The 288,358-nt window shown below is 41.6% G+C and overlaps 3 protein-coding genes and 2 long non-coding RNA genes across 11 annotated transcripts; 2 read left to right on the top strand and 3 right to left on the bottom strand.

The window, feature by feature from the left end:
- Positions 1-77,606: 77,606 nt before the first annotated feature.
- On the bottom strand, positions 77,607-112,887 carry MKI67 (marker of proliferation Ki-67). 2 transcript variants are annotated; one of them, XM_081192825.1, is made up of 17 exons: positions 112,812-112,887; positions 109,123-109,235; positions 107,400-107,481; positions 107,189-107,304; positions 105,464-105,533; positions 104,814-104,892; positions 102,531-103,976; positions 100,005-100,234; positions 97,433-97,530; positions 96,528-97,192; positions 95,651-95,781; positions 93,661-93,853; positions 90,289-90,399; positions 87,321-88,132; positions 86,354-86,417; positions 81,224-84,697; positions 77,607-78,767 (listed from the first exon to the last, which is right to left on the bottom strand). In XM_081192825.1, the coding sequence occupies exons 2-17, from the start codon at positions 109,212-109,214 to the stop codon at positions 78,631-78,633; spliced, it is 7,800 nt and encodes a 2,599-aa protein (XP_081048951.1). In that variant the 5' UTR covers positions 109,215-109,235; positions 112,812-112,887; the 3' UTR covers positions 77,607-78,630. The 2 variants fall into 2 exon arrangements, with proteins under 2 accessions (XP_081048951.1, XP_081048952.1); XM_081192826.1 differs by having other exon boundaries at positions 97,463-97,530.
- Positions 112,888-113,120: 233 nt separating this feature from the next.
- LOC308586452 lies at positions 113,121-133,236 on the top strand. 2 transcript variants are annotated; one of them, XR_014007881.1, is made up of 4 exons: positions 113,121-113,166; positions 118,911-118,971; positions 131,781-131,828; positions 133,141-133,225. It is a non-coding gene; the product is annotated as an uncharacterized lncRNA (long non-coding RNA). The 2 variants fall into 2 exon arrangements; XR_014007880.1 differs by lacking the exon at positions 113,121-113,166 and adding an exon at positions 115,694-115,782 and having other exon boundaries at positions 133,141-133,236.
- On the bottom strand, positions 123,157-285,337 carry PTPRE (protein tyrosine phosphatase receptor type E). Of its 5 annotated transcripts, none has more exons than XM_081192911.1 (21): positions 285,285-285,337; positions 205,172-205,194; positions 166,399-166,505; positions 155,153-155,255; positions 154,764-154,837; positions 150,585-150,718; positions 147,392-147,482; positions 145,566-145,642; positions 145,408-145,444; positions 144,131-144,228; positions 142,285-142,404; positions 141,081-141,244; positions 138,656-138,791; positions 136,586-136,735; positions 135,032-135,125; positions 134,722-134,798; positions 133,243-133,377; positions 131,854-131,979; positions 131,435-131,586; positions 130,125-130,260; positions 123,157-129,298 (listed from the first exon to the last, which is right to left on the bottom strand). In XM_081192911.1, exons 1-21 carry the CDS (start codon positions 285,327-285,329, stop codon positions 129,224-129,226), a joined length of 2,154 nt encoding a protein of 717 aa, XP_081049037.1. In that variant the 5' UTR covers positions 285,330-285,337; the 3' UTR covers positions 123,157-129,223. The 5 variants fall into 5 exon arrangements, with proteins under 5 accessions (XP_081049037.1, XP_081049039.1, XP_081049038.1 ...); XM_081192913.1 differs by lacking the exon at positions 285,285-285,337 and adding an exon at positions 235,192-235,399; XM_081192912.1 differs by lacking the exons at positions 205,172-205,194; positions 285,285-285,337 and adding an exon at positions 202,825-202,942.
- LOC308586468 lies at positions 213,553-217,965 on the bottom strand. Its single transcript, XR_014007900.1, has 3 exons — positions 217,948-217,965; positions 217,164-217,201; positions 213,553-213,659 (listed from the first exon to the last, which is right to left on the bottom strand). It is a non-coding gene; the product is annotated as an uncharacterized lncRNA (long non-coding RNA).
- CLRN3 (clarin 3) lies at positions 245,378-266,926 on the top strand. The gene is made up of 3 exons (XM_081193090.1): positions 245,378-245,742; positions 256,451-256,630; positions 262,876-266,926. Exons 1-3 carry the CDS (start codon positions 245,514-245,516, stop codon positions 263,142-263,144), a joined length of 678 nt encoding a protein of 225 aa, XP_081049216.1. The 5' UTR covers positions 245,378-245,513; the 3' UTR covers positions 263,145-266,926.
- Positions 285,338-288,358: the final 3,021 nt, after the last annotated feature.

The following is a 288,358-nucleotide window of genomic DNA, read 5'->3' as shown; positions in this document are numbered from 1 at the left end:
ATAACTTAACACTTTTCATTTTGCCTGTTTGAGGTGGTGTGTGTGTGTGTGTGTGTGTGTGTGTGTGTGTGTGGAAATCAGTGCAAGGAAAGAGCAACTTTACATTTATTGTGGAATCCGGAATGATGTATTCCGGGGTTGAATGTTCTCCCTACAAACGAAAGCATGCGTTGTAGTCTGCGGATTAGGAAAACTCAAGAAGATGCACTCTTCTCCCCCCTCCACCACCACCACTACCACCACAAAGAATCCTTGAAATTGTAATCTGGCGAGGTGCTAAGAGGCACTGAGGTTTTACCCACAGCGCCACCCGCGTCCCTCAATTCTTTGTTAGAGAGCAGTAAATAACCTTCCTAGATGAAGAAGACGATGAAAAAGAAGATGAAAAAGAAGAATAAATTAAAATGCTTGTTAAACCAATCCTGCAACCCTTTGTACACATAACCTAAGGAGGGAGCCCCACTGAATACAACGAGGCTAGATATATATATGGCTAATTCCTAAGGCTAATTCTTTTTGATCTCTAGCTTGGAATTTTACTTCAAGTTTTACTTTCAAAGTCACACTTTTTAGACTACCAGTGCTTTCCTCATTTTGGAAACTTGATGTTTAAGTATTATTTCATATATCAATATATGATCAGTACAAATAAGGTAGGTAAGGTAAAAAAGTTAAAGGACCCCTGGATGGTTAAGTCTAGTCAAAGGCGACTATGGGGTGCGGCGCTCATCCCGCTTCAGGCTGAGAGAGCCAGTATTTGTCCATAGACAGCTTTCCGGGTCACGTGGCCAGCATGTCTAAACCACTTCTGGCACAACAGAACACTGTGACAGAAGAGAGAGCACATGGAAATGCTGTTGGCCTTCCTGCTGCAGCAGTACCTATTTGCACTATTCTGCACTGGCAGAAGCTGGGACAGAGCAACAGGGTGTCACACCTCAAGGCTCAGCTTCTGTTTGGACTCTGCTAGTGTCATGTGCTCATGTCCTTGCCTATGGGTCACATTAGTGTGACAGGACACAGGAGTGATGAATCATCCTGGGCGGCACTGCACTGGGGGAGGGGCATCGGCCTCCATGTTTCCCAACACATCCCACCATGCAGATTTGAACCGCTGACCTTCTGATCGGCAAGCCCGAGTCTCAGTGGTTTAGACCATGCCAAATTCTGTGAAGCTGATAGGAGGTGGAATCCAATGACATCTGGAGGGCCACTAGTTAGCCATACCTTCTGTAATGTTGCATTGACATATTCAATACTTTATAAGCATAGCCCTTAAAAGTTCTTCTAAAGTGCATGCAGATTATCCATTTCACCAATCTAGTGTCTCATGTTAAGTCACAGAACTAGAGTCAACAGGCATGCTTGGAAGCAATTGACACCGTGGTTGTATTTTTAATTAACAGATAGTCTTAGGTTCTTGCTAGATCTTAATTCTAAGAGGATCACCTTTGGGTCCGACGGTATTGCGTAATATATCTACTGATCTCTATCCAAAAAGTTTTAATACTTGAACAGTTCCATTATATGTGCATAAAACACATTTTGTTCTGACCACATATGCAACATTCTACCACACTAACCTTATGCATTTTGTTCAGCCTGCCAAATGTCATTTTATCATGATTTTCCTTTAACAAATGAGGATACCACAAATATGTATGAAAGATGAGATCCAGTGTGGTGTGAGCAGGCATCTGCTTGTGCAACAGAGCTTCTCTTTGCTCTCCTCCCAGCTGCAGTTCCCTGCACATCTCCAAACGCAGTTTCAGGGTTCTGAGGGACCTCCAGAGCAGATTGGGTGGGTACAGGAGGCTGGAGGAGCGAAACCTAGTGTACAAGTGGATTTCTGTTGCACAACTGGGTGGGATGCCACCCACAAATATATATATATATTCCGTTTGGTCTTGAAATTGTTACTCAGTTCATTTCTCAACAGAACTTTATTATAGACATGGATCCAAAGACTGGTGGGTGGATGAAGGGTTGGGGATAATGGGAACTAGAATCTAGAAATCCATAAATTTCTACCCCCTGGCTTGTATCAATGAATAATAATGGCAGCATTCTGCTGGGACATGGTATAAGTACACCTATATACAGATATATTTTAGATGGATGTCCAACTCCACACCATTAATTTGGTTGCTGAAACATGGAGAAAGTGTGATCAGACAAGATAGTCCAAGTAAATACCTTGGTGGTGTATACAGGGTCAAGGCTAAAAGGTCCAACAGGAACAGGGAGGGAGGGTGAACCCTGACACAGGTTCAGTAGAAAGGAGAAAAGTAGTATCTTGTGTTCATTAAAAAAAAAGTTAAACAAGGCAAGACTCGGAAAGATGGTTCTAATGCACTGAGGTCCAAGTCCATGCTACTTGAGACATCCATGATAAGAGCTCATCATGTGATTTTTTAAATTTGAGATTCATATATCATACTTTGAAAGGAATGATTCGTGTTTGTGCTTTTCAAGTCCTGTCTCACACAGAGACTGGTCAAAAGAGATGGGGGAGCTGAAAGATTCTTTTCATTAGCTTTTAAGGCATGTTAAGGTCTTATGCTCCATTGCCTCACACTTGAGCTTCCATTTACACCTGCAAAGACAGTACTATAGCAGAAATGACAGTGTACTACACCTACTTGGCAAAGTAGTAAACAACTTCACAGATTCCAAGGGAATAGAAATATCAGGACAATTTTATTTCCTTAAAAATTCTCAAGAGTATTATTCATGCACTATGCATGGTTAAGTTAGTTCTGAACATAGTGATGTTTTGTTTTTAAAAATCTAAAATATATTCCTAAAGCAAATTTAATTTATAGAACCATATCGCCATTTATTCACTGTCATTTTCACAAGCTATCTTACTTAAAACATGGAAAAATCTTGACTTGTCAATTGCATCCAGTAATTTTTAAAGCAAATTATATATATTTATATAGCTTTGAAGTTTATGAGTAAGTAATAAACGCTGTGTGGATTGAATTGCTGTTTCTGGTTGCTGTGAGGTATGGCTATTTCGGTATCAGAACTAGACATCTAATTTTCAAAGGTGGGGTGCAACAGAAGGACAACAGAAGGACTTTAATGGAATATCTTTGTTCCCTTGTATGGTGAATATATGTACTGGAAATTAGTGCTGTGCTGAAAATGTCTCCTGCATTATTTCCTACCATTATTCATCAATTTATAAGAAAAGAAACTACCTTTGGGTGGCATGAAGGATTTTTGTTATGCTTAACCTTACTTCTGTGGTGCTCCTGGATAGATTGTTTTGTGTGGGGGTAAAGCTGTTGGGCAAAAAGAAAAAGAAAATGCTTCAACACAAAGCTTTTAAGCATGGACCTGTGCCTGGAAAAGAGCAGGGTGAAAGATAAGTGTGAATAAGCCCTTAGTTCCACTGACTTCATTGGGAATTTAGCACAGCTGGTTTAGTCTGGATCCAACCATTGTTTATGTCATGCTTCATGTTCTATGCACAACACCCTAGTACACAAACAGCATTCAATCACTGTTAAATGGCAGCAGCAAGCATTAATGAAATCTTTTATTATCCCAATATTTAACTTATAGATTGTTCATATTTAATCCCAAGTTTACTATCGGCATAGTTTTCACCTCCCTCACTCTTTCCCCTGCCTCAGACATTTCCAACTTGACACAAAGAGCTGGCTGTTTTTTCCAAGCTTCCAGAGAACATTCACAAACGGTAATTATAGGTACCCAAATAATTTATTTACATCTTCACCTTTCTACTTCATTACAACAACACACCGTCCTCTTCTACGACAGCCAGTGCTGATCTTTCTGTACTGTCCTCCCCAACCATTTCCTTGCTCATTCTTCCCAAGCTTAAGAAATGCAGTCATTTCTAATTATATCTTCTATTCCCTCTTGCTTATTACCTGCCTCGTTGCTCAATCTATTTCACTCTGCTTAAGAGGATGCAGTTATTTTGCTACATCCTTGTGATCACAAACCACTTAGAATTCCCACCACTGGCCTTATGCTAACACTTTGAGTCCAGACGCACAGTCCTGACCACGTGAGGTGGTGCCCGGAGGATTCTTGAGTAGGGAACTGCAAGGTCTGAAAGTCTTTTGAAAAGCCTACAAAATTCTCTGCTAGGTGGCTTTGGGTAAGCCGGTGCAGAAACAACGCAATGATCTTTTCAAGCTGTAACAGTTGAACAACATTGGCCAAGGTGGGTAGAATCTTGACCATCTTGACATATGTTATCAGCTCGAGGCTCCTTATGATAATAATCCAATTGCTTCCAAAGACTGGGTAATGAAACATACATGGTGTTCCACATGTATCCAAAGACTCATCTGGGTCCCAGATCCTCTAATTCTCCAAAGTCATAACCAGTGTAGTACTGATACATCCAGGGGTGGTGGTGGTTGTTAACACTCAGCAACACCACACACAGGGCATGCACAATAGTGTTGATTTCTGCTCATGGACAGAATGCATAATATGCAAGCCAAAACCTTCTGTCTTGATAATGAACCCATTTGGACTATTTCTATTAGACTGAAATTTAAAATCTATTTCAGTAAAGCTGGATGCTTAATTGCTGCTTATATTTCCTACATGCTATATATAGGGAGCATGAAAACTTACTGTTGACTTTAGTAGAGCCTACGTTTCAGAAACTCAGCATGTGGTAAATAAAGCACAGAGATTCTATGCAGGTAATGCAAACATATGAAGTAATTGAAATTAAGTAGCCTCTCTGCATGGATTATCTGCTATTATTTAGGGCCCAGAAAACTCAGTGGTTGCTTTCCTTCACAGGATCAGACTTTAGGTTTGCAAAACGTTATAAACCATCATCATTTTTTAAAAAATAATTCAGGAGACTCAGTTTCAAATCCTCAATCAGACATGAAATGCACTGGGTGACCTTGGTCAAGTCACTATCTCTCAGCCTAACCTACCTCAGAGAGTTGTTATGAGGATGAAATGGGGTGGGGGAATCATATATGTTATGCTGAGCTCCTTCGAAAGACAGAATAGAAACATAGTAATAAATAAATAAAATAAATACTTTTTGACCTCCTTCAGCCTTTCTGTAAGAAGGTTCTGTCTTGCTCCTCATGGTCTTCAACATAAACCCACTGAGCGAGATCATCAAGTAGCTTGGAGTGGGATGCCATCAATATGCTAATGACACCCAGCTTTATTACTCTTTTATATATGACTTAGGTAAGTGCTAATTGGTGCTTAGAATTAATAATGCTCTGCATAAAGGCCAAAAGCTTAAGTTCTGTTCTGTTCTGGGTGCTATCCCACTACCCCTAAAGGATCAGGTCTGCAGTTATAGTATGATTATTGAGCCTTCCTGGACACTAGAGGCCCAAGTGGCTTCAGCAGCACAGAATGTCAAGACCGTAGGGGTCAGGCTTCTCTTCTACAGAGGACTCAAAGTGGGTAAAATAACTGCACTCAGAGACAACATCAGGTGTATATAAACAGCCAGAAGCACTTGTGCAAAATGGGCCAGTTGTGCCAGTACGTCTCCAGACTGAGGATGTCACATAGCCCACCCCTGACTCAGAGGACTACAGCTCAGAAGCCCTAGCAGGATTACAGTCTCCCCCACTCTATCAGAGTAGGGAACTCTTATAGCAGGCTGGGCCCCTTTAAATGAAGAGGTTCCTCTCACCAAAGGCAGAACTAGCAGATGAGATAGAGCTGCAGCTCCTATTTAACCCTCACTTTGAGCATGCCTTGTGCTGAAGCAACATCTGAGTTGTGCTCTTATGAAGTCTCTAGTCTAAGCCTGCATGGAGCTGTCCATGGTCCTACACAAGCCTTGTCGCAGCACAGTGGTACCTCGAGTTACAAACACCTCAGGTTACAAACGCTTCAGGTTACAAACTCCACTAACCTGGAAGAGTCACCTCGAGTTGAAATTTTTGCCCCAGGATGAGAACAGAAATTGTGTGCCGGTGGTGGAGCAGCAGCAAGAGGCCCCATTAGCAAAAGCACGCCTCTAGTTAAGAACAGTGTCAGGTTAAGAACCGACCTCCGGAACAAATTAAGTTTGTAACTAGAGGTACCACTGTACAACTGATCAACATGCATTTGATGGCAGCCCTAACACTGCAGACAAAACACATTTGGAACACCTGTGCTGAAATAGCTCCACTGACTACCAACCTGTTTCTGAGCCTTATTCATAGTGCTGGTGCTTACAAAGCACATACTGGTAGTCAAGCAAAGGAATTCACTACCACAAGCTGTTGGGATGACCACCAACTTGGATGGCTTTAGAAGAGTTTGAGATAAATTCAAGGAGGCAGCATACCTCTGAATACCAGACATTGGGGAACAAGTACAGGAGAGATCTAGTAACACAATGTCCTGCTTAGGGACTTGCCATAGACATGTAGTTGGTAACTGTGTGAAAATGGGAACTAAGCTAGGCAAGTATTTGGTCTGACCCAGCAGAGCTTTCCCTTTAGTCTTACACTGCTTGGGACCTGGGTACCCAAAGGAATGTCTGCTTCCACATTAACCTGCCCATATACAGGTGAGTCTTTTAAAAGAGGCCCCGTGGAACATGTGTACTCTGTATCCACGGGGCCTCTTTTAAAGGACTCACCGTGTATTTTGATCATATTTGGAGACACTTGGTCAGGTCACCCCAAATGAGGTAGTTCGCCACAGAGGAGAGTGCTTCTTTGTTTCAGCACCCTATTTATGGGACTACCTCTTCGGAAAGACTCACCTACCTTTTACATGAATGTCCTCTTGACACCAGGCAAGGATCTTTTGATTTTCCTGGGTCTTAATTAACTAACGTATGTGCTTATGGGGCATAAAAACAGAGCTACACTAAAGATGGTGCAATGGATTTGGAAAATCAGGAAACGTAATCAGGATTTAGATGACTGACATCCTAATCTCAGTGGCATATTTTACTTTTATTAGATCCATGGTGTGGGTGTGTGTTCTTAAAAGCAGTTAAACAAATCTACTGAAAGCCAGGTTCAGACAGACAGACACATCCCTAAATTAAAAGGAAAGTTTCTCTCTAGCAATTTGGTCAGCAGCTCTGGCTGTCACTAGGGAATAAATCAATTTGTAGCAGCAGGGTTATCTATTTAAGTGCTAACCCTGAACAGCTTAATTGAGGAAGTGTGTTAAAAGCTAAAGGACAATGGCCACATTAAGTGCATGAAGACTGTGTTGTCAAACTGTTGATGTTGTTGTCTTAAAGATGAAAATCTTTTGCACTCTGGAGTCATCACACACTTCTTTCAGCTAATCAATGGAATATCCCATTCCTGGTGGTTCCTAATTTGTAACTACATTTTAAACTTTATAAAAGGTAAATATGTGATCATAAATAGAATAATAGACTCATAGGGACCCCAAGGGTCATCTAATTAACAAACAGTATAGTTCCATACATTCCTATGAAAGGTAAGCCTCTTTGACTCCCAGGTAAGTGTTTGTAGCAGGGATGGGAGATGTATATAGGTCCAGAAGTTGCTGAACTACAAATACTAGCATCCCTGGCCATTGGCCAAGCTGTCTGGGGATGATAGCATCCGATAACATCTGGAGGCCACAGATTCCACACCCCTACTGTATACAATAGACAACTTGAACTCTTTAACCGTAATGCCATGCCTGCTATCCCTATCTGCATGTTTACCTATTTTGGTAATAAAGTAGTGGAGCATTTATTCCTTTCTGTTCCACAGTACTCATGAGAAGTCTCATTTAAGTGCAATAAATGAGTTATGGAGCAAAGTACAGTATGTCAAATTATTCACAAGGTGTCTGGAGAGCAGACAGAATGTCATTAGCCTGTGATGCCTTAAGGTTATTGGCCTGCATCTCCACTGAGGGGTGCAAGCCACACTCCAAGCACAGTGTCTGCATTGTGCAGCTTCAGCCTGCCCCTCCTCCCCACTTCTGCCAACTGAAGTCCTAAAAAACCTCCCCTACCCCCAGCTGACAACTGCGTACAAGTTTGCTAATCATCCTTCCATGCTCCACAACAACAATTACCTAATAAGGATGTAAGTCATCCTATTGTTGACATCCTCCAGTGCAAGGGTGGGGAATTAGATCTGGCTGGGAGCTCAAATTGAGAAGTTGCCAACCCCTCCCCACAAAGGCCACTTTAGCAGGTGGGCAGAACCAGCCACCTGTTGATCACCTGACAGCACGTGACGTCAGGTGACTGAAGGTTCAAGGAGCTGCTGGTTGAATTCAAAACAGAAAGAATTCAAGCCAGAATAGCAAAGGGAGAACCGAGAGCACACTCTCATGTATACTTATTCCATAACAGCCCTTCATGTGTTCACTCACATGGCTAGAATTACTGCTTTTCACCCTTTTACCCTTACTGCCGTCCCAAGGAACTCAGGGAAACACCCATTGAGTTATCCCTAGTTTTATCTTCACAAACATATTGCAAGGTAGGTTAGGTTGGCAGATACGCTATTTGCCTGAGCGGAAAACTCTCTCCAGTCCATGTGTGCCACTCTATTATGATTTTTACTATGGCACCTTATAGCCTATAAGGGGGACCAGTCTTGTCTAAATCCCTGCCCAGCAAAATAAAGTCAAAAAGAGAGAGAATGTAGATCAGATGTCTTGTGTCCTCATTTGCTTTGCTTGGAAAAGATTCTGGAAGCTAAAAGGAACGAAGAAATGAAGTGGTGGTTTTATTTTAACCCCCACCCCGCTTACAATGGAGGGAGCTTCAGTAATATATCACACTTTACTCCTTGCCACAGAGGTACTTTTATAACTAAAGCAGGGTGGTTTTTTATGGGTTAGATGTTGTTGTCCTAGCGTACCCACAGCTTGTATTCTCTTGATACAATATATGTTTGTTCCCTACTTAATTTTTAATGTATGTATTTGCTTTTATATTAAAATTCAATAAAATTTTAATTATAAAACATAATATATCACACTGAAATATATGTATCTGCAGAGAGATACAGCTGTGGTTTTACAACAGATGCACTTTCCACCACACACAGATACAGATATATAGACACACACGTATAAATATATATGTATATATTACAGTGCAGATTTTAACCATTAAATAAAATGTTTGAAGCTTGACTCCCCCTGAATATGTCAGGAAGGACTAGGTACAATGTCACTGGGATGTGGAGCAACACACAGCTAATTTCACTATTAAGAGAATGAAAGATGTTATTACGAGACGGCAAGCAGGAAGTTTCATGAAAGGTTTTTCCTCCCCACCCCATTTTTTAACCATTCAAAAGATGCTGAGCCCAATGAAACATCCATTTTGGCCCTTGACCCTATGCTTTAGATGCAGCCAGAACGAGCTTGCTGGTGGACTATTGTCTTTTGCATCAGGGAAGCCATGAAAGTTAATAGCCTTACCAAAGACATGGCTGGCATGAGTGCCTGGCCTCCCTGAGCAGGAGTTGCTAGGATCCAAACAGCCCAGGAGGGCCCTTAGCTGCTAAGAAGGAAGGAGCCAGCACCCACTTTCTCTTACTGGTTGGTAGCAAGGATTAGGATGCCCTGGGAGCATTTGCCCTGCTCCGGTGGCCCCTCTTCCTTGCTGCCATCCTAGCCCCCAGCACAGAGTGGGCAGTAGTGGTTGTCCTTGCAGCTCATTTGCCATCCCAAGCTACTGATGATAACAGTCGAATGGAGCACTGGCCTGCCCTTCGCTCCTGGCTCCTTGATCACCTGCTTGGACAGAGATGCCTGCAAGGGGCCCCTGCCTGCCCTCTTCCACTGTGAAGCAGTGAAGGCCCGCATATCCCTATACCTCTAACCCCATACCACATAAACTGGTGATCTGCCAGCCAAGGATCACATGAGATGCCACTGGGTGCAGCCTCCCACAGTACACTGGCAAATGAGTCCTCGGGGCAGCGGATGCTCCCTCCCACATCCCCCCACAAGCACTTGGATCTGCGACCCTAAGATGTGCTGTTGCTCAGCCTCCCCATCATGCAGTGTTATGTACTGAGTTGAATAGGATCCAAAATGCAGCAGCCTGATTGGTCCTAGAACAATAGGATCCAAAATGCAGCAGTCTGATTGGTCCTAGAATAATAGGATTCAGAATGCAGCAGTCTGATTGGTCCGAGAACTATGCAGCAGTATGATTGGTCTGCAGGAGCCACCTAACCCAGCTCCAGATGGAAGCGAATCCACAACCTGATTGGCCTACAGGAGAATCCCGGAATTAGCCAATCACGTGCAGCCCATTGTGTAAATAATGTATATAAAGCAGATACTTTGGGGAAACTTTCATTCCTCCTCACCACTATGAGCTGAATAAAGAGCATGAAATCCACTCTCGACCGAGTATATTTCATGCAGCATCATGCGGCACAAGCTTCCTTGCTTCTCATATGATGCTCAGACTTCTTTGTGATGCAACATAGACTGAAGGAATCATTAGAGCAGAATTTTTAATAGCTACTGTTGCACTAACCCTAAGACGGAGCCCAGATCAATAATACTGTGTGTGTGTGTGTGTGTGTGTGTGTGTGTACGTACACACCAGTGCCTCTTTTCTTTTCTTTTTACTGCCCATGGCAGTGAATTTCTGCTAACACCCACAACACTTTTATCAATACATGAGTACTGGCACCTCATTTTTATTTTTACAAAAAAACAACAACCCCAAAAGCACACATTCCCTTTTCTTGGTTGATGATTTTCCAAACCTCATTTTACTTCATTCTGAATTTGTGGGTAATGGAAAAAGGAAAGAAGATTCTTACTACGGACTGGGTGAAAACACAGCTCACATTATTATTCTTCCTCTATAAAAAAGAATGCCATTGTAATTTATTGGTCAGGTGCTGAAGTTTAGTGCAAAGTACATTCACCACAGCAAACAGAGAGTGTCTTAACTGATTTCAAATCTCTGTTTTAGTTACGAAGCCAAAAAAACACACCATGTCCTGGGTTGCTTTTTTAAATGCTGAGAACTCTATAATTATAGCATCCTTGGCTACGTTTTCAGCAGTCCAGGTGCACTGAAGCTCAACTACATTCCTATTTATTTATTTTTAATTGAGTCGCATAACGATCAAAGCATTTTCAGACTGTTGTCTAATGTGTTTCTGCATATTCCAGTGTAAATCAAAGGGCAAAATGTCTTTCTCTTTTTAAAAATAAAAGCTGCAGCAGGCCCCAATCTAGAAGGGATCCAAGGACTAGAAAGAGGAGAAGATGTATCCTTCCCATGTGCCATTTATCAGTCTCATGGGCCACTCCAGACTGGTGTGGGGCTTTTTGCGAGTGTATTCTGCAACTTACCATTGATGCAATAATACTAGTGCATCAGTGATGGATTGATATAAGAATGTCCCCCTCTCATCATTCTGCTATATTATACAATATGAAGAGGAAAGCAGAGTATATTAGTTGTTCTGCAATACTTGCGCAATGCTATCACATCATGGCCATCTGGAGCGGCACTCTTTTACAACCAAAAAGACATAAAAGTTTCAGAATTTCAGCAAGAAGTTACGGGACTGATTGCTAACAATGCAGTATGTCCACTCCAAAACTTTTGCATGTCTTGAAGGTGAGATCATGCATAAGTGCCCTGATACCCTAATGATCACAAAGCATCAATATAAAGGATGCCTGGAGGAGTCTTAAACCCCCTGCCTCAAAACTGCTTTTAGTCACTGAAGAAGAGGGGAAATAAAGTTACCATGCAGGCCTTTGTTTCCTCCAAAACTAATAGGCACTTCTGGATGAATTTGGGATGGGGAAATCATGTGGGACTCTTGGCAGGATTCCTGCATTGTAGAAGGTTACAACTAGATAACTCTTAGAGTCCCTTCCATTTGAGAACCTGAGGAAAACCATAAATTGGCACCCCCGTCCCCACCAGGAAAGCGGGGGGGGGGGGTGAAGACCTACATCAGAAACAAGCAGGGTATAAAGATCTGCATTGGGATCTACTGCCCCTGTGGATTCTGCTGCCCAAGGCAATCACCTCACCTTACCTCATGGGTGGGCCGGCCAGTATTATTCAGGTAATACTGGGGTGGGGTGGTTTTAAAGGGGCACACATATTCACAGCTTGCACACCACATCAGGCACAACACCTTCTGATCTTACTTTTCTCCACCTAATAGACAGGTATATAGAGCAACGTTCCACAGTCTTACAAAAGATGGTTACTGCAACTGATTCTCAGGCTTTCATAGACATGCTAAACCACAGATCAGAAGCATGAGGAGATTTGCATGTGGACACTACCTGGCTTTAAGCAGATTGCTTTGGCTTTAAGTGGATCGCTTGAAATGAAATTTATTCTAGAATATGAAAATCCAGCTGGAATTGCAACCTCTCTGTACACCATCAACATTGCAGCAAGCTTCTTCAGAGTTTAGCAGTACAACCAAATCAACAACCCGGCAGGAGCTGTAATTTGAACACACACCAAGGCTATAAAAAGTCTCTTTTCTAACGTCTTCGGCTAAACTATGTTGTAGTAAAGCTTTAATTTTTTTTAAAGTTTAAAGTTTGAATTAGAGTCTGGAATGTTTAAATTCTCCACTGAATAATAAATAAAAATAAGTCCTCATAAATTATCCAAAAGAACATTCTGTAGCTCACTTGCTTTACATTACCTTGTGCACATATTAAACGTTTAAATTGCCATGTTAGATTTACTACATCAAACTTTTCCTGCATTTTCTCTATCCAGAGACAGAATTCAAGTTCAGAAATGTATCATTTTCTCATTCACTGGCCACATCATAAGGTCAACTCAACCCAACACAATGAAGCAAGCCAACATGTTAAGCAGAGTCTATAAAGATGGCATTGATGTTATTAGTTCACCTCTTTGCTAAACTTGTGTGTTGCTGAAATGAAATTAAGATGTAGCTTATCACAAGATAGCATGAAAAGTTCTAAAAATGTGTTGTTAGCTAAAGGCGTTGAAGGAAGAAAAGTGCTTGAGGTTGCAAACCTGTGCCCCAATACCTGAGAGAAAGTCCCGCAGAACTACTTATGAATAGATGTGTATTGGATTGTGCAATTAGGTAAGTCTACAAGTTTAAACTATTAACAAGTTGGCAAGAGCCCCTCTCCAAAAATTAGGGTGATACTACTCACCTGTTGTTTACCAGCAGCTATAATGACCAAAAGTCATTGGGAGCTTTATTTTCCATGAATTTGTTGAATACTGTTTTAATCTAAGCTAGTGGCCATCTCCACATTCTGGGATAGCAAAATCCATTGTTTGCACTATGCTAAGAAATGCTTCTTTCACCAACCTGCTTCATTAGAGGACCTTGGATTCTAGTATTAGGAGGGAGGGAAAGATCTAGCTAGTCTGTCCACATCAAGCACAATTTTATAAAACCTAATTTTTGCTCACCTTTCCCCTAAACTAATTATTTCCTAAGATTTCTTCATAGGGAAGTTGTTCCAAGCCCCCTGGTTATTTTTGTTGTCCTTTTCTGTGCATTTTTTTTCAGCTCCGCAAGGTCCTTTTTGAGATACACTGACTAGAATTTCACACAATATTCCAAGTGTTTTCCAATATAAAAGTATTAGATAGTTTTATTTTCAATCCCATTCTGTAACAATGAATTTGCCTTTTCCACTGCTGCAGCAAACTGGGTCGATATATTTATTGAGATATCTACCACAACTCCAAGCTCTCTTTGCTGGTCAGTCACTACCCACTCAGATATTATAGTCAGTCAGTGATATTCACAACTTAGGAATGGGTTAAGTCAAACCCTTCCTTGGCAAAAAATAATAATATTATTTTTTAATTCTATATAGCATCTAAAACAAGTGGGTGGCTTTGTGAATTATCTGTTGAGTCTCTCTCTGGAAAGCGCAATCTGTTTGATTATTAATGATAAAGTTTATGTCATAATAGCAGCAAGTTGTCATCACTGAGATTTTGGTTTGGCTGCACTCTTGGGAAATAGAGTAAATCACAATATACTTGTGTTGAAACTCTTGCAGAAGACACCAATTTCTGTTCCCCATTACTAGGCTACAGAATTATGTGCAGCCTCTCTTGACAGAAATGCCTATATTTTTATTAACAATCATCTTGGCATTTCCCATTCTATGATTAGCTTATAAGATGATTAATGTAACCACTGTATTTTTGTAACATCTTGAATAAACTAAAACCATTACGTTTGAAGAACATAACCAGCATTTGTGGAAACCATTTCCCTCCAGAAAAATATATTAAAAGCTCTCTTTTTAAGACTTCACATATGGCATATAGTTCTCTGTATGTTTGTCTGTTTTCAGTAGCAGAAATAAACTCTGACATAATGACATTCACATCTCTTATGCGGAAAAAGGGCTGCATTCTCCACTTCTAAAACTCTCCGCCATCATGCACAGATGACCAATGAAAGCATCATATGAAAAAACTTGTGACCCTCCAGAGCAGTGTTTTCCAAACTTGGTTCTCCAGCTGGTTTTGTACTACAATTCCCATCATCCCTAACTAGAAAGGCCAGTGGTCAAGAATGATGGGAAATGTAGTCCAAAAGCAGCGGGAGACCCAAATTTGGGAAATGCTGTTCAAGAGGTTGCTGGACTACCACTGCCATCATCCCTGTTGGGTATGCTGGCTGTTGGGTATGCTGGCTGGGGGTGGTGGGATTTGGAGTCCAGCAGCCTTCGCTGCTCCAGTTAATGATCACGCTACCACATCAAGATTCAGACACAGGCTTGCAATTGAGACGTTCAATCCCTGTAAGGGACAACTGCATATTCCTGCATTGCAGGAAGCTGGACTACATGATCCTTCCAACTCTATACATCTGTGATTCAATAAATAGCAAAGGAAGAAACGCCATGGTGCATCTGTAACAGTGAAACCGGAAACCTTCATCTGCTCCAGCTGCCATAAAGCATCTCTCTCCTTTATTGGTCTCTACAGCCATAGCGGGCACTGTAAGTCTCCAATGGTTTGACTTTACCCCTAAGAAGGATGGATGCCAGCTAGGTAATATCATCAATTTAACTCATCCAAGTGATGGCATGTCATTTAGTGATACAACAAGTCCTGATTGCAAGGCTTCCCCTATATTTTGGTGTGGTGCCTTGATCAGTGGCTATAAACATAATATTACAGAGATTCTAACACTGCATAATTTTCAGATACCAACCAATGAAAGCATGGTGTGAAAAAGCAGAAGTGGCACTCCAGGTGTGGTTGGACCTCAACTCCCATCATCCCTGAACACTGGCCATACTGGCTGGGAGTGATAGGAGTTGGGAGCCTCGCATGTGAAAAGGGAATGCAAGTCAAGGCTACAATTCTGCACATAGAAGTAAATTCCATGGAATAAAGTTGGATTCGCCTTAGAGGATGTATGCATCCTTTTTATAGTGTTAGAAATGGATATGAATATGTTTCAGTAATCTACAAATTATTGCTAGAGATTTGGGGCTTGGAGGAGAGAGGGGGCAGACACCAGGCTTTTGCAATATTATAAATTGTTTGTTCAAAAATTGATTTTGCAGAATGTCTACTCTGAAAATGCTCCTTGTCTTTTTAAAGAAACAATAATAATATTTGTACCTAATTCTACATCCACCATAAATGTGTTTAAGCTGCTTACTCAAAATGAATCAGAACCTGGTTGCTGGGTGATCTACATTTTTCAGCCAAGTATTACATAATTTGTGTATGAACTACATGAAAAACAGAATTAGGAACATTACTGCAGAATAGACCTGACAGAAACAGAATTGCCACTTTTGCATTCTCTTGCTCCCGTCTTTCCATTTTAATTCAACTAAGCCACAATGTTTCCATTCACTCCTTTGCCTTGAAAATTGGCATCACATGTTGATGACAAACAGAGATTGTAGAAATATGTCGAGTGTAATTGGGCCATATACTAAATGGGGTTTCCCACCACCGTATTTTCCCCTGCACAGTGGTGACACAGTTCCACTGATTTTGCCACTTTTGCTCAACATGCACTGAGCTGCCTAACCTTTGCTTCCAACAAGACAGGTTCCGAGTCTTGCGAAATACAGCAAACTGAACACATGTTGAATTGATTGACAAAGGCAGGTTCCACAGGGATCTTCACTTTGAGATCCACCTGAGAACGACCACGTACGTATAGCTCACCATAGGAAAGTGCAATTCTGCAAATCCACCCCATGAGAAACACGAAACTGGGGGTGGGGGGAGAATCTTGTCATTCACAGCACCAGTGAGTACCATCTTAGGCAAAGAGATGAAAACAATCCACAGGAGTCGAGAAGGTGCTGTGATCAGGTGGCTTGGCTTAGTTGAGAGGTCACACTGAGAGGAAGGGAACTCCAGCTGTTAGGAAGAGAAGATACAATCTATGGGGATAGGGAAACGCTCTCAAAATTTAATTTGTGCTTTGAAAGATTGGGATCTTCTTATCTAAATCACTTGGGCCCCAAAATGAAGGGTGACCCTCTCCATCAACCCCACCGCTATTCACAGTAAGTAGACAAGCAAGCAAGTCTTTTTTATAAAAAAAAAATACCCCAACCCACTCCAAGTCCCATAAAATCAGGGTGTGAAGCATCAGGGAAAGAGAGAATCATATTAATAATTCATTCCAAGCAACCCCCTGGAGCAGTTTTACTATGATATGCTATGCAGAATGCTTCAACACACTAATTAATATTTTCAAAGTGTTCCATGAGCTCCTTTTAAAAGCACTTTTGCCTTCCATTGAACATTCTGCATTGTAAATAAGATCAATCCTGTCCCCCAAACCTACTGATGAGTTACTCTCCTCAGCTGGCAATTTAGGAGCAGAGAAAGATTTTCCCCTTGAATCCAAAATAACCAGTGCAGCTATCTTTTTGGTAACCTGCGCATCTTTTGTTCCAAAAATGAACAGGGATAAATTATGCTCCCTTTGAGAGGCAAGTAACTGCAAAATTCAGGTGAGCCCAGGAGATACTCTGTAATTTGCACTTAATGATTGTATTTCAGGGTCCCCCGTTGCATTGCTCTTTCAGCTAAAAGCGAAATAAAGTCACTGTAAAAAAAAAACCTTAATATTTAAAAAGAAGCAAATTCTTATTTTGTTTATAATACTGATTACAACGTTCAGTGATGAATTTGTTGTCGGATGCAGTGACTAAATCAACCTATGTACTCACCATAATAATTCTCATTACTAAAGCCCTGTTGGTGTTAAGATAGGTTAGGGCATATCATTGATTGATGAGTTTTAATCCCCAAAAGAATGGCCTATAAGTATCTGAAAAGATTCCCCCTGTAGCTTTGGAAGGTTGTTTGTTTTCTTATCAAAAATGGTGACTTCTAGTAGTGGGAATATCACACAAGATAGACAGTTGCCAGAGTAGTTAAGATTATTTTTCCTTGGGGATGATGAGTGGTATTGGCTTTTTTTATTATTATTCAGAGGCTAACATATTGTCACGAATTTCTGTTCCTCAGATCAGATGGGCTGATGACACGAGGTGTTATTTGTGTTGCTTGCTTGCTTTCCTCAAAAATGAGGAATTAAAAGACAACACTCTGCCCCTGCCCCCCCAGTAACATGCCTTCATTAATGTGGTCAAAGCCAATGTGTACTATGGAGATGTAGCCATTTTTTAATTTTTAGAGAGAGAAAAGGTGTCAGTATGCACCATGAAGTTGTTACAGTAAGTGCCATACTTTTAACATTTGGGGGAGGGATTAAGGCACCAGCACTGCATACACTTGAGTACCCCCAGATAAAAAGCAGTGGGTGTAGCTTATCTCAATGCCTGGCATATTGCAGGAGGTTAGGTCTCCCAGATTCAGAGTATCCATGAAGGCTCACTTGTCCTGTAAATAAAATGCCAGTGAGCAAAACAAAATGAACCTGTATATCTAGATGGAGATCGTGCCCTGGAACCTGGTGGACTTAAGAGATAGGTCATAGCTCAGTAGCAGAGTGGCATGCCTTGCATACAAAAGGTGCCAGGTTTAATCTTTGGCATCTTTAGGTAGCTCTGGGTGAGACTCCTATCTGGAACCCTGGCAAGTAGGCAGTGTAGGCAAAGCTCAGCTACGCTGCATACCTTCCAACATGTCCAGGCCAAAAACCAGGCCAAGCATCTTCCAGGCCATGGTCCCATGTGAGTCACATGACCTGTGCAAGATTGCAACCCTGAACAAAGCACTTTTTGAGTCGGTATTGTGGTGTCCAAAATGGCCGCCATGCTCTTGTGTGAAAACTATCCAGTTTTCCCAGGATAGTTGAAAGAGGGGTATGTGATTGATCAATGGTCTAACTCAGTGTAAGGCAGTTTCTATACATATTCCTGTTGTGATAGTTGGCACACCTTACTCCTTTTGGCTTCCTAAATGCGATATAAGCGTCCTCTTTAGCTTATGTTTAACCTTTTAACATCCTTGAGCTCTGCTCCCATCTGCTCTTGGTATTCTATATTTCTGAACAGCAAAGTTCTATTATATGAACTAGCCTGAAGAGACCACTGGAATGTCTTCTCATAATGCTGAAAGCTGACCCTCTAGAAACCTAGATTCCTGGGAAATCTACATTTCATGGAGAAAAGGTAATGGGGGAACTCTTGCCACAAGAATCCACTGTGAGATTTCAGTGATAGTGTTGGCACTTTTCTGGCATTGCCATGAACATGGAAATCACAGCAGAGTTTACTCTCATGGTGATGTTTCGCCATCAATTCATGGTACATTTTTCCATGTGAAAAATAGTCAAGACGAATTACATGAACAAAAATAACAGCCAATTTGAATTTGCTCATGAGACTGAAGAATCATATATGGGCTGTATATTTTACCTCTGTAGAACATTGTGTTTCCAACAGTATCTCTGTGGGGTTTTTATTCTATATATGACTGTTGATTTGACTGAATACAGTACAACTTTGCACTGACAGAGAGAGGACAGAGAATAACCAAAGTAATACCAACAGTTATTATGCCTTCAGGATATAACAAAGGAATATCTCCTGTTAGAAATGGACATGTGCACCGATCTTTCTGAAAGCTAATACAAAAGCATGTATTTCTTATTTTGTACAAGCATTCTGTCTCAATTAAACCTGTTAAAAAAAAATTTAAGGACAAGCAGCAATTTCCTGCTTTTCAGGTAGTATCTAGCAAATCAAAGAATTAGTAACAATGTATAAGCCCTGGGACTTACAAAGCCTACATATGTTTCAAAGACTGGGATGGGAAAGCCACATCCTCCCATAACATCCTAGAAGCCTCTTTGGAGAACGCTGAAAGAACGTTCCTTTGTTCCAAGTTGTATCACAGTATTGTGTCTTCCTTATGACTCTCCATCAAGCAGAAGATGCCTTCTGAAACCCCTTTACATTAGCTAGAAGAGCGATCTAAAAAGAAAGACTAGCAGGAGGGGTTTATTGATATCCAAAAATATTGTTCGTATGCGCACACAATCATGCACAGATACACACACACACACACACACACACACACACACACACACCTTTAGATGTAAGCCAATTTATTTACTCTTTATCCAAGCCAAGTAGAATAGTCTCCTTAAACAGAAATAGTTCTGTATCACTGGGCTGCAGATCAGACTGCAAGCAGATTCTGCAATCTATGAAAACAGAGAGATTGGGGAGGAGCGATACCTCGGGTTTGTGGTGCTCTGAAGACTCACTAGTGGTGCGGCGTACAGTGAGCAGGCCATATGCCAAGGGATACACAGACAAATCGCGTCCATCTCCTGCTTGCAAACCTCACACTGATTTGGGCTGCTCACTTGAGAGAGGCCTCTGAACCCAGTGACTTTTCAGAAAGCAAAGGAGTGTCTCCCTGATCTCGCTCAGAATGCGTTCTGGATGGTAATTGTCGTTTCCCATTCAAGTACTCGGAGAGAAACAAAAGGATTGCCTTTCAGCTGGAGAGCACCCAGAAACACAGATGGAAATGGCTGAGGACTGCCAGCCAAGTCTGGAAATTGTTGAGCCATTAGTAACGTACAGAAGCAAACTGTGAAGGAATTAGGCAAGAGGCTTTGTCTTGAACCAAGGCTGTTATGCAAAAGAGGTTGTCTGTTCAGCAGAAGTGCAACCCGGAATATTTCCCCGTCACACCCCATTGTATCATCCCTTTCCCCCAAAACTCTTGTATATATTATAACAGCAGCAGCTCCTTGCTAAGCAGGCCTAGCTAGTCCCATGTCAGAGGACCTTCTGTTGGTGGTGGCAAATATATTTTTATTCGGACAGCCTCTTGACCTTTTCAGCTATGTTTTAAAATAGAGAAAAATAAGCTGGTTGTTTTTATTGATGTTTGACTTGACTTGTTTTTATGTTTTATTTGTATTGTATTGCTGCTGCACTGTATTTTCTAATATTTTATTATACTCATATTATTGATGTTAGCTGCTTTGAGCATCATTGCTGAAAAAGATACAAATTTTAACAAAGAGATGATGACGACAACAACACCTGGTTAAACTCTGGCCCTATTTTCCCATTGTAATTTCTTGACTGAATGATGATATGACAGACAACCATACAAGTTTACCACAAGCACATATATGATCTTCAGCATCATTTGCTGGAAGACATACAAAGGTGAGGAAAATACTGGAACGCTAGTAATTTTTATTTTTGTTTTGTATTTAAAAACTTGTGTGTCGTATCCATGATACTTGAGGTGGTGAAGCCGTTTTTCAAAAAGGCAAGATATATATTTTTGAGGATCTTTAAAAACAGTAGTGCAATGTTAAATTCAGCATGTCAACCATTTATCCCTTAAATAGGGTTTTTTAAATAGTTTTTAAAGTAGTAATAAAACAATGAAGCTGTTGTTGTTATTGTTGTGATTTAAATTTCTATACCGCTCTTCATCCAAGGATCACAGAGAAGTTTACAATATAAAAACACAAAAATACATACCATAATAACAAACAATAACAACCCCACACACAGTTTAAAAGGCCACAGATTGTTTAATTAGCTAAAGGCCTGAGAGAAGAGGACCATGCAATTGCTAGGCATTACAGAAGGGTCTTTTCAGTGGTTTTGAAACTCCTTCCCAAGGGATATCCCTATAGTTCCTTCTTTATTATCTTTTAAATGGGCTTTCAAAACTTTTCTATTCCAACCCACTTTTAATTAAAATGCTATGCTGTATTTCTTCAGTTTTACATGAATGTGCTGGGTTTTATGGGTAACCACTGATGCTTGTTTGTGTAATTATAATTAGATTGCTTTTATGAAATTATTGTTCAGTGATTGCCATTGCTTTAAATAATACTTGAATTTGTTATTGCCGGCTGCTTTGTGAAGGGCTCGCCATTTTAAAAGCGGGGTGTAAATATGTAAATAAAGAAGACAAGACTAATAGTTACTTAATGGAACCCTATAACTTTATCTTAAGGGACGTGGGTGGCGCTGTGGGTTAAAGCCTCAACGCCTAGGGCTTGCCGATCGAAAGGTCGGCGGTTCGAATCCCCGCGGCGGGGTGCGCTCCCGCTGCTCGGTCCCAGCGCCTGCCAACCTAGCAGTTCGAAAGCACCCCCAGGTGCAAGTAGATAAATAGGTACCGCTTACCAGCGGGAAGGTAAACGGCGTTCCGTGTGCTGCGCTGGCTCGCCAGATGCAGCTTTGTCACGCTGGCCACGTGACCCGGAAGTGTCTCCGGACAGCGCTGGCCCACGGCCTATAGAGTGAGATGGGCGCACAAACCCCAGAGTCTGTCAAGACTGGCCCGTTCGGGCAGGGGTACCTTTACCTTTTACCTTTATAACTTTATCTTAGAGGCCAGCCTGAATATCTTTCTTCCACATATACCTACGTGACTTAAACCTTAAAACCTACCGGTTTCTCTCTTTATTTCCACAGGCCTTGTAAAAGAGAGTTAAACTCCAATACTCCTACACAGTTAAGCTAGGAAAGACCAGGAGCTCTACCACAAAGCCAACCAATGCAGAGCAGGGAACAGGGCTTCAACTGAGCTCACCAGAGCTCAACAGCTTAAGAGCAGCCTAGCTGGATCAGACTATAGGTCTACCAAGTAGACTCTTCCTAGTCCATCATTCTGTTTCCCCAAATGCCCAGCTGGATGATTCTGAAAGGGAAACTAAGGCATCAGCCTGCTCCTGCTCCTCAGCAACTGGTATTCACTGCCTTTAAACCTGAAAGCTAAATTTACCCATCACAGAAAAAGGTGTTGCTAGACTTATTCTCCGTGAATGTTGCTAATACCCTTCTAAAGCCATCGACACCAGCCTTGTTTTTTAGTCCCAGGTCTCAGGCCCAGAACAGGTGGAGCAACAGTAAAGAAGAAGATAGCACTAACAAGCATGTGCAGGGTGCAATTTCCTTCAGTACTTAGTAGCAAGAACTGACCCTCATACATCTCAAAATAAAGGTCAACACAAGAGAGGTCCAAACTTCTCCTTGATCAGCCGTCACGCCTCTAAGAGAGGCTCAGATGCTGTGGTTGGCCCCAGCATATATGGTAGAAACCCTTGAAAGAGGGGGAATTTGAGATATAGAAGACGACAAATACAAGCTAAGTCATGCCTGCTGGAATTAAATGTATTTGCAATACGATTTAAGATGTCACACTTAACTGCTTCTATTTGATTTTGTAGCTACCAACTGATGAAATTTAAAGCCTCAATATTTGGTGCTTGCCAGAATTGGGGGGTGTGTGTGCGCGTGTGACAGTGAGGCAGTTTGTCACATCCCTAAAGGCAGATTGCACTCACTGTCACATAGGGTATGTACAAAGAATTCCCATAGCTTTGCTGAATTGCCCTCAGATGTGCTTTAATGGGAGAGAAGGGGATGTCAGAGGTTATTCCTTTATTTCCGTATTAGGCATAGCATTACACTCATCCTGAGATGCGGTAACCTGTTGCTGTTACAGATCTGATGTTTTAATTAGGACAAAATTGCCATTATCTTTGCTTTTGCAAAACTGGATGACCTAACGTTTATACTAATGCTGGTTATTGTACTTGTCGTAATGCGTACCTGCCTGCTCTGAAATAAAGTAAGCTTCCAGTTAATGCAGTTCCCATGTGCTTATAAGTGTGTGTGAGAGAGAGAGAGAGAAAATACAGTGGTACCTCAGGTTAAGTACTTAATTCGTTCTGGAGGTCCGTTCTTAACCTGAAACTGTTCTTAACCTGAAGCACCACTTTCACTAATGGTGCCTCCTGCTGCCGCCGTGCCGCCACCCTACGATTTCTGTTCTCATCCTGAAGCAAAGTTCTTAATCTGAGGTAATATTTCCGGGTTAGCGGAGTCTGTAACCTGAAGTGTATGTAACCTGAAGCATATGTAACCCAAGGTACCACTGTAAGAGTTATTGTGGATAGCGATAGACAGACAGATGATAGATGATAGATGATAGATGATAGATGATAGATAGATAGATAGATAGATAGATAGATATAGACAGACAGACAGACAACAGTTCCTTGTCCATGAGGATAGTAATTCACATCACTGGTAGGGAATAAAAGGAAGTGAGCAGTCCTGGCATTCACTAGTCGAAACATAGCATATCCCTCAGCAACATTCACACAAATGTAGTCTAAAATATGTGCCTGGCTACTGGTTGAACAATAACCATATGTACTGAGACTGCAGGCCTGGAAAAATTTCTCCACAGCCACATCTACAACAGCCAAAGCCACCTGGCAGGAATGGAGGCAAGAGTGGTGATTGCTTCCATAGCTTGGCTGGTGTGCTGTGATTTGCTGACTTTTCAGACAGACGCCGACATATCTCTCACATAGGCAGATAAAACCATTGTAATAACCCAGGTTGCGGGGGCAGGGGCAGGGGGGGGGGAAGCCCTGGGATATTTTTCCTTTCCCGCACCTTATTGTAGAATGAATCCAACAGCAATAATGTTCTGCATGGATGGGCCTTTGTTCCTTGACACAAATTTGTTTAGGTGTAAATAAGGTTTGAGACGTATCACCTTAGCCCTGGCAAATGCCTGAGGAAGAAAGCTGCATTTCCTTCCTTTTCAAATCTTTCTGGCTTTTGTTTTTATTCTTTCTTTTTTTTAAAAGGTCTGGGGCATCTCCTTCACTGCTCTTTCCTCAGAATGGGTTGGCCCGAGCCCAGAATATTCCAAGCAAATGGCACAAGGTGCAGAGGAACCCTTCAGCTCCCACCAAAGTCGAAACCAGCAGCCCCTCATGCAACAAGAAAGATTATAACGAGACCTGAAAGGAGATCAGCTTAGGTTCTGTCCCATTCAATATGGCTACCTGGATACCTTAGCTTTAGAGAGGGGCTCAAAGGGCAGACAAAGGTTTTTCAGCAAAGAGGCTTATGGGAAAGGAACGCCATCTTTCATGGTTGGGAATGGCCAGAGAAGTCTAGCTAGCTTTAAGTTTGGATTCCAACTTTTGTTTCTTCGCTCTATCTCCCCCCTCTTCCCCCTTCCCTCATATCCTCATCTCTCTCTCTCCCCTTCCCTTCCACTTCTCTGAAAAATAAACTGTTACAAAGCTTAAGAGTGCCATCTTGTGGGCCAAAGTAGTAACTGGATAAAAGTCAGGTTTTTCTTTTAAAAAAAAACAAACAAAAAACCCCAAAACAAAACCCCCCATCATTTATTTATTTATTTATTTATTTATTTATTTATTTATTTATTTTAGGGCGGCACTGAAATTTGAGCTGGATTTTTGTTTTGTTTGCTTGTTTACTTAGCCTTGTTTAATTAGAGTGGTCATTAGTGATCATGCTCCATTTGGGATTTTCCAAATGGTTTTGGGCCCCATTATCTCTTTATGAAGCCAGACTTTGAAAACCACGAGTGCTGAGTAATACAGAAAATTCAGGCTTGAAGTATTTCAGTTTAAAATTGGCAGTGGATTTTTGTTTTAATTGTGCCCTTGGCATGGCCTTTTAAATATGCTTAAATGGGGCAACTTCACACAAAAAAAGAGAAGAGAAGAGAAAAAAGGACAATGAGCAGAAATTTGATCATCCGACAGACAAAAGAACAACATTCCATCAGAATCAATCAGCAACCTCAAGTAAACCTAATTCCAAAGTGCTGGCATTTTATTATTTTTTATTTTACTCCCTTCCTGATATTCCATAACAAAAACCCTGTCCTCCTTCTTCCTGTACTTCTTTCTGGTCTATCTATTATCATTTCTTAGTTATTTTGTAGAACTGTTAGGAGTTGGGTATTATTATTATTATTTTACATTTTTCAATTGTATTATTTTTCTGTCAAGGTTTCCTGACTATGACCAGGTAATTGTCCCATACATCAATCCCATACATACCTACACCAAAATAAGCTCAACTGAATTTAATGGGATTTACTCCCAGGAAAGTGAGCATAGGATTGCAGCCTAAGGTGATATTAAAAACAACAACAACAATAGAAAGCATATTTACCAAACAACACATCTCAGATTATTTTCCTGACCACACTATGGAAAAGCAAGGATAGCGCCAACATTAGTTTCATCATCTCATACTAAAGAAATGTATGTCGCTTCTTGTCGTCTCAACAAATAAAAACCTTGGCTTTTCTTTCCTTTTTTCTTTTATTTCTTTCTTCTTGGCACCTATTAGACCTTAGCTATCAGGCTTTTTTAAAAAAAATCAAATTCTAAACATTTTAAAGTTTATGTAATACACACACACACACACACACACACACACACAATAGGAAAGTGATATTTAAAAGAGCAAAATTACAGCTTTATTTTCTCTTGCTTTTATTTATTGATAGCATGCTAACCAAACACAGCAAAAGTGATTTTTATTATTGGATCCAATTAGATCACCAGAGAGCTCAAAATCAGTTGTTTTTTATTTAAAAATCAGGCTGTAATTAACTGTGTGGTTTTCTTTAATTTAATATGTTGGTGTTGAAGATTTAGCAGTTAAGAAATAGGCCAAAAAAAAAAATTAGGTGTATTAGAATTCACAAGACTTGTGAAAAATTATTTTGTATATTAATGATTGGCTCTCTCTTTAAAAAAAGAAAAGAAAAGAAAACAAGAGAAAAACATTCTAAGGATCCGTGCAGAAAGAAACAAAACAATATATTTTAAAAACCCTGCATAAAAGCAATTTTTTTACTCCCTCAACTACCACGATCAGATCAATTCCACTCTGAAAGGAACGCCAATGTAAAAGAAAAACAGATATCATAACAATGTTAAATCTCCTCTGGTTTTGGGGTTTTGTTTTAAGAATGTCTTTTTTCCCATGAATAGCCCCTTGGACAATTTCAGAGAACCTTAAAAATTACTGTGGTTGTGCTTGATTAGAAGTGTGCTCCCCCCCCAACACTCTCCCTTTCTGTATGCAGACACTGAAAGGATGAGCAATCATTCAGAGTTGTCTAAATGTTATTCACCTGGACTGCAAAGTGCCAGAACTTTTATCCGGACACGGCATCTCTTGATCACTTTCGAGCATGCTCTTGATCACAAGCCACCGTCAGAGCTATGAGAGGGGAAATGTCACTGACCATTCAGAAATAAAGCCAGCTCTGCCTTGGAAGCGACTTATTCTCTAGAGTTCGTACAGTACTTGGGAGTTCTCTGGTGTTGTTATTATTAGTGTAGGTTAGTTGCCTGGGTTGTATTAGAGCAACCCTAAGCAAAACAGAAAGTGAGGATTTTGCGATAGAAAATTGCTTCTAATTGCTTAGAAGTCACAGAAGTCTTAATCTGTGGGGAGAAGGGTTTGTGGTTTGTTTATTACTTTACATATTTGTTAACGTGAAATGCTTTTATTGCTAAATCTGCTTCAAGTGCAGCTGGGAACAAAGTGAGCTTCAGTTTCCATCTTTTCTAAAGCAAAATAAGAGCTCTTTCTTTGAAATTTCATATGTAGAAACTTATTCAAAGTACAAAGTAGTAATAATAAATAATACTAGCAGCCTGTGTCTGCACAGTTAACAAACAGTCAGAATTGTTTCTTTTGCATGTTATTCAGACCTTTTGTTACAAATGATAAAGAGCTGTTGGGTAGGAGAAAGCACACAGAACATTACACCAGATCTATAAAACTGTGCTGAAGATTCAGTTTATGGGGAGGAGCTGGTTGCAGTTGGACTGCTATAGCCACAATCTTACACTATTCCCATCATTTTGGAAGAGTGTATATATATAATTGGAGCACTATATTGTGAAGATACGGCAGTGATTGCAGGGAGACTTTTTTAAAGCACTAAAATCTAACAATGGCAACAGGGAAAGGTAGGTTCCGGCAGTGTCTGCCCAGGAAGAAAAGCATTGCTGTATCAAATAGGTGCATGTTGCTCCTTTATGGCAAGACGAAAGGAGTGTTTTAAAGATCATCTGCCTGGATCCTTCCAGCTCAGCGTCCGGCGTGAAAGTCAATTTAGATTAGGCTCTTCCCTAGTGGGTCTGAATCAAGCAGTGGGATCGGAGCCTAAACCAGTTTAAAAGGCTGCCCTTGTGGACTTTAGTCTCTAAAGCAATAGCAGCTAACCTCCGATGTCTGTTACCCATCACTCAATAAAGATTCAGCTACATCCGACTGCCCTGAAACGCAAAACCACTTAGGTCTGGAACGAGCCCCGTCTAATACCTATTACTTCTATTACTGCATTTGTCATCAGTCATATGATGGTAATAAAATTTGTAACTGTTTTGCCCACACTAGTGGTGCGATTTACCTAGCTTAATAGACAATGCAAATGCTAAAAGGCACATATACATCTTCATTATATAAGCTGGTGCCTGAGTCATGTTCCTCCAGAGACAGTTTTATTCATTTTTATACCATTTGCCTACTGTACAGTGCAGATGGTTTCTATTAAGTAAAATATCTATTTGCTTCCAAATTTTTTAGTTTTTGTGATTAAATTGCTTTAAAATGATAGTACATTGTGTTATCTCCTTTTCATGACTTAATTTAGCTCCACGAGCACCAGGCTCAACTTGCAAACCCGGTTTTCATCCACTCAGAAAAATAGATATTTTGACCACATGCTGAGCCATCTTTTCATACTGGCTGCTGCATTAACTAGGCAGCAATTAATTTCTCATAAGCCTTAACTATGTGGATTATTTTCCTAAAGATGTATTTAAACATAAGATAAGAGAAATCATTGGTTATTAATATCGGGGATAGGCTGCTATATTATTTCTCTTGCTATGTTGCATTCGCATGAAGTGGAGACAAGGCGATACCTAATGCAATGGTGCCGAGCAGAGGGGGGAAATGACAAACATGTAACTGTGCTGCCACCAGGTGGCCTTCTTGGATATTTATTACAGTTAGGCTTCTATAGTTGGTTTGTGTTAAGAAACTTTTGAAGTTCTTTTCCGTTGCTTGCTTTCATTTATATACCAGCCTTCACACAAGCCACAGGGCAGTTTAACAATGAAGTCAATTTTTAAAATAATAATAAAATAGTACTGTCCACACTGGTTTTCCAGAATTTCAGACAGGGGCCTCTCCCAGTCCTTTCTGAAGATACTAGGGATTAGGATCTGGGACCTTCTCCACACTGAGCTGTGGCTCTTCCTCAGACCAAGCTAGAACAACTCACTAAGTAGCAATTTACTGACAGCAGTAGCAGCTAATTCATTCATTTCACCAAACCTCTACTCCTCAAATAACCCACCAAAAAAGGTGCGTCTCAACAGGTCTCCTGAAACTATAAAGAGATGGGGCTCAAAGCTAAAATATTGCAGCTGTCTTTTGGTGCTCTGCGTTTATCAGCAGGTGACTGGATACAAGGATTTAATCTGACAAACCGTCACACGGACTTTACTGTAGGGGGTTGTGATCTGAATGTATCAGAAAGGGGGCTGACTTTACCCCACAACTTCCAGTTCCTAGTTCAACCCATGGTCCAGCCTTGAAAACATTTATTTCATTTAAATGTATAGTGTACCCCCATTCCAAGGTCTCAGGTGGATAACAATTTTAAAAGCCTAATTGTAATAATTTCAAACCGTGACAGATTTAAATACCGTCTCTCCTCCCCTCTCAGAATGGGACTCTTTTCACTCATTGCTGCATGCACATTTTGGAGGACTATTCTCTCATTGTCTCCACCTGATTTTTAAATATAATACTTCTTTATCAATTTTGTGCAAGATTTCCATATAAGAAAGAAAGAAAGAAAGAGAAAGAAAACAAATGAAAATGTACGTCCCACCCCCCAAAAAACCCAGGCCCCCATTTTACTCATTGTAAAGCATGATAGCATACTAAATAAGGCTGGTAACATTTGCCTGTGTGTACTTCCAGGTTTGTTTGTTTTAATTCTCCTCAGCTCTCAGCCCTGTTAGAGTCATCTCATCAGTCCCCCAGCTGGATTAATTCAAACTAGCCCCTTTATCACAGTCCACCTGCTTACCAGCAGTTTGCAAATCTTTAACACTAGCTCAAGCAGACTTTAGAGTCACACAAGTCCCTTCATCTGAATTAACACAGTCCACAGAAGCATACACATTTCCCCCAGGGCTTGGCTCCTCACCTGGGTCTGTAGCAAGCATACATTTCATACGTTCTGTAAGATTCCTTCTGCTAGCGTGGATGGTAAGCGGTGGAAGAACAACGAATGATATGAGTGAAAAGAACTGGAATATGTGAAAGCTAACCTCCTAAGTACACACAATGTAAAAATCAGATCCAAATGATCTGTTGATGTCATAAGGTCCACACCTCAAACACCCTTACGGATCTTAAAGCGGTTGTCTTGGAACAAAGTAAACTAAGTCGCTGAATTGCAACTTACCAATTCTATTCATTTGGAGACATAATCATTATTAGGGTGGGGGCAGGTCATCCAATCCCCAAAGTCTTTCTGATGAGTCCTAGATCCCCTATGGAGGATTTCCTCAAAAAGTTGAGTGTAAATCTCTTAAATAAAGGAATGGAACTTAAGAAACACGGGCCTTGTAGTGATGATGACTAATATGGATGCAGAGAGTTGATGAAACAAAATATCGTTTCCAAGCTAGCCAGTACATCAAAACAGGAGCTTCAAGAAAACTTTGCTGCATGAACAGGAAGCTTATCTTTTTGAGAAGCTTTGTTAGAACATAATGAAGCGCAAAGACAGGCACATTAAATAGAGTACATATAGAAGCAGAAGAGAGCAATAGCTGCTGTTTCTGAAGTTCTAAAGGTGGGGGTGTTGATAGCACAGTTGACCTTTCACAGTAACCACAAGACACAGAAATGTGTCTGGGAGAAATGTAAACCTTTCCATATGGTAAAACAAATTTGCCCCACTGGTCTTTTGTCAATTTAAGACAAAGGTTAAAGGAAATTAACAGGTTCCAGAGTGGGTCAGACAAGGACAGTATGAAAACAAAACATTTTAAACTTAATGCAGACAAAGCTGGAAAGACGTTAAAAATTGGGACAACCCAAATTGTACTCAAAATTAATACTTGTTGGCCATTCAGTTGTAAGGTAATATAGTGAGCCAATGTGATTTTGCTGGTTCACAGAATTTGGTTTTTCAATGCTTTTCCCCCCTAGAACTGAGTTCTGTGCACCTGGTTTGTATTTTGGTGGTGTGGAAAGAGAGAAGAATCTTCCATACCTCTACAGTCCAAATGGCTCTGAGAAGTTGCCTCATCATTCTTAAAAATGCACGTCTGCAACAGCAAAAGGCATTTGCAAAAGAGTTGGTGGGGTTGTTTTGGCTGTTGTGGTACAGCCACAAATAGCTTAAGCTCTGGATAGGGTTTACCTCAAAAAACAGAAAAACTACCAGCAGGAAGAGAAACAGAAAGGGGAAAGAGAGGGGTAGATTTGTAACTGTCCCTAGACAACACATACTGGGTGAAATTTATGAAGATCTACAAAAATTATTAGTAACATGAAACATGCCCAAGATCAAATAACCATCTAAAACTTTGCAAACTTTTGCAGCAGTTCTCTACACCATTGTTATTTCATTTTACTTATTACAGTAAATAAAAGGAGTCAATAATATTCATGATATCCTATAGCCAAAAAAAGTAGCTTTTGAATCACAAATATCATAAAACAAAACAAAAACATTTAAGTATCCTCAATTAAACACAGAACCAAAGATGCAACTGTAAAACAAAATATTACTAAATCCTTTGGGGGGAAATAGATATTTTGCAATGCTTTCTAAAAGTCCATAAGCTGAAGATCAGAGAGTGTTTACTTGGTGGGATGTTTTATCGTGTTTGGGTCACCACTGAGGAATAGTAGCATGATTTGGCCATGGCCCTAAAACATGGTTTAGTGACACAGCAATAAATGCTGGGCTTGTGTGGTCCCCTTTTCCTTCCATCCTTGTGCATGGCCATGAGGAAGAGACTTTATTTTTAAACTAACCACATCTTGTAATTACAGTGGTACCTCGGGTTACAGACGCTTCAGGTTACAGACTCCGCTAACCCAGAAATAGTACCTCGGGTTAAGAACTTTGCTTCAGGATGAGAACAGAAATTGTGCAGTGGCAGCAGGAGGCCCCTTTAGCTAAAGTGGTACCTCAGGTTAAGAACAGTTTCAGGTTAAGTACGGACCTCCAGAACGAATTAAGTTCTTAACCTGAGGTACCACTGTACATATGGCAAGGATGAACCATGGTTAGCTTTTAAGCTGGCTTGTTGAAAATGACCAAATCAGGGTTTCATATCCTTGCTAAGCTGGTTCATACATAATGGCAAAATAGTTTAGTGCTGCAAGAATAAGCCTGAGAAGCTCTGAGTTTGTATGAGTCCCTTGATTTCTAAATGGACATAGAGATGAGGAGGAAAATGGGCTGGCCCTATGAGGAACCAAACACTGGTATTGACAGGCATAACATGTGTGAAAGCAGAACTAGCAGAACTAGCATAGCTGGAAGCCATGGATAACCTTATCCTCGGTGGGAGGTGGGGACACAAACAAATGCACCTGTCACATCTCCTTAGGGAGGCCATTAAGAACATTCAGCCAGAACATTGGTCCATTTAATTCACTAATGTCCAAACTGACCAACACCAGCTCTCCAGGATTTCAGACAGGTCTTTCCTCATTCTACCTAGAGATGTGAAGGTTTAAACTTGGGGCCTTTTCGTATGTAAAGATACCTGTGTAGCTTATGCAGAATTCACTTGATAGGTTCTTGCCATTCTATACGACAACATGGGCTGCTTGTCATGTGAAGCAAATTCCAGTATGATCCTTCTAAGTAGAAAACTATGGAATATATATCAATGCGAGTCCACTATACAAGTTTAATAAATAAATGTACCCATAATTACCCATATTTTAAGAAGTAGGCCCAATTTAATTGCAAACCACACTAGTGCAAATTCTGGAATGTTCTGGTTTGCTCCTGTGGGGTTATTCTACATTTACGCAGCTTTTGTAACCATAGTTATCCTTCATGTGGGTGCCTAAATTGGACAGAAACTATTTTCCATCTCGTGAAGCTGCTGCATAGCTACGCCATAATGGTCAAACACATTTAAAAGTAAAGAACTCGCCTTATTTGCTGTGTATCTAGGGTTCTAATAAAAAAAAATGGTTCTATGTTGGCCCGAGGCAAACTGAGAAGTAGAAAGATTTATGAAAACTCTTCAAAAGCTGTTTCAAACAGCTGTAATAGAAAGGAAATGCGTGAAACGTCTGAATTACAAAATTATTATCCTGCCACTCTCTACAATATTACCAGGGACCCTCCAGCAACTACATTATTTAATAGACCATTTAATGGACTATTACAAGTCCAGTTGTCTTCATTACGGCAAAACAGGCAAACACAGAGATAATGCAGCTATTTTGTGAGTAGAACAACTGCTTTGAACGAAAAGGTGAAATGGCCACAGAGATCCCATGGCTGGACGATGGTAAGAAAGCCCAGAGTCAGAGCCAATCAAATACTTTCCAGTTACCAAACATTTCTGTTGTTTTCTCTCTAAGAAAATCTAAATCAATATATGAAATAAAAGAAAGCAATAAATAAGCATAACATGTGTTTCTAGTTATCCAAAATCTATCACATTTTAGCATGCTTTGGCAGATGTTGAACATTTTTCAAGATGAGTCAAGACACTGGGCCATTTCTTTGGGATGACCGTAGCATCTGCAAATAATGAAAAGCAAGTCTAGGTTTTGTGTTTTACACCACACTTACAGATTATGTCAGCTTAAATATTTGTAGGGTCATGATTGATTTCTAAATGGACAAAGAGACGATGAGGAAAATGGGCTGGTCCCATGAGGAACCAAACACCTGCAAACTACCATTTGCTCTGTGCGGCGGGCAGGGGGGTTGGGGAAACAGGTCTTTGCAAGCCACAAGATGAATTCCATACTAAACAGGGTGAGGAATTAAAATTGTTAAGCAAATACCTCTGGAAAAAATTAATATATATAGCTGGCCAAGAGCAGCAATCTTGCAGTGACCTCATCAGTCAAACACAGGCAAATTGAATAAGTATTTACACAGGAACCTTCAAGTGATCATTTAGCATATAGCTTTTTTTAGAATAAATACCAAATCCATGATAGAATAACAGCTGTGCCTACGTAGGCAAAGCAACTCAGGAGATCAAGATAAAGGACCTGACAGCAGTTCAAGGCTGCAACTGAGGAGTTTACCCATGCAATACAAGGAAGGCTGGTCCATTAGGCTGAATGGGGTGCTGCCCCATTAGCCTCAGTCTGCCCTCAGCTAGCTCCCACCAACTTGCCTTCTTACTTACAACCAGTCATGGTGGAGGAGTGGCCTTGGTTGTCATCTTACTCCTCCTTCATGTCACTTACAGAACTCAGCAGAAGGACGAGCTCAAAACTGGAATTGGCTGTCTCCACCTCTCCTGGTCTCTGTCTCTGCCTCTTATTGACCCTGGCGCCACTTCCTGTTTTCCCGTCTGCCTTCTTCCCTACCAATCCCAATGTGACTTTAACTGATAATTGGGATAAATGGTGAAAGTCATTTCTATTCCAGGGTTGCCATATTTTAAGAAGTAAAAATTTGGATGTATGGCACAACCCTACATTCAGTAGATAACGCCTATTGCTTTTTTCTGGGGGGGACACGGGTACGCATACCCCTTAACATTTTGTGAATCTAACAGGAGATGAAACAATTTTTTAAAAAATGTTTAGTTTCTTCTCTAGCATGGTGAATCGTCAGTTCCATTGCTACCCCCAATAGCGACCTCATTTCCTGTCCCCGTGTTTCCTCTGACTCAGACGGAAGCGAGCGTTTAATGTGTGAAGCAGTGTGGCATGTGGATGTGTTGTGTTTTACTGATGAAAGTTTGGCCTCATTGAGGGGCAGTATTTCAATATGAGTAATCCATGCTCTTTGTACTTTTGTCCATTTACTGTACCAGTATTTATTTTTCCCGATTTAAACTATAAAATGGTGATTTTCTTGGGTCAAATTGAGAGTACCCCTAAACTTTTTTTTTAAAAAGGGAAAAAAGCACAGGATAACACCAAACTTCCATCTCTGTTTTCTCCTGCTGCCTGGAAAAGACTAAAATTAAACCAGAGAAGATACTCCCTCTAGCTTTTCTAATGCTTGGGGACTTTGAGATTTATACTTACTGGTTGTAGGGGGCAAAGTTGTTGTGGAATGTGTAGATCCCACCAAGAGAGCACAATAAAATTATGTCACCTGAAGCCATACCCCAGCCCAAAACTGGAATGTGCATCTTCCTGGCTACCCTCCCGGATGAGTCATGCACATTTTGGGGCACCGTGCTCTCGTATAAGCCCAACATTGGGATGTCCCAGGACATTTGAGGGGTGTGTGAAGAAGGCTACTGCCCCATCACTGTCACTTTCTGCAGTCACTTTATCCTTCTTGCCATTTTGTCTACCTAGCCATGGCAACTAAGAGCCTGAACAGCAGAAACAGGGGCAATGACAGTATAATTTTAGGGAAAACAAAACAATTTATTCATTTGGACGGAAAACATTTTATTCAGCCCATCCTGTGTACTGATGTGTCCCTTATTTTTTCTTGTGGTTAATGATTAATCACCATAAAAGGAGGGAGGGATATCAATCCTCTTGTTAAAGGAATTCTGCTGCAGATGACATTTACTGTGCTGTGCTGGGAAAGGGGCACGTAACTGTTATTCATATTGACTATGCTTAATGTGAACTGAAAAGTGGATCACTAGGAAAAATAAATTCATGTATGAAAATTTTACCACAGTCGTCATTAATACGCATCAGAGTGTCTAATATAAAGTGTGAACTGCAGTGTCCTTAAATGCAAGGGAAAAAAGTATGTCTTGGTAAATTAGTTCTCTGGAGGCCAAAGTTAAGAATGGAATGAAAGAGTATCTTCATTTTCAGCAAACATCAATTCTTTTTCATGGTAATACTATTAAGCAGTCCTGTCAGTGCAACATTTTTGAGGGACTGTTCCAAGACAAAAGGACAATCTCCTTTGGGGTGGGGGTGTTTTATGTTGCCAAGTAATCAATATTTTAGCAGTGCTTCACCCATTTAACTGAGCCTTTCCGGAGTATCAAAACAGTAATTTATTCATCTATGGCAAAGTTCAAGGTAATTGTTTCACTCATTTGTTATTGTCTCCTGATCGTGCGTCTGCTTTCAGCTTCTCTAACTTTCATTTTAGTGTTATTATGACACACAAAGTGGCAATAATTGTCTGGGCAGCACTCGGAGATTTAAAGTTTTTTTCAGGGGGAAAATTAATAGAAACATTTCACTGTGTACGGCATCTGAAGTAGGGGAAAAGTTTCTTTGAAAGTGACATTTAGAGCATATCTACTGTACTTCTTTATTATCACAAGCTGACACTAGGAAGAAAACCATCTAGATTATCATGATGGTAGATTAGATTAGATTTTAGATTAGAGTAGGCCTGCACAACACAAGGTGGGGAAATAGAAAAGGCAGGGGCAGCAAAGTTTGGGGAGGTGCACCAAGATCTATGTTGCTGTAGGTAGGAGAGAGAGAATTATGGGGTGGAGAAAAAATGAGATACCACGGGGTGCATAGAAGCTTGTAGGGTGGGAAAAACCAGAGGTGCATAAAGGGATAGAAGTGGAGTAGGGAAAGGGAACAACTGGAATTAGAGAAACGGGGATGCAGGAAAACTTTGGAGAGAAGAGATTCCAGTGGAGTAACTGAGAGAATCGCAGATGAATTTATGGTAGTGCCAAGAGAGAGAAAAAGAGAGAGCGCACCAAGGAGTGGAAAAGAGAAAGAAGTGGGTTAGCAAATTATACTTCCAGATGACTTGTTTATTGAGCATTCATCTTGATTTGTTTGCAGGGAGATTAGACTATGTTGGCTATTTAATGGGCATTCGCTCTGATTCATCTGTGGAGAGATTAGACACCATTGCATCAAAGCAAGTGTTTTTCTACACTTTCTGGTGCATTTCCTCCTCACTTTCCTAACTGCTAAAAGTTTGCTCTTTGGGGGAAGCTGATTTGCTGCACAAGGTCTCCCAGTCATCTAAAGTTGTGCAACCTGAACTTGCCAGCATGCAGATGAATCCCAGTCAAAAATGGTGACACAGTCTGGAAGCACCCAAACAAAGAGATCCAGCAAGAGTGTTAATGATGTAGAAAGGCAAGAGTGGGCAATACACGCTGTGGAATATAGACAGAAAAGTGAGGAGAGAACAAAATGAATTAACAAGAAGGCACAAATAGTGCAAGAAAAATGTGTTCCCAGGGTTAACGTCATTATAGGGGGAACACAGTAGACCACAAACTTAACATGAGTCAACAGTGTGATGTAGCAGCAAAGCAAGCTAAAAGTATTCAAGGCTGCACTAACTGAAGCATAGTGTCCCGATCAAGAGAAGTAATAGTCCCAACTCTGTTGTGCCTTGGAGTACTCCACATCTGGAGTACTGTGTTCAGTTTTGGGCATCACAATTAAAGAAGGCTATTGACAAGCTTGAATGTCTGCACAGGAGGGTGACCAAGAAGATAAAGGGCTTGGAAACCAAGCCTTATGAGGAACAGTTGAGGGAATTGGGTATATTTAACATGATAAAGAGGAGACCGAGGGGAGAGATAATAGCCATCTTCAAATATCTCAAGGGCTGCCACATTGGAAGATGGAGCAAGCTTGTTTTCTCCTGCTCCAGAGGCTAAGACCTAAACCAATGGCTTCAAATTACAAGAAAGGAGATTCTGACTAAACATTAGGAACAACATTCTGGCAGTAAGAGCTGTTCAACAGTGGAATAGACTCCCACAAGAGGCGGTGGACTCTTCTTTCTTGGAGGTTTTTAAGGAGAGGTTGGATGGCCATCTGTCATGTATGATCTAGTTGGGATTCCTGCATTCCAGGTTTGGGCTAGATGACCCTTCCACTTCTACAATTCTATGATTGATTCTGTGAATCTATGCACAGAAGGGATCATCAGGCCATGTACACTAGGTCCTCACCCACTCCTATCACTACATACTGCCACCATGCCCCACCCCCCAGCAAATACCGAATTGATGTTTGCTGGATAGAGTTTTCTGCATGAATTGATGCATGCATGGAAAGCTCCTACACTTGCTGAACTCCTTGCATGTAGGAATTCTCCATGTGTACAACAGACAAACATTCACTAGAGGATTTGGTTGCTGTGCACAACAATGGCACCAGGGGAAGACTAAACCATCAAACTTCACAGCTCCCCCTGGGCACGCATACATGTGAAGAGGCTCATGTTTATCCCATTGAAATGATCTTCTTTAGCCCGTGACCTTCTAAGTGATTTGACATGTGCCACACAGATTCCAGTGGGTCACAAACTGGATTGCCATCTCCTTCCACAAAATTCCAGATTTCAGCAAATTTGAACTTTGGCACACGACCAGCATCAGACAGAAAGGAAAGCAACATCTGCCCTGTGCCTACTTACTGCCATGTCCTTCATCAGCTGTTCCCAACACTGTCCATGCTGAGGGCATGTCTGCAAGGAGGCCACCTGCAGGATGGGCATAAACTGTCCCCATCACAGAGAAAAACCTGACAACAACCCCAGGCGCCTCTTACACACAATTATCAATGCTTGTGTTTAAACACCTGAATAGAGCTATAATATTCTGGAAAGCTAGCACTGAAGCTCCAGGTCTTATTTCTTTATTTAATAATAAAAAAGTGTAAGTGTGTGTGTGTGTGTGTGTGTGTTATAAAATATGAAACCAACACAGGAAGACAAAATCAAACACCAGTTAAAACAGCATCAGAATATGCCAAAAATAAAAATGAAAAGCTTTCTTTAGTATCTTTCAAGGTTACTTCTTCAACTGTACAAAGAAAACCCAAAGTGACTTCCTTCTGCTTTCATACCTGTTTCAACTACCTTGCCAACTGTGTAGCTGCTTCTACAATGTGCCCACAGACATGGTGGGCAGCAATGGGGCTTTATGAGTGTGGTGCCTCTGGACAGATCTTTATTGTGGGATCAGTGCTTCACATGAATAGGTGTTTTTTGAAGCACCCACAGAGTGCTATTGTCATCAAAATGCCAGTCTGTATTCCCCTCCACACACTCTTAATCCGGATTTACCTTTTCCATGGAGGGGGGGAACCTACTGCAAATTAACGGAATAACCTGATTGCAATATTAAGCATCCATCTATAAGCACCTTCATTACCCACATTGTATTTCTGGAATGGACTGTGTGGGCATAAATTGTGTATGGTGATCGGGCATACCCACACCAGTCTTTTTGTCAACACCCCCAAACGTGCCCACCCTACCCCAAACTTCCTACATTGAGAGGGAAAGTCTGAAAGGAGCTGCAAGTGAAGTGTTGGGTGAACATGCTTGGAAGCCTCCTCACAATTAGGAACGACGAAAGTGAAGGATTCCCAATAGTGGGAAGACATCAAAGTGTGTTGAGCCAAATGTGCTTAGAAGGTTTTTCCTGTTAAATGTGTGTCTGTGAACTTTGGCCAGGCTTCTATAGCGTATCTTGGATTTGGGCCTCATGAAATTAAGCCTCCATTCTTATCAGCCATTCCAGGATACTCCAACAAGAAGATTTTGCTCTCCATGAACCTGTATATTTATGAAGACAGAATATTTAATTTTTCTACTTTAGCCACTCTGGTATCTTATATATTACGAAAGTATGGGGCTTTATTAAAAAACTTCAATAAACAGTAGACTTTTTGGACAAAATGAGCATTAAAGGGTAAACACTAAATGCTACCTCTTAGCAGGACAGTAGCCTAAATTGCAGTACTAAATCATTAAATAGACACTATGAAAAATACTCTCATAATTGTTTCCTTAATTTTCTCTCTTGGTGTTACTCTACGAGGCTATTATTACATAGATACTTTTACCAACAGTTTGTCTGTTTTACAGCTAAAATAACTTTTTAAACATGTGCTAAAACACCCAACGCCATTAGGTGACAACATTATAGCAGCAAATGATGGTGATGATGACAAACAATATGCATTTATTTGGTACTGTGATTGGATTTAGTATTGTACAATAGAACACACTGCTAGCAGGTTTACCATCTGAAGTCCTGGTGTTAGAAAATTCTGCCAGCATCTCTATGCAAATGGAAGCATTATACCTGCATTACATCCCTTAGAAGGGCCAGCCCTTTCGTTAGGCAGGGTGAGGCAACTGCCTCAGGTAGCAGATGCTGGGTGGGGGTAGCAGCAGCAACCCTCTGACTGTACCCTTCAGGTGGAGGAAAGAGCTATCATGGCTGGTGTCCACTGAGATTGGCAGTGGAAGGCAAGGAGACCAACAATAAGCAGAACCACAGCCAATGACTCAATGTATCTTTTACATACAAAGGGAGAAAACAATAACCGTACTAGCAAAATATGTAAACGTGTTGAAATCTTTCAGCATGAAGGAACATATCTGGGCTGAGTTTACATGTAGACTTCTTTTCCTCCACCACCACCAGCTTCAGATGATAGATATAGATAGATAGATAGATAGATAGATAGATAGATAGATAGATAGATAGATAGATAGATAGATGATAGATAGATGGAGTACCTGTAAAGTCATCAATGTCACCCACTTTCTTATAGCAAAATGAACTCATTTTACTTTGTGGTGCCTAATAAACTTAAACCCTTTGGCTTTTATTTGTCCCAGTTGTAGACCATGGAGTGCTACCATGTTTCTTTAACATCTGGGACTCATCACATCTTTTCTAATGACTCACTGGTCTGCAGAAAATGCCTGCTGAGACACAGATGTATGGTGTCACACAGACTTAATGACATACAGAAGCAGCAAATAAAAGGGGATCCATTCAAGGAGCCGAGGATGGAGTGTTTTTTAAAAATGGAGAAACACTTAGGAAGTGAAAAGAAAGCCAATAAAGAGAGGCAATCAGGAGCAAACGGCCCAATACCTCCAGCAAAGAAAGCAGAGATACACTTGGTTTGCATTAAATGACAAGGGATTTATAGTATAGTAGTATAGAAGCAAGCAACTCAAGTACCACTTCCACAATGTCTTGTGCCATGCTCCACCCAAGTATCTTTGCGATGTTAATTTCACAATACTGAAATATTGGCATCACAATATTTCCCTACAGTTGGGAAAGCATAGCTTCACATACCATTAATTAGGGCATTTCTTTTATTTATTTCTAAAATGGCTGCATTTTCAGAGTGAGGTGCAGGCATCACTGCATTTTTTGTTGTTGCAATTGGTTCTAAAATAGGGCAAACAGCAAGCACTGTGCCATATAAAATAGGTACCAGAATACAGGCCATACAGGTACAGTGTATAGGTCGCACAGTGAAACTAATACATCTTTGGGGTGGTGAGGAGGAATCAGTGATGACTGCATGATAAGTGGCAGGAGTAGATAACTGAATTAGTGGTGAAGTTCCTGTACTCAGCTAAACTGTTGATTCTTTTGAGTTCTCCGGCATCTTCCTCATGTCTCACATCTTATAGAAGAAGTGTGCATGCACACGAAAGCTCATACCAATAACAAACTTAGTTGGTCTCTAAGGTGCTACTGGAAGGAATTTTTTTATCTTATAGAAGGAAAAAGTAAGGTAGTACTCAACAGTGCATGTGCTGCCTCCACTGAGGTCTTGCTAAACTGTGTCCTGTTGGAGAGACTTTGGGGTCATTTGGAAAGGCATAATATAATATAATATAATATAATATAATATAATATAATATAATATAATATAATATAATATAAACAACTTAGAAAAATTACAAAATTAATTAATTACAATTAATTAATTTAATTTATGAAAATTAAATCCAAATAGAAAAACTAAGACAGACATCCTAAAAAGACACAAAGACACACATGTACATGCATCCCGTGCCACTAAAGGAGGCGGCAAGAAATTTGATTTCACATTGTATCAAAACTTTGATATCCTATTTAACATATCTGATGAACAAAGTAATGGTGTGGTCAAGTTGCCTATTGCTGTTATTTCGCGCATGCACACACACATACAGCATACACCTCCTGCTCTTGCCCCAGTAATTCCTTCCAGCAAAATGTGGATAATGATGCGAGAGATTATAGTCATCTGTCTGCTGCACTTGACCCACACATGGCAAATGCCAGGGACTGATGTTATCAATCTGTTGCACTGTCTTCAACATATCACTCTAGGATTCTTATGTCCGTCATGATGATTCTAAAAGTTGATCTATTATTTAAAACAATATTTAAAATATTGTAATCTCACAAATATGGCAGCAGCAATATTAATCAGTTAATGACAGGGCACACAATAGTTGAGAGAAGTTAGTAGATACCTTTCGTGAAATCATATCCCTTTAAAAGTGATACTATTGCCAAAACATTTTTTTAATCACTCATAATCAAAACACAAGGAGATTCAAAACTAGATAGGAAACCATATTTAAGGATAACTATGCATTAGGATTTTTATTACTAATTCATTTCATTCTTAATCATAAAAATCCTGAAGCGGCACAACTACTTTGGAATTATCATTAATAATTACTTTGATACTGAATTCCTTCGGATGAATAATACAGACGACTTAGAGATAGGACTCTTTCCAAATCTCCTGAGTGTTTGCATGAAGTTTAATTCATTTCCTTTCTCCTAGTTTGCAAATGAAGTGTGAAACAATTCTCTGATTCTACAAGGTGTCACTATTCATGCTCCATACCTAGTGTATACCCAGCTCGCTTAATTTAGCGGATTGGAAAGATGCTGTCATCCAGTATAACCTGTGTCATTCAGTCACCCAATGAGGTCATCCAGACACTATTAATTATTACAATTTATTGAGTGATGACAAGGTGCTTGGCACTGTCATGACGGCCTGTATCAATTTACAGCGACTCCCAGTATTCTAACAATTCAGCAACTCCATTGGGAAAGAAAGGACACACACTGAGTCACGCAGCTGTAAGAAGACAGAGCATTTAAGGCAACCTTACAATGGAGGACTGGGTGAGAGCACATTCCCATCATTAGGAACGCATCAAGCTCCCCAACCCCAGGAGATGATCATTCCCTCAGCACCTCAGCATCAAGATGGCTGGTTAATGAGATGCTGTGATCAGATTCTCCGCAACAGCCTTTCAGAAAAGGAGCTTGTTAGCAACTACTACGAAAGTAATACAGTATTGGGAATTTTTTCCAATGCTAATTTTGGGGCCTGCACTGGAAGACCCACAAAGACCCCACCGTTCGTAAGATTGTCTCTTAATGAGTTTAGCTCCCTGAGAACTAGCGATCTATCTAGTAAATTTTTCAAGACCTGGTCATTAGGAATGTTTTGTATATTCTATTTTCCTGTTTTCACCATCTATTGAGCCGTCATTTTTAATTCATTGCCCAGTGGAATTTTTTGTGGGGGTGGAGAACTTGCTCATGAGCTTTTCAAGGAATAATATGTGAGGCTAAGGCTGATGAGTGCTACCCCACAGGTGAACCTCTCCAGCTCTTAGGCAAGTGCCTGGGAAATAATCAGCATGATCCAGACTCGATGCATAACCCAGAGTCATTATGGAGATGAGAACTGTGTGTTTTGCTTCCTGTCACAGCAATCACTAATGACAGCAGTTGGCTAAAAGTTCTCGTCCTTGTTTGGGTAGAACATTTGTATCTACCTCTTCAGCGCTTTTAGATTGTTTATTCTTCTAGCATTTTAGCTCGCTCAATGTGATGAAAGAAGATGGCTATTTTGCTGCTTTCCAAATTAGCAAAGCAACTTTGCACGGAGGTGGGAAGCACCCAATAATCATCTTACTTAAGTGCAGATGACTAAGGAATATTAGGTAAAATGTATGCATTCAACCAACGTTCTTCCTCACATTCCAAGAGTAAATCCTATATTCCACCAAGGTCTGGCACAACTACTAATTTTACACTTCATTTGAGGGGGTGTTCCTTAAAATATGTGAGGCCAGGAAAATTAATGCCGATATCTCCATTAAAATCTGTTGGACAGACTCCTCTTAATTTACTGAGTTAGGATGCACTTCTAATCCCAGCTGCTGCCCAGTGGGGTTTAATGGAATGGCAGGATCACCAGCAGGTTCTTTGCCCTGACACAAGGGCCGGTTGGGGTGCAAAGTAGGAAACAGGCAAATCACTGTACCTGACTGAAGCTGGTGCAATGATCACGGATGATGCCATCAGATGACCACAGTGGGGCTGGCTCAGAATCCAATTAATTCCCAAGACAGCTCAGTCCCTTCTATTATGAGCTTGTGGGCTCAGACTGAATAATATAGCGGGCCTATCCAAGGCCTGCTTAAAATCTAATATGGCTGCTGAACAAGCCATACCAGTTCCTTTGTTAAGATAAAGACTCAGACCGGCCACTGACCATGCTGTGATTTAACATTTCCAAAGAGGTTGCTCTGTTGCCATACTATCCTAGGATGGAGAGCAATAGGCCAGTGGTGATTCTGTATAGGAGACTTGTGTGAGAGTTTTGAGCCAATGTTGGAAGCTGGAGACACAGCTTCTGTACACAATTCCATACGTGTCTACTCAAAATTCAGTTCCCTTGAGTTCTTCTTCTTCTTTGGCTATCACTCGTAGCCAAATAAGATTGTCTTCTATAAACACGGTTTTAACAATGAGTCCATAAGTGACTGTGGCCCATGTAAGCATTAAGTTGCAATCCTATGCACACAATGAACTGAGTGAGTTATTTCTGAGAATACATAGTGTTTTTAAGAAATAGCCTGTGCCCCCTGAGCTTCTACCTCCAAACAATATAGGACATACTGTCCATCAATAAAACAAAAGTGGATAATGTGAATTAAGTGTGTCATTACTATCATCCAAAACTTCTTATGTGTTGGAGGCTTTGAGATCCAGCTTTGACATTACAACACCAAGTAACCACATCTCCTTTTCACAAAATCAGCTTCCTGTTGTTTACTACCTAGAGATCAGAACCCTTACATTAAAGGGTTCATTTTTAACAATTTAGATTAAACTTCTATGCACACTTACTTGGGAGTAAGCCCCATTGAAAACAGTAGGCATTGCTTCTGAGTAAACATGCAAAGGCTTGCACTGTTAAATTAATAAAAACTTAAACTGTCACATAACTGAAATAGCTGCAACTACATTGTCCAAAATGGCAGCAGTAATAAACTGAGAGCACACCCTAGGAATATGATTGCGGGCAGTATAAAAATACCTAAAATAAATAAGGTTGTAACTAAAATCAGAAAACATATCTGGTAGTGTCTGTTCTTCAGATTGCAAACAAAACTAAGATATTAGGGTCGTATCCTTGGTATATTAATACTATATATCGCTATTAAAAAATCAACTCAAGAATATTTTATGTAATTACACAATATTACTCCAAGAAAATGAATGGGTTCTTTCACATACACACAGCTTCCACAGTTTCACCCATAATGTAAAAAATGGGTTTTGTCAGCTTCACTGATATGAAATTAATTTTGGTCAGCTTATAAAGGTGTTGCTTTCATGTTTTCCCTCGTAAGATCTCATGCCCCTCAGAGGTTTGGAATCACCTTGCTTCTCCCAGCTTGTCTCCTGTCTTCTATTCTTCATTACACAACAGATGACCTATCAGATATTCTTCTTCTCCGCCAACAGATTTCCTGTTGCCAACCGTCAATGAGAATAAAGCCTGCAAGCCTTTTTATCTTCATTCTGTTGCTGCTTCCCTCCTTTACCACCCTCCCTCCCTCCTCCTCCACCACCTTTCTAAAGATCATTTGCCAGCATTGCTTTCTCAGTTTTTACCCAGTGGAACAAGCGGTGTCTTCTGAACTGACAATTCTGACTTTTTGTTGCTTGTGATTTTTTCCACAGCATGACAACTACTTCCATGAAGACATGCTAAACCTTTTCAGCTAAAGAGGCCTGTGGAAAAAAAGGAAGGAACAAACAGCAAAGGCAAAGGGCCTTCGATGAATAAAAGCCATTATCAGAGGAGTGAAATGAAATTAATCCCTCAATGTGTTAATTTAATTTGGCCATACCTGTTCCACGGGAAATATAATTAGAATCATGACGTCATGGATCTAAAATGCACACAATTTCTTCACTGAGCAAAAAGCATATTTTCATACCCTCCAAGTGTCCCGATTTTCCAGGGACATTCCCGGGTTTACAAAAGCCAACCCAGCTTCTAATTTGATCCTGGAATGACCCTGTTTCCCCTGCCACCCTGGAGAGTGGGAGAGGAGGAGGAGAAGCTCCTGCCCACGATGAGCCACAACTGTTGCCTACGCCTGAGCCAGGTAAGCAGCCATTATCAAGAAGACCTCTACCTGTCCAGTCAAGGAACTGGAGAAGAATCTGAAATACAGCGAGTCAAACAAACTTGGATCCAGTAAAAGAAAATGTGCATTCCACACCTGAAAGCATCCAGATTCAAAAAGCGACGTCTGAATCCATAAAATTAGAAGCACCAAAGCTCAGCTTCTAACAGAACACATCAATTGTAGCAAGAATCAGTTACTCACAGCCCACAGCCATGTCTTAAATTTCTTGACACGAAACATCTGTATTTTTTCTTTCCCTTTCAAGATCGTATTTTAACAGCATTCAAGACTGGAACCACCCCCCCACCTCACCCCAGCATATGACCAAGGTTTTCCTACACAATGATGATCACCAAGGCATAAATAGTCAGATAAGATAGATAGATTTGATCAAGTATCCCGTATATCACCAACTGGTTTATTGGGCTCAGGTGGCAGAATTGCAGCCCCACTGAGTATGGCTGCAAATCACAAGTTATGGAAAGGAACCCTCACTGCCAGGAAAGAGGAGTTGAAAAGCCTTGAACACACCTCATAAAACAAAATATTCATTCGCTTTACTTAGCATCCCAGTGGTCTATATTTGTTTATAGATGCATGTCCTGTATGCCTGTCAGAAGCAGAACTTCCTAAAGAAAGTGGCAGCAAACTCGAGAGAGAAGCATTTCAGTGTCTCCGAGAGAAATCAATGAGAACAAGAGATGGATTTCTTTCAAAGGGAGCTGGGCGGAAGACAAACTAGAGTTTGGAAATTAATTCCTCCAGTCCTGGTGATCTTAACACTTTTAAAAGGACAATCCGTTAGTCACTTCTCTGAGCTCAGTTAGCAAGTCCTAGCCAGCATTTTTCACAGGCATTTTTCACATACACTTCTCTTTCATTTCTGGCGGCCAGTGTGTGCCATATCACACTTTTCTGTGACAGTTTTTTAAACAGGATAATTATTGACTTACATTGCCAGGGTCTGTCAGGTGAAGAAGCTACAAGTTATTGTGCTTTTGCTGTAACTCACACATGCCTTCTGGCAGTAGATGCTTTCAAGATCCCCAAAAGGCTTTCCCCATTTTGTTAGAAAATATGTGAGTATCCTGCTTCTGTACAAGAAGATGGCATTTCCCCCCCTAAGATTTTTTTTTTTTTTGAGTGTCTGAAAAAATGCTAGGCATTTGAGGCATCAGATCAAAGTAACATTCTATACAGTATAAAATCTCTGCAACAAACGTATAAGACAGATGTTTTGGATGACCATCACATATAGAAGCAGGAATGTTTTGAACTGTTCCCATCATCCCTGACCATGAGCCATGCTGGTTGGGTCTGATCAGAGTTGTGGTCCAAAATTTCTGGATGACACCAAGATAGGGGAGAGTGGTATAATGTCCCTTGTGAAGGCTATACAGATATAATAACAGACATGTACCTGGCCCGTACGGGCAGGGGTACCTTTACCTTTTACCCAAAGGGGACGGGGGTGGTGCTGTGGGTAAAACCTCAGTGCCTAGGACTTGCCGATCGTATGGTCGGCGGTTCGAATCCCCACGGCGGGGTGAGCTCCCGTCGTTTGGTCCCAGCTCCTGCCCACCTAGCAGTTCGAAAGCACCCTTAAGTGCAAGTAGATAAATAGGTACCGCTTTATAGCGGGAAGGTAAACGGCGTTTCCGTGTGCTGCGCTGGTGCTGGCTCACCAGAGCAGCTTCATCACGCTGGCCACATGACCCAGAAGTATCTGCAGACAGCACTGGCTCCCGGCCTCTTAAGTGAGATGAGCGCACAACCCTAGAGTCGGACACAACTGGCCTATACGGGCAGGGGTACCTTTACCTTTTACCCAAAGCAGGTCATGTTGTGAGGATGCCTGATTATCGTCTTCCAAAGCAACTACTCTATTCCAAACTTAAAAATGGAAAACGTAATGGGACTTCCGGGTTGGTGCGACCAGCTAATGGCGGATTCCCTCCGAGCTCCGGAGGGAATCGGCTCGGTGGAGGAGGGGTCCTGCCGCGGTGGCGACGCGGGGACCCATAGAAACCACAGGTGCGGATGCCTGTGGACCTGGTGACTCGGCGGGCACCATTTGCGCCCCCGACCCACAAAGAAGCCTTTTTAAAGGCTTTGGAGAGGGTACGGGGAGCGGCGTGGTGCTGTGAGTAGACCGCTTCTTCCACGGAGTGAAGCCGCATGCCATGGTTGGACAGCACTGACTTCTTTCCTAGTACATTTGGACTCAAAATGCAACAACCCGTGAGTAATACGGAATTCGGAATTTGGAATTAAAAATTCTTTCTAATTGAATTCGGTACGACCGGGGGAGGTGTCAAAAGGAAGTCCGCCTCCCCCCCCCCTTGCAGGCAATCTAAAGCAAGAATTAAACAACTAAGATCGAGAGACCGTTTTTCTTCTTTTGAGATAAAATCCTTAATTTCACGATTTGGACTTATAAGTTTATTGCTGGAGGATCTGAACTGATCTTTAGAGTTGAAGTGCAACCCCCCCCCCGGATCCGGGAGCGACCCGCGAGGGAGCCTGTAAAGATACCTATAGAGTTTGACAGCTGTCAACTGAGCTGTCAAAGTCAAGAAATTCTGTTTTTTGTTATTTGTGTTGGTTATTTTGCTACATTGGACGGTAAGCTTTTAAAATTAGAGTGGCAATAATAACAAAGTATCCGGATTGTTGGAAAAAGAACACTCAGTAACCAAAATCCCTCTAGAGGGGATTTGGGACACTACAATGGCTGCAGATGGAAAATTACAAGCAGAGCTGGATAGGGCCTTTGAACTTTTGGGAAAGCTGCAAGAACAGAGTTTTGTTATGGCTACGAATCTGACAACCTTGAATCTTAAAATAAACAACTCTGTGGAAGTGGTGGATTTGACTCAAGAAGAATCTACAGCTGGGAAACAAGAAATACGTGCTGTTTTGGAGGAAAGTGAAGAAGGAGCAGAAATGATGCAAGTGATAAAGGACAACCAGAGGCCTCTAAGGTCAGGATATATGGAAGATAAAGTTCGGATGTCAAAAATTTGGTTTGAAATTGAGAATGAAGAGTGGGGATTTTTCCTCATGGGGAGTCCAAAAGACTTATGGATTACAAATTTGGCTAAGGTGAAAATTGGAATGTTTGAGGCATTTGGGATATTTGGACTTGGAAAGAACAAGAAGCAAGATCTGGACTCTTCTTTTAAATACGGAGGACTGGTTGGAAAAAATTTGGACCCTTTTGGGTCAAAGATGCTCCGAGATTGAATGTTCAACATAAAGGACTGTCAACAAAACCGGCTGAAAGGGACTGAAAGAGATTTAAAGGCCTCGGACGTGATAGATCCAGGCTGAGAACTGTCAGATAGAAGGACAATTCTTTGGGGATCGAAACCGGGGGGGGGGGGGAGGAGCTTTAGAATCCAAATGCTCTTATTTGTTAAGATTTTTTGTAAATATAAATAATTGGGAATTTCGTGAAAGGGAATGTGGATCGATCTTAGAAAAAGAGGTTGATGTGGGTGTTAAAATAAGGTATAGAAGTTTGAAAATGGTTAATTAAGAGGATTTAAATAAAATATTAATAAGGGATTAATTTGGGTATAAAGAACTTGCTGGGCTAAATTTTGAATGGGGATGCAAGAAGGGGAGGTGGGGGAAGTCTGGGAAAGTGGTTAAGAAAATAAGATTTTGAAATTATATGTGTTTTTTGTGTGTAATGTTGATGTTTATGTTTTTGTGTGTCTGTCTTAAAAAATGAGAAAATCCTAATAAAAATTTTATATATAAAAAAGGAAAACGTAATGAAAAAGAGGTTTAAAGACTCTCTCAAGGCAAATCTATTTTTTAAAAAAGTACTATAAACATCAACAATTGGGAAACATTGGCCTGTGAGCGCTCCAATTAGAGAACAGGCTTTACCAAAGGTGTCACGGGCTTTGAAGACGTTCAAACTCAGGACAAAAAGGAGAAAGGTGCTAACAAGAAGGCACACTTGGCAAACCCTGACTGTGATCAACTCCCACACGAGAACCTATGTCCCCACTGTGGAAGGACTTGTGGATCCAGAACTGGCCTCCACAGTAACTTACAGTCTCACTTCCATGTTCATGGAAGACTATCTTACTCAGCTATGAGCGATCGCTAAAAAAAAGGGGGCTAGGTACAGCAGGACCTAGAGTCAGGTCATGAACATCTTTGGATAAAGAAAACAAATCATGTGACTGTTAATTATCCCATCCTTTAAGGACTTTATCCATTGTTATTCACCACAAATATGATTATGGTGGCCCTAGACTTAGCAAACTCATTTAAATCAATAGGACGGAATTGATTCAAGTGAGTCTACCATTACTGAGGCTATGTGTGCATTTAGTGGTTTCGAATGCACTGAAGTTGCTCCCCGCCTCACAGCTACATTTTTCCATTGCTGTACACACCAGAGAGGGGACTGGGATGTCTTCACCCGACTACCTGATTAGTTAATCTGCTGTCTGCAATGTGCAATGGATGTTTCCGAGCACAATTCAAAGTGTTGGTGCTGACCTTTAAAGCCCTAAACAGCTTCGATCCTGTATACCTGAAGGAGCGTCTCCACTCCCATCGTTCAGCCCGGACACTGAGATCCAGCGCCGAGGGCCTTCTGGCGGTTCCCTCATTGCGAGAAGTGAGGCTACAGGGAACCAGACAGAGGGCCTTCTCGGTAGTGGCGCCCGCCCTGTGGAACGCCCTCCCATCAGATGTCAAAGAGATAAATAATTACCTGACATTCAGAAGACATCTTAAGGCAGCCCTGTTCAGGGAAGTTTTTAATATGTAACGCTGTACTGTTTTTAACACTGATTGGGAGCCGCCCAGAGTGGCTGGGGAAACTCAGCCAGATGGGTGGGGTATAAATAATAAATTATTATTATTATTATTATTATTATTATTATTATTATTATTATTATTATTATGTCTCAAATGTATACACCTCAGCTTAACCATGGATTATGGTTTCAAAACAGACAGAAGCTGGTTTGAGGGGAAACACATAAAACATCAGAATTTCTCAAAACAAAAACAATATGGCTGTCGTGTGTACTCAGCTTCAAACACTGTAAACTGTAATTTGTACACAGCCTAAGTCCAGATCCAACACCATCATCACTGGGTTACATCTGACTGTCATGTAGGGTTTATGTCCGACTAGACATAAACCCAGTACTCTTTTTCTGGGGAGCTGCAGGGGGCTGCAAACCCCAAACATTTTGTGAATCTTTGTCTTTTGTCCATTACTGTATTTATTTTTCATGATTTGAACTATAAAATGGAGTCAAAATAAGAGTACATTTTTAGGGGGAGAAAGCACTGCATAAACCTCACTGAATGCAATAAAACTTCCAGGTAAGTGTGTATAGAACTACAGCCTTAGTGGTGGTGGTGGTTGTTATCAGCCAGTGCGGTATAGCAGTTAGACTGACTGACTAGGACCTGGGAGACCAGGGTTCAAATCTCCACTCGGCCATGAAATTCACTGGGTGACCTTGGGCAAGTCGCTGCCTCCCAACTTATCCTGCCTCATAGGCTTGTTGTGGGGATTAAATGAGAGGAAGAACCATTTACACAACCTTGTGCTCCTTGAAGAAAATATGGGATATAAATGCCATTATTATTATTATTATTATTATTATTATTAATATTATTATTATATTTTGCATTAGGGTATTAATTTAAGTATAATTTATGGTTTTTTTGTATTATGGTATTATTTTTTGCATACCATATCTCTGATAAAGGAGGCATCTGGAGAAGGGCCTCAGCAGAAGATCTTAATAGCATGTACTGGAGTAAACACTGACCACATTTTAAATCACTACTGGGTGGTATTTCCCTGCCATTGTACCCAAAATACTTGTGTGTAACTGTAAATCATCTCTCGTAAGTTACCATGTAAAGAGTAGAAATGGGCATCAGATGATTTTCTGGAATTCTGTGGGTGATCTAGGATCAGTCTGCTCAGGCAGAAGATTAGTGATTTCCAACTCCATAACCCCACAAGGACCCAGCTGTTCATGGCCCAGAAGAACCTCTTTTCAGCCTTCACATAGATCAATTTTGATAGTATTGCAAGCTGACATGAAACATCTGGGAAATCTATTCACTTGCATTCTCCCCGGTGCTTAATTCAGTTTTTTTAAAGGTAATCAGCATGCTGCTGCCTTGGATTAAGCAAAGGGAAAATACAAAAATAAATACAAAACCTTCCCAATCAAGTAGGAAACAATAGAGAGAAGTGGGGGAGATGGCTTTTTGGTTATTTTGAGCATTTAAATAAATCTATGAGAACTGTTGGCTGGTCTAGAATTCTCTCTTCTAGAAATTCTCCTTGGGTATCTTGCTCTGGCCTACAACCTGAACCCTATGGTGGGCTCTGGAATTTAAAGTGAGATCTCATCCATATGCTGCTCTTAGAGCTCAACAGTCATGGGTTAGAGATAGTTGTACATTAAGTACTACTGGATCCAGCCCATGGTTTTTAGGCAGCTCTGGTTAAACAATCATGTACATGGTCTTGTTATGTGCAGGATCTGACATCAATGGGCTTTTGATATTCCGCTGATTAAAAACATACCTCATTTCAGATGTGTTGCACTGTATATTACACTGATTATCTGTAAAGAGGGACGGTCCTGGTGTTCCTTTATCCAAATATAAAAGGCAATTAGAGTTGAAACCCACCATCTGCAATGCATGTGCCAGCCCCATTCATTATTATTGGACCAACATTGCTACAGCACTAGCAGATTTTGTTCTGTGTGCATTAAATGCCAATCCTACCCTCAAGAAGCATACCTTCAAATGCATATGCATCTATATCTATATATCCCTTCTTGATTCCCTAAAACATTTTTTTTCCCTTTTTCCTGGCATATTAGAGACTATTCCTTGTACAGGCACTTGGCAGGGTTTACTGAGGGCTATTTTTATATTTACTGAGGGCTACCATCGTGCAATAAAACATCCTTGGTTCCCCGAACATATTAGTTGAACTCTTGTTTAAGAGTGTCCTTTGGTATGGTTTTCCAATATGCTCTCCAGAGCCAACTGTGTCACTGGCAATCTAATTGAGATTTGGCAGTGTACTGCATTTACAGATAAAGAGGAATTTGAGAGTAGATGTGGAATCCACGGGCTGCAGGCCAGTGGGCACTTACTTAGCGTGTCTCATAGGTGATTCATTCAGTCTTCCAGCAAGGCTGCTGCCAATGTTGCTGTCTCAGCATCCCCACTAGCTGATCCATGGAGTTTTGCTCTCATCGCTTCCAAAAGGAGCCACTTGTGTGTTATTAAGGACAGCAGTCAAGTATGGTGTTGACAACAGTGATTCAGAAAGAGAGAGGGAGATGGAAGAGCCATTCCTGGATGCTGGCTGGCTGTTGAGTTTCTGATGCAGGGCAAAAGAAAGAAATAAGTGCAGAGGAAAACTAGGAGAAGGCCTGCAGAGGGCAGGAAGAAAGAAGAGCTTCTTTAGGGAAATTAGAGTGAAAACAAATGTGCTCTGTGCAAACTATTACTCTGTACTACATCCACAGACTTGAGTCAGAGGGACTTAGCTGAACATGAACCAAACAGCAGAACTGGGACATACTTGGACACAGAAATTCTCATCAACAAAAGCGACTCAGCAAGAAATCACTGCTGAGCCAAATTGCTCAGAAGCAGCTGAAATTTTGGACAATTAATATTATAAATACTCTGAATTTAACTTGGCTTATCAGAACACACTTGGCTCCATCATCAGGTGCCTTGAGTTCCCAATATATGGCTATCATAGTTGCATTATCCTTTCTCTGAGCAGTGGTAAATCCAAAGCAGATTTAGAGCAGGGAATAGGAACCCTCTTTGAGTCCCAACAGTCCCAGTCCCAGGCAATGCTCAAGAATGATGAGAGTCTGTCATTCAGCAACACCTGGAAGGCCAGAAGTTCTCCATCGGGGCTTTTAGAGGGTGAGTTTTAATTTGAGGAAGACCGCACGCAGGAGATTTGCAGCATTTTTATAAGGGCCTTTTGATTTACAAAGCTATAGATCAAACAATCAAATACCCAGGAAGTACTAGATTTGTAGCGACATCAAGAGCTGTCTGAAAACAGCAGCAAAGAAACCCAAACGACAACATTTTATTCACTGTTTAGCAGTTTGCCAGCAAGTCCAAGCACCACTTATCGCAGCCAAATCAGAGTTGCATCAGCTACATAATATTTTTTTTTTAAAGATATTTATTGCAAATTTTAAACAAAAGATCACCAAACATATAAAATACCGTCACCAAAAATTAACAAACAAAAGAAAACAGAAGTGAACAAAGAAATAAACATAGAATAAAAAAGATACAACAAAAACAACTATCTATAAATCATGTTTCCATAACTTTTGGACTTCCTCACATCTCCCTTTCCTGCGTTCTCCGTAATAAAATTATAAATAGCAATTTATTACCTTGTTTCAATTCTTATTTTGTAATTCTCATATATTATGCCTCAAATTTAAAAAAAAATAATTATCAAATACTTAACTGCTTAATTCAGACATAATATTACTTCAAATTTCATCTTTTTCTTAAACATCACTTATTCTCATATATCCTTCAACTAAATTGCTGATGCCATGTTGTCTTCTATTTTCTTAACATTCATACAACTTATAGCGTTTTTGTAGGTAATCTTTAAACTTTTTCCAGTCCTCTTCCACTGTCTCTTCTCCCAGGTCTCGAATTCTGCCAGTCATTTCAGCCAACTCCATGTAGTCTATCAGTTGTGTCTGCCATTCTTCCAGCGTGGGCAAATCTTGGGTCTTCCAATATTTTGCGATGAGTATTCTTGCTGCTGTTGTTGCATACATAAAAAAGGTTCGATCCTTCTTTAACACCTTCTGGCCAACAATGCCTAAAAGGAAGGCCTCTGGTTTCTTAGGGAAGGTATACTTAAATACCTTTTTTAACTCATTATAGATCATTTCCCAGAAGGCCTTAACCCTCGGGCAAGTCCACCAAAGGTGAAAGAATGTTCCTTCAGTCTCCTTACATTTACATAATATTTTTTTAAAAAGTGGGAAAATCCAATGATGGAGTTCCTTATATTCTGGACTTTACACACCAAGCTATATTTTCAAGCAAAGGGCAACCAAATGACCCATCAATTACAAAGCACTAAGCTGTGAAAGGCTACCATAATAAAACAACACAGTACAGATTAAGATAGCCATGCATACTGCTGAGCTGAGACTGTGCAGTTCTGTCTTCTAGTGCACTGATCTTTAGCAGGTGGTTTGGGACCCACAAATGTGTTTTAGTCCAACTTCAGGCACTACCTCCATTTTGTTTTGTCAGAAGGATGGGCTTCTACACTCCTAGATAACCTTAAAAGTATCTGTGCTGACTTACTGCACATGCCCATAAAATTGTACCACAAATTCAGGTAGGTGTGTGTGCTTGTGTTTCAAACATCTTAATTTCCATTGATTAAAATCACATCCCTTTAGGAATGTGTTCATGCCAGCTCATGCCAGCACTAGCTCATGCCAGCACAAACTGATTTTGAACTTCTGAAAACAATAAGAAGAAAGTGGGTGGGCTGGGGAAATACTCAAATTTATGAGCTTTAAATATATTTGCTGGCATACTACATTGTAGGAATCCCCTACATTCAAATGAATATAAGGTGAACCCTGCTGGATCCAACCATCTAGTCTAATATCTTCTTCTCAGAGTGGCCAACTAGATGCCAATGGGAAGCCTGTATGGAGGACCTGAGTGCAATAGCACTTTCCCCACTTGTTGTGATTCCCAGCAACTGGTGTTCAGAGACATATTGTGTCCAGAGCACCAGTTTGTAGAACAGTGCTTCCTGTTGCAGATCAGAACATTTGCAAGGCTGTAAGCTGCCTTTTAAACTTGCTCAACTGATTGCTACCTCCAACCCAACACCAATTGTCTGTTCCATTAGTGAGATTATTCCAATTCTTACATTCTGCTCCATCCAGCTGGCTGGCCTTACACCGAAAGGACTGCCATTCCAACACAATCCTGCCTCTTGGTTAAGAATTGCAATGGGGAGCCGCTTCTTGGGCTTACCTGTAAGATCAGTGGTAGGCAAAAGTTTTAGGGCCTTTTCTTTAGTGTCCCTGCCACATAGCTCTTAGTATGGTTACCAGGTTGTTTTCAGTGAACTGGGGGACACTTTTCAACTTCAATGGATTTTGTATGGGGACTCATTTGTAAATCCGGGGACTGTCCCGGGAAATGGGGCCGTCTGGTAACCTTATTTTACAATGCAGGCCTTCAAACAAGCCTTGACATTCCTCTCTTCCAGCTCTCATCATCCATCACCATTGACCATGCTGGCAGTGGTGGAGTCTAACAACATCTGAAAGGCCAAAGGTTCCCCAAGCTTGTTCTGGGCTTTCTTATAATGCTGTATTTTACTGTGTGTAGATACTTTAAATGTGCCTAAATATATCTCAACCTGGTGGTGTGTAGGTCTTACAGGTACTTGAAAAGTATTGAGGATTTATGGAGTACTAATCCATGCTGATAAAATTTAGATATATGGGTACATTGATGCTCACACTTTTTCATATTAAAAAAAGATTGCAAAGGACTAAGGTATCATCCTATCATTTGCTTATCATCACCCCAATCCAGTTTCGTGGCAAACTGATTTTCGAACAAAAAAAACCCCCATAGGACATGAGGATCTGCAATTCAAAGGTGAAAGGGAGGCAGAAATGCCACTCAACCTGCATAAAACCTTTTGGTTCTTCAGATCCTGGTCATTGGGCTGGTTCCAGTGGTTCCGTTCCCCAGATGGAAACTTCTTCCATTAGAGGAAGGGGCCCGTTGAATCCAGCCCTGATGTTTTTAGAGGAAAAATATACCAGAGATGGCACAATTGCTTAGGAATGTGAATTAAATTTGACTTTCTTCTACTTTCTTCTCTCTGCCATTCTAATGGTTGTCATATGATCTTTCTGTTCTTTCTTTCTTTTAATGTTAACTACCCCTTATCAGGATATCATGATGAGAAGGAGAGATGCTTTCAAAATAAACTACACTTTCAAATGAGCCACTTCCAGGAATGCCTAGTAAACTAACAATGTGACTACTTGAGAGAATCAGGTTCAAGGTTTTAAAAAAAAAAAGAAGGAAAGAAAAAAGGCTTTAAAACTTTCCTCATATATATTCTTGGAGTGGTGTTTAATACCGTTCCTTTTGTTTGTTTCGACAATGGATCTTATCTTTCGGTAAGGGCTGTGTTCGGGACTATTATTGCCCTATATAAAAGCCTCATAGTCTTTCTTTCCACTTGTTCAGCACACCAGAGTGGCATAGCAAATTTAATCGAAGAACGCAGCTCCAGGGAGAGTCTTTTGAGACTCTCCCCTTTTTCATAATGCTGTTATCTCCCCTTCCTTGTGTTGGGGATGCATAAAAATCACAAAAAAGTCATTCTGAGTATATTCTTCCTGATAATTATTGTCAGACTCCTAGATAAGTACCCTACGTGATGTAATGTGTGTCAGAACTGGCTCTCTGAATGCAAATCCAGCAACACTTATAGGCCCAAACAATAGTAGCCCTGAACACCAGGGCCTGGTATTTTGCCACAGACAAGAGACAGCTTTGATTTTTTTGTGTTTTGATAAGGCACAATCTGGGTGCCTTTATCTCAGCTGTTATATTTAAAGATGACATTCTAGCCTTGCAGCCTTGCCTATTGTTTTGACCCTGATTATCTCCAAATGTTGTTGTTTAGTCAAACTCACAGGCTTAATGAAAGGCCTGCTCCCAATTTAAGGAAAATTATTTAAATGCAGAGTATCCTATACACTGCGGTTTTCCGAAAGAACTAGGTGGTTAATCAAAAGTTAATTGTATAATTCTCATGCAGATTAAGGCCTCTTGCAAACGAATCCCAGGTTGTGATTATTAAAAAAAAAAAGAGGGGGGAGAGTGCTGCAGCAATGCACATGGGTCTCCAGCCTGGTAAACAATCAGCGAAGGTTTAATTTGTGGTAAACAAAGTGATGATACGCTGGGGGGCTCCAAAGGAGACAAAAAGGTGAAAATAAATTAAAAAACAACATACAGATATGATCTTTTTGTTTTTCAAAGCATCTTTCAAAAACATTAGCTAAATGAATAAAAAGTAATCCATTAATATTTACTGGCAGCATCCTGGCACTATGCAAATTCACAGCAATTCTATAATTACACTGCAGAAACAGGATGCTGCCAGCAACCTATGCTGTTGCTCTCCTTACAATAATAAAGCAACTATATAATGAGCAGTTTGATTAATACACAGACTGCTTTGCTATAGGACACCAAGCTGCTGCAGCTACATTAAGCCATGATGATGTGCTTTATGAGCACATTGATTTGGACACAACACACACACACACACACACACACACAGGCAAATGGGAAAAGGCATCGAATGCAAGTTTGTGGGGTGGGGAGGGGGAGCAAAAAGCAACCATTAGGCAGGAAAGGAGAAGTTAGCCCCCCATTTTCCAACATTCTCTCCTGCCGTGATTAAATTCACAACTGAATGGTTTCCCTTTAGCTGGATTTAATTATCAGAAGCAAACAGATCAAATTCAGATGTTTAAATGATCAACTGGCAATGAAGAGTGTTTATTTTGGGCTAATGAGATCTGAGGTTCGCACTCTGGTCCATCACAGGCTGCTTCAGCAAACATGGTTGGTTTTTTCCCCCATAGAAGAATGGGTGTGTTTGCAAGTTACTTTCACCAAGCAGAGAGTTGGGAGGAATCACCCAATCTGGGTTCAGAACTACAGTGGTACCTCGGGTTACATACGCTTCAGGTTACGTACGCTTCAGGTTACAGACTCCGCTAACCCAGAAATAGTACCTCGGGTTAAGAACTTTGCTTCAGGATGAGAACAGAAATTGTGCTCCGGCGGTGCGGCAGCAGCAGGAGGCCCCATTAGCTAAAGTGGTGCTTCAGGTTAAGAACAGTGTCAGGTTAAGAACAGACCTCCAGAACGAATTAAGTACTTAACCCGAGGTACGACTGTATTTATTTCCTACCATAACTATAGTGGCTGGTTAGCCTAAGAGTGAAAATTCCTGTTCATGCAAGCTCCAAAGGGAGAACGCTACCTGTACAGGGTTGATGTCAAGGATCAGCCAAGCACAATAGGGAGCCTACCATCAACCCCTGGAACCTCTTGTTCTTCCTTCTTGCTTTCCACTGCCCAGATCTACTATGAGACTAATGAAGCTTAAGTTTCAGGGACCCTAATCCCAGAGGGGCCCCAGAAGTGACTTTACTTCACATGGCTTAGATATTTTGTGTCTAGTAGACCCAATTTGAGTCGCACGTCTTAAATTGATTGATTTTTGGTTGTATATATTTCAACGATTCCAAAGTTTGAGAGTCAGTACCACAGACGTTGTAAAGGTGTGGCGATCTGTCATGGAACAACCCCAATGAAGAAGGCAACAATAGTTACCCAGGCCTCAGTTGCTGGTTGCAAAGGGAACCCCATAAAAGTTCAAGCTTTAGGGGCCCCCCAAATGTAGATCTGCCACTGCCCTCTTCAATGAGTGACCAACGAGATAAGCAACAGTGTGAGCTGTGACCATGTGGACCATGCTGTTGGGAGCTGGAGGCCAGCAACATGCAGAGTGCTATTGGTTCCCCATCCCAGGTCTGTGACTAGACGACTGGATCATCCCATGCACATTTGTAATTCCTCAGCACCAAACTGATTTGCATGTTGGCTTGGGACTTTTAAGCTTCAGCCTGCTTCCCTAAGTGCTGTGGAATCATCTCCAACCATTAGCCATGCTGTCTTGAGCAAATGGGATTTGGAGTCCAACAACATCTGGAGGGCCACAGGTTTCCAGTACAAGGAACTTTTCCATGTAGATATTGCAAAAAAGAAGGAAAGCGTCACCAAAAATTGGGCAGATTTTCATACACTAATTTATATGTATCTAATGCAACATCAAGGGATGTGGGTGGTGCTGTGGTCTAAACCACTAAGCCTAGGGCTTGCCGATCAAAACATTGGTGGTTTGAATCCCCGTGACGGGGTGAGCTCCTGTTGCTCGGTCCCTGCTCCTGCCAACCTAGCAGTTCAAAAGCACGTTAAAGTGCAAGTAGATAAATAAGTACCGCTCCGGCAGGAAGGTAAACAGTGTTTCCGTGCGCTGCTCTGGTTTTGCCAGAAGCGGCTTAGTCATGTTGGCCACATGGCCCGGAAAAATTGTCTTTGGACAAACGTCAGCTCCCTGACCAGTAAAGTGAGATGCGCGCCACAACCCCAGAGTCGTTCGTGACTGGACTTAACTGTCAGGGGTCCTTTACCTTTACCTTTAATGCAGGGGTCCTTTACCTTTACCTTTAATACCTTTACCTTACAGGAAATTATTCCTGTAGTTTAAATATAAATGCAGCACATATTACCATACTGGAGGAAGCCTGCAAACAGATGACCTATGTGCCTTCTAAGTCTGCTATCCAGTTGCTAGCTGTTGACAGGCAACTTCAAGGCCCCTGCTGTCTGTCCTTATGGTTCTTCATCTTTAAACTGGACTTAGGAGAGCCCTTCAAAAGAGGACTGTCATCTGTAAAGTAGGACACATGGCCACCCCAGAGTTTGCTCAACCAGTTGCTGCTATCCTGGCTCAGAAGATCAAACTGCTGTTGCTTCCATCGATCAAACATTGTGCCCCTTCACACACATGCTGGGAGCCTAGCAGCCAATTGTGTGCTTCGAGAGGATCAGGCTGCTAAATACTTTAGGAAAACAAATTAAATGGCACAATCAAACAATATAATTGTAAGAGCTGGCAGCCTGGCGCTTGGAACATTCAGATTTAATATTGTTGCATCTTTTTAAAAACTCCACATTCACCCTCCCTCCAATGTTTGCAGCTGCTGCTCTCCGTAGCATGCAAGGTAGCGTTAACGGGAAACTTTTGTTCGCAGGCCTCAGATTTCTCTCTATCACTGTCAATTTAGACCAAAGCATCTCATTCTGAGTTTCAACCTAATTGATGAAGAAACTTTTAGCAACGTCGTTTGGCCTGATTTTCAAATATTCATATATCAAATATGCATAATGAAAATCATTTTTGGAGCTCAAGCTAGCTAAAGCATGCGTTTTCAACTTGATGTTTTTCATCAATATAATCCTCTGTGGACACAAGTACTGTTGATATTTCAAGAAATTTAGCACGCTAAGCACCCCAAACCCACTTGAGAATGCTGTTGAAGCTGGCGGTACAGGGTACTGTTCCCTCCCCCCCCCAACTCTTTCTCCCTCCCTCCCTCCCTCTCCCTCTCTCTCTCTCTCTCTTTAAATGGCCCTGTTTTGGAATAAATACCAAAAGCAAGCGATTTCTACACATATGTGCTTGGAAACAGTTCATAGAGTACTGAATAAAGCAGCAAGACCAGATCCACTCCATTATGTTAGCGCGTATTTTGGAGTTGCTTTAATCTGTGGAGACACTCTTGTGATGTATAACTATGCACATTAAACTCATTACATTTTTGATAATATAACTCCCTCTGCACTTCAACCACAGAGTTGTGATTTGAATGTTCAAAATTATTTTTAGGAATACACCAAGGACATTAGCTGCATCATAGGCTGGTACTGTCTGCATCATTCCACTGTACAAATGATTTTTATTTATTTTTTTTGAATTCAAGAGCCCCTGAAAAGTCTTTGACATAAGAAAACAAATACCATACTTCTTCCTTTGAAAACAATGGGATGCATATATATTTATGTTCCTAAGCAGCCTATGAAATGTGACCTTTGACAACTATTATCCACCAAGAACTAGTTTCTTCTGCTAATACATTATGCTCTTATATCACCATAATTGATTGCAGCATAGATTCAGTCAAGGTTTATGTCAGTGAGTATTGCTGTGAATCTCAAATCAACTACATTTTAATACTGGCCATAACAAATGACAAGTACCACTCATCTCTTCTTGACCTTCCAAACTTAAAACAGCCCAACAAAGGTCATTGTAAATGAAAACCTTCAAAGAAAGTGCCTTGATTTGTTTATGCTTTTGCACCACTGAAAATGGAGGTAGAAAGCTAAATATGATGGGAAAGTGTGTTATGAGTTTGGATGAAACTCTGGTTCCCCTTCCAAACTTGGGAACCTGCATCAGTGAGGGTACAAACTTTCCAAACCAAGGCTTTGGCTGTCTGGTTAAGTACCATATTTAGCACAACCAAATAATTTGCTCCATGCCTTAGAACAAATGGGTGGGTCTTCTCCCCACCGCAGTCACCTAGCTGCTGTGTAGGAGAACAATGACAGAATTGTGTGAGAGCTGAGTGGGAAATAGATGGAAAGCTAGAAATCTAATGGAAAAACAAGATCTGTTTGGTCCATGAGATCTGTGAAATCTCTCATCCTATGCTCATGTTGTGTATGTGTGCAATTAAAACCATGTATGCTAAAGACAGCACAGTTTCCGTTGACCTTTATTCTAAGGAAACAGAACCCTAGAAAAGCACTTGGAACCCCAGGAATCTCTCATCACTTGCGGGGGGGGGGGGTTACTTCCCACGCTCTCACCAGCAATTAGTTGCATGATTTCACCCGAAGCAAAAGCTCCTAAAATGTGACTACAGAAATAACAAATTGAACTAGCATTCATAACAAAATGGCTGGATACAGCCATTTGGGGGAGGGGGCAGGACAGACTTAAGGTAGCACAAGACATATCATTATTAAAGTAATGAACATGAGTCTGTGTGATGCAGCTTATGCCACAAAGCCAATTGCCAGTGACTGGCTTCTATGCTGCACTGGGAGTAAGGCAGGCTTTCTGTATCTGGAGAGTAGGTCAAATCACATGGGTACTTCCCATGCCAACATCAGCAGCTCCAACAGAAGAGGAACCTTACTATGGCAATCCATAGCAACAGTGTGACGCGGCAGCTAAAAAAGCAGCTAAAAAAGCCAATGCAATTCTGGGCTGCATCAATAGGAGAATAGCATCTAGATCAAGGGAAGTAATAGTGCCACTGTATTCTGCTCTGGTCAGACCTCACCTGGAGTACTGTGTCCAGTTCTGGGCACCACAGTTCAAGAAGGACACTGACAAACTGGAACGTGTCCAGAGAAGGGCAACCAAAATGGTCAAAGGCCTGGAAACGATGCCTTATGAGGAACGGCTAAGGGAGCTGGGCATGTTTAGCCTGGAGAAGAGGAGGTTAAGGGGTGATATGATAGCCATGTTCAAATATATAAAAGGATGTCACATAGAGGAGGGAGAAAGGTTGTTTTCTGCTGCTCCAGAGAAGCGGACACGGAGCAATGGATCCAAACTACAAGAAAGAAGATTCCACCTAAACATTAGGAAGAACTTCCTGACAGTAAGAGCTGTTCGACAGTGGAATTTGCTGCCAAGGAGTGTGGTGGAGTCTCCTACTTTGGAGGTCTTTAAGCAGAGGCTTGACAACCATATGTCAGGAGTGCTCTGATGGTGTTTCCTGCTTGGCAGGGGGTTGGACTCGATGGCCCTTGTGGTCTCTTCCAACTCTATGATTCTATGATTCTAATCCAGGCCTATCTGCATGAAACAACATTCCAATGTTACTTGCATGATCTGGGCATTGGCAGCCATGAAAGAGCAGCTTTGAGCTGGTAACTACCCCAGAGAGATAATCGAGGAGCAGTTACCAACATTGCTGAACTTTATAGACTGTCTATATGACCTGCTCATAGATAAAATGCCATTCTCTATAGTATATCAACGAGTTCTATAATCCTCAATTCAAACAGGACCTCAAAGAAAATATTTGTTGTCTTTTTTCTCTCTTTTTAATTACTGAATTCATGAACTGACTAGCTGATCTAATTATGGTACTCTAATGAAGACGTCATTGCCCAATTTTCTTCATCTTCCTGAAGTTCCCCCTCCCCATTTCTGCCCTCTGGCAATAACTGCTCAAGAATCATGCAAAATTGGGTTGTGGTTTTGGAAGTGAACAAATGGAGAGTCGAATGAGACCTGAAACTCATTTTCAGTTTTGATCTGAGCCACAGTTAGAACTGGAGTCGTTAGGAATTTCCATAAGTAGGACAGGGCCATAGGGGCACCGCACTTGATGTACAGTTGGGTCGAGGCTACAGCTGCAGGATTTCAGCTATCAAGACAAGGGCACACAGACAAACGAGGTCAAATCTACACTGCCTATGTTGGAGCAATATTCAAACCAGCAGCAAGCATACCACATCAAAAAACAAATCATCAACATATGCATAGTACATATCAGTGTAATGCTCTGCTTCCTGTATTAAAATCTGAAGTTTAAATAGTTGCAGGGACCTATGTTGGTGCATTAAGGGGTAAAAATCCAAAAGTAGCAGGGAGATAATACTCTTATCAGGCCCAGTTAGAAAGGCACAAAGAGTAGTGAGCAAGCCTTCATGATTTATGACTTTGATCATATAATAAGGATGAGCGGATCTGTCAATTTCAGTTTCTCTCAGTTTCTTATTTTCTCCAAATTTAAGTTAGATTGTTCATATTTCTGCATCACTATGTGGTGGGGTTTTTTATTATTAAAAAAAGTCCTCATCAAAATTCATCAGTGTTTAAGTGTGAATCACTACTAATGTACATATGTGCAATTTTGCCTAATATAAACATTTTAGCAATCACTCCTAGCATAATGCAGTGCAAAATTCAGAGAAATTAATAATAATAATAATAATAATAATAATAATAATAATAATAATAATAATAATAATATATTATTATTATTATTATTATTTGTACCCCGCCCATCTGGCTGGGTTTCCCCAGCCACTTTGGGCGGCTTCCATAGAAACCAAAAATACACTAAAATATCACACATTAAAAACTTCCCTGAACAGGGCTGCCTTAAGATGTCTTCTGAAGTTATTTATCGCTTTGACATCTGATGGGAGGGCGTTCCACAGGGCAGGCGCCACTACCGAGAAGGCCCTCTGCCTGGTTCCCTGTAGCTTTGCTTCTCGCAATGAGGGAACCGCCAGAAGCCCCTCGGCGCTGGACCTCAGCGTCCGGGCAGACGATGGGGGTGGAGACGCTCCTTCAAGTATACTGGGCCGAGGCCGTTTAGGGCTTTAAAGGTCAACACCAGCACTTTGAATTGTGCTCGGAAACGTACTGGGAGCCAATGTAGGTCTTTCAAGACCGGTGTTATGTGGTCTCGGCGGCCGCCCCCAGTCACCAGTCTAGCTGCCGCATTCTGGATTAGTTGTAGTTTCCAAGTCACCTTCAAAGGTAGCCCCACGTAGAGCGCATTACAGTAGTATATTTCTAAGGATATCTGTTTCAATTCTCATATTGTTTTAGAAAGTACAAATTAAGCAGGTTTGCCTTTAAATGAAACTGAACTGCATTTTGCCCCCATTCTTACTGTATAATAACTGTTGTGTTTTATTGTATTATTTTCCAAATGTTGACTTAAACTCTTTTTTCAGCTGAATGCAAAGAATAAGAAAAGCAGCAGGAAAGAGAAAAATATGTCGGCGTCCATGATAAAAAGCTCAAATTGGTTGTTTCTCGTAATCTTAAAACGAAATGGAGTCTGCAGTCCTATACACACTGAACTGGCAGTCAGTTATTGAACTTAACGGGATTTACTTCTGAGTATACAGGTGCAGGATGAACTGCTCGTTAGAGTTGCTTCTACTCAAGGGCCCTGAGCAATGATGAGGCATTGCTTTTCCACGAAGAGCTGGAAGAAGAATGAAAATGGTTGCTCCACAGAGCACTTACCTTATATTATATGGCAGTGTCTCTCCCCATTGACAATATAACAGGCTTTGATTGATGAGAGATGCAGTCATGGGCCTGCAAACCTGTGGAGAGCCACAGTTCCTTCTGAAGTAAGTTCAGTTCAGGAATGGTCCCCTATACCTTATATTATAAGCTTCTTTTTTGTGTCTTCTGCCTCTCATTTTCTCCTTCAGTGTTTTAAGCATTACTCCTTAAATGCCCTGTAATTAGTTGTTTGTCATGGACCCGGAGTCCACTTGCCCTGCTGATGAGCAGTGACTCCACCTGCAGCTGATCAGCCTTCAAGGAAACAGAGCAGAAGGCACTGGTGAGAACCAGCTGGCTGCTTGGGTTCCAGGCAAACAGGGCTTGAAGGGGCTGGTAACAAACTGTTGTAGTCTCATTGCTGAGCAACAATGCGCAGGGCTCAGTGGCGTGGGAGGCCAGCCAGCCAGAAGAGTCTCTGAGATGTACTTGCCTGGAGCAGCAGAGGCGGCACCCAAAGTCAGGTCCAGTCCTCGGGTCAGGTGAACAGCAATCTGCATGGTCAGGTGGTTCAGGGGTCAGGGAATCCAATGATCATGGGGTCAAGGGTCAAGACAAGCAGGAAGCAGCAAGGTAGGGCCAGGAACTACATGCGTTGTTACCAGCATCTGACTGCTGCTTTGCTTAAGCTCTGCTTAAGAAAGCTGAAGCCAGCTGGTTCTCATCAGCAATATAAAAGCTAGATCTACAGCAATTGTACTAAAATTGATCTATTGTAAAACAGAAATCAAAAGTCAAGATGTCATTATTGTCCTCATATTACAAGGCTGGCAATTAATGTTAAGTAGCACAGTAGTACATTCATTAAATAAATAAATAAATAAATAAATAATCTAGAAGTAGATAGGTAGCCGTGTTGGTCTGCCATAGTCAAAATAAAAAAATTCCTTCCAGTAGCACCTTAAAGACCAACTAAGTTAGTTCTTGGTAAGTTCTGTTACCAAGAACTAACTTAGTTGGTCTTTAAGGTGCTACTGGAAGGAATTTTTTTATTTTGAAATAATCTAGACTAAGTTTGCATGAGTGATGTCAAAGGGGCCTAAGTTAAAGTAAATTAGCCTGGATCCAAACCACTCTCCATGGAATCCAAATTGGGTAGTAGCACCTAGTAGTACTCCAGGCACTTTTGGAAGAAACTCATATTCTAGATCCATTTTTTCAGGTTTTAGGCCCGGTTTTGGCACAGAAACTGCATTGGTCACCCTGTATGATGACCTCTGTCGAGAGAGAGACATGGGAAACATGTCCCTGTTAATTATCCTTGACCTCTCAGCTGTCAATACCATTGACCATGGTATCCTTCTGGAACAACAGTCCAAACTAGGGGTGGGTGGCACCGCTTTGCAGTGGTTCCAGTCCTACTTGGATGGTCGTTCCTTGAGGGTGTTGCTTGGGGAATGCTTTTCAACCCCATGGAGCCTTCAATGTGGGGCTCCTCAGGGCGCAATCCTATGCCCCACATTGTTTAACATCTACATGAAACCACTGGGTGGGGTTATCCAGAGGTTTGGAGTACGTTGTCAGCAGTATGCTGACATCACTCAGCTCTATTTCTCCTTTACATCTGCAGGTGAGGCAGTGGAAGTGCTGGACCAATGTCTTGCCTCAGTAATGGACTGGATGAGAGCCAACAAACTGAAGCTCAATCCAGATAAGACAGAGGCACTGTTAGTGGGTGGTTCCCTAGACCAGATGGGTGGGAGATTGCCTGCTCTTGATGGGGTTACATTTCCTCTGAAGGAGCAGGTTCGTAGCTTGGGGGTACTCCTGAATCCTTTGCTGTTGCTTGAAGCTCAGGTGGCCTCAGTGGCCTGGAGTGCCTTCCATCAGCTTCAGCTAGTGGCACAGCTACGCTCCTATCTGGATAGGGATAGCCTAACTACTGTTGTCTGTGTTCTGGTAGCATGAAGGTTAGATTCCGTGCTTTTTTCTAAAAAAAATGTTTATGGGTACTCTCATTTTCCTTCTCATATTTAAATACTGCCCCTCAATGAGGCCAAACTTAGATTCACAAAATGTTTAGGGGTATGTGTACCTCTATGCCCCCCACCAGAAAAAAACACTGGTTAAATTACTGCAATGCATTATACATAGGTAATTGTAATTGAATTTGAAGACGGTTCAGAAACTTCAGCTAGTGCAAAATTCAGCGGCTAGGTTGCTCTCTGGAACAAGATGGCTTGAGCATATTACAGCTATCCTGGTCTGACGGCACTGGCTACCAAAGTTTCCAGGCACAATTCAAAGTTCTGGCTTTGGACCTACAAAGCCTTAAACAGCTCAGGACCGCAATACCTCAAGGAATGCCTCTTTCCATATGAACCAACTCGGATCCTGAGATCATCTTCTGAAGCCCATTTTTGTGTGCCTCCTTCTTGAGAGGCCTTGGAGGGTGGCAACACGAGAACGGGCCTTCTCTGTAGTGGCTCCCTGTCTGTGGAATTCTCTCCCCAGGAAAGTTCACCTGGTGTCTTCATTATACACCTTTTTAACCAGGCCTTTGGTTGATTTGATTGACATCCTAGGCCTTTTAAGATGTAGGGGTTTGGGGGAGGGGGTGTTCTTGAGTTGCTGTTTTTATTTTGATTATGTATTTTGTGGTTTTGTATTTTGATTTTGTTCTGTGAACCTCTCTGAGACTTTCTGGTATAGGGCGGTATATAAATTCAATAAATAATAATAGAGAGAGGGTATGTTCCGTCCCATAAGCAAAGCTCCATTGAGTGGCAGAAAATCATTGTCCTCCAGTGCTTGTACTCTCTTCCTGGGTAGCTACATTCTCGAATACTTTTAAAAAACAAACAAATAAAATACCGCTAGTAACTTTGTTAGGACAATGGAAAATTCCAAAACGAAATATAACACAACTGCCCCCATGCCAAGCAAGACCTTTTCTTCTTTACTTAACATCCAGTGAGAGTAAGTGTCCTTGTGCACTCAAAAGCTTGCTTACTAGTCTGTATCTTCCCAATGGGTCCCAATAAAGGTATTTACTACTGCTGCTTTTGGAGTAGATCTTAAATATTATTCAAGAGTGCAAATCATAAATAGCAGGATTCTGAGAAAGAAGAAGAGTTTGTATTTGATATCCCGCCTTTCACTCCCCTTCAGGAGTCTCAAAGCGGCTAACATTCTCCTTTCCCTTCCTCCCCCACAACAAACACTCTGTGAGGTGAGTGGGGCTGAGAGACTTCAGAGAGTGTGACTGGCCCAAGGTCACCCAGCAGCTGCATGTGGAGGAGCGGAGACGCGAACCCGGTTGCCCAGATTACGAGACTACCGCTCTTAACCACTACACCACACGGTACCACTGAGTTGTTTTCAATGTCTTCTCTTAATTCAAAATGCAGGACCAGAAACCTGAAAAAAATGGTGGGAAATTTTCGTTATTCTGACAGCACAATCGGATGCCAGAAGCTCCACTGAATTCATTGGAGCTTAACCTGAGAGGCTTGGGGACTGAATGTGCATTATATGCCACTTTGACATTTAAGTAGTGGTATATAAATAAATAAATATTGTTATTAGCTACAAGTTGACACAACATCCCTGTGTCAATGTATTTTTGAGAGGAAAAAGAACTAGATGTGAATCTTGTTGACTGTTGTATGTGTTGACTGTTGGAGCTTCTGTAGAATTCAAGGCCCACATTTTAAATCGTTACTTCACTGCCAAACTAAACATTATTTAGCACAAACTTTTGACTTGAAACTCAGACGGCAGAGGGAATTGGAGTGATTTTGTGGAGGGCAGAGCACAATTCACCTAATGGTCCATGGCTGCTTACTTGTTGCAGCAGGAGTAACAGCAGATTTTCTCTCTTTCTGTGTGTGTTTTGCCACCACTGTGGCCACAATAAGTAAACAGCTCCTAATCTTGTGATGAATGTTGTTGTTCTATGTAATCACTAATTTACCTCTACCTATGAATGGGAAAATGGGAAAATGGGACGCGGGTGGCGCTGTGGGTAAAACCTCAGTGCCTAGGACTTGCCGATCGTATGGTCAGCAGTTCGAATCCCCACGGCAGGGTGAGCTCCCGTCTTTCGGTCCCAGCTTCTGCCCACCTAGCAGTTCGAAAGCACCCCTAAGTGCAAGTAGATAAATAGGTACGGCTTTCTAGCGGGAAGGTAAACGGCGTTTCCGTGTGCTGCACTGGTGCCGGCTCGCCAGAGCAGCTTCGTCACGCTGGCCACGTGACCCGGAAGTGTCTGCGGACAGCGCTGGCCCCCGGCCTCTTAAGTGAGATGGGCACACAACCCTAGAGTCGGACACGACTGGCCCATACGAGCAGGGGTACCTTTACCTTTACCTTACTTTATGAATGGGAAAGCTACTTTGCTCATCTCTTATTTATTCACAGTTACCCACAGGAATATATGGAAGTATGGAGTGTTCCTGCTCAATTCCAAATATGCATTCTTTCTCATACACAATTCCATTCCCGTTCCTTTCTTTATTTTTTTTATTTTCTTCCTATTCAGCATTCTAGGGCCACTGGACATTATCAGTCTTCATGGAGAAGTTGGTTGGGTTTCCCCATATTTTAACTTCTACAAATATTGAGGTTCCCTTAAGCCTACTAATATCTTCCTCCTTTGTGTGGATGGTAGCATTTTGATTACATAAGGATTGACTCTCAGAGAATGAGTTTGATACTACAGGATCTTAGTCCTTGTCTAAAGATGAGAAGGAAGGGGGAGATGGGAGGCTAGGCTGCATCTAAGGCGACAACCCACAATTACTTTATTGTGCCTGAAAACAAAACATTTCGTATTGTACATTAGCATGCTATGGTTTCAAAAACCAGAAGACAACAAAATGGTATTGTATTCACTTATAACATACAGTACTCGTTCTGCGTATGGGATCCTCTTTTCATGTTCCATCAACTAATAAAATGATCAAGGACAAGATAAAATAATTTGTTTCCAAGTAATGACAAACTGTTTAGGTTATTATAAAAGTTTTCTTCTTTTCCTCACTTTTCTTGACAGCAGACTTGCACTGGCTGAACACGTCCTCCATTCTTGGTGGCATTAGTCAGTTAGCTCATGGTGTTGTGGTTGCAGTCCTAAACACAGAGAGAGTTCTCTTTCATTTGAATCTTGCTCACAGGTTTTCCACAGGTATCTGGTAGACCACTGTGAGAACAGGATGTTTTGACCTCATCCAGCAGGATCTTCCGATGTTCCTAGGTTCATGCTTCCCTTTCTTACCATCCCATCTGCCAGGGATGGAGAATCTGTGGCCCTTCGGATTATAGCTCTTATCATCCCTAACCATTGGCTTTGCTAGCTGGAGCTGATGAGAGTTAGGGTCCATCTTCTGGAAGGTCACAGCTTTCCTCCTGCTGCCTTATAGTACCTTCATATATTTTAAATATAATATACACAGTTTGTCAAAGAAGTTCCCTCTCCCCTGAAAAAAATATCAATCACCTGGCATTGGCCAGTCAATCTTTAGCGGGCACCTGAAATAATATTGGTGAAATAACAATATTTTCCTTCTTTTTCTTTTCATATATATTTCATTTGCTCCATATCTGATTTTAAAGTGTGCCTTTTTTAAAAAAATTGAAGATGCCAACATATACACTGAAAATGTTAATTATGGGTAACCAGTTCAAACTCTATCTAAAGATGTCTTCAAAGCAATCATTACAGTAACTACTGTTATGATTTCCTCACCCAATAGAATATAATTTTTAAAAATATTAAGGTTGCAGTCCTATACCCACTTTCCTGGTAGTAAACATCACCAAATTCAGTGTCACTTCTTTTTGAGTTGGCAGGTAGAGGATTGGCTGTAAAGAAGTCTTTTTTTTTTTTTTAAAGGAACTGTATTCTGAAGGTTGAATACATTTTCAATTTCCTCCCCCTCTTTTTTTTCCTCCACAAGGGAACCAACCTTTTCAAAACGGAACGGTTAACATGGGAAAGGATGCCTCTTTCAGCGAGATTGGAAAGTTCTTACCATATGCAGACTGAACAGTTGCCTTAACTACTGTTTTGTCAGGAGCACAGTTGTTCCTCCTCTTCACACAGGTAAAAGGAGAGTGAAAAAAATGGCATGTTAACTACTGCTAGTACCCTTAGTTTGCAATGTATCTTTGTTACGAAACCTGAATTTCATGTAAGGAAATATGTTTTGTGTTTTTGTGTGTGTGCAGAGTTAAAGTAAACAAAGCTATTTGACTAATGCCATTGAATACCATTTTCTTCACAGTTGCAACATTTCATCTGGTATCCCTCCCACCCACCTTCCCAGCAAATGATAACTTGCAAATATGGCTAGGGGGGCAAAGACCCACACACAACTCCATGTATTCAGGTTTGTTCAATGGCTGGTTTAAAATTTTAATAATAAAAAACCTAGCGAGCTCATTCAAAAAAGAAATTAGTGAAAAAACTTTGGTCGTCTCTCATCAGTGAAAACTGATTTAGTTATGCAAATTACTGCTATGAATATTAAACCACTGATGAAAGGTTTTTAATGAAGGGATCTTTTGTTTTGGAAATGCAAGGGTATATGCTTTAATTTCTTGCTAATTTACTGTTCTTTGATAATGTTCACATTTTCCCCAAAGTGACTTCACGGATGGGTTTAATACAGTGAATAGAACTACAGGCCAACAATACTGGTTTTGACAAGCCTTCCCCTGTGTAACAATAGATCATGATTTGCAGCCCCTTATGCACAATTCTATTAGGGTGAATTTTGTCTACAGGGCTTTCCCTGAAATGAATTCTCATTTTAATGTTAGCCTCCTGCAGTTTTTAATTTTTAATCTGTAATATGAAATTGCAAATTTTACAAACATCATTTGAAAAAGCCACTAGGACAGAACCGAATGCCAAAGTTTACATATTGCCTAATTAGACTGTTATGAGAAGCAGCTTATCAATGTCAAGCCAAAGATCATCAAAAAATCCAATTACTAATTTGAAAAACACATATATTTATAGGTTCATTTTGTTTAATTTGCATCTGATTAGCTTAATAATTGTTTAAAAATTGTATTAAGGTTAATAGTTTTAGTTCAGCTAGCAACACACCTGGGCTGGGAATGTGCTGTAGCAGCTTTGTCAGTTGCTACCCCACTGACAATAAAAATTTAGCTGTAATCTTCAGCGTAAAGCACAGACAAAATTCATTACTCAAACAGCAAAGCAGTTTTTAATATTAAAAGTTATTAAACCTACTTACCAATGTGATCAATATTGTGTCTTCCACCGCTACTAGTCAAATACTTACAGACTACTTTCCTCTTGCTGTGTTTATTTGTTTGTGAGAGAGAAACTTCTATTTACATTTCCAATCTAGCGCAGTCACTGACTCTGCTAGATTGAAAATGTAAATAGAAGTTTGCATCTTATTAACATAAGAAGCACACACTCACTTTCTTGACACTACCCATTTAGTAAAATGTTTGAAAGGCTTAAACCTTGTCTTGAACCCACACTGCTAAGCATTTTCAACAAAGAGATGGAAATAAAAACACGTCATATATTATGCAGAGGGCATAATGCGTAAGCCTGGAGCTTATTTACACAGTCTGTTATCTTATAGTAAAACAAAGATGCCTAACTCATTTCATTCTCTACTTGTTTACCTAATCAAGAGGTAAATTCCTAAGCTGGACACTCAGAGCCTTTTTTCAGCATGCCTCTGCTTTCACCTTGGGATAACTGACAGTGCAAAACAAGATTGCAGCCATAGATTCTCCGTGGGCAGCAGCAGCAGCAGCACTCTTAAAGGGCACAGGCACAGAGACAGACATAGTGGGAGGCCCACAATGCATGGGTTTATTCATTTGGTAGAAGATATGTGCCCCTCCAAACATTGGCACACTTGCTTCCCTTGGGACATCTAACAATAATATCAGTATAAAACAACACCCATTTAAATTATGCATGGAAGCATCAAATCAACACCAAGCCAGCACCAAACATAAAAATCTATGCCGGCTCCTAGTCTGCTAAACCTTTCCGCTGGCATCACCTAACAGACCCAACAGAACAAGTAAAACTGAACAGGATGGGTAGGTTTCTTTGGGGTGGGAGTTCTGCAGAGAGGCTGCTGCTGGGGAGGAGGGCCAGTTCCTTTTGGACTCTAAGACATAAGCAGAATAACACCAGAGCAAGGCTGTTGGGTGCTGACTGTGAATGTGAAGTTCCACAGCACAAAATCCAGCTTCAAGAAGAAAAGTGTGGCCAGGCAGTGGGTTGTGATACCATTGGCCAATTTGGGGTGTATTACTTCCTGCATCGGAGGCAGTACATCTGGGAACAGCAGTTGCAGCTGGCACAAGTGCTCTTGCACTCATGTCCTGCTTGTGGGCTTTCCATAGGTTTCTGGTTGCACACTGCAAGAGTAGGATACTGTACTAGTCGGCCTCTTCAAGTTTTTAAGGTGCTCACAGGTGTGGTGGCCATGCAGCTTCAGGTGCATTTGGAAGAAGCTAGGTCAACCAGAGGGTGACCCTCCAGATGTTGTTGGACTCCAGTTCAGCGACATCAGGGCCTAGGACCTGGGAGTCCAACGTTCAATCACCACTCAGCCATGAAGCTCACTGGATTACCATCTCTCAGCCAAATTACCTCACAGGGTGGTTGTAAGGATAAAACAGGGAGGGGAAGAACAATGTATCACACCTTGACCATGGGCAGGCAAACTAAGGCCCAATCGCCTTCTAAAGCCGGCCAGAGGACAGTCCGGGAATCAGCGTGTTTTTACATGAGTAGAATGTGTCCTTTTATTCAAAATACATCTCTGGGTTATTTGTGGGGCCTGCCTGGTGTTTTTACATGAGTAGAACATGTGCTTTTATTTAAAATGCATCTCTGGGTTATTTGTGGGGCATAGAAATTCGTTCATTTTTTTTTCAAAATACAGTCCAGCCCCCCACAAGGTCTGAGGGACAGTGGACCGGCCCCCTGCTGAAAAGGTTTGCTGACCCCTGTCTTAAACTCATCGAAGGGTGGAGTTTAAAAGTAATCCCAAAAGTAATGTTTAAATCCCTTCGCATCTTAGATAGGGCCCAATTAGTAATATTTTTTATTTATATCCCGCCCATCTGGCTGGGTTGCCCCAGCCACTCTGAGCAGCTTCCAACACACATAATTATTATTAATAATATCAAACATAAATAGTAACAATCTGCTCCAATATAAAGTCACAATATAAAAGATTACTTGAAGGTGTGGCTCCTCCTATATCATACTGTCTGCAACTTGAGATTTGCTTGAGAAACCCTTTTAGTTCCATCACTCAGTGAAATGTGGGACTTTGTGACTCACTTTCTTGCAAATAACACCCGAGTTATTGAATGCCCCCTTGAAGTCCAGCTGACGCCAACACAACAACATAGTTCTTTTAGGTGCCCGATAAAAACCCCTCTCTTTGAATGCCTGTACAGTAATATGTAGACAATTGAGTGATGTTTATTTAATTGCGTTGTACTGTTATATTTTTATTTATTTCATTGTTGTAGCCTGCTCTGGGGTCTTTTGATGAAGCACAGTATAGAAATAAACAAGAAAAAATAAATTCTCCTTTGGCACTGACATTTCTTTGCACAAATCTATCTATACAGAAAGGGATAAAAGATATGAAATCTATTAACACAGTAACATATGGTACCAGAATTTTCAGATTCCATTGAAGTGCAGCAATAAGTCCCACCTTTCTAATTTCATACTACAGAATCCTACCACATACTCAGACCAGATCCACTGACATCAGATTTGTTAGTCTATCCATGTGTAGCATGAAAGCAAGTTAATTAGCTATCCTTTTCACATCCAGAAGCTGTAACTGCTTGCTTGTAAACAGATTTTTTATTTCTGGTAGACCTGGCCCTGTTATACATGGAAATAAAAGGTTGGGATACCCTGCAACTTCACAATTCTACCCAAAGCAGTAGACAATTTATACTAGCAACTGGAGAGGCAATGGCATGGGGCGGTGGGTGGGGGCTTTTCAATTTCTCTGAACTTGAAATCCTGGGTCAAAAGTTCGGTGGGTTAATGAGTCTGCCTTTCATCACTTGATGATCTGTCCTTTGAACTGACATGGTTGTGTAACTTAGGAGTCCTTGGTCCAAAGGACATGAAGATTTCAGGGTTTTTAATACTCCCTCAAGGCATTAACCCTGCCAAGTTTTGAAAAGATTAGAAATAGAATGCCAATCTTATCAGGCAAAGGCGGCAGCAGGCGCTAGGGCACTTTTCAGTCAGCAGGCACAGCTATCCGGATGCAAGCTTTTAAAGAAAAAACTACGGCAGTTTTGCTTGATTGTGCATCTTTACCAAACTGTAGCCAGAATCTTGTGTTTACCCTTTCCAACCAAGTCCCCAGGCATCTCCCATTGCTCGTGGCTTTCTTCTGTAGCATTAAGGCACTGCTGCATGCCACCCCAATCTCTTGAGCAGTGCAAGATTCTAGGGCTTCCAGGTGCTTCCCCAGGGTTTGGTTTCCTTGGAATGAGGCACAACGAAGACTTTAGGATGTATGGCTTATTTACACATATATACAACATGAGCCTGTGAGAGACTGATTCACAGCATTAACATACCAAGGGGTCATGCTTTTTCCATAGCCACAGCCTTGAATTAAACAGAAACCAAGCATCAAATTCGCACTGGCTTCCCAGCCTGAATCTTTTTTCTAGCTTCCAGATTGTATCATTCAACTCTCAGCTCTGCCTTTTTTCTTTCTAGCTACCAGCCAGCTGAAGCAGAAGGCCCACACATTTGCAGTCTGGTACAGATCCACTTCGTTTCACTTATGGTCCATTACAAACCAGCAAATTCACATTTTGCTATTAGTTGATTCTGAGCATAACAACCCTGCTTCCCATGCCATAATCAGGCCCCATATTAATGCCAGAGCCTCAAGGAGTGATCAAATTTCAGTTGAGATGCTGCACTGAAGAATTAGCAAGGTGGGAATGGGATACTAAAGATGAACAGGTGAAATCAGTGATGATAAAATGGGTGAAAGATGTGGGACACAATATACAAATGACTGATTGGGAGAGGCTACGGAAAACTGATCTGAAATTCATGGCATGTTCTTCATTGAAAGAAAACTATATGAAAATGATGTATCGGTGGTACTTAACCCCAGTAAAACTAGCAAAACTGTATAAAACAAGTACCAATATATGCTGGAAATGTAAAGAAAAGGGGTACCTTTTATCATGTGTTGGAACTGTAATGTAATTTTTAAAAATCTGGGAAATGATAGATCAGAAGAAACTGTTCATGTATGCTACAAGATCAAGTTGATGTACTATGCCAAAATGGCAAAATTAACTGGGAAGCTCAGGAACCAAGTAGAAAAGAAATTTTAAAAAGAATGGGAAATGTTTATAATGTATATACAAAACCATTGCTAACAGGTTAAAACATTAGCAGGTTTTTAAATACACTCGTAATGTAATAGAAACTACAGATAATTTAGGAAGATATATTTTTTGGAGAAATATTGATATGCAGATGAAAACAGAATTAAGAGGACTCATGGATGGATGGGAGGAAGTCAGGAGTAATTTTGATATGTGAATGTGTATGGCATTTTGATGTAACTTTATTCTTTTTTTCCTTTCTTTTCTTTCCCTTATTTTTGAAAATAAAATAAAAGAATTTAAAAAAAGAATTAACAAGGTGGGCAGCATCATGTATGAGTGTCAGGTGAATACACCTTAGGCCTGTGACTTGGCATCTTCAAAGGTCCATCACCAAGCATGCCTACAGCAACCAAGAAAGTCCACCCTCAAATTCTGTGTCACCCAGTGAGAGTTGAAGTTCTGTTCTTGGAGCAGTAGTATTTAAAACTGAAATAAAACAAGAGGGAACTAGAAGGGCTGAACACAGCAAGAAGGGTAGTATTCATGTAGCGATGTTGAGAGCAGGGTATGTCACTCAACCAGGAGAATCTCTCTCACACTGCAACCTTCAAAATAAGTCATTTTTCATCAAACATGAAGAATTTTAGGCATTAGCAGTAAATAGTGCTATTCTTTAAAACTGAATCTATTTCAAAAGGCTAGCATACACATATGCTTCTGTAAACTTTATTATCCTCCAATTTTGCTGGCTTGGCAATTCACAGGCAGCTTAGAATTCATGTTGGGTGGGGAGGAGAGAAAAGCAGCTACTATGAGATCTATACAAAACTGAAATCATATACAGTACTGACAACTGAACTGAGGTGGGAGCTTAGGAAAGGTGTCCTTAGAATGCTGCAATAAGAAAAAGGACAAGACCTCTACAGTACTAGACTGTTTGGTTCAATTTAATGCCAGCTGCACTGTTCAAGTTATCCTGTTAACAGCTCAAGCAGAACTTTCCTAGCCCTGCCAATTAGGATATTGTAACTATAGGTACCAGGCACTTAACCTTAAATATTTAAGTTTTGAATTGATACCACCAACCATGAGAAGGACTGGAACTGAAGAGAAAGTGACAATCAGGATTCAAAGGTATGTGGCCTGGGAAAGAGAAGGGTCTGTTTCCCATCCTGGCAAGCCCTAATGACTATGTTATGTGGAAAGAAAGGGGCCAAGTATAATCAGTTCTGTTTAACACTACTATATATGGATTGTTGTTCTCCTAGAGTTGTTAAAGTGCCATAGCTGGTAGTTGGGTAGAGGGATTGTACATTTACTAAGCTATGGATAACAATGCAGCTATCCTTGCCTTATCCTTTCTAAAGCATTAACTGAATGTTGCCAGCGTACAGAGAATAGTCTAACATGCTTTTTTAGCAGTCATATTCACCAGGGATTGGAACAATATAAAAGGATACTATTTTAAGACAAGGTATGGTTTAATGTAAAAATCAGATAACAATTAACACCTGAATTAAAACTATCTTAACACAATACAGTGTCCAACAAAAAGCCCTGTAAAATACATGAAAATGTATATACAGATGGGAAAGCGTCAATGTTGAAGGATGAACTGAAGTTACAGAAACAAAGTAAGGTTCTAAATGCAAAGCATACTTTACAACCCATATATGTCCATTTATTCTGAAGGAAAAAAATTACACAAACCCAGTACCAAAAATTACAAAACATTTTTTTTTGTTTTCCTCCCTCTTGTCTTGCCTTCAGTTTCTCCAGCAGGCTTAACTGTAGATTTGGAATGTTCTTCTTTCACTGTTTTCTTTTTTTCTTTTTTTAATGGTGTCTTTTCAATGCTTTCTAGTTGTTAAAAAAAAAGAAAGATGATTTGAGGCCAAACTTTTTGATATTTCTCTCTTTAGTAGCAAGATTAGATAAAAATATAACATTCTAATGATCAAGATATCTTTCTTCTGTTCAGAGCAGTTCATTCCAGCAGTTATTCACTCTTTCCAAACTGACTTGACATCATAACTAAGGGAAACCCTGTGGTAGATGTTTGGAGTCCTATCTCTCACATAAGGCCACAGTTAAGGAAATTGGCTGCAAGGTGCAGGATCCCTCAAACCCACCTCAGGATCACTGCTTCCAAAAAGTTCACATGGAGGAAATTTAATATTGTCCTATTGAAAGCTATTTCAGACCATAGCAGATAACTTTAAAAAATAGTAAGTAGTAAATTCTAAGCATTACTTATTTTAAAAATCTGTAAGCATGTTAGCCCCACAGTTCATCTCTAAACCAAATCAATGCTAGATACCTTTGAATCAAAGGAGACTTTTCTAAGTACAGCAAGATGATTCCTCAGATATACTGACATTCAAGCTGCCAAAGAAGGCATTTTATTTCAACTCATAAAAATTAAATGTTCTATATTGTGCAGTAACAAGCAGACTTTGCTTCAACCTATCAGTTATGGACATTTCAGTTTTGTTTGTAGCTGCTGATCACAAGACAGCAGTATTATCTAATTAGAAATATTTTAAAGGTATTCCCTTTAATGGGAAATGTGAAAGTATATGCTGCTGTTATTGTTGGCGTCCATCTGTCTCAAGAGACAATGAAGGGCACCTTCCAAGGGTGAAGTCAAATCGTTGCATTAGTAGCACTGAAGTGACCTCCTCAGGAAACAAGCTTAGACAAGTGTGGTCCTGCTTCACTGATGTGGTTCAAAGGAAAGCAGAGCAATACATTTGGCATCATTGCTTAGGAAATATATCAGGTGTGGAGAACATTTAGCCTTCCAGATGATGCTGAACTGAATTCTGCATCATCCCAGGCCATTGGCTTGCTGGGGCTGATGGGAGTTTAGAAAATTTCCCACGCACCTGAAATACATGATAAATGGGAAATTTGCTTTCAACATGCTTTTTGAATTGCTGATTTAAAACAATCCACCTTGGTAATGTGCTTAGAAAGGGAAGCCAAACAGGCAGCTACTGCAGGCAGAAAATTATTCTGTCTCCTCAGTGGACAAATGGTTTATAGAACTATGAAGAATGACATCCTATGTCATTTAAAAATGTGGGGTTTTTTTGTGGGGGTGAGTTAGTTTTTATTTTGGTAATATATTTTGTGGTTTTATATTCTTATTTTGTTCTGTGAACTGCCCTGTGACCTCTGGGTATAGGGCAGTATATAAATTTTAATAATAATAATACTAATGATGGTGGATTCAAAGATTCCCGAAGGCTTGTGCACGAAAATTTCTGAAACCGCTCCTGAATGTGGGTTCTTCATCCCACTTCCAGGAGTAGCTTCTCATAAGAGGAATTCTGAAGTACTAAGATCTGCATGAAAGTTTTGTGCGTAGCCCTTTGGATCTCACCTAACATGGTTAATGTTTGTTAAATATTAATGACTTTATATAAGTTACTCTGTAAACATATCTGCATTAGAGGTCTCCTGTTTATTTGCTTTCCCTGGGCTACAGTTCTTTCCCCCACCCATACAAAATAAACAACAGCATTCAGGACATTAGGGAACTCTTACTAATAATAGTAGTTATTTATAATAATAGTAATAATAGTAGGTTTCATAAACAGGAAAAACCAATAAACTTAAAAGTCTATTTTTAAATAACAGCTAAGCAAGTTATGGGAAGAGGGAGAACATCAGTTTTTCCAGATATCCCACTTATGAATCCAGAAGTTCAATTCTCTGTAAGAAATATGTGAATCCGGTGGCCATCTCACTATATACTATAAACTGGAACCTTTCTGAAGATCAGTCACACTCCTACTATATACTTCAATAATGGGATGGTTTTTCGAGTTTTATCTCTAGGTGATTTGCAGCAAGCTAACAACAAAGTTTTATTCCCACTTGTTTAGTGATAGCAACACCCTTCCTAGCCCTTTCCACCTAAGGCTGCTGAGATGAAGGTATATAACTAGAAGTGGACTTTGGGTTATGAAAGGCCTGTCTGCTCCCTTCAATTCTGGTACAGAAAACTAATTCCAAAGCTCTGGATGTGTTCAGAGGCATACTTTCCTTTAATTCATCTGTATGTCATTTACATCTGGTTCTCATTGTTAGACCTCAGAGTTTTAGTAAAGTCTGCTTACCCTGATTTACATTACCAATGGCATCTTCAACAAAGAAATTTTGAAATGAAATTGGTGGTATCTAAATTTCAGGTGTGCTACTGTAACTTTTCACCAAAGCTTTAAGGTTTTCCATTAATTTTGAATCGAAAGCTTAGAATCTTAAACATTAAGAACTCTGAAATAAGGAGGAAAAAACCATGCACATACCTGCTTTAGATTTTGATTTGTTCTTCAGAATCATCTGTCGATCTTTAGGAGCATTATCACCCCCTGCATTCAATCTACGGTTGGTTCTGAGAGAAGCAGAAATAGGTGCTTCAAGTGCATCAACTCTTCTACCTCTTCTACTTATTTTCTCATTGGCTATAGCTTGCTTTCCAACATCTACATTTTGTTTTTCCTGAAAATCTTCCTTTTCAGGAAGGTTGTGCTTTCTTCTGACAGACATGGAAGGTGTCACTATTTTAATTTTGTTTCTTCTGCCACATTTTTCAAGTTTCCCTTTTCCAGTTGCATCATTTTCACTGGCAGTTTCACCTTTGTCTGGAGCTGGTGATGTTAGAGTGATGCTTACTTTGAGAGAAGGGTGTACCCGTGATGGAGTAGTTCTTTTTACTCTCTTCCCCTTTGATTGGTTTTGGAAAACTGAACTACTTTCCAAAGACGTCTTCTTATCTTTTACAAAAGAGACCTTTCTGTTGTCACTTACTGGTTGGCCATTACTTTCTGTTGAGATTTCAGAAGGAACCGACTGCTTTCTTCTACCTCTTTTGGAAACATTATCTGTTGTCACACCTTTTAAAACTTCTGGCATGTCTTCTTGATTCCCAGTATCAAGCAATATGGGCATTTTACTTGCAGAAACTGAGCTTGCTGCAATTGCCTCATCTGCTTTTCTTCTTCTGCCTCTACGTGGCAGATTCTCACTTGCAACAGTTGCAATTTCCAAAGCCTCACTTGGCTGTTCCACAGCACCTTTGCTTTTGGTTGAGGATGGCAATGGTAAAATGTTATTTTTGAGGGGAGAAAGAGCTGTTACAGGGGCAGTCTTTCTTCCTCTACCCCTTTTTAGCTGATTCTCTTTTACAGTGACAAGCATATTTTGGTCTTCTGTATCACCTGCCTGTTTACTGTCACATTCAGTGAGTATTTCAGGAGAAATGGTTTGTTTGTTTCTACCTCTCCTGAGTGGGTTTCCTTTTGCTAGGTTCAGTCTTTTTGGTGGACTGTGCTCTAATAGAGGTTGCTCACTTTCCAAGGGCATCTTAGGCATTTCATCAATATTCTTTTCATTTTGAATATCTTGCAAAGAACATTTTCCTTGGGTAGAACTAAGGCTGCCCACTGTTGGGCTCTCCTTTTTAAGAGCAACATTTTCCAAAGGAGGTGGTATTTGGCATCCAGGAGCAGCTCTTCTCCCCCTGCCCCTTTTTGGCTGACTCTCTTTTACAGTGACAAGCATATTTTGGTCTTCTGTATCAGCTGCCTGTTCACTGTCACATTCTGTGGGTATTTTAGGAGAAATTGTTTGTTTGCTTCTACCTCTCCTGGGTGGGTTTCCTTTTGCTATCTTCTGTCTTTTTGGTGGGCTGTGTTCTAAAAGAGGTTGCTCACTTTCCAAGGGCATCTTAGACATTTCACCAAGATCCTCTTCAGTATGAATTTCTTGCAAAGAACGTTTTCCTTGAGCAGAACTAAAGCTGTCTACTGTTGCACCCTCATATGCAGGAGTAAGGTTTCCTAGAGGCAATGTCGTATGAGATACAGGAACAGCTCTTCTTCTGCCCCTTTTCAGCTGATTATCTTTTATGGTGACAACCATGGCTTGGTCTTTTCTATCAGCTGTCTGTTTACTTTCACATTCTATGGATGTTTCCTGAGAAATGTCTTGCTTGGTTTTCCCTCTCTTGGGCAGCATCCTCTTTGCTACTTTTTGCTTCCTTGCTGGACAATACTTTGCAGGAGTCTGCAAACCTTCCAAAGGCACCTCCTCAGTTTCATTAGGTTTCTCTTCTTTTTGAATTTCATCTAAAGAACACTTTCCTGGGGCAGAACTAATGCTGTTCGCTGTTGGGCCCTCATATGTAAGTGGAACGTCTTCCAGAGGCAATGTCACTGAACATACAGGAGCAGCTCTTCTCCCCCTGCCCCTTTTTGGCTGATTCTCTTTTACAGTGACAGGCATATTTTGGTCTTCTGTATCAGCTGCCTGTTTACTGTCACATTCAGTGAGTGTTTCAGGAGAGATGGTTTGTTTGCTTCTACCTCTCCTCGGTGGGTTTCCTTTTGCTATCTTCTGTCTTTTTGGTGGACTGTGCTCTAAACGAGGTTGCTCACTTTCCAAGGGCATCTTAGGCATTTCATCGAGATTCTCTTTAGTCTGAGTTTCTTGCAAAGAACATTTTCCTTGGGTAGAACTAAAGCTGTCCACTGTTGGACTCTCTTTTGTAAGAGCAACGTTTTCCAAAAGAGGTGGCATCTGGCATCCAGGAGCAGCTCTTCTCCCCCTGCCCCTTTTTGGTCGATTCTCTTTTACAGTGACAGGCATATTTTGGTCTTCTGTATCAGCTGCCTGGTTACTGTCACATTCTGTAGTTGTTTCCTGGGAAATGGCTCGCTTGATTCTTCCTCTCCTGGGTGCTACTGTTTGCCTTCTTGGTGGACTATGCTCCTCAGGAGTTTGCACACTTTCCAATGGCACCTTTTGCGCTTCATCAGGATTCTCTTCATTTTGAATTTCCTGCATGCCTGGCTGTGACGCAATGGAGGTACTCTTTTGTTCTTCATAAGCACCATCCTTATCTCCAAGCATATGTTTTTCCCCAAGTGATACAGAATTATCACACAGAAGATGAACTTTCATCCCTTTCCTTCTCCTAACATTATTTTCTTTAACATCTGTTGCAGTCTTTTCCAAAACCTGTGTTTTAGGTGTTGTGTGTCTTAGACTTTCCTTTTTAGCCTCATTAACATCTGTGTTTGTTGTAAACAGTTCTGCTTGTATTGAAGCAGCCTTTCCTCTTCTATTTCTTTTAAGTATGACATTTCCAGCGCTTTCCACTCCTGAAGTTTCAAAATTTTGGTTTTTTATTTTGTCTTGTATTTCTGCATTTTCTTCTAATTCTAAACTTGCCTTAGTTTGTTGAGCTGCCTTTTCCCCCTCACTTTCAACTGCAGATGTGTTGCTTTCAGATTCTTGCTTTAGATTTATTTCAGTGATGTTCTGGTCAAAGTTTTCATTAGCTTGCACACAATTGACTGATTCTGCTCTCTGGGTGCTGCTTGTATGCCTCTGTGTATTTTTTGCATCATGTTCTTTTACGGATCTGGATTCATCAGCTTCCCCTCTTCTAGTTCTTCTAGCTGAAGGCAATGGTCCAATGATTTCTATATCTACTGCCCCAGAATTTGCAACTGGTTCTTTCACAAAATCAATTTTGTGTCCGTTTTCAGAGTCCATTCCCTTTAGCTGATGGCTTTCTGAAACACACTTTATTTCAACAGGTTCTATCACTGCTTCTGATTTTAATTCACTAAATGTGTTACATGCAACATGTCCCAACTTGTCTTTTAATTCTGAAATATTTTTACTGTTGTCCTTTGGTTTTGGCAAAGGAGATATTCGTTTAGGTGATGATTCCAGTTTTGCTTCTTTATTTTCACAGTCATTTCTCATGGACTCTTAAAAAAGAAAAGCACATTCAATGTTATTTCTCAGGATATGGTGATTGTGAAGAGTAGTAAACACACTTATTAGCCAAGAAGTCCCAGAGGAATACTACATTGCTTCATAAATTTGCTTTTATATTTTGCCACGTGATATTTATATCTTGTGCTATTAATCATTCTTAACTTTAACAATACACCACTATTTGCAGATTATGCCACTTTACAGTGCTTTCCCAAACCTTCATATTCCAGAATCTCATAAATAAAATTATTCAAGTTTTGTTGTAATTATGAAGAATGCTTCAAGATGAATAAAATGCAACCAAGTTAAGCACTTCTTAACCACACATAGCCTTAGAAATACTAAGTTACATTTAGAATGGGCTCACGATTTCACGATTACTTAGTGATGGGTTCTTGTAGTCCTATGCTGGAATTCAAATCCAATGTGTGCCGTTAGATGAGCCCTGGCTTGTTTGTTCAAAAGAACCCTTTGCACAGAGCTCCCACACTTACAACCTAATGTGCATTATCTATACACTCAAGAATCAATGTGTAAAAATCATGCAAGTAAGCTTCATCCATTACCCTTTCGGATATTCTAAAAAAGGTGAAGGTAAAGGACCCCTGACAGTTAAGTCTAGTCGCAAACGACTCTGGGGTTGGGGCGCTCATTTTGCTTTACTGGCAGAGGGAGCTGACATTTGTCCGCAGACAGTTTTTCCGGGTAATGTAGCCAGCATGACTAAGTCGCTTCTGGCGAAACCAGAGCAGCGCACAGAAACGCCATTTACCTTCCCGCCAGAGCGGTACCTGTTTATCTACTTGCACTTTGACGTGCTTTCGAACTGCTAGGTTGGCAGGAACTGGGATGGAGAAATGGGAGCTCACCCCGTTGCGGGGATTAGAACCGCCAACCTTTTGATCGGCAAGCCCAAGTCTCAGTGGTTTAGACCACAGCACCAGCTGTGTCCCATTCAGATATACTGCAAGCATCAAATTGGAACACCAGTAAAATAAGGATCCCATTTTCAATCAGTCGCTTTCCTGTTGCCATTGTGTGCTTTAGGACATAAGGTGCACATAAAGCGGTACAATGACAACAGATTTCGATGCCCACACATTAAAAAAATTAATCTCTATAACTGCTATGCAAACAGAAAATCAAGGCAGACAACATGCACAACTGTTAGCCGTCTGTGTATTTGAAAGAGCACCCCAAAAGCCTTGCAACTTTACTGTAATTACTTAATTCAGTTATTTTCAACCAGTGTGCTGTGGCACCCAGGGGAAGTCTTGAATGATGGTCAGAGGTGCTGTGGGCAACACTGGCCTCTTCCCCTCTTTCCTTGCCTCCCTCCTCTGATGCCCTTGCATTTCTGCACCTCAAAGGTTGCACAGGGAGGATGTTTGAAAAAGGGTGAGGGGCTGCCAGTTCTGCAGGCAAGGGGCGCCATAACTGGGCTCTTGAGCCCCACACAGGTGCTGCCGAACGTAATTGGTCAAGGGAGCCATGGACCCAAAAAGGTTGAAACCTTCTGACTTAATTTCATTCTAGTTGTTCTGAAATAAAACCATATTTTAAAGCAGATAAATGTAAAGCTGCTACTTCCTTTTTTTGAAAATAAAAGGGTTCGTTGAAATAATATTTACACACACCAAGCTCACCTCTGGAACTCATACAAGATCCATTATCTTCTTTGATTAGATTCACAAACTCTGGCAATTCAGCCTAGAAAACATACATAATTATTACAATAGCTGACATGAAAAGATGCTGGGCCTATAACCAGTGTTATACAATATTTATAAAAGTCCAAGCTGAACTGACGTGTGTGTGGAACTGTGTGTTAAGTTCATTGAAGATGCAGGTACTCTTCGTAATATGGCTGATTTAGTGCTTTGTAAAATATGTATGGCAGTCATGACCATTTCACAAGAGGCTTCATAATACTTACTGAACATACTAAATATCGAAATACAAAAAGATATAATGAAAGAGATGAAAAATAAATAGCAATGCTGCTATAATAAAATCATGAGTGCATCCACTTTGCATCACAAGTGTACCAATGTCATTAAACACAATGTACAAGTGATCCAAAGATGAAACACTTTGAAGTAAAAGCAGTAGTGATAAATGATATTATGTCCCACCTTTTCTCCCTACAAAAAAAACACACTATTTCATATATATTCAAAACCAGTGATTTTAAATGGCAAGATCTGGGCCAAAAAATCCAAAGAGATTCTAATTAGTACTCAGGCAAGATTAGCCTCAGAGTTGGGAGTAAGGTTGATTCATCAAAATCAGGGGTTGCTTGTGCAACCCCACAGGTCACATATTTCCTCCTGGTAAAAAACACAAAGTAAGCACGTGTGCATACACTTTGCTTTTCCAGGAGATCAGGGCTTGCTGGAACAAGTTAGTCATTCTCTGCTCAAAATGCTTGATTCCACATTACAAACCAACCTGCATTTAGAGAAATGGCAGAACTGCATGTCATATAAACATGTCACAGAATCTTGCTGTGCAAGAAAAAATTGGGTCAGGTTAATGATTTCTTTTATTGAAATAATTAGTGCAATTTAAGTATATAAGACTTTTCTCAGATATTTAATATAGAAGACCTACCTTCTGTCCATCTGCAGCTTCCAACATTTCCTTAACACCTGTATAATCAACTTCAGGACTTGGAAAGCTTTGTTTAGGTTCGGTCATAAACCTCTGGAGTCCCAAGTAGTCATCAACTGGCAAAAACTTCTGCTTTGGTGTCTTCAGTAATCGACTAATGCCAACCATATCATCCATGGGTTCAAATCTTTGTTTAGGTGTTCTCAATAACCTATGAATCCCTCCCATATCTTCCACTGCTTCCACTTTTTCCTTAGGTTCCTTGATAACATGATTAATAATAAATTTGGAGCAGACAGTGTCATCTGCAATAGACTGCAGGCTTTCTTTGGGCGTCCTCAAGAGTCTCTTGACTCCTGAAAGTGCATCAACTGGCTCTGGTTTTTGTTTGGGTGTTCTCAAGACCCTCTTAACTCCTGAAAGCGCATCAACTGGCTCTGGTTTTTGTTTGGGTGTTCTCAAGACCCTCTTCACGCCTGAAAGCGCATCAACTGGCTCTGTTTTTTGCTTCGGTGTCCTCAAGAGCCTCTTGACCCCTGAAAATGCTTCAACAGGCTCTAATTTTTGTTCTGGACCTTTTCTTTTATCTTCCATCACTCCCTGTATAGTAGCTTCATTTGCTGCTGTGACCAGTGACATATTTTTCCCTACATCTTTTTCTAATGAAGAACCCGTTACTTTTGGAGTTGTAGTTAGGTCATCTTGCTCAAGACCAGAGATCTGTGACACTTCCTTCAAGAAGGGGGATATGACATCTTGGTTGTAAAGTTTTTGTTGGCTTGCTGCGCTGAAAGGTGATACAGACATCTCTCCTATTAAAAGATATAAAAATGAACTGTAAAAGGAGTTTTTGATTACATAAGAAATTACTGTTCTTCCTAGTGGAAACAAGTGACACGTGTCAACTCTGTGCCACCTGATAAGGCAGAATTCTTGAATAAATGACGTTCTGCAGGAAAGGGGATGATGCATGTGTAATATCCCAAAGACGGATAGTTAGCAGGACTAGGAATAAGAGGTAGACTTTGTCATGTGACCAAGGTATTTGAGAGCAGAGGCAGTAAAGGAAGCAGTAAAGAAGTCTAGAAATGTTGTGAAATGCTGAAAAGCCACAGAATCATTCAGCATGCTGAATCACTGTGACTCATCATGAGGATGACTCATTCTCTGTACAGTGGTACCTCGGGTTAAGTACTTAATTCGTTCCGGTGGTCCGTTCTTAACCTGAAGCACCACTTCAGCTAATGGGGCCTCCTGCTGCCGTGCCACCGGAGCACGATTTCTGTTCTCATCCTGAAGCAAAGTTCTTAACCTGAGGTACTATTTCTGGGTTAGCGGAGTCTGTAACATGAAGCGTATGTAACCTGAGCTACCACTGTATAAGTAGGCAGGCAGACTCAGTCTGTGTCTGTCTGTGTGTCTCTTTCTCTCTGTGGTGGAGCCTGTGCTCTGTGAAGCCTGTGCTCAATGGAAACTGTGTATGCTCTGAAGCTAGTTTAATCTTCTGTTCACTATGCTTTTATTTGCAAACAAGTTTATTTTAACTCAGTAAAGCTTTTATTCTTTTACTGAAGAAGACTGTGTTATTAATTTACGCTGCGCGACACACTTATGCCTACTACGAACAGTCCTGAACTGGCCAACACCTCCTGCTGCAAGAAGAATATGCCGTGCCACTACTATTGAACTGTTACTACTATCAGTGTGAGCACATGTCCTATAAGTAACAACTCCTGGATGTACTCTTTTGCTCCATTTTTCATTTGTCTAAGGGAAACTTTGAAATTGCATGCACTTTGCCTCTGATGGGGGACAGAAAATAGCACAAATATTTCTAACATCTGGGAAAGCCAGAACAAGACCCTCCTATGAGCCCCTTTATATCCTTGTGTTACACTGATGACGTAGAAAAAAACCTCTGCTGTGGTGCTCAGAATGTGTACATTCCTGCCACAACAGCATGCTTGGTCATCCCCAAGTTTTCCAGTTTTCTGCCACAAGCTGAGAAATACTTCCTTTTCAGAAACTTCTTTCCAGATACATGGGAATTTTTAGTTTTAATCTTGGCTCTTTCTAGTGTTAGTTTATATTTTAGTAGTTGCATTTTTATGACTTTTTCCATATTCACACATTGCATTAATTTCATTTATTGTAACTGTAGTTCTCTATTTTTTGCTCTGCTTCAAAAAAGCAGAATTTTGATCTTAAAGCAAGAATAAACTAATGCTTCTTTAAAGCCAGCAGTGAAATTTCTTTCCAACAAGCTTCTTGAGCTTGCCTGCAGTTCAGATCCCCACAACGGGGTGAACTCCCATTGCTCTGTCCCAGCTCCTGCCAACCTAGCAGTTCAAAAGCATATGAGTGCAAGTAAACAGGTACGGCTTCTGTCACAGTGTTCCGTTGCACCAGAAGCGGTTTCGTCATGCTGGCCACATGACCCAGAAAGCTGTCTGTGGACAAACACCGGCTCCCTTGGCCTGAAGCAAGATGAGCGCTACACTCCATAGTTGTCTTTGACTGGACTTAACCCCAGGGGTCCTTTACCTTTCTCATAGAATATTTTTCTAAGATGAATTATAACTCTGAGAGAATTACAGCATAAAAACCTAACTGAGAATTTGCCAAACTTCATGTGTAGATACGTTTGCTTGGACCCCTACACACAGTCAGGGAATCTTGGGACGTTTTCCTCTTCCAAATGCAAAAAAATCACTAAGTTACCAGACTGGAGAAAAGCTTTAAAACTACTGGTGATCTCCAACTAAGTAATTCACAGGCTAGATCCACTGAAATCTGCTTATACACAAGTCCACTGATTTCACTGGGTCTGCTCTGTGTATTACTTAGATGGATATCACACACTATTTCCTACAACTTACATAATTTTCACATGAGGTGATTTCGGGGGGGGGGGAATCAAGTCACCATGTAATAGTTAGCACTAGGGATATATACAAAACATGCATACCAGACTCCTCTGGAGTGTGCATTTCTGAGACGACTTCTGGTGTTGGTATAGTAGTCTTTTGAGCAGAAGAGGGTAAACCTGTCAGTGGAGTGTTGAATATCTCAGCCAACCCTGCAAACAGTATTTAAAGTTCAGTAAAGAAATAATCATTTAGTTTGTTTGCAATTGGGAGCAAGGGAAAACATAACTATTAAGAATTCATTCTCTTTGCTTGACTGCTCCCCAGAAGAACAGTCTTATATACAGTGCAATCCCAGACTACAACATCACACAAGATTTTCAAACATTAATGTTCATGGCAGTTTACAGCCACATGGTAGTTTATCACCCATTAGTCTGAACAAACTGTGATAGCTGTTGATGATGTATAAATTCCTCTTCCTGCTAATGATTTATTACATGCTACCTTTACAGATGGGGACGCGGGTGGCGCTGTGGGTTAAACCACAGAGCCTAGGACTGGCTGATCAGAAGGTTGGTGGTTCGAATCCCCGTGACGGGGTGAGCTCCCATTGCTCGGTCCCTGCTCCTGCCAACCTAGCAGTTCAAAAGCACATCAAAGTGCAAGTAGATAAATAGGTACTGCTGTGGCGGGAAGGTAAACGGCGTTTCTGTGTGCTGCTCTGGTTCGCCAGAAGCGGCTTAGTCATGCTGTCCACATGACCCGGAAGCTGTACGCAGGCTCCCTCTGCCAATAAAGCGAGATGAGCGCTGCAACCCCAGAGTTGGTCACGACTGGACTAATGGTCAGGGGCCCCTTTACCTAATGCAAGAGAAGGTACCCATGCTGAAAGATGGCAGCAGGAACACAAGAAGCCCTACCAATGTTGCTGGAGCACATGCCTTGGAAGCAGAGCATTAACCCTTTCAATAAGGGCTCATTTTCTCCAGGGAAGCAGAAATGAACAGACACTAATGGTCAGGCGTCGCTTTACCTTTACCTTTACCGATTAGTAGGCAAAGAAAGAAAGATGCCATGAAGACATTTTCAACTTTAAATTATACTAGTATTCTATAAATCTATATTGCGTGGTTCAATAAACCCCCATACATTCTTGCAATAGGGAAGCGAGCACCTATGCTTCCATGTAAAATCCTGATTTCCTTCCCAGTCTCCAAGAAGTAATATTCTTTCACTCTGGCAAGCTGTGCTTCCGTAAAAAAACGCAGCAACTGTCAAAAAAAATCAGGCAGGAACAGAGGAACTACACCTCTTTTCTTCACTATATTGCAGTATAGAAAATTTAAAAATATAATGAAGAGGGAAGGTTCGGACCTGATCCCTGCATCAAGTCTTGATTGGGCCCAGTGCTAGCCAATGAAAGCTGCAAGACTGGCTTGGGATCCATCAGTTCTGGGCTATCTCAGCCCTACCCCTTGGAACACCCTATTTGTGGCTTTCTGCTGGGAGAGGGTTCTCTGACTGGCTCAGCATGAAGAGTAGGGCAGCGGGACACCTGTGCTCAATTCAAACCCCCAGTATTACATATTTTGAAACACTTGGGGAAAGGGCATTATTAGGGCTCTGCATATATGCTGCTACACTACAAGCACTGAGTTCAGTTAAGAACAGTTTCCTTTCTAAACTTTTAGCTACTGAAAATGACGAGATACTTTAAAGTCTTAGCCTGATAAGATCTCACTAGCTAGTTCGAAAGTTTTCTAACAACTAGAAATGGACCTTCAGTACCCAGCATACCCATTACCCCGTCGCTGAGAATAGTAAAACAGAATTAAGCAAATCTAATCTAAATTAATTAATGATTTTTTTAAAAAAAACCCATCATTGTGGGGTGGGAGAGGGCGGAATTAAAAGACTAGTTCATAATTAAGACTAATATGAGTTTGGGAAATTACTAAATTCACATGCTTCCAGATTAAACAGGTAAATCGGGATTTTAGCAAAAGAGCAACTTTCATTCGGGGGCATTTAAAACCAGTATTAGTATGATGAAATGACTGTGTATTTTTGGACCATTATATGATGGTATCACTACTGTATTACACTTGGTTTAGATATTGACCTACCTTTAAAATAATATCACAGTGCCATCTGTTGGCAAAACTGAGAGTTGGTAAATTGGCATGGATAAAAATCTTACTATAGTCAAGAATGGGTAAGTTGCCAATGTTAAAAACCACTTAATGCCTTATATTCATCACTTTCCTGTATGCATGTTCGCAATATAATTTTCTGGCAATTAGGGATTGATAAGACTGAGCAGCTTTTATTTCTTAAAGTTTTACTGTACACCTAATGCTGTACTACAAACACTATAGGTTTTACATACAATTTAAAAAATGCTAGCTATTAAATCTGCCCAGATTTGCATATAAAAATAGTTAAATGCAAGCTGAAAGCTTATTTTGATCATGGGATGACTGTTTCTGACTAACAGATGTGCTGTGTGAGGAAAAGCAACTAACTCCTAATCTGTTGTCACTTCCTCATGCCTGGGAGCAGAATGAACCAGAGCTAGAACTAGGATAATCTGGATGTGCCTAAGGATACTCAATTGGGAGCTTTGATCTTAGCAAAGGCCCAAAAGGGCTTTGCAAGATTATTCTCTCAGACTGCTCCCCCTGCTCCTTGCAGGTTGTGCATTCCTACAGCTCTGAGCGTCTTGCTGGGTTCAATATCACCTAGGGTTAGTCCAGTCCTAACCTTACACTTTTAGAGGACTGGGAGCATATCAGAGTAGCATGCTGCAGTGAAACAAGAAGGCTATTGCCATCCTGCCCTGCTTGTGGGCTTCCCATAGTGATCCGGTTGGCTACTCCGGGAAACAGTATGTTGGCCCAGAAAGCCTTTGGGTTAGCTCCAGCAGGTCTTCTTAAAAAGTTAACAAAGCAGCACCAATCTATTTTATCCTTCCATTCACAGTTCTGTGGATCAAAGCCATAAGAAAGTCTTATAGCAAGTGCCATCTTAGGATGTGAACTTCCTCATGTGATAGGATAAATATATCTTAAGATGGCACTAGCAGCCAATGTTTTTTTACGAAATATACTTGGAACTTTGTGACATACATGCACTTTCTCCATTACTACAGCTTTATCCTTGCAAAAACAATATATGTTGAGATATATTGACTAGTTGAAGGGCACCAAGTAAGATTCATGGATGAGCAGAGATTTAAACATAGGTCTTTCTGGCCCGTCACTGACTTAAACAGAATGCTACTTTGTACAATCTAGGTTTGATTTTGTTAGAACAGCATGTGTTTGCTTCAGACAGTAAAACCAACCAAGTTCTTTATATGACCAATCCAACCATTTTCCATGGGATGCAAGTGAACTCCTTATAGGCTTGCAAAATATTTGGTACTGTACAAGAAAAAAAATCATTTCACCAAAACACTAACAATTTACCTGTAAAACTTTCATTTAAGTCATCATGTTTCTTCAAAGGATAGTTGATCATCACTTTAGGGACTTGTACAGCAGCATTCACAATACTGGTATGAGCTTTTCCAATCACAATTGGAGCAGGGGAATTTGCATGGCCTGTAGTAAAGTGACCCTTGACTTTTCTTATTGGCGTTTTTAGCATGGAAACATTGTTCTGAAAACAAAATATACAATTAAACCTTTGAGTCTGATCACTGAGGCTCAGAATGCATGTAAGTCCTGGTGCTCGCAACTCAATTACCATTTACTTCAAAGTTGGATACAATTCTGAATGTCAAGTCCAGCATGCACAATAAATCCAAGCAAAAAAAAGCAGACAGAGCTTTCACCCATTTTTCCGTCTTGAAACATTTTGCTGCTTGGCAGCAGCAGAAACTACAAACATAGAGCTCACATCTGGCCAGTCACATCTTGCCTCCCCAACAACATACTAAAAACTCTCAGTGTATTGTTGCACTGTTGCTTAGGGTGGCTTTTGCCAATTCTAAGTCATTTCCATCCTTTTACTTAAGTAGTACTGAGAAAAGACTGCAAAAATAGCATAGGAAATCCAATTTTGCATATCTTATTTGATAAAGTCCGTTTATGTATGTATTTAATATAGAGGTATTTGAGAATAAGAGAATAATAGTACAGAATGGTATTCAAACTGCTTAACATCCTGTAAGGCTACAAGAGTATTACACCCATATTACAGATTAGATGCTTGACAGAGTATGGCTGATCCAATGATTTCGTGGCTGAACTAAAGTTTGAACTGAACCTTCCTGGTTCATTACATGCTGTTAACTAACTACATTACATTAAGCAGCATGAATTCTAAAGGACTTAATTGTAATTGTAGTAGTTTGAATATAGAAAACTCACTTTATTTCTAAAGTAATCAAATAGTAATTCATAGTTTGAAATATTATAATACAAGAGGAAAGCTGTGTGAAAGGCACTTGAAAACTTTTCACTTGTGGCTACATTTCCTCTCCACATATGTATCTTCTGGCTCTTTCTCTCATTGCAAAAAGCTAATATTACGTTGGAAATGCTTTAGAAGTGTCTACCCATTTACTTTCAGGATACTGGGTACTTGGTAATTGTTTGACAACAAACCGTAAGATGTAGTCCTGTTTCTCAAGCGGAGATCTGCTTTGCATGTGCACAGACAATGTTGGCTAGAACCCATTGTTCTTACAGATCATTCAGCCTGCTTTACTTAACCTACAAGCTTTTAAGTAGCAAACACGGCTCTTAAAACATTATTTCTTTTTGCTTGTGGCCCAGTGTGTGGGCAAGCCACTTTGGTTTGTGGACAAAACATGGTCTTGCTCCATCTACCAGACATTGCCTGCCTTTCTACTTGTTCTCATCATGCACCTAGAATTCATCTCCATTCATTTTACCATATCCTCTCTCAAAAGAAAATATGATGCATACTCATTAACATTAGCAACATCAACTTATCCATAATTTTCCCAAGCCCAGTTTTAACCTACTTTACAAACTGCTGTGCTTTATATTACTCATATATACTCCAATGTGGTAATTCAGGCTGGTTTCATTATCCAAAAGGCATGCACACCAAGAGAACACATCTCTAAACTCAGAGTAGGGGGAAAGAATCTGATCTGCACATTTGCTCTGGAATTCCATGCAATTATTTGGGGGGGGGGCAAGGTGGAGGACATTTGAAGCTGCCTTATACAAAGCAGAACTATTGGTCCATCCATCCCAGTGATGTCTATTCTGACTTGGTGGAATAGATCTCAAGTTGTCTAGAAGTGCCAGGGACTGAAACTGGTACTTCATGCATACAGACCATCTATCAAAAAGCTAAAGACCCTTCCCATCCCTGGTTTCAAAGAATTCCAGACTCTGGCATTTAATGACTGGAAAATGGAATGCTTCAATATATTTACTAAATGCAGGGTATTAGTTTTGATCACTGCTAGAGAATTACCTTTGATGGTTTTGTTAAGTTCTTCTTGGCTGACCTCTTCTTGGCTGATCTTTTAAGACCACATTTTGCAGCACTGCTTACTTGAGATTTTGGAACACCCTGTTTCACTATATCTGCCCAAGACTTTGCAACTGGAATGATAATTGTTCAAGATTGCTAGTTATTTCTATGCTTAAAACACATTTTTAATAAAATCAACATTTTCTAGATTTGTAGATTCATTTGTTCTAATGCATTTTTAAGCCAGGGTTGTCAGCCTGATGCCCATGAAGGCTTTCATTGGTACCTCTGGACATGTGCTAATTCCAAGCTTTATTTTTTTAATTAAAAAACCCACAACTGTCTAGCCCTCCCACAAATAGGGGACAAAATGTGCATGTATCTTCTAAGCCAGTGTTTCTCAAACTTGGTCCCATCATCCCTGACCACTGGTCTTGCTAGCTAGGGATTATGGGAGTTGTGTGCCAACAACAGCTGGGGGCCCAAGTTTGAGCAATTTCTGTGAAATGAAATTGAGTGTGGTGTGACCACCTTGTATATTTTTCCTGGTACTGAGTAATGTCCCATTACAGCATTGGTGTGATTTCCACAATCAGGATTAGTAGGACCTAAATGACTTCCCATGGTTAGCATAAGATTTGAGGGTGGCTCTCTAATTCTGTGTTAGACCATACTCCTTATTGTAGCCATTTTGTGTTAGGCCACGCACCTCTCATAGTTGCTATTTTGTGATGGGCACCCTCACTCTATCAAAATTCAAACTGTGCCCACTGATCCAAAAAGGCTGGTAAACCCTGCAGTCTTTTATAATACTATATGCTGTATCTGATTCTTTTGTGGAACATCAAAAGACACTAACAAAGCAATAATGACAAACCTATCAAGTTGGCTTTGGAAGCACCACTTTGCCTTTTAGAGTGAATTACACCCATTACTCCACTTCTCCTACACAAAGAACTTCTTGGAGTAGCATTTTTGCTCCTCTTTGTTGAACGAGCAGCTTTGCATTCTTGAACAGTAGGTTCAGATGTCTTTACTTCAGTGAACTCTTCTTCATCTCCATTCATCTGACTGGAAAGAGCATCTTCTGAAGGTGGGCTGGTAACATGAGAAACTGAAAAGCGACCTCTTCTTTGGGGTGCATCAAAAGAAAAAGTGGCTGGGGGCGAAGCAACCGGAGACCTGCGTGCTGGAGGCGAGGCAACCGGAGACCTGCGTGCTGGAGGCGAGGCAACCGGAGACCTGCGTGCTGGAGGCGAGGCAACCGGAGACCTGCGTGCTGGAGGCGAGGCAACCGGAGACCTGCGTGCTGGAGGCGAGGCAACCGGAGACCTGCGTGCTGGAGGTGAGGCAACCGGAGACCTGCATGCTGGAGGTGAGGCAGCCGGAGACTGGCGTGCTGCGGGCGAGGCAACTGGAGACCGGCGTGCTGCGGGAGAGGCAACCGAAGATTTGCGTGCTGCGGGCGAGGCAACCAAAGACTTGCGTGCTGCGGGCGAGGCAGCCGGAGACCTGCGTGCTGTGGGCGAGGCAACTGGAGACCTGCGTGCTGGAGGCGAGGCAACCAGAGACCTGCGTGCTGGAGGCGAGGCAACCGGAGACCTGCGTGCTGGAGGCGAGGCAACCGGAGACCTGCATGCTGGAGGTGAGGCAGCCGGAGACTGGCGTGCTGCGGGCGAGGCAACTGGAGACCGGCGTGCTGCGGGAGAGGCAACCGAAGATTTGCGTGCTGCGGGCGAGGCAACCAAAGACTTGCGTGCTGCGGGCGAGGCAGCCGGAGACCTGCGTGCTGTGGGCGAGGCAACCGGAGACCTGCGTGCTGAGGGTGAGGCAGCATTCTTAGATGAACTATTCTCATGCTGAACCCCTTCAGGGAAACTCTGTAGAGAAAGAGGATGGATTTTTAAAAAAGTTAATACAAAGAACTTCTAATGAGATATCAAATGTGGCATAGCACATAAGCAGAACTTAAACTGAGGAGACCTGAATTTGGGAATCTAGTGTACCACTTAGGTTTACAACCGTATCATACTGCAGTGGTTGAATAGATAAAATGTTCTCTATGTTGTCCTGAGATCCTTAGAGGAAGTACAGGATAGCAATTTGAAGTATAAATATCCACTTACAGATTTCAGTAGTTGCCCAGGAACTAAGTAGTTGTAACTGGTACTTCATTCAAGTGCATCTCCTTACTATAACATCTGTACAAGCTGGTTTGTTAAGACAAATTATTTTGGACATCTACATTGGCAACCGTGCCCCTATTATCTACAGAAAAGCATGTGAAGTTAGAGCTACATACTTTGACACACAAACTGTTAAGTGCTCCTTTTCAATTAACCTTTCTTTCTTGGGTAAATAGGGATGAGAAACCTTTTGGTGTCCTGCAGGTAGCAGGACCCCCCTTTGGCACCCATGAAATACCTCAGTAAGTATCTCATCAAAAATCCACAATACATAAGAAATAGCTTGCTCTTCTTGCTCAGTTTGTTTGCACTTAGCCAGCTACACCTATGAACATGTCCACATGTCACTGGATGCCAGGATTAAAGTATAAAGAGCTTCTTCCTGGGAGAGAATGCAGTAGTGGTTGGTGCATGTGCTCATGTCTTCACTAATGGGGTGGCATGTCTGCATCATTCTATAATTATGTCTCTTTTTCCATACTTTTAGTCTTAGCAGCCATTTTATAATAAAAAGCTAACCCGCGGCAGCCATTTTGTGATTAGCAAGAACAGCACTTTCTCCAAATTTAAGATGTGCTCACTGGTTCAAAGTTTGGCGAGTCTGGCCTAACTCTTATCAGCTCCAGTGAGTAGAGCCAATGGTTAATGATGATGAGAGCTATAATCCACCAAAATCTGGAAGGCCAGACACATGAAGAGGCCTAGGAAGAAACCACACAGACACACATCATGTCCTAGCCCAGAGAAAAGGAACCTTTTTGGATCCACAGGCCAGTCTAGCAGGCCAAATTTTACAAGGGTCCTGGGCCATCCTCCTGCTGAAATCACAAATGATCTCAAGGGATTTGGTGCTCTGAAACCCCAAATTTAAGACTTCAAAGCACTAGCAGGCAGCAAGGCACTGTTAAAAGCAACGTGTTTTTCCACATCATTTCAATAGTGGTTTCTTTGTAAATCCAGTTGCTGAAATGAAAGGAGGGACATGACACCTGAACCAAGTAGGAACATCTTCGCTTTGCATCAGCCCCTGGGTTCCTGCTTTGTGCACTGCTTCAAAGGCTCCCAACAACCAGCTGATTGTTGGGTGCTTCAGAAGGGACTTAAGCTGGTTTGGCCAACTGCCTCCCTCACTTGTGGGCCAATGGGGAAGCCTGTCAAGCCAAGATTGGCCTGCAAGCCAGAGGTTCCTCAAACCTGTCCTAGCCCTTCTCCTTAAATGAGAGCTTTCCTCCTCCTTTTTTAAAGGGCACTGTCAAGCCAAAATTAAGAACTTTTATTCAGTGAGAATGGACTGCATTCATTCAAGTAGACATCTTTTCTGCTCATTTCTTTTAAATAAGATAAAACACTTATCTTTGAGAGGCCTTCCTCAAACGAAGCACAGGACAGCACACAACATGATAAAATGAAATACAATCACTACAACTACTAAATAGAAAAACCACAATACAGAACAGTAACATCAAACTACTTGCTCCAACCCATGATGGAGTCATGTTGTCCCTTGCTGCAATTTTATTTACTTTTACTCATAATCCAACTTTTAATAAAAATGCCAGTTCTCAAGAGTTATTGTACAGCAGGTGAAAACAAGGGAGTGGGGTTAGACCCCACTCATCCCATGGTGGAAACAAGTCTTCCCTTGCTAGCATTTGTCAGGGAGCAAGACCTCTGAAGCAAATGGTCAAGCAACTGGAACTTGCTCAACCCACACTGGAAATAATATTTCCCTGCATTCAATATCATAAACCTGTCTCAAGGACACTTCATTTACCCTGACAACTTCTGAATTAAAAATTTTTAGGCAGGGATCCTATACCTATTTACTTGTAAGCCCCATTGGAAGGAATGGATAATATCCAATTATATTGTGGCATTAGAACAAATTTACTCTCAAGGGGACCTTCTTCCCTGCACCCCAGCTCTCATGTGTCCACCAATCCTGCTTCAAAGTGTTTGGACCCTCTGGAGATTTAGTGCGGGGGGGGGAGGGGCATACAGAGCAACAGGGGAAGGAGTTTTCTTACACAATGTTGGATTTCACCCAATGGGACTTATATCTAAGTATGCATGTACAGGATTGTTAGAAACACACACACACGAAGAATGAGAAGCAGAAGACTTGATCTGGGTGCTTTTGAGGCATTTCAGTACAGAAAATTATTTACCTTGATTCGAGATTGTCTAAATTTCAAAACCGCTCGAGGCGAGTTTCCAAATGGCAAGCTCAGTCGTGCTGGAGTTGCACCTCTTTTAAGTGGTGAGTTTGGAGGTAAGCGTTTATCAAACAGTTCAGGACTCAAGTGCCCACCGAAGGACACCCTCTTTCTCTTTCCAAGAGGCTGAATTAATGTGTCAGGTTCTTCGTCCTTCCGCTTTTTAGGTGATTTCTTAACTTCTATAAAAGAACAAAACATACCAAATTCAATATACCAACTTACAAAGCTAATCAGAAGGTTGATTCATTTTAGGTAATTTATCTAAAAGAAAGACAGAAGAAAGTTATTCTGAATTCCAAAATAAATATTTAGCTCCAATCACAAAAGGGAGTAAACGGTAAAAGTAAAGGACCCCTGGACAGTTAAGTCCAGTTGACTTCAACTATGGGGTATGGCGCTCATCTCCGCTTTCATGCCGAGGGGGCCAGCATTTGTCTGCAGACAAGTTTTCCAGGTCATGTGGCCAGCATGGCTAAACCACTTCTGGTGCAATGGTACACCATGACGGAAGCCAGAGAGCATGGAAATGCCATTTACCTTCCCACTGCAGTGGTACCTATTTAACTACTCGCGCTTGTATGCTTTTGAACTGCTAGGTTGGCAGGAGCTGAGATAGAGCAATGGGAGCTCACCCCGTAGCACTGACCTCATGATCAGCAAGAGGTTTCGTGGTTTCAGAATGTAAAGGTAGGCTATTGTTGATTTTTGTTTACTATGTTAAATAAGCAAGATTACTTGATAGCAGGGATAGACTAATTAATGAAATCTATTGGATTTGTCCAAAAACACGTAAAAAGATAAGTTTTCAAATTGCCTTGATATTGAGGTATTTTGTACGTTTACCTGCAATGACGATGCTTTAGGTTATATGAAATACTTTTAAAGTGTGAAATACTTTAAGCTGACAGGGAACTTGCTAATAAACAATAATAATGAACAAATATTATTGGAACCAAATGGAGAATGAGGTATCCTATTCAAACTTGTAGTTGGCTAAAATAAGGAACATCACAGAAACTGATATAATGACCAAGAAGATAGTTAAGTGATGAAAAAGATTTTTTTCTTCTGTGAATTGGTTACTACATACTGAGTATCAGTATAATTTTAATATTATTTATTGTTAATTCATTGTTTTCTGGAGTGATAACTAAAATTTCATCTGTCACAAAAGATTAACTTTTAGTCTAGGGCATGGATAGGCAAACTAAGGCCCAGGGGACAGATCCGGCCCAATTGCCTTCTCAATCCAGCCCGTGGGTGGTCTGGGAATCAGCATGTTTTTACATGAGTAGAATGTGTCCTTTTATTTAAAATACATCTCTCAGTTATTTGTGGGGCCTGCCTGGTGTTTTTACATGAGTAGAACGTGTGCTTTTATTTAAAATACATCTCTGGGTTATTTGTGGGGAATAGGAATTCGTCCGTCCACCCCCCATATAGTCCGGTCGCCCACAAGGTCTGAAGGACAGTGGACAAGCCCCCTGCTGAAAAATTTTGCTGCCCCCTGGTCTAGGGGGTTATTTCTGCTCCAGGTTTGTTTTGTCCTGACAGAAGACTTAACATACTCATAGTTAAAATCTGCAATACTGATTTCGTATTTGTAATGTTCTATTGGGTTATACTGAAACTCCTACTGCGCTCCAGTAGAAGACCCCTAACAGAAACTTAGGCATTTGTTTCTGTTTTGCTTTCTCTTTTCTTAACACTGTCAGGTCACATATTCTGAATAGTTTTTGTGTTAAACTCTTTTGGAATGTGATACCAACCTGTTTTTTAAACCATAGTCACTTTGAAGTAAATCACCCCCCCCCCCAGTATGCCCTTAAAGAGGTCTCTTGGACCTAAATACAAGACTGATAGTCAGAAAATGAGTGTATGATGACACTTCAGTATCAAAATAGTAAGGATACTTTCTGTTAAAGTAAGATTTTAAAAACAGAACTAGTAAGAGATAAAAATTGAGAAAAATCTGTTGGGGTTATTTTTAGTGCACTGAATCCCCGCGGCGGGGTGCGCTCCCGCTGCTCGGTCCCAGCGCCTGCCAACCTAGCAGTTCGAAAGCACCCCTGGGTGCAAGTAGATAAATAGGTACCGCTTACCAGCGGGAAGGTAAACGGCGTTCCGTGTGCTGCGCTGGCTCGCCAGAGTAGCTTCGTCACGCTGGCCACGTGACCCGGAAGTGTCTGCGGACAGCGCTAGCCCACGGCCTATAGAGTGAGATGGGCGCACAAACCCCAGAGTCTGTCAAGACTGGCCCGTTCGGGCAGGGGTACCTTTACCTTTACCTTACTTCTCTTAATCATAGTAACCAAATTCCTTTGGTATTCATACAAGTTTTATAAATAGAATAACCAACAGACTTTGAATAAAATTACATAAAGAGAGCAAAATTACAAGTTCAAGAAAAAGTCATGACAAATTTCTGAAACAATCTCAAAATGATAGTCTTAGGCTTGTACTGCAAGTATTTACCTGACTTTCTTTTTATAATAAATGTGCTTGTCACATTCAGTTCTGAAGCAGTCTCACCCTCTGCTGGCACTGGTACATTATTTTCATGACCTGGTATATAGTGTTTATTATCAAAACTCTGGTTGTGGGCCTTCATTGTTGGTTCTTTTATTTTATCATCCTCCTCCTCCTCCTGGAGCCAGTTTCCCTCTTTTTCAGGTGGCTGGTTAGGTGTGCACATGCAACCTGTTCCAGAAGTATCTACAGGAACTTCTAATGACTCCTCTGAATTGATATGCATCTGCTCTGTAGGAAAACGCCCATTTAAAAAGTCTTCATTTTGCTTAATGCTCCTCCGGGGGCTTTTACTGTTACGACAGCGAAATGAATAGGCAATGATTCCAGAGTTTCTATCTTTTTGTGTGTTGTTCATACCAATCTCATTTGTTGCTTTCAGAGTTTGCATTGGTTCTATGGCCAGCACTTCATTCTTGCCTTTTATTTTAAAAAACTTTTCTGTCGAGGCAACAAAATCAGGCTCCGCTGCACTAACATTCATTGAGCACTCTTCAATTTCAGAAGAGGTTTCTGTGGAATTCTTCAGTTCAATCAATGAATCTACCTGTTGCATTCTAGAATTTGAAGAACGCCTGGATTTTCTAGAACATGGACTAGAATAAGTTTGAAAACTCTCCTTATTAGACTTTGGTATGGACAAAATGCTTTCAACTGATCTGCAAGTATCTGTTAAGTTAGCTTTGATTTCCACACCAGCTGTCTTTGTTGGCTCTTCTTCTGACTTTTCAGGGCGCCCTGCTCTATCTGCAGGTTCCAATGATATTATGGAACATGATTCATGGAAATACTTTGCACTTTGTCTACTTGCTGTTAAATCTGTATCATTACTTGCATTTTTAATCCCTTCAGTTCCATCTAGTTCATTCTCTTCTGCTTTCTTGAAATTTAACTGATTGGTGCCTTCACTTTCTTGCTTCCGTTCTGCAGCATAACCTTGAAGACCCAAAGATGATCTTTTGGATCTGTTCCTTTCAAGAGATCTTGGATTTGATATCACACTGTTTATTTCTTGACTTTTAATATAACGAGAATGTTCAAATTCATTCCAAATTACACCTTCAGTCTTCTTAGTTTGACCAGTTTCAGATATCCTGCGTGGTATCTGAGATGCAGCTTCTTCCAAGGTATCATTACCATCTTTTCTGGCTAAGTGTTCTTCTTTTGACTGCAGAAATGTTTCATTGCTAACATCTTTCTCTGCTATTTTTGTATCAGGTTCGTGCTTCACTAATTCATAAAGTTCGCTAAAAGGAGACATTTCGTTTTTCCTTTCTGAACTGAAGGTTTTGTATGTAGATTGGGGTGTGCCATACTGTCCAGTAATAAATTCTTGAATTTTTGTCTTGTCACTTTCATTAGTATTCCGATTTTCCCAGTCAAGTTTCTTTTCTAAGAAGAGATTTTTAAAAGAATGCATTTTTAAACAATGTGTTCTTTAAAAGTATTTCTATTTTTGGTATAATGCTTAAGTTAGATGAAACAGTGTTACCAAATTCTACAGTCAGTTAAGGTTCTGATCATAGGGCAAATATATTTTTGAGGAATTAAGTAAAATCAACACCTGCTTCTACATAGAAAATAAGATTTAACATAAAAGTCCTCAACATACAGCTCAGACATTCACAAATGCACTCATATGAAGCTACTTTGCAACCGATACTGAGAATAGCATGCCCATAGTGAATGGATTCTTAAAACTTATCCGTGTATGCAATAGACTCTCTCTCTCTCTCTCTCTGTCTCTCTCTCTCTCTCTCTCTCTGTGTGTGTGTACACTGACAAACATCAGCATAATCTGTAATATAAAATTAAGATTTATCTACTTGTGAACTCTAATCATAATCCAGAGCAAACAAAAAAAGTGGCTGTCTGAATATCAGTTCCCGCTTCTTCTCTTTTGCCATGCCTGGAGCAGCTGACAATACAACCTGCAGTGGAACTGGCAGGAAATAGAACTGGAAGGGGTTTTCTCAGCCCACAAGGTGTATTCTCTAAAATATTTTGCTTCCTGTTACTGGAGAGATGGGTGGAGACAACCCATATCAAGGATCACATTCATCCCTACAGGAGAAACTAATTCACCAAATCTTGCTTCATCTGTTCCCTCCTACAGCAGAATCCCAGTAAATGCTTTGATTTCAACTACTACGTATCTGTTTATGTAGCTTTACATTTTCTTGCCATTCAAGGCCTAACAGTGGTAAATAAGCTAAAATAGCTACCAACCAGAAATCTGAGGACTTTTAGATTCTGAATTCCGACAGTGCAACAACTCCTCCTGTTCTTCCTGCAGAATATGAAGAACCTGTAAATTTGTACACAATGTATCAGATCAATGAATGTTTTATTTGTTTTAGAAGTTCACAAAATTGTGCCTATGGAAAGTATTAATTGGTTTATTTTTGAAGTAAATATTTATATGGTATCGAATAATTTAACTGAGTAGATTTCACTAGAACCCACCACCTCTAGCCTAGTTCCATTTATTCTTAAGAAAAAGCTTCAGCTGTTTATTTATCTTCACCCCCTAAACTAGGAGTAACAGCTATCTTGAAAATAATCTATCATCTTTGAATACAGTTGTTCTTGCATAATCATTAAAAAAAATATGATATGAAAATGTGCTGTTAAAAGAATGCTTCCAAAACATCTATTAAAAGCATACATTCTCAGTAATATATTACTTTGGAGAGAAGAGTGCTGGCATTAAAACGTTTCTGTGAATACAGTTGCCATCCACACATAAAAAAGGGAGACCCTACATCTGCAGGTAAAAAACCCACTTAAGGAGATTGGGAATATGGAAACCTATAGCTACATATTTCATTCAGTCCAGCAAAATGCAAAGGTGCATTTCCTTGTATTCATGGAGTTACCTGTAATGTTTCATTCTCTTGAGACCTGGAACTCCTCTTCCGTGGAAGTAATGAAGGTGGATATTCAAACCTGTTTAAAGGTATTAGGTAGGCTTAATATTGATTTGTTTATCCCACTGATGAGCTAAATACCCTGGCTGCAAACCAGTTGTTGAAAACTCTTTGGGCTGGATAATGCAAAGAAAGCACCAGCCTTAACAGTCATAGAGCCAAACAAGAAGTGTAAGTAGCAACAAATTGAGAAGTAGTCAAGGAGGTGAATAAAGGAGATGAGTTCTGGGATCAGGCTTGGCTATGAGACAGTCAGTTTTGGCTGCCTGAGACCTGACCTTTACAGAGAGCAGGACAAGGGGACTATGACATTGCTCTTGCTTCTTGACTCTTGTGCAGCTTTCAATACCATTTCCCGTAGTATCCTCCTGAAATGACTCAGTGGAATGGACACTGGTATCACTGTGTTACTGGGCTTCCATTCCTGCAGTCCTGAGAACAGCACTGGAAGAGTGCTTTATGAATCTCTGACAGTTATGTTATGGAGTACCCCTGGGTACAATTGTATCCCCCAGTGCTATTTGAAATCTATACAAAGCCACCAGAAGCCACATGGAGCCTGGACCTGTGCCCGGACACAGTGGTGGGACAGATGAGGGAAAGTAAGCTGAGGTTGAATCCTGCCAAGGTGGAGGCACTATAGGTGTCTGGATCCCATGTGCAATAAACTGATCAATTACGTGCCATGGATGGGGTCACACTTCACCTGAATTAGCTGAATTAGCAATTTGGGGGTACTTTTGGATCCAGCTTTGTCAATGGAAGCCCAGGTAACCTCAGTAGTTCATGGATTAATGATTTCAAAGCTGGATTACTGCAATGCACTGTAAGTAAGTTTCACTTTTACTGACCCAGAAATTGCAGTTAATGCAGAATGCTGCAATACAGTTGCTGAAATGATTGGGATCCTATCAACATATAACACCTCTGCTCAGATATCTACACTGGCTGCCAGTTTGTTACCAGGCTACGTTCATGGTGTCACTATTAGTATACAAACCCATAACAGTTTTGGACCACTTTACCTGTGGCATCACTTTACCCCATATACTCCCCATCAACCACTTCTATCGGCAGAACTGACACAGCACAACGTACGTAATACTCATTCTGCAGTTACAAAACCACAATTTTTTGGTGTTGCAGCACCTATACTTTGTAACTCTCTACCTACTAATATCAGATAGGAGTCTTGACTGTAATATTTTCAATGCCTGCTTAAAACATGTTTAGGCTAGCCTACGCAGACAAGTTGAATGATGCAATGCATTTTAATCTCCCTTTGTTTACTGATGATTTTAATTATCTTTTTAATGCTTTTAAATACCTGCTTTTAACTGTCTTGTACTGATAATTTTAACGTATTCTTTTTTATAACCGCTTAGAGGCTTTACTACAATCAAGCAGTATATAAAAGTTGTGAAATACAGGTGGTGACCATTTTGCATGCGTCCAATTGATGTGTGGCCTTCCATGCATGCCATTTTCTGACCCAGAAGGGGATGGAATGGACTTACACACAATATGACTCAAAATGCAACCCCTGCACAAAGGAGTTGCCTTGACATAAAATAAACTCATTAAAAATTCCAGTGACTTGACCCAACCTAGGCAATGTGACAAGAGTAATTTTATTTAAGTAGATCCATAGCTGTGTATAGCATTGTTACCTACCTGAAAGAACGATCAATAATAGTGAATACATCTCCATGCTTTAAGTACGTAGGCTGCTGAAAAATATTTCCATTGAGTTCTGTTGGGTTTGCAGGACTTAAGTTAAACAAAGTTGCCTAAAAATAGATTTAAAAATATTCAGCTCAGTCAATTAAGAAAGGTCCAAGAGACACACAACAAATCAATACAAAAAAAAAAAAAGAATGCATACCTCCTTATTTTCATTGACTTCGATTTTACAATGTTCTTTGGAAACCTGAGGCAGCTGAATTCTGATGTCACACTCTCTTTTCCTTTAAATATAATCATGCAGTTTTCAGATTAACATTTGTATATTACGCAGAGATAAAGGGGTTTTTAATATAAAAAATGCCATAATGCTACTATTCAAATATTAGAAAAATTATAAAGACAAACTATGTAGTATTATGAAAACTGAACTTGTTTTAACTGGAAAAAAACACTAATGTTTACTGTTGGCATGCCATAAACCAGAGATGGCTAATCAATTCAGGGTCTAGAGCCACACTGGTCCAGGGTGAACCGTGATATCTGCATGCCAAAGCAAGCATGCCCAAAGTGTAAATGTGTCCATGGCTAGAATTGCAGTTCGCAAGCTGCCTTCAAAAAGATTTTATATTCTATCAACACTATTTAAAATCCTTTTTTGATAAGCTATTATTATTTATTAAATTCTGTAAAATATAAATATATACATAGGAAAGAATACATTTTATGGATCAGAACAGGGGACCTGTAGAACTGGTCGATGAAGAAATAGTATTTTTTTAATGGACAAATTGGAAGGTTGCAAAGGGAGGACACAAAAAACTTCCTGGGGAACTCTATATGGCTCACAGGCTATAGGTTGGCTACCTCTGCCATAAACTTTCCCCTGCCTTCATTAAATATGCACTTGGCCACTGATACCTATTCACGTAGATACTTGGAGAAAAGATACTCTAAACCAGAGCAACACCTGCACCCAATAAAACCCTCCAAAGATATGAAATGATAAACACAGATGTTGCCGATATCGCTTGCTTATGTAAAACAGAAAGGTTGAATAACTATTGGAGTTAGTAAAGTTCAACCTTTCAGAGCAGGTTGTACAATTCAAAAATTTCTCTAAAGTTGAAAAAGAGCTCTCTCTATTGACTTTTATGTATGGTGAACTTGAAGCAGACAATCCCGAGACATTAATTCGAGAACAGCAAAGATGCTTATATCTCCAATAGCAAGTGAATGTTGCTCCTTTCATTTGACCCACTGAAAGCATGCTATTAACAATTTTGCCCACAAAAATATTATAGCTTCACTTGAGAGTTTCAAAACTGTGAAGAAAAATTAAATTTAAACCCAAAAGTAAAGACAAATTCCTATCTACTAGCTCTCAAAAAGGTCAAATTTACACCAGTGTGCAAACCTAAAATGTGCACATTGATGCAGTGCTTAGGCATGTTGACAATTTAATTGACACCTTAAGTTTTGCTGTTTTAAAGTGCAAGCAGGTACGCGCAAATCCCCAAAAGGGGCACAAAAAGGGGCAAATACGGCCCTAAAACAGTGAAAACAGCAAAAATGGAGTCTAGCCTTTGCAAGTGCAGTCCCAGGAGCCTTTTACACCTATGGAGAGTTGAGAGTTTAAGAAAGTAGATTTGGAGAGTGATTGTGGAGCTGGGTGGATTTTTGGCTTTTTTTCAAGCGTTTCTAGAAGTTTAACAGGTGTTTGCAGGCTTTTTCAATGGTGCCCCAATACAGTATACGTAATTTCACTTAAATATGTGGTGCATTGGAACGTAACCTCCATGTAAATGGGAGTTTCCTGTAGCAAAGATTTTACTGTTTCCCTTTGTGAAAAGAACAGTTCAGACAATTAAATTCCAACATTCAAAAGCTGTATTTCAAAATACCTTCCAATAAATAAGTCTTACCTTCCAAACAAACAAGAGTTTTTAGTCAGCGGAAAATGAGTTCCATCACTCCCATTCTTTTTAATGACAACAATTTTCCCAAAAAGTGGCATTTTCTCATCTGTAATTCCTACCTGTAAGGATTGAACATTGAGAACTCAATAAAACTTTACCTAATTAGAATATATGATGAGCACCTTTCTATTAAGACAATGCACCAAGAGAATTACAATTTTCTTACACTTTTCTTAAACCCAGATTATCATGAAACTATGTAAAAGCCCCTTATCAGGTCTATAGCTACAACATATAATGCAAATTACATTATATAATACAGGAGACACATACAAGTGTACTATTTGTACACGTATACTGTTTTGCTGCTCATTAACACTAGCTGCTAAAGTCATTTCTCAGTAACATGATCGAAGTCATAGACGTACAAGTAATTTGAACAAGACATCTTTAAAATTAATGAATGTATTATGGCATTAGCTTTCATGGAATACAGTGCACTTCATCAGATGCACAGAGTGAGATCCTCAACTGTCAAAATATTGCACACATGGGTGCTGTTGGGGTGTATGGGTATAATGTAACCAGAAAGGCCAGAAAGAATGCAGGGAAAATAGAGACAGTGAAAATTACATAAATAACAATGATAGTTCACAGAATCACTTGTGAATAATAGACATCCTGGCATTTGTATGCCAATTAACTTGTATGTTTTGTTAACATTTCATTTAGTACTACAATATGTTTACATAGAGCTGCCCTTGAAGCTAGTTCAGAAGTTCCAGTTGGTGCAAAAATGCTCCCACCTCACTATTCAGTAGCAAAACTGGATACAATATTGTGACAGCACTCTTGAAACAGTTGTGCTGGTTACGTGTTTGCCCAATTTAAGGTGCTCACTTTAGTGTATTGTCCTGCATGGCCTGGATACTTAAAAGAGCACCTTTCCCCATTATATGCCAGCCTGTGCTTTGAGATCTGACAGAAAGGTCCTTCTTATAGTTCTATTTAAAACCAAGACGCAAACAACAAGACGGTAAGAAGAGCCTGCTGGATCAGGCCTTCGGGCCTATTGACAACCTAATCTAGCATCCTGTTCTCACAGTGGCCACCCAGATGCCTGTGGGAAACCCACAAACTGGATCTGAGAACAACAGCACCATCCCATTCTGTGGTTTCCAGCATCCTGCTTCTGGAAGGGACTCATGTTATGGCTTCTGTGTTATGGCTCCCCGATTACAGAATTGCCTTCCACTAGAAATACATTGGTCCTCTTTGCTGGTGTCTTTATGTCATTTACTCTGCTTGGCATTTGGAGGTCAACTGCTCCTACTGTTGCTGAGTTATAAGATGTGTTATATTGGTAGTTTAATGATGGGTGTTCTACCGTTTTTTATTATGAATTGTATACAGTGCTCAAAATTAACCAGGCACTAGGCATTTCCACCATCTGGAAGTGCATGTCTGGGGATCCTTGGATCTAGACTGTTTTCATACAGTAACACTCCATCCTGTAGAATTCTATTGGTTATATTTTATCTACACAATTGGGAATGAATTTCTGGAAACAAAATGCTTCTCAGACTGCAGCCTGAGCAGGAGCAGTTACCATTAAAAAAAAGAAGTTGGAATAAGCCAATATACATGTGGACTTTTCTTCTTCAAGTTCTCAAAGCTCAAGGTTGTCATTTGAACTATCCAGATGTTTAACTGATCACAGCCCATTGTTTGAAAAATAAAACTTTAGAGCTGTCTTGCCAAAAATATATATCCGAATTTCTAACACTGATTGTATACCATCTTAGCAACTTCATTTAAATTAATTAAAAAACATATTTGCCTTACTTCAGCCCACAAGTGAAAAAAGGAAACTCTTGATATATAGTTTCACATTGCAAGTCTGAATAAAGTATCCTTATTACAGGATGGCCAGTTTGTTATCATTTACAATGTCCTGGGAGACTGGAATTGCCCCCCAACTGTTTTTTAATATTGTAATTTCTGATGAAATTAAATTTATTCTTCTGCATAGCAACTGGCCTATTTGTAGTATGTATGCAATAATCCACTAACAATGCTCTTAATCATTCTACATATAAAGTTGTTCTAGTCCTCTTAATCAATTCCAATAATTTGTCAGAGAAAGTCTGTCATGTACACGAGCAGTTTAACTTGAATCCATAGAACACTGAAACCACATGTCTCCTCCTCATGTGAATCACTAACTGATTTCCAGGTACTGTACTATACAGATATATAAATGTATCTATTTTATTGTCTACCCCATACAGTACTGTCAAAGCAATAATGTTTACAATCTGTATACACAATAGAGGAGCTGTACAAATCAGCAACTACACTTTCACACAAACAGTTGTACTTACAATGAGACAGCCTGTTATTGTGTTCATGGTTATATGGAACAAGCCTACAGGCATTATGTATACATATTTGAATATTACAGTTGCTGCTGCTTTTTGTGAAACAGCTTCATCTGCATACACAACTGGAAGAATAGTCTGGCTTTCCAACTATTTTGTTCCATGTTTCCACCTCATGTGATTGGTTTACTAACAAGTACATTTCCTTCAGAAACATTTTCGTTTTAAAAAAACCCCAGAAACTTTAGGATGGTAACTGTAGATACATTAATGTGTGGTATGGATACCAACATAGTTACAATATTTTTATACAGTACCACAGCAAAGAGGCAGGTGGCACCTTTTTAAAAGTAGAAATACCGTGTTCTGTAGAAAGCTCATTTAATTTAAAATGGTCTCAACAGAATTACATGAAGCAAAAAAGTTTCAGCAGAATAAGTAACAAAGACACTGAAAAGTCAGGTATGCTGGGATTGCCAACTCAGTTATGCAATTGTTCCCAAAAGATACAATCAAACAAGGTAAATCAGATGTAGCCAACGAAGTGCCCCCTCCCCAAACTGTACTACAACTCCCATCATGCCAGACTATGCTGGCTGAGGCTGATGGGAGTTGTAGTCCGACTACGAATATTTATTCTGTACAAAGCCACCCTGCAGCGTTTTGCTGGAACCCGATTTTCCATGAGAGAGACCCTCTGTGGATGCAGCGCGCTCCGGAAAGGCGAGAAAGGCGCGCTTTTCGAACATACCTCGCGACTAGTCTTGTGGCGATGCCCCGTTCCCCACAAAACAGTGGTCTAATGCGAGGGGAAACGACCTATTCGCAGCTCTCCCCACCAAGTTAGCCGGGCCTGTGCTGTGAACGGTGCCGGATTTACGTATAAGCTAAACAAGCCATAGTTCAGGGTCCCACTCTCTTGGGGGCCCCCCAAAAAAATTTAAAGGGGAAGTAACTGGATGTACATTTCCAAACTATAAGATAAAAAAGCACAAATGAAATACAACCTATATACAGCAACAGTAGCAAATGGCTTTGGATACCTATTAGGTCCATAAATTACCATGTAGCATATATTCAACACAAAACAAACAGCGACAATTTGTTGTTGGCAAAGGACAGCTGGACATATAAAGGGCCCCATTGTCGTCAGTAGCTTAACGCCTCGTCAAACCTAAATCCGGTAAAGGTAAAGGGACCCCTGCCGCCAAATCTCCCCTCAATGACACCCTCATTTCCCCCAACGCCTCTCTCTCCTACGAACAGCGCAGAGGGGACGCTTTTTAAAAAGAAGAGGCCGTTGGACCAACTCACTCGCTTTGCCGGCGCAACCGCTCGCCCCCAAACAAGCCTTAGCACCGTGGGCAGCGAATGCTCCTTCCCCCATTGCCAACTTCTCTCTCTCCCCCCCCCCCCGCAATAAGAGTCTGGGTCGTGCCCCCCCCCCCCGTTCCCCACACGGGCTGAACGTCCCTTACCTGCGCGCGCGCGCGCCCTCCGCCACGAGGATACGCAGGACCCTCTCGCTCTCCCCTTCTCTCCCCCCCTAACAGTCCTAACCGAGTAACAAACCCGCGTGCGCGCGAGCGCCTAACTCCCCACTTGATTCAAATCCCCGCTCTGACGTCGTCACGTCCGTAACTCCGGCGTAAAACTCTCCTCACTCCAGGTCTGTATCCCTCCGCCACGCAAAACTTTGCCGCCTTTTCTTTTAACTTAGTTGTCCCCTGCCCTGGAAGAACGATAAAATAGAAGAATGTTCCTTACCCCACCACCACCACTCCCACACTGAACTGAGCTTTCTGGGGGGCGGGGGGGGCGGGCTGTGTGGGGACTACTTCCGAATGGTTTCCGCGGAAGCATAAATATGGGGCAACGTTTTATCAGATTTACTTTTTAAAACGACGCGCGGTGGATTCTGATTGGAGAACGCGAGATGACGCGAGCAGGAAAAACGATCCAATGGGGAACCCAGAAGGCCGTTCAATTTTTAACAGACAGTAAGGAGAAGCGCCGAGCGCGTTTAGGTTCCTTCGCTTCTCGCGCCAAGCGGCGGAGGCGGGAGAAGGGCTCCCGCTTAGGGGACAGCCGTAATGCCTGCGAGTAAGCGCCTCTGAACTCAAGTCTTCTCAATGGGCGTGCTTATGAGGGTGCCGTTCCTCCTCTGTTCTGAGGTGCTGCTTAAAAATAGTACAACAGGGTGGATATAATGACAACTTTTGAGTGCTTATGAAGTAGCTGAAGAACTTCCAAGTACTGTACAATGATTGAATTTTAAGAAAAAGAAATTTTAGTGTTTTGTTGGAAGCCGCCCAGAGTGGCTGGGGAAACCCAGCCAGATGGGCGGGGTATAAGTAATACATTATTATTATTATTATTATTATTATTATTATTATTATTATTAGCATCATCATCATTATCCCTCCTACCATATTTTCTTTTTTTGAAAATGGAAAAACTTGCCAAGGCAGACACGCCCCCTAAATTAATGGAGGATGGGGGGCACACTCGTGACTACACATGACAGGGGTGTGGCAACTTGACTGAAATGTTGGGGGGCCAAGCAAGCCCCGCTCAGCACATGACGCGGGCACGCACATGCCCATCAACTGGGGGGGGGGGAGGACAGCCGTCAAATGTTTTACGGGGGGAAAAGACTCCTCGGTCCCTAGGAGTTGGATCCTATGATACAGGATTTGGCAATTGCAGTTCCACACAAGTAACTCTCAAGTTCTCCAGTTTAGCATCTCTTTTGTACGCAGCCCGTCCCAAGCCCATGCAACTGCTAAAGCTTGCTTTTCACCATCCCAACTCCCATTTCTGAAAAACCCTTTCTCCTATGCAGTCCCACTGTACACTTGTTCTCATCTTCACCCCCATGTCCGTGCCTCCCCGCATTTTTTTGTGCAAGATCGCTGCAGTGGTGAACTCCATGGTGAACTCCTGCAGCTTTTCAATCATACGTAAATGACACGTCAGAAACAATTAGCTACTTTTACTTACAAAGAGATACGTCTAAAACATACCTGGTTTATTTCAAATATTTGAAATTTTAGCTCAGAAAGAAGAGTACGTATAAATAAATTCTACATTTATAAAGAAATGCTTTCTACATTTATGCAACAGGGGATGCATGGGAGTCTTCTGAATTTCTAAAGGTATAGATATATAATCCTTCCTGCTACCATCAAATACCGGTGCTTAATATACAGTGGTACCCCGCAAGACGAACGCCTCGCAAGACGGAAAACCCGCTAGACGAAAGGGTTTTCCATTTTGGAGGCGCTTCGCAAAACGAATTTCCCTATGGGCTTGCTTCGCAAGACGACAGCCCATAGGGAAATCTCCGGGACAGCGGGGAAGTGCAGCGCGTCTTCCCCACTGTCCTCGGACCTCTTCCCGCCGCCGGCTTCGGAACAAAGCTCCGATGCCGGGCAGGGGGGGGAACGCCTCCTCCCGCCGCGCGGCATCGGAACGAAGCTCCGATGCCGGGCGGGGGGGGGAACGCCTCCTCCCGCCGCGCGGCATCGGAACGAAGCTCCGATGCCGGGCGGGGGGGAACGCCTCCTCCCGCCGCGCGGCATCGGAACGAAGCTCCGATGCCGGGCGGGGGGGAAAGCCTCCCGCCGCGCGGCATCGGAACGAAGCTCCGATGCCGGGCGGGGGGGGAACGCCTCCTCCCGCCGCGCGGCATCGGAACGAAGCTCCGATGCCGGGGGGGGACAGTTTCTCCCGCCGCCCGGCATCGGATGGCTTTCCTGAAGACTTGGGGTGGGAGGAGGGTTTTCCTTCCCACCGCCAACATTCAGAATGCTGTTCTGAATGTTGGCGGTGGGGAGGAAAAACCCTCCTCCCACGCAAGCCCCGGGAACAGAGGGAAAGCGCTGTGCGCCTTCCCCTCTGTTCCCGTACCTGTCCTGAAGGCTTGCGGTGCGGAGAAAAGCCCTTCTCCGCACCGCCAGCCTGGCAAGTGGTTTCCCTAGGAACGCATTAATTGATTTTCAATGCATTCCTATGGGAAACCGTGCTTCGCAAGACGAAAAACTCGCAAGAAGAAAAAACTTGCGGAACGGATTAATTTCGTCTTGCGAGGCACCACTGTAATTACAGTATTTTCCTGTGCCTTTGTGTGCTGGTTTGACTTTTTCTTTTCTGTTTTCTTTTTCTTTTACAAAGTAGCCTCTTGTTTCCTTGGGCAATATATGAATGGGAAGTGAATGGGAAGTTGACTCCTTTGTTACTTAGTTTCAATATTTATCTAAATTGGGAAGCTCCTTCTGATGCAGTAAGTGAAAGTGGTGCTGAAAGAAAAAGTATTTTATAAATAGCATACTCATAAGCTTTCCACCAAAATAGAAGAAATGTCCATCTCAAAAGTGTCTTAATGCAAAGATTTTTGTTTCTTAGTTTCTGGTCCAAGGAGTAGGGCCTCTTGAACCTTTGGGCTGGCTGTTCTAATTTCATCACATTTCTTTTTTTAATATGAGCAGAATTTTGTGAGTTAGGTTACTGAATTTGAGAAGGTTGATGACTCAGTTGATGGATGTTGTGTATATTTTGGGTGCTTGCTAATAAAATATCTGTTCTAAGTTGCTACATCAAATCTGGAACTTCATGCAGAACCAGGAGTGAAATACATTGCAAAAAATACTATGGAATATTTGAGGACTCCACATCCTTTATCTCTCTCAAATGAGACAGTTGAGGAATGCAAAAGAGATAAGTTTCAGGATAACAAGAAGGGAGAAAACACTGAAAGGGGTGGGGGGGAGTGGCTGCTTTAAACCTTCCACCCCTAATTTACTAAAATTTCTGCTAGTGTTGAAAGTTACCATTTTCTTCCCAGTTTTCTCCATCTCTGCTTTACTCAAACTTCCATAACTTTAAACCACTGCTTTCTGCCTCTCAGTGTGCCTCCCTTCCTCACTCCCATGCTGCTGTTGTGCAGCTTGCCTTCACATTTGCTCCTCTATCCTGCCCTGACTTCATTCAAATCCAGGTTTGTGATGTGGCACTGCAAGCCTCCAGTGGGGGCTGTTTGATAACATTCTTACATTTATATTATATACAGAGAAACCAATCCTCCCTCCCAATTAGGCTTCCTGGAGGAGGGTTTCTCCCCAACCTCAATCTGAATAAAACCTGCAGTCATTTTGATTTCATACATTAGTCTTGTCTGAGCTGCTTCCACTTCCACTTTCCATTATGTCATCAGATTCAAAAAAGTGGAAAGTGAATATCAAAAGCAGATGAGGAAATCTGCTTTAAAATTTAAAAGGTGATTGAGATAGTTATAGATTCTAAACTCTGTACACATGAATGAAACAAAATGAGTATGTACAGTGTATGTGTACACCTAAATGTCTTTGAGTGTTGAGGAGAGAAAACAGGATACTCCACCCATGGCCAGTAATATATAATATTGTACACTTGTTACACAGAAAACTGTATGCATGGTCTGCAGAAGTGCTGTTTTCCCTCCCACGTGCCGCATGCTATTTTTTTCTGCCTATTTAATTAAGGGTACCTGGGAGTAAACCCCACTGAACCCCACAGGACTTATAAGGAACTTCCTTGCCTCGCCCCGCCTCACCCTCACTCCAGACATTTTGAGTACTTGAGTCATGTGAAATCTAGTAATTTCTAATATGGTATTGTGATAAGGCTATTTTTTTCAGGGGAGGGCACAAGGGACCCTGTGTACACCTCTGGGTGTTTGTATATTGATGATTTAGTAAGGAGGTGATATATGTGTGAATTATATATATTTTTGTGTAAAAGTAGTTGATACAGTACTGAAAATTAATAGCATATACATTGCAATTTATATGCTGCATATTAACTTACTTCCAGTAGTTTGCCTTGGTAGAATATATGGTCTAGTATCAAGTTAATAAAGTTTTTGTGAGCAGAATATATACACAAAGGAAGCAAAGCCTCGGCAAGGTCATACTTTCTTTTCTGCTGCAGGGCATAACATTTTAATATTTAGATCTTTCAAAAAGCAAAATCTCTTGACATTTGTGCTTTGCTTTTGTAATTTTTATAGTTTGCCTCATTTGCTGTTTTCATGTGGCTATGATGTTTAGTCACTTCAAATGTGTTGTAGTTCAGTGTAAACAGCTTTGTTAATGTTAGCTTCACTTTGGAATTAAATTACTCTGAAGTGGCAAAGCTACTCGCACGATCCAGCTTAGGCCATCCTGACCCCATTTACTTCCGAGTAAGCTAAGCCCCACTGAATCCAGTTCCCATTGGACTAACCACTGACTAAACATGGTTAGGATTGCAGTGTAAATTTGCCATTAGATTACAATATGTAAAGTTTGAGTGGTCAACTTAGTAAAACCTGGTTATTTTCAAAATAGTATAACTTTTCAGTCCCAGTTATACAGATACACCATTCTGGAATTACTACTGTGTCATGTGCAAGGGTGTACAGTAATTGAGTAAATAGCTGACAATGTACATCATTTTATCATGGTAGACTTGCTCTTTAACATGCTTTTGGAAGTTGCACCTTTGAGCCAGTTATAAGGGACATCACAATAGGATATTTTATTTTATTTATTGCATTTCTATTCCATCTCTTTCTCCATGGAGCTCAAGTTGACATACATGGTTCTCCTCCTCCTCATTTAATACCCACAACTACCCTATGTAGTAAGTTTTACTGAGAGGCAGTGACTGGCCCAAGGTCACTTTGTGAGCTTCATGGCTGAGTGGGGATACCAGCCCTGGTCTCCCAGATCCTAGTCCAACCACTCCAGCATGTAGGAACAAATCATTTTGACCATACAATTGTAATTATCTGAATTATATTTTCACATATTTTCAGTATCTCGAGAATGAGGTACATGCCAAGGCTTGCTGCATAGGAGTGCACTCAAAAGAAAGGATTTTCTGCAGAAATAATGCTGCAAAGTAACTTCACTATAGTTTTACTGTAATAAAAAAAGAAAGATACCAAGCCTTTAGCACACATTCAGGATTTTTTACCAGTATGTTAAGACTTACAGATAAGTGAACCAAGTTTATAAGGAGAGATACCACTAATGCCAGCGTGGTTAATGAGGAAAGTCAGGGAAGCTATTGGAGAAGGCTTCATTCAGAAAAAATACTTTTTTGTTCTTATTTGGCAAAGGGAGCACAGCCCTTGGGGGGGGGGGATGCAAACAATAAGGGATTTAAAAAAGAATTTGAGGAGCAAATTACCAAAAACATTAAAACCAACAATAAAAAGAGGTGAAATAAAATGGAGACCAGCTATGGAGGCAGTCCTCTTATGGATCAGTAACTGGTTAAAGAACAGGGAGAAGTGACCAAGAAAAGCTTCTCAGAAGAGTCCCCTGAGTGTTTGAAGTTTCGCTGCTTTTCATGAAGTACGTAATGAAGGTCACCTTCCCTTCTCAGGAATAAATGGACAGTTCTCCCAATGGAGAGATGTAGAAAGCCAAGTCCCCCAAGATTCTTGGTAAGACTTTTGAACTTGTTCATAAATAACCTGGGGTTAGGGGTGAGCAGTGAGGTCACCAGATTTGCTGTTGACACCAAATTGTTCAGGTTTGTAAGAAGAAAAATGGATTTGCAAATTAGCTACAAGAGGATCTATCCAGACTGGGATAGTGGGAATTAAAATGGCCAGTGCAATAAATGCAAACAATTCTAAAGTGATGTACATTGCAGGGGGAGTTCTAACTTTTCATATATGCATTTATGGGGTCTGAAATGGCAGTGACTTATGAGGAATGAGATCTTAGCTTAATGAAAATGTTGAGCCAGTGTGTGGCAGGTATGAAAATTAGGATTCATCAGGACAGGGTTTGAAAATAAAACTGTCAATATCATAATGCTGTTACACAAATCTATGGTAGGAGTCATTCTGCAAAGAAACAGAAAAGATTGTTGTAACTTTAAGAACTGTTTCTGTGAGTTCGTGGTGTGGTTTTCTAGACTGATTAGGTACAGCTGGTGATGGGTACAAAAGGAGAAGTTGCAGTTTGCATTAGCCTGCAAAAGAGAACACCCACATGCTTTGTGTTTGTAAGGTTGTAAATAAAACTCTTGCTTGAGTATTTTACACCTGTCTCGTGGTTCTGTTGTCTGCTACCAGGAAGATACAGGTCCAATAATGTATGGTGACAGCACTGGAATACTGTGTTGAGCTGGAAAAGGATATTGTTGAGGTGGAAAAGGGAGGAGCTAACCAAAATGATCAGAGAGCTGGAACAAGATTACAACATTTGGAACTTTTTAGTTCAGAAAAAGGTATGGTGGAGCATGATAGAGTTGTATAAAATTATGCATGGTGTGCAGAAACTGGTAAGAGCAGGGGTTTTCAACCTGGTCCCCACCGCCCACTAGTGAGCATTTCCGAATTCTAGGTGGGCGGTAGGGGTTCTATGGCACAAGCTGAATCCTTCCATCAAGCACTGGTGGGTGGTGAGGAAATTTTACCATCAAGAAAGATGCATTAGTGGGCGGTAGGTATAAAAAGGTTGACTACCCCTGGGTTAGAGAGACGTGTCTATCCTTCTCACATGTACTAGAACGTGGGCCATCCACCAAACTAGAATGCTGAAAGATTCAGGATGGACAAAAGGAACTATGTCACACAGCACGTGCTTAGACTATGGAATTCATGATTGCAAGATGTAGTGTTGGCCATCAACTTGGATAGCTTGAAAAGGACACTGGACAAATGTATGGAGTAAGAGCTATCATGACTGTATTACTTCCACTGTCAAAAGCAGTATGCTTCTACATATCAGTTGCTGGGAGACACTGCTGTTGTGCTCCTGTCCTTCTCAAAGACTTCCCACATGAATCCATAGTTGGTTGTCCACTATGAGTACAGGATGCTGGACTAGATGGGAGTTGGTCTAATCTTATTTTATTTTATTTAGAACTCTATGTGTTTTCATTTTTGAGAAAGATGGGTCTGCACATTTTATTTTCTAGCTAAGGACAGTTACTGGCGTAAGCTATAGCCATTTATTTTTTCATTCTAGATATCTAGATAGTGTAATCTGAATGCCAGTATTTGAGGAAGGTATGGTTTACCAGTAACTATTTCATAAAAACTGCATCAAAAGTATTTTTTATTTCTATTTGTAAGACACAAATCAAAAGCTCAGAGACATGATTCTTGCATGCATTTATGAATATGCTTTATAAGAAGCTCATATTAAATTCAGATTTAAAGTCCTTTCAAATAATTAATCTATCTATCTTTTAGATGATAAAAGTGCAAAGTGTAGCAAATTACCTGGGGAAACAGAACTCCAAAACATCAAGATATTTTATTTGATATAAAAAATGGTAACAAATTGTCGAGATTTTTTTCTTTCAACTGCCCTTCTCCCACAAGAGTTCTGTGTTTTATTAGATCAAATATAATATAGAATATTACTTTTACTAATGTATTCTTTTTAAATACACTATTATCAAAGCCATAGAGGATGTTCAGAAAACAGACTACAAATCTCATAATGAGGTCTGCCACTGCAGTTTCAAATAAAACTATATAGCCTGGGTAGTAAGAAATCCTGGGAATGATCCCGAGAAAGTCACTTATAATCCAGCTACAGTGGTCTTTGTTTACACATGTTCTGGCAAAGTGAATAGATGTATGCTAGACTGGATAATTAAAGAATCTGCCAATTTACAGGTTTTCAATATTCAGAATCAGACTTCTAAAAACGAGATCTCAACAGGGCCAAAATAGATTGGAAACATTTTAAATTCTTTCAAGCACTGACATCCCATGTAGTCAATTTTATAAGCTTTTTTCCATAGTCTGTGGAATTAGGTTACCAAGAATTAAACAAGGAACTGTCAGAAATGAAGAACTTGCTCATGGAAATTCACAAGTAGTTTTCTCATGGTGATGGCAGATCTGGATTTCAGTTATGTGAGACACCATGCAGTTATCTACTGCTTGGTGACAGAGGATTTTTAATTTTTTTTAAAAAATAAATCTTCCAAAATAGTTGATTCTTCAAGAACTACAAGCAATAGGCTCTGATTGATAGCTGCTATATGTTAATTTCACAACAGGGATGTAATTGAAAATTGTAACTTTGTGACTTTGTGTGTGTCTGTGTGTTTTCATAGAATTCAGACACTCTTTTACAATGGCTATGAGTAGCTATCTACCTCCCATCAGAAAACCTCCCCAGCAAACAGGGTTCTACCAACTAAAAGCATGATGAAGGTAATCTACAGTGTAACAATTTCTGGAACTTCTTGGGTGGAGATTTTACAGCAGGATCCTATTAGTGAAAGTAACATTGGACAACTGTGGATCGCCTCAAGGCAGGACATTTAGGAACATTTGGTAAATAAAAATACCATAGAATGGTTTTGATATGAGTAAAGAAATCGTTAGCCCAAATAAATGGTTCTGTCCAGTTTTAATGCTCCAATGAAATCCAGTCTAATTAGATTATATCTAATCAGGATACAATATTGTCCACATAGCTGAGATATCAGTGGTGTGTGCCTTTGCATTATAGAAAATAGTACCCTACTAAATCCAGAGCAGTGACTGAAGCAAACTAGGACATGGTCTCCACATAAAGCAATATGAGTGTAGAAAGAATGCTGAGGAAGGAGACAGGATGCAACCATGTTAAACTATCCATGGACACCCCAGATTTGAATGCTCCAGCATATTAAAACACCCTGCAAGTAAAAGCAGCATTACCATGAGGAATGGTTCTAGAACAGCTTGTTCCCAGTTGTTTTCTACTCATGAAGGAGTTTTGCATGTAGGGGAGCATTATAAATGTGACCACCTATTTGCAGTCTGAAGTGGAACACTGCATGTAACACAGGCAGCACCAGAGAGGAGAAAGGGAGAGGACATACTGTCCAGACACTGCTGGATTCCTTTTGTACTTCCTTCAAAGGAAAGATGTTTTGACATAAACGTATCATTCTCTTTCAGAAATCTAATATATGCAACAGAACCATCTCTCTTGGCACACACAAAAGTGCACCATGTCCTTTTTATGCCATTCCCCATCACCACCATGTTTCTGCTCCTGCAGTCCAGTCTAACCCTCCCAAATCCGTTTTGATGCATGTGTAGACAAGGTCTAAAATGCCTGCCATGGCTATATTTGTTTCAAGTAGACCAAAATGTACTGCCCAGGAAGATTACATTTACTTTTGTATAATCCATTGGAATAACTGAGAATAATGATTACTTTTATTCAGATTACTTAGAATAAATAAGCGTGTTCTGGTTGAGAAGATAAATTGCTGTTGCAAATTAATGTTATATGTATAATGCTTCATTTTTAACTTTTTTTTTGTCAGAACAGTGCTCTGAGTCAAATAGCTAGAGTTTTTAAAGTTCTGGGAAGTAATTTAAGTAAGGGATTTTATGTCCTTTGCACCATTGCTGTATTTAGTTTAAATGAGCAAATAGTAGAGGAATGAAATTAAGAGATTTAAAGAAAGAAATGCAGCCTGAAAATAAAAATGAAACCTTGTTCTTGCATCAGAATTATTAGATCTTGCGATTTGCATATACAAATAATTCAGCAACATTCACTGGCATTATAAATACAGCAAGATCAAATTATAAATGTAATAAAAGAAAATATCACTGTATAATACATACATATATTATAAAGATCTTGACATAAATTATAGTTTTGCATATACAGAATAAGGTTCAGTAGCAACATACTAAAAATGATACTGCGTAATGAAAACATTTTCAAATGCTGGAAACAAAGATGTTCAAATTCCTTTAAAGACCAATTCATAAAAGTCATTTTCAAAACACTAATCAATACAGCAGGCATTCTTCTGTTGGGCCTGATTAACCCAAGCCATTAAGTATCAACTTAGTACAAGATTTCAAAACTTGCTTGCATCAAGAAATGCTTTCCACACTGAGTTGTCTGCCAAGAACTATGTTGTGTGTTGCAGAGAATTCTGGAGTGCATTGTGTCACCCTCTTAAATTTGCGTAGTGAGACTAGCTGGCCTCTATACAGAGCATGTATGTCCCACAGCACCAGGGCTGTTTCCAGGATTCTTTGGACCCCATGCAAGAGACAGCAGGAGGCCTGAACACGCAGAGATACACATCCACATCAAATACAAGAGAGTACATACTTCATGCATTCAAAAGAGTGCATGAGAGTTCAAATTGTGTAGGGTCACAGGGATGCAGTGCTGCCCTTTCCCCCAGTAACCCTCTGCATGCTTCCTACTCCCAACCTTTTGAGCTCTGAGCACAAAGGTCTGCAGGGAATTTCTGAATGCAGCTAGAATATTGCTGCAGATATTTCTGCTCAAACCTCAGGAGAGGAGAGAGTGGAGATGGCACACATGAGGATACTGGAGGCAGGGCTGGTGCACACACTCCTGGACTGTTTCAAGCTCAGGTGTTCTTTTGAATGCATGAGCAGGGCTTCCTCCAATATCTTCTTTTGCTCCTAAACTCCATGCAGAGGGCTAGCTGGCTGACTAAACGGGGCGTGCGGATGGGCTGGCTCTAACGGCAGATGAGTCGGGAGCACAGAGCCTGCTCTGCCTGATACAGCATCCACTACTGGTAACATGGGAGACCAGGCAAACTGTGAGCTTAGGCTCTCCCAACTTCTGCAACAGTGCCAAGGAGGAGTTAATCCTGAACGTTGTGGCTGATTGTGGGCTCTGCAAATCCTGTGACAATCAGGGGAGCAAGGAATCCAAGTATGGTATAGAATGGAAACACCTTGGCTGTCATACAGGCAAAAGAAGGTCAAGACCAGAGCCTTCCTTTCCCCACACAGCTGCATTTCCCCCCACACATTAACTATTTGCATGCCTGTGTGCGCACTGCTCTTGTTTGTTTTTAAAGCAAATTTATGTATATAAACTATTAGAGGGGGCCCTGCCAGATTTTACTAATCCCTGGTGCCAGGCCTGCAAAGGACATGTCTCCTCTGCTGCTATACTTTCCAGGAAAGTATCAGTAACAAATGATAAGATGCCTTTTGGTTAGCTAAGTTACAGTTCTTTATCTTGTTGTTAGTCCTTGCAAGGCATTAAAAAGCAGATGCAATAAAGGGAGTGCTGGCCTGCTCCCTCCATGCATTGGAGGGCAAAGATCTGTAGCCAGGACGCTGCTGCATTAGTGTTAGCTCTCCACATGATTCAGGACGCTGATTGTGCAAGGTTCTAAATCACACTGGATCTACATGCATATAGCAGACATCCAGCCTCGTGGAGGGTAAAGTTGGGGAGCTGACACGCCCCTGCCCTCTCCTTATGCAAGTAAAATCGCATGAGGGTTTTAACACACAAATAGGGCTATTGTTGACTCCCTGATAAATTGATAAGGAACCCCGGGTTTCTAGAAACATACTTCGAAATAAACTGCTTTAACAATATTACTATTTGTGCACTGTTTCTGAGTTAAGCATGTACTTAAGAGCTTTGGCAATCAATGTCCACTGTCACACAAGACAATAAGTTGAGTCACATAGTGACTAGATATGCAGATCAGAACATATAAATTTCTAATCACTGTTTGGCATTTATTAATGCAATCTCATGCAATGTAAAAAAAATTAAGTGTGGAAACCCATAAATATGTTTGTTATACCATTGTACGAAGTATCACAGTCTTATTTGACTAAACACCTTGAAGTGAAAAACAAGCTTTCTAAAGTTGCAATTCACCAACCTCATAAAACAGATTAGTTGTGATTAAAAGTGATTTGGCTGGGTTTAGCACAGTATTTCCTCAACTGTGGCAAGTCTTGTCATCACCAAATGGGAGAACCTAGTAGAACTAGATTGTCTGAAGGGAATCCAACAAAGCCACAGAGAAGGTTTTGTGCTTCAGATTACTTCAGAGAATTTAATCCCACGGAATTATCTGAAACTGTTGAGTATAGAAATTATTCCACATTGGGGGAGGAAAGCTGCTCATTTGGCTCCATTTTAAGTGCACTCATATTAGTATTACCAAAATGAGCCTCACCCCAAGTATTCTGGCTTCACTTGGGTAAATATAAGAAAAGTTAAAACATCCCTACTTCATTAATGGATTCCGCTATGTGCATTTCTGGCCCACATCTTACGTTTTTAAATATTGCTTTACAGAACAAGCAACAAATTAAGAGAGTTCTGGATGCTATTAGAAATATTATCTAATAATTACTTCCTTCCACCAAGGCAGGATTTTTCTCTACATCTGATAATGACTTTGTTTGGATAATTTAAAAAGGAACAACTGCAATGCTTTCCCTTAAGCAGATTTCACAGTTACAGCTATGGTTGCTGGTCAGAGGTCAAGGAAGGGGTACTGGACTGATACTAAGAGAAGCAAGGAATTCCAGTGACATGGATGAGGGAACAGCAGCTACCTATGCTATTCTAGGTTTACTGAAAGCTAGGAAGTGGGAAATTAGAAGACGGAGACTAAATTGGTAACTGTAAAGACTATTTTTGTGTTATCAAGCTAAATAAGATACTTTGGCTAAGTGCAGAGAGGCCATTCATCAAGGAGCCAAGAAAACCGAGGGGACATATTCACCAGGACCTAAAGGTGTTACTAATATCCAGTAGTCAAAAACTCAATACCAGGACTAGCACATGTCTCTATTGTAACAAAAATAGAGATATTAGGAAGAATATGATTATGGTTTTGTCAAAACCCCAGTATTTTGAAAACAGCAGTTTCCACACAATTTGTACTGCATTAGAAAGCGTCTGACACTCTTAAGGCTGTTGGAAGCAGCTTCTAAAGTGGTGGGTAGAAACAGTGGTTTTGAAAAACCTATCTTCATCTGTTAATGTGCTCACAGATTTGGGTCCATAGTGTATTGGACTGTTCATTCCTCACATTTTGGAGTTTGGATTTCCAAACTTATTATGATAGAAAGCTTATTTTACATTCAACTCTTAACCAAATAATGGTGTTTGCTTTGGGGCTTAGAGAGCTTAACATCAATCACCTCTTACAATAAATTCTATTCATTAAGTGCATAACAACTGTACATATACATATAGATTTACAGAAGTGCATTACTGGGAAGACACAAGCAATAAAATGGCAGTGCTTTAAAAACAGTGTGCTTATAGACTAACCTGAACTGTTTTCAATTAAAAGTCGGTAAGTAAAAGACTCATGTGGACATCTTGCAATCCTCTGAATTGCTAAAAGTATCCACCTTTCTTCCAGTCATGTATTAAAATGAACATAGATTAAAATAATGCAGGAGCTGAAATGTAATGACCAGGTTAAAGTCTACATAGTTGTCAATAAGGCTTTCCTTGTTGTATTAAAAAAACCACCAATGAACAAGCCCAAACTATTGCATATTAGACATTTATATACAAATTATTCTTTTGTACTTGTGCTCTTTAATTTATGCCTTCTAAAAAGATGGGAGCAATAGATATAAAATGTACTGTGTGTTTTGTCATTTTTCTTGAAAGCTAGTTTTGTCCAGACGATGACATTGCCACATGGGGCTTTATATATAGTCACAGCCATTAAAGTAAAAACCCTAGGAAGCAACCCATCATACAAGTCAGTTCAAAACAAATGGGTTTTGTGCCCTAACAGTAAATGGTCAGTTGTGCACCAACAGCCCAAACCCAAATTTTGTGGGCACTCCTACATGTCCATACTTCATTGGCTACATTCCTGGGATAGTTCTGTATACTTACAATAAGGAAGAAAATTGTGAAATAATAGGTCATATAGGAGGTCTGAAAGCATACTGGCATTGAGTACCACACCATTTGTAGGGACACAATTCAGGACACTGTTCATTCCCATTAAGTACCACCGACACTAAAGGAGCACAAGTGTATTTATCTGTGTCCTTAATTGAACACTAACACCAGTATTCTAAGGACTTGGAAGTAAATGTCTTGACTTCAGTAGATGCTATTCCCTGATTCAGCTAAAGATTTGTCATGACTATACTCCATTGACACCAGTTAAGCAAGTTTACCACTATGTAATTACTGAAGTTGTGTTGCTTTCAGTAGTGCTTAGCCATAACTATCTTAAGCTAGATTGTTTTAAATTGAAAGTATATGTTTTCCTTTATATATTTGCTTTCTATCTGGCAATATACCTTTTTGTGATAGCAAGAACAGAACCTCTTTCTTTTCAAAATACAAAATAGTTTCAAAATATTGATTAATTAACCTACATTAAATATGTTACTTTATGTTAATATTTCTTTTTAAAAAATTATATCAGGTTAAATAACTTAAGGTGATCTTTTAAGATTATTTAACTGAATTCAACGAACTCAGTATTTGCATTATGGTGCTAAGTTACAGCTTGCAATTATAACAGAACTATCTAGAGAATCTTGTCTTCAAAAATAATTATATGTTTTATGTTTTTTGCTAAGGTTCAAAATCTTAGACAGTTGCTTGTGGAGGATTCATGTACCATTATATATAATCCACTGAATGAGTTGTGCTTAACAGGAAGAATGCTTTAAAAATACAAAAAAAAAAGCAGCAAACAGATATAACCTGGCTATTGAATGTTAAGATTAATAGTTGTAGAATATTAACCAACTTTCTAGAGCACCTCAAATAGTGTCTTCCACAGTCAGCAGTTCACATTAGCATCAATAGGTTTACAAGTGGAGCAAGGTGCTGATGAACATAAAAGCATCAAAACACCACCACAACCGAAAAAAGAATACTCTGCAAATACTGAGATGAATGCAGCAAGCAAATGCATATGCTCTTGGGTGGCCACACTCATTTCAGTGGGGTGTACACAGTGTTTCCTAGTAGCATGTGGCCATTGTGTGGAACTTGCTCTAAGAGAAATAATTGTCATGTGCATGGATTTGGATCCAGCCTATTTACTCTTATTCCTCTGCTTTATAAACACGGGTTATTTTATAAGTCATCTAAAAGTTAAAAACTAAAAAGTAAAAGGCAGAATTTCATAGATGTTCAGGGGAAAATATGGGTATGATCCAGCCAAAACCAAGCATTTTTGAAGTCCCATTAATGAATTTTAAAAGTATTTATATCCTGTTCTTTGATGGACTCCCATCCAAGGGGCTGATCAGATCCATGCACACTTAGCTTCAGCAGTGCTGCAGCATCAAGTGCTCCCAGACCATTAACTGGACTCCAAATCCCATTAACTTCAATGGGAAAAATTTAAGCATAAGCTTAATACACCCACTGAAATCAGTGGGTATTGAATATGCCTAACATAGGCTGGATTGTGCCCTATATTCATAATAGTTTATACTGTGATATATTGTACACGGCCATCTGCTATGCAAAACTTTAAAGATCACCTTGATCCAGCTTGGGGAACTAGATACACAGACACAGCCTTTGCACATATATCCCCAGCTGAATGGGGTGTCCCACATGCAAAAGTGTGCTAGATGTGCAGCTCCCCTATTTTATGTGCTGAAGCTGCACATGTTGAGCATTTCAAAACAATAGCAATCCTGCTGTTTGGCTGTTTGGGAAGGAAAGTGGGACTCTGGAATCAAACAGGTTCTTCAGGGTTTTTTTTGAAACGGTTCTGCGCATGCTCCTTTGGATCAGAGAGTAAAAGTCTTGAATAATTTATACATCTAAGGAGGCATTCCGAGCAAGCCAAACATGGTAGTATGTACATTTAGAGTTTTTAAAAAGTCAATGGAAATAAATTAACATGATTTACAAATCTCTGTACAGATGATTAAATTAATAATAAGGCAGGAGTTTTCACTTGAAATTGGCATAATCAGAAAATATGTCAATGAAATCTTGTACCACTTTGTAGCAGAATTCATACTGTTCCTGAAAAGAGAAGAAGAATACATTTACTCTGATGAAATTTTCTCTGAATCATAACAATTCCAGTGAAGCATGTTTAACTCTAAACTGGAACATTATCATATCTCACAGACAACATTTTTAATTTCTTATCCTGTTAAAACACTTTCTTTTTTGCAGGTTGTAGCATAATTAATTTTAAAATATAACTAAAACAACAACAACAGTTGGTTCACTGAGAAAGCAGACTTTGAATGAGAGGTGGACAGTGAGCCCAATGGGACCATTTAAAAAAACCATAAATCCTATCAGGAGTCACTGTCAAATCAAGAAGTTTCCCATTTACTTTTTCATTTTAATTAGTTATAACCTGCCTCTCAGGGTAGGGGAGCCATCAAAAGACAGCTAAAAATGGCTATATTCTGATACCAGGACACATATGTAAACCTGACTATTGCTATTGTTTTTAAAAACAACTGTGAGAGCCAAGCAGAGCACAAATAACCAGCTCTAATTAATCTGCCCATTATATACAGGGAGGCCACCCTTGCCGTAATTCCTTGATTGCAAAAGTATGCAATGATATTTGGATCTTGCCACTGCTATTAGCTGTTCAGAGGACCAGCTGTACACTCCTCTCCCCCGCCCCCCAAACTCCGAGATACCCTATAACACTGTGCAGAGGCTATTCAGCAGTTTCAAAAGTTGTTGTGGTGTGGCTTTGCAACACGACTAAGCATTGGCACTACGTGTATTTGTGAACACCCAAGTCCTGTGTTGTGACACTTTGCTCAAATACCAACATCCTATTATCCTTTTGACAAATATTTTTGTGGTTAAAACAACATACCAGTGTTTGCACCATATGTGGTCTTTGCAGTCGTAAACTCTTCACAGCTTGAAATACATCTAAGAGCCCCTCAGCTTTGACTCGCTCCAGAATATTGCTGAGTGCAATGAATGTACCTGTTCTTCCAGCTCCAGCACTATAATACATATACATTTTTTTCTTTAACAGGTTATATTACCAAATCCATATTCAATACAGTGAAAATACACCCTGAATTGATTCCCTGCTACTTAGAAGAATCCCTGCATTGCCTCATTGTTCTTTCCAAGGACTGGCAGAGGCAGAATAAATTATGCCAATTTGCTTAATATAAACATTTTCATGCAGATAACGGAATTTAGTTCTACTAGCCAAGGAAAACTTTCTAGAAATATAAACTCACGTCTAAATTTTTCAACCACCCAACCTTAATCTTGCAATCACTTTATGTGCATAAATGTTTACATCATGCTGTTTCTAAACTACCAATATATAAACATAGTTCCTAGCACTTCTGGAAACTCTTAGAAACATCCTTGTCTCAGTAGCCAGAGCCTGACTATCACTATGTGACTGACTGCTGTGCATTACACACTGAAGCTAATGTAATGTATGAATTATAGTTCTAGCTAATAAGAAATTGGGCTTCAAAATCATGAACACAGTTTATCCAACAAAAGCAGATCTCTGTAGCTGACATCTTATGACAATAGGTGACTGGTAGTTTGCCCAAAATGGTCTTGCAGCCCAAATTCAGAAGCCAGGCAGACCTAATTAGGTCCATGGCCAAGAGGTTCCCCATTGCTGATCACTTTATGTAATATCACTTTATTTAATATCACTTTATCACTCCAGATAAAAAAATTCCTTCCAGTAGCACCTTAAAGACCAACTAAGTTAGTTCTTGGTATGAGCTTTCGTGTGCATGCACACTTCTTCACTCCAGGAAAGTGATATTAAAGCCTTGCTGACATATGCCCCATTTCTGATAACTGAGTATCTTGTCATAGTTGTCCATTCCCTCTTAAACTCCCAGAGTACAGAAAATCGTTTCAAGGCTCCTAGATTGGTAACAGGGACTGGTCATTACAATCAGGTCATGCAGGCACTTCGATAACTGTAATGACACATGGTCAATTTCTGGGGTCTGTGTATTTTAAATGTGTATGTTTTTTATAGAAAATTATTGTCTTTTTTTAAAAAAACTGTAAATATATTTTTACATTTTTGTAAATATTTGTCATGGAAATATTGATGGGCAGAATAGAAATATTGCAAACTTACAAACAAGCAAAGGAGTATAGAGCAAAATAAAATACAAAACTATTTACCTGCAGTGCACTGTAATGGGGTGGTTTCCTGTCTGCTGTTGCTGCTTTTGGACAGCTGCAATGAGGTCAATCATTCCCTTCCCTTCAGCAGGAATTCCAATTTCAGGCCATCCATGAAAATGAAACTGTCGGACAAGTCTGCCCAGCTTCTCCTGGTCATTCAAAAGCAAGAAAATCACAAATTCAATGCAGCTTCAAGAGTGGAACGGAACACTGGAAGCCAGCTACATACCTTCTTATCTATAGGAACCTTTTCATATATGGTCAATGTAAATTAATCATGTGATTTATATAAGGTAAGAGGATTTTAACGAGTAATCTAAATTGAGCTAAATTTACATTTCAGTTGGCTTTAAGCAACCCTGAAGTTCAGAAAACCACAGCGGACACAGACGTATTTAAAATGTTATCATTAATACCTGATTGTGCATAATCAGGAAGTCCCTGACGCTTATGGCATCAGCCAGTGAGTCACTCTTTATTTCGATGGTAATCTCTCCATAAGTAACAGATCCCTCTGATGGCCAGTACTGAAAACATTTTTCCTGTAACATTGAGGGAAGAAAAGGGAATGAATGCTGCCTCCAGAACTTCTTGGTTGAAATATATTCATGCAGATACAGCACTGGTTCCTCAAAAACATTAGTAAGAACTAGTTCCTGTCTCCTTCCCCTCCCTCCAATCGCAATTACATATTATATAGAATAACTATTTAATGCCCCTGTATCTGAGTACTGAACAGAAGAAGAAAAATACAGGAAGTTCTACATTCTCCATGTTTTAGTTGATGCCTGTTTTCTATGGGAAATTGATGTTACACAAGCATATGCTTGACATGCAATACTTCTGTACTTTGGGAGAGAAATGAAAAGTTTTTAAAAAGGGAAAAAGTTAGAAAGACACATTAAAAACTTTCACGAATCATATGACAACACAAGTTGCTTTTGTAATGACTTAACAATGATTTCAGCAACGCTTGAAATGGATATAACTGTAAAACCCATTATAGCTCACCTTAAGTTAAGAAATGTAGTTTGATGCTGCACCAAACATGCAGACTTCTTGACACCATGCAACTGCTGACACGCAGTGCAGTCCAGAGGAAGTTACCGTATTTTTCGCTCTATAACACGCACCTGACCATAACACGCACATATTTTTTAGAGGAGGAAAATCCGTAGGCATGCCACCCGTAGGCATTGCCTCCATAACACGCACAGACATTTCCCCTTACTTTCTAGGAGGAAAAAAGTGAGTGTTATGGTGCAAAAATTACGGTAAGTAAGCACTATTAAGCTCCACTGACATCTTAGCACTCAGTTGAGCACACTTAATTCCCATTGATTGCCCAATTGACTTGATTATATGTAACTTTCCCTAGAACTGTGACAATTTTTGTCTGAATTTTCAGAACTGAGGATCATCAAGCCAGGTTAGGTACAATTCGCGTGAAGCTGTGTGCATCAGGAACCATGCTACTACATGTCTCATTCCTAGCCTGGAAATCTTTTTTCAAGAGCAAAGCATTTTTTTAAAAAAGTGGGGTGAGGAAGAAGAACAGCAAAACACTACAGTGACATCACAAAGTCCCCAGGCTGCACAGCACTCTGCAGCTAAACACAGCTGGGCTTTGCTAAGATTTGGTGGTATGAAGCATATTTGTGGCTATTTATAGGCTAATTATCTTTCTTTTCTTTTTTTTTTAGTGGGTTGGAATGTCCTGAAGAAAAATTTCATTTCCTCATCACACTTTATGCTATTCATAAAAATATATGGGTTTTTTTTAAAATTGGGCAAAGTGGTCATACCTGCTCCCTTTCGAGAACTTCGGTGAGCATTACAATTGTGTGGCATTTCCATTCCCACACCATTCGCCAGAAGTCTTCCACAGTGTGAGGAAGAGGTCCTTGTGTTGCAATGAAGTAATCCTTCTGGCGATAGCCCTTCACAGTAAAAAAAATACATGCAACGATTGCCTCGGTGATTTCAATTTTTTAACTCCAGGCAATCTAAAAGTGATTCTAGACTAACTAGAAATATCAGAAATATTAGAACAAACTATTCTTTTCAGAAAGCTCCAGAATGAGCCACAAATCCAGAAAACTGTAGTTAGTCCCTTACATACAATGGAAGGAGAGGGAAACCAGTTCAGGAATAGAAAAACACTTAAGATTTATATTGCATTGCATTGCATTGCATTGCATTGCATTGCATTGCATTGCAATCATGAACGAATTCCTATGCCCCACAAATAACCCAGAGATGCATTTTAAATAAAAGAACACATTCTACTAAAAACATGCTGATTCCCGGACCGTCCGCAGGCTGGATTGAGAAGGCAATTGGGCCACATCTGGCCCACGGGCCTTAGGTTGCCTACCCCTGCTCTAACCCCTACACCACACCAGCTGCCATTCATGATCTGAATTCAGGCAATAATCTCAGGTGGCTGCCTCATGTGGGCATGGTGAACTGATACTCCACCTGGCCCCCTGGCTGCCAAGTCAGCCCTGAAGAAGCCTTGCATGGTTGTGTTTACTGCTGCCACCCATGTGAGACTTCTGTGAGGCCTCTGAGAAAGGGCAAATGGGGTCCTTCAGAGTGAGAGAGGGAGCCAGGTGCTTCTCACCACCCACCTCCTGCGAGACAGACTTTCATGCAAGCCCTGTAGGCGCACACACACACACACGCACCACAAGAGAGACAAAGCCAATGGACAATTCACCAGGTGTCTGAAAATGTAATTAGGTGGCACTGGAAAGACTGTGGGAATTTAACAGGGTTCTTTAACTGACTTATTAAGCTTCCCTTGAGGACTGTATTAAAGTATTAGGAAATAATATAAAAATCTAAGGGTCAAGAGAAAAAAAAGATGGCAGTGTGTATATAGAGATGAACCCTACGACTGAGACCATGGAGGAGTAAATACTGTTCAGGCAGCTGAACTGTATTTGGAAGAAGTGGAGAAGAGGAAAATTCTTATTTGATAGCTAGAAAATGCTTCGCTGCAGGTGGGGACCTCAATTTCTGTTTTCTCTTAAGGAACAAGGAGAGCAGGGAGGTTTGTCTCTCTCTGTTGACATTTTAAGTGCAAAGCCATACTTTTTATGATGTTGATAATTTGATTCTTTTTGAAAATTCTCAAGTTACTCTTCAATATAGCTCATGTGGTAATGATAAAAGCACATGTGCAACCATGTTCCCTGCTAGTCGAAAACAAAGTTGATTGCTGAAAAGACTTGTAAAAATCAGTACTACACATATTCCACATACACAGAAACACTTACGTCTATGAAGGAAGCATTGATATAATCCGTATACTCCTGACCTCTTTTCATTGAAAGAATCACTCTGTTAAAGTCATCTAAAATACAAAAACACCACATATTAGGTTTCTTAGAATACTTAGCATTTTATAGTCAATAATACAATAAAGCTATGAAGCTTCAGGCTTTCGTAGAATCAAGTTTACGATATATCTTTGTACTTCAGCCTAGCAGTGCCACCTGCTGTTGAATGTGTAACATAACCGTACACTACTAATTTGGATTAATACAAGTATTTCGGTTTTTACAAAGAGGAAAATTAATATCTTACATGGGATGATTTGGATAACTCTGGCTTTCTTCATATTTGCGGGCAGATTACCAGTTCTCATGTTTTCTTTCATTATTCGAACATTTGTTAATTTCTACAGCAAAAAGAGAGATTGGGCTAGGACTTTGTAGATTACTGTATAAAAACACAGAATACCAAAAATGGCTAACAGGTACACATCAAAATTTCATGATATTCTGTTCCTTTTAGAGATTTCTAGTTGATTCACCTGATCCCAAACCACATAAACCTTCACCTGTGTTCTTTTATGTTACACCTGTATGGAAAGCAATTTTTTAAAACCTGGAAACTAAGACACACTGCTTTTGTTTTCTGCAGGCAAGGTATGTAGCTAGAAAGAGTGTTTTATAGGGGCTGGATATGTACAGTTCAATTTCTAGTAGCTTGTATGTATTACTTGTTTCTAGGTTAGATTACTGCAATGTGTTATACATGGGGCTGCCTCTGAAGACAGTTTGGAAACTTCAGCTGCTGTAAAATTCAGTTGCCAAGTTTTCACTGGGGCAAGACAAGCTGAGCATATAGCACTAATCCTTGCCCAACAGCACTTGCTGCCAATTGGTTTCTGGGCCCATTTTAAAATGTTGGTGCTGACCTATGAAGCCTTAAGCGGCTCAGGACCTCAATACCTTAAGGACCGCCTCTCCCTATATGGACCTACCCAGACCCTGTGTTTGGAGGGCCTTTTCTTCGTCCCTCCCCTCCCCAAAAGGTTCAGAGGCTGACAACATGAGAACAGGCCTTTTTTGTGGTGGCTCCCCATTTGTAAAAAGCTCTCCCCAGAGAGGCTTGCTTGGTGCCATCGTTACATGTCTTTAGGTACCAGGCAAAAACATTCCTCTTTACCCAAGCCTTTGGCCATTAAATATTCTTTTTATATGTGGAGAGACTGTTATTATGATTTTTCTGTGGTTTTTTTTTTAATATGCTATGTAAGTTATCTTTTTAATATTGTACACTGCCCTGGGATCTATGGATAAAGCGTGGTATATTAAATTAAAGTAAAGTAAGTTAAAAAAATTAAGGTAGTATGTACATATTAAACAATAAGTATTACACACAGAATCATAGAATTGTAAAGTTGGAAGAGATCCTGTGGGTCATCTAGTCCAACCTCCTGCAATACAGGAAAGCTGAACATTGATGTTATAATTTACCGCAAATGTATGTATGAATGTAACATTTAAAAACTTCCAAAAGTAGAAGGGACAATTACTTTTGTTCATATTTGCAAATTCAGCAGATCTCAAAATGCAAAAGAATGGGTTGAGATACAGTTAAGTCGAGAAAGTATAACTGGTGTTAGCCTTAAAACTTAACTTCACTATATTCATAACTCCAGACATATTATATATGCTATGCATAATATGACTGTTATCACCAAATTCTAATTCAGGTGAAGTTTCTTTATCTAAAAAATACCCAACCCCAACCCAATACTCTAAGAGGATTAACCTTTTAAAAATCAGAGTAAGAAACTATTTCTTTTAAGTGTGAGCCTGAAATCTTTGTAAAATTTTATTTAATACTTACTTTAAACTCTTCTTCTAGCCCTAGTTTGACAAGATTTGGTGCTGCATTGTGCGATGGCTGCAGGTGCTTTTCTAAGGAGGACACATCTAGTTCTGTGTCACCATAGAGGTAGTATTCAAGTAAGGCTTGATAAATGAAGGAATACTGCATCTGTAAAGAACGTAAGCCATTTTATAAGCCAGGACACTTTAAATATTACTAATCGCATATAATATATGATATGAATAACCTCAAGCTATCTCATACACTTTTATACAGTAGTCAGAAATGTAACTGTTGCCTTTACGAGTGGTAGGTAAAAAACTTACACATACGTTATGATTGAATAAGCCAATAAAATACAGTTTACTGTTAAGGAACAAGTCTCTCTCATCCACCGGAGTGACCACAAGGAGATTGGAAGTTTTCACTTCCATTTTCAATTAACCCAAGTTCAGCATTACATCAAAATCCTAAAATGTGGCTAATATATGGTTTATTGAAACAATCCAGATTCAAAAACCAAGGCTTGGAGATTAATCACAGTTCGTTTGAATTTCGATTAATCATCCTAAGGCAGTTCAACAAAAGTTGAAGTGAAACCTTACTATCCCCTTTTTCTGGCCACACAAAAGGCTAGAAAAAGCATGACCTTGACCTAAGTTTATTCCCATAATGATAAAACGTATCTTATCCATATGTAATAATTCATCCTTATGGCATTTAGGAATTTTGGTGACAAACCGCAAACGGTAAAGCAAAGGAAGAATCTTGGTTGCAGCTAGTGATTTGTCTGGAGAGGTAAAACATCATTAAACTACAGAGAAGCTTCATCCTTCAGAATAAATTAACAGCTCACACTCCATAAAAACATTCTAGAATCACAAAGAGCCATTTAGAACACAAAGGATGAATCACACCTTTAAAAAAAGAAAAGAAAACAGAGACTAAATATGGCGAAAAATAAGACTGTGCTAAGGTGCAAGAATTGGAGCTTTTCAGGGCAAGAGGATTAATACAGATGTTTTGTATCTCTGGAACTTAGAAAGTTCTCTTGTACTATGTCAGACTAGCCCAGTATTGTTTACATCAGGGGTAGTCAACATGGTGCCGTCCAGATGTCCCTGAACTACAGTACCCATCAGCCTTAGCCAGCATGGCAAATGACCAGGGCTGCAGTCCCAACAACATCCAGAGGGCATTGGCTATCCCTGGTCTACACTGACTAGGAACACCCCACTACCCATGTATCATATAGGCCAGGGAGGGGAACCTCCTGCTGTGGGCTGAATTTAAGCCAACAAGGACGTTCCTCAAACCCTGCTCAACCTGCCTCCTACTCAGTGTCAAACATGGTCAGCTGAGGGCAGGTAAATATGTGGCTGCATGACTGACTGCTGTGTGGTGAACTCAGTCACGCAGCCTGTCCCTGCAGAAAGCAGGGCTGGACTTACCGCCCAGCAGATGGGCTGCCTGATCAACTCTAATGGATTGGCCATGCACCAAGCTCTTTGTGGGAAACTTCATTGTGCGGCTGATCCCTGGATGGCGAGTTCACCCCTGTGGATTGGCTGTGTGACTGAGTTCGCTGTGGAGAACTTCCACTATCTGCCTTAATTTCCACTATCCCTGGCCCCACAATTTGCTGCTCTAATTGGCTGCTGCTTTGGCACACTTTTTAAAAAATAGGTCTTGTCTGCTTTGGAATAATGATGTCATTACATAAATGACATAGATGCTGGTCTATGACCTTAATAAAGGTTTGGATTGGATTGGATGTCATCACATAGCCAACCGTGATTAGCCAAGTGACAATGTCACTGAGGACAAGCAAAGCTGATTTAGTATTAAAGGAACAGCAGATCAAGACAGCAAAGAAGTACTTCTTTTTTGGTAAAGGAGCACAGGTGAATTCCCAGGGTGCAAACACTTTCCTGCTCCTACCCACAAGTGACAAAAGGTGTAATGTTTTTCATGGGTGAGGGCAGAAAATGTTGGCCAACACCTCCCTCCAATTGGCTGAGTCATTCCGTCATCTTTTAAGCTGAAAATATTGATAAATTTGACATAAGGTGTATTTTATTTACTTACATCGGTCTGAACCATTTGTTGGCGTTGATTGCGGATTCTTGCCACAAACTCAAAAACGTCAACTTTTTGCTCGACATGCATCATGTCAATCATAGCATCGATTACTATGAATGTGCCTGTACGACCCACACCAGCACTTAAGAAGAAAGGAAACGCAACAGGAATTAGGAGGAAAATGATGAAACAAATTGCAGTAACTTTTTTGGACTTGGCAATCCTTTTTCTGAAGTCATACTCCCAATATTTCTGATTTTCTTTGTCCTCCTTACTTATATTGCAAGCACTATGACAGGTCAGAGCAGACTCTCTCCACTACGTTTAGTGGCAGTATCAACATCTCCTGCATTCAGTTTATTGTGAGACAGGACCCCCTATTTAGGCAATGCTTCCTTCTTAACAACACAGGAGTAGGGATCACCAAGCAATCCCACCCTCCATGTTTATGTAAAAAACGTGTGGGTCCTTTGCAAATATGGCTGCATGCTCAAAGGCTTTCTTGCAACCTGGAATCCTGCCCAGTTGTGAGACAGTCTTTCTGCAAAGGTCCCAAGGCAACAGGGTTTCATTCTTTGTCCAGGACTACTTCGCATTGGGTTGGGGACTCACAGCAAGAAGTCTGAGTGAACATGAATAAATCTAAGTTGGGATAAGTAATCTTGACTCTACTTCCTGCTGCTTATGACCAAACTACATAATGTGGGGTTCACTGTGCCTTTAATTGCAAGTGTGCTGCGATCACACATATTGTAGTACAATTTACAGTGACAAAATGGCTGCGTAGGCAGGGGCTACTGAAACCTCCCTGCTGCTTTCTGCTCTTCCACGTAGAGCCATCCTCCAGCTGCTGTTCTACTAGCAGCTGGACTCACTTCGGTATCCATGTGGAAAATTATCCCATGGGATGGGCAAAGGAGGGGAAATCAGGAGGTAAGAGAAGGGTTCCCTCCTCCACCCACTCTTTTCACTTTAAGACACACTTTGCACATCCCCAAGTTAACTACTTTAGGATCTTGAACTTGAGACACCTTTTATTTTTAACTAGCACCTTATGCTGGCCTTATGAAGAGATAAATACAGTCTTACCTTGGATCCCGAATGCCTTGCGAGTCAAATGTTTTGGCTCCCAAACGCCACAAACCCGGAAATGAGTGTTCCAGTTTGTGAACGTTCTTTGGAACCTGAACATCCAACGCGGCTTCCAATTGGCTGCAGGCATTTCCTGCAGCCAATCGGAAGCTGTGCCTTGGTTTCCGAACGTTTTCGAAGTCAAACGGACTTCCAGAACGATTCTGTTCGACTTCTGAGGTAACACTGTATACTGAATTGAATTCTAAAATACCATTTTGACACCAATATGAACATTAGATATAAAAATGTACAGTGTTGATCTTCTGTGAAATGCTAAAATACTGTCCTGGTGTTTAATAGCACAACCACTAGAGGGGGCATGGTTGCTTCTGATTACTGATAACTCAAATGATTTTCAGCCTTCCTTTCAGAGGAAAAGGGCTTGGCATCCTGTGCTAGGCATAAATGTTCCTCTGGTATCCTATTATTTTATTTCAGTCTGTTGTTCTTGTGATGTCATATTCCAGCTTCCTAAATCATAACTTATTTCCTTAGACCCTTTCCCATTTATTATATATACACACACAAAAGTTTATCAGCGATACCACTTCTTCTAAGCACCCTGGTACAAGTTGTACAAAGAGCATTTTTACATTTTGATTGGGCGCTGATTACTTTCAAGTGTGTTTTAAGAATGCATGAATCACCCATGCTTCCTCCTCCATCAGACTCATTGCCTTCCCCTACCTCCTTCATGGTACTGGTAGCTACATATAAGGCTACACAGACTGCTAAGAATACAACTACATTACTACGAAGAGCTTGTTCCTTTTCCTGTTCCATCTCTATCCTTTTTCACTTCTGTGCCGTATCTAAGCTTGCAGCAGAGACTGTATTGTTTTCTTAACCTAGAAAACTGCTGGTGCTTTATGAATATATTTATGCTGATAGTAAAGTTTTGTACGATGGGCTATTTTTAAATTTGTAAAAAAGATTCCTGAAGGGAGATTTGCATAGGCTTATCTTGGCATAAGTCACAACAAATGGTCCAACAAATGGAAAATGGGACAAATTAATCCCAGCTGATGAATAACTAAGGAGAAACCTTTGCTTTTTCCCCACAGGTGATACAATACGGATAGTAATCATCATCAAGAAGAAGCCAGTTTCCTGACACTAGTTTTGATGTTGGCTTGTTCTCCACTTTCTCAGAGACCCTAGTAGGAAAAGCCCATATTAAGGAGGCACTTGTTGCTTAAGCACACAAAAATTGATTTTGCCCACTTCCTGTTAGGCCACCCCAAGGTAATTTTTCATGGGTATGTGTGTGTACCTGCATATTTATACATACACATACCTGCAGTGAACCACAATTGGTCCAGCATGTGCAGGATTCAAAGATTTTACTTTCTTTAGGAATTTGAGCATTCCAATAGGTGTGAAAGGCACTCCAAAATCAGGCCAGCTGGTGAAATGAAGCTGTGTCACAAGCCTGGGAGCTTTGCAGCCATCGGAAACCTGCTAGAGAGCCAGAAACAAAAGATGAGTATGACCATTTATTTCTTTGGCTAAAATCAGCAAACAATCCAGTTAGTGTGACCGATCCCTCCCTCTTCAGACATCAATGGTAGCAGCCTAGTCTGAGAATTCATTTAAAATGTTCAGCATATAAAGAGAATTACAGAGTCACTCAGCTGCCAGCAAAAAGCATAGAAACTGCAAATTAAAGCATGTGCTTTAATGGCCTCACTTTGTAAGTCATAAGCGCATTCCATGACCTTGCATGTTGTGCTCACTTAGAACTTAGTATTCAGGCACCCACATTCCCCCTTCTTTCAGCAAAAGTTCTTGTGGGGACACTAACCTGTAAGCACCCCTGAGACTGGCAAATGGATGGGGAACAATTTACTCCAATTGGAACTACAGACACTTCCCTCCCAAAAGAAGCTTCAGAGAACAGAGAGCTACTAGAGCCTTCGGTGTTTAATGGCAACATGAAAACAAAAACTACATGCAGAATGCCAAATGAAATCTCACTTCAGGCACAGTTTAATAAAATGTAAGTATTGAGTAGAGCTCATAGGCGCCGACTCCATGGGGCTTGAGGGGGCCCGAGCCCCCTCAAAAATTCGTTTGGGGGGCTCCGCCCCCCCAATAATCTCCGGCGCCCCTCCAGCAGAGCGCCATCGCCGCCCCTCCCCCAGCCCAAAATGCACAGGGTCGGGCTGCATGCCTCCTGCCCTCCCTCCCGAGCAAAAGCTCCACCCAATTTCCACTCCGGAGCTGATTAATAGGCGCAGCACGCTCTCCCCTATTGGCTCATGAGGAGGCGGCGCCACTTTATTTGCATATTCATGAGCTTATTTATTATTCATGAGCTTTCCCGGCCCCCCCCAATATTTTTTATAAGTCCGCGTCCCTGGTAGAGCTAAGTTTTCATGTGACAAAAACAGTTTTCACTCAACAAAAACAGACAATTCCAAGTACGTATTTTAGAGGTTAAAAATAGATCAGGTACGTTTTCCAGTTATGAGAAATATTAAATGGGGTCTATCACTTACTGACTGAATACAAAACTTCCGAATAGTATAATCCACAAGAACTATACAGTCCTCCACAGAAACTCGGATGTTTCCATAAGTCCAGCATCCCTGATCAGGCCAGTACTGGAAACACTTGTCCTGTGCAAATGTAAAGAACACACACAGTCACTTCAAACTGCAATATATGCCCCTCAAATAACTGAGCTGTACTATAAAGCTGTACAATTATTTTGAGTCTATTTAAAGTATGCTTTAAAGTATTCTGAAACTGACACCGCCTAACTATATTAATAGTGAGTTATGAAATATAATAGGACCAAAAATTCATTAAGGTATGACTTCACCCCCCTCTGATTTCTAAAAGCCCGTTTCTCCAGGTTGCAGGATGCAATAATTTCAATCCAGAGCCATTTGTAGCCAATGGTTACATGACATTCTTTTAAAAATCTATACTGCATACAATGAGAGAATTGTTGAGAACTCTGTCAACATTTCTCTATGAATGCCAGGAGAGGTCATCCTTGAGCAATAAAAGTTGCATGCTTCTCAGTGACCAAGATATATTTATTTTGTTAGCATCTGTATTGGAATTGCCTTTAGATGTTTTTCTTGTCTTACTGCTTGTGTTTGCCACCTTGGGCTCTTTGGGAGGAAGAGTGGGATATAAATTTAAATATTATTACTATTATAATTTTCTGCTTTCCAAACACACCTTATTCACTTTTAATTAGCTACCTAAAAAGCACAACAGGAAATGAATATGCACACGAATACGCTCCAGCCATCATCTTCTACCCTGCTGCAGATGTGCTGGGATATTTCATATTGTATTTTATGAAATCAGTTTTATTCTAGGAACTAGTAATTGGGCTGGAAGGTAAGCTGGAGCCTGAAAGTCCATCTAGCATTCCAGGAAAGATAACGAAATTTGGCAGTGGATTAGGGAAGAGAAAAATGCAATCAAACAATTCTCAGCCATTCCTGCCCCCCACAACACATGGCTACTAGTCATAATAACTATGCTGTGCCCACAACACTGGAGGCAGTAATGTTTCTGAATACCAGTTGCTGGAAATTGCAGGAGGGAAGAGTGTTCTTGTATTCAAGTCCTGCTTGAAGGTTTCCCACAGGCATCTGACTGGCCACTGTGGGAACAGGATGCTAGATGGGCCATTGGCCTGATCCAGCAGGCTCTTCTTGACTTCTTACACGAATTACTATCTTAAAAGACGTTTTCATAACCCTATGCAAGTGTATATTGCCAGGTGGAAAATAGATGCAGAATAAATAATACATATTTTCCTACCAATGAAAACTATGTGCAGTGGACGCTCGGGTTGTGAATGTGATCTGTGCGGGATGCACGTTTGCAACCCGCAGTGACGCGTCTGCGCACGCGAGTTGCAATTCAGAGCTTCTGCGCATGCGCAAAGCGTGAATTAGCACTTCTGCACATGCGCGACCACTGAAACCCAGAAGTAACCCGTTTCAGTACTTCTGGGTTTCGGCGGTCTGCAACCCGAGAAAACGCAACTTGAAGCGTCTGTAACCCGAGGTATGACTGTATCTCTAAAGGTAATTCACAACTGCCATAAACCAGGGCTAAAGCCCGAACATTCACATTTGACTGAAAACATGATTCAGAAATGACACATAGACACCATTAAGTTTCTCAGTTAGTCACCAATTATTTGCTCAGAAGTAAAGAAAGTTTAGTTAAGCCAGCATGCTGCAGCGATTGTGTCAGAAACCCCAGACTTATTAAAGAACTCGGAACAGGAAGTGGTAACATTAGTAACAGTCTTGTGAGTTATGGGAAAACTCCAAACAGTATGAGGGGAAATATTTTTAAAATGTGTCCTACCTCTTTTCTCTCTTTCACATTTGTTAACATGACAATAGTTGCAGACTTTTGTTCCCATATCATCCTCCAGAAATCATTTACAGTGTCTTGTTTAGGGCCTACACATACAACACAGCTATTTAATCAAAAACTATGATGACCACAAACAATACTACTGTACTGTTAAAAAGGAAAAGGGTAAAAATATTTATTTCATTTATTTAAAAATATCTCATCGATAATAATGTTCAAAGCAGTTCACAAGATTTAAAACCAACCAAATAATTCCACAATAAATACTAAAGCAGTAGCAATGCTGCCCAGAAGCAAAATTGTCAAACAAAAGCCCAGGCAAATAAAACTGTCTTCATCTAGCACCTAAATAATGCTAGCATATGTGTCATGCATAGAAATGTAGACAGGCTATCCAAAGAGGCAGCAAAGGTCCTGTCTAATCTCAGAAGATAGGGCACTCAGTGCAGGGCCTCCAAATATGATGTAATGGGTAACTTCATAGAGGACAACTTGCACTTTCATTAGATGGAAATGGTCTGATAACAAATCCATGTGCTTCCCATATTTACTGTATGTTTAAAGCAGAGCTATGCATCTTAATGCAGCTTATTAAAAAATAGCATTTCTCACAAAACAGAGATATCTGATTCTAGTTCATAGGAGGAATGATGTCATTGTGACCATGCTATCTTTCATTGTCTAAAATCTCCCTTTCCTTTCGTTTTGGCTTGGGGTGCTTCTAGATGGCAACTTCTCACACAACTGGAGCACCAGCAGGAGATGGGCGGAGACGGGACAAGGCAGGGACTTTGTAGAAGATGTAATTCCTCATGTGGAGGGTTGGCAAAGTGGTGGTTAATTTCTCACACCTTTTCCCGATGTGCTATATAGGGCTCAGCCTTAGGCCTGGCTGCCTGTTGATGTTATTTGGAGAAATGGATGAAATTGCACTACATGCTTAGTCCATGTCTTGAGCAGCCGATCCTTCAAGTCTGGGTTCTGAGTTCTGAGTTAGCATGCCAGCTGCAATGGATGGCTTAGAAACAGTCCAAGGCTAAATGCCTGGAGCAGGGCTACTCACCTACCCTCCCTTTTCTCTAAGGAATGTGTGAACATGCAGAGTGGGGTATAAAGCCAAAGCTGTATTCAAAAAGCTCTTTAAAATCTGACTGCCTAAGCATAAGGGTAAATTCTGAAGAACACATTTGCTGAAATTGCTTTGTACATGCAGATGTTTAAAGCAAAACATTTAAAAAGAGAAATGGATGAAATAATGGAGATACCTTGAGCTGCTATAAATTTATTCTTTTCCTTGTAGCCCTGGAGGGAAAAAAATGTACACAGTTGTCTTTTAAACTTATGCTCTTACAATATGAATTTCAAAACTGTCAATGTGCTGCTTGCTTTAAAAAGTAATTTAAAAAGAAATCTATTCACTTACATCTATATATGAAGCATTGATGTAGTCTGAACACTGAAGTCCACCTATTTGCGTTAAAACTACCCTGGAATGGTCGTCTGTAAAGAACAAACATACATAATTAGAAGCTCCTTTGGCAAATATAGATACAGTGCTGACAACCTTCTGAAACACATTGTTTTCTTCTCAGGAACAAAGCAAACTCTAAAAACATTATTTTGCCTGATGAATACCTTAAGCCAATAGCAACACCATTTGATTTATTAAATTTGCATACCACCCTTCATCCGAGTATCCCAGGACAGTTCACAACACAAAAATGCAAAATGAGAATACATAATAAATACAAAACAATACAAAAACCATTAATGAGACCATGAAACAAAATCAAATTTACTGATGAATTCTACTTCAGCAGTTTCACTCCGCGGTCCACTTTTAAAGTTCCTTTCTCAAAGAATATTAACATTAAGTTTTCATCTAAGACTAAAATATCATCTCACTGTTTCGGAATGCAGCCATTTCTATTGTCAAATATTTGTCCCTTTATAATTTTCATGTAGAGACTGACCTGTTTGTCTTACGCAGACAGAAGGAGGGCAGGTTAGAAGTGATACTTGTCCGGGATCAGCATATGAACAGCCCTAATATGGCTGATGCTATTACTGTTGCCTCCAGCAGCAACCAGCTAAAACCATGCCAATGTATCATCAGTGATGTACAGCCATCCTAAACAATTATATTTCTCTCTCACAGGCCTGGGGTGACAGGCCTTCCCTTGTTTACATTCAGCCCCTCGTGTAAAAAGGTGACCCAGCCTAACGGAGAGACAGAAGCCCTGGGACAAGGCACTGCTACAAACCCTGATACCAGCTCTGTCCCCAAATGCACTCAGGCAAAACTGTTACAGGACCTAATGGCATCAGATAAACACCAGCAGGAATTCATTCATTCATGTGCAGCCACCCTATTCTCTTGACTGTAATTTATTTTAAATTGATTTTAATATTGTACTTTTAAATTGCTGCAGGTCATCTGAGGCCTTATGATGAAGGGCAAGAAAGAAATCAAAGCAACGATTGTCATCCTGGTATCACCTACCAACAAGGACAAAACTGAAGGAGAACTCAGGAAGTTTGAGTCCATTTATTTAGACCATAATCAAACCATAATGGTTACCTCACCAGTTATATCTGTTTAGCAAAGGTTAGAAAAAAAACATGTTATCATTGTTGTGAATTGTCAATGTGATTATCTTAAATATACAGAGCCCACCCATGATGGGGGTGAAGAGCCCACCTCAGGTGGCAGAAGTGCAAGAGCTCCGTCCGCCTGCTTGTGCCGCCAATAGGGAGGTGTTCTGGCATGTGACGTTGCCAAGCGAGTGGCAACACTCTGAGGAGTGCCCTGGCTTCCACCAAGTTTGGTGAGAGGTGCGAGTGGCGATGGCGGAAGTGGAGGAGGGGGAGAGGAGGCAATTCCTGTTTTGCCTCAGGTAGCAAAATGGGACAGGTCTCCACTGTAAATATGTTTAAGCTTAACACACAACAGTCACTGTACATCTTGGTCATTTGGCCGAAATGTTTACTATTTTTCACTTTATCCATGCACATTTGTATCTGCCAACTGAGAATAGTACTAATGCATGCATCTGTTGAAGGAGACTCTAGTCGATAAAAGCTAGGGCTAAAGCTTGTAGCCTTTAGATGCCACAATACAGTTGTTTCTTTCTGCAACAAATTAAGATGGGTACTTGCATGGAAAACACTATTACTTTAATAAGAATTTGGTCCTTCCTAATATAAACCTTATTATTTATAATAAATCAGCAAATCATTAATACTTACAAGGTAGTATGTTGGGATATCTGTTCTTTTCTCTGTTTTCCTCTTTATTTGCCATCTCAAGTGTTCCTTGCATATATCCAGGAGGTAATGACTACAGGAAAAATATGTAGTGTCGGTTCAAAACAGCATACTATAGTGAGTAGTTACATAGAGGAGATGGTTTAAGTAAAACAGTTGTATCCCATGGAGCTCAATAATGCCCACATGAAAAGGTTAACAAAATTCTTTGAATCCATCAACCCCAGGAATAAGTTCCAGTTTCAAAGAAAGATGTGTGTTTGTTGTTTGCACTGGCAACTTGAAATAACAATCTCAAAATGACTCATGTAGTGACAATGCCATTAAGAACTGAAGCATAAACATTGAAAATGAACAAGATTATCGAGTATGGATGAAGGACTCAAAATCCCAGTCATGTGAATCCAAAATAAGAAGTTCAAAATATGCAAGGCAATAGGACAATCAAAGTGTGTGTGTGATGTGATTAACTTAATGTGCTATGTTTTTAGAAATCTATTTCAATCCACATTTAAATGCTCATTAGAAACTATAATGACTATAAACTTTTAAAGTTTTTAAAGAAGATACGTCTGCATAGAAATCCAGGTTCCAAATCCACACCAGGACCTTGTGCTTGTAATTTGTGGAAGAAAACTTGCACTCACTTACAATTTAAGTGACACATGTAGTTTGCGCCTTAGACATGCCCATCAAATACATAACATACCATCTGACCATCAACGCCAGAAGGCAGCGTTGATATTCACTAGGTTCATGTCCCAATCAATTAGGGCAGAAATGACCTGGAGGCATGCTTCTATGAACAGATTTCCAGCTGCACTGGAAAGTGTGCACACCTGTACCACAATATATCCTTGGAGTCAAATCATTCAATCCCAGTAGGAATAAATACACTCTCTCTCAAGCCAGTAGTAACATGCAACACCTTGTTATACATCACTCTATCCGGACCAGGACTTCCGTGTTTTAAAATAGGGTTTCATGTAGTTTGCATTACTACATTTAAAATAGGTACATTGGTACATTCTTCCATTTTGGAGGCAGGGTAAATTACCATTAGAAAGTAATAAACATAATTAGTGAAGGAGAAGAAGTTTTTTTTCTATGAAATCACCTAATATATTTAGGAGATCCACACTGTGCCAAGGCATCAGGATGTATTTAATTATTATTATTTATGATTGATTTATTTATTTATAGACATGCAAAGATAAAACATTTAATTGACAGAGATGCACTATTACTTTTAAAAAGGCACATTTTAAGCATATAATCATAATAAAAACTGCTGACATGCAATCCTGACAATTATAGCCTCCTCCTATATTATAGCACTGCTGCATAACAGAGACGGTTTAATTGGCATTTGCTTTTTCACTTAGATGAACTCAAATCTAAACTAATGCTGTTCCTTCATTGCCATGGCTGCATCTATGAGACCTGATGTAAGGAGTAAGTTCAGCTTCACAGAACTGTTCATATGAGGTCAGAGAGCAAACCCAACATAGTATGTTCCTTTCTGCTAGTGAGCGAGCAGCCAGGAAAAAGAAAGCCTTTCTGTATGCAACCACAATGTAGCAGGAAGCGAAAGAGCAAGCCTGCTTTACTGAACGAGGTGAGGATCGTATTTACAAGAAAACTTCAGCACCATTAAAAGCAGATATTTAGGGACTACTGCTAATAGGGAGCCAGAACTTGGGGGAAAGGTTCCTGAGTAGCAACATACACTCCTCTATGGGTTGTGCTCAGATTAACAACATGCCTCTGCTTCCTCAAAATTGTCATATATTGTCATATATTTTTTAATCGGTAGGAAGGTCAGGATATCACAGGTCACTGATTCGAAGGGGAAAGCTGTATCTGAGAAGCTTCAGTTCTCTCCACATCCCATTCGCCAAGCGGCAAATAACAGCACAATGATGCACAGTTGCTACCACAATTCAGGCCTCAGCAAGATTCATGGCTTTTTGGCACCTACCCATATGCCTGCATGCTATTCTGAGTTGTGGGATAGCTTGGTGATTATTTATCTCTTTTCTCCATAATAACCAGTTGCTAATCCCCATTTCTTGCAGCAAGGCACTGTGGAGTGGGAAACTCCATAGCTTTAAAGGCAAAGGTCAGAATGTTTGATAAGAGGTAGGATTTCGGAAAGTTGTGGCACACGGGACAGAATGTCGCTCAGATATGTAAGTATTGGGAGAAACTCCCTAGGTTTGGAGAATATGAACACCACTAAGAAATGACATTGCTTTTTCTGCCTTTCCCCCTTCTTCAGTATTTCTACAGGAGAGAAGTGCCAAGGCCCTTAATTGTTTATGCTGTAGCACAGTGGCTCTGTGTGTGCTGGAAATGATGTACAGGAACTTGGCACATGAGAACCTGGAGGGGTGGCTGAATGACCAGTCAGGATGGGCAGACTGGAAGCAAAGCTGCCCTGAACCTGAACCAGCCAGGTGGAGTAAAACTATGATGGTGTTTGCTCAATAGAGGCACCCTGCAGAATTCCTCCCATCCCCCAATATAGCTGGCAAGGAGCCTTATAAACTATCAGTATGGACGGAAGACCTACTTATTCACCCAGCCTTTTGGTTGAATGCTGCACTTTGCAAACAGGTGTTTTAACTACCTATGTGTTCTTTCCTGCTTTGTTGTTTATTGACAGCTGGACTGTATAACTATTGTGGTTTTTTATTGGCACTATATTCCTCTTCAGGATTATTTTGCAAGAGATAAGTTGATAAAAGGAAACATAGTTAAGCACACAGGAGCTGAGAATGAAGAGCCATTTTGAGTTCAGGCACAGCACGGATTGTAAATAGAATACAAGGCCAGCCCCCTGCATGGCTTCACTGGCAAACCTGGTCATGCCTCAGCAAGATTTTTAATGTTTCTAAATGGCACGGTATCAAAAAGGAAAGATGGTAAGGTTTACATAGTACAGGCCCATACCTTAGCCTGAAACAAATGCCAACTGATGCACACATGTAAATTTTAAACATGAGGTCCTACACCTTTTCTTCTTTTAGAGGAAGAGTAGCAGGGGGAGCCCAGGCAGATTAGCAGGGTATAAAAAATAAAATAAAATAAAAGTATTACACACAATTTGTTACCTGTATTTGCTGTGTCTTTGAAGAAAACACAACATTAAATACAAAATATGAAGACTTACATTAAATTCCTCCCGAAACAACTTTCCATCATCAGCTGCTCTTATCCGTATTTCATGTTCCAGATGTTCCACTGGAATAGGAAAATACTTTTTTGGGCCAGAAGGAGACCTTCTGAGAAGCATCTGTTGTTCTGCTGGATAGGATGCCAACATAATATATATTATTACATATGGTATGAATAATGACACTGCAGTTCAAATGTTCATTTAGAATCCCCTGCTCACCAAAAGAATAAGATGGGTGTTGGCTTTTAAAAAGATAATGTGTAAAAAGAGTCTAGTAATGCTAAGGAAGAATTTAATCTTCAACTCTGAGGTGTGTTCCTAAGATGATGATTTGGGAGGGGGTTGGGGTGGATGAAAGCTTCACCAATAGGAGCTGTGGTGGGTGGGGAGACTGGGAAACTGGGGACAGACAGTGGGCGAAATAGAAACACATCAAACTCAAGCAATATGTACAATACTGTACTGTGCAAATTTGACTTGAAACACAGCGGGGGGGGGGGCGGGAATCTCACTACGTTTTTAGCCAACATACTCATAATTAACAGTGAATATCAATGGAGTATTTAGCTGAGAGGAGGGATGTACATTTAATCCTCTTAAAATGCAGAGCAAACCTTTACAATTCCAAAATGGAAACACTTACCATACTTTACACAAGTAAAAATAAATAAATCAAACAGTAAACACTATGCATAAAAGCATACAAAGGGGAGCTGATGAAAACAAAAGCCTCACAATAACAGCAGGAAAAATGATGGGACACTGTTGAAAGAGAAGTTTGTCAGTGGAAGCTGCTGGTTTGTTACTTTGTGGTTTTATTTTATAATTTTAATGTACCGTATTTTTCCATCTATAAGACGGAATTTTGGAGGACTCAGATTTAAGAAAATGGGGGAAGATGTATCCGTGTATAAGACACCCCCTAATTTTTGACATTTTAAAGGGGAAAAACCTAGTCTTATATACAGAAAAATATGGTAAATTGTACTTGTTTTAACTATGTTGTATAACCTGACTTCGGATCATTTGGTGCTGGGTGGGCTATAAGTTCTAAGAAGAAAGAAAGGAAAAAAAATATCCCATAGCAGGAATATTAGTGCCAAAGCAAAAAAAGGGGGGGGGAGTTTCTTTCTGGGATGGGAGGGACTGAAGGGAAGGGAATCACACATCTGAACAGTTTAGATGCTTCAGTTTAGTAATTCTGAACTCATAGCTGAATGAGCTCAATTTCACAATGAGCTGTTCTGAAGGGAAGCCCCACATCTAGAAACACCCACCAATATTTATTCTGCTGAATCTGACAAGCTGACTATTGTGTCATTCATTTTTAACACTTTCAATATGTTGTAGTGGTTAGAGCATTGGAGTAGAACCTGGAAGGCCAGGGGTCAAATCCCCACTCAGCCATGAAGCTCACTATGTAACCTCGGAGCCAGCCACCATCTCTCTCAGCCTAACCTACATCACAGGGTTTGGGGGAGGATAAATTGGGAGGGGGTGAACAACATATATCACATTGGGCTCACTGGAGGAAAGCAGGACTATGTGTTAAATAAATACGTACACAATAAAAGACATTTAATTCTCCAGACGACTGCCGTATATATTGGTTTTGTAAAAATACGCACAGCATTTGAAAAATGAGCATTAATACAAGCTGTAATGAAGAAAAGGCATGAAACAATTTAGCTGTGATTCCTGCATGACAGGGGGTTGGACTATATGACCCTTGGGGTCCCTTCCAACAATTCTATGATTCCCCCTCTTTTTGTTTCCTTATTATCTGTTTCTGCTATAGGTCTGATCTAACAGCTGGATGATATATTCTTGTGTAACACTTACTATGCCTATACAGTGGTACCTCGGTTTAAGAACAGTCCAGTTTAAGAACAATTTGGTTTACAAACTCCGCAAAACTGGAAATAGTGTCCTGGTTTGAGAACTTTACCTCAGTCTAAGAACGGAATCCGAACGGTGGAAGGGCACCAGTGGTGGGAGGCCTTTTGATTTAAGAACAACTTCCAGAACGGATTAAGTTCGTAAGCCGAGGTACCACTGTATTTGTATTAATGTATTTGTATTTATTTATACATAAAATCAGGTGCAGCTCAGTGGCCAGTAGTGTAAATTGTGAGTCTAGCCAACCACTTTAAGGATTAAACTCAGCTATAAACCAGCTGCTCCTGGGCAAGCTCATAGCCCCTTGCCCATGAAATGGAAATTTACAATACAGGACTATTGAAAGAATGACGGGTTGAAGCCCGAGTTGCCCTCAGTATGCCTCTGAATGCAAGGCTGCTGGGAATAAAAAATGGGGGACATGCTGTTACATCCAGCTTGTGAACTTCCTATAGGCTTCTGCTTGACCCCCGTGAGCCCAGGATGATGGACTAGGTGGACATTTGGCCTGATTCTGAAAGGCTCTTACGACAGAGGGCCTTCTTGGTAGTGGCACCTGTCCTGTGGAACGCCCTCCCTTCAGATGTGAAGGAAATAAGCAGCTATCTTATCTTTAAAAGACATCTGAAGGCAGCCCTGTTTAGGGAAGCTTTTAATATTTAATGCTGTATTGTTTTTAACACTCGATTGGAAGCTGCCCAGAGTGGCTGGGGAAACTCAGCCAGATGGGCGGGGTATAAATAATAAATTATTATTATTATTATTATTATTATTATTATTATTATTCACAAGAGAGACTGTAACCTAGTATAAACTCCCACTGGAAGAACGGGGAGGGGTGAGGCGGCGGGGGGGGGGGAGATTTTTGCCAGCTTCACCTTCTTCCTGCAGTCCTCCAAGCAATCTCATGTGTTTCAAAGAGCCTGAAACCTTTGAGAGCAGATTCTCAGTGGGAACTGGCAGTTCCAGGGAAAAGGACAAAATAGTAACTTCCTCCTTCCACTCACAGGAGTGCCCTAGTTCTGCTCACCGAGTTTCTGGATCCAAGCCACTGAGAGTTAAACTACACAAATGTCACATGTGGCTGCCTCTTGCTTTTCATTCACAGGGGAAGGGGTATTATTGGGGACCTGGAGTAAGGCATGTTCCATCCTTCCTTAGCTACAATGGACTATAATAGCATATTTTATTTTATTTATTTATTTTAAAAAACTAAGCCTTGAAATTTTGTGAGCAAGGGGCACACTACGAGGGTTGGGGTGTTATATCTGGAAAGCAAAATACTCGCCTAACCAACCCGCTATAATTCCAGTTACAAACTGTAGTTTCACACCAAGAGAGTGTTTCTCACAGCACAATCCTATGCACAGCAACACAGAAGCAAGTCCTGTTAAGTTTGGTAGGACCTTTGTCACATTCACGCCATACACTGAAAACACATGACTTCCCCCAAATAATCTTGGGAGCTGCAGTTTGCTGAGGTCTCTGAGGGGGTAAACTAAAGTTCACAGGATTCTTTGGGGAAAGCCAAGTGATTTAAAGGATGTGACCTTACTCCAGGTAAGTGTGTACAGGATTGCAGTCCAAACTGCCCTGAACACTTGGAACGCAATATCTAATTGATAGGTATTAGCAACATCACACTGGTTTTGATCTAGGACAGAGATAAAGATGCTTAAGAGCCACTACTTTTAAACAAAAGTATTATTCAATAGCTGCAACTTTCTGCAAGTCCAGTTCATGGCTCTGTTTCAAGGCTTTTTTAATACATGAAATAAAAACATCCAGTTCACTCAGCTGGGTTCTACAGTGATTTCTGTCTCCTTCACAAATGAATAGGTATGATACACATGTTTTAAAACTACTATTTCTCACATTTACAAAACATTCTTGTGTAATTATTTCTTTAAAATATTTATATACCCTTCTTCAAACCTGATTTTAGGACAAGGTATGCTTAAGATTTCTCGGTTCTATACCTAACATTTATAAAATGTAAAAAGTGGCCCAAGTCTAACTAGACTTTGAATATAAATATATTCAATTTCCAGTCTTTGTGTTGGATCCTACACCCTGTTATAGATAGAAACTTGTAAGCAGCATATTACTACAAAAGCGAAAGTTGCTTTAAAAAGTAAAGGAAGTTTTTAAATTAAAAACAACAACTAAGAGTAACAAACATTTCAGTAACCAAACATTTACACTCAGCATTATATTTACCACTTTAAAAAACCAAAGATTTTCAATATTAAGTAAATCAAATTTATATTTTACCTTGCTCTTCTAAGATTCCATTCGGTATTTTTTTATCACTTGAAGTCACCACTGCTTTTCTGTGTTTCCTGAACCTTAATAATTATAATAAGATAAATTTAGGGGGATAGTGCAGATCTGTTGTGAAGAAATAAGTTACCTGTTTACGTATAATACTGCAGCTTGTCTCACTAACCATGTAATTCTGGAAAAACTCTTTCTAATCATCTTCCGTTTGTAAAAGCTTCAGATGGTGGAGAGAAACAGTGTGTGTAACATCCTCCGCTGCCCTCGCTAATGTGGGTGAGTGCAGCCGGCACAGCTGCACGCAACACACTTTCATTTCCTCATTAGATCACATGGAAACAAGACAGAACTAGTTCCAAGCTAAGCGTCTGATGTCTGCTTACCTGAAGAAATAGCCAGCTAAAAGGATCAGAATTATAAACACCAGAATCAGGATCAGCATTGAAGTCAACAGATGTGGCGGTGGACTGTTTTCTTTTGGAGGGCCTAGGAGTTTAAAAAGAGAAGTAAGAAGTGGGGAAACAACGAATTTCTTAATCTCTAACAGATAAAATCGCATACACACAGTTCCTACTTAACACGAATTAGCCACATAGCATTTTGAGCAAGTTATAATCTCTTTTGAAGTTCTTGGCTAGAAATGAGAATCCTGACAGCAACAATTCCCTTGTCACTTCCAAAATAGTTTTGCCATACAGCTATTTGCTTCTTTGCTGTCAGACAACGCCATCAAACCATAAATGGCCTTCATGTACCCTTCTGAGCTTTGTGGAATATTTGACCACCAGGAACAGGTGGATGCCAACTGATTTTCATCCTAAGCTTTAAAGGGCAGTAAGTTTTCCCCACTCACAAACCACCACCAGTTCTTACTTCCTCATCAACAATCTCTGCTAACGTGCTACACCATGGGTAGGCCAACTAAGGCCCGGGGCCCGGATCCAGCCCAATAGCCTTCTAAATCTGCCCCGCGGACGGTCCGGGAATCAGCGTGTTTTTACATGAGTAGAATGTGTGCTTTTATTTAAAATGCATCTCTGGGTTGTTTGTGGGGCCTGCTTGGTGTTTTTACATGAGTAGAATGTGTGCTTTTATTTAAAATGCATCTCTGGGTTATTTGTAGGGCATAGGAATTTGTTTATTATAATTTTTTCAAAATATAGTCCGGCCCCCCACAAGGTCTGAAGGGACAGTGGACCAGCCCCCTGCTGAAAAAGTTTGCTGACCCCTGTGCTACACTGAATCTGGAACTTTGTGGTACCAGGAATTAAATACATATTTGTGGGAATGTACCATGGAATATGTCAGGGCTTTGCATCTGTTATCTCTTTGACAAGAGCTAGGTGAGAAATGGAAGAGGGAGAAGTTTAAAACAGTCACTTTCCCCCTTTCAGTGTTCCTGTCTTCTCATTGTACTCAAACAGGGTCACAAGTTTAACTAAAATGGGGGTGGAGCCACCCTGAGATGAAAACTGTGGATTTAAACAATGCCACAGGTTTAAGCAAAGCAGGTATGGAGCGAAGCTGAGCTTTTTTAAATTAAGAAAACCCAGACAAGTCAGTTTTAACAAGGAAAATAGCAGAGATGGGCACAACTCAAACCCTCTTTTAAATTACAGATGGGTAGCCGTGTTGGTCTGCCATAGTCAAAATAAAAAAATTCCTTCCTGTAGCACCTTAAAGACCTTAAAGACCAACTAAGTTAGTTCTTGGTATAAGCTTTCGTGTGCATGCTGTGTATCTGAAGAAGTGTGCATGCACACAAAAGCTTATACCAAGAACTAACTTAGTTGGTCTTTAAGGTGCTACAGGAAGGAATTTCCTCTTTTAAATTGCCATTTCCTCACCCAGTTCCACCCCTGCTCGCTCTACTCAAACTTTTGCCATGGTTTAAAGCCATCACTTTTTCTTTTCAGTTTTCCTCCACTGTGCTTTATTCAAACCTCTGCTGTTTAAAACCAAATGCAAATGAAGAAGGGATAATATAAGGTGAAAAAATGTGTGTTGGCATTAGGCATATAAAAATACTCGGAGTAATAATCTTAGAAAATACCAACATCATATTTCAGAGGGAGGAAGGAAGAAAAGATGGCCGATGAGATATGAGAGATAAGAAAGTGTATAGTCATAACATTTTTGTTTTTACAATAATACTGAGACGACAGGCATTCCTTATGTAGAAACAAAAGTATTATTGTCTGCTGAATCCTTAGGGCTTTTCAGACACAGAACCACCCTAAATATTTAGTTCCAGAAGCTTTAATTACAGATTTCTTCTATTTATAATGAAATACTTTTTCTATCCAATGCCATCCATTGCAACAAAACTAATAAATACCCATAGGACTAAGCATACTTCATTCTGCCTCATAACCTAGAGGAATCCAAACCAATTATTGTACTTTAATTGATAAGGTTCCCCCCTCTTTTCCCCACCTATTGTTTCCTTCTCACAGCTTCTAAACTTTAAATAGAGCAGCAGATCTCCTTACATGGAACACACAAGATTGTGCATGTGCAACAGACTTTTGCTGAACAACAACTCTCTTGCAAAGCACAACAGCGGTTCACAACATAAAAACACAGAATACATAATAAAAATTAGAACAAACCAATAAAACCCCTCCCCCAAATACGTTTAAAAAGACATAGCAAGTTAATCAGTCAAACGTCTGGTTAAAGGGAAACATTTTTGTCTGGTGCCTAAATATATGTAATGAAGACATCAGACGAACGTCCCTGGGGAAAGCATTCCAGAAACAGGGATCCGTCACTGAAAAGGCCTGCTCTTGTATCATCACCCTCTGGACCTCTCGGGGAGCAGCCACATGAGAAAGGCCTCAGATGATGGTTGTAGGGTCTGTGTTAATTCATATGGGGACAGGTGGTCCTTAATATCAGAACTTGGAGAAGCTTATCAGAAGCTTGAGATCATTCATACTACTCTTTAGCAAAAGTGCAGATGACAAAGTTGTGTGCTCTGGATGGGGTTACACACCCCTTAAAGAGGCAGGTTGCAGTTTGGGCGTTCTCCTGGAACCATCACTGTATGTACCGTATTTTTCGCCCTATAGGGCGCACCTAGGGTTTTTTTTTGGGGGGGGGAATAAAGAAAAATGATTTATTTTCCCCCCAGGCGCAGGGCTGGGGCGGGGGAAGCCCGAGCTTCCCCCGACCCCAGTCCCCAGAACAAGCTGCTATCTGCAAGCCTTGGGAGCCCGGCGGGAACTCCCACGGGCTCCCAAGGCTTGCAGATAGCTTCCTGAAGCCTGGAGAGCGAGAGGGGTCGGTGCGTACCGACCCCTCTCGCTCTCCAGGCTTCAGCGAAAGCCTGCATTCGCCCCATAGGACGCACACACATTTCCCCTTCATTTTTGGAGGGGAAAAAGTGCGTCCTATAGGGCGAAAAATACGGTAAATAACAATAATAAAACTAATAATGATTATGGTAGAAATGCCTCATGAAATGAGTGGAATTATGTGGTTACTTTCCATGCCACTGAGACAACACACTGCTGGCATGGAAGAAACTAGGCTGTCGCACCCATTCCACATGGTTCTACTTACAAATGGCACTGAATTACTTATGCACTTATGGACCACGGGTGCTACAAGCTGCACACTGCAGGTGAAAACTATTGTATGCATATAAAAGTTTGCAAAACTCCAGGAGATATACTCTTACAGCTCAGGTGTAGTGTGTGTGAACATAAAAGCACACACACACACACACAATAAAATACATCTCTTAAGTGAGTGAATTTTCACTACTATGAACTATTATGAATTTTTTACTTTGAAAATATGTGTTTTTGGAATGATGGACATCAGAATCAATGTCTTGTAAGGTCACCCATATTTTCCATAAAATTTATTTTCCTGTGTTCAAATAGCCATCCAGTGAAGCCAAGCAAGAAGGGCAACAGGGACCACCTTACCAACACTGGCAGTGTGACTGTAACATATAATAGGTAGATACTGAAGGTGACTCCTAGCTCTGTAATGAATCCAAACAGTGATACTTCATCATCATCATCATCATCCTGTGTTATCACAACAACTTTCACTTTGTTATGGCTGTTCTTTGCAGCATGTCATGTGTGTAACAGAACATGCACATCTAATTTTCAGGCGATGTTGTTGTTTTCTCTTGAAGCTATTACTAAAACTTTGTGTGTTCACAATATTTGCTTTCCTGTTTTGAGCTTCATAATTTGAAAAGGGAAAAAATGGAAGGAATGTTCCTGCTTAGGGATCCACCCACCCACCACACCCTTCTCCAGCATACAACTCTGTAAATTGTCAGAGGATCATGGAGGGCATTCTACTCTACACAACCAGTTTTCTGTTTCCTATCTTTCAACATTCTGCAGCTACTAAGAATGCACAGTTCACCCTGGGCTGGTTTGTCTTTTTTAACAGGGGTAGTGTATACTTCTGCAAACCCTGAAAATGATACTGTAATAGTTAATGGATCCCTTTTTGGTGTTGGTGGGGTAAAGAGAAGAACATTTTTCATAAAGTATTTGGAACACGTAACTTTTTGTCCTTATGAACTTATAGATGGCATTGAATAAAAACATTTGGGCAGGACCTTCCAGTTATTATCTAGTTGCAGTCTTGTAACATCCCTGAAAAGGTTAGTCAGTATTATCCATTTACAATGGATGGGAGGACTGAGGCTGAGAGCAGCTTGCCTAAAGCCACCTACTAAGTTCATGGCAGAGAAAAGATTCAAACCAGGAACTTCATGATTTGCAACCTAGTCTCTTAGACACACCACTGGAAATAATATGCACAAGAGCAGAATTTTCAAAAATCCACACTGGGGAAAGCTACTTAGTGATTTTCTGATTTCCATATGCATACAAACTTGTAATACTCTTATGAAAGTGAATTATCTTTGCACTTTAAATGCACAGAAGCATATAAATGCAACCTGAATAATCATGATTTAACAATTCTTATAATAAATATACTCAGCAGTTATACTAAAAGCAAACACAAGCAACAAACTACAGATCTATTTGCTGCAGTCCTTTTCATTGCAACAAATAGTCAACCGCAGCAGTGCAGGCCTAAAATAGAGTATGGCAATTTGTTAAACATGTGACACTCGGTGGGCTATGTGGTTTGAAAGGTTTGGAGAGCTGTAGCAACAGTAATTTAGGCTCCACGTTATGAGAAGCTTTAGTTATCGTCTGGATAATCAGATCCAGCCAATCTTTGTAAATAACTTCCCTTTTCAATATGCCAATATCGCCTCTTATTAGATGGCACTCACCCTGTTCCTACAGAGGTCCGCCCCCCCCCATCTTAAAAAAGATCTTCTCCCTGTATAAAATTTTATAAACAGGAAAAGCTTCAGAAGAAGATGAATGACCAGGAAGGAGCATGGCATCCATTACCCCCTCCCTGAGAGCCTGCACATTCATACTTAACCATGGTTTGGGCTTGGTGTAATATGCAAACCAGGCCACTGTCAAAGAGCTGTGAGTAAGGGAAAAGATCCTGTGGCCAAGGAATCAGTAAGCCTAGGGGTGTCCTCTTCTAAGCATCCTTGCCCTCTAACCCCTAGATTATGGAATATTGCTTTGCTTGTTGAAGGATGCATCCGCAACCATGACACCAGTCTCAACCATCACTGCAGACCTATCTGCATGCCTAGCCAACAACAATAATAAAAGGGGGCAAAGAAAGTCCACGTTCTATAACGCTTCTTACCTATTGTTGCTTGATATAAAAGAGAAAGGCCTGTTAGCACATGGGCTCTTCTCCACCTGGCCTGGGCAAGACTCAATGTGCATGCATACACCACCTCTGCTAGACAGGCAGCTAAATGCTTAATTTCATAGTAATACAAGCTATGACATTACTGAATGTACAATTCTGGTTTTGAAAGAATGAGCTTTCAAAATGTTTCCACAGACCCTGAAGCAGCTGTCACTGGGATTGTGTTGATAGCCAGCTTAGTGTTGCTGTGCCATAGGATTTCTGCTTTCAGGCCCTACAGCAAAAATCCTGAGGGTTGTCAAATGAGGAGGGTGGGGGGGGGGAACTGGCAGAAAGCATGGCAGTTTCCAAGGCATGACTTTGCTGTTTTCCAGGTTCCGCACAGGATGGTCTTAGGTGCTTGATTCTTATTGCTCCAACCAGGGGGTAAATTCCAGCAGGTACTCTCTAACCCAGGATGTGAAATTTTGCAAGAAGGAATATGTTCAAAATCTAGTACATTAAAGCAAATACATTCCCCCACTTCTGAGCAGGCTTTGTGGCAATAAGGTAGCATTCATCAAAGCTGATAACTGCCTGGGTGGATTAGGCTAAGCTCTTCTTTCTAGTTCCTGTTTCAACAACAGAGAGTCATATGCCTCTGGAAGCTGACAAACAAGGCATGAAGGCGAAGCCACCCATTTATGGCATTATGAGGAAAGGGGGAAGTTCTATATTGATGCTCTTATTTTTAGAAACCTCTATTGTATCACCCCACCCCCAGCAATCTTTATTTTCCTCTATGACACCATTATAAACGTTTGTGGCCTGTGTGTCTCTTAATACTAACATTTAGTACTGTCTGCTGTTTGCTGTTTTTGCAAATAAGGTAAGGTTTTTTTGTTTAACACCCCGCCATCCCACACACAACTGATGTATCGCCAAAAACAACTTACACGTGCTTCACCTTGGCTGCATACACAACAAGCATTTGAAGCACATTTAGACAACGTGACTCCCCCCAAGGAATCTTGGGAAACTGTAGTTCACCATTCACAGAGCTACAGTTCCCAGCACCTTTAGCAAACTACAATTCCCTGGATTCTGTGAGGGAAGTTATGTTCTTTAAATGTATGGTGTATGAGCATTCTCTATTAGAACAACTGCTACACTGTTTATTTAAGCTACTGTAGAACAGGTGACATACCTGCTTCCCCTGGGCATTTATGTGGCTTTTGTCCAAAGTCCCTAGAGCAGTCGACATTCTTGCTGAGCAAAAAAATGCTTCAAGTAACTCATTAAGAATTGCATTCAACAATACTCAGCATGCAAGGATCCCAAAGGGGACATGGAGGTAAAGGAACTTAGGGAGAGAAGAAACAGGAGAAGGAAATGTGCCACATTATTGCTGCTGAGAAGAGAGGTAGGTAAAGGTAAAGGACCCCTGGATGGTTAAGTCCAGTCAAAGGTGACTTTGGGTTGCAGTGCTCATCTCGCTTTTCAGGCCAAGGGAGCCAGCGTTAATCCACAGACAGCTTTCTAGGGTCATGTGGCCAGCATGACTAAACCACTATTGGCGCACAGAGGTTTGTTATGAGAGCCAGAACGCACGGAAACACCATTTACCTTCCCACTGCACCTATTTATCTACTCACACTGGTATGCTTTCAAACTGCTAGGCTGGCAGAAGCTGAGACAGAGCAACAGGAGCTCACCCCGTCGCAGGGATTCAAACTGCCAACCTTCCTATTAGCAAGCCCAAGAGGCTTTACCTGCTAAGATAACTGCCTGAGAGAACACACACACACACACACACACAAACACACACACACACACGAGGAACGGGGGGGGGAGGGAGAGAGAGAGAGAGAGAGAGAGAGAGAGAGAGAGAGAGAGAGAGAAAGAGAGAGAGAGAGAGAGAGAGAGAGAATATATAATATGACTGGGGGCTAAGCAGGCCAAGTTGCTCTTTGCTTTTTCGGGGGGGGGCCTCACCGGTCAAGCACAATTTGCTTCCCTTTCCCCAGAGCCCCACTCAGCGCTGGTATGTTGAAAAGCAATATATCGCAAGGTGAGAACTCCACATCAACTTTCTATTAGCAGGCCACTTCTTCCAGAGGAGAGGATTCTGTGGTGTTGCTGACTTACTTCCATCAGTCCTAGTCAGAATGGTCTGTGGACAGGGATAGTGGGAGCTGCTATTCAGCAATATCTGGGGGGCCACAGGTTCCCCTTCCCATAGCTGTTCTTTCAGTGCTTTCTGGATGTTCCTCCCCTCCCCCACAATCTTCCTAGGGGATATTTTTTTCAACACTTTGTAAGGATAGTAGCTACAAACTTGTTTGCACGAATAAATTTGAAATACTTTTGCTACCTTCTATTTTTTTCTTATTCAGAGAATATTAAAGTTAGAATCATCATAGAACTGTAGTTGGAAGGGACCACGAAGGCCACTTAGTCCAACCCCCTGCAATGAAGGAATATTTTGCCCAATGTAGAACTCGAACCCACAACCCTCTACTGACTGAGCTATTTAAGTGTACAGTCATACCTCGGGATGAATACGCTTCAGCTTAAATATTTTCAGGTTGCGCTCCGCGGTGACCTGGAAGTAACGGAGTGCCACTCGCGCATGCGCAGACGCTCTAAATGACGTCACGCGCATGCACAGAAGCGGCAAAACGCAACCCGCGCAGACGTGCTGTTGCATCTTACGTTCGCTTCAGGATGCGAATGGGGCTCCAGAATGGATCCCGTTCACATCCAGAGATACCACTGTATGGGGTAACCAGGAAAGGATGCAATCTAGCAAAATCTATCAATGTCCAAACTCTGCTTAATTTTAATAATAATAATAAATTTTTATTTATATCCCACCCTCCCTGGCCAAAGCTGGGTTCAGAGCGGCTAACATCATACAAGTAAGACAATGCATAAAAACAAGCAATCAATAAATTAAGATACATCCCACAATTAATTCAAACAAATTAAAATTAAAACTGGACAAGTGGCAATCTTCAGGTTAATTTTAGCCATTAATTAATTTTATTTCACAGGGCCTCTGTGGCCAACCTTGTTTAGATTTTACCTAGGGTAACTTATCTGTAACCTGTATCAACTGGGTGGTTCAGGTCTATGCTACTGGCCTAGCCCACATCATCACATTTATTCTTCTCTATCAAGAGAATGCCCCATGTGGAAGCAGCTTCTACACTTTGGTGAAAGAGGATAGACCATGCAAGCAAAGGTAAACTCAACAAATCACCCAACCAGTGGCATTATCATGCTTTAGCATCTTCATCAGTAAACGACAGCGATTTTCCAGTTTGTTTGTTATAATTCTTTCTCATCCTGAAACTACAATCCACTTCCATAGCTATAAACAAGCCAAACTGATCAGAAAGGGAAATGGATGCATTCTTCTGGGAAACTGAACATTATACATTCAGGTCTGATGGCAACTTTGGCAACAGATAACAAAGTTTAAAAACAAAACCAGGGGTATGTTGTTCTGAACTGCCGGCCCAAAGGAGAACTTGTGGGAACGGTTGGGTGCAGGGATACAACAGAAGGATTTCAAAAAACTAGAGTGATCAGTTCTAGTGCTTTATTAAAGAAAGGTGTAGAAAATATAATGAAAATGATGGTATATAACACCAGTAAAACTAGCCAAGTTGTACAAAACAAACAACAAATGTTGGAAATGTAAAGAAAAAGAAGGCACGTTTTACCATATGTGGTGGGAATGTAAAAAAGTAAAAGACTTCTGGGAAATGATTTATAATGAAATTTTTTAAATATTGAAATATACATTTCGAAAAAACACCAGAAGCTCTTTCACTTGGTATGGTAGGTACAGAAATTCATAAGAATGATAAAAAATTGTTTTTATATGTGACCACTGCAGCAAGAATATTATTAGCCCAACGATGGAAACAAGAGCAAATGTCAACAAAAGAAGAGTGGCAAATGAAATTAATGGACTATGCTGAGCTGGCGAGACTAACAGGAAAAATTCAAAACCAGCAGGACCAGACTTTCCTAAAGGATTGTAAGAAAATTATGTTGTATCTGAAAGACAATTGTAATTACCTAACATCACTTGTAGGGTTACAAGAAGTTTTGTAAGGAGGACTATATAAATTAATGCGAAAGGGACTAAAATTAACTGACGTAAGATTGGACTTATAGCAATAAGCATAGTAATAAAATGCAAAAATAAAAAGAAATTTAGAAAACCATTAGAAGGGGTCGAAGGAAGTCTTAGGCTGTGATAGCCAAAGATTTGTTATATGGTGTTGGAGTTGTTATGTTGGAAAATTTGTGCAAAAATCAATAAAAATTATTTTTTAAAAAAGAAAGAAAGGTGTAGACTTAAGCAGTCAGCCTGCTGATCTCCCAGACTTTACAGACGCAGGACTGACAGACACTGCAGCATGGAGATGGCTTGTCTGCGTCCAAGCAACCATTCACACGTTCTTTATACACAAAGCAGCATATGTCACTTTGGCCAGGCCTTTGCATCACCTCACATGACCAGTTGATGGCAAATACCCAAATCTTACCAATAGATCCCAAGCCCACTGGTAAGGATAACATCAAAGCAAGCCAATTAGCCTATATCAAAGCAAATTAATATAAACATACATGAGCTTATTGTTACGGCAACTATCAATTAATTGTGGGGTTATTTTGACTACCAAGATGGCATTTGCAGAGTTTCTGGAACAGTTCACTTTTGGTTCAATGCATACTGTTTTACCTGCCATCTGAGTTGTGACGTTTGCTGACTTTGCAAGTTCTTTTTTGTGTTACTTTTCACCCTGACCCACATAAGGCACACTGCATGCACCTTTGTTTATCTGCTGGCCTATCATGAGACGCGAGATGAGACTGAGCTCTGCAGGAAGTGTTTTCTTTGTCATGCTCACAGAGTCCCGTTTTTCTTCTTGGCTGAGGCCCGTAAATACACAATTTGGGAATTCTTAAAACTGAAACTTGAGGAGTGATCACAATTCACATCTTGCAAGACTGTCTGGTTCCCACTAAGCATCTCTAAAATCCTGATGCCCCACGCCCCATGACATATAATTCTTATTATTCAAAAAGTCAGCTCCTATTCACGTGGAGGAAGCCTGAAAGGCCATTCACTGTTAATAACTCATTCTCGAATTGTCCCCCTTAAAAATCGAATTGCACCCTCTGGGGCGTGTGCCCCACCTTGGGAACCACAGGTCTAGAGGGTAGCTTCTTTATACAAGCCAGACCACTGGGAAAAAGCAAAAAGCAAAAATATATATAGAGAGAAATGGATACAGACAATAAAAAGAGGTCCCACGTTGCAGACATGAAAATATGTATGACTGCTGATTTAGATAAGCAGAGGTTCCTGAACCAAGAAATAAACTTGCATTTGGAGTAAGATTATTTAAATGCAAGGGAACTCAGTAAGAGGAAGAGCAGTCAGTTTCAAGCTACTGCTTTATGTATTAATGAAGTTAATTGGAAAGCTTTACAACCATCAAGGCTTTTGTGGCAGCAGTAAAAGAAGCTCAATCCGTGTTCTTTAGAGTTACCAAAGAACTATTGGCAGCCCTTAATGACAAGTACTGGAGGTTTGTAGCTTCTTATCTAGAATTGTAGAAAAGCCTCAGAGAAGCTTCCAAAGTAGAGCATCATAACAAAATATTTGTCAATGGGAAATTGTCAATTACTCATACATATTACAGATAATGTTCAGCATGTATGAGTTGAGAAGAAAGCAAGCCTGATCCCACATTGATTTCATAAGATATGTGACATGGTGCTATAAATGTTAAAGAAGGAAGCATGAAACACCATCTGAAACCAAAGGAATGAAGATTTATATGAACAAGGTACTGACGCAGACTAACCCCCAAAATTCAGTGTTTCTTACTTGTTGTTGTATCATTAAGTGATGCAGTCCCATTGCCACGCAACGCTTCGCCATGCAGAAAACTAATGGAAATTAGCAAGACTGAACAGGAGTATTCCATCATGGACCTGTTAAGCAAACACAGAGAAAAATATAAAACCCATACTAACATACTCATGTCATGTACTATCACGAAGGAGGTTTGAATTTTATTTTTTTGAAAGAATGACTTTTGTAAGGGAATAGGATTTATCTGTTGTGTCCAAAGTCTTATAAGTATTTGTGAAACTACCACCCTAGTGCCCAAAGTCTTATTCTATACCACAAATCTTCCAAGTTTGGAAAATTAAGGGATTTGAAAAACACCAAGAATAAAAACTTGCTACTCCAAAAAAAATAAAATAAAAAAGCAAGCTCCAGGCATTACACAGAAACTGCAAGAGAGGACACATGCCCCACTCGCCCTTCCTCTTTTCTTCTGGGATATGCAAACTGGGGGTTTCTGCCTCTTCCTCAACATTTGGCCTTCAGTATCTCACCAGGGGAAAGGTGCACAAGTTCTCATGTTGCATATTACATGGAAGTACAAAAAGAGGAAATGTGAGTCACCCACATATCCTCTGTTGCTGCTTGTTTGCACATCCAAAAGCTGGCAGAGATTACAAGCTGTTCAAGAAGAAATCTGACACAAATTCTAGTGAGTATAAAACTAAACAACATATGCAGAAAATGGAACAAATTCCTAGATTGTGTGATGATCATTTTGTAACAATCTGCTGCTGTTCCAGTCTACTTTTCTTGCTGACAACTTAGTTTCTTATATGATGAGTTGCTGGATTGTTGTTGTTCTTCCACAAGTGAGCACTGAAAACATGCAGTCGGAACTGGTACGCTTGAAGCTTCTACAACACCAGCTCCACTAATACATAAAATAATTTAAGTATAACTCGTAATCATACGACTAGATATTATAACTAGATATTATACTACAGACTGCAGGTCTGGTTTGCCTCCTAAAAACCCACACGCAGCAGGCTCAATTCAGTCTACGGGGGGGGGGGAGATCCCACTGAATGTAACCAAATCCCTTTTCCCTTCCTTTCCTTCTTCCATACTCACAGGCACATCATGGGAGCTCTCCTCATTCCTCCCATATCCTCATCTGTCCCTCTTCTTCCTGCTCAATCAAATAATGCAAGGCTGACCTATAGGAAGGGCTCGACAGTAATTTGGGAGACGTGCTATGCAGAACTGCCTTGGGCATTGTCCCGGGACACCAACTGATGCAGCAGATAGACTGGTGACGGTGGGAGGCAGTGCGAGACAGTGGGATGTCACACCTTGGCCAAAACATATACACCAGCTGCCTATAAATTCCTACACAAGGTTCGTGTACCAATCTACAAAGCCCTGAACAACTAACTAAAATAAGAATACTCTGGCTGCTTCTCTTTCTCTGTAATGTGTTCAGAGTGCCCCAACATACACACTGGACCAAACCTACTATATTTTTAAAAATTATTTTGCTTCTCATTAAAGGTACATAGGATTACATTATGAACTAGGCAAAACTAGTTGTCATCTGCCCCTCCCTCATTATACCATGTAAATATACAATACCAGCATGCAGAGAAATCCTGACAGCGGTATAACAGAACTTGTGCAGGAGAGAACCTTTAAAAGTACACAGGGCTTTAAAATATAATTTATCAAAAATTACTGGTTCTAATATGAGATGACAAAGTCAGGAAAAAACTTTTTGAATGGCATGAGTGGATAGAGAAGGGTCAAGGACCGCAATTCAGTACAGTGGTACCTCGGGTTAAGTACTTAATTCGTTCCGGAGGTCCGTTCTTAACCTGAAACTGTTGTTAACCTGAAGCACCACTTTAGCTAATGGGGCCTCCCACTGCCGCCACGCCACTGGAGCACGATTTCTGTTCTCATTCTGAAGCAAAGTTCTTAACCTGAAGCACTATTTCTGGGTTAGCGAAGTCTGTAACCTGAAGCGTATGTAACCTGAAGCGTATGTAACCTGAGGTACCACTGTAATACTAAATTGTATCACCAGACTTTCCTAAAGCACTATACAAAACATATTTTTTTAGCCTCAGGCAGCCTATATTCATTTCAGTAGTCACTGACAATAACTGAAGGATGAAATACAATCCAAGAATTGACTCAATTCCTAGCTGGTCTTTTTAAAGACACATTATTACAAGCGAAGAACTGAACACCTAAATTCAGCACACCAAATACAGTTCTAGTGACACAGACAGATCTCCCAGATGGTATCACTGTTCACCAAGTAGCGAAGTTATAGTTGACAGGAATGAATAATAGAGAATTTTTGCATCACTTCAGTAGTAGTGAGAATGATTACTACCAGGAAATTCAAAATAGTGACAGGCATAACAACCTAATGGGGGTTGGAGAGAAGCAAAGAGGTGATTCTTACACCCGTCCGAATTATTCCTCTTTAGCAATAGAGCTATGGCTTCTGAGTAGGCATACCTTGGATTTCATCAATACATACATTTTTAAAATGACATCGCGAAGTCCCAGTAAGTTGACAACAATTTACCAATTATGATAGCCACCCTAACCTCATTATAACTCAGCCTTAAAGGTAAAGGTAAAGGGACCCCTGACCATTAGGTCCAGTCGTGGCCGACTCTGGGGTTGTGGCACTCATCTCGCTTTATTGGCCGAGGGAGCTGGCATACAGCTTCCAGGTCATGTGGCCAGCATGACTAAGCCGCTTCTGGCGAACCAGAGCAGCGCACAGAAATGCCGTTTACCTTCCTGCCTATTTATCTACTTGCAGTTTGACGTGCTTTCGAACTGCTAGGTTGGCAGGAGCAGGGACCGAGCAACGGGAGCTCACCCCGTCGCGGGGATTCGAACCGACGACCTTCTGATCGGCAAGTTCTAGGCTCTGTGGTTTAACCCACAGTGCCACCCGCGCCCCACAACTCAGCTTTACTTATCTCTAAAATGTGTTCAGAAGATGCTTCAAGAGAATATGTAGGCTACTTTTGATTCACAAATAAGAAACAGGAAAAGCTCGAATTCAATTCTAAATTCACATGGATACTTCCGTCAACTATCCTAAATATATGATTAGATGCTATGGGAGGGAAAGTATATATTAAAATTCTAAAGCAAGGAAGTAGTTTTATGATTTCTGCTTATTTTTTAATCTTTCGAAGACACAAGCAATAAACAAGACAGTACACAGCACAGTTAAAACGATTCCCAAAGCTGTAAATGGCTTGAGCACTGCACCATTGCTAAACTGCTCTCCTCTCTGTCTCCCATTACAATCCCTAGTATAGGCAGCATCTTAAGCTTACTATTGATTATTCAGCTTACCAACGACGCACTAAGTCAACACTTCAAGAGCATACAGTGGTGTGTGCAATGTCTGCCTCTCAGCTATGAAATCCTTTTCCACTGGAGAATTGCCCAAACCTTTGTCTGACTAAAAGAAAATAGATTTTAGATTATTCACATAATAACATGTCATCTGGACCCTAAACTCTTGTTAATCTTAACTATGGTTTGCTAAAAAAAAAATCCAAGTTCATTAACTGTGGTCTAAAGTAAAAAAATAAATAAAAAATTGTTGAAGCAAGCTAAGACTAACCATGTTTTGTCCAGATTTGAATATTGTGACATGGTGTAAGTAATTTAAAATTCAAATGAAAGTTTCCCAGCTCTTCCTTATAATCCTGTAGGGTAGGGGGAGCCAAGGCTTCTGCAGGAAATCTGAATTAGGCCAGTATGACCTGTTCAGATGGGCCAGGAAACAAATGCAACAAATGAATCAATGAATAAGTAAATTAGTAGCCAGACTTCATTTTTTATTAATCACATGTATCAAAAGCTGCTTCCTCCTGTTGGTTCTACATCATCCAATACACAAGCTGACTATTCCAATGACACACAGATAAATCACAGCTTTTGAAACCATGTGGCGGACAATTATATCCACCAGGAAAAAAATATAGCCAGCTTGAAACTAGAGGTTTGGCAAAAAAAAATTGTAGGTTTATTTGTAGAATTTTCATTGCTTAGTTGCAAAAACACTATACAGTATTTCTGAAAAATAATAATAATGAAAGGAATAGCGTGAGCTTAAAGAAGGATGTAAAACATGTTTCAATGGTAAAATTATGCCCGTTCCTGGGTTGGACAGCATTTCTGAGGTGCCACTATATTTTTGTACAGCAGATGGGGCTGTATAGCAAGAGACCTGAGCCACGTCAAATGCCAGTTTTCTGCTTTTCCTGGACTTTCTAAAACATAAGAAACTCTATCCATATCACATCCCCAAAACTTTTTTTAAAAAATGAATGTAGCATTATGTGAAAAAGGTAAAAAAACAAACTGAATATTTCTAACACAGACAAGTGTGAAAATAGTTCAATACATACAGCATGGAGTATGCATACGATCACTTCTTTTGTTATAGAGAACTACCATGACCTTTTACAGCAGCAGTGGGGATCCTTTTACAGCCCGAGGTCCACATTCCAAGGGCCACATTCCAGTGGTGGGAAAGGCCAGAAGTGGATGGAACAATGAATGCAAGTTTCTCCTTTGGACAGTAGGTTAGCTTCAACACACACACACACACACACACACACACACACACACACACACACACACACCCCTTTCTCAATCTTCATCTCAGCAAGCAAGAGTCATCATCTGAGCTCAAGGACACATCACTGCCAGGCAAAAAATAATGAAGGACAAAGTGAAACAGGTCAAGTGAGAAGTGTAGCCTGAGGAGAGTCCCAAAGGACAGACAGAGAGACCTGGAAGACTGCCTGAGGCTCCCTACCCATTTAATAATTTTGCAAAAAACAAAAACGAGTTCAGTGCAAAGTGGTTGATTGAAATGCATACTTGAAAGGATTAAAACTCCTGCAATCCCTTCATGTGAAGGTACACCACTGAGATTCATCTCTGATTAAGATCTTGGGACAAGGCTCAGCTCCAGATGCTACTTCTGCACTACAATGGGAGCTACACTGACACCAAATATTGTAGGTACCAGACCCAGACTTTACAGTACAGTGGTACCTTGGGTTAAGTACTTAATTCGTTCCGGAGGTCCGTTCTTAACCTGAAGCACCATTTTAGCTAACGGGGCCTCCTGCTGCCGCTGCGCCACCAGAGCACGATTTCTGTCTCATCCTGAAGCAAAGTTCTCAACCTGAGGTACTATTTTTGGGTTAACGGAGTCTGTAACCTGAAGCGTATGTAACCTGAAGCATATGTAACCCGAGGTACCACTGTAGTACCTCAGGTTAAGAACTTAATTCGTTCTGGAGGTCCATTCTTAACCTGAAACTGTTCTTAACCTGAGGTACCACTTTAGATAATGGGGCTTCCTACTGCCGCTGCGCTGCCGGAGCACAATTTCTGTTCGCATCCTGAAGTAAAGTTCTTAACCCGAGGTACTACTTCCGGATTAGTGGAGTCTGTAACTTGAAGCGTCTGTAACCCGAGATTGTCCCACCACTGTATTATTCTATCACTCTTAATGCTTCTGCTGTTTTTCTGTGTTTTTGGTCTACAATTATTAGTGGTGCTTTTACTGAAGCTGTTTATGTCTTAAAATTGTTGACCCAGCGAATGGCCTGGGGCCACCTGAGAATGCAAAGTCACTGAAGCAAAGCTAGTGTGAAACTGATCACAACGCTTGGATGGGAGGTTAATGCATGTGGGACAATCCTAAGGTTTTAGTTTTTAATGTTCTGAACCATCTTGTTACAAATGGAAGTACAGAAGTTTTCTAAATGGAAAAGCAAATGATAAACAAATAATGCCTCCATTAAAGCATAATGCTGAAACATGGATTAGTGTTGCATAAACACATCACATCTCTCCCTGGGCTCACATGCTCCAACTCCCTTTCCCTCATCATTTGAGGTGAGTACCTGTAGGAGGCGTTCTGAAGCTTTTGCTGCCTGTGCTGTGTTTAGCACCAACTATGGTTAGTTTAATGCAGGTGATACCCAGCCCTATTTCTCCATACCATGTGAACTAGATGAAGCCATGCTGAACTGGTGCCTGGATGACAGCCAATGAACTGAAGCTGAATCCTGAGAACATAGAAATACTGTTGGTTGGTGGTTCTCATGCCTGGGAGGTGGTTCAATAGTCTGTTCTAGATGCTGTCCTTGACACTTAGGGTACTCCTAGATCCAGCATTGTCAACGTGAGTCCTGACATCAGTAGCAAGGGTTGCCTATCTCCCACTTTGGCTAATTAATCAGTTATGCCTGTTCCTGGACAGCAACATCATTGCTGCTGTGATCCATACTCTCACCTCATGTCCAGACTACTGCAATAAACTCTAGATAGGGTTACATTTCAAGTTGGTCCAGAAACATCAGTTGGTCCTGAGCATGGCTACCAGGTATACCTGTGCAGTCATATAACATTAGTTCTGTAGGACATATAGAACTGGCATATGCTGATACATAAAGACCTAAGCAACTTTGGATCTAAGTTGATGGAACAAGGTTTGGCTTGTTGTGGGGAGACATGGAATATAGTCTTCTTTGTAGTGGCACCTGACTCCAAATCCCCTTCTTCTAGAGGTGCAAATTGCTCCTATGCTACTGGGCTTCCACATCAGGTTACAGAACACTTGTTTACCCCGACCTTCCAAGTTTAGTGCAGCTGCTGTTGCATTTATAGCACGTAATTGTTTTGTATCTTTAGAAACCACTTAGGTTGCTGTTTTAGTGTTTGTTTCTAGGACTCTATAATCTAAGTTCCATTGTTATGATAATGGAAGCATCTTTAAAGCTTTCTTACCGGAAGCTGTACGCCGGCTCCCTCGGCGAATAAAGTGAGATGGACGCCACAACCCCAGAGTCGTCTGCGACTGGACCTAACAGTCAGGGGTCCCTTTACCTTTACCTACGTACTTCTCCACATAGAATAGAGCTAAATGGTGGAATTTGCTCCCTCAGGATGGCCACCAGCTTTGATACTTTTAAAATAGGATTAGAAAAATTCATGCAGGACAAATGCTATCAATGGCTACTAGAGGCAATACGCTTCTGAATAGAATCATAGAATCATAGAATCATAGAGTTGGAATAGGCCACAAGAGCCATCGAGTCCAACCCCCTGCCAAGCAGGAAACACCATCAGAGCACTCCTGACATATGGTTGTCAAGCCTCTGCTTAAAGACCTCAAAAGAAGGAGACTCCACCACACTCCTTGGCAGCAAATTCCACTGTCAAACAGCTCTTACTGTCAGGAAGTTCTTCCTAAGGTTTAGGTGGAATCTTCTTTCTTGTAGTTTGGATCCATTGCTCCGTGTCCGCTTAGCAGCAGAAAACAACCTTTATATGACATCCTTTTATATATTTGAACATGGCTATCATATCACCCCTTAACCTCCTCTTCTCCAGGCTAAACATGCCCAGCTCCCTTAGACGTTCCTCATAAGGCATCGTTTCCAGGCCTTTGACCATTTTGGTTGCCCTCCTCTGGACACGTTCCAGTTTGTCAGTGTCCTTCTTGAACTGTGGTGCCCAGAACTGGACACAGTACTCCAGGTGTGGTCTGACCAGAGCAGAATACAGTGGCACTATTACTTCCCTTGATCTAGATGCTATACTCCTATTGATGCAGCCCAGAATTGCATTGGCTTTTTTAGCTGCCGCGTCACACTGTTGGCTCATGTCAAGTTTGTGGTCAACCAAGTCTCCTAGATCCTTTTCACATGTACTGCTCTCAAGCCAGGTGTCACCCATCTTGTATTTGTGCCTCTCATTTTTTCCCCCCAAGTGCAATACTTTATACCAGTTCTAGGAAACCACAGGAGGGGAGGATGCTGTTATGTTCCAGTCCTTCTTTCACACATCTCATAGGCATCTGTTGGCCACCATGAGAGTAGGATGCTGGACTAGATGGACCATCACCTGATCCAGCAGGGATGTTCTGGTGTTTTACTGTATGAAAAATAATGAGCCAAAATGACCTGCACAAAATGTCAACAGAAATCTTTTAACATGTTAGAAGATGAAATAGCTCTTTTTCCCCCCCAGAAGGCACATAACGTTTCAGACAGGACACAATCCAGCCAATGCTTTCCATCAGTGTAAAGAGTTATGTTTGCACAACAAAATTTATCTCTGTCTCTCCTCCCCTTCTACACCCTCCCCCAAATCTGCTCTGGAAGATTGTTGGAACCTCCAAACATGAGGTTAGGGAGAAGTTCCGTAAACTGAGTGTCAATTGTCGTGCTGATGGAATGAGTTAGTTGCATGCTGCTCATGATTTCTTCACAAATCTCCCAACTGAGACAAAAAATATGCAGTGCTCCAATAGTGCTGATTGCTGTCCAAAAAGAACAAGGACACCCTAGCTCTGAAAGACTGAATAGTTATACTGTAATTGTTACTGGGAGAGAGCTTCCAGATGAGTAGCTTGCAGCAAAAATAATTCTATGGTCCCTTAAAGACTATTTCATTTATAAGCATGAGCTTTCATGGGCTCTGTTCACTTTGTCAGATCGCACGACATGAAACAATTGTATGGTGAGATTTGAATGGCAGTGAGATGCAAAATAATAATAATAATAATAATCACAGTTGGTGACAATTAGAGCTTAAATATATGTTCAATAGGTACAATTTTAACCTTTTACATTAGCAGATTGGTGATAATTGCTGTGATTCTTGTATTAACATCTGAAGTGAAGCAGGAACCCATTCACAAGAAACACAAATGGCATTGGAAAGTTAATTAACACATTAAACTTCTTGATGATTATTACATTGTTGTCTAGTTATAGATAATGCATTATTCAACAATATGTTTTCAAAGTCCAGTTTACATTGTGCCTTCAACCTTACTGTATCTAGTTACCATATTTTTCCGTGTATAAGACGACCCCCAATTTTAAACTTAAATTTTTTGGGGGGAAAATATAGTCTTATACATGGGAAAATACAGTATATGCTCTCATGAAAATCAGTGTCTTAAAATGGTGGGTCACAGATGACCTCATGGGTACTCTCCTCCACTGGAGGTTTTTAAGCAGAGGTTGGATGGTCATCTGCCAGGGTTGCTTTTGTTGTGATTCCTGCATTGTAGGAGGCTAGATTAGATTTGGGGTACAATTCTATGAGTAGACAGTTTTTTTATATAAAATAGGAAGGTGTGTGCCTGCTGTTCCAGGGGGTGGGAAATCATGATGCCACTGCTTCTATGATTGGGGGGGGGGGGCTTGAAAACCCCTGCCCTGAGCCTACATGAAAGAAAGGACTGACGTTTCAATTCATCAAGTCAAAGAACGGCTGCAGTAAATTCCTTCTAATGACAGCAAAAAGATGCAGCTGCAGTAATTAACCATAATCTGATATAATTACAACTAGCTTATCAACAGGACAATAAAAAAAGATGGAAAACTGGGATAAATGTAAATGGTATACTGATTTCTTAAGTATCGTAGTGAACCCCTACTGCAACGTACACGCTTATGTTAAGGAATGGGGATTGGCTGTGATATAATGCAATCCTATGAATTGAGTTCCTTTCATAATTGCAGACTCATGAAATAGTAAGATGAAGAAGAATGCATATGTTAATCAGAGTAGTAGAATCATCAGTCAGTCTGTTAGCTGTAATGTAGCACTTCATATGTAACCATACAAAGTTACTGCATCACCTCTGACAATAATTTAAACCAGTTGAGAGGTTTTTGAGGTTTCTGAATTGCAGCCTATTTTTTTAATGCACATAACTCTAGACTCTGTGCACCTCTGTTTCCTACATGTAAGTAGGGTTGCCATATTTCAAACAGTGAAGAGTTGTTGAGCTTTTTTTTTGCAAATTTTAAAATTTTTTAAAAAATAATTCTTTCGTTTTTGAGCTATTTTAAAGGAACATCGCCAACATGGGTTGCCATACATCTGGATTTCCCCGGACATTTTTAAAAGCAATTTCTGCCTGGACACTGCTTCCGACTGCAGCATTCCGGATATGTCCGAGAAATTCCAGACATACGGCAACCCAACATGTAAGTGTTATCTCTCTGTACAATGTATGAAGACTTAAGGCCATCCAGTTTATGGAAAGTTCAAGCAAATATTGATGAGAGCCTCTAGGGTCAGGCAGCGTGTTAATTACTAACCTTCTCTATTTGTACTATCAGATGGTTCCCAATTAAAATTAAAAATTATGCATACTCATAAAACCGATGTTATTCCTCATTACTGCCCTAAATAGGTTTTCCCTTTAGCCTTCTAGGCGCTTGAGGGATAACTCACTACTGATAAATAGATACTACAGTTCAAGCTGTAGCACAAGCAAGTATTTTAAGCAGGAGCAGAAGGTTGGAATCCAGGGGCAGAGTAGTATAGTAGACAAATGTAAGTTTATTAATCAGAACCACTTGGCACCCAAAGAAGAAGAAAATACACTCCTCAAAATGACACGAACCAGGTTCCCCACATGTATTGTGGGGAACAACCACAAAGACCATCTAGTTCAACCCCTGCAATGCAGGAATCTTTTGCCTAACACGGGGCTCAAACCCATGACCCTGAGATTAAGAGTCTCCTGCAGGCGAAATTATCTACAGGGCTTGTGAGGGAGACCTCTTAATCCCGCCCCTACTCCCCTCCCCCATGAGGGTAAAAGTTGCAGGAGCCCCATATCTCAGGGTGAGTGAAAGAGCATACAGGTATTACAGTGGTACCTCAGGTTAAGTACTTAATTCGTTCCGGAGGTCCGTACTTAACCTGAAACTGTTCTTTACCTGAAGCACCACTTTAGCTAATGGGGCCTCCTGCTGCTGCCGCGCCGCCGGAGCCCAATTTCTGTTCTCATCCTGAAGCAAAGTTCTTAACCTGAAGCACTATTTCTGGGTTAGCGGAGTCTGTAACCTGAAGCGTATGTAACCTGAACCATATGTAACCTGAGGTACCACTGTACCGGGCCCTATCTGGTATATGTTGGAGGGAGAAAGCCATACAAGTGCAGAAAAAGTGTGGGATGAAGAAATGGCAGGGAAGCAACATTTTGTTCAGAGTGAGTGAGTGTGTTTGTCACACACAAACACACACACACACACACACACACACACACAGAATGATGGATGGATGAATGAATGAATGAATGACTAGGTAGTATGTGTGGAAGAGTGGGGGATTTGGAAGGGTGGTGAGAGAAAGAGCCTTTGGGTTTGTTTCTGCCCCCACCCACTCATGACAGATTACACTTGATGGAATGTGGTTCTCAGCAGAGAGGAAAAAAGTTTCCCACCACTGAACTAGAGAGGGTTTCTATTCCTCAGGCTAATAAAGGCTGAGTAACTTAAGAATTAGCGTTTCCTTTGGGAACTTCAGGAAGGATTTCTAGTCAGCAACTTCCTGAGGGACTGAGCAATCTTGCCGTCCCCCCCCCCCCGTCCCCCCAGTTTGCATTACAGCCTGCCAAAATGGAGCTTTGCTGTTTTATAAAAATGGAGTTTGTCAAATAATAATCTGCAAAGAAAATGCATCCAATGACAATAGGGGAAAGCACCTAAGGATTTTCTTCCCCTTTTATTTAAACAGGCAAACTTCAACCTGAAGACATTCTTAACATTCAGAACACAGTGCTTCTTTCTTTCTTTATTTTTTTAGATAGAAAACTAACGGCATACCAGCCTTTCACAAGCTGTGTACTTGCAGTGATACTCTCCTATCAAGCCTTTCAAATTAGGTTTTATCTGAAGATGCTAGGCAGCCTCTAGCAGATCCCTGTGGTTCTGAAAAATGCTGCTGACATTTGGCTTTCTGAGATTCGATTAGAGAGAGATTTAATTGTATGCCTAATTAAATTGAATTCTTCGATAGCATCCAATGCTTTATTCACCATGACAAAACAATGTTACTATTGATTATATAATGTCTCACTTTCTCAGGCTATATGAAAACAATTATTGTCAGTGCTCATCCACACTTACATCTTAATTTTAATATAAAAATTAGTGTAGAAAAAATAGCTTTAAAAGATAATGATATACATAAATATTTTCTCTCTGTGGAGAAAGCTGTCAAAGAGAATGCAAATTCCTCTTTGTTTTAAAAAATGCCCCCCCCATCTTGTTGTAGCTCAAAATACAAAACTGGGTAATAAACTTTTAAACAATATAAACACAACTAAAAATTATTTATTTTTTAAACTAGCTCTTTTAAGAGACACCTGAATCCCAAAACCTACAAGAACTAAATGCAAGAGCAGTAAACCGCAATATGTTCTCTTCCTAATCCTCGAAGGCCAGATTAAACAAATATACTTCATAGGGTTTTCTTGGGAAAAGATGTGCAAGTGTGCATATCCCCAGGGAGTGAGCTCTGTAACATTATGGGGAAAGGTTACATCCTGTTACTGTTCTGATTACATTCAGAAATGCTACTTTACAATTAGGGCTTTCTAGAGGCTGTTTCTGCCAGTTCTCATACGGTCCTGAGCTTTACTGGGACCCTGGGTTTGCTGCATAAAATAGGTGGAAGCTGGTGCAGATTTTAATAACGCAGGCTGTGTTTCTAGAAGTGATAAGAACGTAAGAGCCAAACTGCATCAGATCAAAGGTCGTCCAGCATTTAGTTTCCACACTGCAAAACTTCTCTGTGAGAAGTAACCACTGTTCTGTCAACAGCACACACGCAAATCACGAACGTTTGGCTATATAAAGCACACAAACAAGCAGATTTTGGTTTATGGGTTCAAATAGGCCACAACTTTTTTGGTTACAGATGTGAGTGGTCTGGGTTAAGCACTGGGTGAAGCCGGACTATATCCCGACTCTTGCCCGTCTTCTTCTGGGAGTCCAGATAAGGGTAAACCACCAATAGGGGGAACCCTATGATTTACATCAGGGATGTCCAACAGCTAGATTAGGACTGGTCAATCCCAGGGAGGTTCAGGTCAATTGCTGTCTTAAAGGTGATCTTTTCTCCCCAACAACTTTGACCTGAACCCTCTGCCATTTTCTGTGAGTAGATAGCAGTCTCTTGGGAGTTGGACGGCCCTGATTTACATCAAATAGGGGCATCCCGAGGGGTCCCCATTGGAGTAGTGGTATGGCCCTAGCCCATTGTCTAGGCATTGGACAGAATCCACACCCCGCTTTAACAGGATATCCACTTTAAACAGGATACCCTTAATGGGGAGGGTAGGCGAGGCTACAACCTCCCCTCCATCCAAACAAAGGCTTACCCAATGCCTAACCTCACAAAGTTGTCACGATTGCTACGAGGTAGGCGAAAACCAAATGGCGGCATCAATTTGCTAAGGGGAAAAATTCCTGCATGGTCCCAACAATATGGCGACTGACATTAGTCCATGGCAAGGTTGCAACGCATCAAAGCAGAAAAAGAGGGTGAGGAGAATGGGAGATCTGGGGAAGGGTGCAAGAGGACAGCCTCCCCGTAGCACTGGAGTTTAAATTCCCCGCAGACACAACTCCATCAGTGCTGATTGGACAGTGAGGCCCGCCCCTTGAGTAGGGCACCACCCAACACCATCAGCGCAGGGAAGGCGTCTGGCTCCGACCCTCGGCCGGGTTACCATGGAGGCCGGCTGGAATGCCACCTACAGAATAAGGTAAACAGACTTCTCGATAAAAACAGGCTTCTCAGTTCATTAATCCAAAAGCTCTTAAAATGCCGCTCCTACTCTGAAAGTGAAGCAGAAATGCCCATCAACATGTGAGGCAGGATTGACACATGCACATACACACACACCCTGCATACTTTATGACCATATGTGGTCTTCTGAATACACAAAGCAGGCTTTTGTAGTGTAGGCAAATCCAATACATGGACAGAAGAATCCAACACACTAACAGAAGAAATCTGCGGAGAAAGAATGGATTTGTGCTGCTTCAGAAACTGCGTACTGGCTAAATATTGATTTAATATTGGATACTCTATCTTTTGAAACAAGACAACCCTGTGCATTCTGCAGAATTCTCTCTTCTACTCAGCAATTCCACTTTTTCATTCCTGCACCTACTTCCTCTAAAACAGAGCCCATTGGGATGGTAATTTGGTATTGAGTTTTAAGAAGTCCACTGTGATTCCTATAGTACATCTTTCCCCAAACTGATGCCTTCCAGATGTTTTGGACTACAACTTCCATCAGCACCAGCCAGCACAGCAGTGCTTATGGGACCTGTAGTCCTAAACATCTGGAGAACACCATGTTGTGGAAGACTGCTATAGTACAAGCACAGGCCACTTAAGTCAGTGCTCGCCACCTGCTGGTCCACGTGATTGACAAGAATCAACACAAACTCCACAGTCCACAAATATGGCTTCTGACAAAGTTTGGAGTTCTTGAAGAGGCAAAAGGCACCTGCTATTCCTTGAACACGTTTCCCGTCTAACCAGCTATACTTTGAAATGGTAAAAGAAGAGTGCAGGAATCCACCTTCCGTATGTTCACCAGTATGGTGTTATTGGTCTTGAAAATAAAGTGATCCCAAATATATCTCTTGATACAATTTTAAAGACCAATTCATCGTTGGTTTCTTATTTCCAGATAAAATAACAAGTATATGAAGGCCTACTATGAGCCACTCAAGATGACTTTAATTCCTCTTTCCAGGAGCCTTGTTTTATAACCCAACTCATTACATAGATGTCAGGCCCACTGCTGATTGATTTTTAAATTGGCATGGTTCAAGTGACTAGCGCTGAAGTGATTTATTCTCTGAGAGTAACAAACTAAGGCCCTGGCAAAAATGCTCCTCAGCCATATTTTGTTTAAACAAGTGTACCAACACACGGAAAAAAAGCTGAGAGTTTCATTTGTTATCTATCCAACATTTGAAGGTCAGTTACGGATACTCCAGGAGTAGAATACTAATGGCAAAAATCAAACCTTAAAACAAAATGACCTCACTCAGAGCAGCAAAGTCTTAAAGCACACACTTCTGAAAGAAAGGTAATGGTTTTTAAGGTATTCAGTAGATTCTTCTCAGTTGCTTCAGCCATCTCCTTCTAAGAAAGTTTATACCCATCTCCACTTCACTGAACTTCATCAGGGAGACCAGTTGCATCAAAGTGACGGTAGAGGGATCCTGGTTGCTTTGACTGGCCAATTTTTTTAGAGTTCAACCTATTCACCAACTGCTGTCAATTACTATAGCAAATGGTTGGCTTCATTACTCTGTGGTGGCCTGCCAACGGAAATGGTTTGTCACCACAGGGCTGAAAAAGGAAGATAAGATAAATTGCCTTTCTGAAGGTACACAGAATAGTTTCTACACACTTGGATGGGCAGATCACCTGTTTCGGCCTACTTAAAACAATTATGTTTAAGAGGAATGCTGCAACATGCATTAGAATAGCTTAACCTTGTAAATAAGTTACACAACATTACGAGAAGATGACTCTTCTTCCCAGGGGGCGCAGCATTGCTGGTGGGCATCCTGGACCTCACAGGGACCCAGGAGTGGGCGGAGGAATGCTGCCCACATCATTAGGGCTCCTGGCTGCATCACGCCCCCCCAGCTGACCAACCAGGTTAGCCAGGGGGCGTGGTCACTTGCCGTATAAACCGCGACACGGCCGAGGGGCAGCCTCCACTCAACTTCTTGCCCAGAGCCTCGCTAAGCAAAATGTAGCCCAGTAAAAAAATATCACCAGCCTGTTGGGAGATGGTAAAGAAGAGGGTGCCATCCTTCCAGCAACCACCTGCTGCATTTCTGTGCAGGGCGTGAAATAGGGTGGTTCCTTCCTCTGGCGGGATGCTTAGTTTCTAAGTTGGGCACAGAAGAGGAACAGAGTATTCTACCCTTCCTTCACCAACTCACTTGCCTGAATAGAATTCCTTATCAGTTGTGGTTAATTGGCTACTGCTAAGGGACAGGCCCATGGGCTAATTTCAGTTTCATAGGTGAATCAACACCCTCAGAGCCGGAAGCCTCTCTGACACCAACACAAAAACTGCATCAGACAAACACACACTAGATAACATTTATAGATAACATCCCAAGTGTCTTTATAGACAATGACCATTGCCTCATCTCAGTTCCCAGTTACAAGATTTATTTGATGATCTTCACGCAGGGGTCAGCAAACCTTTTCAGCAGGGAGCCGGTCCACTGTCCCTCAGACCTTGTGGGGGGCCAGACTATGTTTTGGAGGAAAAAAATGAACGAATTCCTATGCCTCACAAATAACCCAGAGATGCATTTTAAATAAAAGGACACATTCTACTCATGTAAAAACACATTGATTCCCGGACCGTCCGCAGGCCGGATTTAGAAGGCGATTGGGCTGGATCTGGCCCCTGGGCCTTAGTTTGCCTACCCATGATCTTCAGCAAGTTTGGGAATTTCATCATGATGAAATAATAAATCACGGAACTTGCACCGAGCAGCAGCAATAAATAGAATGGAAACATCTCCAGGTTCAACTCCTAAATATCCCAAGAGGGTGGTGTTTGTGTATGTGTGTGAAACAAACATGCATACAGTGGTACCTCGGTTTAAGAACAGCCCTGTTTACAAACTATTCAGTATACAAACTCCGCAAAACTGGAAGCAGTGCTCCGGTTAGCGAACTTTACCTCGGTCTACAAATGGAAGCCAAACAGTGGAAGGGCACCGGTGGCGGGAGGCCTCATTAGGGAAAGCGCGCCTCAGTTTAAGAATGGCTTTGGTTTAGGAACAGACTTCTGGAAGGATTAAGTTCATAAACCGAGGTACCACTGTATATTTCATTTACGGGGAATTGTAAAAATATACTAAAAATATACTAAAATATATTAAAAGTTCATGTATCAATTCATTTTTTAAAGAAAGAATCTATCCTGAGACCTCTATTTCAATAGAATGGAATTAGATAGTACCATGGTTTAGTTGCCTTTCTCCTACTGTTATTTAGATTTAATAAATTGCCTTCCCATTTAATTCTCAATGACTGTTTCTTCTTTAATCTATGTAGGTATGGATCATCTTTTTTTAAATTCAGAGCATGAGATCACTGAAGTACAATTAAAGCCAGAAGGGATAAATAAATAATTAACTAAACAAAATAAATGATGCTTAATCATTACAATTCAACATGTTAAATAAACTTGTTAAATTTATAAGGATAAATCTACAATCTAACAGCATGCAACTTGTAATTCTTTTTTTTCAGTGCTTAGCAACTGCTGCATTATTAGACAATAAAAAAGGTTTCTAAAGACAGCAGTTGGTTAAATTTGGAATAACGGCTTCTGGAATATATTCATTTAATATACCCGTCTCGAGATTCAAGTCTACACGCTGTTGTGGACATGGCAATATGTCTAGTAATATCAATAGTCTTGGAGGCAGTTTAATTTAATGTCCATGCCCATCACTTGGGAACAACCCATGTGAAGTTCAGGTTCATCAAAGAGTCAAAACAGGAAACTCCTGACCTATGCTTCAGTGCTCTTTGTAACAACCCATTCTGTGCATTGTGGGACACCAGGATGAAGGACCAGGCAGCCCATTGGCTCCTTCTGACCCAGTTATAAAATGCTTGGGCAACTGATCTTGTTTATGAGGCCCATCGGCCTTGGTATCTACCCTCGATGTGCCCTTTCCAGACACTGCCTAAAGGTTAATTTCCTAGTATCCCAGTTTACAGCTGCCTGCTCTGCCTATTTCAGGAATTAGGGTACGTGTGACTCTAGGACATTGTTGGGCTCCAACAGTCGCCTGCCAGGTGGCCAATGGTTCACGTTTGGTGAGAAAGAAGTATAGGGCCACAGAAGAAAAGGAGCTGTGTACAATTCTGGGTGTGGTGGGATACAACAGAGAAAGTGCACAGGAAATAATGAGCTTGCCTTTGGCCAAATGTGCTAGTGGCCAAATGTGCTAGTCTTTTATCATTTTTATTAAAGCGTTCTGGTGATTGCCACTATCCATTCTGACCATTTAAATGCAGTAATGGCTCTCATAAAGTGGAGACAGTGTCTACATGAGATCTGAATGCACAGAAAGGAAAGAAATAGGAGAGCAGGCTTACTTAAGTTCAAGCCAAGCTGAAATAAACAATGACCTCAAAAGGGTCAGAGACAAGCAAGCCTGGGAATGTTTTCAGTTTTTTTGATGATAGAGAAAAGCTGGGTGAACTCTCATGCTCTGCTTATAAAAAGAAAAATGTAATTTGGTTGTTGGATAAACCACAGAGCAGCATTTTCACAGTGTTCCCTATAAGTGGCTGTACATGAGCAGTCAAGGCTTGGTACTCTTCCCCTGCAAAGTGAACGGCTCTCATCGCAGCGAGTAGAAATACATCCTATAATCAGATCAGAAACTAGTTCCACTGAATTCAATGGGCTGACTCCCATGTAAATAGGTATAGGACTGCAGTCTTACACAAATATTCAATCAATACAATTTAAACAAAACATTACAATGATGTTGCTTGCACAGTCCAGTTTTGATAATGAAGTTTGAGGAATTACTCAGATCGTTAAGCATTTTAATGAGCTGTGTTTTGAGCAAGACAACTATATGGGACAGCATAGAGAACATCTAATACAGGGGTCAGCGACCTTTTTCAGCAGTCCATTGTCCCTCAGACTATATTTTTTGGGGAAAATATGAACGAATTCCTATGCTCCACAAATAACTCAGAGATGCATTTTAAATAAAAAGACACATTCTACTCTTGTAAAAACACGCTGATTCCCGGACCATCCATGGACTGGATTGAGAAGGCAATTGGGCCACATCCGGCCCCCGGGTCTTAGGTTGCCTACCCCTGATCTAATAGCATGGTTTAGATATCTTTTAAATATCATTTTATGTTATAGAAGAGTATTTTATATTTTTATATAATCTTCACTTTAAAACTTTTGGCTTTATAATGAATTTGTCTTATACTTACATAATCGGTTTCTCATAGGATATATAAATAATTAAGTTTTTCTACTATTAGATATATAAAATCCCAACGTCCAGAAACAACATCTGCTAAAAGTAATTTTTTACTTATTTAGTCCAGGTATAGTGCCATTAAGCACATGAATGTAGTCAATTATTGTGTATTTGCCTTCAGAAATGGTGTACACAAGAAATGTGTACACCATTTCTGAAGGCAAATACACAATAATTGACTACATTCATGTGCTTAATGGCACTATACCTGGACTAAATAAGTAAAAAATTACTTTTAGCAGATGTTGTTTCTGGACGTTGGGATTTTATATATCTAATAGTAGAAAAACTTAATTATTTATATAAATGGAAATGTTATTTCTAGCAACTACACAATGCCTTTCAGACAACAACATGATGACCTATGTCCTTATTCCACTACTCCTGTGACCCATTTTACAAGCATATTTATACCTCAGTGTCCCGTGAAGGTGATTTGTGATTCCTAACATACTGGGGCCCAAAAGCTCTAGCTTTTGAACAGATGCACAAGAGGACCATTAGCATCATATAATTTAATATCCATAAGTTTGATGCACCTTTTCAATATGACAGACTCAAAGGTCTGAAATTTTGCCATGGGGAAACCTTAGTCATTTCATTTCATTTCATTTGAAACACCCAGATTACTAAAGATACTCACATGCAAAAATGTTTGCATGACCTAGCCATAAATGATCATCCAGGCTTAGTAAAGACTTGTTAATCTTAGTAAATCTCCTTTTATGCTTTATTTTGATATGGAATTTAAGATATTATTATTACTATTATTATTATTAATAATACCCCGCCCATCTGGCAGAGTTTCCCCAGCCACTCTGGGTGGCTCCCAATCAAGTGTTAAAAACAATACAGCATTAAACAGGGCTGTCTTCAGATGTCTTTTAAAAATAGGATAGCTGCTTATTTCCTTGACATCTGATGGGAGGGCGTTCCACAGGGTGGGCGCCACTACCGAGGAGGCCCTCTGTCTGGTTCCCTGTAACCTCACTTCTCGCTATGAGGAAACCACCAGAAGGCCCTTGGCGCTGGATCTCAGTGTCCTGGCTGAACAATAGGGGTGGAGACGCTCCTTCAGGCATACAGGACCAAGGCCAAGCTGTATTAGTCAAAAAACAGCTCTTATATAGTTCTGTTCAGAAACACAGTAACATGAGAAACTGGAAACCCCTAATATGTAGCAAGCAACACATCAGGATACCCTGGGAATGGTTAGTTTTGTGTTTTCAAACACTTGTAAGCTACAAAGAATAAGGGTGATAATCAGAAGTCCCTTTAGCATTCATCTGCCTAAAACCTATCGACATATGCAAGTAAAAGATGGCACGTAGTTCTGGCAACAAAAATGCAAAGGCTTAACACGTGATGCCCCAATAAACCACACAATACTCCAATAATATTATTGTAAGATAGGGATGAATTTGGGCAAGGGGTTTCCCAGGACGCCCAGGTGATTTGTCTCATGGCAACCAATTGCTGAAACAATGCTTCTTGCTACAGGACCACCAAAAACCCCAACCTTATACAATTAAAAACCTGTTGCTTATTTCAGTTGCCTGCTTGCTACTCTGCATATACCCAAATATTAGCTAAAGCCGGGTTTGAAGTAACTGCAGAGAAATCAACCCTGGATGGATACCTGTGGATACACACACCATACTATATCGTTAATCTGTGTTCTGTCTAAGAGAGAATGAGGTCACATAATCACCTAGAAAAATGCCAGTGACACAGAAAAGGCTAGATAGCTTCCAATGGAAAATTACTGTGCTTTTGACAATAAAAGGGTAAGAGCTGATTATCTATATTTATCTATATCTATATCTATCTATGAGATAGTCTTTTGCGGCTTTTTGTTGTTATTGAGCCTATTCTTGGCTATCCAACAGGAAGAAGCCTCAGAGCTACAGCAGAAGCACACACACACAATCTATCACCACAGAGAGAAATGTTTTAAGACTTTGTAACAAAAGTTGGGCCCTGCCCTTTCCATTGTTAAGGTATGAAAGGAACTGTGTAGATGTGCTGTATTTGTAGAAGCACCTGCAGCAGCACTTTTATGCAGAAGATACAATTACATAGTACGCTCAACATTGCATGCCTATGCCAAAAACTGACCTCAGAGGTGTTTGTTTCCTGTAACAGAGAGTTGCCTAACAGGTACCTATTATGCAGTGGCGTAGCGTGGGTTGTCAGCACCCGGGGCAAGGGAAGTAATTTGCGCCCCCTAACCCGTGGATTTGCGCCCCCTAACCCTAACCCCCAGATGTTGCGCCCGGTGCGGCCGGCCCCCCCTGCACCCCCCACGCTACGCCACTGCTCAGCCTGCAGAGGCCTCTTCCCAGCCGTGCTTGAAAGGGGCAGGCAGGCACTGCCCCCCACCTCCCCCCAGACAAATAGGACGTTGATTAGTTTTTCAATGGACCTGTTTAAAAGATTTTGTAAATTGTTCTTCTTCCTGAAGGAGCATCTCCACCCCCATTGTTCTGCCTGGACACTGAGGTCCAGCTCCGAGGGCCTTCTGGCGGTCCCCTCATGAGAAGCCAAGTTGCAGGGGACCAGGCAGAGGACCTTCTTGGTGGTGGCGCCCTCCCTGTGGAACGCCCTCCCACCAGATGTCAAAGAGAAGAACAACTACCAGACTTTTAGAAGACATCAGAAGGCAGCCCTGTTTAGGGAAGCTTTTAATGTTTAACAGACTACTGTATTTTAATACTTTGTTGGAAGCCGCCCAGAGTGGCTGGGTAAACCCAGCCAGATAGGCAGGGCTTAAATAAATTATTATTATTATTATTATTATTATTATTATTATTATTATTTGTTTTCATTACTTTGCTCCCCACTCTTGGGAGTGGGGAGAATTCAGCTGTAGAGAAGGCTATAGATTCTGCGAATAAGTCAATAATATTTCCCCTCTTTGGCCAGCTGCTGGTCCCTCCATGTGCACCCCTCCATTTGTCAACTCCGAGGAGCCCAGGCTCTGCCTGTCCCTAAGCAGGGGCAGAGGAAGGGGGCAGTGGGGGCGGTCCACACCAGGTGTCATCACTGAGGGGGATGACATTCGGCGCACCGTGACTCCCAGGCCTACCCCGAGCCGTCAGGGGAAGGGGTGGAGATGCGCCGCCTTGCCAGCGGCCTTCCCCACCTCCCCCCTTTGTTTTGACAGCTGGGGGAGGCTTTGGAGTTGTGGGCCGGCGTCGCGCCATTGCCCCTCGCTTCCGGGCTGCTTGGGGGGGGAGCCTCCCCATAGCTGTTAAAAGGAAGAGGGAAAGGAAGAAGGGCGCTGGCAAAGCGGCATGGCTCCCCCCCCCAGGAAGCAGCCCAGCATGGACAGCTCGCTCCCCCCCCCATGGGCATCTCTCCCCCTGGGACACTCACCCCATGGCATGTGCACCGCTCCGGGCGCTGGAGCAGCTAGATCTGCCTCTGTCCCTAAGGCCAGCCTCTCAGTCCCCCCCTGCCAATCATAGAGTTAGAAGGGACCCTGGGGGTCATCGAGTCCAACCCCCCCTGCAATGCAGGGATAAATATGCAGCCGTCCCAAACGAGGATCAGAGACGCAACCTTGGCGTTCTCATCGCCGCGCTCCAACCAACCGAGGTATCCACACTTCTCCCAAATGCCCCCTTCCCCGAGAGCTGCCCGAGGATTTGCTGTCGATTCCCCGCGTGAAAATGCTTGCCCATTAAAAGGAAGGGAGGCTCCCTCCGCCCCTGCCATGGGGAGCTCAGCCTGCACTTGGGCAGGCCCTTTGCGTCACGTGCGCTTGGCGCGCTGCTCTTTCCAGCTTCCTCCCCTCCGGGCCAGCGGCTCCACCTCTTTTCCTTTGCCTCTTTGAGCCGCTTAATTCCCAGCAAGGAATTAGCAGGCTCGCTCCACCTCCTCCTCCTCCCGACTTTGCTGCTGCTGCTGCGCGGCTTTTTTCCTCTACCGACGGCACGCTGTGCCTTGGAGAGGTTCCCACTTCCTCGAGGGGGGCCGGCCAAACGCGCCCCCAAAAATGTTGCGCCCGGTGCGGCCGGCACCCCCCACGCTACGCCACTGCTATTATGTGACTAAGGCTGCATACATACTGTATTGCTGTTTACACTGGCATCAATGAGGCCCCACAACTTGGTGTTTGAAGCTGTGCGTGCATTATGCGAGCCACAGTCCATATCTATCCTCTAGTTTCTTGAGCAATACTGCTGTTCAAACCAGCTTCCATCCGATTTGAAAACATAAGCCATGCTCATTAAGCTGAGGTGAGTACATTTGAGAAAGCCCTTGCACATGTGTAGATGACAGCACACGCATGGATGAAAAGCTTCAAGAAGAAGAGTTTGGTGCATGTATTGGGGGGGGGTTGCAGTGTGGGGAAACCAATCAGGTGAAGACATCAGGTGAAGACATCCCCACTCCCTCTCTGGCATGCAAATGTGACTTGAAAATCCAAGGAAGGAGGGAGAACCACACTGCAGTCTAGGCTGCTAATGTGTACAGTTTTGCCCAAGGCCTTAGTAAAGAAGAATGTACATAAGAGCTCTGTTTCTTTGGGACACACAATAAACATCTGGAAATAGCATTTATCGTTCCAAACGGTAACCCTTTTTATTTATTTATATGATCATTTAGCTTGTTAGTTCTTTAACTATAATAACAGTATGTATAGTTATGCTTCCTGGTCTGCCTTCTCCTGCTACAGGAGTCTTTCCAAGGAGAACGTGTACTATTTCAGCAACTTAAAAATCAAACCCACCTAAGTTTTAACAGCATATATAGTTTTAACTCCACATCTTTCAATAAATGTTAATCTGGGATAATCAAAGCTCTTTAATACAGCGATGCCTTTCCGTTTCCTGCCAATTTGTGAAGCCATGAATACCTGGTAAAAGCTATTTATGCACAGGTCAATGAAATGCTCATGGTCTCCTGCAGTTTTGAACACTGTCACTCACTAACAGTTGCTGAGCTCTGCTAAAGGTAAAATGGAGACTGACATTCAGCAAGGGCACAGTGCATGCTAGGAAACTCAGCCTTTTCCTGCTCTCTCCTCCCACAGAACACAAATTGTATGAAAACATGACCCCTTGTCTCCTTAGAATCTCCCCTCCCAGGTTACCTTGGTGTGGGATACACACTTGTATTTTCTGACTCCCTGCAAAAAGGCCGCACTGTGAAACAAAGCTCAGTCAGGAAACATAAAGAAGTTAGAATGTGCTTCTTGGGGAGAACATAACGTTTCCTATCTTTATGCAATTAAATATGTTACAAGCAGGCTGATGAAAGAACAGAAAACCCAATAAAAGCATGAAAAGCTATCTCACACTTTCTGCTGTCGGGAGAGCGAAATATATTTGGTGCTGATGCTAGGAAAAATCATTTAATCAAGTGCACAGGCCAGACCTTCAGCTGTGCTCTCTAGGGACTATATCAAGTTATGCAGGCACTCTCTGAAAGAAAATTAAACATTAATATTACTCACCACTTCAATTTAAGCAAAATACTGCCTCATAAAGGAAGACAAAGTTTAAAACTACACAAATAAATATTCCTATTGTAGTAAGAAACTGGGCTGAAAATGTTACAGTTTGTATATAAACTTTGCAAATTGGATGAGGGACTTACACACACTGCAGTAATCTAAGGTTCATGATTTTTATATATCTGAACACTTTCAGATACTAAAATCATTCAAATCTGGGGTGTGCCGTCATAAAGATAGATTTTTAGTGACTCTGACATTCTCACCTAGAAAGCAGAGTAAAAGCTTGAAGATAGAACGTGTGTAGGAGTTTTCCCTTGAGAAATCCAGATCTCAATGCCAAGTCCCTCTGATACCTACCAGTGTGTACTAAAATATTGAGAACCAATGACAAAGGGGGCAAATAAAGATTCAGGTTCATCAAAGGATCCCTAGAATGTGTGCATGAGACTAATAATAATAATAATAATTTATTATTTATACCCCGCTTGGGTTTCCCCAGCCACTCTGGGCAGCTTCCAACAAAAGATAAAAAATGCATTAAAACACCAGTCATTAAAAACTTCCCTAAACAGGGCTGCCTTCAGATGTCTTCTAAACATCAGATGGTTATTTATTTCTTTGACATCTGGTGGGAGGGCATTCCACAGGGCGGGCGCTACTACCAAGAAGGCCCTCTGCCTGGTTCCCTGTAACTTGGCTTCTTGCAGTCAGGAAACCACCAGAAGGCCCTTGGCGCTTGACCTCAGTGTCTGGGTTGAATGATGGAGGTGGAGACTCTCCTTTAGGTATACAGGACCGAGGCCATTTAGGGCTTTAAAGGTCAGCACCAAAACTTTGAATTGTGCTCGAAAATGTAAACTTTGATAGATGTTTTGATATCATGGAGCCTATTGCCTTGGATCTTGAAGTTCAAGCCTTTCTTTTACCATGTGAACAGAGATAATCATAGTCTCTAAAATGTGCTAGCTTACCCTTACCCCCAAGGGCATGCTCTATAGGGAGTTGGCTTCAAACACCAGGCCTATTGGCAGACTAGCTCTGTGTTACAAAGATGTCTGAAAACAAGACATGAGGGCTTGCCACATCAACCCTGCTATGTGGGAATTCCTTGCACTGCCTGGAGACAGACAGGTCATGTATTCACAGAAGTAACCTGGAGAGGAATGACTGCTGGGAGGAGTGCAGGGAGGAAAAACACCATGGTGCACATCTGCCCCACCTGCAATAAAACATGTCTCTCCTGTATTGATCTCTGCAGCCACAGCAGGCGCTGCAACCTTCCAACTGTTTGACTTCACTTCAAAAGGCGCACTTCTTCCATTGGCTCCCGAGACAGACAGATGCCAACAACCCCTATCCATGATATAGCTATTAGAGACATTTCATAGGTCTGTTCAGGGGGAAATCCCATGCTCCTGATATTATTAATATTAGTGTTAGTATTAACTATGTTTGCCTAGATGTTTATTTCACAAATGTGAACTCAAATAAACTCAGAACCATACATTAAAAGCAAGTGAGTAAAAAACCTAAAATGCTCACCAAACATATGCATGAAACTGCAGATCCAACTCAACCAACCCCACTAAAAAAATGAGCTGAAAATTAAGGTCTGGCTAAAATAAATGTTGTCTTTGTTACATTGATAGCCAATAGTATACTGAAAAAAGCATATAGCCAAAATGCAATATTATTTAATCACCCAAGGGGCTGTGTGCTTCTACATTAATTCCAAATTATGACCCAGAAATAATTGGTAGAGTGTCCTGACATTCTTTTAATGGAACCGGACAAAAGACTTCATTTTTATTAAATTCTGCTGCCTTAGAAAGATAAGAAGCAGAATTCCCTGCAGGCATTCAGAGGAAAAAGCATAATTTGAAGTAATGTTTAAGTCTTGAACTACAAGGTAGAAGATTATCTACTTATTTTAAGTGAGAGACTTAACTTTATAAAATGAACCTTGAATAAATCTTATGAATGACATGAGGTTTAACTCCACTTCATCTTCTGGCCCAAGCATTGGGGCCAATATTTCTAGGGCTGGCCAGCAGCAGGGTGCAACAGGATGAAAAGCAATCTGCTTCAGGCAACACCATGAGAGCAGGATAGATGAAGGTGAACATTAGTCTCTGAACGGTGCATCAAGAGCTTTTAAAAGCATGAGCACATTTCACTTATTTTATTGGTCCAGCTCTACAAAAATCCCATATTAGGTGATGATGATATGAGAGGTTAGGTCATGAGAAGTTTTTTTGGTCAAGGATTCCTAAATGGAAGGTCTATCAAATTCATTGTCAACTCCAAAAAAACCCAACACCCTAGACATGTTTGAATTCTTCAACATGAATTAACTGTTAACAACATCACTGAGAATGGGATATTCAAAATGCAGAAGGAAGCCTAATTACATATCTTCCATATACATAGACTTCAATTTTTATTCTGTAATATGCACTGTGTATTAACATGAACTGCAATACAAATAGGAAACCTTAATAAATACACATTAACTTCAGTCTACCTAGCGCTCCCAAAATCTAAACTCACATTTCAGAAATATATCAAAAAGCATATCATTACAGATACATGATAGCATGAAATGGAGAATTAAGAGTACATATAAAATGTTAAGTTGCCCACTTCATTTTGTGTGACCTGTCAATTCTATATCACCAGGTAACTCTATTATTTGGCTATGATCAAATAACAATACATATCCCATAAACTAAGGTATCATATCTTACATAATGATAGTCTGAATGAGAAACTTGCAAAGTTCATTGTTATAAAGTCATGATAATCATTACATTTTACTCTGAATTTAATTTCAGCACTGAAATATTTTGATAATGTCTAAAATACCTTACTGAACATTAAATTATCTTTTCAGATTACAGAACTTTAATCTCAAATTCCATTTACATTATTTCAAGTACAAGGCAATCATTTCCAAACTTAGCAGTCTGATAAAAGCAGCTTCCATAAAGTTAAGAGTAGAATTTAGAAGGACTAAGTTCCAAGATATATTTTTAATACCTACAGTACTGATGTATGCGTGAAGTTTGTAATATGTTGGTAATCACTGTTCAAGTATCACAGCTATACTTGCATTAATTAGCTCTATAGTTTTATGCTTTTCAGCTGCTCATGAAACACTAGGGAAAATCCAGATTTCCTTATATATAGCCATCTAGAAATGAATAATTGAATAAACAGGGAATTAGTTTCTATTTTGCAATTGTAATTATTATTATTTTTGGTTAACGCTATTATTTTGAATGATCTAAACTTCATTTATATTCTTTTGAAACAAGTCTTTTGGCAGCCCTGTCCTAATTGCAGAAGAAACACCGCCTGCAAGTTTGTTTGCTTGCTTGTTTTTAACCCATGCTTCTCTAAACAACTATTCTCTTAGCTATATTATTAATAAATGGAAGATATCTATCTCAGTATGGTTTGTGTTCAGCAAAACTAGAACTGCTTTCTCTATGGGGAATTTTAGATTTAAAGGCAAAATAATAATAAAGACAAAATACCTCATTAACTTGGTGTAATTATACTTAATGTTATCACCATTTATTTTTATTATTCATATAGCGCTGTCACAGTATTAGTGATTTCACAGAGCTAAATGCAATAAGCTTGCAGTTTGAAATTAGAACCATAAAGAGGCAACAAAGATAGTAAACTATAACTGTAACCTTGTGTAAAGGATCAACTTTCCAGTCATGTACCTGTTTACTCCGAGTAGGACTGGCTCTGGATACAGCCCTCTGCTTCTTCAAAGAAATAGACAAGATACTGAACTATCTAATCTGCTCCACATCTTTTTGGGCCACAACAGGAATACAATGGTACCTCAGGTTACATACGCTTCAGGTTACATATGCTTCAGGTTACAGACTCCGCTAACCCAGAAACAGTGCTTCAGGTTAAGAACTTTGCTTCAGGATGAGAACAGAAATTGTGCTCCGGCGGCGCGGCAGCAGCAGGAGGCCCCATTAGCTAAAGTGGTGCTTCAGGTTAAGAACAGTTTCAGGTTAAGTACGGACCTCCGGAACGAATTAAGTACTTAACCTGAGGTACCACTGTACCCTGAAATTTCCACAGCCACATTGTTACTCTACCCATTCCCACACTGAGGCATGTAGAAGAATCCACACACGATTTAATTCTGTGTTCCCCACCCCCATCATCTACAACTCAGGAAATACATCAATCACAACACTAACCTGTGCATCAGCATACAACTACCATCTTCTCAATGCACCCCTGGACAGTGCAGCAATGCACAGCACATTCCTCAGGACTAAGGGAAGAGGAATTTTGCGTGGACCCCTTCAGATAGTGTAGAAATCTACTCTGGTATTGTGACTAAGTACTTCTGCTACTACACCCAAGGCTGAGATGCTCAGCGAAGAGTATTTTTTTGTATCGTATAACCCCAGCTGCACAAAGTGTGATGCTATCTACAGCCTTGGAAACAATCCAAACATCACAATTAAAGATGCTGAAAAAGGAGGAGCTATTTTTTTTCACTAACCAGTTGCATGTGTACAGAAGATCTCCAGCACCAATTTTTGCAGAAACAAATCTGCACAGACGTGTCATTGGCCATAAATACATATGTTTCATCTATATGTGGATATACGCACCGAGGAACTATGGGTGTTAATAATAATAAGTAAATTGTCTTTATTAATGGGAATTCTTGAAATAATAATCTTCTTGTGCCATAATTATAAGTAACCATATTACATTGTTTGATCACAATTTGAGTTCCATGGTATTTTTAAACAATACCACTTATCTTCGGAAGCTGTCACAGCAATAATGCTCAGCTCCCATTTTTCATTAATAAATACTGAAAATATAAGTCAAATCATTTGTTTTACTTGGTAAAGCTTGCACAGAGCAAATCAGATACATAATTTTAATATAAAGCCTAATTAAGAAACAGCATACTTATCAGCAATGCAACATAAAATTATGAAGTCTGCACTAATTAATGCATTGTGTCAAGTCTTAAATTATACATCCTAAATGCCAGAAGCTATAATTCTAAATACAAGGTAGTTTAACCACCTCTCTCACCTAATAGCCACAGTTAATTAGCAACTCAGTTGTAGTGATGTACATGATAAAATATTGCTAAAGATGCTTGAAAGAACATGTCAGTTTTAAGGCTGGAATTTAACTAGATTCTCTTATAGTTCAGTTTCAAGCCAATTACCACCATGTGAAACTTTTTTCCAATAAAACTCCCCTTTTGGGAGAAAAATACCCAACTCATCATAAATGAAATGCTAACATATGAGCAAGTAAGAGCTAGCAATTGATTTTTGTTTTGTTGTATAAATAATGTAGACTTTGGGAAGGGGACAATAGAAATATCATACCATTTTGTTTCATACTCAAGCCAACCAAGGGTTCTGAGATGTATTGTGTGAGGATTCAATAGGCACCAACCACAATATCCACTAAGAAACCATATCCCTAAAATTGTAGAACTCAGCACTGGCTTCTAAACCTCTAAGAAACCTCCAAAAGCCCAATAAAATTATGTCTAACTTAAGAGTAGGGATGTGGGTGGCGCTGTGGTCTAAACCACTGAGCCACTTGGGCTTGCCGATCAGAAGGTCGGCGGTTCAAATCCCCACGATGGGGTGAGCTCCCGTTGCTCGGCCCCTGCTCCTGCCAACCTAGCAGTTTGAAAGCACGCCAAAAAAGTGCAAGTAGATAAATAGGTACCGCTCCTGCGGGAAGGTAAACAGCATTTCCATGCACTGTTCTGGTTTCGGAGTTCCGTTGCGCCGGAAGTGGCTTAGTCATGCTGGCCACATGACCCGGAAAAACTGTCTGTGGACAAACGTCGGCTCCCTCAGCCTATAAAGCAAGATGAGTGCCACAACCCCTGAGTCGTCTGCGACTGGACTTAACTGTCAGGGGTCCTTTACCTTTACCTTTTTTTAACTTAAGAGTGCCATGCCAATCAACTGTCCAGTTATTATTTAACTGCAATAAAATATTCCATGAAGAAAAGAATACTACTGTGTAGGTAAGTGGTGGATTACAGTGGTACCTCAGGTTACATACGCTTCAGGTTATATACGCTTCAGGTTACAGACTCCGCTAACCCAGAAATATTGCGTCAGGTTAAGAACTTTGCTTCAGGATAAGAACAGAAATCGTGCTCCGGTGGTGCAGCAGCAGCAGGAGGCCCCATTAGCTAAAGTGGTGCTTCAGGTTAAGAACAGTTTCAGGTTAAGTACGGACCTCCGGAACGAATTAAGTACTTAACCTGAGGTACCACTGTATTTTTAAAAAATGCATTACAAATGTTGCATGGTGTCACGAGGCAGAGAAGTGACACAATAAAGTTTCCACATTTTTGCTTTATTTCACTCCCCACAAAATTATCAAAATGCCACACTGATTCACGATGTTTGCAATTTCTGGTTGAAAACCATTGCTCTAGGGTACCCATGAAGTCCACCATATAAATCTTCTCATTTTTTACCTTATCTACCTTCTCAGGATCATTTAAACATAACAGCCAGCATGGGTGCTTACAAACAATTCAGCATGTCATAATCTTGTATTATTATTACTATTGTTATTATTAAATTTGTATACTGCGCTTCAACCACAGATCTCAAGGTGGTTCACAACAAAAGATCACAATATAAAAAACACAAAATACATAATAAATAGAAGAACAAAAACAAACCACTAATCTCCCCTCCCATAACACATTTAAAAGCAGATTAGTACCATTTCGAATACCAAATTAAAATCCTCATTGTATTTCATAGACCCAGCTTAATCATTGACTCATGGTGAACTCAGGTAAGCAGTGCTTTTTTTCCGGCGCTACTCAACTAGAAGAAAAACACTGCAGGTAAGCCTCTTACTCTCAACTTCAATTGATCTCAAGTTCAACTGTTCTATCTGTAAGGAATTGCTGTTCCTTTTTTTTGCCTAGACTAATAAGCGAAGAATTTTTAACAGCTGTGCGCCTGTTATATTCTGTACAGCACTGTATCCATAAAGAAATGTTTCACAAAATTTCTCTTATATATCTCAGCAGTTCAATTCATTCATTCATTTAGTGGATTATTGGCAGCAAATATGTCTAGTGACCAATGCAATAATGGCCCACATTTCCAGGAGAAAGAAGACAAGCAATGCCAGATCTGATTGCTTCTAGGCCTTATGGGTAGCAAGATTGCCACAGGGATGAGGAATGATAATGATGGATTCGAGCCCTACATTGAGCAAAAGATTCCTGCCTTGCAGAGGGTTTGACTAGATGGCCCTTGTGGTGCCCTTCCAACGCTACAGTTCTATGATTCTATGCTTCCATGACATATAGTACCTGAGCAAAGGGAGCTCAAAAGTTTTCTAAGTGATATTTTACTTGCAGCTCTATGCTGGTAACTCATTTATGCCAAGCAACAACAAAATGGTCTATTAATAAAGGTGCTTATATAGAGAGTTAAGAAAATATACGACAAATAACCTCAAAATACCTGAAGAAAATGGTGTCACATTTTCCTAACATGCCCTAAAAAGAGATAGAGAGATCAAAACAAGCTTATGTCAAAAGAACTGGAAATGCACAGGCTTCAGTCCAGTAGTGTCAGGGTATAGAGAATATTAAATAAGCATAATTGGGTAGACATATGGTGGTTATCTTATCTTGCTATTTAAGCTTGCAACAGCTTCACAAGATGGTGCCTTAACACTGTGAATAGCATCCTAAATGATTTAAAAACAGTGTGATTTGCAAAAGAGATAATGTGCTATACATTCACTGCACAATGATTGATAGGAACAATAAAGGTTTTTGATAAATTGGGAGAATTTAATAGGTTGGAAGTTGTAACTCTCAAGGTTTAGCAATAATTTACTGAAGGTCAATAACACCTGATCTACTGAAAGGAGACTTATTTATGAAATGAAGAGTATAACTGACAGATAGAATGTTCTTGTCTATCTGACCTTATTATGAATTCCAGAACAGAGAAAGTTAAGTGTAAATCCTATTTAAATTATTGGGATCTAAGCATTAAAATGTGTCCAGTAAATCTATTGATTCAAGCATCTCTAAATCTCCCTTCATGCTTGACGGCTATAGAAGGAAAGTGTGCCTACCTGTTGAGTCCAAAGGTGGACAGATACTAAGCTAGTTAAATGAAGATATTTAATTTTAGGGTACTTTCCTTGCTCACAGTTACTTACAGACTGGTTTACTGGGATGCAGGTGGCGCTGTGGTCTAAACCACTGAGCCTCTTGGGCTTGCCAATTGGAAGGTCAGCAGTTCAAATCCCTGTGACGGGGTGAGCTCCTATTGCTCTATCCCAGCTCCTGCCAACCTAGCAGTTTGAAAGCATGCCAGTGCAAGTAGACAAATAGGTACCACTGTGGGAGGAAGATAAACAGCATTTCCGTGCACTGTAGCAATCCATAGAACTCTTTAGATCATTGCAAATGTAGGTTTACCTAGGCGCTTCAACTGTGCAAACATAGCCATTCAACCTGCATAAAACATGTCAAAGGGTCTTATGTTTCTTTCAGCTGCTCCAGTTTCCAAGAACCCTATTGTGCCAAGTGTTGTTAATGTTTTTCCTTTTAACATAAAAGATCCAATCTGCACTATTATGTATCAGGCTTAGGAAACAGAGTAGGAGAAGACAGGGATGATGTCATTTCTTCCTGTTACATTTCACTTCTTTCTAGCTACAGGATTCTCTCCTGCCTGACCTCTCTGCAGCTACAACAAAAATTAAAAATAACATGCAATACACATGTGTGGTAAATGCTAATTTCAAGTTAAGGAGGAAGGAACTGAAAAAATGATCTTCTAACATTAGCTAAGATAGAAAGTTGAGTATGACATAAAGAAAACAGCAGTGAAGTGAAAACATACAGAGTTAAGTCACAGCCCTCCTCAGTAATTAATACAGCGGTACCTCAGGTTAAGAATTCATTCTGGAGGTCTGTTCTTAACCTGAAACTGTTCTTAACCTGAAGCACCACTTTAGCTTAATGGGGCCTCCTGCTGCCACTGCACCGCCGGTGCATGATTTCTGTTCTTATCCTGAAGCAAAGTTCTTAACCCGAGGTATTATTTCTGGGTTAGCGGAGTCTGTAACCTGAAGCGTATGTAACCTGAAGCGTATGTAACCCAAGGTACCACTGTACTATGTTCCTCATGACAGACATGGGAGCACACTGAGTAGCCCACACTCCAATGTCCACTTGAACAGTGCAGCTATCTGTAGTAACACTGTAGATGCAAAGGGCTCCACATGACCCAGAATTCAAATTGTGCAGAGTTCCAGTTTGTGTCGAACCCTTCATAAGTACAGTACAGCTTCACACAGGAAGATGTTATAGCCACAGACAGTTGAGCTGTTCAGAGAGAAGCCAGGGCTACTCAGCTCACCCCTGCCCCTGTGTTGAGTAACATGGAAGCATTGACACCAGGACAGCTCAGATACAGGAAGTGATTCACACTGGGAAATATTACTAAAATCAGTGTATGGAAGGTGGCTCATTTTCACAGATTAATAAAACAACAGCCCTCCCCCTCCATCTCTGATTATATATATATGAACAAGGGAGACAGCTGGATAAAGCACACATTGGTGCCTGCATGCACACTTTGTTTACTGAAATGTCATTTCAGTCTTCTTTCACAAATAATCATGTCAGTCTAAACGCCTTCTGGTCTGGGACCATGTTGCTGCCTTTAAAGAACTGTGTGCATTATATTAATGCTAACAAGCAAGGACTTCACTAAGAGAGCATATGTTATTTTCTACTGCAGTGTTTTAAAAAAGGGATTTACTCCACAATAAAAAAAATCCACATACACTATTAAGCATTCATGAAGCATATAAAGGGCATCAGTCCTTAAAATAGGACAGCTTTGTTAAATCTTGCACACAGTTATATCTGCAGGTGGTCTTCATGCATTATTTGCTTTGCAGAGCAACTATATGCAGACAATGAAAGGGGGTTGGACTAGAGACCCTTGGGGTCTCTTCCAACTCTTCTATGTTTCTATTATTCTATGACATGACACCTGCACCTAAGCAAATGTAAACTACCTTGCTTACCAGTCGCAGTCTGGCAAAGGACAGTGAAAATCAAACATTTTCTTTCATGTAGACTTAGTCCCCCTACTCACCCCAAAAGCCTATTTTGCTATTACCTTTATATGCATTGCAGATTCATTTTTCCTCCTGGTTTAAATGTATATTTCAAAATGAAAGTTTGGGAATTTATTTCTGGAATTTCTATCATATTCATCAATATTATGTATTGTATTTTATGTATTTTTTTTAATGCCGCTCTGAGCCTGGCTTTGGCTGGGGAGGGCAGGGTACAAATAAAATTTATTATCTATTATTATTATTTAAAAAAAACAAAGAAAATGCTCCTTGCCATGCCTTCAAGAGTGTTTCACATAATACAAATGAAATATAATTACAGGGCATAATAAAATCATTCAAAAAGCAAAGTGTCAGGAAATGCATTTAGTGCAATTTCCAGCCAATTAGAAGGGTAGAAATACACTCCACATCTGATAATGGCTAAGTTCACATGTAACAATTAGCTTCAGTAAACCATACTGTGCGGAAACTGGGCTGCTGCACAAAGCCCGACTGTTCCCGCTTTGTTCCCCCCTTTGAACAAGTGGATAAACAAACCAGGAAGGAGATAGCTTCGCACAGGGGTGGGAAACCCTTTTCAACCAAAGGCTCACATTCCTTTCTGGACAACCTCCTGGGGGACCGTGCCAGAGTTTCTACACACATTCACACCCCCTCTATCTTCCAGCCAGGCAGCCAGAAGGATGTATCAGGCTTGAGAACACATTTCAGCCAGGCTGACCATTGGCCATTCTGACTGAGGCTGATGGGAGTTGTAGTCCAATGACATATGCGTGGCGCCCCATTGACTATCCCTGCAGGGTTGTTTCCATACGTTCTGAGGTCAAAAAGAAACAGCCTCCATCCAGCATGTGATCATTCACTGCATGCTCTCTTTCCCCACCAAAATGAGTGTTGTTGAATTTGATAGAACAGACAATTAGATAGAAATTCACAAAATTCTCCTTCCTCTTCCACCAATGCTGAAAATCTGTTTAGCACAGTGGAAGACTTTTCACACTCAACAGCAGGAGCACAGCCCGTAGGTATTTACAATTTACTTAGAACTGAAAGGTATTATGTGCAAGGGCCAAAATCTCCTAATGTTCCTTTCTGTTATCTTTCTGATCTTTTATCCCGATTTAAATATTACTGAATTACACAGAATAATATTTCTAGCTCCGCCACATATGAAAAATGATTTTTAATTCTGTTATTTTTAGACCAACAGCCTACTCCACAGCAACTTCACTGTTAGAAATTATATATGAATTAGTAAGTCTACACCCAACAGAATATAAAATAATTTAAGTTCCAATTATTATTGAAATAAAGCTATTAAAACACTACTTGTGTTCTTAATACAGGAGGTCTTATATATTATTTCTAAAATTGTAAGTAAAATTTATCTTTAATGCACTGATTTCGACACAATGATCCATGTACGTATTTCACTTTTCTATAAACGAACAATTGCTTGGTATTGACAATTGTTTTCTATTCCATTACGGTCAATATCATACGCACACTTACTTGAGAGCCCCATTCCTCTCAGTGAATCTTAATTCCAAGTAAACATTACAGGCTCATGCTATTTGTCATATTAAACAGAACATATCACTTTCCAAGTTCAGAATCTTAATTTTGTTATATATTCCTGTGATTTTATTCCTTTTCTGGCACCTTTCCACATCTATGAAATATGATCTTAGAAAAAGCACTGTAATATATTTAACTAATAAACTATATTGTTTACAATATATTCTCTCTTACACTGCACACTTCAATAAATACACACTTCATTAAAAACATACTTCATTAAATAAAACAATCCAATATACTCTTTTACAGTACCTCTTTTTCATCCAGAACAGATCTAACGGACAACCAACATAATACCCTGGGATCCATTTTGCCTATCAACTGTAAAGTAAGCCTTTATCAGCAAATCTTTGTTTCAGGAAATCCCAGTTCATATGCAACTAAGTTCCTTTTAAATAGAAAATATATTAGTGTCCCAGCCCATCCCTCCACCAGCTACTCATGCTTTTCTAAATGGAAACCTTGGCTGCTGGGCATAATTATAGTAGCTGTTGCATGTGATAAATAGTCAAAAAGCCAGAGTCATAGGATTGTCTGGAAAAGGCTGCTGCGTCTCATAATGTAAACATTTCCTTCTGCTGCTGGAATAGGAAACAACCATTCTGGTAAATGATTAAGAAATTGCTGGCTTTCAAACTCATTCGTAAGTGTAGGAACATTCCCCTCCCCCACGCAGCTGCAAATCTCCTTTGCTTCCTACAAAAAGACATAAGTAGAAAACTTGAAGAGAGTAAGACGAAAGAGAACGCCTTAAATGAAACTCACAAACTTTAATATGCAAGGGTAAGACCCAGATCCACAGTATTCCCTATTATGAAGTAGGCTGCTTCGTAGCATTCCTTGTTGATATTAAAAATTCATATCAGTCCTACCTTCCACCAAAGGTGGTAATTCAAGCCCCTAGTATAGCCTGCTTGCTGACACAATAAATGACTACAGCACTACAAATCAACTGTGGATTTAGCTTACGCAGCTGCAGTTGTCCATGTGTCCAGTATCTGATGCACAGACAAAGACGACAAATTTTCATTGAAAAGCAATACTGTTCTAGCAAACTCCAGAATGATGTCTGGCTTCACCTATGAAGGTTTTTTTTGGAGCTATTTGGGGATGTGCGTGAAACAGCAAGGTGGTTTCAGAGCATGTGAAACGCTTCACGTACTGTTTTCACTTGCCTATTTAAGCAGCTGTTGGTTCCTGTGTCACTTCTGCTTCCAGCAGTTTCCTTCTTACCAGACTGACAATCGGGAATCACACGCTAAGGCAGCAATCCTAATCCTACTTACCTGGGAGTTAGCCTCATTGAATTCAATAGGCCTTACCACTGTGTTGACATGGCTAGGATCGCTCTATAAACAATGGTATCGCAACAATACATATTACAAAGCCAATTAAGAGTAAAGGTGATGAAAGGAAAGAGAAGCCAAGTCTGGTGGGACTGCCCTTTTTAAAGGGCCTGTTTTCCCTCCCTTCTCTAAGATCTCATCCAGCCATGCAAGATGAAGAAACCCCATGAGATCCTGGGGAGACCCAGCTCAGTCAGTAGAGCATGAGACTCTTAATCTCAAGGTTGTGGGTTCGAGCCCCATGTTGGGCAAAAGATTCCTGCATTGCAGCAGGTTGGACTAAACGACTCTTGTGGTCTCTTCCAACTCTATGATTCTTTTATTATTAGCTCTTTTGGCCATGACAGTAACCATGCTGCCCTGCAGCCAGCCTGTGCCTCAAATTCCTTCACTGGGCTGTGAGAATGAGTATATACCTCCTAATTCCTAATAGCCACCTTTTAGGTGCCTCTCCAGAACAGCTTAATCATAGTCTTAGGTGATACACCTATAACAAAGAAGCAACGTATTTTCAACATACAGTATAATGACTTCTGCCAGAAGCTTGAATATCGCTGAAGTTGGAACAAAGCAGTTCAAAATAACTCAAGGCAATTTATAGCTTTCACATGCAACCCTAAGCAACATTATTTCCTCAGTTAAATGTTCATTGCTAAGAAACCTGCACAATTTCCTACCACATTATCCTTCACGCACATCCTTTTAAAACAAACTTTAAAAACAACAACCAGGTATTATTTGCCTAGGCAGATGTGCCTTCAAAATGCCCCCTTTACCCATTTCTATCTTTCTATTTTGAATCGTCCTACTTTTTAAACCTGGCATTCAGAACTGAAGCAATGAATGGCTCTAACAATGAAAGCAGCCCAATTCTGCCGACGTGGTTCTAGAATAGTTCTTTTTCAGCCATTTCCCCAACAGCAGATCTGTGTCACAAGCAACTATAATCAGCACCATTATCTGACAATGGGCTTCAGATGTATGTCAGTGATAAGAAGCACTTTATTTTCAAGGCTGCAAACTAATACATGCTAAATTATATCCTAACAACTAATACGAGAAGGAAAAGTGAGACTGCAAAGGCTACCCCCTATAAAATATACTGACCTATAAAATTTAAATATATGGTAGTTTGGCTGCTATATAGCTTCAAGCTGTTAACTTCATAATGTTGTGAAATTTCTTTAAAATAGTAGTATACTTGAATATACTGGTGGATAATTGTTAATAGTTAGATTATGCAGTGTACTCACCTACTAGAAGAAGATGCTATAGGCTGCAAAGGAAAAAGAGAAAGAGAGAATTAAAAATGTTTATATAAATATATATACATATCGTTGCTCTAAACTGATGACACATTTCTATATTTATATGCAAGCTTTTGTCTCCAGTGCAATCACTTAGAATATATATCCAATATTCTTTTGTTGTTTGTGTAGTATGACACCTCATTGTGGAATTTGAACCACAAGGCAAGTACTGAAAAACAGAACTTGCATATATTGAAAGACCTGCAACTCAAACTGGCAAAAGCCTTGCTCAGGAAGGAATGAACACATGGCTGGAGGAAGGAAATTTGGGTCATGTAAGCCCTATGCAAGAGTTTCATGCAATGTTAATTTTAAACTACTTTAAAACAAATAAGCCTGCTTCCTCTACCCCTAAAGTTAGAGATCGGTTCAAAATAACTCAAGGATGCTAATCACGTGGAAAGGGAAAAAGGGACCAGAGCAATCGTGTGTCCCCAGTGGCACGCGGTGAATTTTTTCGTGGGGGAACCGTTAGGGCCAAAGGCGTCAGCTTGCAAGGGCAATGGAGTGGGCCTGACGTTTCCCATGTCACACATGTGAGCATCGTGCCTCCTTCCCTAAGCTTGGCAGAAGCTTCCTGGGCTTTGGGAAGCAGGTGCCAGCCCTCTGACAGGACTCAGGAGCCCTCTTGCCTCCTTCCCAAAGCTGGGCAGGCTTTGGGAAGGTGGCGGAAGGGCTCTTGGACCCATCGGAGTATCGCACCTCCCCCCCTCTGCTGGGCAAAAGCTTTCCAGGCTTTGGGAAGGAGGCACCAGGGGAACATATAGGAGACTAGCCTAGTCCACTGACCACACACCACTGCACATCCCCCTAAACTGCATTCCTGGTAGCTGTCCATAAGTTGAAGGGCAACCATCTGTAGTGGGGAGTCTGCTCTACCTATGTGGACCCCTGGATGTTTTAGATCTGCCACACATTCATAATATCATTTGTTCAGGAACCTAGGTATGTGGACCGCGGACATACAATTTGTATTCTGGAAATAGATCACTGGTATGTTCTAGTGCAAACAACACCTAAACCACATCCAAGTTTAATTCCAGGTTAATGTACAGAATGACTTAAGCTCCTAAGCAATTCTGTTTTTTTCCAGTTGATGGCACTCATGACAAACCTGCTTTGAAACTGAGATGTATATCATGAGCATGCAGTTTAGCACAGGAAATTTGATAGCACCACCCTTTGCATGGTTACTCAGAAGGAAGCCCTATTGTGGTCACTGGGACTTCTTGTAAGTGCACATAAGATTTCAGCCTCAGGGTGTCTCCATATAAAAGTAGCCATATAAACACATAAAATGCTCAACATGTGTTCACAGTAATTTATGACATGTTTAAAAAATGACATGCCACTGGTTGCTTCTCTGTGAGATTACATTTGCTGAATTTCTCTCTCTCTCTCTCTCTCTCTCTCTCTCTCTCTCTCTCTCTCACACACACACACACACACACACACACACACACACACACACACGTGTTCACAAAAATAATTACGGGGTGGAGCATGGTCTATGACTTGGAACTACAGATTGTTGGCTATTTTGATTCATTATATTTTTTTTCAGTTTGTCCACTGAACAACAATACTGTAGACAACAAAACTAAACACTCCTAATTCTGAAATTCACACCTCTTACACAGACTCCACCTTGCTACAGTGAATGTCAGACATAAGGTCGGAAACCAGTCAGGCTTTTTTGTTGTTTGTCCACAACATAAAGGAAAATATAACACAAAGTAGTTAACTCTTTAAGCCAGGGGTCAGCAAACTAAGGCCCAGGGGCTGGATCCGGCCCAATTGCCTACTAGATCCAGCCTGCGGACGGTCCAGGAATCGTCGCGTGGATTGGTGTGGGGATTCTGGTCATTCGGGCTGTGCCATTTCCTGCCCCCCTCCCTCACACACATCGCGGCAGCGCCTCCTCCCTCCCTCCTACGGGCTTCTCCCCGCCCTGCCTAGAGGTGGAAGGGGGCTGGGCTTTGTTGCACCGCGGTTGGCTGAGAGCCATTTTAAGCAGCCCCTCACCGGTGCCAGCCCTTTCATGCTGCTCATCGTCCCTCCGCCGCTGCCAGCCCCTGCCGCTCGCAAGGCACAGGTAAGCAGCTGCCAGGGCTCGTCCGGTACTGTGGAGAAGGGAGGGGAGACTCGTGGGGAGGATTTTTGTTTTCAAAATATAGTCCGCCCCCCCCCCACAACGTCTGAGGGACAGTGGACCTGCCCCCTGCGGAAAAAGTTTGCTGAACCCTGCTTTAAGCAAACACTGGAGGCCTTGGCCAAAATGGCCAATAACTTCTTTTTATCAAAGTCTTAATTTGTGTCTTGCGTATCCATAGAAAAAAAGCACTCCCATGGCCAACCCTGCAGATACTCAGGCACACACTTGTTCACTGCATGTTTCTGCCAGCTGAAGTCTGTGGTGATGAGGTCCTGGGGATTTATTTCCCTACTTCTACTTTTCACAGACCCTCTTCCATGTCCTCACTGTACCAGTTGAAACACCAGCCTTTTGCAACACAGATGAAACAAATTATTATTTTACGCTCACCATCTTACTTTCGTTTGGATTTTAATTAATTATATTATTTTCAAATCAGTTTCAATCTGAGAAACCCTGACCTGGTGGGTGGAATCAGTTCTCTACCACCTCTTATGGAATTATCCTTCCTCCCAACCAGAATATGATGAAGATGCAATTGTTGTTGTTTTAATTCTTTTTTAAAAAAAACAAATAGTGTTAATTCTTCTTTTCAGCCAGCCTATGCAGAAAATAGAATGAGAAATTAGGTCACAATGCACTGCAGAGATACTAACATAGTTGTTTCATAATCTGTGCAATCTACTTATTCTGTCCTGAATTCTACAGAGAATTCATCCATCTTTGAGGAAGATGTTGTACTGCATAGCATCTGAATCAATCCTTTCAGTTTATTATACCGCACATCAAAAGCCATAGAACTAAAATTCATTTAACAGTCATTCTGCATTATGAAGATTAACAAGCCGAAAATAGTTCCACTAGAAAACTGAATTCAATAAAACTAATTAGTTTTTCCCTTACAGTAGGTAATGAGGACAGCTGTGTTAGAGTGTATTTTGCTAACTCCCAACACTCCCTCCTCCCTTTTCCAAATCCCTCAGTCACTGACCTTCAATTTGGAGGTGCAAACTGCCAACATAAACAATTACAGAGGCAATTTTGCAGACAATTATGTAGGCCCAAAGCATTTAGGTGCAATCACACAACTGCAGCTGATTGAAATGCAAGATGAAGATACTTTGAATTTTCCATAAAATTTATAGTTAAATATTTAAAGTGAAAAGGATATGCTGCATTTTGAACTGCCATTTCTAAAATGCTTTTCTTCACAGATGATCATCATACAATGTTTTGTACATTATCTTCTGCAGTCTCATATTCTAAAATCTAGAAGCATGTTTGTGTGCTCTCTCTCACATACACACTAGTCATAAAGAAATGGAGGAAGCTATTACTGAATTTCCTGGTTCCTAACAGATGTTTCCTGGAAAGAGGATGTGGACCGAGTCATTATGACATGGAAAGTAGCTATACAGACAAAGTGATGACATTTAACCTAGTGGTCAAGTGACTCTGCAATGTACTGTACACACAATGTCCCACACTTTTGTTCAAAAACTTAAGTGTTAAATAATATCATCATCCTACACAGTACCCCTCACTTTTCTGCAGGGTGCACAACTTTCATAATTATAAACATAACCACTTTCTAAAAAATGATAGCCCCCGCCTCCCTGAGACCACCAAAAGTGCTTAACTATAGCAATGCTCCATTTGATAGATAAATCACTTGAATAGCTGTTGCTTCGTGACAGGGGAAATGTGTAATATCTCCATGCCAGCACCACACACACTAAGCAGCTGATAGCACAGAAAGCCAGTGCGAATTTTGGTTGGCACACAAAAAATAAGTGTTTTTAAACACAGTACCTGCCACTTGCAATGCTGCCAGAAATATATTATTATTATTATTATTATTATTATTATTATTATTATTATTATTTGTTTGTTTATACCCCACCCATCTGGCTGGGTTTCCCTTTTGAGCAGCATTTGTAGGGGCAAGCGCAGCACTGAAATCAGCCCATGTTCTTGTTAGAAATGTGAAAACATACTTTTATTTCAGCAAGAGATGTGGCAATGAGTCTTTGAGTAAAGAAAAACAGCATACAGTATTTTATTGAAAGATAGGAAGTTTTAATGGCAAAACAATATCAAAATTAGCAGAATTGACAGTTTCTATAGGTGCATTCCGTTGATACCTGTCACGGACTGGTTGGGCACAGGGGAACCAGCAAGGGAAGAGTCTGGGAAGTGGTGGTGTGTCAACAATGAGAGGGAAAAGAGGGAGGAAACCAGGACGAGGAGAGGTCAGAATATGAAGTCTTTCCAGCTTAAAGTTAAGACACTATTATAACAGCAGGAGGGCCACACACAATAAAGAGTCATGCTTTCAAAAGCCATGTGATGATCAGTGAATTCCATTGATCAATTGTTATTATGGAAATAAGGGGTCAATTGTATATAAAACATGGATGCATGCCCACAGAGAAACACTATTATTGAGATAGGAGTCTGTGATAGCTACTCCTACTCCTTGTAGATGGTTTGGCTCTAGAAAAAAGTTGATGCCATCTGTCAGTAAAAGTCAATACAGCACAAGAAGCCCAAGGCATTATATATAATTCCCAGAGAGAGATAGAACATCAAAGCACAGGCTTTTCTGATAAAACAAAAACTTGTTCTTTTTCTTATAAGTTAACTTCTATCCAAACTTTGCTGCACTTTGATTAAAATTTAGAAGGGCTGCCTGCGAGCAAACAAAAAGCACTCCCTATTTGTTTCTGGAAAATTGGAAGAAAAATGGGAACATCCCAGCACCACATTTTCCCAGTTTCCTCCCTGGCCTTCACATCTCTACCACTGCACCAAAACCCAACATACCTACTTTTGACTGAACAAGCACATTAAAAGCCTTTCAGGTTTTGTGAAAAGACTGCTTACCAACATTAATGCATTATATGCTGGAGAGGTGAAAGGGGAAATGAATCAGGAACAAACTAGCAATTATCTGCTGTGAAGGATGACAGCTATAAACTACGTAAGCATAACACTGCTAACTGCACACTTTCTAAGTGTTCTGGCAAAAAAGAAGAAGATATATAATAATATAGCATAGCAAAGCAAGAAAAACACAGGATAGCGTAACCCAAAGTGTAGCTTGAAAACATGATACCCATGAATTATTCCACATTACTACTAAAACAATAATAAAATGCCCATCAGTCATGTTACTGTGGTTCCCAGGAATATTGTAATATCAATTTTAAAAATGAAAAACACATTTATCATCACTTTCTGCTGTGAAACTTTAATCTAAAAGTATATGTCATTCTTGGAAGACGGAATTATTCCAGCCACAATGAATTAAGTAAATATCTGACATATTATGTTTTGCTTTAGGAAAATCAGCTTAGGACAAAGTTCAAATAATGAAACATTTTCAATTAAATTGTTTTCTATAAAGTGTTCACATGCATTGATTTTTATATAATATATACCGTATTATATATACTATATATTTATATGTTTTATGTTGTTCATGATGTCTCTTAAAGACTTAAACAGTTGATCTATGTGTGTTTGTATATACACAAGTTCCACTGAGTTCAAATAGGGCTTACTTCCAAGAAGGTGCAGATTGGATTGCAGTTTAAGTTTGCTTTGGAAATAGCACAAAGCAGCAGCAGCAATCTGAACTGTAAGGATAAACACATCTGGCATAGCTTGTGACCAAAGTAGATGCTGTCATTTTTTTTGGCATCTGTGCTGTAATGGTACACGCTGAAAACCACGCAGATGCAGAGCCTTTCAAAACAGAAAGATAGTGTGGTTCTCATTTGCAGATAAACAGGCTAGAAGAATGACACATCTTCCTAGGATTCCAAACAAATAAGTGAATCAATGAAATTTCTAGTTCATTTCTCAACCAAAAGAATGATTTTAAATGAATATTTCATGTCTGTTTCATGAAAGTTTTACTCCTACTGAGAATTAAGGGTTGGATCCAAACTTACTTAGCATAGGCCCATTGAGATAAGTGGTACTTAAGTTTGTTTCAAGCCCCTTCATAGGACTTGAAGGTAGCCAAGTTTAAAAAAAGAAAAAATGTAAACTCAGCCTTTTATTCAGGATATCAACCATGTATGATGTTTAATTAAATCATTAAATGCAGAGCAGAGCAATTTACGATTAAGGTGTACAACATAAGTGTTGCAATATCTCAATATATTGATCTCCATGGGCCAAACACATTTTGTTGTGGAAAATAATTGTAAATGCATTGCATTAAGCAAGAGATTCAGAGGTTTAGAACCATACCTTCAATGGGAAATAGTTGCAACTGCCTGAAGGAGCATCTCCACCCCCATCGTTCAGCCCGGACACTGAGGTCCAGCACCAAGGGCCTTCTGTCAGTTCCCTCACTGCAAGAAGTGAGGTTACAGGGAACCAGGCAAAGGGCCCTCTCAGTGGCTGCAACCGCCCTGTGGAACTCCCTCCCATCAGATGTCCAGGAAATAAACAACTATCTGACTTTTAGAAGACATCTGAAGGCTGCCCTGTTCAGGGAAGTTTTTACTGTTCGATGTTTTATTCTATTTAATGTTCTGTTGGCAGCCGCCCAGAGTGGCTGGGGAAACCCAGCCAGATGGGTGGGATATATAATAATAATAATAATAATAATAATAATAGTAATAATAATAATAATAATAATAATAATAATAATAATAATAATAATATAACAACAACAAAATAAAAACAACAACGGAGAAGAGAGGCAGAACCAGGAAGGAAGCAGATGCTTTAACTTGACATGTGGAAGTATGAAACAGGCAATGAATGGCAAAGAGAAGAGAGTGGTGTCTACTTTATAAGTACAGTTTAAAAAGTGTTCTTAATGTACTGGCAAGTTTGGAAGGAACATATCCCAGATGCTTGCAATGTGCAATTGCCTGTAGTCTGTTTTGACTCAACTTCGTAGCAGATCTTTTGGGTTTTGATTACTTTGGGTTCCCTACTGCTGCCAGCCTGGCCAATTAAGCAGCTGAGCCCAAAGTACTGAAAAATAAAACTCACAACATTTCTGTCAGGAGTAGAAATGGTGTCAGGGATTCCAGTGTTTGAACCAGAATTTCAGTATCTGGGGTTATAACCTAGCCTGCAGTTTCTCTCACAGTGAACCTGGCCCCAAGGTGAACGGGTCAAACTTTAGGAATACTGCTCTTCCGGGGAATTATTGAGAAGCAGTGAAACTATACAGGTTAGCTGAGTTGGTTACAGCATGGTGCTGATAATGCCAAGGTTGTAGCTTTGAATTCCGCATGGGACAGCTTCATATTCCAACACTGCAAGGAGTTGGATTAGATTATCTTCAGGGTCCCTTCCGATTCTATGAATCACAGCATGGTGGGCAAGCAGGAACAACATAAGGCCTTTTAAACCAGGCCACACATGCAGAAGTTGTTTCAAGCCCCTCTGATAAATCAAAGAGAAAACATGATCAGGAAGGTAGATCTTGCAAAGCCTTTTGTAAAAACTAAATGCTCTGGAACTGGAGAAAGGGAAGAACTAAGAAACATTACTACACCCTGCCTGGCTCAAAGCAACAACAGCCGAGCCTGTACCAACTGAAGACAACCCAAAAAGTGCATTGTGTTCTGCTAGAGCAAGAACCGCAAAGCAGGCGGAAGCACAGTGGCACCTCGGTCATGGCAGCAATAATCAACTAATACACAGATATCATCGGTTCAGTCTGTTCTGATGGCTTTCAGCAACCAAGCATCCATGGTAACAGAATCATGGGGCATTATCCCTTATGGCTCTGGAGTAGGTCTAGAGAAGCAGGGGAGATTGAAACAGTACCCCCTTTACATCTATTGAATCTATTCCCTTCTACACTTTGTCGAAAGGAAACTCACCACTAGAGTAGAAATCATATGTTGAACAGATGTAAAGTTCTTTGAGCAGGCTGAAAGCAATGAGTAAGGTTACCGTAACTTCTGTCATAGAGCTTCAGTATGCTGACGACAACATAGTATGTGCACACTCAGAAGATTACCTCCAAACCATCCTAAATATCTTCGCAGAAGCTTACAAAAAGCTTGGCCTGTTGCTCAACACCCAAAAAACCAAAGTGCTGCACCAAGAAGCACAAAACAACCCCTCGGTAGCACCACAAATCCAACTCAATGGTAAAATGTTGGAAAGTGTCGATCACTTTTCCTAACTGGGCAGTTATCTTTCCACAAGGGCCAACATCGATGCCGAAATCCAGCATCGCCTGAGTTCTGCGAGTGCAGCTTTCTCCTGATTGAAGTGCAGAGTGTTTGAGGACTGGGACAGGGAAACCAAAATGCTTGTTTAAAAAGCTATTATACTACCAACCTTACTATATACTTATAAAACATGGACAACTTATAAACGCCATCTCTAACTTCTCAAAAGATTCCATCAACGGTGACTCCCAAAAAAATTACACATCACTTGGGAAGGCAGGCGAACTAATGCCAGTGTACTGAAAGAAGCAAAGATCACCAGTCTCGAAGCAATGATTCTTCAACATCAATTTTGTTGGACTGGTCATGTTGTGCGGACACCTAATTATTGTCTTCCAAAGCAACTACTCTATTCCGAACTTAAAAATGGAAAGTGTAATGCTGGTGGTCAACAAAAGAGGTTTAAAGACTCTCTCAAGGCAAATCTTTAAAAATGTAGTATAAACACAGACAACTGGGAAACATTGGCCTACAAGTGCTCCAATTGGAGAACAGCCTTTACCAAAGGTGTCATGGGCTTTGAAGACACTCGAACGCAGAACAAAAGGGAGAAATGTGCTGAAAGGGAAGGCATGCTTGGCAAACCCTTATCGTGATCAACTCCTGCCCGGAAACCTATGTCCCCACTAAAAATTATTTTAATATGCAAGTGCTGGTTACAGATCTACTTTGTTGCATTTACATGTACATTTTGTTTCACTTTTTTATTTAAAAAAGTATATCTACAAAGCACCCATTAAAAATTTATAATGTTGTACAATAGTACACTTCCATCATTCAATGACTTTATAAATGAAACATATGGACCTCTCTCAATATACAAGCGCCTTTGAAAATCAGTACAAGTTTCAAAGACCAAATAAGACCACTTCCATGTCAACAGCTGAAATATAACCATCTATTCTCTCCCCCACCCCAGACTGTCTTCTGAGAAAGTTCTGTGAACTCCACATGAATACTTCCTCCACACAAAATAACACAGCTGTATTCATTTATAAAACAAAAACAGCACTGTAGGAAAATATGCTGCTCTCTATTCTGGCGTGTTATCAGTCCAACAAAGGGGTAAATGTTAAAAATGGAAGGCATGCCATTTAGGGTATCCATAAAGGTCAAACACTTACTGAATTATTCTCTAACACATATGTGATATTCTAAACCTTACCATGGTGTTTCAACTCTCACTGCAAATTAACAATGCCCATGGCAGCAAGATAACAGGACCCTGACTTAGCCTAGGCCCCAAAGTGGGAACCTGCTAAACAGCCAAGGTAAACTTCAACCAGATTATCAAACAAGCATAAGAATCCCAAGTCAATGAAAATGTAATCAGCGATACTTTTTCTCTCTTGTAAAGAGGTGGCTTTTAGGTCCCCTTGTGGTAGTTATCTGTGTATAGTCCTGTTTGGAATTAGTTTAGGATAAGTTCGCTTCCTACACAGAGGTGAAATGTGCATAAGGAATATAGGGAGTAGGTGCAAGTATACCTCTCTCCTTAATGCCTTATTTCAGTCAGCGTCTCAGAACTATTAAGAGGGAAAAGCCTGCCACACAATTACTGGAACTCAGGCTTTGGCCTGGAGCATTAGGAAATCAAGCCACGTTTCTGGGCCATGTTCATCTCTTGAATATCATTCAGCCTAGAAGTCTTTTCTTTCAAGCCATCTGAGCATGCCTTTTCAACAGAATGAGGAAAGGAGCCACCAGAAAGCAAGTCCAAGTAGTGGCTACAGTGGCATGTAGGAGATGTGTTGGCCCAGAACCAGCTCAGCATCCTGCTTCATTGAAGACTCTGTTAACCATAGGAGCCAATTCCTACGAGCCCCCACAATAAAATATTTGAGGGGGCTGGGCGCCCACAAAGTTTGTGGGCATTCCCATTCAAATGGTGTGTGCGCACTGTGTCATGTGATTGATTATGCAGGGCAGGGCTTGCCTGGGCTCCCACAATATTTCATTCAAGTTGGTACCCCTGCTGTTAACATGAGTGTGCACATGAGAGGAGAATTAACAATTCCACTCATGCCAGGGCCTCTAAAACTGTTATTTATTCTACAATACAGAAAAGCCCCTCAAACTTGCATACACCACTATGACAACCAGTTTAAAGTGGCCATAAAAATAAAAAGATTTGGAGGAATGTGACCTTGCAATTACACCAGCTAACCTTAGGTCTCATTGTGGCCTTTATTCCACTGCATGTACAACTGAGCTATAAAAATGCAGAAGCAGTGCTTCTACCACAATTAAATTAGTATCTTAAAAGGCTTTGCAATATTGCTTGGTTTCAAAGCTGAATAATACTTATGGGACTTACGTCTTACACCTCTCTGTTGCAAGAATGCTTCGTTCTTAAAAGTTAGCAACCCGTAAGACATTTAAGGGTTAAGACGTTAATATCAACACCCATGACTAAAATCTTTTTTCAGTCTTGGGTCTTTGTATTTACAGTTCAACTAATGGAATGTTATAGAATGATTTCATACATCAGACTTGCAGGTTTAACAAGATTTAAAATAGTGAGAGATAGAAAGATGGAAAGGAGTGGTAAATTGAAAGGATTGAAGTGACAGGTGGCAAATCACCAGGGGAATTTTAAACTGAAGGACTGTCTTCCAAATGCCCTTGGTATCAATGTGTGAAATTAGTTAAGATACCTTCTGAAAATTAATTATCTAACACTTGAACTAATTATGCATCTATAGATAATTGCGGGGTCATTAGAAACATAAACCTTAGGAAGATGTTACCTCATAATAGAGATCTCATTCATGCTAAGGAAGCTTAATTTCATCAGAATTTAAATTACAACCACTTTTACCTAGGATTTACAACTCAACCTGATATATTTTCAAATAAATTAATGTCTCTTCTTCTAGCCCTCCGTTTGGGTTGCTTGCTTAACTGAAATACTAAGTTTCTTTCTGCAATTGCTCCAAGTCAACAAGTGTGATGCAGCAGCAAAAATAAAATAAAATGCTAATGCTATTCTAGGCTGCATTAACAGAAGTACTGTGTTCTGATCAAGGGAAGGCTCTATTCTGCCTTGGTCAGACCACATCTGGAGTACTGTATCCAGTTCTGGGCATCACAATTTAAGGAGGATGTTGATAAGCTGGGAAGTGTGAAAAGGTGGGTGACCAAGATGATAAAGGGTCTGGAAACCAAGGCTTATGGGGAATGGTTGAGGTAATTGGGTATGTTTAGCCTGGAAAAGAGGAGACTGAGAGGAGATATGATAGCCATCTTTAAATATCTAAAGGGTGTGGTGGAGTCTCCTTCTTTGGAGGTCTTCAAGCAGAGGCTTGACAACCATATGTCAGGAGTGCTCTGATGGTGTTTCCTGCTTGGCATGGGGTTGGACTCGATGGCCCTTGTGGTCTCTTCCAACTCTATGATTCTATATGGAAGATGGAGCAAATGTGCTTTCTCCTGCTCTGGAGACTAGGACCCAAACCAATGGCTTCATAAAGTAGATTCCAAATAAACATCAGGATTAACTTTCTGACAGTAAGAGCTGTTTAACAGTGGAACACACTCCAACTAGAGGTGGTGGACTCACCTTCCTTGGAGATTTTCAAGCAGAGGTTGGATGGCCATCTGTCAAGTATGACAAAATGAGTCTTTATCAAAGAAAAGAAATGGAAGGGATAATTTTTATGTATATATAATATTGCTCTTCACTGCATGGATAATAACTGTAATGATTTTACTCATTTACAAGCAAGGTATCATATTTCCCTGTCTGACTGAAGTTCTGCCTCCAATATTTCCATGACAACTCATTCCAACTTAAGCCATTTCATTTTCTTTACAGCATGCATTCAACTGGATAGTGCTGATGCTGTTTTGCTTTCTCATTTAATTACTGAAGTCAACTTTATGAGCCGGTGGTGGGGGAGGGAGTCCACTAGCACATGCAGCTGGCATTACCCTATTTCATCATCCCATATATTTAATGCAAAACTGGAATGAGATCTGTGCTTAGTGATGTTTTCCAGACCTATGTCAGGTTTTGCTTTCTAGGACACATTTATGCAATAGCATGAAATGGTGTCTCTATGTTCTGTCATTAGGGTTGGACTGTCGATTGTGTTAGAACCTAGCACTAGGATACATAAGCTGTAGTGCTGCCTGTGCCAACACGGTGTCCTCCAGATGTGCTGGTAGGAGAGGATGGGAGTTGTAGCTCAAAGCATTTGGAAGGTACCATGTTCACGAAGGTTGCTGTAGAGCAACACAGCTAGCCAGAATGCAACGGAATAAGAGCCTTAACTATAGTGGAGGCGAAATGAGCCATTCAACAAGGTTTTTAAAATGTTATTTCTAAAATAATTTACACTCACCTTTTTAGCCCAGGCAAGGGCTCCCTAAGGTGGCTTACGATTAAAATGCAGTAAAATCTGAGAGCAGAGAGCAAAAACATAGCAATATTAAACAAAGGATCCAGCTCATTAAAACAAAAACAGAATGTTCAGGGGAAAACAACCAAAAGCCTGACAAAACATTGTGTGTGTGTGTGTGACATGTCATGCAAAATAATAATAGGGGGGGGGGCAACTGAACCATTCTGAGGAGGCAGTTTCTGATTCTACAAGTGGACTTCATCCCAAGTAGGGTGCTCATAAACCCAGATTAACTTTCCTACGGAGCAACACCATCACTGTCTTATCTTGTTGACCCCCAGGTTGTTATCCACATCTGCTGCTGCAACTAGAACATTCTTCGGGTGTTTCTTGATACAATTTTGCTTCACGTACAAGCTTGTTTACTCAAAGTATTGACACACAGAAACACTAGATTTGATTCAGTTTCTTGTCATTCCCTCTGCCACCTCAAAAAGGAGAAGTTATTGCCAAGCACACTTAAGAGCCATTGTTTCAGGAATTTGCAACAGAACCAAATAAATAAGTACAACCACCCCAATAACAATGTAACAGTGGAAGACAAGAGTTCTGATTTCATTGTACCAGCAACCCATTTTAGGTGTGGCCAATATTTACGCAATTGAGCACAAATGCACAGCGCTGAACCCGGAAGTGCCCCAGAAATGTAATAAAAGACACCACTTATTCTGAGTAGACACAGATAGGATTACACCATACCATTAAAGCACTGCAAAACCCTACACAACGGGAAATAGGATTATAGTGTAAATATGAGGACGAGCATAAAACAATATACGACTGAAGATTAATATAAAAGCTGGGGACTCAATGAGTCCTCAAGTCCATAGAAACAAACATAAGCAAGGTCCCCCCCCCCAGGAAAAAGTATTCAGGATTCCAGGTACAGAAAATGCTCTGAATATCCCAGCACTTGTTTATACAATTTTATGCAAACCTAAAATTTTCTGGATAAACGTAAGCAATATCATGTGGGAAACATCTGGCAAATCATATTTAAATAGGAGGCATTGCTAATTACTTTTGCAATGCTACCTGCTTAAAATCAAACCAAGGTTTGTTATTTATGAAACATCTGTTAATATCTTTTCATGCATCTTCATGCTTGACCATTCTTGTCAAATATGGCTGGGTTTTTTTTAAAAAAAAATATCAATAGAGTGCACACAGGAAGCATGAACTACCTCTGTTTGCCTTTAGGGCGGAAAAATTTCTCACCTTATTTACTTTATTCACGCCCCAAATACAGTTTGTTATTACTGCTAGAGCATGTCAGCCAACCTCCACACCAGTAGAGCTGGCTATGCACCAAATGCAAAAGCCGATTAACTTACTTCAATACTAGAAATCTCAAAAGTAAAAGTATAAGGATAGTCAAGGTAAGGTGCAGCTGAAGTTAAGGGCTAAAAATATCATGGGCTGCAGAATTTGCAAAAGCCAGCAGCAACACCTTGTTACTAAGGAGCTGTACTAAACTATATTAAGCACTTTCAGCAAGAACAAGGAAAAGGAAAAAACTAATTGCAGCAAATGCAATCAAATAATACTGGCTTTCTTAATACCAGTAGTATTTTTGGAGGTACTGGACTGGGTGGATAGATAAACCATATGTTTTCTGTAGTCATAAAATCATAGAATTATTGAGTTGGAAGGGACCACGAGGGTCATCTAGTCCAACCCCCTGCAATGCAGGAATCTTTCGCTCAACATGAGGCTTGAATCCATGGCCCTGCTGAGATTAAGAGTCTCATGCTTTACCAACTGAGCTGGTAAATGTAAGCTTCCCCAGTGGGAGGAACAGATCTCTGCCACAGATGTCCATTTTGTATTGTTTTCTGAGCAGCTTTTCTTATGCTGCTTTTCTTATATTTTGCCCACTGCACAGGGACATATGCAGAAGGCTGATAATAGCAATAGGCAACTACACTTACCGTATTTTTCGCTCTATAACACGCACCTGACCATAACACGCACGTAGACCCGGCCGGACATATAAACCAAATGGTTTCATCGGCGACCTTTAGACCTCGCGATGGGGCAGTCTCAGCAAATCCAGTGGAGTTTCCCACTGAAGTGGCCGCCCTTGGGTTACCCAGCGGGAGACCCGTTTTGTCGCCCCAGTCAGAATTCTTCACTACCAACTTCAAGACTAGGTACCTTCAGCAGGTGCCTGCCATGCAAAGTAAAATAACTGACTTTTTTGCGGGGTCTGCCTTGCCTCCAAAGGACTCACATCTCTCCCTGAAATGACAGCGAATTGGTCACAACAGGAACTCCCCCCTATCAGTCCTCAGCTGGAACATTGCGGGCTGGAGGGGGGAAAAACTTGACCCAGAATTCCTGGAGTATATTAACCGGTTTCATATCATCTTGTTCCAAGAATCGTGGGAAGTAGAGAAAATTGCCCTAAATGGCTTTGAGCTTCTAGAACTCCCTGCCTGCCCCTCCCTGAAAGGAGGCCGCCCTAAAGGGGGCCTAATAATAGGCATCTCCCTCAACCTACGCTCTAAACTTACTCTAGTACAGGCCTTGCCTCCTTACGCCCTCACCGGACTGATTGCGGGGGAAAAGATCTCACTTCTAGTTACAAATGTTTACTTGCCACCTGGGGGTTCTTCCTCCAAACTGGGCTCTAAATGGGGCTTGCTAGAAGAGCATTTGCTCTCATGCTATGTTAAGTTTCCTAACACCCCGGCCATAATAGGTGGCGATTTTAATGCCCGCACAGCAGCAAATTGGGACTCGCTGACCAAAACCAAATGGTGGGTTACCCCAAACCTTAATAATTATGAGCTGGAACATATCATGAGGAGAACTTCTAAGACCAACGAGCTAATGAGGCTGGAGTACTCCTCTATCAAATGGCCATCCGTTTAAATCTGGTCCCCCTAAATGGAACATGCCTCCCTGATATTCCAGGGGATTTCACTCACCTGAGCGTTAAATCAAACAGCGTCCTCGATTACCTGTTGGTCTCCAGTGATCTACTTAAGTGTATTTCCACCTTTAAGATCGAGAATGTACAATCTAGTGATCATCTTCCCCTTGTAGCCAAGCTTTCCCTGAACTGGCAGTCGGAGGCCCATAGACATGCGACCCAGATGGTAACCAACGAATCGTCTCTCCAAGTAAGAGGAATCAAATGGTCGGAGACCCAGGCTCAAAAGTATCAGGAATTCTTTCAAAAAGAAATCCTCGGGCCCCATTCCAACATAGGCTCTGCCTCAGACGAGCATAGCATAGTGCTGAAGCGCTTCCACCATCATACGACTGATCTTTTGTCCTTCTTTAGGTTACCACCCAAAATATTAAATCGAAATGAGTATACTTACGGTGCCCCCTGGTATAATTCTCAGTGCAAACAAGCAAGACAGCGCCTTCGTGCTATATATAATGCATATAAGACCTCAGATGCATCTACTCTGCCAGCTAGTTATGCACAAGCCAAGCAAGCTTACAAACGCACGCAGAAAACTGCCAAACGCGAGTGGCAACACAATCGCTGGCAGGCCTTGATTACCGCTTCAAAACCACATAGATCCAGGGAATTCTGGTCTTTGATTAATAGAAGGGTGAGGAAATACCCAAGGGCAGTCATCCCAGCACCGACATGGGAATTGTTCCTGAAGAAATGTTTCTCACAGGCTGATGCTCCCTCCGACCATCTGATGCATCTGTTTTCCCACCTACCTATTTGGCCTCCCACCGATCCGGACGAAATAGCCAAGCTAATAGCCCAGCTGAAACCGGGCAAAGCCCCAGGGCCCGACCTGATCCCTGCTGAAGCAATCAAACTACACCCAAAATGGTGGGCTGACATCTTGGCCAAAACCTTCGACGCAATCAACGCTTCTGGTCTCATCCCCAAAATATGGAAGGAGGCCATTATAGTACCAATTCATAAAAAAGGTTCTCCAATGGAGCCGGAAAACTACCGTAACATCAGCCTCCTTTCGATCATAGGGAAAATTTATGCCAGCTTTTTGCTGACTAAACTATTGCGATGGGCAGACGAGACTAACCAGATTGGTCACGAACAAGCAGGGTTCAGAATTAAACGTTCTACAACCGATCATGCGATAGTCCTTTACCATCTGGCACGGAAGTACTCGTCGTCCCCCCGCGGCTACCTTTGTGCTGCCTTCCTAGATCTAAAGGCAGCCTTTGACAGCGTTCCTAGAAATATTCTTTGGGAGAAACTTGCGAAACAGGGCATCGATAGAAGACTCTTATGGCTTATAAGCCAGCTCCACGAAGGTACCCTTGCCAGAGTGAGACTTACTCCTGCGGGCGACCTCACAAATTCGATACCAATAAACAAGGGAGTGCACCAAGGATGTATATTGGCTCCCTGCCTATTCAACCTATTCATCAGCGACATGCGAGCACCCCTAGTCAACTCATCTCCAAGTACACACGCGCCTAGACTAGCGGATTACCGCTGTCCACTCCTTCTATATGCGGACGACGCGGTAATTCTATCTTATACACGTGTTGGACTAAAGAGAGCTCTGAAGATCTTTGCCACGTATTGTCAACGCAACCAATTAACCATCAACCATGCTAAATCTAAGATTCTGATTTTCGCCAGAAGTCGGAGATTATACGAATGGAAGCTTGGTGGAGCAAAAATAGAGCAAGTCCTAAAATTTCAATACCTAGGAGTTATTTTTCAATACAATTTGGGGTGGAAAGCACAAATTCAACACCTACTTAACAAGGCCAAAACACTGTCATATGCGCTCCTCCGATTTTTCTTTTCGGATGGAGCTTTGCATGTTCCCTCGGCCCTAAAGGTGTTCAAGGCAAAAGTGGTTCCCGTGCTTGCTTATGCTGCCCCGCTCTGGGCCGTGATGACAGATCTTACTCCTCTTGAGACTCTGCAAAACCAATTCCTACGTCGGCTCCTAATGCTCCCCCTGTGCGTAAGCAACGCAGCCATGCGATTAGAATTGAAGATCGCGTCCGTAGAAACTTGCCTGTGGAAGCAAGTCTTCAATTATTGGTTATCATTGTGGCACAGATTACCAGACCATTACCTTGTCCAATGCTTATGGCGAGATGAATTCTCCAGCCTTTGGACTAGTAGAATTCATGCCAAACTCCTGAGTTACGGAATCTCTCCCTTAGATTCCCTTAATCTAGATCAAATCACTGCTCAAAGACTGATCCACCAAAGACTGGACGACATCGATTTACAGCGAAACTATACGCTGGGGGGAGGTGTTTGCTCGCCCCAGAACATTGGTATCACTTTAACTTACTGCGTTCCATCATACCTCTCCTCCCTTTCGTCTGTTGCCCATAGGCTGGCCTTCACCAAAGCGAGGTTTAACGTTTTTCCCTCCAATGTCCTGAGACATAGATTCTCAAAGGGACAAGCCTCCGCCATGTGCGAATGTGATAGGGAGACGCCAGAGTCGCTTCAGCACATTATGTTCACTTGCCCCTTGTTCAATGTGCCACGGGCAAATTTGTTGGGATCAATCATACAGAAGCTAGAGGGTACCCCACCAAAATTCCACCTTGCCCAAATCCTGCAGGATAAGGATATCCATATGACCCTGAAAGTGGCTAGGTTTCTGGTCGCTGTCCTTACCCAAAAGCGCTGCCAAGGAGCACTACAAGCTAATTAAGGCGCAGTATGTCATTCCATCTTACAGTATTTTATTGTTATAGTGATGTTTTAGCGGCTGTTTTTTCCCACGTGCACAAGCTGTTATTTATGTCTTGTTTTTATCTGTATGGGCCTATGACCGTAATAAATATCTATTCTATTCTATTCTAACACGCACGTAGTTTTTAGAGGAGGAAAATCCGTAGGCATGCCACCCGTAGGCATTCCCTCCATAACACGCACAGACATTTCCCCTTACTTTTTAGGAGGAAAAAAGTGAGTGTTATGGTGCAAAAAATACGGTACTTGCCATGCGACCTACCTCTGACAATCTCCTGGTTTGTGTGTGGAAGCTATGGAAAAGCAATAGAATATTTTCATTTTTACCCCACCCTTTCTCCAAAGAACACTGTGACCTTACGACAATCCTTAAAAATGGAAAGTTAGGCTGAAAGACAGCAATGTCATAGCTGAGCAGGAGCTGAACCTTGTTTACTACATCTAAGTTCAACATTCTAGTTACTTCACCATAGAGGGACCCACATGCCTATAGAAATACAGTAGTATTGCAATGTTTATAATAATAATAATAATAATAATAATAATAATAATAATAATAATAATAATAATATAATATAATATAATAGATTAAATCAGTCTAAAATCAGCAAATAAACCAGCAAGCACAAAAACAATATAATTTTTGTTTAACTGATAAGAACAGATGCTACACTTGATCTTAGACAAAAGGCCATGAAGCAAACAGTATAATATTTTATAGTGAAAAAATGGATTCTGTGCTTTAGTATTTTATCATGTACAGTGGTACCTTGGGTTACAGACACTTTAGGTTACAGACTCCGCTAACCCAGAAATAGTACCCCGGGTTAAGAACTTTGCTTCAGGATAAGAACAGAAATCGTGCTCCGGCGGCACGGCAGCAGCAGGAGGCCCCATTAGCTAAAGTGGTGTCTCAGGTTAAGAACAGTTTCAGGTTAAGAACAGACCTCCGGAATGAATTAAGTTCTTAACCCGAGGTACCACTGTATTTACATTATGAAAGCACTCAATTTCCTATTAATCTGTTCTGCAATTACTGAGCTTTATAAGTCCTTAAAAGGTTTAGCATGACAACATCCATACATATTAAAATTTTAAAAATTTAAATAGAGTTCCTTTTCCCCTCCCTTTAGTTTTGATCGATGGCTATTCTTGCTTAGGGCTGGGCAATATTAGGTCTTCATCATTGCAGTATATCTCCAGCCAAACTTTGGGTTTGGCGATATACTGTGATATTGAAAAGAGAGGCACTGGCCCCAGCCTGCGAGGCCTCAGGTGAAACTGCTTCAGCTCTCACCATGGGGGAGCTGAGGTGCTTTCATCCCAGCGCCTTGCAGGTCAGGGCCAATGCAGCTAGCCCCAGCCCGCTGCTCAATGCCCCCCAGCTGAGCTAGCCAGTGGCGTAGCGTGGGTTGTCAGCACCCAGGGCAAGGCAAGTAATTTGCGCCCCCTAACCCATGGATTTGCGCCCCCTAACCCGTGGATTTGCGCCCCCTAACCCCCAGATGTTGCGCCCGGTGCGGCCGGCCCCCCCTGCACCCCCCACGCTATGCCACTGGAGCTAGCCCTCCACTCCCCAAGACAGAGGGACCCCTGTGACATTCCCCAGTGATATCTGGGGAAACTGCCATGGTTCTGAGCCCCTCTATCTACAGCGGCCGGCTGCAGCTTGTTTCTCCCTCACTGAGCGGTGGTGGTTTCACTAGCAATATACCACCAAGTGAAACCACCATCATGGTCTGCCCCTCATACCGGTCCTGGGAGATATGTCAATATTCTTGCTCCAGTGATCTTTTTTTGCTGCAATGACCATTCTATATCTATCCTGTGCTAAATCATTGATTTTATCAGAGCATAATAATATAATTAACATTTACACAGTAAAGGTAAAATATAAGCAATCATTTATTTTATGTTGGTCTGTGCTAACTTCCAATAAATGAAAAATTGAAAAACATGAGCTATATCTACTTGAGCAGCATAATAATGTCAGAAAACAGGATTAATTCCTAGATAATTCTAACTTAAAACAATTACCTCCTTAAAAAGGAACCCATACATCAGCATATCTGAACTTTGTAAGAATACAGCTTTTTATAATGCAATAAACAATACCATTCATAGTTACAAAGGAAAGTTAATGTTTCCGCTCTCTTTAAAGTCTGAAATGCATTTCTCTTGGAACGTAAGAGAAACATCATTTGTTAAGAAAATCAATAAAGACTGTATTTCATCTAGATGTTGAATTCTCAGGATACATGGTCTAATTTTTCAGAGATGCTGTCCTCTTCCTGCTTTCTGTAGGAGGTACAGATGTTCAGTATCTGTGTCAGGTCAATGGAATATTTTTATGGCATCACAGAGTGTGAGGAGGACGGTACAATCACATCAGGATTTCTCCTAAGGTGGCTGAACATAGAAACGCTGCGCAGAGATTTAAATAAAACATCAGACGCAATAACCCAATTTCTGTTTTCCTTAGAAGTGAAAAGAAAACTTGTAACATTCTGATAATTACTAGTATGTGGTGACATTTGGTATTTTTAAATGAATACAATCTTAATGTTAATTTCATCTGGCCACAATCGCCACCTAGAAATATTGCGCACAGTTGGGTCCAGAAGAAATACACCCAATCTTGACTTACCAAAGACAACAGTGTAGTGAGTATAAAGAAGCCCCAAGAATAGTGAAGGTTGCCATGCCTGTGAATCCCAACTCCTCCACTATTACACACTATTTCAGGGTCTTGTCTGCTGTCTGTATTGCATTAGCCCTGCCCTCCACCAAACGCCAATAAAATGATTTTCCAAGTGAACCAAAACATATACATACATGTAGAAAAACAAAATAGTCATAACAATATGTTGTGAAGAGTTCAAAACAACATATCTGCTACAGTGTGCAAAATGGTAGGCTATGAACTACCCTTTTGCATAATCTTATGCATGTTTATTCAGAACTAAGTGTTATTTAGTTCGATGGGGTTTATTCCCAGGTAAGTTCATATATAGAATTGCAGTTGTGATGTTCATGCATCCAACCACAACCTTAGATCTTTTAACTTCTAGATAAGACACTGGGGAATTATCTGAACCTGAAGAGTGACAATGCTAGCAAATCACACTAGCAACGTTTTACCACATCCCCCAAATGCAAAAACAGGGGAAATATTTTACCACAAACAAGTATCAGAAAACAAGGACTGTAACTAATAATCAGGGCCTGTTGGAGGGAAGGGGGTTCCATAAATGAGGTGGTACCACAAAGAAGGCTTTTTTAAAGAAGACTAGCTGCAGGAAAGTCTATCTTCAGAGTCAAGAAGCAGGCAGGTGTACTAACAGACAGCCTTAACAGACAGCAACCCTTTAGTGCAGTGTTTTTCAACCACTGTTCCGGGGCACACTAGTGTGCCGCGAGATGTTGCCTGGAGGGAGGCGGGCGAGTCGGGCGGCGAGAGGCGGGGCGGCGGCGGCGAGGAGAGGCCGCCCAGCGCGGGGCTCTCGCCGTCTGCCTGCCTGGCTGCCTGCGAGCTCGGCGGGCAGCGCCTCCATCCGCAGCGCCCGCCTCGCGGCTCTCATTCCCTGCCCCTGCCAAAGCTCACCCAGCCAAGCCGCGCTCTCCTTCCTGCCTCGCTTTGCTGCCTCCTCCCCCCCCACCCCCAAAGCTTGGAGGTTCCCCAGCAAGGGGGAGGGGAAAAATTGAAACTTACACTTTCGTGCGTCCCTCCCGGCGTGACGCTGCGCGCTGACGTCACGGGGCTGTAATGGTGGTGTGCCTCGAGATTTTTTTCATCAAACAAGTGTGCCTTTGCCCAAAAAGGGTTGGGAAACACTGCTTTAGTGCAACCACAACACAGCCTAATATTGCTGAGTCAAAGAAGGAAAGACACAAAGATTCAACAGGGAAAGGAAGTGGGGTTTTTTAAAAATACACTCTTTAAATATTAAAAAATATTGATTGCTTGTCTTCCTTTAATTTGGAATTTAGCACAGCAGTAGATGCTAACAGGATTTATTTATTTATTTTTAGTATGAATAAGTTTGCAGTGTTTACCGTTTTGTTGATACTGTTGTTTACTGGCAAACTTTATCAGTAAACTGCAAATGTCGTAGGGTTTCTGACCCCCAAACCCTGTCATTCATATAATAGAGTTGGAAGGGGACTTGTCGATCAATCAAACACAGGAAATCCTGAGCTAAATCATCCCAATATCAGACTGCCTAACATCTGCATGAAGACCTTCAGCAAGAGATTGATTTCCTCCCCTGGGTAATTGACTCTACTACTGAGCTGCTCTTACCATTCAAAATCTTATCTTAATGTTCAGCCTAGAACGTTAAATTCTAGGAATAAAATCACCATAACATTTAAATTTGTTTCATGTTCTTTCCTGTGCAGAACACATTATAAAAGTGATAAGATGTTACAGCAAATAATATTTATTTTAAAATCAGATAATTTACATAGTGAATAAGCAGCAATCAAACTCATCACTCCAGGGTCTAGTTAGTATATGAAGCCTGACCCAGAGAAAAATCAGTTTAAATAATACGTGTTATTCAGACAAAACAGCAATTACCACACTAAAAGTAGCTTAGCAATAATATTCCTATTGCAAACGGAATGTAAAATGAAGTGCTTTGAATAGCATATTCTTTTCTGAGGCTTTAGATTAAAAGGACAACCAACTTCAGCCTAGGCTGCAAAATAAATAAATATATTTTTAAAAATCAATAACAGAATTGTGACCAAAGAACAATGCCATACTCACCACAAAATGAAATCTTTCACATTTAGCTACAACTTCTACTCAAAAGGTCCTTTGTATGCTAGAACAACAAGAAACAAGCGGATGCAATCGCCATATTCCCCACAGGCCATATTTTACACTCAGTACAATAATCTGTAATAAGCAAACCATCTTATGTCAATATGTAACCCGTGTGGGCAAGTAATTGAAGAGACCTACATAAAATAATTATGCACAGTGGGTAGCAATTCCCCCCCCCCAAGCCTATTCCTTTGAGCAACACCTATTTGCACTAAAGTAGATGTGACATTAAAAACATAAATGCAAAGACAAATTTAAAGAACAAATACCATTTGGATCACAGAAGATAGGTAGAGGAAAATTAATCCTTTCCTCTGCTGCTGCTATCTGAGGATTCTAACCAATTGGCTAGCAATTACATGGAGACATTTCTATACATTAACTAGTATGCACATGAAGACTCCCTTCAGTTATTTGTTTAAAACACACATTGGTCAAGAGTAGACCCTGCCACTATAATGTTTTTCTCCACATACCCATTGTGCCCAGTTTGAACACCTGTAAAGGGCTTTAACGAACTGAACAGGTAGTGGAATGGACTCCCTTGGAAGGTGCAGACTCTCCTGGAGGTTTTTAAGCAAAGAATGGATGACCATCTGTCAGGGATGCTTTAGCTGAGATTCTTGCATTGCAGGGGGTTGGTTGGACCAGATGGTCCTAAGGATCACTTCCAACTCTACAATTCTATGATTCTATGTATGGGTTCTTTGCTGGCAAAACAAAAATATGCCCTTCCTCACTTGATCAATGTGTACGTATACTCAAATGCCTGCTCCAAAAAGAAACAGGTTTCAGAAATGATGAATCAATTAAATCAATTAATACTGCTGTTTTAGTCAATTAAGATAAATCCATTTTTAGAAGACAGGACTATAGCTGCTCATAATCATGTAACCCATTGGACTATATCCATCACCACTTCCAAGAGTCCCTCCAGCCATAGCTGTCAACTTTTCCCTTTTTTAAAGGGAAATTCCCTTATTCCGAATAGGATTCCTCGCAAGAAAAGGGAAAAGTTGACAGCTATGCCTCCATCCCCCAAGAGATTTTCAAAGGATGAAGGGTCTGCAGAACAGGGAAAGCCCTGCCTATTAACATGAATTCCATTCCTTTTGCAGAAGACTATTAGGATCCAAGCAACTGGCACAAATTCAGCTAACTGGTCTCATTACTCGTGGAACCCCATCCGAGGACTATTGCTATTGCAACAGGGCTTTCCCTTCTCCTTCACTGCCACATACCCCAATTATTAACTCTGGAGGGCTGGGGGAGGGACCCAGAACAACATGTGGGAGGAGACAGAAGATCATTCCATTAGGCAAACAGAAACATCATAATGTTGAATTCTTCCCACTATTTTTTAACAACAAAAGCCATTGTATAGAATACATAAAGGTCAAGGCAAACATTCAGTTTTATCCTAATACAACATGAGCTTCCTCTTTCATTTGATGTGCTTCATTCATTCAAAATGAACAGATGTTCTAAGTCCTGAGAATTGAAAATGGGGCCTAGCCATTATAGCAGTATCACTAAGAGCCACATAAAACGACATGGGGATTTTTGATCTCTTATCTGCAATAAGCCCTGCATGATGTAAGGATCAACCCATATACACCTAATTGCAGTCTGAGATGTATAATGATGCCAAAGATAGGTTGTGTGCATTTCACACCTTTAAAGCACATTCGAAGTGCATTTCCTAAACCTTAAGAGAATCCTGGGATCTGTAGTTTACCCCTCACAGAGCTATAATTCCCAATACCCATATAAAACTATAGTTCTCAGGCTTCTTTATGGGGGCGGGGTATGTGCCATGAATGTATCTACTGTATCTGCAAAAAACTTTCTTCACAATCGCTGCTTATTTCTAGCAGCTTAGTTCTCCTGACTTCAACACTAGCACACAAATTTCACATCTGCAACCTGGACTTGCAGTATTTTTTAGATGGGTCTTAATTCAAGTCAATATACCTTGACTTCAAATAGCAATATTGATGTTGCCATTCCTATACACACTTGCCAAGAGTAAACCAGGCTATACCATTGTTCCATCCTCCCTCAGCACCCCTGACAAGATCCTCACTACTCTCCCCTCTCTGCCAAACACCTGGAGCATCTTTAAACTCACCACTGGACTTTAAACCTAAGGCTTGGTGCAGGGTCTATGCCTGTGACCCTGTTTCACAAATAAAGGTCTGAAATCACCTAGGGCATAGACTCTTGAGTTCAACACCTGATCCTGGGTCCACACACAGTTTCAGTAGCACTTTAGCTAGCACTAAGAGAAGTAAACGTTGCAGCTCTGGCCTTCGGTGCTATTTCTATTCCCCTTTTAGTTTAGAACTCTTATTTAAGTTAGAAGAGCCATTGTGCTGCTACACATTAGCTCCCGTGAAAATAAAATCCTGGGCAAACATGCTACCAGGTGCACTCGATTTTGCCCTTCTACAACAGACCCATAGAGAAAAAGTAACTGGACAATATCACTGTCCACAAAAACAAATATACATGAACTAGATTTACTCAGCAAGGGTAACATTAGCCTTAATTAAATTAATTTGTCACGTTGACATCGCTACGTGTCAATAGAGAGGGAGGGGAATCATTAAGTGCAGAGTTAGGGCAATTTAAACACCAGAAAATAATGAAATGTTTAAAAAAAACACCATTTCTGTCTTCAGTAGCCATCACAATAATCTTAACTCTGCTCCATATCTCAAGTTTAAAAAACAAATATAGTTCTATAAACAATTCATTGATTAGGCACCACATTTTAGAGATGGAACGGTAATACGCTGGTATAAAATTACACATTCTTTACCTATCCCACTCTCAAATTGAAATTCATACTATGCATGACAAGGTGTCTATCAAAACCAGCTACTAAGGTTCTACTGTGGACTGGACCATCCTATCTGGGCTGAGATTACAAACACACAGTTCTCATAAATCAGGAGAAAATCTTGTTAACTTCAACTGCAGCTGCCACCATCACACATTACTGAAGACTAGAGGTGGTTCAGATTGTTTGTAGACAGAGATATTTAAGTGGCCCTAGGGATACAAGGCAGGGTGTGGGGAGTAATGTCTGACCTGATACAGCCACCGATTTGCAGAAGCAATTCATAAGAGCACTGTGGCTAACAGGCACGTCAAAGCAATCATACAGATCACTACTGGGAAGTTGTGGCTATATTAGTAGATTGATTTGGTCAGATGCTACTTTCTTCACACAGTCATGACCCTAGAAACACTTGGGAAGTCATTTACAAAAAGAAGAAGTCAGAGCTAACTAATCCACCAGTGCAGGACTGAACATTATGAGAAGCACATGGATGGTTCTGAAAACAGTATCCCTAGTTAAGTTGTCCCACTCTGTGACATGTACTAAACTTGCCCGATGTCCTGACATCATCACATTGTGTGTTTCCTGTTCCTGCTCCACATAACAAGCTGACAATAGAAGGGGTGGGAAAATCCACAAGGTGGTAATGTCAGGACACAGGGCAAGTTTACTACATGGTATAGAGGGAGAACGACATGTGGGTTCTGGAAATAGGTTTCACAGACTCCTTCTAGCTCACCGTATAACCTAAGGCTTTAGAACACTTGCTTTGAGAGTCAGTTCCTCATCTGCAAAATGGAAATAATTATAAACAATTGAATCCTTAGAGGATTGCCTCCAAACTGAATTAGTAGCACTTGGCAGAAGGTAGAGCAAGGTCTACTTTGAGAGATGGGAGTCAGAAATTCCTGGGCTCAGAATTGCATGACTTTTGCACCTCGTTCTAGTTGATGGATCTTGGGGTTCTAGTTCCTACAAGCCTAAGGTCTTCCTTCTCCTGCCGTAAAGTGTGTTGTATACTAGAATGTTAAACAGGAACACACTTATTTGGAAGCAAGTTTACATTTAATAAGTCACAGTGGTTTCAGAGTAAACGTGGATGCACTGCAAGTTCAGTGAACTGCAATTTATCCATCCACCCAGTAACATTTCACAACAAAAAATAAAGTAATAACACCTCCATAATGTCTTCTAAGGCACGACTGTCTCTTTATTACAAAGGTTGGCAGAACAGACGTTATTCCTAGAAAACTGCAACAAAGCAAACCTATAAACATTCTAAATAATTCTCTCTCTGGATGACGGAAGGATGAGCAGCACTAAATTTCTGTCCCAGCGAGCACTCGGTTACACCTCAAGTTTCTCAAATTCAGGCAAAAACCAAACCGTTACTTGCCCGAGAAAACAAATTGCACACAATTTTAACACCTTCTGACTCAATGCCATCGGGGGGGGGGGGGAGAAATATAACCAAAGCATATCAAGCACAAAGGTGCTCATCATAGCAGACTCCATCATTGCCATGAGCTAAGCTCCACATCATTTGCATAAGACAGCTTCTTACTATGTAAAAGATGCAGTGGCGTAGCGTGGGTTGTCAGCACCCGGGGCAAGGCAAGTAATTTGCGCCCCCTAACCCGTGGATTTTAGCACTCAAGTGCGAGCGCGCCCCCCCAGATGTTGCGCCCGGCCCCCCGCACCCCCACGCTATGCCACTGGGGCTGGGGGCGAGCCAAGGAGCCAAGGACCCCCCCAAAGGCTCAGCAGGAATTTATTATTTGCGGAGCCCCCGCAGGCCGAGGCAGCCGAAGCCCCCTCCCCTCGGGCGCCTCCCCGCCCCTCCTCTCCTTGGGCTGTAGGTGGAGCTCCAGATCCGGGCTTGGCGAGCACCTCTCCTCCTCCCGGCCGGGTCCGGGGGCTTCTAGCCGTGCTCCGTCCTCGGGCCCCCCCCCCCCCGCGGCTGAGACTTGCGCTGAGAGCTGGAGCCAGCGGCGCCCCCTTCTGCAGGGAGACCCTCGCCCGCCCGCCGGCTTCCTCTCGGAGAGTTTTGGGGAGCGCAGGGCGCGGCGAGGCCCCTCGGAGCTCTCCTCCCTCCCAGTCGGCAGAAGCAGCCGCCGCCTGTGGCTGGGCCGAGGGGATGGCGGCGGGGTGCGGAGGCTGCCCGTGCCCGGCCAGGCGTCGGTGGCGGCGTCGGCACTGCTGCAGCGGCTGCTCCTGCGAGCAGTGAGTGGAGCGCAGCCGCAGCGGCGGCGGGGGGCGCGCGCTATGGCGCAAGGCTGGCGGTGGTGGCGGGGAGCCCGGCAGAGGAAGGAACTTGTCCCTTCCCTCTGGACTTGCCCCCCCCCAGATGTTGCGCCCGGTGCGGCCGGCACCCCTGGCACCCCCCACGCTACGCCACTGAAAAGATGCATAACTATGTTAATTAGTTTCAATTAAAAAATCCAACTGCTGGAAAGGTTGCACCAAAAGCCTTACTACAGATATTTGATTACTATTTTTGATTGTTTTCCCCCCGAGTGGTCCAAGTGCAACAGATGCCAACATGACCAAAATCTGATAGGATAGATGAGAAATTGCCTTTTCCTGGTTAGGTTTGTAGCCCTGAAAGCAAAGCAATGTATACATACATATTATGCAGAATCACAAAAACATATTGCATGAGACTCGGTATCCATTGCAAATTTTCCACATCTTGAACCTGCTGTAGTGCCGTGGCTAAGCCAGGAAGCCCCCAATTCAAATCTTACCAAGGCTGCAATACCAAACGTACTTATTAGCAAGCACACACCACTGAACAGAGCGGTGCATGCATCCAGGTATAGCTTGCCATGGGCTGTACTGTAAATGGCTTTAGGCCGGTCACCATTTCAACATCAGCATCATTCCAAACCAGCAACAGTGGTCTACCTTGCAGGACTGTGGTGCAGTTGACTTTACTAAACATACGTCAAATTCTCCCAACTACTCCCCAAGGTGTTATATAAAATGCTCGGTGCTATTCAATGTCCCGGCGACATTTGGCACCAACGGCTGCTTTTAAGAGGATATTTAACACAGATTTGCACAGCGGCGGCGACAGGCAAGAACAGCGATGGATGTGTGGCGATGTGGTGCGACCGTGTTAGAGACATTTCTTAACGTTTGGAGGGAGGCTGCAGTGAGCACACCAGGCAAACAAACACCTTCCCGGCCACCCGCCACACGGGGGGGGGGGGGAGTTCGGTGTTCTGATTCGCCGAATCTCTTCGCCTCCCCCCCCCCACCGCGAAACCGGCTCTCCTGCGTTTCGTTCCAAGCCCAGCTGACGACTTTTCCGCCACCTGCGCGAGAGCGGCTGGGGCTCCCTCCCCTCCTCCTCCTCCATGGCGCTCTCCATGCAAAGGGAAATGCCGTTTCCGCTTCTGACACCCCCTCCCGCCCCCGGCGGCAGCTAGCCAAAGCGACTGTGGGGCAGGAGACATCTCCTTTTCTCTCCCCCCCCTCCTCACACCCCCTCGCAACCAGGGAAGAGGGGGGGACACAGCCGGCTCCTTCTCCTCCTCCGTCGCCCAGGAGAGCCTGGGGGCAGCCGGTGCCCCTCTGCGGCGGAGAGGAGGCGTCTTCCCGCCCGCTCCATGCCCTGGCGCAGCTCGGGACTGGGCGTGGAGGAACCGAGGAAGCAGCCCGCCTGCCCTGCTGCGTGCAAAGCCCCGGTGGCTCAGAGGCAAACCACACGGACGCACGCAAGCACACCCGCCGCCGGGACTGGCATGCCTGGAGAATGAGCAGCAGCAGCAGCAGCAAGGCAGCTCCGCCGGCCGCTGGCCTCGTGCCCTGCTGTCTTACCTCCAGGGGACTCGGCCAGCTCGGCTCCTGCAGGCGCGCCGGCTCCTCATGCCCTCCTGGCAGCGTCGCTGGCGGACTGAGGCGGAGGCGAGCGGGGGACGCCCTGGCATTCGCCCTGCCGCGGCTGGAGGGACCCCGCTGTCGGCCAAGCAGGAAATTTCCTGCGCTCCCTCTCCTCGCCTGCCTGCCTGCCAGCCGCTCTGCGCGCATCTGAGGCGGCGCCAGCCGAGCGCGGGAGCCGCCTGCTGCCCGACAAGGAAAACTGCAGCTGCAGATACTGAGGGGAGCGGGAAACGGGCCTTTTCGTCACGCGGGAGGCACGAGGCGGGAATTCCCCCCCCCCCAACACACACCTCGAATAAAAACCAAGGGGTAGTGGCGGCTGCAGTGGTTTACCAGGCGCAAAAGAGGACACAGCCCCTATACTTTCATTGGTGGCGCGGAAAGAAGAGTTTGGGCAGGATAGATCCTGGATTCTTGGGGAGATATCATGTGCATTCAATGTACGGTGTACGCAGCCTTCCAGTTCACGTGTGATGCCCTCACTTTAAAAAGTTGGGAATGGTATGGGATTGGCGGTGCGTGACTCACCTTAAAGCAGGAAGTGATGCACTTGTAGCTGCAAACCCACATGCTAAAGATGGAGGGCATGAATTAGCAGCTAAGGAGGGGGGGGGAGAGAAACTGTAAAGAAAGATGGGGAGCTTAAGGACAAAGGTCCACAATTAAAACTATGTGTTTTGCTGCATCTCCTGTAACACTGGGCTTTGCTTTGCACAGCTCCAAATTCTCCATGCAGGAATTCATACGGAGCCAATATATAGTATGTGACAAGTGTAGATGTGGAATTTCTGCTGTGAGGGTCCTCAATTTCCCACTCTGCTGATCAACCAAAAAATGTGAGGGTACAGTTGTCACCACATTAGGGAAAACCTTTCCCTAGATCGTAAACAGCTCAAAAGTGCCCTACTTCTGGTAATACAGTTTAAGCTTATAAATTTTGCGGGCAAATATTTTGCCATGTTTTGTACATACTCTATACCAGGGCTGGGGGGACTTTTTCAGCCCAAGAGCCACATTCCCTTCCAAGCAACTTTTGAAGGGCCACATGCCAGTAGTGGGCTGTGCCAGAGGCAAAAGTTGGTAGATCAATGAATGAAAAATTGCCTTTGCGCAATAGGCTAGTTTCTACGTTGTTGTTGTTTAGTCGTGTCCGACTCTTCGTGACCCCATGGATCAGAGCATGCCAGGCACTCCTGTCTTCCATTGCCTCCCGCAGTTTGGTCAGGCTCATGTTTGTAGCTTCAAGAAAACTGTGCAACCATCTCGTCCTCTGTCATCCCCTTCTCCTTGTGCTCTCCATCTTTCCCAACATCAGGGTCTTTTCCAGGGAGTCTTCTCTTCTCATGAGGTGGCCAAAGTACTGGAGCGTCAGCTTCACGATCTGTCCTTCCAGTGAGCACTCAGAGCTGATTTCCTTCAGAATGAATAGGTTTGATCTTTTTTGTGTCCATGGGACTCTCAAAAGTCTCCTCCAGCACCATAATTCAAAAGCATCAATTCTTCGGTGATCAGCCTTCTTTATGGTCCAGCTCTCACTTCCATACATCACTACTGGGAAAACCATAGCTTTGACTATATGGACCTTTGGTAGTTTCTACACACATGCCTAATTCAGACAAGCAGGAAGCATTATCAGAGTTCAAGAACACACTCTAGAGGGCTAGAGGACCACATTGACACACCCACCCCAAGGTTTCCCCACCCTTACCAACTTGTTCCTACTGTCTTTCACCAGTGAAAATGGTGTATGGAATTTAGCAGCTGGCTAAACGCCACTGAATGCTAGATGCTGGAGGACAGAAATAGGGCAGAACTGTTACTTGACGCCCTACTTGTGGTCTTTCCCAGACTCTTCTGGTTGGCCAGTAGAGGAAACAGATTGCTGAACCAGATGGAACCTTGGCGTGATCCAACAGGATTCCTCTTATTTTCAGATGAATTGACTCCTCCACTTCTCAAGCCTGCCAGTGCAGTATCAACTATTACCATTTCAAATTGTTTAAGGATGCTAATAACCCTGTGCTCGTGATACACCAGACCTTTGGGATCATTCATATGGGTGTGTTGACAGCCATTTAAAAAGTGTTTGGTATAAGCCAACCTTTCAGAAGCCTATTTTAATATATTCTAGGTCCGTGCCTTAATCCTGTATAATCATTTATGATCCCTTTCAAATCTGGCTCGTCCTGAAGTACACCCCATAAATAAGGTTTAAAGCAATCCTGTGCAAAGTCCTGCTTCCTCATATATCTCCACCTTGAACTTCAGCAGAACTTTACTAAATGTATGAAGCATTTGCATAGTGAAGGATATCGGGGGAAAGGGATGTGCTTTTTAGGCATATTGGAAAAGGAAGCTCCATCTGAACTATGAAGTATAAGTAAAATAGTGCATTTGGTGCTGTATCCAATGCTAATCCTACTCAGAGTAGACCCATTGAAATTAATGGACATGATTAACTTAGGCTCATTAATTTTAATGGGTATAATTTAGTTGGATACAACCCACAGTATGTCATGAACCAAACTTCCACCCTTCAATTACTACTGGACAAAGAGGAATAGTTGAGAAACCAGGAGCTGCCTTTGTGACCCAAATTAAAAAGAAATAAAAACTTTTCTTCCATATTCACAGTGTGTCAGTAACAGAGCAAGCCTATACATGTCTACTCAGAAGCAAGTTCCATTGATGTCAATAGGATTTACTCCCCAGCAAGTGAGTAAAAGGAATACAGTATTGGAAAGGCTTTTAATTAATGCATACATTTGTGGACTAGACACAAGAATCTGCCTATTCCTTACAGGTATAATCATTTGCAAATAATTGTTACTTAATTTAAAGCATTTTTCTTATTTAAGCAATTTTAAAATGACACTGCTGAATATGTTCAAGAAAAATCAGCACATTTTATCCATTAGTGTATTAAATGTACAGGCTATTATCCGCTGGTTTAAAAATAAACATCATATTTATAGCAGCCAAGAAAATGGTGTCTGGGAATCTGGTTGCTTCTGCAAAATGTAGATTCTTTTCCTGCTCAAACATTGCTAAAGAGGTAGGGAAGTACTGAGAACAATTGATCGGCTATCCTATTTGGATATAGGATATTGAATGATTGCTACATCCTACTTCTGAGGCCTAATTTGTAATTAAAATTGACCACAGGTAAAGCCCCAAGCATCTCCTGTACTTTCTTAGCATATCATCAGTTAGTGGCCTTCCCCATAGTGTTTTCAGGTTCCCAAATGTTGTATTTTATTTCGTTTATCTTACACAGATATATATGTACTGTGTTTTTTTCACCCCAAGCAGCCTCTCATCCAAACTCTGCACTAGACCGTGACTTGTTTAGCTTCAGCAACGTGGTTGCCTCATGTGACCTCAGGCTATATACCCTGATGCAGAAGTTTCTAAGTCCTATTTTGCTGGTTCTCCATGTTTAAAGTTTATGAAGTGGAGAAGCAGAGGGCATTTAAAGATGCAATTTTCCAACCTACATGCTGCAGTTGTGCAGCCTCCAGCGTAGTACCATCTGTCCTGCAATCAATTTATCAAGCCTTTTCTATGCACAGACTTGTCCCCTTTAGGTTTGAATAACATTTGAATAACATTGCTGAACCTTGCATTCACCTCAGACTTAAAAGATGCTGCTGTTCTTCAAGGAAGACTTTGCACATGCATTTAGCACACTGGATTCTTCCCCCTTCCATGCATATGGTAAGAACATAAATAGAGCTTAATACAGGGGTCAGCAACCTGCGGCCCACGGGGGCAGTTTAACTGGCCCACAAACTGCCCCCGAACTGAGACGCCCCCTTGGCAAATCCCCACGTGCTGCGTTAAACTGGCGCGGCGTGGGGACTTGCTTCCGCAGTGCCAGAAATCGTGTCTGCGCATGCCCAGACGCCGGAAATCGTGCACGCAATCCGGCCCACAGAGAGATTTCTGTGGGACTTGAGCAGCCCAGGCAGATAAAACTTTGCCAACCCCTGGCTTAATAGATCACTGCCCTGCCCCTGCAGATCAACAATTGGGGGGGTGTCCATATTTTACTTCTTGAAATATGGCAATCCTGGTGTGTACACACTTCACTTTTCCAAGGATTACTGTTGTTGGCATCTGTGGATTATGGTAGTAGAATTAATATGAGCCTTTAACAGCTGATAGAGCTAAAACAGGAAGTGAGAAAGTACACCACTCTTCCAACTTCCTCCTTTGGCTTTATTTACTTTTCAGGGAAGAAAAAGGTAGACAGCCTTACCACATCATGACCAATAGGGTAGGAGTGTTCAGAGGTTTTGTGGGCCCCAGAGGAAGACCTCATGCATGCCATTACCACTACAGGTGTCTTATCGTATACCTGATGGGGTGCAGTTACAATGGTCAGGGTTACAACTTGCTGTATACACACATTCAAATCCTGAAATGTAGTCTGTGCATGGACAATTTGGAGCATAAAAACAAAAAAGGGGTGAAGGGTGGGGGCCGATGCTAGAGCTGAGCAAGCTTGCAGCAATACATAGAACTACCAGGAACAAGGAGTTATCACACTTCTCCCACAAAATCCTCAATTCTACTGTAGGCTTGAAAATCTTGGGACCTCTGTGTGTGTTATGGTTAACACCTGACAGCATGTCTGGCAACAACAGACATCGAGACCTACATCTTTCTGTGACACAAACTGGAAAGTGTCCAATTCATCACCAGCAGTATTCTTCAAGACATTCAGAAAACAGTGTTTCATGTGCAATGAGTCATGGACAGAATATGGGTTGGAGCTTTAATGACTTTTTATTATGATGGTTGTGGGAGGAACTGAATAAACCATTTGTTGCCATGCCAGTAAAATTTTGCCGTGCCAATAAAATCTATGCAAGGTATTCCTTCCTATCCATATGTATAATATCAACACCCACACATATCCTGTGAGTAGCTGTATTTATTATGCATGTATGAAATTCTTGACTGCATCATTGAAATGCAGCAGTGTTATAGTACTTACTATTATACTTTGCAATAAATATTCCAGAATATTTGGTTACTATCAGATAAGCTGTTTGTTTGTTCTCTGCACTGTCTAAGACTATGAGCTGCAATCCAGTAACTCTGTGGTTCAAATCTTGCCTTAGCCATGGAGTCACTAGATGGCCTTAGGCAAGCCACAGTATCTCAGTCTCCACCCCTATCTGGAATATGGTGCTAATAAAAACCCTGTTCCCAGTATCGCCATGTGCACTGCCTCATTACTTGAACTTTAATTGTTTAGTGGGAACATCTGAATGGGTCTTTTAACCAGGGAGGAATCTACTTGCATTCAACGTTTTTAGTAAGTTATAATTGCTCTACAGTGGTACCTCGGGTTACAGACTCTTCAGGTTACAGATGCTTCAGGTTACAGACTCCACTAACCCAAAAATAGTATCTCGGGTTAAGAACTTTGCTTCAGGGTGAGAGCAGAAATCGCACGGCGGCAGCTGGAGGCCCCATTAGCTAAAATGGTACCTCAGGTTAAGAACAGTTTCAGGTTAACAATGGACCTGCAGAACAAATTAAGTTCTTAACCCGAGGTACCACTGTATTAAACTCACCTTATATCAGATTCATGTAATTTTCCATACAGCAGCCTGAAAAAGTTGCACAGCACAGACAGCCAAAAGTTGCTTGGTAACAAAACAATAAAAGATCCTCAACTATTGGTATAGAAAAACACAACCTTCAGACTCCATTCTTGTCTGAAACAAAAGCGGCTAGAGGGATCAGCTCAGGATTCCTCATGCATCAAATTCGCATGTACACTGAGTACTGCAAAAGGTTTGGTTGCCCATTTCCTCCCAAGGTGAGGGAAAGTGATATATATTAAGCCTGGCAGGACAGCTTACTCTATTGCTTTAACCCCTTCATATATTAACTAGCCGAAAGCATGTTGGTTATATGAAGCTGGTTACCCTACAGTTTTTACATTTTAAATAGTAGCCCTGGAGTATGTGTAATCAGAATTAAAATCAACTGCCAGCTATTTGTTGCTGGAAGGAGGCTGCTACAGTGGTACCTCGGGTTAAGTACTTAATTCATTCTGGAGGTCTGTTCTTAACCTGAAACTTTTCTTAACCTGAAGCACAACTTTAGCTAATGGGGCCTCCCACTGCCACCGCGCCTCCGGAGCACAATTTCTGTTCTTCTCCTGAAGCAAATTTCTTAACCCGAGGTACTATTTCTGGGTTAGTGGCGCCTGTAACCTGAAGCGTATGTAACCCGAGGTACCACTGTATTTTCACCAATGGATACTTTTCTGCCAGGACAAGTAATGCTACTTTGTAAGCAAATGAGTTAAAGGATGGCAGGAGTTGTCACAGCTCTGAAGTCCCAGTCCTGACTGGGCTCCCCTATGGATGCTGGTTCAACTTTTAGTCATATTAATAGCTATCACACAATTGACATCATAACTAGTTAATAACTGACCTAATTTTCATGGTTTATTTCAGTAGGTTTTAAAACTTGTCTAATGCTGTGGTCAACTATTAGTATTGTGCAATTTGACTTACAGAGTATGAAGAAAGGCTTTTTTTTAAAAAAAGTCCATATTAGTTTGAATCAGCATGTGAAATTACATGACTTATTTACTATTGTTCTGAAACTTGAAATACCACAAAAATGCTTACAAAGGAGAAAAGGTTTGGGATTGTCATGCTGGAGAGTTAGTTTCACCTGCTGCACAATTCTGGTGATTTTCATACATAAACTGAGGGGCTAATCTCTCCCCTGCCCTCTTCTCATCAGGTTCCTAATAAATTCTTTGAACAATTCATTAATTTCATTGATTCCTGCTGTGTCATCTGATGGTTGGGCTAAACATATATCAGTTTTCTCATTTAGCATAGCAGTTCGCTTTTATTCCTTTGAATAACCAAGACATTAAAATGATAGGTCAATTCCACCCCCATGTGTGAAAATTTCTAACTTGCAGCTGACTTACATTGTGAATGAATTCAGAACAGAAAAGCAGGCATGCCAACAGCTTTATTCTGCTTTTCACCTGTAAGTAGTTATTTGCAGTAATTATAGTGGATGGCAATAGGATAAATCCACTAAAGTAATAATGAAACAAAGAGACTCAACTGTATTTTTCAAAGCCTATATGAAATACTATTGCTCCAAGAAGCATGTATTTTGTTCTTCATGAAAAGCAGATCAAAAAACAACAACAGCTACAGTATAAAGGAAATAGTTTGATGCTATGATCTACCAGATTTCATTTCTTGATCCAGATGTGAATATTGGACACAAACACATCAAAACCTGCATCAATATAATCCAAATTTTCCATTGAAACACCTTCTCTTTTTTGTAATTGGAGTTATACAAATATTCATGTACCCCTATTTTTAATATTTGTTGGATTTCCAAAATTAGGAGGGACACAATAGATGGACAAGTATATTGAAACACAGAATGGGTTTCAAGGGAGATAGGCTATGATACCATCCTCTTACCACTGGGAACCGTGCTTAGCTTAAAAAAAAAGGTATAAAAGCTAGATTTTTTAAAAAGTAAAAGAGAATCTCTCTGAATACTGATAGCACAGTCTTATTCATGTCTAATAAAAAATGTAAGCCCCATTGAGTTCAATGGGGTTAGCCTCCAGGAAACTCTGTATAGGATTGCAGCCCAAGTTGTACACCCAGATACTTGCACAGAGGGGGCTCACTTTTCCAAGAGATGCAACCTACCTCACAGCCACCAGCACTGAGATGCTTTCAGAGTAGCGACAGCAGGTAAACGATAAACTAAATCAACTCCAGTTCAATACTGACTTGACGTAAACTGGCAGTTTGCACAAGCCCTAGGATGCAAACTTAGATGAGTATGGAAAGACAAAGCACAGAAAAGCTTAATTCTGAGTAGTTCCTGAAGCAAATGGAAGAGACAAGAGAAAGGTGCACGGCTCAAAACATGCATAATAATTCCAAGTGTTAAATTTTATGAAAAGTGTAAGGTGAAAAGAGAGTGAAAAATAACTCTCTTTGGCATTTTCACATAATGTGAAAAATAGCCTTTAGACAAAGAAGTGAGTGTGAAAATGCATGCAGAGCTCTACATGAGGCTATCTGACATGATGTGTAGACTAGGGGTTGTGCTGCTGCTCACATTGCTTGCCAACTCCACCTAGCCGCCCCCTGCCAAACTCCCTACTCCTCTGCCAAACCTTCTCCCTTGACACCTCTCCAAACACCAACCCATGATTATGTGAACTGCAGCATGATGATGTCCTTACAATTTTATTATATGCTAAGAAATACATTTATTTTAAAATGAATTTTCTCATTAACTCATGCGCCCCATAGCTCCCATAATTCCTTGCAATATGAAAGCACTCCTTCTTAATGCCCCACCCTTTCAGCCCCACATTCAAGTAACCACTAGAGAATGCCCAATGGACATAGCAATGGACATAAGTAGAGCTCCACCTGCCTGCCTGCTTTCTAACTTAGAGCCAGTCCATGGAGTGTTGCTGCCTGATGACTTCCTCTTCTTTAGTCAAAGTGGCTCCATCTGTCATTGGCTCCACCTCCTGTTAGTCACCTTACAAGTCGTAATGGACAGCAGCCAAGTGAAGAGATTTGTCTCAATCACCCTTTAGCCACTGTGTTATACTACAGTGGTACCTCGGGTTAAGTACTTAATTTGTTCCGGAGGTCCGTTCTTAACCTGAAACTGTTCTTAACCTGAAGCACCACTTTAGCTAATGGGGCCTCCTGCTGCTGCTGCGCCGCCGCTGCACAATTTCTGTTCTCATCCTGAAGCAAAGTTCTTAACCCGAGGTAATATTTCTGGGTTAGCAGAGTCTGTAACCTGAAGCGTATGTAACCTGAAGCGTATATAAGCCAAGGTACCACTGTATTTGTATCTTTCAGAATATGGGAATGACTTACTGGGGCCATAACCAAACTAAGCCTCCTAGAGCAGTGATGGCCAAACTTGGCCCTCCAGCTGTTTTTTGGACTACAACTCCCATCATCCCTCGCTAACAGGCCAGTGGTCAGGGATGTCCCTAAACACAAAACAGCTGGAAGGCAGAGTTTGGCCATCACTGTCCTAGAGCAAAAGAAGGCTTAGTTTGGTCAGAATCGAGTATACACTTCCAAAGTTAATTCTAAATACATTTCTTCTGATAAATGAGCCACCATAGTCGCTAGAGAGCCATGGAAAGTTGTGTCCTGGGCTTTTTAGGCTCGTCTACCCATGTACTATCTGAAACCAGAGGAGTGCGTTGGTTGCCAGATGTGAAACATATTGGCATTATTTTCAGCTCTCCTACCCCACTAGTAAGCCAAACTTTGGCTTAGCTCAGTAACGTATGGCAGTGAAAAGGACCAGGAAGGAGCAAAGCAGCTACAAGGTCTTCTCTGGAAGCCCACATATCAGCAATGATCTGGCTAAGGCATAGTTTACCATGCTAATCTTCTCTGTATCATTCCAATTTTAGTATATGTGCTGCCGAAGCGAGCACTATAGTTTACCATGCTGAGCAAACCAAGTATCTCCCCCACCGTTTGGGAAGCAAATGAAGAAAGCTCTGACGAAAGGCAAGTCACCATTGTGTCTTTTACACATTTATAACAACAGAACGAATTGGCCCTATGTGTGTATATACTAACCCTTTGCTATTCCTTCTTCATGTTTTCAGAAAGCAAACACAAACAAGAAGCTGAGTTTCACACACACACACCCCAAATGTACATTGCCAAAAAATTCTATATGGGCAAAATGAAAAAAAACAACAACAACACTCAGTCTACAAAATTTGAGCTTTCTAACGAATTCTTTGATTATGCAAAGCTTTCACAGGAACACAGGAATATTGTTATATTGAGTCAGGCCATTGGTCCATTTAGCTCAGTGTTGTCTTCCTACATTGAGACACCAGTGATTTAACCTGAGATCTTCGGCATGCAAAGCAGGTGTTCTCCCCCTGAGCCACAGCCCTTTCAGATCTTTACTGTTCATGGTTGGAGTGATTTTCCTGTCACTATGGCAACACTTTGCTGCAGACCAAAGTTCAATGATTTTACAACTTTATTACTACTGCTGTTAGTTCAAAGTTTATGGGCATGACTTTCTGCCAACACAGATTCCAGTAACAGGGTCCCCATTATTCAGCAGCAGAAGTGAAGCTTCTATTCACTGGATTTCTCATTTAGAGAACTAAGAATCGAGGAGGGAAATCTTACTGCACCTCAGAAAAACACTTTTCTGATAAAATGCCATCCAAGAGAAAATCCCTGATGTTTGCTTCTGCTTTTTTCACCAGTGTTATCTCCTTGGTGATAGTTTGCCTTGTTCTTGCAACCAAAAATTGGGTTTCAAGTGAGATTAAATTCGGTGGCGTAAATTCCACTGAGACAATATTCATTACGTATGGACTCTTTGAAGGATCTTGTTCAAAGAACGTGCAAAATGGACTTAGTGTTGAGGATACCCCTTTCCAAGGTAACCATCTACTGAAGTAAATATAAAGACTTATTGTTGGGAGCTGTTTGGTTTAATGCAGTCTGTTTACTTGGGTATTGTGAAGCATGGCTTTAATTTCTTTATGTGGATACTTTTATGGAAGAGAAGAGTAACACCAGGAAGCAAAGAACTGTAATATAAGAATGGCAAACATTGTTACAAGCAAACTCTATAAAAGAAAATTGACAAAATAGTCCATGACTTACGGCATGAAAATGATAAGAATTAGCTGAAGCTGAAAGATAGTCACAGAGAAAGTGTTTCCAGGAGGATAGCTCTGTTTGTATTTGTATTCTCTTAATTCAAGCTATAGGTGATAGAATTTCATGTCTTGTGTTAATTCACCATTTTTCCTTCCTAATAATAGCCACTTTCACACCAGCAGCAGGGTGTCTTGGGAGGCTGACATGTCCTAGTGATTACTAGATATTACCATTTTGGATGTTAAATTTTGTGTCCATTTATTCTGTTGCACAAGGACTGGCCATTTTGTCCTGTGTAGAATGCAGAAGGCCATTGCTAGCATATCATAGAATTATTACATCAGAAGATTAGTAGGTGAACAAATGCCTGATGTCAGCCAACTTTATTAGGTCCTATAGTGGTCTTGCTGGAATACATGCTCTCATCTTCAATTTATTTGTATGCCAGTTTTCACGGTAAACCTTGCTCACAGAAGCAGAACTACATAAAAGAATTTTGTATATAAAATAAAGCATTGGCTAAATATAATTCACTGACAATTATGAAACATAATATTAGTATGACTTTTTTTTAATAGGCCAAACATCTCATATGCACTGGTTTGGGTCCTAAGTTAATTTAATTTAATTTAAGGAAGTTCACAGAAAGTTTCATGTCTACTCTTTCCCTGTGTGATAAGTAATAAGCGCAAGTGAGCCAACTGGAATACAATTAGATCTGGTTCACGGTTATCATTTGATAACAATGTTGTATCTTCTTCCTTACCTATTTAGACTTCATACACCACAGCAAAGTCCAAGCAAGGTTGCTCCTTTGTTTCCTGAATGCTAGCTAGTGCCCTTGGTATTCTATGAATTGTTCATTTAGTTATTGTTCATAGTTCTGAAGGGCAAAGTTTCTAAAATGCTAGATGGATGCATACCAAATGCATCCGAGTGAATAATTGATAAAAAGAGAGAAAGGAAAAGCCAAGGCTGAAATGTCTGGGAGAAACCACCATTCGCATCCTCTTGTCACTAGGCTTTTCACCAAGTAGTGCCACGATTTATAATGGGATGAATCCAGATCTGCTATGAGCGGAATTCTGCTAAAGGGATACTCCCACTTGAAAAGGGGGAAGAGAGGATTTTGGTCAATTTCCTCTGTGCCCCATGAAATGCTTCTCAAGAGAGAGTTGGTGGACCCTCCAGGAAAGCATAGCAGGTGGGCTAGGGAATGCAATGGGGTAAGGAGAGATTGGCAAAAACTGCCTTATCCACTTTCTTCATCATGGAGCCCTGTGGATGGAAGGGCTGCAGCATATATTCCACAGATGTCTTGATCTTAATGGGTACTTCTCAGTGAGCACCCTTTTATATCATGTAGAGCATGGGTAGGCAAACTAAGGCCTGGGGGCCGGATCCGGCCTAATCACCTTCTAAATCCGGCCTGTTGACGGTCCGGGAATCAGTGTATTTTTACATGAGTAGAATGTGTCCTTTTATTTAAAATGCATCTCTGGGTTATTTGTGGGGCATAGGAATTCATTCTCCCTCCCAAAAAAATATAGTTTCCCCCCCACAAGGTCTAAGTTTCCCATGAAAGTCCATTTTAAAGCCCAAATGTTTGCTTTTCACAGAAATTTGGTTTACTAAACTTTGAGTTCCTTCATTCAAGGATTTATTTACTAAGTACCAAGTCTTTTAGAGTTTGTAAGTGAAACTATAGTGTCAGGTAGACTAGAACAACATAGTTGTTCTGTAATAATACCATAAACTAGTCAGCTTAAGAAATTGTAGAAATCCTTTGCCAAAATAGCATAGGTCTGTCAATGGGTGTCTAAATAAAGCCTCCAAGTTCAATGGCACTATAACTTTAATTGTTGTTGTTTAGTCGTTTAGTCGTGTCCAACTCTTCGTGACCCCATGAACCAGAGCATGCCAGGCACTCCTGTCTTCCACTGCCTCCCGCAGTTTGGTCAAACTCATGCTGGTAGCTTCGAGAACACAATCCAACCATCTCGTCCTCTGTGGTCCCCTTCTCCTTGTGCCCTCCATCTTTCCCAACATCAGGGTCTTTTCCAGGGAGTCTTCTCTTCTCATGAGGGGGCCAAAGTATTGGAGCCTCAGCTTCAGGATCTGTCCTTCCAGTGAAAACTTAGGGCTGATTTCCTTAAGAATGGAGAGGTTTGATCTTCTTGCAGTGCATGGGACTCTCAAGAGTATATGTTTAATTATATGATATTAAATACAAGCAACAGGGAGAATTTTTTTTATTTGTTTCCTGCTTGTGAATGTTCAGAAGCATCTGATTGGCACTGTTGGAAACAATACACCAAACTAGATAGAGCTTGTTCTGATCCACTATGGCAGTTCTTACATCCCATGAATTTATATATTTGTTTACATACTATGGAAGTTGCAAAACCACATCCCCCGATGCCACATACTTCTCTATTGCATTGGGCACTGATCTCTTGTATAGAACTTCTGTTGATACAGAGCACAGTGCTGATAATGGTGAAGGTTGTGTCTGAGAGCAGAATGTAAGATACGCTGTAAAATTCTGTAGCGTGAATTAGATCGATGCCTTTATACCACAGTTCTTGGGCTGCAAGGAATTTTCTGGCAAGAGCAATTTGCTTGTATATTATAAGGTCAGTTAATTAGTAGCCTCACTGCAAACTAACAAAGACCTCTGATATTATCCCCTAAATTTATTGTGACTGCTACTCCACTGAACAGTAAACTTGATCTTCTCTTTTATGTCTTGGAAGTTAACAGTGCAAGGCATACAAAGCTCTATCAAAGTACTGGGCTCTTAATAGCCTGCCATTAATGATTTGTATGATGCAATAAACAAACGTGGCTTCTTGGACTCTTCCAAATATAGGCAGAATGAACTGGTTTTATTCTGAAATATTTATCTGACATACTTTGAATTGAGTTTTCATTCTGCCAGTACAGAAAAGGCAGCACAGACAATCTTGATTAGATTTAATTTGAAATATCTTGTTGAAACATGGGCACTTCTACTTTTGCATAAATAATTGTGAATAAGTTTTTTTTGTGAGGAAATTATAATCTCTCTTTGACACACACACATGTACCTTAGTTCTCAATAAGTGCTTCCTACAATGTGGGAAATGGATGGGCAAGGAATTATCAAATGAGATATTTTATCTTAAGGGGAATATAAATTGAGTGGTTAATATCTGCAATAACCGGTCATTGTGCACATTCACTAGGCCACCTGGAGTATATGCACATAATCCTTCCATGAACAGGAGAATGTGCACAGTTCTATGTGCATAGGTGCATGGTTTCAGATAAAATTATATGAATGCCATGAAGGGGACAGCAAGCATGATCGCAGCTCCTCTCCCACATACTCACACAAGAGAGAGAGAGGGGTGTGTGGAAGGCTCATTTATCAACTGAATCACTGCTTCTGATATCCTCTATATAACTATGAAATTTAGTTCCTAGACAGTTTTGTGATGACCATAATCTTTTTCTATGCAACATCAAGAGTTATAAACTTGCACCTGCCCATCTACTTAGAAGCTTGTCATACTCTACTAGGTACAATGGTACATGCTCAGTTAGGCTGTTTTTCAAACGGGTATTCCTTCATGTCTAAATGTTTGAACTTCAGGGATAAATTACAAAAACAGTAATTTAAAAAAATACCGAAAGACTGAGGAGAAACTGAAAGAGCTAAACATCCAAGAATATGTATGTCAACTTGCCCGAATCCCAATGTAGAAGGGCAATTTCTCTAGAATCAGACATGTCTGATCATATTTTATAGTCCCCCCATTTCTTAGCAATACTATATAGTTAGTGTCAGAGTTGCTTGAAGATCCTAGCTCACAGAGGATCACGCTAGCCAGCGATCATTAAGTAAAAGTCTTTATTGAATTACAGTTTCCATTCTCACGCTGCTGCGCGCAAACTCTACGTCTAGTAGCTAGATCGGCGAAGCTCCGTCTGAATCTCCGCCCCGTGTGCACCAACTTAATATCCTAGCCTTGCTCCACCTTTTCCGCCTGACTGTCCTCCTCTGGGTCCCTCTACCCCCCGGGGCTTCTTCCTTCCGGGATTCTTCTGACGCTGACCCGGACCCTCCTGCCTCCTTGCGCCGGGCTTTAGGACCTGGTTCCCTTTCGGGGCTGCTTGCTGCGCCGCCTTCCTCTGCATTTGAACTTGGCGCGCGCGCCCAACCTTCCACTTTCCTCTTAACCGTTTCTTCGCTCCCCGATGGAGGTGTGGCCACTCCTGACTCATGCCCTCCCTCCTGTGGTGAGCTGCCAGCGCTTCCCCCCTGGCTCCCTTCCTCTTCCCTGCTTCCTGGCGGTGACGCTGGTCCCGATTTCCAGCTGCTCCCCCCTGAGTCCCCTCTGGCTCTATCTTCCTGGGGTGCCCCCCTTGACTCCCCCCTTGCCCTGGCCACTGGTGCTCCTTTCTGTGAATCCTCTGATTCACTGGAAAGACTAGGAGATCTCGGGTCGTCGTCATCACTCATCTTTTCTTCCGCCTCCTCCCCTTCGCTCTCTGTTTCCTCCCTTGCCCGTGCCTCTGCTCCTAAACCCCTGACATCCATCCCCCCCTCGAAGCCCCCCATTCCCCCCTCCCCTCCTTCCGGTGCTGGAGCTGGGGGCTGCTGTTGCAAAGGGACGAACGTCGGATATCGGTCGCTTCCCGTGGCGGGCCTCCATCTGAACTCTCCCGGGTCTTCCTCCCTGCTCTCGTCGACGACGGTCACCTCCGCTTCCATCTCTGTGCCGCCGTGCTTGAAACCAGGGTCGTCCCCGAAAATGTCCATGTCCGTCTCTCCCTCACTTCCTCCTGGCGGCGTTGCTCGTCCTGAGCATTCCAGCCACTTTCTGCGGAACTGCTCCTCTGGCCTATCGTCCCACCAATACGAGGGTTCTGAGGCGGATCCCGAGGGTGACCCCTCCGGGGAACGGACGTCTCGTGTCGGTTCCTCGTCCGAGTCGAACCCCCGGAACGTGCTGGCCGAAAGCGTGGGCGTGAAAAGCCAGTCGTCGAAAAAGTCTGCTGGCATAGGTCTATGTGGGAAGAGGGCATGAAACTCGTCTTTGAGCAGAGGTTCGTCTAAGGCGTAGCCCGGCACCCAGCTGTTCGCACTGGCCGGGGTGCCCTCCTTGGCGAGAAAGTATTCTACCCCCTCTTCCCCCCATCTGGAGTCCAAAATCTCCGTGACTTCGTTGATGCGCTCCTTCTGTGCCACTCCCGCGTGCCCTGTTCTGTCTCTGGCCGGACTCGGCGCCGTTCCGGGTTCCTGGAACCTGTGCGGTGCCTTGTAGGGAGTGAGCACCGATCTGTGGAATACCGGATGCATTCTGGAACCCTCCGGAAGTGCCAGTCTGAAAGCTACCGGGTTGACCTGCTCTTCGACTTGGTAGGGCCCCAGTTGCTTATGCCCCAGTTTCTTCTTGGCCAACGACCTGGCCGGCACTGCGTGGGCTGCTAACCAAACCCAGTCTCCCACGTGGAGCTCTTCTCCAACCCTTCTGTGCTTGTCTGCTTGTACCTTGTATGCGTGCTTGGCCAGCTCCAGGTGGCGCCTCAGCTGATCGTGGACTTCCTGCAGCTCCGACGCGAACGCATCTGCTGTCTGCGGCTCCCCCTCCCCCATTCTTTCCAGTCCCGGGAAGGTTCTGGGGTGCCTCCCGTTGTTGGCGAAGAACGGCGTGACCCCCGTGGACACGTGCTTCGTGTTGTTGTAGGCGAACTCGGCAAGCGGCAGGTAATCCACCCACGTCGCAGGCTGTTGATTTGCATAACATCTCAGGTACTGCTGCATGATGGCATTGACCCGCTCCGCTTGCCCGTTGGTCTGCGGGTGTCTCGCCGACGCCAGGTTGATCTTGACGTTCAGGAAGCCCATCAGCTTCTGCCAGAAATTCGAGATGAACTGCCGCCCCCGGTCGGACAGAATAGACCGTGGCAGACCGTGAACCTTGAACACGTGGTCTATGAACAGTTTGGCGGTTTGCTCCGCCGTGGCCACCTTAGCACACGGAATGAAATGCGCCATCTTGGAAAACAGGTCCACCACCACCAGCACTGCCGTCTTGCCCCTTGAGCTGGGCAGATCCGTGACAAAGTCCAGGGCCACCCTTTCCCAAGGTTCGACCGGAGTTTGCAGCGGTTCCAACAGTCCGGCCGGCGGTTTGTGCACTGGTTTGGCCCTCTGGCAGGTGTCACACCTCGCCACGTAGTCTGCGACCTCCCCTCTCATTCCAGGCCACCAGAAATCCCTGGCTACTAATTCCACCGTCTTCTCCTTGCCAAAGTGCCCGGCCGTGGGCGCGTCGTGCAGCTGCTGCAGCACCTTGGCTCGAAGTTCGTCTCCCGGCACGTAGATGGCCCCTTTACGGATGAGCAATCCATCTCTTAGCTGGAAACCGTCGGCCGCTGCCTTGCCCCTTTGCACCTCTGCCATCTTTGCTTGTGCGAAGGAGTCCCCCTGCAACGCTCGTCGCACCGCCTCTAGGTCCACGGTCGCCGCGGCGCACGCCCACACTGTCGGTGCGAAGATGTGCATGGCGGCCGCTGGTGTTGCGTCCTCCAGATACTGTGGCTTACGGGAGAGAGCGTCTGCCATGATGTTGGTGTCCCCCGGGACATACTCTATTCGGAAGTCGAAGTTCGCAAAGAACTCAGCCCAACGTATCTGCCTCTGGTTCAGGAACTGTGCCGTGCGCCAGTGCTCTAGATTCTTGTGGTCCGTGCAAACCTGCACCGTGTGCTTGGCGCCGATCAGAAAGTGCCTCCACGCCTTGAACGCTGCGTGAATGGCCAGCAACTCCCTGTCCCATATGGTGTAGTTCTGCTCGGACTTGCTGAGCTTCCTGGAGTAAAACGCTCCCGGTCGCCACACCCCCTGCGGGTCCTTCTGCAGCAGGACCGCCCCCACAGCTCTGTCCGAAGCGTCTGTCTCCACCCTCATCGGCTTGCTGGGGTTGACATGAAGCAGCTGCTCTTCCGACGCGAAGAGACGCTTGAGTGCCTGAAAGGACTGCTCCGCCTGCTCTGTCCAAATGAACTTCTTTTTCTTGGAGCTAAGCGTGTCAGTGATGGCCGCCGTCTGCATCGCGAAGCCCTTGATAAACTTGCGATAGAAGTTCGCAAAGCCGACAAACCGTTGGACCTCCTTCCGGTTGCGCGGGCTCTTCCAATCCAACACCGCTCGAACCTTGGCGCTGTCCATGGCGAGCCCCTTGTCAGACAGCTTGTAGCCCAGAAAATCCACCTCCGGCACGTCAAATTGGCACTTCTCCAGCTTGGCGTAGAGCCTATGTTGCTTTAGCCTGCTCAGCACTTCCTTGACGTGTTTGTCATGCTCCTGCTGCGACTCCGAAAAGATCAGGATGTCATCTAAGAAACAGACGCACGTCTTGTAGAGAAGTCCCGCCAACACGTGATGCATAAATGCTTGAAAAACGTGGGAGCCATTTTGCAATCCAAAAGGCATAACTCTATACTCGTAGGTCCCCAGTGGCGTGAACATGGCTGTCTTCCACTCATCACCCTCCCGCATGCGAATGAGGTTGTATGCCCCCCGCAGGTCCAACTTGGTGAACACTCTGCCCTTCCGTACCTTTGCGAGGAGGTCGTCAATTCGGGGCATGGGGAAGTCCGATGGCCTAGTCACACTGTTCAAAATCCTGTAATCCACTACGAGTCTCTTTTGGGGCGTGTCCCGCTTCTTAACAAAGAATACGGGACTGCCCCCCACTGCCTTGGACTCCCGGATGAAGCCGCGCTGCAAATTATGATCAATGAACTCCTTGAGTTCTTGCAGTTCGTCCTCTGACATGGAATACAGTCTCCCTTTAGGCAGCGCCGCCCCCGGCAGCAGGTCAATTTTGCAGTCATATGGTCTGTGAGGGGGTAGCCTGTCTGCCTCCTTCTCGCAGAAAACTTCCAAAAATTCAGCGTACTTGTGGGGAATCGCTTGCAGCGTGCCTAGCAGCAGCTGTGACTCCTCTTCCTCTCCTTCCTGCCTGGGCACGATGCAGTGTTCAGCACAAAAGGAAGAGCCGAAGGTCAGCTGCCTCTGGTACCAAGCCATCGTTGGGCTGTGCTTGTCCAGCCAACTCATGCCCAATACAACGGGCGTGTCAGATAGTTGAGTGACGTTGAAGCTGATGATTTCTCTGTGATTCCCAAGTCGCATCACCATTGGTGGCGTCTGCTTCACCACTTGCCCCCCGAGCAGCTCCCTGCCATCCACCGTGACAACCTGCAGGGGCAGCGTGGCCGGCAGCAACTGCACAGCGTGCCTGTCGACAAAGTCCTGCCCTATAAAGTCCGCATTGCTGCCTGAGTCGATGGTGATTGGCACGTCTATGGTGATTCCATTGGGCAGCTGGAGAGATGCTGTGAGCCTCACTACTGGTTTGGGCGGGAGGGGGTTCACGGGCTGTAAAATCTCTGGGGACTGCGGCACTAACACGTCTGGCTGGGCCCCAGGGCCTCTTCCTCCAGCCAGACTGCGTCGTTTCCCTGCTGTGGTCCTCCTTGCTGCGTTGCTGCAGTCACCATTGCTGAGGCCGCAGTGAGCTTGTGGGGCCTCTGGGGACACTCTTTTGCCATATGCCCTGGTTCCTCACAGACGTAACACTTCCTGTTCCCTCTAGGAGGCTTCGCTTTCACTGCTGCCGGTGCTAGGGCTCTGGTTGCTGACTGAGCCCTTGCACCTCCAACCTCCATAGGTTCGGCTCCTCCTCCTGGCGGAGGTGTGGATTGCGCCCGCGCTGCTTCTCTGGGAAGGAAGGAGGGGCCCCCGGCTGGTTCGCGCCCTCCACGCCCTTCGTCCTTGCTCCACGGACGTCCTTCCAGCCTCACCCCCACTGCCAGTGCCCTCTGAACGACCTCCTGGGTGGTTCGGGGTCTCTCCCCCCTTGCGATCTCATCTTTAATCGAGTTGTGCAGCCCCTCCCAAAAGAGGTCTCTTACAGGAGCCGAATCTCTGTCCCATTCCAGGGCACTGACCAAGGCGAAAAAGCGGGCATGATACTGCCTGACGCTGGCCCTCCCTTGTCTCAGCCCATGCACCTCCTTCCGTGCAAGATCCACGTCAATGCTTGATAAAAAGCACCCATCCATCGCTTTAATAAAGGCATCCGCATTCTGGAGCGCCGGATCCTTATCTCTCCATAAATTGCGTAGCCATGCTTTCGCATCCCCATGCAGATGGGACATGATGAACCCCACTCTCTCTTGTTCATCTCTAAAGTCTTTATGCAGCAGTTGCAGTGCGCACAGTACGTCGGCTCTAAAGTTGGGATACTGTTGCAGGTTCCCATCGAAGTGAGAGACCAGCCCGCCTGCCCGTCTCGCCAACCCAATTCCCTCCTGCCGGGGTGTCTGCTTTGTCAGCACGTCTAACCTGACCTGGAGATCCCTGCAGGCGGCAGCTGCCTCCTCCTCTCTCTTCCTGGATGCGAGAACCTCGGCGTTCAGTTGTGCCACTGCTTTTCTGAGGTCCTCTATCTGCTGCTCAGCCGTCATGTCGTCTGCCGTTCGTGAGCTCGCTAGTAGGCACCTGTTTCTCTCCCCTCCTCGAGGCTGTAGATGCCCACAATGGAGAGACGGAGCTTACTGTCAGAGTTGCTTGAAGATCCTAGCTCACAGAGGATCACGCTAGCCAGCGATCATTAAGTAAAAGTCTTTATTGAATTACAGTTTCCATTCTCACGCTGCTGCGCGCAAACTCTACGTCTAGTAGCTAGATCGGCGAAGCTCCGTCTGAATCTCCGCCCCGTGTGCACCAACTTAATATCCTAGCCTTGCTCCACCTTTTCCGCCTGACTGTCCTCCTCTGGGTCCCTCTACCCCCCGGGGCTTCTTCCTTCCGGGATTCTTCTGACGCTGACCCGGACCCTCCTGCCTCCTTGCGCCGGGCTTTAGGACCTGGTTCCCTTTCGGGGCTGCTTGCTGCGCCGCCTTCCTCTGCATTTGAACTTGGCGCGCGCGCCCAACCTTCCACTTTCCTCTTAACCGTTTCTTCGCTCCCCGATGGAGGTGTGGCCACTCCTGACTCATGCCCTCCCTCCTGTGGTGAGCTGCCAGCGCTTCCCCCCTGGCTCCCTTCCTCTTCCCTGCTTCCTGGCGGTGACGCTGGTCCCGATTTCCAGCTGCTCCCCCCTGAGTCCCCTCTGGCTCTATCTTCCTGGGGTGCCCCCCTTGACTCCCCCCTTGCCCTGGCCACTGGTGCTCCTTTCTGTGAATCCTCTGATTCACTGGAAAGACTAGGAGATCTCGGGTCGTCGTCATCACTCATCTTTTCTTCCGCCTCCTCCCCTTCGCTCTCTGTTTCCTCCCTTGCCCGTGCCTCTGCTCCTAAACCCCTGACAGTTAGCTTTAAAAAAATTCCATCCATAGAAAACAGTTGACACAAGGTGATTTTCATCTGAAGTATTAATCACTGTATCTACTGATATTAACTATGATGTATTATTTTTCAGTTGTAGATTTGCTGGAAAATACTACAACGAAGGGTTTCAACACTGTGATTATTATTCTGCTAGTTCTTAGTTTGATCAGCTCCTTCCTCAGTTCTGGATTTACATGCTACAATGCCGTTAGCAACCCCTACCAGACCTTTTTGGGCCCTATTGGGGTCTATACCTGGAATTCCATATCTGGTAAGTAATATACATTACTGTTGTTGTTGTTGGCATCCTTCTGTCTCATTAGACAGTGAAGGGGTGCACCTTTGGGGTGAAGTCAAACCGTTGGAGAGTTACAGCACCTGCTGTGGCTGTAGAGACCAGTATGGGAGAGACATGTTCTATTGTAGGTGGGGCGGGTAAAGGCATCTGGTTTTGGTTACTATGGGTACACTATGGGTTTTTCTTCTCTCTGTGTTCCTCCCAGCTGTCATTTCTCCTCTGGTCACTGCTTGTGGATACGTGACCCGACTGTCTCCAGGCACTGTGGCCGTCTGCAATGGATTCCCACTGGGTGGGGTCAATGTTGCCAACCTTCACGTTACATTTGCAGATATCTTTGTAACATTTGCTCTGCCAATGGGCCTGATGCCTTAAACCAGCTTCCCACAGAGTATGTCCCTGGGGATCTTGCCATCTTCCATTCTGTGGACATGACCAAGCCAGTGTGGACATACGGTTTTAAAAATATGATATTGCCAGTTTAAGGCCAGTGAGACCATGCACCCACTTTCCCTTGGTCTCAAGTTCAAAATCCAGATAGGGAGAATGAAATACCTGGGAGCAGGAAAGATGACTTACATTGTCCTGGTCAATTTTGCTGTATGGCCCGAGAAACCCTCCTCTGAGATGCTCTACTTATTTGTTGCTTACATCTGTAGCTGGCAGGAAGAGTTACACAGTGGGAGATGAGGGCTTCCTCTGATGCAGTAGGGGTCAGAATGGTACTCCTGCTAATGACTTGCAGTTTTTGCTAGCATCCCTGTGATTGATGATGATGCCATTAATGAAATTTTTTTCCAACACAAATTTAGAAAACAATTCACCTATTTCGTAGATGTTTAAAAGGTAGCAAGAAGTGTTTTGCCTTGGCAGTGTGGCTGTAGTGAATGAACTGATTTTGAGAAGAAACTGCTTGCTTAATTATTTATATATCAGCATATTTCTGGGCCAATGCTTCTTTCTTTCTAAAAGGCACTCAGAGAGACTTACGTAGAATATCATGTTAAACAAGGGAGCTCACAAACTTTAGCCCACATATTTTTTCTGTTGTGTAGTGCTGTTTTGACAGTGTAGTTTGAAGCAAAAAGAAAGTGGTGCAAATCTCAACATAACAGTGGACAAATATTTTTTTTCTATTCTTTATCATGTTATTTTTATTATTTACTAAATTTGTTAGTTGCTTTATCTTGTCCAGGGCAACCCAAAGAGGCTTACAACTAACCAACTAAACAAACAAACAAACAAACAAACAAACAAACAAACAAACAAACACCTCCATAGATGCATTAAAAGCAAAGGGGGGAAATAACTACATTACTAACATCAGGGGTCAGCAAACCTTTTCAGCAGGGGGTCGGTCCACTATCCCTCAGACCTTGTGGAGGGCCAGACTATATTTTGGGGGGGAAATGAATGAATTCTTATGCCCCACAAATAACCCAGAGATGCATTTTAAATAAAAGGACACATTCTACTCATGTAAAAACAAGCTGATTCCTGGACCATCCGCAGGCCGGATTTAGAAAGCGATTGGGCTGCACCCGGCCCCCAGGCCTTAGTTTGCCTACCCATGAGTAACATCCTACTCTCTTTTAAAAGGCACAGATAGTAAAAGCCCACTGATAATTAAAGGTCAAAGGCTTGGTTATAAAGTTTTGGGCTGGTGCCTAAAGATATGTAATAATGGCACCAAATGAGCCTCCTGTCCACAAGTGGGCAGCCATCGCAGAAAAAGGAGTTCCAAATCCAGACTAAGACACCTGAACTCTCTTGTTACTTAGTCTCATTGTAGTGTCACACATTAAAAAAAACAACCACACCCCTCCATGGAAAGACATGGATAAGAAGGCTCCTTATGCTCCTTTTGTTTGCAAGAAACAAAAACAGCTATGGATTACCGTAAGTCGCAGGAAGATTATTCTAGCAATACAGTGAGGTTCAGATGCTTCCTGCAGAAATACAGGACCAGGGATTGCACAATGGTTTAAAAACTGGGAGAAAATTTTGGCACAGCACTAACTGCATCAGGTAAATCACGTATATCAAATTTCCAGTTATCAGATCAACAGGGACCATTCTCATAAACTATAGAAATTGGTGGCTTATAACAGCAGACCATTTTTGTGTGTGCACTGCAGAGTATACCAATAACTGCAAATTGGGAGTGCCTCCAAAATTCATCTATAACACCTATTTCTTCTGCAGGTGTGCACTGCAGAGCAAACTGAGTAATAGCAGACAAGCCATCTTTCAAGGAAGGTTGTTCAAAGTTTTCATGGAGGTACCCCTGTAGAGCTTCTTCAGATGCCCCCGAGTTCATATTCGAAACAGAACAGAATTGAACAGAATTGTGACTGTAGATTGCTATCTTCTAATTATTTGATCTGTATTTGATCTCCTTGAAATGTAAGACTACTGCAGAGAAAGACTAATAGTTGGAGTATTGTGGTCAATAGCTGCAATCTCAATGAGCTGTGTATGGCTAGGCACATGGAAACTGAATGCAGTCAGGGTTTTTTTCTTTTGTTTTAGTTTTTAAATTACAATAGCGGCTCCAACAGCTGCAGAAGCGAGAAGTGCTTAAATCTCAACAGCTCCTTTGGATTGCAGCCAATATTTCTTAAATAAACTCAGTATTCCACTCATAATACAAGTGTAAGCAGAATCCATTTGTACAAAGATACATCAGCTTTATCATCTCCCTACTTAAATTTAAATATTATACATTTTATTTGTGGGTTTAATGAACGGTGGAGGTTGCATATAAACTATCAACACTTGAATGAGAAGTCTCTTTGATTAGGCTTCTGAAACAAAACTATTAATCATAAGCATTTGCTTTCACTACATGGCAGCAAAATTGGAATATGCGATATAAATTAACTAACCATATGATAATAGTAGTCAGCAGGTATTATTCAAATAAACACGTAACAAGAAAATGATCATTAGGGCCAGCTCTACCATTGGGCAGAGTGAGGCAGCTGCCTCACATGGCAGATGTTCAATGGCAGTGCAATATCATAGAATCATAGAATCATAGAGTTGGAATAGACCACAACGGCCATTGAGTCCAACCCCCTGCCAAGCAGGAAACACTATCAGAGCACTCCTGACACATGGTTGTCAAGCCTCTGCTTAAAGACCTCCAAAGCAGGAGACTCCACCACACTCCTTGGCAGCATACTCCACTGTCGAACAGCTCTTACTGTCAGGAAGTTCTTCCTAATGTTTAGGTGGAATCTTCTTTCTTGTAGTTTGGATCCATTGCTCCGTGTCCGCTTCTCTGGAGCAGCAGAAAACAACCTTTCTCCCTCCTCTATACGACATCCTTTTATATATTTGAACATGGCTATCATATCACCCCTTAACCTCCTCTTCTCCAGGCTAAACATGCCCAGCTCCCTTAGCCGTTCCTCATAAGGCATTGTTTCCAGGCCTTTGACCATTTTGGTTGCCCTCCTCTGGACACGTTCCAGTTTGTCAGTGTCCTTCTTGAACTGTGGTGCCCAGAACTGGACACAGTACTCCAAGTGAGGTCTGACCAGAGCAGAATACAGTGGCACTATTACTTCCCTTGATATACTCCTATGCTATACTCCTATTGATGCAGCCCAGAATTGCATTGGCTTTTTTAGCTGCCGCGTCACACTGTTGGCTCATGTCAAGTTTGTGGTCTCCCCACCATTATCCAGAGTCTTGTAAGCCAGCTTGCTCTGCACCCCCAAAGATAGCCTGTTGTTTCCAGGTTTGATGGCGAAAGGAAAGCTGTCATTTAATCAGGGTTAAATAAGATACAACTACAAGTTCAGTTGGATTCTATGAAAGCTGCTGTTCCACTAGAGTAACAGATTTCTAGTTGTGCAATGGAGCTCTCTTCTCCTCTCCCCTGTAGCCTCATATGTACTCCAAAAATCTGGTTCAGAGGGTCGGAGAACTTTCTGGAGCATATTTTGAGGGCATTTGGGGAGGGAAGTGGAAGGCTTGTTGCATGAGTGGAACTCTCCACATACACTGTTGGATACAAGCCTGGATGAAATGAGATGGTACCATCTTACCCATTGCCTCAGGCAGCAAAATGTCTTGGGCCAGCCTCCATGATTACATAGCAATGTCCAAAATGGCTCTGGGAGAATGTGACATCCCAGGATGCCCTCTGGAGGAAAGGCATTTCTCCTGCCTAGATGCAGTGGGTGTTACTCCCTCAAACAAGTGTATGGGAACTGCAACTAACATGATGCCCTGGCACTGGTGGATGATTCATGCAGCTCTCATCTGGTAATCTAAGGGCCCAAACTGAAGTGCTGCACAAGATCTGTGAGTGGCTCTCTTGATGTTGTTTTCAGATTTTGAAGCAGCAGGTGGGAACTCTGATTTTGATCAAAGCAGAGAAAAAAGTAGGGATTAGTCATTTCCCCCAATCTATATCATCCACACATCCCAAAGCTATTAGCCCCCTGAGAAAGATGCAGGCATGAGGCAGGTGTCCCGCCAGGAGGCAATCTAGAGCATGGAAATGGCACAGAGAAGCTTAATTGCTTGCCCAACGCTGCTGTGATGGCTGATTTGCCATCGCTCCTTTGTGATATTGGTCCTAATAAAGGTGTTATGCAGCTGTAACTTCTGCATGTCTTTTCCCTAATTGATCAATAAAGGTACCTATGATGTCTGATCTGTGGCAGTTATGATACACACAACTGTCACTTGATGCGTCACACTGCTCTAGAAAATACAGATATCAGATTTCTTCAATATAACGTTGTGTCATTTATTTTACAATCAGAGGGTAGTTTTAGCATTTACTTTTACGATGGTCCTATTCTGTACTAGCTGTCTCCCACACAAATCCCATCTGCACTTTGCCTCAGGCTGAGTTTCCACTCTCCTACATAAAACCTCCCAGACATTTTCCACCCAAAACATAACAAACCTGTTAAAGAAATATCACCACAAGACCGTTGCTACATTTTGAATTTTAATAAAAGTTGTGAGGTTAGTAAAGCCTTGAAGAGGGCGGCATGAGAACTGGAGTTGCAAAAATAGGGCAAAACTTTGCTAAGAGAAAAATCCGCAATACATCAGGTTCTGTAGAGGAGGGGAGAGACAGAGAGAGCAGATTTCTAGACGTTTCAGAAAGTGGAGATATGTTAGAATGCAAGATGAACTCCATCAAATATTTCCCTGGGGGTATAACCCTTCATTCCCCTATTTGGCTTACATCTGGTTTCTTTTGATGTACTTTGCTATCCTTGTGATCTTGCTACTGAAATAACTCCAGTTCTTACACTAAATATGTCTCAAGAGGCTCCTGCTTTTTCTAACGGCAAGCTTTGGACTAAAAGAATTTATTCACAGGGAATGGGGGAGCCTGTTACAAAATATACCAGCATTAGATCGTTCCCATATAATATCTTTTTTTGTTGAAAGATGGTTCTTACTACCAGAGTACTTTACTTTTCTGCTTTCCAGCTTAATAGTTCCTTTTGGAAGTGATTTGGTACCAGTAGAGGAAGATTTCTGAAGCACTGTAAAAATGTCAGGTTCCAGTGTCAGATGAAAATCAGGATAGTTGGTCCTAAATTTAGCACCCCTGCACTGAGTTTATGCCATTTAAGGCTTTTTCCAGACTTTAGAGCCTTGGAAATGGTGGTATTTCCAGATTTGTATAATACCTAAATAGGGTTTATTCATCACTTGTATTTCAGGATAGTCCCAATTACAGTCTGATTCTGAGCGTATTTACTTGGCATCAAGTCCCACTGCATTCAGTGGGGCTTTTACACAGGTAAGTCTGCAAATGCCAGGCTTCAGTGGGAGCACAACTTTCTGCTGCTTTCCAAAACTAAAGTTAAGTGTCAGGCATTGGAGCGCAGACTGGAAAGGACATGTTTTTCCTTTGAATTGTGATAATCTGATGTCCGGTGATAATAAAAAAATGAGAGTGAGGTAGGCTAGATTGCATTCCCTACCAATGATTTAGATAAAATGGGGTGGGGGGAGAGGTCAAGACTTGTGAATTGCAAAAAGATAATTTCCCGATAATTCAAGCACTGCTCCACCAGCCTTGCCCTTTCTTCCAACCCCACCTAAGCCTCTGACAGCCTTATTCTGCAAATTTTGTTGACAACAGAAAAGAACTTTGAAAAAAATATTCATCTGCCTACTATCACTTTCCCAAACTAATATCAGAAATATTTGCTTTCCTTTTTATTTTTAAGGCATCTGCTCCCTCCTGGGCTTGTTTCTGTTTCCTGCAAATGTGGAAGTGAACGAATTGTCCGTTGAGCTGGCTGCACCTTGCGGTCCTTCAAAAGAAGCCACACTCTCTAACACCTATGGATATTCATACTGGATCGTGCTCCTTATAGTCCTTTCAAATGCTGCAGCTATCATTATCATTGTTTTCTACCAACGTGCAAGGTATTCGAAAAGGAAAGAGCGAGAGAGACCCATGGAAATTGCACCCAAAGATGGCATTTTATTTTGATGGAATCTGCTGCTTAATTTCAAGGACAAGTGTGCAGTCTAAACCACCATCATTTACATTTATGTCAGGCCCATTGACTTATGTAGGGTGGATAATTCAGCACAGGGTTGCTACCTATATGAATAAAATAGAACAACAATGTGGACGATTGGGGTTGATAAATGGAAAAGTGATATTCTGTGTTTTCCAGCTGTTTGCTACACTATAATTTATTTCAGATCCTGTTCACTAAGTAAGGTCTTTCTATAGGTCTGTACAACTTGTAACTCCAAACCTGCTATATATTTGATTCTGTCTAATTGAATCTACAATTACATTTCACTTACTATGAGGTTATGTTGGACCTACTGTTCTAGTATACCTGCTCCTTTTACATAATATATGTTACTTAATGAAAAGGCATAGTTGTGAACTCAACCTTGTGTATGTTACCCTTCATCAACCTAGTCACTCCCAGATATTTTTGACTACAACATCCATCAGTCCCAGCGTCCCATTTACATGTAAATTGGATGCTGACCAATGCTCCATTGAGTTACCTAGTAATTTGTGGCTTACTCAAAAGAGTGCTGGAGACTTAAGACCACAGAGCAACTTTCCTGGCAATACTAATCTTTCAAAATTTTCAGGCTTTCCTGTATGTCCTTTAGATCACTGGTCTTCAACAGGTGGTTTGGGACCCAGTCGTGATCCAAGGTGGGTCACAACAGGAGCACTAGCACCATGGTAAAAATTTAAGAAATGGGTCCCCAAATGCATGTTTGGGTTAAAACTAGGTCCTGGATCTAAAAAAGTTGAAGATACCTGCTTTAGATTAAAGGTTCTACATCAATGGCATGAAGCACATTTGTGCGCCTGAGAGCCCCAAGCTGATAATTTTCTGAAAGGAGATTGAGATCTGCATTTCCTGCTGGTGGTGATTATTATATGAAATTGGGAAATCTCCTGAGGCTTGTCCACCACTGATAACAGTCTCGTGCTGCTGTACAATTGCTGGAGCCATGCTGAGCCACTTATTTTCAAAAACCAAGACATGGATTCTCTGATAATACAAATGCTCTGCTTCTGTCATAAGGTCTGATTGTAGATTTAATCACATTGCATGATGGATGTTGGCTCAGCAAAACAGTGACAATTGCTCGCTGAAGCTCACTGTGAAATTTTTGCAGCTCAAGCAGAACTGGCAAATGCTTGGCTGTGTGCCAGTTTCGCTTGTGGGGGCAAATGTCTGATTATTTTAGCCTAAACATCTGCAGCGGCAGAAAGTAGTTTTTACGCTGTATAAAATCTTTAGTTATCTCTCAAAGGATTGATTCAACATGAACATGTGGAACTTACCTTGGTTGGGTACAAGCCAGTCTTGTGGCCCTTAAACTTCATTGTTCGATGACCACTGTTCCAGTTCACTTGATCTTCACAAAGCACCACATTTTCTTACTTTACAGTCACCGCAACAAAGGGGAAAAAAAGCTTCAAAAGCTTCTGAATGCAAACTCAGCTGCTGCATTTGACCTCTGTGACCTTGCTGCAATGAAGCTATATGCATACATGGAGGAGGAGGAGAATTAGCTACACAGAAGGGCTTCTTGAATGTTTCCACAGCAACTAGTTGCGCTGCTGAAGTGGCAAGCCACTTTTCAATTCAGAACTTGCAATATAAATTTAAAAGTGGTTTGCCTTTTCAGCATGTGGTAGAAATCCCCTCCACCTTCAAATATCTAGCACTCCATCCTGCTCCCCTATTTTTATTGCATTCTTGGAAACCACCTCCAAGGAGCATTTAGGATAAGTTCAACCAGCTCGCTAATCTAAGAATGATTTTATTTTCCACCAAGAACCAATTTACATACTGTATCTGCTTCAGTTCTTGTCCTTCGTGGTTTTCAGTCAGCCTGGATTAGTGAATATGTGCCAAAAGCCAGATCTAGGAAGACGTCGGCTGTTGGAGTGAAGTGCCATCCACTTGATAGCTGCCACAGAAAAGAAGCCATAACTGATTCCAAATTCCCTAGGATATTCTTGTTTGGAATCTTATCTCATTTGCAAGTAATACAGGTGTTACCTTTCTGTCTCAGCCGTGCCCCCTCCCAGGGGAAACAACAGCTTGGGAAAATCTTCAGACTAGGGAAATAACACAAGGGGAAAGGGGGTTAATTTTCCTCCCTTCCACCAGCATCACAGCCCAGATCCTATTTTCCACCCATGACTGCTTTTATTTTTAAAACAAATGGTCATTTTGAAACAAATAGGCCTGCTCTTTGACAGGGAGGCCCTGATCCTATCCTGAATGTGCATGGGAGTAGATATTTGAATGCTTTCATGTAGGGATATGAAGAAGAATTGCTATGCTGTACAGACTACAGAACTGATCTTTTGCAATTTTCTATTAATTCTGCTCCCGCAGACCTAAGTCTACAGTAAAGCTTATTAATCATTAGCACAGTTAGGAGGGGTATCGTACATTTAAAAAGATCAGTTTCCATATTGTTTGTCTAGGGTAAAAATGGAGGAAATGAAACAGTTTGTGGCTGTTTTCTCAAGCTGCTTGCTACTGTAGGATGCTTAATCACTTGCTTCTGGGTTCAAGAGGCAGTCTAGCATCCATGGAGGCAGTTCTCAAAGCCAGGTACCAGGAAGGCTTATAAGGACTGCTAAAAGAAAGCTAGCTTTATTGTTTGGAATAAGCCTAGGTAAGACTGTCTCCAGACCACATCCAACTGAGCATCCATCATTACTTACTTGCACAAAGCTTATGCAGAGGTTAAATTCTATCTGGTCTTTGTTCTGATTAGTTTGCAGGGATGTTACACAACAATGAGCATTCATCCAGCTGGATATTTATAAGTCTCCCCATTAAACATTTGTTCACCCCACATTTTTCTGTGCATTTCCCTGTCACTTTTCTAACTACAAAGAGTCTGTTTCTTTTTTAAAGGGAGGTTGGTGCACTAGGGTGACATTTTATTCCACTTTAATTGTGCAAACCTAAATTTCGTGGTATGCACCTGAATCCCTCCTGCAAAATAGTGACAGGGGTATTCAACTAAATTGCTGTGCTAGTGCAAGGATTAGGGCTAGCAAACCACAGGTTTTCACTCCCCCCCCCCACTCTTCCTCAAATCTGCTCTAGAGGGTTGGGGAAAACACCAGAATAGATTTAGGGGGCATGGAGAAGGGGGAGATCATTATGTTGCACTGGCAGAATGATTTGCTTAAAGCTATTGTGGTGTAAACCATTGACCCTAGGGTTTGCCGATCAGATGGTCAGCAGTTTGAATCCCCGCAACAAGGTGAGCTCTTGTTACTCAGTTCCTGCTCCTGCCAACCTAGCAGTTCGAAAGCACGTCAAAGTGCAAGTAGATAAATAGGTACCGCTCCGGCAGGAAGGTAAACAGCGTTTCTGTGCGCTGCTCTCATTTAGCCAGAAGCGGATTAGTCATGCTGGCCACATGACCCAGAAAAACTGTCTTTGGACAAACGTCGGCTCCCTCGGCCAGTAAAGCGAGATGAGCTCCACAACCCCAGTTGTTCACGACTGGACTTAACTGTCAGGGGTCCTTTACTGTTATGTACTAAGCTTGGGTCCTAGAACAATAGCCAAGTAGGATCCTAGAATGCAACAACTGATTGGCTTGCAGGAGAAGACCAATCAGTCTCCAGGAGGGAAGCAGAATCAGCCAATCAGGCGGGACTTATTGTGCAAATAATGTATATAAAAGCCTGAGGTTTGGGGGGCAATTAAATCACTGTTTTACAAGCTGCAATAAAGAGCATGAAATCACTACAGGACTCCAAGTATATTTCATTTACCTTTTTTTTACTATGAATACAACCGAGAGTCTGGAGGCAGCTTGCATTACAACACAGATCACTGAGTAGGGAAGCAAGGAGAGATTTAAATGAGGGCAACGAGTGGGGACTTACAATTTCTCTTGGAGATGAAAGTCACATATGGGCATAAGGGAAAGCTGTTTTTAGATTATGAGTAGATGGTATATCTACTCAGACCAGATACAAAAGAAATCAATAAAAAAGATATTACCACAGTTTGGAAGTGTTAAAAAGAAAGAGGAGGGGCTTTTCCCCATATGTGGTGGGAACTAGTTAGGAGAAGGAAATCTAAAAACCAAATGAAAAAGATCTTAAGGTATGAAATCCCCCTCCAATTTTTCCTATTAAATTATGTGGAAAGTTTTCCTATTAAATCTGACAGTGTCATAATATAAAGAATTAGCTTCCTACACTTTAGCTACAGCAAGAGTACTACTTTTTCCCAGAACATGGAGATCAGCAAACACACCATCTTTTAAGGATTGGCTGGAGAAACTGCTATGCCTAAATTGATTCATTAGGTAAAAAGGTAAAGTAAACAACCCCTGGATGGTTAAGTCCAGCCAAAGGTGACTATGGGGTAGGGGGCTCATCTCGCTTTCAGTCCGAGGGGCGTTTGTCCACAGACAGCTTTCCAGATCATGTGGCCTGCATGACTAAACCGCTTCTGGCGCAATGGGACTCTGTGACAGAAGCCAGAGTGCACAGAAACATTGTTTACCTTCCCACCACAGTGGCACCTATTTATCTACTTGCACTGGAGTGCTTTCGAACTGCTAGGTGGGCAGAAGCTGGGACAGAGCAATGGGAGCTCACCCCGTCGCAGGGATTCAAACCACTGACCTTCTGATCAGCAAGCCCAAGAGGCTCAGTGGTTTAGACCACAGCACCACCCATGTCAGATTCAGAGAACAAAGACAAAGGTACAATAGCTTTATGACAAAATAATATAGCGTTATTGAGTAGCCCCCAAAATAATGGTTGTGGCCAAACATAACATCAGTTTATACAGTATTAAGAATCGATATAACCAGCTCTGATTCTATTACAAATCAACCCTTTTATTTCCCTTCAGCAAAGCAATGCTTTTTCCTTCTATTTATCAGTTTGGTGTGCTATGTTTAAGCTTGTGATATTTACAACTTATTATCATCTTTGATAAAACTATGATGTGCCAATGATACTTATAAATTAAATAAAAATTGTGAACTTTTTTAAAAAGCAATTTCTCTTAGAAGTACACACACCACACACATAATTCAGCGTTTATAGCAAATGTTTACAGCTTCATTTTGTGAAGTACAGTAAATATTTTTCACTAAAGTGGTTGGTTGACGTAACCTGCAAGTACATCTTCCTCCTTCCTTCCCTACCACAAAAATTCTTCTGGGAGACCAAGCACTTGTCAAAGCATCCCCATATTATTGAGTATACCCTCTCTGAGATTACATGATATATGTACCACCTTATGGGACCAGGAAACATCAGGCACTTAGCAATTGTACGGTAAAGAGAGCCAAATGTTGCTGCGAGCGCATTGCAAAAGGCCTCCCAAGGGTCGAAAAGAGAAGATACATATCAGAGAATGCCAACCACAGCACTTTATAAACATGTATTTGCTACTGCAGGACATTACTCATAATCACACAGGATGGCATATGTTCTGCCTCTGTGAACAGGCAAAGGTCAAGTTAATTTAAAAGGTGAAATCAATCTGTGGCTTCAACAGTACACAAGCCAGCTTGTAGATATAATAGGAACCAAAGACTGAGATGTTGCAAAAATGAAACTAGGAACCTCATGGTCCATTAGGGACAGTTCACTTTTTGGACATTCTCCCTAAAATACATCCATCAGAGTCTGCTGAGTTGATGCAATGAATTTGGATGAGTGGAGGATGCTGGTTGTTTTGCGAATGGTCACAGCACCACTGTATGGAAAATCCAAACACTATTTTGTTTAAAGGGGCAAGTGCTTTTTGCTCAAGCAATGACATCCCAATAAAGCTTTTGGTCATAGGATTTTTCTGTGAATTTTGACATTCAGAATTCTTATCCATCTGGCATTCATTGTCACATAAGTAGCAAGGGTTTCTGTTTGCATTAACCCGGGTCAGAAGATTTCTAGGCAGGGCTACTGTTATCTGCAACTCACATCCATTCTAAACGGGCATCATAGACATCTCTATGGTACATCTAAGTTTTTTCATTGTCTGTAAATCTTATTTCCCCACCACCACTCACTTATTCATGAGATGTTTAAAGCCTAATAAGGCATTTCCAAATCTTTCCAAATGAGAGACAGGTAAGTCAAGGACATCTTTTCTGTTTTCTTCTGCACCACTTTAAATAACATGCAAGAATGATGAGGAAGTGCGTAAGTGGGAGAGAATCCAGCAGGAGACTGATTTTGAAAACAAAAGAATTTATCTTGTTCGAAAGCAACCATTGTTGGCAATTAGAATTGCCAACACCACCTGTCTTTCAGAAATGTGGGGAGATCTATGTTCAGCTTCCAGAACAACTTTCAGTCTAGAGACTCACAATTCAGGAACGGCTGGAGAAAGGAGCAGATGAACAAGGCAACATTTTTCTTCCTCCTCTATCAAAGCTTCATCTGCACCGGGGCAAGCCGGCCTGGAGTCTGACTCCAGAGAGGTGAAAAGTAGTCTTTGGGGACCTGTACCAGCCAGGAGACGCGGTTGGCGCTGTGGGTTAAACCACAGAGCCTAGGACTTGCCGATCAAAAGGTCGGCGGTTCGAATCCCCGCGACAGGATGAGCTCCCATTGCTTGGTCCCTGCTCCTGCCAACCTAGCAGTTCAAAAGCACATCAAAGTGCAAGTAGATAAATAGGTACCGCTCTGGCAGGAAGGTAAACGGTGTTTCCGTGCACTGCTCTGGTTCGCCAGAAGCGGCTTAGTCATGCTGGCCCCATGACCCTGAAGCTGTACACCGGCTCCCTTGGCCAATAAAGCGAGATGAGCACCGCAACCCCAGAGTCGGCCTTGACTGGACCTAATGGTCAGGGGTCCCTTTACCTTTACTTTACCAGCCAGGAAGCGAGAATCAGAGGCAGGGGGAGCTTCAGAGCCGGAGGAAGAGGCAGGCCAGGCAAGTGAAGGGCCGGGTGCTTCTCCACTGTTTCCCAGAACCAGGCGAGAACTGAAGCGGGGAGTAGAAGCAACTTCCATGTCGGTGTAGTCTCCAGCTACATGAATGCTGCCCATTTGGGGCAGGGACATAAAACTGGTGGAGTGGTCCCAAGTTGCTGTGACTGCTCCATAGAGCACAGATCTGGGAATAGCTGCCTAGATGCTAGATTGGTGTGTGTAGGTCTCCAGAGCTGAAGAAGTGACTGTGTTCTTTGACAATACAGAGTTAACACTCTGCCGTGTGCATTCCTTTGGCCAGGAAGTGCCCTTGACATTTACAAAACACATTTCAGTGTACTTTCAGAGTTCACTATGATAGTTATGCGAAACAGAGACCAGAACTAGGAGAGTTTTGTGGGCTACTTCTATACCGCCATCCTGTCTTGTTCCAAAGAAAGTTTGCTTATTCTCTTTCCAGAGAAGCGGAAGCAGCAAGACAAGCCTCCAAATGTCTTCAAGCCTGGTATCACACAAAGAAATTGGTCTGGCCCCTGGAAACCAGCCTGCTCCAAAAATGAATGGAGTTGCATACGGCAGTTTCATCCTTTTAGTGAAAATGAGCACTGACAGTTTTCCCTTAGGTGAAATAGAATATATATATATAAATATATATAAAGCTTGCAGTGTCAGCTTGATACAGTGCAGAAATAAAATCAAGTGCTTATGTTATCTGAAGAGCAGAGGGAGTAATTTAGTAAAAGGAAGAGGCATGCTTGTCAGTTTTGAGCACAGCTCTGTCTACGTGATTATAGGAGTAGTCTGCTCTGGTCAGGAATGAGAGCCAGTCTGGAAAGCCCATGAAGATGTTTTCTTGGGCTCCACATCCTGTGACCAAAATGAGATGATTTTGCAGACCAAGGATCAGGAAGCATTGCACTCTGAAGATGGTCATTTGCATCTTGCTGTAAGCTGACCTACATTCTAGAAATAAGAACTGATTTTATTTCTGAAGCTTTTTGCATCAGGTTCTAATCTATGACATGCTAGAAATAGATTAGGAGGAGCCTGCTTTTACCATCCACAAAAAAGGTTATGCTTTGAACAGAGCTGATCTGATCTGCTGCTTAAGTCAGACAGGGGTCTTCAATATGTTGCAGAAAGAATTGGAGGAAATAAAAAGATAGTGGTTAATGGATAGGCACGTTTATAGACCACCCCATGACAACTCAAAGTCCTTTGTGGGGCTAACAGCATAACAGAATAACAATTCTATAATACATGACAATGAGATAAAATGCAGCATTAAAACAATATCAGGAAAGATCTGGAGGAACAGACCAAGGAAACAGAGAGCAGAGAATAAAGATCAGCAAAGCAGGGTTAAAAGCTGAAACAGAATTTAGAAGGCCCAAGGGCAAAATAAAAACTGAGGCTGATGAGAGTTTTAATCCAAAACGTTTGGAGGGCACCAGGATTTCCCAAACTTGGGTCTCCAGCTGTTGTTGGACTACAATTCCCATCATCCTCGACCACTGGTTCTGCTAGCTAGGAATGATGGGAGTTGTAGTCCAAAAACAGCTGGAGACCCAAGTTTGAGAAACATTGTACTAGACTGAGAACTTTACAAATATAGGAATATGATTCATTATTTTACCGGATAATATTGTGCGATGTTTGTATAACAGAAGTATATTATATACCATCACCAGGTAGGTGCGGTACTGTATAGCTGTGTGAAGTGAGAAAAGCCTTCTCAGAAAGTCAGCCATGGCCTCTGTTAAAGGGAATGTAAGATGTACTAGCAAGACAGGAAGCTTGACAATAATAGGATGAGCTATTTATTGCCACAGATTCTCAGAGCCCCAGGCAAGACTGAAGTATGTGTTACATAAATAGGGATGGTGATGCACTCACTTCTCTTAAAGCGTTTAGCATCCAAATGAAGCAAAATAACTATTAATCATACCTAACAAATATGATAATAGGAGGTCAATTTGCACATTACAAGGAGGAAGTGAAAACAGCAAGTCACTTCTGAAGGAATGCTTGAGGAAGGGGAAACACATGCATCTCCCATGAGGGGGAATGAACAATGGAAGGCATCATAGGCCCAGGCTCAACAGTGTGCGCACATGGGTAGTATCATTGCACACTTAGATCTGTAGAGTTGGAAGGGACCATGAGGGTCATCTACGCCCTGCAATACAGCAATCTTTTGCCCTGTGTGGGGCTTGAACCCACAACTTTGAGGTTAAGACTCTCGTGCCCACTGACTGAGTATCTGGGAGAAGTCAGCAACAGGAGGTGCGACTGTTCGTGAGGGAGGTGGAGGAGCACCCCTTCCTCAAGAAGCCCTTTCCGAATCCAGAAGTGGATTTTGCCTAGTTGCAAAGGTGCTTGATCAGATTATATTAGCTGGCCAGCCCCAGGCATACGCAAAAGAAACTGATTGTCTAGACCCATTTGAATCTCACTTCTGACCTGGTTTAGGCACTGAAAAGGTTCTGGTTGCCCTGGTTAATGACTTGTATTGGTGTGCAGGAGGTATGCAGCGCTGTTAATTCTCTATACACAGGGGGCAGGGGGAAAATGCTATAAATAAGTCAGAAATTAAATTGTTATAAGAAAAGGGGGAAAATCACTATAGAAAATTGCTTAGAAATTTCTTTTTGCTCTCTGGCACCATCTGGTGTTGCATTTTTATAACACATTCAAAATGCAGTTCCTTGACTAATGTAGCTGAGTCCTTAATCCGTCGGTAGGCAAACTAAGGCCCGGGAGCCAGAGCCGGCCCAATCGCCTTCTCAATTTGGCCCGCAGACAGTCCAGGAATCAGCATGTTTTTACATGAGTAGAATGTGTGCTTTTATTTAAAATGCATCTCTGGGTTATTTGTGGGGCATTTCTTCTTCTTCTTCAAAATATAGTCGAGGCCCCCACAAGGTCTGAGGGACAGTAGACTAGCCCCCTGCTGAAAAAGTTTGCTGACCCCTGATTAAGAGGCTGTGACTGGCCCAAGGTCACCCAGTGAGTTTCATGACTGAATGGGGATTTGAACCGTGATTTCCCAGGCCCTAGACTGACATTCTATCCACTACACCACACTGGCTGCCTAGAGTACTTCTCTCAGCAGCTTTCAGTTGTGCATAGTACAGTATCTTCTTGGGTTGGCTCTGTGGGTTTGAAGCTGGAACCGCAGTCTTACAGTGTATCCTACTGAGCAGATACTAAGCATGAGGGGTGGGAAGGAGGCATGTGAGGCACCTTCACCGCCACCTGGGCCTGCCTCTGCTCTGCTCTCCTCCAAGAGGAGCACCGCCCTCCCAGCCACTCCTCGCTCCCCCCTCACCACCGCTGCCTCTTCTTCCCAGCCAGATGGTGAAAGGCAGTATGGACCGCATGTTCAGCAAGAACCTCCAGGACCTGGTGCACAGCATCCGCAACCACAAGGAGGACAAGGCAAGATACATCCCTCAGTGCGTCGACGAGATCAAGCAGGATCTGAAGCAGGATAACATTGCCATGAAAGCGAATGCCGCCTGCAAGCCCACCTATTTGCAAATGCTGGGCTACAGCATCAGCTGGGCGGCCTTCAACATCATCAAAGTCATGAGCGCCTTGAGGTTCACCTTCAAAAGGACCGGGTACCTGGCAGCCTCACAGTGCTTTCACGAAGGGACCGACGTCATCATGCTGACAATGAACCAGATCCAAAAGGACCAGAGTTAGCCCCAACCAGTATGACACCACCATTGCACCGATTGGTTTGTCCTGCTTTGTCCTGTCCAGAGACTTGGCCAATGACATCATGACCCCGATGTCTCACACGAAGCTTTACATCAGGAAGAGGGCAGTGTTAATCCAACTCTATGATTCTAATCATGTACAAAGTGTTCTTGAAATGCCCCGAGTCCCTGCGCCCTGCGTTCTCCCGCCTTAAGGAGAAGCTGGAAGACCCAGATCCAAGTTAGCAAGCTGGATGAAACAGGATCCAGAAGATGGCAAAGACTGTGTGTCTTTGGGGTGTGGAGGGGGAGGGAGTCGCTCCTGGTAGCCTTTTATTGGGTTGTTTTTGTTTTTATCATATAATTTTGTGTTTTTATATTGTGTTTTTATGCTGTAACTACCCTGAGACCTGCAGGTATAGGGCGGTATACAAATTTAATAAATAAGAATAAGAATTAATAAATAAACTACCAGGACCAAGTCCAGGCTTTGGGGAAACTGTCCCACAGTCATCCATCATGTTCTCCATGCATTTCACATCTATATGTAACCATTGTGAGTGATCATCCAGTGTCATGGACTGGCTGGATCCACAGGAGTAGTGGGAGGCACCAGCCAGCAAATCCCCCAGGGAACCTCCAGGGAAGAAGGCTTAGAGCCAGGCGATTGGTGGTGGGACAATGATGCGTGGTCAGAGGGAGGAGACTGGGAGGAGGAGGTGTCAGAAGCAGAAGAGGCGACAGGGCTTAGTGAACAGGAAGAGTCTGCGGCAGAGCACCGTTCAGACTCTGAGGCAGAAGCAGAAGCAGGGGCTGGAGTGGAGTGGGGTCAGAAGAGGAGTGGGGAAAGCTGCTGAACAATCCAGGGAGTCTACCCCTCCTGCAGTGACCAGCTCCCTTCCCCCCTGGTCTCCTAGAACATGTAGAGAAATGAAATAGGCAGAGCTGAGGTTGATTGTGCACAGACGCAGCCTGAGAATGCGTGGGAAACACCCTGGAGAGCAGGAGTTCTAGCGGGAAGTCAGGGACCTTCAGTCTTCACAACTGCTTTATTGGGGCAAGACCTCATAGAAAGAGTTGCTGAAGTCACTTTGCTTCCTTTGAATAAAGGAAACAAAAAGAAATAGTTAACTTCACTGGCCTCGGGTGATTTATTGTTTTATTGCTAACCTATTCCTGACTCCAGTCCTGACATCCAGGGATTTGGGGTGCAATGCTGCCATTCATTCATTCATTGCATTTAATCTAAGCAATTTATATACTATCTAACCACAATAGTCTCAAAGTGGTACACAAGAAATACAATGCAAAAAGAAGGTTTGTATTCTATAACTATGCTGATAACACTCAACTGTTACATCTCTGTAATAAAAACTATATGGATAGACATCTATCACTAATGTCTCATGTTGTAGCCGCTGCCCATTGGGAGTGGTAGGGTGGAATGCAAGGAGACCAATGGTCGGTGGTGCCAGAACCAGACAGGCAGAATCACTTCATTCTGGCTTTGTCACAATTCTCCTCACTGCTGAGTTCTGCAAATGCCAACAGTGAGACTACGGAGCAGGAAGCTGGAGGGCAGTGCCAACCCCTAGCCTGCTTATAACAAAGAAGGCAATCATGTGAGGAGCTGACTAAGGGCAGACCGAGGTTGGAGGCGCACTGCCTAATAGACCAGCCTAGAATGAATCTAAAAAAGTTCTGAAGAGCCTATTTGAAAGAGGCAAGGGAGGAGCCAGGTGAGCCCTTCCTTGGGGGGGAGAAATAATTTAGGAGCTATAGGCGAAAATGGTCTCTTTCTTGTCCCACCAGGAGACAAGGCAACAATGATAAGGGCTTCAAGAATTGATGGCAGATCAGGCTGCAGATTGTTGCTGTTGTACCATGTATACACCATTGTGCTGGCAATTCATTGGTTGTCATGTACCTAATCATTGTGTGTATATCACAAGCACAAAAGCACGGTATTTGCTCAGCATGTTGATTACATTCCTTTCTTCCACCCCAAACTAGAAATCCTTCCCTTCTCCTCCAAAGAAAAAATCCTTTCAAGGGCCCCAGTTTCTGCTATCTAGATTCCCAGGTTTCCCATAAAGTTGCCAGCTTTACAGATGAAGGCCCTCATGGCAGAGAGACAAACGTTATCAGCGGCTAATGCCGTCTTGATGCATGTTGCAACTGCAGAGTCCAGCTGAATAGTTAGCAGCCCTAGTATCTGGGCAGAAGCTCTTGCCAGGATTGAAAAAGGCCCAGCCATTAGCACTGATGCTGAAATTGGCAGAAATTGGGGGACAAGGGGTGTGGCAACAAGGTTTCGGCCTGATGTCTGACATCATAATGGAGGTTCCTTCTCACGTAGGCCCTTCATCCTGTTTCTGAGTAGCGCATACACTGGTGGTTGCTTGGCAACCATTTGGCTGTATTTATCAGGCATCACTGCGTGCCCTTTCTGAATTTGCTAAAGAACACTCCTAGCTAAAGATTTTCTAGTGACCTTCGTCTTACAATAATATCTTGCATCACCAACTGGAATCTAAACTACTTAAGAGAGAAGCATGTAAAACTATTTCACTGGGTGCCCACAAAAATACCAACAGATGCTACAGCACAGTGCTTAACAAAAAAATAAGATGGGATCAATTTTACACACAGATATTTATATTGGTTGCTGCTTACTTGAGCATGAGACACGCATCTGTATTACCTGAGGAAGTTGGTAAGAAACCAGCCTCCTTGACATTCACGTTCATTATTTTCACCTGCATAGGTCAGCATTTCCAGCCAGCTAGATCCAGCTATCATTCAGAATGTGAGCTCAGATGCAAGTTTGCTTCAAAGACAGATGAGATGTTAACAGAACTGCCAATGCTAACTAAAAGATTCTTATTATCTTGAACGCCTGAATAAACAGAAACCATGCCCAGAAGTTTCTGGTGGGGACTGAGTAAAGTGCAAAAGTTGTTGATATGCCTTAGACAGTTGTGCTAGGAAGGGCAGAGTAGGGTGACATTGTTCACCTAGCTTCCGAAATTGAGGAGGAGAGGGGTGAGACAGCGGAGAGGCTGGCATGGTGCATGTGCAGTGCTGGGAACATCAGATTGGATCCACCGGTCGCGGACATCCCTGCTACCTCCCCTTCTCAGTTACCAGCAGCAACCTCTGCATTGCGAAGCGAGATGGACATCATTGCCCCATCCTGCTCTGGCTTGTGAGCCACTATCAACCTGAGACAGATAACTATTGCCTGGCTTTCTAAGTGTCCTGCTGGCAGGCATATTATCCACACATTATAACAGGACCACATATATAATCCAGCATCCTGTTCTTAAATGGCCAACCGGATGCTTGTGGGATGCCCGTAAGCAGGACATAAGTGCACTCTGCCCGCCTGAGGTTCCCAACAACTGGCATTCAGAGGCATAGCCACTGTGGCTAGTAGCAGTTGGTAGTCTTATTCTATATGAATTATTCTAATCTTCTTTTAAAGCCATCCACGCTGATGTTCTGCTGAAATTCTGCCCCAACTATTCAAAGTGCAGGAACCCTGTTCTCCTTTGCCCCTCGCCACCCTGTGCCAATGTCAGGGGCAGAATGGAAGGGCAGAGCTTATAATTTTGTCTACTCTTCAGAACTTTCCGGAACCTAACGTTACTGAAATAAGACTTTGCACCTAGTCTGATATTGCAGATCTCTTTTAAAAGTTATTACCTGCTCCAACACCGAAAGCTATACACACACACACACACACACACACACACACACACACAGTGTATGTGTGTGTGTGTGTATGTGTGTGTATATATATATATATATATATATATATATATATATGCTTTCGTAGATTTTCACGGGTACAGGAATGCAGGTTTTGGTGTCTTCGGGTGTCTTCCCGTGTAAGAGTTGGGGTGTCTAGGCGACGTTTCGACGAGGTCTCACTCGTCATCTTCAGGCTGGTGCTTTCGGCTTCTTGTTACTAGAACAGAGCAGGATCTCAGTGTTTGAGTTCCTATAAATACTGTTGAGGGGGTGTGGTGTATAGCCTCCAACGTTCTGGGCAGAGAGGAAGTTCCCAGGTTAGTGTGCCTTTTCTTCTTTTGTTCATTAATTACTTGAGGGATATCTTGAGTGATTTCTTGAGTGATATTCTGAGTACCACTTAGGAGGGTCATTAGGTGTGGATTAGTTGCTAAAGCTTTCGTGTCTTGACCTCTTGAGCTTGTGAAGAGTTTTTCTGAGAAGATGGCTGTACTGCAAATAGTTGTGCTCTGGCTTGGCTTCGTGTATAGGGGCGAGCTGTGGTTTTGTGCCCTGTGCCAGCCAGATCTGTGTAGGGATTGCAGGGGGGTGCAGCATCCGGAGGTGCCACTATGGTTTGGCTACTGGATGGTGTCTGTAATTTATCTGTGGAGAGGGTCTGGGTTTGGGTCTGGTGTGGTTGATTGGAGATGGCGTTCTGTGTGCCTCTGGTTCTGGTGTCGGTTTTTGTGGGGAGGGCTAATTTCCAGATGTCTGGCAGGCGGGACGTGTCGTCACGCTTGTTCATGTTGTGAGGGTGTTTCTCTATCTCGATGGCTTCCATGATTATTCTCTTGTGGTGATGTTCCATGTTAAAGAGCAATTTGGAATCTGCAAAATTAATTTCGTGTCCTGTTTCTTTCATGTGTTGGTAAAGAGAGGAAGTTTTTTCTTCTTTTTTGACGGCATTCTTGTGTTCTGCGATACGTGCATTTATTCGTCTGTTTGTTTGTCCAATGTACGTGGCTGGGCAGACTTTGCAGGGTATTTCATAGACCCCTTGGTTTTCTAACTGGATTTTATCTTTGGGGTTTCTGAGGATATTGGCTATTTTTTGGTTGGTGCAAAAGGCTGTTTTGATATTGTGTTTATGGAGGATTTTGCTAATTTTATCTGTAGTGCCCTTGATATAAGGAAGGAGGGCCATGCCATTGTTTTCTTCTGTGTCTTGGTTTTAAACACAATATCAAAACAGCCTTTTGCACCAACCAAAAAATAGCCAATATCCTCAGAAACCCCAAAGATAAAATCCAGTTAGAAAACCAAGGGGTCTATGAAATACCCTGCAAAGTCTGCCCAGCCACGTACATTGGACAAACAAACAGACGAATAAATGCACGTATCGCAGAACACAAGAATGCCGTCAAAAAAGAAGAAAAAACTTCCTCTCTTTACCAACACATGAAAGAAACAGGACACGAAATTAATTTTGCAGATTCCAAATTGCTCTTTAACATGGAACATCACCACAAGAGAATAATCATGGAAGCCATCGAGATAGAGAAACACCCTCACAACATGAACAAGCGTGACGACACGTCCCGCCTGCCAGACATCTGGAAATTAGCCCTCCCCACAAAAACCGACACCAGAACCAGAGGCACACAGAACGCCATCTCCAATCAACCACACCAGACCCAAACCCAGACCCTCTCCACAGATAAATTACAGACACCATCCAGTAGCCAAACCATAGTGGCACCTCCGGATGCTGCACCCCCCTGCAATCCCTACACAGATCTGGCTGGCACAGGGCACAAAACCACAGCTCGCCCCTATACACGAAGCCAAGCCAGAGCACAACTATTTGCAGTACAGCCATCTTCTCAGAAAAACTCTTCACAAGCTCAAGAGGTCAAGACACGAAAGCTTTAGCAACTAATCCACACCTAATGACCCTCCTAAGTGGTACTCAGAATATCACTCAAGAAATCACTCAAGATATCCCTCAAGTAATTAATGAACAAAAGAAGAAAAGGCACACTAACCTGGGAACTTCCTCTCTGCCCAGAACGTTGGAGGCTATACACCACACCCCCTCAACAGTATTTATAGGAACTCAAACACTGAGATCCTGCTCTGTTCTAGTAACAAGAAGCCGAAAGCACCAGCCTGAAGATGACGAGTGAGACCTCGTCGAAACGTCGCCTAGACACCCCAACTCTTACACGGGAAGACACCCGAAGACACCAAAACCTGCATATATATATATATATATATATGAATGATACTTGGGTTGTCACCTTCTTTGTGGGTTCTTGTGCCATTTTGAGCACATCTCCTCACATGGAGAAAATTAGCAGGTAAAGCTTTTTCTGATATGAAGATTAATTATAGGGGAAGCTTCCTTGCTGAACTCTGTTGTTTAGTAGTGCCAGGAAATAAAGCTGGCAAGCTTATTGCCAGGAGCTCTACCATTAGGATTTAATGCCTGGTGGCATAGCCTGTATTTAATAGCATTGAAAGAGGCTCAAGTGTGGGACATACCTTATCTGGGTTAATCAAAACCACTTGTACTTCTTTGTTTCCTTTTTTGCACTGTGATCAAGGTTTTGCCATCTTTATACAAACCGGGTTGCAATATTCAACATTTTAAAAAAGCTATTTAAAGAAAGGAACACAAGAGGGCAGCACAATCCTTTTGGTTTACAGAAGAACACACTCTTGCCACACTGTAATATACTATCCTAGGCAAAAGAATGAAGCACTTTATAATTTGTTGCATTCTTTGTGTTTGTTCAAGTGATTATTGTCTTAAGAAACCTTAACAAAACCAAACTTCCTGTTCTTCTGCTCAGTCTCCGTCTACGCTGCAAAACTCCTACCTACTGAGGAGTTTCTGTGAGAAACCTCACGGAGTGTTTGTGTGGGGGAGGAAGGGAAAAGGAGATTGTTAGCTGCTTGGAGACTCCTTAGGGTAGTGATAAAGCGGGATATGAGATCCAAACTCCTCCTCCTCCTCCTCCTCCTCCTCCTCCTCCTCCTCCTCCTCCTCCTCCTCCTCTTCTTCTTCTTCTTCTTCTTCTTCTTCTTCTTCTTCTTCTTCTTCTTCCCACTGAACTCAACAGGACTTATTTCTGAGTAAGAATGCATAGGATTGCATGGGCAGAAGATTTTTTCTATAAGCATTATGCACAAAATGGGTATTTCACTAAGATTACCCTAGGAAAGATTTTACAGTACTCCCATGCGTTTGCTTCATAACAAATATTTTTTATAATAATAAATAAAAATTATAATTGGTACACTTGTTACAGTGCAATTATCTCTGTTCTGACCGTCAGAACTGATAGAATCATTGAGTTGGAAGGGATCTTGGAGATCATCTCTTCCAACCCCTTATTCCAATCTCATTGTTGTCTTGCTCCTTTTAGTAATAAACAGCAGCGGCATGGCCAACTAGGTCAGATGGACAGGCCTGCTCCACCATGTCATCTGCTACAGCTGCCAAATGTATGGTGAGAGCATTGTGTTATCAGAGGGATTAGGAACCGAACACATAAATTTAAGGACATAGAATGAACTCATACAGCAGTTTTGAAGGTCGTAGCTCAGTGGCAGTGCATCTGTTGCACATGGAAAAGGTACCATGTTCAGGCTCTGAAATTCCCAGGTAGAACTGGGAATGTCCAATATCTGAAACCTTGGAGGGCCACTGCCAGTCACTGGAGATAATACTGAGGAAGATGGACCAATGGACTCCATATATGGTAGATTCCCATGAGTCCTACAGTTCTTCAACCAGTGGTCCAAACCATTAATGTGTACTTGGGAAATAACTCTCATTGAATTAAATGGGCTTATTCCCACGGTGGTTGAATTACGGTGATCATATTCTGTAGTTCTGAGCTGCAAACTGCTGAAATATCTTGCCAGAATGTCAACTGCATTCAAAGACCTACCTGAGCTGAGCATAGCCAGGTGTGATGTATCTGCTACCACAAAATTTTATAAATCAGTCCATCCAATTTTCCTTGAAAGAAACCAAGAGGCAATCAATGCCTGTGATGGAAATTCAAGCAAAGCACAGATGCCTGCTGTGTGTTTAGCTATAAGGCAATTTCCAGTGCTAAAGAAACCACTGGAGAAGGTTCATTGAATTGCACGATACCCTAATTGCAGCGACGTCAAAGAGTGTCATAAAGGGCCTATAATAAACCTGAGCATGATTTTGTTGTTTTTTTTTAAAAAAAATCTTTATGGTTTTTTTTTGTTTGTTTCCTAAGTTAGAAAATGTTCCTGCTTTGACTCTGCAATCCTTCACAATGCATTATACTAGAAATTCCATGACAATGTTTGCACCCCTTTCAATCATTTTTTTTTAAAAAAGTTTCAACACAGCTTTATGAACCATATTATATTTTATATTCAATTTCAGGAATTCTCTGAATGCAGTTTATATATATATTAATTAAATAAAAATAAAGAAGAAAAATATTTGAGTCAAACTCTACGTGACACAGAACATCTTTGACTGGGTCTCCCAATGCTTTTTTCTTTACTTCCAAGCAATGGATCATAGTAGGGGGAAGGGAATTAACCCTTCTTCCCGCCCCCCCATGCCCTTTCACCCAATCAAATCACTTTTCCTTAAGAGCTCTACTAGGAAAGGTGCTAATACGATTTTATGACATCTCCTTTAGACTACAGGAAAAGGCAGCCCCTTGAAACAAGCAAAGAACCCAACAGAGATGCTGAAGAGCAGAAAGCTGGTCCTTTCTAGACTAATGATACGTGACCTTGGTTATCTGTGACAATGTCAGGCAAACCGTGACAGAGAGAACAGCAGATTAATCAGTGATCGTGGGCAACTTGTACCATTTCCAGTGAAGCAACTAGTCACTGCTTGTTTACATATTTTACCTGCTTACTTTTGGAGTTCAATAAATATTTCAGATGACATCCCTGTCACACATGCTATCAATTTTTACTTGAAGGATCGAGCTGTTTGTGGAATCGAAGTCTGCGTTATCATCATGCAAAATAGCAATGACACGTCAAGTGACTGTGTGCAGTCATGTCAAATAGTAATTATGTATCGGCTGATGACAGCTAATCTAGGTTGCTTTTTAAAAAAGAAAAAAACCCTTTGGTTTAAGATGGGGTGGGGAATGTTTTCCAGCCCAAGACCCATATTACTTGGTGGGGGAGCTTCCAGGGATCACATGCTAGTGGTGGCCTGTGCCAAAAGTCAAGTGTAGTAGAGCAACAGATGTGGCGTATCTTTTGCAGCCAAACAAAAGCTGGAGGTTTCCGCTTGCAAAACACCACAAACACATTCTCCATCCAGACAAGCAAGAGGCCTTTATCAGGACACATTCCAGCCAGGCAAAAGCATGTGAGGAGGGTGCAGGGCAGGGCTGGTGAGAGAAGCGTCCTGGCGAGAGGGGGCATGTCTGGGGCATGTCCTGAGGGCCACGTAGTGCAGCCTGAAGGGCCACATTCAGACCCCAAGCCTGAAGATTCCCATCCTGATCTAAGTGAAGAACGAAGATTGACAGATTTACACATGGACACAAGGTTTGGAAATTGCATGTTAAGGAACCAGGCCTTAACTTGCACGCCATGCAAGGAGTAAACCCATCTTACTGTTTCACTTAATGGGCTCGTTTCCAACTTGGCCTGCAGGCACTCACATTTCCCCTTAGTTTCCCTAACAGGTAGCAAGTGAAAGGGATTAACTGGTAGAGGAAGTGTAACAAATTAGCTGGCCAAGACCTAGACCAGGCAAGGCAAACTCCGGCCCTCCAGATGTTTGGGACTACAATTCCCATCATCCCTAGTTAACAGGACCAGTGGCCAGGGATGATGGGAATTGTAGTCCCAAACTTCTGGAGGGCTGGAGTTTGCCTATGCCTGACCTAGACTGAGAAAACAAGGATTTTCAGTACCCTGGACAAATCCCAGAGAAGAGGCAACTTGCCTTGCCTAGAGCTGGTAGCTGACTGAGCTCTTACTTGGCCCCTGGACTGACTATCTCTCTCAGGCTGCAATGCACCCTCTTGCTGGAGAATGGAGATTCTTAAAGGGACAGACCCCTGGCATCAAGATGCCACTCTATCACTTCTCTGTTGTTGTTGGGCCTGCTGCCTGCTGACTCAGTGGCACATGAGGCCCTTTGCAGGAAGGATGCAGTCCCTTAGTGGGCTCTGACATGGGAGCTGCAGTCACCGGGAATCTTGGTTTGATGGCATCAGGTTCACAAGGTTCCTGGTTGCGGGGTCAAGCTCAGTGGTGGCAGACCCTAGACCTATGTGGGATGTTACTGGATCTCCTGATTTCATTGGCCCTTCTTCTGCTGAGTCGTTACTGGGCATCGGAGTCACGGCACCATTAACACACACAATAGCCATGACCCATGACTGTATTACAAGTGATGTATTTATTGGACTTTTCCTACCTATGTTCACCTTGCTTGGTAAATGCCATGGTCTCCCCAACAAGCAGTTCAACTTGGGGCTAACAAGCTGAGGAATTTGTATCATGGGAAATGATCTTTTTTAGTTCTGCAAGATTAAATCAGTTGATTAATCAGCTAACTTTTGGTTGATTAATCTATGGAGCCCAGTTTGAATCATTGAGGGGAAATCATAATTGATAGCATATCTGTTAAGGGTAAATGCGAAGCTATTTTTAATTTGGCATAATAAATTATAGGGAATTTTAAAAGAAACTATTTAAGATGACTCTTCCTTATGCAAACAGTGTTGCTATACAGTGGTACCTCGGGTTACATACGCTTCAGGTTACAGACTCCGCTAACCCAGAAATAGTACCTCAGGTTAAGAACTTTGCTTCAGGATGAGAACAGACATCGTGCTCTGGTGGCGCGGCGGCAGCAGGAGGCCCCATTAGCTAAACTGGTCTTCAGGTTAAGAACAGTTCCAGGTTAAGAACGGACCTCTTGGACAAATTAAGTACTTAACCCGAGGTACCACTGTATATCTGAAAAACTGCCTCCTTCCCTGCAGACCCTCTCAAGTTCAGCAGAGGGGAACCTCTTGATAGTTTCACCACCCTCAGAAGCTCAGGGTGTGGGTGGCCCAGGAGAGCACATTCTTTGTGGCAGCCCTAAGTTGTAGATTTCCCTCCACAGAGGTGCACCTGGCATCTTCATTTTACAGCTTTCGTCTGAAGACACGCCTCTTTCCTTTGACTTTTGAGATACATATTTTTAGGATCCACTGCAGTTGTGATTGTAATTTGCTTTTAAATGCTTCTAATGTTGCATTTTACATTTTTGTGACCTGTCCCGGGACCCTGTGGTGAAGGGCAGGTAATTAACAACTACAGCCTATATTGAATTATAAGGTGTTTCTCAATAATTATCTGTACTGAAGTTCTAGTAACATGCAAATGAACTAACTTTGTTAAATTTGTTGCCTAATTTGTTAAAAGGCAGAGGATTAATCAACCAAGCAGCCTCTGAGTGCTTCACAGCCAGAATCGCTTTTTCTTTTAGAGCTGACATATCTTTCACGGTCTATTTCTACACATAGGAGCAGAAAAATACATACAAAAAACCCACATTAAATATTTAAGAATAAAACAATATAATCCTGTCCAAATAAACCACACAAAAAATCTGCTAACATAAAGTACAGACAGGGCTGCATAAAGTACAGGGCTGGAACCTGAAAAGGTACTGAAAGCAAAAGGCAGGGGAGAGAAGCAAACATACCTGTTACATGCTCACCTTTGAATTGAGTTGATTGTAAGGACAGCTCTTTTTTCTGTTCATTTATATCAACCGCAAGGAAATATTTAAAATACACTGTGATCAGAGATCTATTTTTATTTTTATTTTAAATCTGGTTTAACCAAGGTGGCAACTTATGAGACTTGTAGTCATACCATAAGTCAATTTGACTTGAAAGAACTTGACAACCCACCACTATCCATCTTAATTTGTCTTTCACAAATGTAAGTGGTGGGAGCAATAATTAGGGGATTCCCTTTCACCATGCTAACGATGAATAAGTGATAGCATCTTTTGGTCTTATCTTATTTCCTTGAATTCTGATTCCTCCCCCCGGCAATTTGGAGCCTTGAAACTTCAGGCATTTATGTTTCATTATTTATGAAACAATCTTTATGGGAAGAAAATGTATGCTCTCCATCTAGCAATTTTATCACTCCAGGAGTATGCCGTGAAAATAAGATAGTTTTTTTTTTTTTAAAAAAAAAGCACTACCATCTAAAATGTTTTGCAGAAGATGGAGTTTGTTTTTAAAGCCTTTTTTGTGATCTGAATATGAAACACACGGAAGGAAGGAAGGAAGGAAGGAAGGAAGGAAGGAAGGAAGGAAGGAAGGAAGGCAGTTTATGCAAACCACAAACAGCTGAAATTCTCATCAGGTACCTGTCATGGGATTGTTTCAATGGAAACAATCCCAAGACCATTTTTGGCTTTTCTAAGGCCCACATGGTGTGAAGGTGCTTCACAGGGCAAATGATTATTTCCTAGCTGCTCGCTATGGAAAATACAGTGGTACCTCAGGTTAAGTACTTAATTCGTTCCGGAGGTCTGTATTTAACCTGGAACTGTTCTTAACCTGAAGCACCACTTTAGCTAATGGGGCCTCCTGCTGCCGCCGCGCCACCAGAGCACGATGTCTGTTCTCATCCTGAAGCAAAGTTCTTAACCTGAGGTACTATTTCTGGGTTAGCGGAGTCTGTAACCTGAAGCGTATGTAACCCGAGGTACCACTGTAATTTCTTTCACCATACCACTGTGTCATATTAGTTTTCTTGTCAGTTTGTACTACCCAACTGTATCTATGTGGCAGACATAACTTATGATAAGATAGCATTCTACAATCAAAATTATGGAAATGAAAGCATTAGAAGACATACAGAAAATTAGGTGGCACAGAAGACCAGCCATCTTGCAAAGATCTCAAAAAAAAAAAAAAATCTCATGAAATGTATCTAATTGAGTGAAGTGATCCATTTTAGCCTGACACCACAGCTTTCTTTCAGTCCCTGAGGCTGTCTTTCCTGATTCCCATAGTCAGATTTTTTTTTTCCTAAGCGGTGCTGGAGAATTTGCCTAAAGCAACCTTGCTTTCTTCAAAATTTCTTTCTGGTGAAAGCTTTAACTCACACACATTCTTTTGCAGACCTGGCGGGCATGTCTTACTTTGCAAATCCAGCACACCTAAATACTCAATTTGTCATTGTCAGGGCACTACTAGGATGCTCTTCTCTACAAATGATAAGCCTTCTAGATCCCATGCAGGTTTTGTTTTTTTAAGAATATTGGAAGCCAGGATGTTTCCAAGGTGGGTTTCGGGGAAAAACTGGTGCCTAACATGCTTCAGTGTTTATGGCTATTTCAGCAGCAATTAATATTAGAATGACAGAACTGTAGAGTTGGAAGGGACCCTGAGGATCATCTAGTCCAACCCCCTGCAGTGCAAAAATATGCAGCTGTCCCATACAGGGATCGAACCTGCAACCTTGACATTATCAGCACCATGCTCTAACCAACTGACCTATCCATTAATAAAGTTATTAAAACTTATTATCTAGTAAATCGTGAAATACATTTGATTTGGACCAGATATTGTTGGACTACAAGTCCCATTATCCTTGGCTATGGGCCACTGGGGCTGATGGGAGTTGGAGTCCTTCTTGTTTGTGTTATCCAGGGCAGAAAGATGGCAGGCTTTTTTTGGAAGGGTGTGTGTGTACTTTTTGCTACAGCATCTCTATTTGACACACCAGCTCCATTCAGATGGTTGGAAAGCCAACTGAATCAACTTCAAATGATACGCATAATCCTGTGCCAGTTTTAACTTGGCTCTTTTGAAACCACAGGATCTACTGAGACTTCTTTATATGAACAGGCTGGTGGAGGCAGCAGCCTGGGTTAGGCACCAGCAAGCACACTGATCAGCTTAGTCTAATATGTGGAAGTTAAATGTCACTTCTCCCACACCACATTTCTCAAAAGCATCCTCTCAGTCTTGATTCAGACTCAGTTTATATCTAACTTTTATCCTGGTGACCGAAGTGTTCTGAATGTCATTATCTGGACAAATGCCTGTTGCTTCTCTGAAATCTACTCTGCTCTTGTTCCTTGGTTTCTTGTTGTTGAGTTCAGTAGGTTAATTACGGGTTTGAACTCTGGGGTGTAGTGGAGAATCAGCAAGATGGTGAAGCAGAGACTCAAAAGGAATTCAGTGATAGTACCTGCATTCAGACCTGCAGTATTTGCCATTTCATAGAATCATGGGTTATTGTTTAATGGTGATCTAGGCAGGACTAGAATTAGATTTGATTTAGTTATCATTTCACCCACCAAGGAGTTAAGGGTTGTGTATATGGTCTTATCCAGGGGTCAGCAAACTTTTTCAGCAGGGGGCTGGTCCACTGTCCCTCAAACCTTGTGGGGGGCTGAACTATATTTGGGGGGGGGGGGTGAACAAATTCCTATGCCCCACAAATAACCCAGAGATGCATTTTAAATAAAAGGACACATTCTGCTCATGCAAAAACACGCTGATACCCGGACCGTCCGTGGGCCGGACTGAGAAGGCGATTGGGCCGGATCTGGCCCCTGGGCCTTAGTTTGCCTACCCATGGTCATATCCTTGCAATAACCCAGTGAAACAGGTTAGGTGGAGAGTTAACAGCTCACCTAAGATCACCCAATGAGCTACATGGATTTAAACCTTGATCTCCCTCTCCAACACTCTAAGTACCACCACACTGGCTTTTAAGAACACACTGGACTACCTCTTTCATATGTGTCCGCACATGAGC

The sequence above is a fragment of the Podarcis bocagei genome (genome assembly GCF_964188305.1).
Source record: "Podarcis bocagei genome assembly, chromosome: 4".
NCBI lineage: Eukaryota > Metazoa > Chordata > Lepidosauria > Squamata > Lacertidae > Podarcis > Podarcis bocagei.
The sequence above is the reverse complement of the archived record's forward strand: the minus strand, read 5'-3'. Positions and strand labels throughout refer to the sequence as shown.

Coding starts and splice junctions, on each gene's coding strand:
- MKI67 (XM_081192825.1), bottom strand. CDS start 109,214: ATGCCACTTTTTGGGAAAATTGTTGTCATTAAAAAGAATGGGAGTGAT. Junction 107,482..109,122: donor AACTCTTGTTTGTTTGGAAG/GTAAGACTTATT, acceptor TTATATTTAAAG/GAAAAGAGAGTGTGACATCA. Junction 84,698..86,353: donor ATCTTGTATGAGTTCCAGAG/GTGAGCTTGGTG, acceptor TTCTTTTTTAAG/AGTCCATGAGAAATGACTGT.
- CLRN3 (XM_081193090.1), top strand. CDS start 245,514: ATGCCATCCAAGAGAAAATCCCTGATGTTTGCTTCTGCTTTTTTCACC. Junction 245,743..256,450: donor TGAGGATACCCCTTTCCAAG/GTAACCATCTAC, acceptor ATTATTTTTCAG/TTGTAGATTTGCTGGAAAAT. Junction 256,631..262,875: donor TACCTGGAATTCCATATCTG/GTAAGTAATATA, acceptor TTTATTTTTAAG/GCATCTGCTCCCTCCTGGGC.
- PTPRE (XM_081192911.1), bottom strand. CDS start 285,329: ATGAACAGAAAAAAGAGCTGTCCTTACAATCAACTCAATTCAAAG. Junction 142,405..144,130: donor ATGTGAAAGAGAGAAAAGAG/GTAGGACACATT, acceptor ACATTTGCACAG/GACAAGTGTTTCCAGTACTG. Junction 133,378..134,721: donor TCAATGCTTCCTTCATAGAC/GTAAGTGTTTCT, acceptor TTTACTGTGAAG/GGCTATCGCCAGAAGGATTA.